The sequence below is a fragment of the Oncorhynchus keta genome, chromosome 1 (genome assembly GCF_023373465.1).
Source record: "Oncorhynchus keta strain PuntledgeMale-10-30-2019 chromosome 1, Oket_V2, whole genome shotgun sequence".
NCBI lineage: Eukaryota > Metazoa > Chordata > Actinopteri > Salmoniformes > Salmonidae > Oncorhynchus > Oncorhynchus keta.
In genome coordinates this window covers 37,209,841-37,426,026 of record NC_068421.1, presented here as the reverse complement: position 1 = coordinate 37,426,026, position 216,186 = coordinate 37,209,841, and the positions used below count along the sequence as shown (strand labels likewise).

Sequence of the window (216,186 nt, the reverse complement as noted above, 5' to 3'; positions counted from 1 at the left end):
CCATTGTCAAAGCACTGCAGCAGCTCCCGCTCTTCTCCAAGAACACCCCGCTCACGTCTCACTGCTCAGCCTCACACTGCACAGAGGCACGCACGCACACACACACGCATACACACACTACACATTGCGTCCCATCTCCCCCACCCACACCCATCCTGCAGGGGTCTGCATAATCACCATGTTACCCTCCACCCTCACACTAAACCTTTCCACTCCACCACTCCAAAGGCCCAGCGCAAATTTAGTGTAAACTAATCAAGCACATAATTTGTGTAATTAAAAAACTGTGAAAATTGCTCTTTGGGTGGCATTAGACAGATTGAACAGCCTGTTCACCCCTCAGAGAGCAATCAGGACTGCATTTCCAAACTGAATGAAACACGCTTGATGTTTGTTCTGGGGCATTCGAGGAAGGGATGCGGTGGATACGCAGACTGTCAAACATCTACACTTGAGTTATTACTCTGTAACCTATGAGAGAGAGACAGACAGATTTCAATTGTGTTTCCTCTAACAGATAGTCTAGTCTGCAGTCTGTGCAATTCTGCAAATAATAGCCTATCCCCTGTATGAAAAGATCCCATAATAGATCAATTGGGAGGTGAGCACTTGGATACTTTGAAGATAAAATGATCCCATTTGGGATCCCGAACTGTAATGAAAAAGGGAGGAATGAACCATATAACCTAATATATAAATAATAATAATATATGCCATTTAGCGGACGCTTTTATCCAAAGCGACTTACAGTCATGTGTGCATACATTCTACGTATGGGTGGTCCCGGGAATCGAACCCACTACCCTGGCGTTACAAGCGCCATGCTCTACCAACTGAGCTACAGAAGGACCACCTACATGTAGTCAATGTTCACACACTGCCATCCAAGGAGCAATACATAGTGGGTTCTCCTCCGTTAGTTTGGGGGGTGGGGAGTGGAGGGATATAGCGCATGCAGGGAAATCCAAACTGCAGAAAATGTCCACACCAAGGAAAGCCCCACTACAGCCTTCCCCACTACAGCCTTCCCCACTACAGCCTTCCCCACTACAGCCTTCCCCACTACAGCCTGCCCCACTACAGCCTTCCCCACTACAGCCTGCCCCACTACAGCCTGCCCCACTACAGCCTGCCCCACTACAGCCTTCCCCACTACAGCTGCACTGAGCTGGGTGAATCCCCACTTCCCATCTCTATGACGCAAGCACAATGAATAGAGGATCCGTTTTAAAGGGGGACCAATTGAGCCTTGACTTGCACTTGCTTAACAATGATGCTGTGATTCGGTATTCGGGTATAACGGTATATATTTATAGTTGGAAAAGCCTGTCATGTAATGTGTCTTTGAAGAACCTATAGATGATGGAGACATCGCTGCAGGATGGTGTTTTTTTTGGGGGGGGGGGTTTGACAAGTGTTTTTTTTCTCCAATCATACAGGCGTTATAAAGGCCTAGCTAACTAATTTCGTGGAAACTGCTTGTATTTGTTGCAGCACCCTCAGCACCCCTGCAGTTATGGATCCAGGCGAACTCACAAGGGAACTAAAGGTCTCTAGGATTTCCAATTGATAGGCTATATGTTGAACTTTATGCCTTATCACAAAGAAACATCTCGTGTCAACTAATAAGCTGTATGCAATTGACATATGGACATTTGCCTTCAAATTAATTGAATGAGGCTTTTATCCGTGGACAAATAAAGACATTGGTTCTACACACTGTGCGCACCGTGTTGAGTAGCCTAAAGCACGGTTCCATATAGGCAACATCTTTAAGTATTTCAATCACGCAGCGGGAAACACTTCAGTGAAATGATGCAACATGGTATATTATATGTGACTGTGCATTTTATCAACACAGCCTTTTACAATAAACGGAAACACAGTGACAGGTTTACATCTTGGTTGTGCTCACAATCTTCCCATCAATATTATTTGCTTGATTGTAAATCGTACTTCTGATAACTACTTTGCATTTTCAGTTATTATTAAATCAATGGATCAAATCGAATATTAGAGCTACCCCACATGGTACATTGTTGTACCATATTAATCCATAGAGAATAGTCTACCCAGAACCCAAACAAACATCGAGCAAGTCAGTGTAAAAGGCAATGACTTAGTACATATTTCAACACATCAGACACAAGTCCTCAACATTCAAAACTGAACACTTTTATAAACACATTCTTACCTTATATCCTAGTTTTTAGAGTAGCTCAAAGCAGGTGCGGTCGTAAGGCACATATTGCTGTTGTTAACATGAAAAACGGTTCCCGTTAATTTTGCTGTTCTAGCCGCGGATCGGCTCGCATTCAGACAACACTCACAAACACGCTCAGTCAGTCTCTCCCAATCACATTGGAAGTGCGCGTTCTGGGAAGGGAGTTATGTTTAGGAGCGCGCATGGCACAGTGTTACGACCACGTGTCATCCGCTCGAGAAAAGATGTATGAGCTAACCTACTTTCTTTATGAATTAATAACAGTCGCATTTCAGGTTGTCTAAAATATGTACAGGTGGAACACTATCCGTTCCTCAATGTAATCACTGAGACATTATTTGATGGGAGGACAGCTAAGGGTTCCATCATGTTGACGGATCCATGTGTCAGTGTGTCACATGTCACTGTGCCATGAAAGGCAAGGAAATATATCTATATTCTTTCAGAGTCTTGAACAGGGTCCTTTACTTTTTTACTGTCCACTAAGTCCCTTGTTCCTGATGATGTTAGCTGACCAAGCACAATTTCAGTGGATGGTACTCAATAATAGGCTTCCCAGTGGGGTTTGGTCCCCAATGATATCCGTGGATATCTCCTTCAAATTGGTAACTTGGAATGCTTTTTCAACAGTCTTGAAGGAGTTCTCACATATGCTGAGCACTTGTTGGCTGTTTTTCCTTCACTCTGTGGTCCAACTCATCCCAAACCATCTCAATTGGGTTGAGGTCGGGTGATTGTGGAAGCCAGGTTATCTGATGCAGCACTCCATCACTCTCCTTCTTGGTAAAAGAGCCCTTACACCACCTGGAGGTGTGTTTTGGGTCATTGCCCTGTTGAATAATAAATGACAGTCCCACTAAGCGCAAACCATATGGGATGGCATGTCACTGCAGAATGCTGTGGTGGCCATGCTGGTTAAATGTGCCTTGAACACCATCACACCTCCTCCTCCATGCTTCACGGTGGGAACCACACATGCGGAGATCATCAATTCACATACTCTGCGTCTCACAAAGACACGGCGGTTGGAACTAAAAATCAGAAAGACCAAAGGACAGATTTCCACCGGTCTAATGTCCATTGCTCGTGTTACTTGTCCCAAGCAAGTCTCTTCTTATTATTGGTGTCCTTTAGTAGTGGTTTCCTTGCAGCAATTTGACTATTTTATTTATTTATTTATTTTTATTTCACCTTTATTTAACCAGGTAGGCTAGTTGAGAACAAGTTCTCATTTGCAACTGCGACCTGGCCAAGATAAAGCATAGCAGTGTGAACAGACAACAGAGTTACACATGGAGTAAACAATTAACAAGTCAATAACACAGTAGAAAAAAGAAAAAAAAGAGAGTCTATATACATTGTGTGCAAAAGGCATGAGGAAGTAGGCGAATAATTACAATTTTGCAGATTAACACTGGAGTGATAAATGATCAGATGGTCATGTACAGGTAGAGATATTGGTGTGCAAAAGAGCAGAAAAGTAAATAAATAAAAACTGTGGGGATGAGGTAGGTAAAATTGGGTGGGCTATTTACCGATAGACTATGTACAGCTGCAGCGATCGGTTAGCTGCTCAGATAGCAGATGTTTGAAGTTGGTGAGGGAGATAAAAGTCTCCATCTTCAGCGATTTTTGCAATTCGTTCCAGTCACAGGCAGTAGAGAACTGGAATGAAAGGCGGCCAAATGAGGTGTTGGCTTTAGGGATGATCAGTGAGATACACCTGCTGGAGCACATGCTACGGGTGGGTGTTGCCATCGTGACCAGTGAACCGAGATAAGGCGGAGCTTTACCTAGCATGGACTTGTAGATGACCTGGAGCCAGTGGGTCTGGCGACGAATATGTAGCGAGGGCCAGCCGACTAGAGCATACAGGTCGCAGTGGTGGGTGGTATAAGGTGCTTTAGTAACAAAACGGATGGCACTGTGATAAACTGCATCCAGTTTGCTGAGTAGAGTATTGGAAGCTATTTTGTAGATGACATCGCCGAAGACGAGGATTGGAAGGATAGTCAGTTTTACTAGGGTAAGTTTGGCGGCGTGAGTGAAGGAGGCTTTGTTGCGGAATAGAAAGCCGACTCTAGATTTGATTTTAGATTGGAGATGTTTGATATGAGTCTGGAAGGAGAGTTTAAAGTCTAGCCAGACACCTAGGTACTTATAGATGTCCACATATTCTAGGTCGGAACCATCCAGGGTGGTGATGCTAGTCGGGCGTGCGGGTGCAGGCAGCGAACGGTTGAAAAGCATGCATTTGGTTTTACTAGCGTTTAAGAGCAGTTGGAGGCCACGGAAGGAGTGTTGTATGGCATTGAAGCTCGTTTGGAGGTTAGATAGCACAGTGTCCAAGGCCTGATTCACGCAATCCCCTCTGAACAGTTGAAGTTGAGATGTGTCTGTTACTTGAACTCTGTGAAGCAGATTGGGCTGCAATCTGAGGTGCAGTTAACTTTATCCTCTGCAGCAGAGGGAACTCTGGGTCTTCCTTTCCTGTGGTGGTCCTCATAAGAGCCAGTTTCATTATAGTGCTTGATGGTTTTTGCGACTGCACTTGAAAAAACTTTCAAAGTTCTTGAAATGTTCCGTATTGACTGACCTTCATGTCTTAAAGTAATGATGGACTATAATTTCTCTTTGCTTATTTGAGCTGCTCTTGCCATAATATTGTCTTGGTCTTTTACCAAATAGGGCCCTCTTCTGGATACCACCCCTACCTTGTCACAACACAACTGATTGGCTCAAACGCATTAAGAAGTAAAGAAATTCCACAAATTAACTTTTAACAGGGCACACCTGTTAATTGAAATGCATTCCAGGTGACTACCTCATGAAGCTGGTTGAGAGAATGCCAAGAGTGTGCAATGCTGTCATCAAGGCAAAGGGTGGCTATTTGAAGAATCTCAAATCTCAAATATATTTAGATTTGTTTAACACCTTTTTTTGGTTACTACATTAATCCATATGTGTTATTTCATAGTTTTGATGTCTTCACTATTATTCTACAATGTAGAAATAGTACAAATAAAGAAAAACCCTTGAATGAGTAGGTGTGTCCAAGCTTTTGACTGGTACTGTATTTCCAATGACTACTACTGCTATATGTACCAGTGAGTTGTGAAGACAGAGCTGTGTATTTCTCCTACATGCCTTCAAGCATAGTGATGATCCTGTATGATCCTGTGATCATGCCGAGATGAGAAGTGAGCTGAGTTGTCTATAAATAAGACATTAGTCATTGAATTATCTACTCTGCGGCGAGAATCTTGCATGTATCAACAATGCAAATTTGCCAATTAAATACAGTGTGAAGGAGCCTTTGATGTTACTTTAATGAGTTATTGTCTGTAATCCTCCTTTGCTGATCATATATTTCATATTATTCTATTTCCACTGTGTTTTGGTTATAGGCTATTTATGAATATTAATCTGATGGATGCCATGAAGGTGCATGCACTGTGTATATACAATCATCAAATGTTGATATTGTAGAGAACTGCGGGGCAGGAAAGCGAACCGTGGTTCCTGGCGTGAAAGGTAAACACCCTACTCATCACACCAATAGGATTAATGGGAATTGGAACTTGGCTCATATAGCAAGGATCACTACATGCGTTAACATTTTGTGGTTGCCAAATGGGACCCTATTCTGTTCAGTGTATTACTTGTCATACTTGAGTTTATAGTGTATTAACTGTCATACTTGAGTAAACGTAAATATACCTTAATAGAAAAGTGAAATTCATCCAGTAAAATACTACTTGTGTAAAATTCTAAAAGTATTTGGTTTTAAATATACTTAGTATCAAAAGTAAAAGTATCATTTGTATCAAAGTATAATTTGAAAATTCCTTATACTAAGCAAACCAGATGGCACAATTGTCTTGTTTTTTTATTTTATTTACAGATAGCCAGAGACACACTCCAACACTCAGACGTCATTTACAAATTAAGCATTTGTGTTTAGTGAGTCCGCCAGATCAGATGCAGTAGAGATGACCAGGGATGCTCTCTTGATAAGTGTGTGGACCATGTTTTGTCCTGCTAAGAATTCAAAATGTAACAAGTCAGGGAAAATGTGTGGAGTAAAAAGTACATTATTTTCTTCAGGAGTGTAGTGAAGTAAAAGTTAGAAAACATCTAAATAGTAAAGTACAGATACCCAAGAAAACTACTTATGTAGCCTTTTAAAGTATTTTTACTTAAGTACTTTACACCACTTCCTGGTCTTTCACTCACTGAGCAATTGCTATGGTAACGATATACATGCTTGGAGACAGACAGGGAAGGCCATGAGTGACATTTAATTCCCTGAGTCAAACATCCTGACAATACACAGCCTCATCTCTTCCAGATGGAGGGGGTGAGAGAGAGAGTGACAGAGACATAAAAATAGAAAGCTACAAACCTGTCATTTCCTCTCTCTGGGAGATATTATTATTAGACTGATTGTCAAATTATTATACATTTTGCTCAACAGAGCGCTATCAGCATCACCAGGGGCTGGGGGGGTCTGTGTGTGTGTGTGTGTGTGTGTGTGTGTGTGTATGTAACTACACTTATAGTAGTAAACAAACAAAAATATGACAATTTGTTAGTTCCCACAGGGTAAAATGTTATTTGTAGGGGGTTTGTTGTTAAGGTTAGAATTACTGTCAGGGTTAGAATTAGGGTTAGAATTAGGGTTAGATTTTGGGGATAAGGCTAGGGCAAAAAGGATTTTGAATGGGACTGAATTGTGTGTCCCCCACAAGGTTAGTTATACAAGACTGTGTGTGTGTGTGTGTGTGTGTGTGTGTGTGTGTGTGTGTGTGTGTGTGTGTGTGTGTGTGTGTGTGTGTGTGTGTGTGTGTGTGTGTGTGTGTGTGTGTGTGTGTGTGTGTGTGTGTGTGTGTGTGTGTGTGTGTGTGTGTGTGTGTGTGTGTGTTTGTGTGTGTGTGTGTGTAAGATATTCCTCTGGAACCAGAACAGCTAAGGTAATCAACAATTCTGCAGCGTAACTCAACCAAGACGGTACAATGCCAGAAATCCATCCACTCTCAGACAGGGACCAGTCGGATGAAGAAGTGATGGAGATGGAAGCAGTTCAAGGCAGGACAATGCTGCCAGTGCTGAGTCTTCCACAGAGATGAACAGACGTAGGATCTTAATTTGAGACAGTTTGCTACAGCCGGAAAATAATTCTGCAGCAACAGGAAAGTTGATCGTTTTAAAAGGGTAATTGATCATTAGAAAACCCTTTTGCAATTATGTTAGCACAGCTGAAAACTGTTGTCTGATTAAAGAAGCAATAAAACGGTCCTTCTTTAGACCAGTTGAGTATCTGGAGCATCAGCATTTGTGGGTTTGATTACAGGCTCAAAATGTCCAGAAACAAAACACTTTTTTCTGAAACTCGTCAGTCTATTCTTGTTCTGAGAAATTAAGGCTATTCCATGCTAGAAATTGCCAAGAAACGGAAGATCTCGTACAACGCTGTGTACTTCTCCCTTCACAGAACAGCACAAACTGTCTCTAACCAGAATCGAAAGAAGAGTGGGAAGCACCGGTGCACAACTGAGCAAGAGGACAAGTACATTAGAGTATCTAATTTGAGAAAAAGACGCCTCACAAGTCCTCAACTGGCAGCTTCATTAAATAGTACCCGCAAAACACCAGTATCAACGTCAAAGGTGAAGAGGTGACTCCGGGAGGCCTTCTAGACAGAGTTGCACAGAAAAATACATATCTCAGACTGGCCAATAAAAATAAAAGATTACGATGGGCAAAAGAACACAGACACTGGACAGAGGAACTCTGCCTAAAAGGCCAGCATCCTGGAGTCGCCTCTTCACTGTTGACGTTGAGACTGGTGTTTTGCGGGTACTATTTAATGAAGCTGCCAGTTGAGGACTTTCAAAAACAAGGACATTTCTAAGTGACCCCAAACTTTTCAACGGTAGTGTATATTTTGTGCAACTGACTTAGTTTGACTTAACTTGGCTTTATATCCAGTTTGTCTTCAAATGAATTACATATACATTACCAGTCAAAAGCTTGGACACAACTACTCATTCAAAGATGTTTCTTTATTTTTAAAATTTTCTAAATCAAAATGATGAAATAACACATGTGAAACATCTAGTAACCAAAAAAAGTGTAAAACAAATCAAATAAAAAGTAGCCACCCATTGCCTTGATGACAGTTTTGCACACTCTTGGCATTCTCTCAACCAGCTTCATGAGGTGAGGACCCTCGGAGTGTGGTGTCAGGAAAATAACCTCACACTCCACATCAACAAAAAAAGGAGATGATCGTGGACTTCAGGAAACAGCAGAGGGAGCACCCCCCTATCCACATTAACGGGACAGTAGTGGAGAGCGTGGTGAAGAAGGCGCAACAGTGCCTCTTCAACCTCAGGAGGCTGAAGAAATTTGGCTTGTCACCGAAAACACTCACAAACTCTTACAGATCGAGAGCACAATCGAGAGCATCCTGTCTGGCTGTATCACCGCCTGGTACGGCAACTGCTCCGCCCACAACTGTAAGGGCAGTGAGGTCTGCACAACGCATCACCGGGGGCAAAGTGCTTGCCCTCCAGGACACCTACACCATCCGATGTCACAGGAAGGCCAAAAAGATCATCAAGGACAACAACCACCCGATCCACTGCCTGTTCACCCCGCTATCATCCAGAAGGCGAGGTCAGTACAGGTGCATCAAAGCTGGGACCGAGAGACTGAAAAACAGCTTCTATTTCAAGGCCATCAGACTGTTAAACAGCCATCACTAACATTGAGTGGCTGCTGCCAACATACTAACTCATCTCTAGCCACTTTAATAATGGGAAATTCGGGTCTAGGGGGTGGCGCAGTGGTTAAGGGCGCTGTACTGCAGCACCAGCTGTGCCACCAGAGACTCTGGGTGCGACCGGGAGGTCCGTGGGGCGACGCACAATTGGCCTAGCGTCGTCCGGGTTAGGGAGGGTTTGGCCGGTAGGGAAAATCCTTGTCTCATCGCGCACCAGCGACTTCTGTGGCGGGCCGGGCGCAGTGCACGCTAACCAAGGTTGCCAGGAGCATGGTGTTTCCTTCAACACATTGGTGTGGCTGTCTTCCGGTTTGGATGGCGCTGTGTTTCAGAAGCAGTGCGGCTTGGGAGTTGTAGCGATGAGACAAGATAGGAGCTACTAAAACTATTGGATACCACAAAATTAGGGATAAAAAGGGGTCAAATTTGTACAAAATTAAATAAAACAAATAATGGAAACTTGGATGTAATAAATCACTAGTGACAAGTTTCACTGGTGACTAGTCATTTTAAACACTTTAAACAATATATAATGTTTACACACCCTACATTACTCAACTCATATGTATATGCTGTACTATATACCATCTACTGTATCTTGCCTATGCCGCACGGTCTTTGCTCATCCATATATATTTATATGTACATATTAATTCCTTTACACTTGTGTGTATAAGGTAGTTGTTGTGAAATTGTTAGATTACTTGTTAGATATTTTCCCTACACTCACTACACTCGTATTAACATCTGCTAACCATGTGTATGTGACCAATAACATTTGATTTGATTTGACTCACCTGGAATGCATTTCAATTAACCTTGTTAAAAGTTTGTGGAATATCCTTCCTTCTTAATGCAGTTATGTTGTGACATGGTAGGGTTGGAATACAGAAGACAGTCCTATTTGGTAAAAGACCATGACCATATTATGGCATTACAGCTCATGTAAGCAAAGAGAAACGATAGTCCATCATTACTTTAAGACATGAAGGTCAGTCAATATGGAACATTTCAAGAACTTTTAAAGTTTCTTCAAGTGCAGTCGCAAAAACTCATCAAGCGCTATGATGAAACTGGCTCTCATGAGGACCGCCACAGGAAAGGAAGACCCAAAGTTACCTCTGCTGCAGAGGATATGTTCATTAGAGTTAACTGCACCTCAGATTGCAGCCCAAATAAATTCTTCACAGAGTTCAAGTAACAGACACATCTCAACATCAACTGTTCAGAGGAGACTGCGTGAATCAGGCCTTCATAGTTGAATTGCTGCAAGGAAACCACTACTAAAGGACACCAATAATAAGAAGAGACTTCCTTGGGCCAAGAAACACGAGCAATGGACATTAGACCGGTGGAAATGTGTCCTTTGTTCTGATGAGTCCAAATATGAGGTTTTTAGTTCCAATCACCGTGTCTTTGTGAGACGCAGAGTATGTGAACGGATGATCTTCACATGTGTGGTTCCCACCGTGAAGCATGGAGGAGGAGGTATGATGGTGTGGGGGTGGTTTGCTGGTGACACTGTCAGTGATTTATTTAGAATTCAAGGCACCCTTGACCAGCATGGCTCCCACAGCATTCTGCAGCCTGACGCCATCCTAACTGGTTTGAGGTTAGTGGGACTATTATTTGTTTTTCAAAAGGAAAATGACCCAACACACCTCCAGGCTGTGTAAGGGCTATTTTATCAAGAAGCAGAATGGTGGAGTGCTGCATCAGATGAACTGGCTTCCACAATCACCTGACCTCAACCCAATTGAGATGGTTTGGAATGAGTTGGACTGCAGAGTGAAGCAAAAGCAGCCAACAAGTGCTCAGCATATATGGGAACTCCTTCAAGACTGTTGGAAAAACATTCCTCATGAAGCTGGAGATTTAAGATGGTGCCAAAGAACATGGCTGACATTTTACATTCTCCCAACCAATTGTGCAATTTTGTTATTTTTTTTGCATTTGTGTAACTTATTTTTTAACTTATTGTGTTGCTGCTACCATCTCTTATGACCGAAAATAACTTCTGGACATCAGCAAAGTGATTACTCACCACGGACTGGAAGAAACATTTTCCTTTAACGAGTCCGATGAGAAGGATATCCTGTTTTCACCGGAACAGGCCCAGATCCACGCCTTTTGCGTGAAGAAAAGATGCCGGAAAAGGGGACGCAAATCGGGGATCCTTCTGAGAATCCATAGGCGAGTGAGTAAACTCCCAATGCCTTCCAAAATTGATGACCTATTATTAAGATTATCCTACCCATGGGATATTAAAAACTGTAACATCTTATGTTTCACCGAGACGTGGCTGAACTAAGAAACGGACAATATAGAGCTCGTCGGATTTTCCATGCACCGGCAGAACATAGACAAGACCTCTGGTAAGACAAGGGGTGGGGGTGTGTCTTTTTGTCAATAACAGCTGGTGAGCGATGTCTAATATTAAAGAAGTCTTGAAGTATTGCTGTCGACCACACTATCTACCAAGAGAGTTCTCATCTGTATTATTCGTAGCGGTCTATTTACCACCACAAAGCGAAGCTGGCTCTCAACCAACTCTATAAGGCCATTATGGTCCTTCTGTAGCTCAGTTGGTAGAGCATGGCGCTTGTAACGCCAGGGTAGTGGGTTCGATTCCCGGGACCACCCATACGTAGAATGTATGCACACATGACTGTAAGTCGCTTTGGATAAAAGCGTCTGCTAAATGGCATATATTATTATTATTATTATATTATTATAAGCAAAGAAGAAAATGCTCACCATGAAGTGGCGCTCCCAGTGGCTGAGGACTTTAGTGCAGGCAAACTTAAATCAGTTTCACCAAATTTTTACGAGAATGTCACATGCAACCACAGAAGAAAAAATCCTAGACCAACTTTACTCCACACACAGAGATGCATACAAAGCTCTCCCCCGCCCTCCATTTGGCAAATCTGACCACAATTCTATCCTCCTGATTCCTGCTAACAAGCAAAAACTAAAGCAGGAAGTACTCGCTCAAAAGTGGTAAAATGACGCAGATGCTACACTACAGGACTGTTTTGCTAGCACAGACTGGAATATGTTCCGGGATTCATCCAATGGCATTGAGGAATACACCACCTCAGTCATCGGCTTCATCAATAAATGCATCGATGACGTCGTCCCCACAGTGACTGTACGTACATATCCCAACCAGAAGCCATGGATTACAGTCAACATCTGTATCGAGCTAAAGGCTAGAGCTGCCACTTTCAAGGAGTGGGAGACTAATCTGGACGCCTATAAGAAATCCTGCTCTGCCCTCAGACGAACCATCAAACAGGCAAAGTGTCAATACAGGATTAAGATTGAATCCTACTACATCGGCTCTGACGCTATTCAGATGTGGCAGGGCTTGAAAACTATTACGGACTACAAAGAGAGACCCAGACGGGAGCTGCCCAGTGACGCAAGCCTACCAGATGGGCTAAATCCCTTTTATGCTCACTTCGAGGCCAGAAACACTGAAGCATGCACGAGAGCACCAGCTGTTTTGAATGACTGTGTGATAGCGCTCTCAGTAGCCGATATGAACAAAACCTTGAAACAGGTCAACATTCACAAAGCCTCTGGGCCAGACGGATTACCAGGATGTGTACTCAAAGCATGTGCGGACCAACTGGCAAGTGTCTTCACTGACATTTTCAACCTCTCCCTGACCAAGTCTGTAATATCTAATGTTTCAAACAGACCACCATAGTCCCTGTGCCCAAGGAAGCAAAGGTAACCTCCCTAAATGATTACCACCCCGTGGCACTCACGTCGGTAGCCATGAAGTACTTTGAAAGGCTGGTCATGGCTCACATCAACAGCATCCTATCGGACACACCCGAGACCCACTCCAAATCGCATACCGCCCCAACAGATCCACAGATGACGCAATCTCAATCGCACTCCACACTGCCCTTTCCCACCTGGACAAAAGGAACACCTATGTGAGAATGCTGTTCATCGACTACAGCTCAGCGTTCAACACCATAGTGCCCACAAAGCTCATCACTAAGCTAAGGACTCTGGGACTAAACAGCTCCCTCTGCAACTGGATCCTAGACTTCCTGACGGGCAACACCCAGGAGGTAAGGTAGGCAACAACACGTCTGCCACGCTGATCCTCAACATTGGGGCCCATCAGGGGTGCATGCTTAGTCCCCTCCTGTACTTCAGTCATTTGTATTTTTGCTTGAGATGGAAACATGTCAATTATTGATTTGTAGAAAAACTGTAATTAAAGCCAAACTAAGTCAGTGGCACAGATGGAACTATCCAAGCAGAAGAGAAATCTCCTTCCAAACATAAGTGCCTTTGAACGGGGTATAGTAGGAGATGCCAGGCGCACCGGTTTGAGTGCGTCAAGAACGGCAACGATGCTGGGTTCTTCACCCTCAACAGTATCTCGTGTGTATCAAAAATGGTCCACCACCCAAAATAAATTCAGCCACCTTGAAACAACTGTGGGAAGCATTGGAGTCAACATGGGTCAGCATACCTGTGGGGGGAGGGGAGGTGGGGGGGTGCAACTTAATATTAGGAATTTGCTAAACAGGGCTGGGTTGGTTAAGACCCTGGGCGGGAGACCAAATGGTTGGCTGTAGATAGATGAGCTCTCCATTAGGAGGTGCTTCCCAGCTCTGATGTTGTTTGAAAGGTACAAATTCAACATATTTTATACAAGCTTTATAAAAAGATGTGTTACTATGACGACATAATCCTGTGGTTGAAATGTCACCATAAATTTCACCATTCCGTTGTTGACTTTTTGCAAATCCAATATATTATCCACCTAGATTCCATGTCACAAATTACATTGAAACAACGTTGATTCAACCAGTTTGTGCCCAGTGGGGACTGTGATGGTGGAATTATCTTCATCTTACATACATAGGACCAGGAAGCCCAAGAGCTCAAACACCAGACTTGCCGCATCTTCAAATACAACAGAGGACAGCTTTTTAATAATGCATCTGCCAATGTCTGGTACCCATAATGGAGGTACCAGGCAGACAGGACAGGAAGCAGTTGGGGCAAGCTGATCCCTGTATGTCACACAAATCTAAATTGAATCTGCACCGACCGCTGGGAGGCCGCTCTCCACAAAGAAAAACAAATTAGAGTTAAATCAATGCCCTCGGAGGTACGAGGACTGAACACGAGCCATCCGTGATGAAGTCTGAGCTGAATGGTCGCTGGTTGGGTGGGTGGGCGGGGTGGACCTATTGGAAATCATTAAGAAGACACCTTGCTTTGAACTGTGGCACAGTATAAATAAAGGCCTAAGATCTCAGTTTTAACTAAAGGAAACCTCTTCACAATAGATGGAGAGAATGCAGGAGGGGAAGGATTCAACACTGGGTGAGAGAGAAATAGAGAGGATTCTGGAATACGGAGAATAGGAGAGAGAGGAAGGGAAGAGACAAGAATGAATGGCAATGCCCTGTGGTCATCAGTGTAAGAGCAGTGCCTTTTGTGCTGTATGAAATTTGAATGAATATACCTTTAAAGCTATATTAGCACTAAACTGCTCATGCCCTGAGGAGTGTCACAGTGTCTAAGCTGTCCAAAAGGATGGAGGAAAAACAGAGAAGAGATGATGAACAGGAGAGAAGGAGACTCGAGTTCCACAACAACAGAGAAAGGTAAGGAGAGAGGAAAAAGAGAGATATAAGAGCCTTATGTCTGCTGTCACATTGACTTGTGCTCTTGTCTCCTGTCAAAACAGCTTGTTTGCCAACAGAGCATCTGAGAAAAATGATGAGGAAAAACAGAACAATATTTAGATGTCATAAAGTAATGCAGTATGACACATGGCAATTGGCGAGACATCAGAGAGAATTGTTGCAGGCTGCTTAATCACACTCAGCTTTAACCAGACTCCATTCACAATTAGCATGTGATTAGTTGGAAAGTAAATTAATTCAAAACAGGTGTGCTCTCTTAATTTGATCACTCTGTTGTCTCAGAGAGTTGTCCTGTGCAGCAGGAAATGCAAATTGTAGTGTATTCAAGGTTTGAAAGTGCTTCTAAAGTTTGTAATTTCCCAGTTAAAATATCAGACTTGATTTATCATTTATCAACAAAAAATGTATCATTCCCTTACAATGAATTAGAATCCAAGTAATATTTCATATTTCCTGTTGATGAAGGATTATTTTCCTTGTATTAGAACCTGTTCAAATTAAGATATCGTATAAGTACACACACACATAAAGTATGAAACTTCTCAGAGTACGAGTGTTGCTCTAAGTCAGTTTTGCCTTTTAGATAATAATGGATAAGATTACCTAGACAGGGAGAACCTGATCCATATCAGCACTACATCTCTGAAACACTTTGTGAAAACAGGTCCTGGAGAATGAACCAAATCCAGCTCTGTGACTGAAAAAAACGGTATTTTATTTAATAGAAATAGCCAAATCTATGTGGTGTCATATGTAAAGCTGAATGGTCCAGACAATTCAACCCCACAGTGGAATCTAATAGAATCTCCTCTGTTTCCATCTCATTAAGTCAGGGTGATGGCATTGAACAGTAACAGCAGATGTCAATATCCAAAGTATATGGTATTGCAAAAAGAGCTATGGATTTTGCATGAATTATAGATTCATCATAGCATGCAAATGTCTGAGTTTCTCAAGGGGTTGGGGTATTGGGAAGGGGGAGTGAGATATATAACCAATTTGGAGATTGCTGGGATATTTATCACCCAGTATGACTTCATGGTAATGCTCCAGCCATTTGTCACAGTCTTGGTCCTTTTTTAAAATGTAACCTTTGTTCAACTAGGCAAGAACTCGGTTAACTAGTTTAAGAACAAAATCTACTGGGGAATAGTGGGTTAACTGCCTTGTTTGATACAGGAGCCCATAGCATACAAATAACCTTACATATCCATCCAACCATTTACGTACATGCAAACACACACAATGTAACATCTCATTTTGTTTTATGTTTTAGCACCACTGAGGTGCTATTCTTGCTTCTGGGCTGGGAGCGTATCTGGTAAAAGAACCCCATCTCCTGGTCAAATTTGAGAGATTATCTGAAATACTGGGTCTCTCACAGACATTTGTCCTCACAAGAGTAGTTTTAAACACAAAAATATCCCAACATTTAACACACATACAGTTGAAGTCGGAGGTTTACATACACTTAGGTTGGAGTCATTAAAACTTGTTTTTTAACAACTCCACAAATTTCTTGTCGGTTAGGACATCTACTTTGTGCATGAGACAAGTCATTTATTATTTCACTTATAATTCACTGTATCACAATTCCAGTGGATCAGAAGTTTACATCACTAAGTTGACTGTGCCTTTAAACAGCTTGGAAAATTCCAGAAAATTATGTCATGACTTTATAAGCTTCTGATAGGCTAATTGACATAATTTGAGTCAATTGGAGGTGTACCTGTGGATGTATTTCAAGGCCTACCTTCAAACTCAGTGCCTCTTTGCTTGACATCATGGGAAAATCAAAAGAAATCAGCCAATTATAGACCTCCACAAGTCTGGTTCATCCTTGGGAACAATTTCCAAATTCCTGAAGGTACCACGTTCATCTGTACAAACAATAGTATGCAAGTATAAACACCATGGTACCACGCAGTCGTCATCCCACTCAGGAAGAAGATGCGTTATGTCTCCTAGAGATTAACGTAGATTGGTGCGAAAAGTGCAAGTCAATCCCAATTTTCCACACCAACAGCAAAGGACCCTGTGAAGATGCTGGAGGAAACGGGTACAAAAGTATCTATATCCACAGTAAAACGAGTCCTATATCCACATAACCTGAAAGGCCGCTCAGCAAGGAAGATGCCACTGCTCCAAAACCGCCATTGCTTGGTCGCAAATGGGTCTTCCAAATGGACAATGACCCCAAGCATACTTCCAAAGTTGTGGCCAAATGTCTTAAGGACAACAGTCAAGGTATTGGAGTGGCCATCACAAAACCCTGACCTCAATCCTATAGAAAATGTGTGGGCAGAACTGAAAAAGCGTGTGCGAGCAAAGAGGCCTACAAACCTGACTCAGATACACCAGCTCTGTCAGGAGGAATGGGCTAAAATTCACCCAACTCATTGTGGGAAGCTTGTGGAAGGCTACCTGAAACATTTGACCCAAGTTAAACAATTTAAAGGCAATGCTACCAAATACTAATTGAGTGTATGTAAACTTCTGACCCACTGGGAATGCAATGAAAGATTTAATTGCTGAAATAAATAATTCTCTCTGCTTTTATTCTGACATTTCACATTCTTAAAATAAAGTGGTGATCCTAACTGATTTAAGACAGGGAATTTTAACTAGGATTAAATATCAGGAATTGTGACAAACTGAGTTTAAATGTATTTGGCTGAGGTGTATGTAAACTTCCGACTTCATCTGTAGGAGTGCACAGAATTATGTTGCTGATATGTTTATGTAATGGGTCAGATCATACGAACAACAACACAATTAGATACATGCCAGCAAAGCCACTAAATAATACATTAATTGGACTATAACATGACAAACGGTACCCACAAAATGTTAGGGCCTAGGGAGTTCCAACAGCAGTCCCAACACCTTACCATAGCTACAGGAGCCGTCTGGCAGTGAAACAGTTCATTCAGACTCATTTACAGACTTTTAAAAAACATATCTGATATGGCTTACTTAAACAAATCTAGTTTCTACTGACAATTGAGATGTACAAACTATGCGGGGACGAGCGGATAAGAGATAATCCGTAATTTCGATTAAAACATTAATGAGCGAGCTAGGACGTACATAGTCAATACAATTATTTGTTCAGCACTTTTTAAATGTACAGAGACAGAATTCAGAACATAGGCCGTTCTTACAGTATTCTCCCTGTATACCAAGTCAGAACCGTAGGATAAATAAAGGGGGCATATAAGCAGACAATGAAAGCTCTTACATTATTCGATGAGGACATTTGTCTAAAACAGGCTATAGGATACATGTGCACCACCAAGTCAGAACAGTAGGCTAAATTATGAGGGTGAGGCACATGGGCTAGCTTACTACACAACATACACTGTCATATTACTGTCTTAGCTACAGTATACATATCTCCCTGGCATATTACATCATTTATGCAACAGCACACAAGACAGTTTTGGACACCTTGTCGTGTTGTGCTCACTTGAACAGGAAGGCAGCGTGGCGGTCCTTCGTGGGAAAATGTGTCATCAAAGTCTGGAATTCTTGGGTTTATGGTGCTTTAAAGACAACTGGGAACTCTGAAAAAAGCAAGGTTGAATCATGACGTTAGTGATCTTTAGGTCGGAGCTCTAGAAAGAGGCCCAAGTTCACCGACTTGGAATTCCGAGTTGGATGACCATTCAAAACGTATTTTCCCAGTCGGAGCTTGTTTTATTCAGAGTTCCCAGTTACCTTGAACTTACTGAAGTCTGACATTTCCCAGTTCCGAGTTTCTAGTTGTTTTGAACGCTGCAGAAGTCATGCTGGATAGACAATGGCCAATGTTGAGTGTTTATCCTTTTAAGCTTGGAAAAGAGACCCTTAAACCCAGACTTGGACCACACATCCACTGCACTGAATAGCAGACTAGTGATTGCGTCGCAATGCTTGCAGTTAGCCACTAATTCCTTCCAAACCACTCAATTTGCAATTTCCAACTTGTTGTGTAATGTTTATGTCCAATTGCCGATGAGCACCGATATGTTTTATCTATAATTTCTATTCATAATTTCTCTTTCTCTTGGGCTCCCGAGTGGCACAGCGGTCTAAGGCACTGCATCTCAGTGCAAGAGGTTTGAATCCAGGCTGTATCACATCTGGCTGTAATTGGGAGTCCCATAGGGTGGCGCACAATTGGCCCGGCGTCGCCGTGGTAGGCCGTCATTGTAAATAAGAATTTGTTCTTAGCTGACTTACCTGGTTAAATAAAAATTGTATTAATATGAAAAGGATTTGCCAGTAGATTGTCAATTGTGCACCGTCCAATGGGACTCCCGGTCACGACCTGTTATGACACAGCCTGGGATGGAACCCGGATCTGTAGTGATGCCTTAAGCACGGCAATGCAGTACCTTAGACCACTGCAACACTCGGGAGGCCTCTTCTTCTTCTTTAACTTCTTCTTCTTCTGTGGATTTATATGGCAGTTGGCAACCAACTTTAAGGTGCATTACCGTCACCAACTGTACTGGAGTGTGGACCAGAAACAGTGGAGGTCTAAATCCTACCCAATATCCTTGTCTCCCTAAGGAAACTAAATACATAATTAAATACTACATCCCCTGAACATTTTCCCATCAGTTCACTTACATTCGGGCTCTTCAACCCCATTACTCTTTCTTTCACGTCCATATTTCTGGCATGAAAATAGAACATGTTCCACTGTCTCCATTTCCTCCTGACAATGATCACACCTACCAGTCAGATGTTTCCCCACCAATTTCAAAGGACTATTGAGCCTTGTGTTTCTCAGTCTCAGCCTTGTGACTACACTTTCCTCCCTTCTCAGTCAGCCTGATGACCTCCCTGCCCCCACCTTTTCCTGCATCTTATACAGGTGTCTTCCCTTTCTACAACTCTTGCCATTTGTTTTTAACCACTGTTTTTATCACCCCTTCCTTGGCTTCTGCTTTATTGATTGGCAATTCCATCTCAACAATAGGCGATAATATCCTCCTCCTCATTCCCCTCTACTCTCACATGAGCTGGTACCCAGAGAAACATCACAAAAAAAACATCTGTTTCACTCTATACAAACACTGCAAAACCTCATACAATACATCCAGTCTGCTCTGAGACACGTGAATTTAAGCTCATCAGTGATGCACAGGAGTCAGAGTAGATGACTACCCTGTCTGGCCTCACCTCCTCCACCCAGTCTGCAGCCAAGAGTATGGCCATCAACTAGAGGTCGACCTATTAATCGGAATGGACCCTTAATTACGGACAATTTCAAGTTTTCATAACAATCGGTAATCTGCATTTTTGGACACTGATTATGACCGATTACATTGCACTCCACGAGGAGACTGCGTGGCAGGCTGACCAGCTGTTATGCGAGTGCAGCTAGGTGCTAAGATGCTCGTTAGCATTTAACTTATCTTATAAAAAACAATCAACCTTAACATAATCACTAGTTAACTACATTTACATTTACATTTAAGTCATTTAGCAGACGCTCTTATCCAGAGCGACTTACAAATTGGTGCATTCACCTTATGACATCCAGTGGAACAGCCACTTTACAATAGTGCATCTAAATCTTTTAGGGGGGTGAGAAGGATTACTTATCCTATCCTATGTATTCCTTAAAGAGGTGGGGTTTCAGGTGTCTCCGGAAGGTGGTGATTGACTCCGCTGTCCTGGCGTCGTGAGGAGTTTGTTCCACCATTGGGGGCCAGAGCAGCGAACAGTTTTGACTGGGCTGAGCGGGAACTGTACTTCCTCAGTGGTAGGGAGGCGAGCAGGCCAGAGGTGGATGAACGCAGTGCCCTTGTTTGGGTGTAGGGCCTGATCAGAGCCTGGAGGTACTGAGGTGCCGTTCCCCTCACAGCTCCGTAGGCAAGCACCATGGTCTTGTAGCGGATGCGAGCTTCAACTGGAAGCCAGTGGAGAGAGCGGAGGAGCGGGGTGACGTGAGAGAACTTGGGAAGGTTGAACACCAGACGGGCTGTGGCGTTCTGGATGAGTTGTAGGGGTTTAATGGCACAGGCAGGGAGCCCAGCCAACAGCGAGTTGCAGTAATCCAGACGGGAGATGACAAGTGCCTGGATTAGGACCTGCGCCGCTTCCTGTGTGAGGCAGGGTCGTACTCTGCGGATGTTGTAGAGCATGAACCTACAGGAACGGGCCACCGCCTTGATGTTAGTTGAGAACGACAGGGTGTTGTCCAGGATCACGCCAAGGTTCTTAGCGCTCTGGGAGGAGGACACAATGGAGTTGTCAACCGTGATGGCGAGATCATGGAACGGGCAGTCCTTCCCCGGGAGGAAGAGCAGCTCCGTCTTGCCGAGGTTCAGCTTGAGGTGATGATCCGTCATCCACACTGATATGTCTGCCAGACATGCAGAGATGCGATTCGCCACCTGGTCATCAGAAGGGGGAAAGGAGAAGATTAATTGTGTGTCGCCTGCATAGCAATGATAGGAGAGACCATGTGAGGTTATGACAGAGCCAAGTGACTTGGTGTATAGCGAGAATAGGAGAGGGCCTAGAACAGAGCCCTGGGGGACACCAGTGGTGAGAGCGCGTGGTGAGGAGACAGATTCTCGCCACGCCACCTGGTAGGAGCGACCTGTCAGGTAGGACGCAATCCAAGCGTGGGCCGCGCCGGAGATGCCCAACTCGGAGAGGGTGGAGAGGAGGATCTGATGGTTCACAGTATCGAAGGCAGCCGATAGGTCGAGAAGGATGAGAGCAGAGGAGAGAGAGTTAGCTTTAGCAGTGCGGAGCGCCTCCGTGATGCAGAGAAGAGCAGTCTCAGTTGAATGACTAGTCTTGAAACCTGACTGATTTGGATCAAGAAGGTCATTCAGAGAGAGATAGCGGTAGAGCTGGCCAAGGACGGCACGTTCAAGAGTTTTGGAGAGAAAAGAAAGGAGGGATACTGGTCTGTAGTTGTTGACATCGGAGGGATCGAGTGTAGGTTTTTTCAGAAGGGGTGCAACTCTCGCTCTCTTGAAGACGGAAGGGACGTAGCCAGCGGTCAGGGATGAGTTGATGAGCGAGGTGAGGTAAGGGAGAAGGTCTCCGGAAATGGTCTGGAGAAGAGAGGAGGGGATAGGGTCAAGCGGGCAGGTTGTTGGGTGGCCGGCCGTCACAAGACGCGAGATTTCATCTGGAGAGAGAGGGGAGAAAGAGGTCAGAGCACAGGGTAGGGCAGTGTGAGCAGAACCAGCGGTGTCGTTTGACTTAGCAAACGAGGATCGGATGTCGTCGACCTTCTTTTCAAAATGGTTGACGAAGTCATCTGCAGAGAGGGAGGGGGGATTCAGAAGGGAGTAGAAGGTGGCAAAGAGCTTCCTAGGGTTAGAGGCAGATGCTTGGAATTTAGAGTGGTAGAAAGTGGCTTTAGCTGCAGAGTCAGAGGAGGAACAAGTAGAGAGGAGGGAGTGAAAGGATGCCAGGTCCGCAGGGAGGCGAGTTTTCCTCCATTTCCGCTCGGCTGCCCGGAGCCCTGTTCTGTGAGCTCGCAATGAGTCGTCGAGCCACGGAGCGCGAGGGGAGGACCGAGCCGGCCTGGAGGATAGGGGACATAGAGAGTCAAAGGATGCAGAAAGGGAGGAGAGGAGGGTTGAGGAGGCAGAATCAGGAGATAGGTTGGAGAAGGTTTGAGCAGAGGGAAGAGATGATAGGATGGAAGAGGAGAGAGTAGCGGGGGAGAGAGAGCGAAGGTTGGGACGGCGCGATACCATCCGAGTAGGGGCAGTGTGGGAAGTGTTGGATGAGAGCGAGAGGGAAAAGGATACAAGGTAGTGGTCGGAGACTTGGAGGGGAGTTGCAATGAGGTTAGTGGAAGAACAGCATCTAGTAAAGATGAGGTCGAGCGTATTGCCTGCCTTGTGAGTAGGGGGGGGAAGGTGAGAGGGTGAGGTCAAAAGAGGAGAGGAGTGGAAAGAAGGAGGCAGAGAGGAATGAGTCAAAGCTAGACGTGGGGAGGTTAAAGTCGCCCAGAACTGTGAGAGGTGAGCCGTCCTCAGGAAAGGAGCTTATCAAGGCATCAAGCTCATTGATGAACTCTCCGAGGGAACCTGGAGGGCGATAAATGGTAAGGATGTTAAGCTTGAAAGGGCTGGTAACTGTGACAGCATGGAATTCAAAGGAGGCGATAGACAGATGGGTAAGGGGAGAAAGAGAGAATGACCACTTGGGAGAGATGAGGATCCCGGTGCCACCACCCCGCTGACCAGAAGCTCTCGGGGTGTGCGAGAACACGTGGGCGGACGAGGAGAGAGCAGTAGGAGTAGCAGTGTTATCTGTGGTGATCCATGTTTCCGTCAGTGCCAAGAAGTCGAGGGACTGGAGGGAGGCATAGGCTGAGATGAACTCTGCCTTGTTGGCCGCAGATCGGCAGTTCCAGAGGCTACCGGAGACCTGGAACTCCACGTGGGTCGTGCGCGCTGGGACCACCAGATTAGGTGGCCGCGGCCACGCGGTGTGGAGCGTTTGTATGGTCTGTGCAGAGAGGAGAGAACAGGGATAGACAGACACATAGTTGACAGGCTACAGAAGAGGCTACGCTAATGCAAGGAGATTGGAATGACAAGTGGACTACATGTCTCGAATGTTCAGAAAGTTAAGCTTACGTAGCAAGAATCTTATTGACTAAAATGATTAAAATGATACAGTACTGCTGAAGTAGGCTAGCTGGCAGTGGCTGCGTTGTTGACACTACACTAATCAAGTCGTTCCGTTGAGTGTAATAGTTTCTACAGTGCAGCTATTCGGGGGCTAGCTGGCTAGCTAGCAGTGTTGATTACGTTACGTTGCGTTAAAAGAACGACAATAGCTGGCTAGCTAACCTAGAAAATCGCTCTAGACTACACAATTATCTTTGATACAAAGACGGCTATGTAGCTAGCTATGTAGCTAGCTACGATCAAGCAAATCAAACCGTTGTGCTGTAATGAAATGAAATGAAAATGTGATACTACCTGTGGAGCAAAGCGGAATGCGACCGGGTTGTTGAGTGGGAAGTTATATTCGGTAGACGTTGGCTAGCTGTTAGCTGTTAGCTTTTAGCTAGCTAGCAGTGTCTCCTACGTTAAGGACGACAAATAGCTGGCTAGCTAACCTCGGTAAATTAAGATAATCACTCTAAGACTACACACTCTAAACTACACAATTATCTTGGATACGAAGACAGCAAAGACAACTATGTAGCTAGCTAACACTACACTAATCAAGTCGTTCAGTTGAGTGTAATAGTTTCTACAGTGCTGCTATACGGTGGACGTTAGCTATGTGGCTAGCTGCTGGGCAGTAAACTACGTTAGGACGACGAAATACGATAATTACGCAATTATCTTTGATACAAAGACGGCTATGTAGCTAGCTAAGAAGAAATTGCTAAGATTAGACAAATCAAACCGTTGTACTATAATGAAATGTAATGAAAAGTAATGAAAAGTAATACTACCTGCGGACCGAAGTGCGAATGCGACCGCTCGCTCCAACCCGGAAGTCACAACTACACATGGTTGATGATATTACTAGTTTATCTAGCTTGTCCTGCATTGCATGTAATCGATGTGGTGCTTGTTAATGTCACGCCCTGGCCATAGAGAGGCTTTTATTCTCTATTTTGGTTAGGCCAGGGTGGGACTAGGGTGGGCATTCTAGTTTCTTTATTTCTATGTTTTCTATTTCTTTGTTTTTGGCCGAGTGTTGGTCCCAATCAAAGGCAGATGTCTATCGTTGTCTGATTGGGAATCATACTTTGGCAGCCTTTTTTCCCACCTGTGTTTTGTGGTAGTTGTTTTCTGTATAGTTTATTTGCCTTACAGAACTGTTCGCTTTTCTCTTTGTTATTTTGTTCAAGTGTTTTGATCAATAAAAATCATGTACACTTACCACGCTGCGCTTTGGTCCGATCCTCATTCCGATGAGAGCCTTGACAGTTAATTTATCATTGACTCACAGCCTACTTCGCCAAACGGGTGATTTAATTCGCGGAAAAAGCACTGTTGCTGCACCAATGTGTACCTAACCATAAACATCAATGCCTTTCTTAAAATCAATACACAAGTATATATTTTTAAAGCTGCATATTTAGTTAATATTGCCTGCTAACATTAAATTATTTTAACTATGGAAATTGTGTCACTTCTCTTGCGTTCTGTGCAACAGAGTCAGTGTTTATGCAGCAGTTTGGGATGCCTGGCTCGTTGCGAACTGTGTGAAGACCATTTCTTCCTAACAAAGACAGCCAACTTTGCCAAACGGGGGATGATTTAACAAAAGCGCATTTGTGAAAAAAAGCACAATTGTTGCACAAATGTACCTAACCATAAACAAAGATGCCTTTCTTAAAATCAATACACAGAACTATATATATATTTAAGCCTGCATATTTAGTTGAAAGAAATTCATGTTAGCAGGCAATATTAAACTAGGGAATATGTGTCAGTTCTCTTGCGTTCATTGCACGCAGAGTCAGGGTATATGCAACAGTTTGGGCCGCCTGGCTCGTTGCGAACTAATTTTCCAGAATTTTACATAATTATGACATAACATTGAAGGTTGTGCAATGTAACAGGAATATTTAGACTTATGGATGCCACCCGTTAGATAAAATACGGAACGGTTCCGTAATTCACTGAAATAATGAACATTTTGTTTTCAAAATGATAGTTTCCGGATTTTACCATATTAATGAACTAAGGCTCGTATCTCTGTGTGTTATGTTAGAATTAAGTCTATGATTTGATAGAGCAGTCTGAATGAGTGGTGGTAGGCAGCAGCAGGCTCGTAAGCATTCATTCAAACAGCACTTTCCTGCATTTGCCAGAAGCTCTTCGCTGTCCTTCAAGCATTGTGCTGTTTATGACTTCAAGCCTATCAACTCCCGAGATTAGGCTGACGATACTAAAGTACCTATTAGAACATCCAATAGTCAAAGTTATATGAAATACAAATGGTATAGAGAGAAATAGTCCTATAATAACTACAACCTAAAACTTCTTACCTGGGAATATTGAAGACTCATGTTAAAAGGAACCGCCAGCTTTCATATGTTCTCATGTTCTGAGCAAGGAACTTTCTTCTCCAACACTTTGTTTTTGCATTATTTAAATCAAATTGAACATGTTTCATTATTTATTTGAGGCTAAATTGATTTTATTGATATATTATATTAAGTTAAAATAAAAAGTGTTCATTGTTCATTGCTATTTTTGTCACTGCCACCTTAAACTCAGGAAAAGTAAAAGCTGCTCTTGTCCTCAAATCCATCTGTGAATATATTCAAGAAGGCATAGTACTGTGTCCTTAAATGTTCACTTACAACTGAATCTACTCGTTCCTTAACATGTCTTACCCTCTCAAGCAAACCTAGATCTATCACTGGTTGAGGGAGAAATGAAGGTGGGATGGCAGGAAGAACCAGAGAGGGGCTAAACTCCCTCCCAAACAACCCCATCTCTCTCCCCATGCAATTGCCTATCCACCCAAAACTTTATTCAGATTTCATTCATGTTCCCAGCACTCTAAGAGTATCTTTCTTGTAAGACGTGTAACCTTGTGTCCTTGTAGAGTTACCCAATATGTCATGGCTGTTGTCTTCTTAACTTGAACGGTATCTCTCCCAACTCTACCGATCAAGTATAAAGGTAAGACCCAGATGCAGACAAATGAACAATGGTTTAATAATCCAACAGGGGCAGGCAATAGACAGGTCAAGGCAGGCAGGGGTCAGTAAACCAGAGGTGGAGCAACGGTACCGGACGGCAGGCAGGGTCAGGGTCAGGGGCAGGCAATAGACAGGTCAAGGCAGGCAGAGGTCAATAATCCAGAGGTGGGGCAAAGGTACAGGTCGGTAGACAGGCGCGCTCAAAGTCAGGACAGGCAAGGGTCAGAACCAGGAGGGCGAGAAAAAAGAGAGACTGGGAAAATCAGGAGCTGAGAACAAAAACCACTGGTTGACTTGACAAACAAGGCAAATAATGGGGAAGATGGGCAACACCTGGAGGGGGGTGGAGACTATCACAAAGACAAGTGAAACAGATGGGTTTGTGTGTGACACTACCTGCATCACTGCCACCGGGGAGGTCCTGAGGGCTCTACTCCACAACATGTTCTTAGGGCTTGAGCCTGGATAACATCTAGCTTTTTAAAGATGTCTGAGCTGCTGATCCATATGCTATACTTCCATAATCAATTGAAGACATTAACGGCGCTGTATATATCATTTTCAACGGCATTCTATCTGCCCCCCACTCCCTTCCTGACAAGCAACATTCAATGTTTTCTTTCCTTTGACAGCTACTCTTCTAATATACTCTGCCCATGTCATTCGAGTGTCAATCCAGACCCCCAGGAACCTAAACACTCCCACCCTCTCCAGATTCCTTCCATACAACTTCAAGTATATTTCATACCCAATCTTCCTTCTCGAAAAAAAACTGTCTTTGTTTTCTCAACTGAAAACTTAAAGCCCCACCCGAGGGACCATGCTTTTTTAAATCTCCTGGCTGTATGGATAATATTTCTCCTCCTCTTCCACAGTGCCTCGTCATCCGCAAACAATTACCTCCCAATATCAGGTTTCACCTGGAAGAATACATCATCAATCATAATGGCGAACAACAAAGGACTAATGACTCCTCCCTGGGGGGTACCATTATCTTCCTCATAGCTTTCTGACATAGAGCTCCCCATCCTGACTTGTATTGATTGCCCAAAAAGAAAATCCTTTATCCAGTTAAAAACCCTTCCTCCAACCCCCATGTTATCCAGCTTGATAAGTAGGCTTTCGTTCCACATCATATCATAGGCCTTCAGTATATTGAATAACATGGCTACCACCACCTCCTTATTTGCCAGTGCCTCCTGAATGACTGACTCAAGGCAGTACAGGATCCATCGTTCCCCTGCCTTTCCTGAAACCACTTTGATCTGGTGACATTAGTCCTCTACTCTCCAGAAAGTACAGAATGTCAGTCTTTATGTTATCATCCTTTCCATACGTTTCCATACGTGAGACGTCAACGCTATCGGCCTGTAGCTTGAAGGACTAGTAGAGTCTTTTCTAGGTTTATCTATTGCCATCACTACCGCCTGCTTCCAACTTCCAGGCAGTTTCCCCTCCTGCCTCAACTTAATGTAAAGGCCCAATACTTTCCCCATTGCAGTGTCACTGCTGCCTGTGACTGGAACGAATTGCAAACATCGCTGAAGTTGGAGACTTTTAACTCCCTCGCCAACTTCAAACATCTGCTATCTGAGCAGCTAACCGATCGCTGCAGCTGTACATAGTCTATCGGTAAATAGCCCACCCAATTTACCTTCCTCATCCCCATATTGTTTATATTTATTTACTTTTCTGCTCTTTTGCACACCAGTATCTCTACCTGTACATGACCATCTGATCATTTATCACTCCAGTGTTAATCTGCAAAATTGTAATTATTCTACCTCCTCATGCCTTTTGCACACAATGTAAATAGACTCTCTTTTCTTTTCTTTTTTTTCTATTGTGTTATTGACTTGTAATTGTTTACTCCATGTGTAACTCTGTTGTCTGTTCACACTGCTATGCTTTATCTTGGCCAGGTCGCAGTTGTAGATGAGAACTTGTTCTCAACTAGCCTACCTGGTTAAATAAAGGTGAAATAAAAAAAAATTAAAACTTAGACAAGCCATCATGATGTAACCCATCTCATCCTTCCCAGGAGATGTTACCCCAGCTTTAGCTAATTGCTCTCTTCAAAATCGTTGCTTTACTCGCAGGAATGTCTTTTATGTCCAGTCCTCCATCAATCACGATGTAGACTTGAGCGCCATACATCTCCATTTGTCAGTGATTCCTTCAAAAGATATTGAAATTCTTGTTGAATTCATCATAAACACACACAGATGAAAACCCTACCTGGAGAGTAGAATCATTTTCCCGATGCCACTTGCTCTCCATATACAGATCTGTACACTGCAGTATTGTATTTTTAAAATCCATGTTGTTTATTGTCAACAAATATTTGAGCAGGGGTTTAAGGATTAAAATGACAAATACACAAGATACATTGTGGTTTCACAGCAGAAGACCATTACACATGAATATGACTAAATGATCATAGTCGACAAGATAACACAAAAGACATAGGACACATTAAAATAAAGCGGAGACTATATTCTCTATTCAGTGGGCTGTATACAGTGCCTTGCGAAAGTATTCGGCCCCCTTGAACTTTGCGACCTTTTGCCACATTTCAGGCTTCAAACATAAAGATATAAAACTGTATTTTTTTGTGAAGAATCAACAACAAGTGGGACACAATCATGAAGTGGAACGACATTTATTGGATATTTCAAACTTTTTTAACAAATCAAAAACTGAAAAATTGGGCGTGCAAAATTATTCAGCCCCCTTAAGTTAATACTTTGTAGCGCCACCTTTTGCTGCGATTACAGCTGTAAGTCGCTTGGGGTATGTCTCTATCAGTTTTGCATATCGAGAGACTGACATTTTTTCCCATTCCTCCTTGCAAAACAGCTCGAGCTCAGTGAGGTTGGATGGAGAGCATTTGTGAACAGCAGTTTTCAGTTCTTTCCACAGATTCTCGATTGGATTCAGGTCTGGACTTTGACTTGGCCATTCTAAAACCTGGATATGTTTATTTTTGAACCATTCCATTGTAGATTTTGCTTTATGTTTTGGATCATTGTCTTGTTGGAAGACAAATCTCCGTCCCAGTCTCAGGTCTTTTGCAGACTCCATCAGGTTTTCTTCCAGAATGGTCCTGTATTTGGCTCCATCCATCTTCCCATCAATTTTAACCATCTTCCCTGTCCCTGCTGAAGAAAAGCAGGCCCAAACCATGATGCTGCCACCACCATGTTTGACAGTGGGGATGGTGTGTTCAGGGTGATGAGCTGTGTTGCTTTTACGCCAAACATAACGTTTTGCATTGTTGCCAAAAAGTTCAATTTTGGTTTCATCTGACCAGAGCACCTTCTTCCACATGCTTGGTGTGTCTCCCAGGTGGCTTGTGGCAAACTTTAAACAACACTTTTTATGGATATCTTTAAGAAATGTCTTTCTTCTTGCCACTCTTCCATAAAGGCCAGATTTGTGCAATATACGACTGATTGTTGTCCTATGGACAGAGTGTCCCACCTCAGCTGTAGATCTCTGAAGTTCATCCAGAGTGATCATGGGGCTCTTGGCTGCATCTCTGATCAGTCTTCTCCTTGTATGAGCTGAAAGTTTAGAGGGACGGCCAGGTCTTGGTAGATTTTCAGTGGTCTGATACTCCTTCCGTTTCAATATTATCGTTTGCACAGTGCTCTTTGGGATGTTTAAAGCTTGGGAAATCTTTTTGTATCCAAATCCGGCTTTAAACTTCTTCACAACAGTATCTCGGACCTGCCTGGTGTGTTCCTTGTTCTTCATGATGCTCTCTGCGCTTTTAACGGACCTCTGAGACTATCACAGTGCAGGTACATTTATACGGAGACTTGATTACACACAGGCGGATTGTATTTATCATCATTAATCATTTAGGTCAACATTGGATCATTCAGAGATCCTCACTGAACTTCTGGAGAGAGTTTGCTGCACTGAAAGTAAAGGGGCTGAATACTTTTGCACGCCCAATTTTTCAGTTTTTGATTTGTTAAAAAAGTTTGAAATATCCAATAAATGTCGTTCCACTTCATGATTGTTGTTGATTCTTCAAAAAAAATACAGTTTTATATCTTTATGTTTGAAGCCTGAAATGTGGCAAAAGGTCGCAAAGTTCAAGGGGGCCGAATACTTTCGCAAGGCACTGTATTCTGCAACGGCGCTTCAATTGAGGCCTTATGTTTGTGCCGTACAAAGTGCAGCAGAACTGGACCTTCCAATGACAATGTGACAGGAGTGGAGCACAATGCAGGTCTTCAGGGCCTGTACTTACCAAGCGTTTCAGAGTAGGAGTGCTGTTCTGGAATCTGTTTCGCTTTTGAGATCATAATTAATCAGATTACATGGACCTGAACCTAGATCAGCACTCCTACTCGAAGACGCTTAATTAATACAGGCTTGGATCTTCTGTTTCTCTATGCTCTCCCTCTGTCTTCTCTCCTCGATTCTACTGACAGATACTGTAGGTTAAACAGGATGGGAAAGGAGAGGTAAGGGGAGGAGAGGAGTGGAGAGAGAGATATCATTTATGAATGACTGTCTTGTTTAATTCAACAGGACCTTTAACCAATGTCTTGTGGGCTTTAGTTCTGTTTCAGACGAGTCGTTCTGAATCATTGGGGGCCTTCCTCATTATTCCCATTACTGTCACCGGGAGTGTCTGGGGGATGGATACGTGTGTTAGGGAGAAGCCATTACAACACCTCTCACCTTCTCCCCTAGCTGTCACTACGCCTCAGCTAGACTGAATAATTGGAGGTTAAGGGTCGGGTGGGATTGATAGCTGACAGGGTGACCATTTGGGCTCGAAACAGCCATCCCTGGTGAGCTAGTACAACATTGAGGAGGTAAAAGACCCTCTTTCTCTCCTCTGTCTCATTCTCCCGCTCTCTCGTACATGGAATGGAGAGAAGAAAGAGAGAGGGAGAGACAAACCAAAACACAGAGACCCATCTGAAGCTGGTATGGAGAAGGTCTAGGCCAGTGGAGGATCCTGAGGGGAGGACGGCACACAATAATGGCTGGAATGGAGCAAATTAAATGGCATTAAACACATGGAAACCACATGTTTGTTGTATTTGATACCATTCCACTCATTACCACGAACACATTGTCCCCAATTAAGGTGCCACCAACCTCCTGTGGTCTGGGCCCCTGAGGGACATTGCTGACAGGTCTATACACTGGGGTGAGAACACACAGCTTCTGTTACTGCTCAAACCACATCTTGTCATGGTCTTCATATGGCTGAATGGCATGGCACTGTGTATGTGTGGAGCTCCTTAAGAGAGATCATGTATTTCCTCACCCTCCATGTAATTTAACAGGGCTAATCTTAACACATCTTTATGCTAAGATACAGTAGAAATGCCTCAATCCACTCCATCGGTTCCTGTTCTCTCCGATGCTCTGTACCCATTTCCTTCTCCTCTCTCTCGCTCTGTGGATTCACTGATAGTCATTTACTGAACCTCCGCCTCACTCATCTCTACAACACACACTCCCCCCACCTCTCCTACTCCTGGCACTACTTAAAATGTGACTCATGAAGAAGAGAGCAGAGAGATCCAATTTCCCAGCTAGAAAGGACTCTTTTTCTCTGACAAAACATGTACCTGGCACCGACACCGACAAATAAAGTGTTCCACTTAAACGACCCGAGTGGTTTTCTAAACCGATCTTGGACTTTCATCAAATACAGTTGGTCTTACATATACAGAAGGGCTGATCTCACAACTCAAGGCCTCTCAGCTCAAAGTGGTAACAAACTAAACGTATCAAAAGGCCAAATCTTTACCCATATTCACCTCTTCAGATGTTTTTTCTCAAAACCCAAACCCAACTCTCTCCTAGAACCAAACCCACCTCCCAGCCCCAGACAGGGTGAGGCCGTGCTCCCTGTGGCGGTCACAGTACTGGGCAAACTTCTCAGCACAGCAGCGTGGCTTCAACCTCCTGATCAGGTAGAGGCGGAGCGGCCGGGCCTCACGTTCACTCAGCTCTCCACTGTCATCCGTATCTGAAGAGCCAGCGCAGCCCCTCATCCTCCCCGCCTGGGTCTGACATGTCCCCACTCCTCAACCCCCAGGGAGGGGACCGAGCTGGATGGGGGAGGGGACATGGTGCCTGACAGGAGGGCATCTGACACCCTGGTAAAGAAATGACACATTTTAAACCAGTAGCATCTCTCTTCTGCGCACTATAGTCATGTATTGGCTTGTATAGTCTTGAATTGAAATACAATGTTTATTTTAAGTGATGAGCCACACGCAGAGAGCATCTAGCAGACACAAATCTGAGAGTAACTTCTTAAAGGGCCTCCCGCTGACATACTAAAGATGACGTTCCACTGTGTTTTTTACAGAACCACAGAGTCTGACTAGTCAGTGAATCTATACTGATGAGATACCTGCAGTCAGGATAAAATAATGAATTTCACACAAGCACTCCATTTCTGAACCTTAGCTGAAGCAATGCTGCTTGTCAGTCATATAACCATGTTCCAATTTCTGTGTCGAGACGAAAAGAGCAAACCAGTTATTTATAAACAGGAAGACTATTGGCATGAAAAAGATGTCTTTGAGAGAAACAGGGAATAGATGAGGGATTTGGAGAGAGAGGGATGAGAGAAACAGGGAATAGAGGAGGGATTTGGAGAGAGAGGGGTGAGAGAAACAGGGAATAGAGGAGGGATTTGGAGAGAGAGGGGTGAGAGAAACAGGGAATATAGGAAGGATTTGGAGAGAGAGTGGTGAGAGAAACAGGGAATAGAGGAGGGATTTGGAGAGAGAGGGGTGAGAGAAACAGGGAATAGAGGAGGGATTTGGAGAGAGAGGGGTGAGAGAAACAGGGAATAGAGGAGGGATTTGGAGAGAGAGGGGTGAGAGAAACAGGGAATATAGGAAGGATTTGGAGAGAGAGTGGTGAGAGAAACAGGGAATAGAGGAGGGATTTGGAGAGAGAGGGGTGAGAGAAACAGGGAATAGAGGAGGGATTTGGAGAGAGAGGGGTGAGAGAAACAGGGAATAGAGGAGGGATTTGGAGAGAGAGGGGTGAGAGAAACAGGGAATAGAGGAGGGATTTGGAGAGAGAGGGGTGAGAGAAACAGGGAATAGAGGAGGGATTTGGAGAGAGAGGGGTGAGAGAAACAGGGAATAGAGGAGGGATTTGGAGAGAGAGGGGTGAGAGAAACAGGGAATAGAGGAGGGATTTGGAGAGAGAGGGGTGAGAGAAACAGGGAATAGAGGAGGGATTTGGAGAGAGAGGGGTGAGAGAAACAGGGAATAGAGGAGGGATTTGGAGAGAGAGGGGTGAGAGAAACAGGGAATTACAGATGGGCAGATATGTAAAACAGAAGAGGTTGAGTGAAGGAGAGAGTTGTGAGTATAAATGAACTGAGTGAAAAACTGACAGATGTAGCGATAGATTGGAAAAGAGGTATATAGAATTTAAGTGGCCACGAGAGGGAGGAGAGATGTAAGGGTGAGAAAGAGAGGGATGAACTGGAAAGATAGACACGAGTATAGAGGGGAATGCAGACTGACCTGTAGTAAGAAAGAGAGGGATGCAGTCAAGACATAAACAGATGGTAGAAGGAGTAAGTCCAGTGGGTTTAATTACACTGAACAAAAATGTAAATGCAACAATTTCAACAATTTTACTGAGTTACAGTTCATATAAGGAAATCAGTCAATTTAAATAAATTCATTAGGCCGTAATCTATGGATTTACACGTAGTCTGCGGTTGTGAGGCCGGTTGGACGTACTGCCAAAATTCTCTAAAACGAAGTTGGAGGAGGCATATAGTAGAGAAATTAACATTAAATTCTCAGGCAACAGCTCTGGTGGACATTCTTACCACCAGCATGTCAATTGCACACTCCATCAAAACTTGAGACATCTGTGGCATTGTGTTGTGTGACAAAACTGCACATTTTAGAGGGACCTTTTTATTGTCACCAGCACAAGGTGCACCTGTGTAATGATCATGCTATTTAATCAGCTTCTTGATATGCCACACTTGTCAGGTGGATGGATTATCTTGGCAAAGGAGAAATACTCACTAAACAAATTGTTGCACAACATTTGGGGGAAATGGGCTTTTTGTGCATATGGAACATTTCTGTGATCTTTAATTTCAACTCATGAAACATGGGACCAACACTTCACATTTTTGTTCCATGTGGTATGCAGACTGAGCTGTGAGGGCTGAGTATTCCAGACTGTCTGGCTCTCACCAGACTCTGCAGGAACTCTTTCTTTGTGACTCTCAGAATGAGGAAAGCCCACCCGCTATGATGTAAACTAGACAGGACTCCACATGCTGTTCACCACAGCTCATTGACACAGTACCCACAGTACTCAGTATAGAAAATATCAATCAAATGTACAGTCTTAGTGTTAGCCTGGTCCTAGAATACCTTGTAATGTCTGCCAATGACTATAGGAGTTGGCAGAAAGAACAAACAGATCTGGGACCAGGCTAGTAAAAATGAGAAAGGTCATTGTTGATCTATCCAGGTATAGTGCAGTGCAGTTTGATGATCTGACCTGGTAGAGATCTGTAGCTCCTGTCAGGCTGATTGCTGTGGGGCTCCTCCAGGCTGCAGTCTGGCAGCTGGTTCCTGAAGGGGGCAACAACAACCATGGGAATGATCTACGTCTGCAGCCGTAACTCATAGACTCCTCTCCAACCATTTAGTTGCTATGATCATACATCACAATGCATTAACCCAATGGTTTGCTCCCTTTTGTCATTTGTTATCATCTTTGTCATCATTCGCCATTGGCAGGAGGAAAAATAATCGGTATTTGTGGTTGAGAAGACCTTGAATAGACGTCTTTGAACCAATTTTGCTCACTGGGGTGTCAGTGGCATTGTTAGTCAGAGACGTATATGAAGCTAAGAGAAAATACAGTGAAAATGGACGGAAATGTCCATTAAATAATGTTATGGAACCAGGATGCTGAAGAAGGTCATCAATAAAACCATCGCATTGCACTATGAAAACTTTAGTACGATGCAGGGGGCTGGTCTAGTTGTAGTGCTGTGGCTCCCAGACCACTTCTGCCCCTGGAGGCAGTGGTTCAATCTCCGTCCTGCCACTCAATACTCACTGTTCCCTCTCCTCTATCTCCCTATCTACAATACATACTGTATCTATACTAAAACTTGAAAAAAATGTTAAAGTAGTAGTAGTAGAAGGTTTTATTGGTTTCTCACTGTCATAGACTGAATTGTATACCATATATAAATAATTATAATTAGATAATAGATCATTACTAAATGGTAAAATCCTAAACACCCTCTTTTTCCCCCTTAGAACAGCCTCAATTCATCGGGGCATGGAGAGATCCTTATTTATTCTCTATGTTTGGTTAGGTCAGGGTGTGACTGTCTCTGATTGGGGATCATATATAAGTTGTCATTTTCCGTTTGGGTTTTGTGGGATGTTATTTTCTGTTTTGTGTCTGTACCTGACAGAACTGTTCGCTTTCGTTTTTGCGTTGTTCTTTTGTTTAAGTGTTTTTGATAATAAAAATCATGAACACTTTCCACGCTGCGCTTTGGTCCAATCCTTCAAACGAGAGCCGTTACACATGGACTCTAAAAGGTGTCGAAAGAGTTCCACAGGGATGCTGGCCCATGTTGACTCCAATGCTTCCCACAGTTGTGTCAAGTTGTCTAAATGTCCTTTGGGTGGTCGACCATTCTTGATACATACGGGAAACTGTTGAGCATGAAAAACCCAGCAGCATTGCAGTTCTTGATACAACCGGTGCACCGGGCACCTACTACCATACACTGCTCAAAAGCACGTCAATCTTTTGTGTTGTCCATTCATCCTCTGAATGGCACACATACACACTCCATGTCTCAATTGTCTCAAGGCTTAAAAATACTTCTTTGCCTCCCGGGTGGCGCAGTAGTCTAAGGCTGTGCCACCAGAGATTCTGGGTTCGAGCCCAGGTTCTGCGGCAGCCGGCAGCGACCGGGAGGCCCATGGGGCGGCGCACAATTGGCCCAGCGTTGTCCGGGTTAGAGAGGGTTTGGCCGGCAGGGATATCCTTGTCTCATCGCGCACTAGCGACTCCTGTGGCGGGCCGGGCGCAGTGCATGCTGATCAGGTCACTAGGTGTACGGCGTTTCCTCCGACACATTGGTGCGGCTGGCTTCCGGGTTGGATGTGCGTTGTGTCAAGAAGCAGTGCGGTGCAGTGATTGGGTTGTGTTTCAGAGGACGCATGGTTCTCGACCTTCGCCTCTCCCGAGTCCGGAAAACAAAAACATATATGGGGATGAGGTAGGCAGTTGGTTGGTTGGATGGGCTATTTACAGATGGGCTGTGTACAGCTGCAGCGATCGGTAAGCTGCTCTGACAGCTGACGCTTAAAGTTAGTGAGGGAGATATAAATCTCCAACTTCAGTGATTTTTGCAATTCGTTCCAGTCATTGGCAGCAGAGAACTGGAAGGAAAGGCAGCCAAGGAGGTGTTGGCTTTGGGGATGACCAGTGAAATATACCTGCTGGAGGGTGTGCTACGGGTGGGTGTTGCTATGGTGACCAGTGAGCTGAGATAAGGCGGAGCTTTACCTGGCAAAGACTTATAGATGACCTGGAGACAGTGGGTTTGGCAATGAATATGTAGCGAGGACAAGCCAACGAGAGCATACAGGTTGCAGTGGTGGGTAGTATATGGGGCTTTGGTGACAAAACGGATGGCACTGTGATAGAGTGTATCCAATTTGCTGAGTAGAGTGTTGGAGGCTATTTTGTAAATTACATCGCCGAAGTCAAGGATCAGTAGGATAGTCAGTTTTACGAGGGTATGTTTGGCAGCATGAATGAAGGAGGCTTTGTTGCGAAATAGGAAGCCGATTCTAGATTTAACTTTGGATTGGAGATGCTTAATGTGAGTCTGGAAGGAGAGTTTACAGTCTAGCCAGACACCTAGGTATTAATAGTTGTCCACATATTCTAAGTCGGAACCGTCCAGATTAGTGATGCTAGTCGGGCGGGCGCGTGTGGGCAGCGATCGGTTGAAGAGCATGCATTTCATTTCACTAGCACGGAGGCCACGGAAGGAGTGTTGTGTGGCGTTGAAGCTTGTTTGGAGGTTTGTTAACACAGTGTCAAAAGAAGGGCCAGAAGTATACAGAATGGTGTCGTCTGCATAGAGGTGGATGAGAGACTCACCAGCAGTAAGAGTGACATCATTGATATATACAGAGAAAAGAGTCGGCCCGAGAATTGAACCCTGTGGCACCCCCATAGAGGCTGCCAGAGGTCCGGACAACAGGCCCTCTGATTTGACACACTGAACTCTATCTGAGAAATATCTGAGTGTATGCTGCTGCTCCTCTGTTCTTTATTTTACTCTTATTATCTATCTGATGCCTAGTCACTTTACCCTGCCTTCATGTACAATCGCATTTGCTTATGTAAAATGCAATATTTTATTTTTTATACATTTCCCAAAAAAATCTAAAAACCTGTGTTTGCTTTGTCATTAAAATCAAATCACATGTTATTTGTCACATGCGCCGAATCCAACAGGTGTAGACTTTACTGTGAAATACTTGCTTACAATGCAGTTCAAGAAATAGAGTTAATAAAATATTTACTAAATAAACTAAAGTAAAAAACAAGTAATACAATACATTTACATAACAATAACAAGGCTATATACAGGGAGTACTGATCAATGTGTGGGGATACAGGTTAGTCGAGGTAACTTGTAAAGTGACTATGCATAGAAAATAAGTCAATGTAAATAGTCCGGGTGGATTAATTGTTCAGCTGTCTTATGGCTTGGAGGTAGAAGCTGTTAAGGAGCCTTTTGGTCCTAGACTTGGCGCTCCGGTACCGCTTGCCGTGCGGTATCTATGACTTGGGTGACTGGAGTCTTTGACCATTTTTTGGGCCTTCTTCTGACACTGCCTAGTATTGAGGTCCTGGATGTCAGGATGCTTGGCCCCAGTGATGTATTGGGCCTTTCACACTACCCTCTGTAGTGCCTTACGGTCAGATGCCGAGCAGTTGCCATACCAGGCAGTGATGCAACCGGTCAGGATGCTCTCGATGGTGCAGCTGTAAAACTTTGTGATCTGGGGACCCATGCCAAATCTTTTCAGGCTCCTGGGGGGAAAAGGTGTTGTTGTGCCCTCTTCACAACAGTCTTGGTGTGTTTGGACCATGATTTGTTGGTGATGTGGACACCAAGGAACTTGAAACTCTAGACCTGCTCCACTTCAGTCCCATCAATGTTAATGGGGGCCTGTTCGGCCCTCCTTTTCCTGTAGTCCATGATTAGCTCCTTTGTCTTGCTCACATTGAGAGGTTGTTGTCCAGGCACCACACTGCCAGGTCTCTGACCTCCTCCCTATAGGCCATCTCATCATTGTTGGTGATCGTCAGCAAACTTAATGATGGTGTTGTGGGTGAACAGAGAGTACAGGAGGGGACTAAGCATGCACCCCTGAGAGGCCCCAATGTTGAGGATCAGCGTGGCAGATGTGTTGTTGCCTACCCTTACCACCTGGGGGCAGCCCATCAGGAAGTCCAGGATCCAGTTGCAGAGGGAGGTGTTTAGTCCCAGGGTCCTTAGCTTAGTGATGAGCTTTGTGGGCGCCATGGTGTTGAATGCTGAGTTGTAGTCAATGAACAGCATTCTCACATAGGTGTTCCTTTTGTCCAGGTGTGAAAGGGCAGTGTGGAGTGTGATTGAGATTGCGTCATCTGTGGATCTGTTGGGGAGGTATGTGAATTGAAGTGGGTCTAGGGTGTCTGGGAGGATGCTGTTGATGTGAGCCATGACCAGCCTTTCAAAACACTTCATGGTTACCGACGTGAGTGCTATGGGGCGGTAATCATTTAGGCAGGTTACCTTCGCTTCTTGGGCACAGGGACTATGGTGGTCTGTTTGAAACATGTAGGTAATACAGATTTGGCCAGGGAGAGGTTGAAAATGTCAGTGAAGACACTTGCCAGTTGGTCCACGCATGCTTTGAGTACACGTCCTGGTAATCCGTCTGGCCCCACAGCTTTGACCCGTTTAAAGGTCTTGCTCACACCGGCTACGGAGAGCGTGTTTACACAGTCGTCCGGGACAGCTGGTGCTCTCATGCATTCTTCAGTATTGCTTGCCTCGAAGCGAGCATAAAATGTGGGAGGTCCAGCAATTACCTTGACTACTTCCGTTGGCATAATTTATCATTCAAGCGGAAGTGTGTATAGATTGTGTGTACTGTATATATCAGGGATGATCAACTGGCGGCCCTCTGATCTATTTCCACAACAACCAAAAATATAGAATATAATAGAATACACAAGGTGCAATTTCAAAATGTGGTTGTGCATCACCGTTTTTCTCTTGTTATGTCAGTCAGTGATAGCAGTGGAGGCTGCTGAGGGGAGGACGGCTCATAATAACGGCTGGAATGGAGTCAATGGAATGGTATCAAACATGTTTTTGGGGGGCTTTTCATGTGTTTGATAGCATTCTATTCACCTTCTTAAAGCCATTACACTCCATTTCAGTCATTGTTATGAGCAGTCCTCCCCTCTGCAGCCTCCAATGACTGGTAGTCAGTCAATGTCAGCACTTTTTTTTCAGATTGCTAAATTAGTTAAGCGGCCAGCTGTCTAAACTTTTTATCATGGTCAAATTACCAGCCGGTGGGCACCCATTGATTTTGTTAGTCAGTCTCACTCAGATATTATATTAAAAACTGCAAACATTTCTCTCCACCCTATGACAAAATGTGGAGAATTGCAGGAAATTAGCTGTAAAACGACTAAATTTCCTCTCTGCCACATGGCAAAATGAGTAGATTTGAAACAAATTTGCTTTAAACTGCACAAAATTAACTTGCAATGTGGGAGGGGGAGAGACGCAGACCCACGCGCAACTGCAGTACCTTATAATACATTCAGTTGCCAATCCCTGGTACATATGATGAATGATAGATGGTATGTATCGATGTGTATAGTATGAATATGTGTGTGTAAATGGAGGCATCTATGACTTACTTTCATAGAATGTACACCAGATTACGCTCACTAAAGGGTACTTACCTGCACAGTGTGCTCGTGGTGCCATGTACTAGGCTCTCTGGAAGGAATACAGGGATTTGTAAAAGCATCCATTGCTGCCACATTCAGTCCTGTGGCGCCCCCTGTGGTATTCCAGCGCATAGCCCCGGGGCAACGTTTTCTGTGAAGAGAAACGGCTGGAGACAAGCAGCAACACAGGCAGCACAATGCAATTACAACCTGCTGACCTGTACTCTGATATGACACACTTTGACCCCCAGCATACTGTATCAGAGAGATTAGATGGAAAAAGAGCAGGGTAGGACTCGCACTGAGGTTGTGTGACCAATCAGAACACGGGTAAATACATGTTTGTAGTGTGTATGGGTGTGGATAGACATGGTCAGAGAGAGGGATTTGTTGGTGCTTTGGCTTGTTAATGCTCAGTCTGCTGCTTGTCTGGCACAGGAACAGTGTTTCAGTGTCACGCCAGGAAAAGATGAGGGAGCGCGTGAAATATGAGAGGCACTGCAGCAGTCAACACATGGTCAAAGTATGTGAACATTTAAAACAGAAAAAGGGGAAATTAGTTGGTAAGTGTGTTTGTGTGTGTTTATCTTGGTCTTCACCTGCTCCTGTACCTGCGAGAGCTGGTTTCGCTAGCTAACTGCTCTGTAAATAAACAGGCCAAACTGAGGGGACGGTTCCAGACCCTTCAGGCCCGCCTCACCGCCCTGCCTGTCAACTGTGGACTCAATCTGCAGCTCATCGTCATGGCTGGAGTAAAGTACTGTATTTTACAGGCCTGCATGCAGAGGGAAGAAGCTGGAACATTTCTGCTCTGTGTCATCTGAATATTGTGCTAATACTCTAATACTGGACCATAAAACACACATGCATGACCTCTAAATTCTCTTATCTGTCTTTAATTCACTACTTGAATACATGACACACACCATCCTAGAGAAGGACACTTATCGCCATCATGAGAGCAAGTCTCTTGTTGCAGAACAGGATTGCTGTCCGCGGGCTTTCCCTGTATCCTTGCTATAGTATCGGGTGCACTGCAGCTTTTTCCAGCCTAATTCATAGGCACAGTGGTGTCACTAATCGTTAGTGGAATGCCCGAGGCCTTGACTTCATTTGATAAACTTCTATTGACACACCATGTGTCTTTTTTTACATCAACATTCTGGTGAGGTGGGAGGAGGAGAGACGAGAGCAGAGAGAGAGAGAGGGGTACTTGGAACACAGCCCACAGGCTTCTGCTAAATTGCTAACACAGGATGTCTTGTTCCCAGGCAGACTAGATAACTTTTTTGCCCGCTTTGAGGACAATACAGTGCCTGCAACGAAAACATGCGGTCTCTCCTTCACTGCAGCCGAGGTGAGTAAGACATTTAAACGTGTTAACCCTTGCAAGGCTGTAGGCCCAGACGGCATCCCCAGCCGCGCCCTCAGAGCATGCGCAGACCAGCTGGCCGGTGTGTTTACGGACATATTCAATCAATCCCTATACCAGTCTGCTGTTCCCACATGCTTCAAGAGGGCCACCATTGTTCCTGTTCCCAAGAAAGCTAAGGTAACTGAGCTAAACGACTACCGCCCCGTAGCACTCACTTCCGTCATCATGAAGTGCTTTGAGAGACTAGTCAAGGACCATATCACCTCCACCCTACCTGACACCCTAGACCCACTCCAATTTGCTTACCGCCCAAATAGGTCCACAGACGATGCGATATCAACCACACTGCCCTAACCCACCTGGACAAGAGGAATACCTATGTGAGAATGCTGTTCATCGACTACAGCTCGGCATTCAACACCATAGTACCCTCCAAGCTCGTCATCAAGCTCGAGACCCTGGGTCTCGACCCCGCCCTGTGCAACTGGGTACTGGACTTCCTGACGGGCCGCCCCCAGGTGGTGAGGGTAGGCAACAACATCTCCTCCCCGCTGATCCTCAACACGGGGGCCCCACAAGGGTGCGTTCTGAGCCCTCTCCTGTACTCCCTGTTCACCCACGACTGCGTGGCCACGCACGCCTCCAACTCAATCATCAAGTTTGCGGACGACACAACAGTGGTAGGCTTGATTACCAACAACGACGAGACGGCCTACAGGAAGGAGGTGAGGGCCCTCGGAGTGTGGTGTCAGGAAAATAACCTCACACTCAACGTCAACAAAACTAAGGAGATGATTGTGGACTTCAGGAAACAGCAGAGGGAACACCCCCCTATCCACATTGATGGAACAGTAGTGGAGAGGGTAGCAAGTTTTAAGTTCCTCGGCATACACATCACAGACAAACTGAATTGGTCCACTCACACTGACAGCGTCGTGAAGAAGGCGCAGCAGCGCCTCTTCAACCTCAGGAGGCTGAAGAAATTTGGCTTGTCACCAAAAGCACTCACAAACTTCTACAGATGCACAATCGAGAGCATCCTGGCGGGCTGTATCACCGCCTGGTACGGCAACTGCTCCGCCCTCAACCGTAAGGCTCTCCAGAGGGTAGTGAGGTCTGCACAACGCATCACCGGGGCAAACTACCTGCCCTCCAGGACACCTACACCACCCGATGTTACAGGAAGGCCATAAAGATCATCAAGGACATCAACCACCCGAGCCACTGCCTGTTCACCCCGCTATCATCCAGAAGGCGAGGTCAGTACAGGTGCATCAAAGCTGGGACCAAGAGACTGAAAAACAGCTTCTATCTCAAGGCCATCAGACTGTTAAACAGCCACCACTAACATTGAGTGGCTGCTGCCAACACACTGACATTGACACTGACCCAACTCCAGCCACTTTAATAATGGGAATTGATGGGAAATTATGTAAATATATCACTAGCCACTTTAAACAATGCTACCTTATATAATGTTACTTACCCTACATTATTCATCTCATATGCATACGTATATACTGTACTCTATATCATCGACTGCATCCTTATGTAATACATTTATCACTAGCCACTTTAACTATGCCACTTTGTTTACTTTGTCTACATACTCATCTCATATGTATATAGTGTACTCGATACCATCTACTGTATGCTGCCCTGTACCATCACTCATTCATATATCCTTATGTACATATTCTTTATCCTCTTACACCGTGTATAAGACAGTAGTTTTGGAATTGTTAGTTAGATTACTTGTTGGTTATCACTGCATTGTTGGAACTAGAAGCACAAGCATTTTGCTACACTCGCATTAACATCTGCTAACCATGTGTATGTGACAAATAACATTTGATTTGATGCTGCCCAGTGCCAGACATCTCACTAAGAGCTAGGTATCATACATGCGCTCACACACGGGTCCCTCTCTTGTCGTTAACCTTCCCTCTCCCAATCCCACTCAGACCTGGACCCGGACAATGGCCTCTTCCCCCCCACCCCTCCCCAAGCCCCAGCCATCCTCCAGGCTCTATCTTCAATACCTCTTTGTCTCCTGCTCTCCCTCACACTCTGCCATGGTGTGCATTTCACTGGTGCTCTAGTGCTAAAAGGACTGCCTGTGCTGCTAGGGCATTATTTAATCCATTGATTCCTTGGGGAGAAAAGCATATACATTGAATATGTGTGTGCATGTTGGAGGTCTCTGAGATAGAGGTAGTGTCCTCATTGTGGCTGGAGGACAGGGGAGATAACTTTATAACTAGGAATTCACTGTGTTCAGTACCACTGAATAGACTGGCAGGCAGGTAGGCAGGCAGAGAGGAGGGGTGTCCCAGTGCAAAGTATAGCTGGTAGCCTTGAGTGGTCTTCTCTGTTCAGGTGCAGTGTTACAATGTGTACAATGTGTTCCCGGCTACAATTAGTGTCCGTGTTTTGTGTTGAGCAGTGCAGCGTGGACGAACAAGGGGGCACGGTTTTAGGCAACCGGGTGTTAGATTGACCCAATTTTATAAGTGCATATGAAAATATAGATATATCTGAAGAGGGTCACCGTAGGGTGACGAAATAGGATGTTTTGGCTAAGACTGTGCAATGCTGCTGAAAGACTTGCACATGTTTTTTCGTCATCTCTGTCATATGTGGAGTAAAAGTAGAGAGAGCAGTGAATCAGTCAGTCACTCGTGAAGAGTTCTTCTCCATTCATCTCTATGGCATGGCAGGACGGCTGAACAGACAAACAGGCTGTGTGTGCAATCTGTCATGAGCCTGTAGAATAAAAACAACAAAACACTGCACACACACACACACATGCTGACATGCTAAACAGGTGCACTTTCACAGCCAAGTCGTGTACAAGTACACCTTCTCTCACACTTCAAAATTGGCATGGTAACTAAACAGAGTGAAACCTACAAACACATGTACTGTATTGACACACTCAAACACATACAGTGCCTTCGGAAAGTATTCATACCCCGTGACCATATTTTGTTGTGTTACAGCCTGAATTCAAAATGGATTAAATTGATTTTTCCCCTCATCCATCTACAGACAATACCAGATAATGACAAAGTGCAAACATGTTTTTAGACATTATTGCAAATGTATTGAAAATGAAATACAGGAATAACTCATTTACACAAGAATTCACACCCCTGAGTCAATACATGTCAGAATCACCTTCTGCAGTGATTACAGCTGTGAGTCTATCTGGATAAGTCTCTAAGGGCTTTGCACACCTGGGTTGTACAATATTTGCACATTACTCTTTTTAAAATGATTCAAGCTTTGTCAAGTTAGTTGTTGATCATTGCTATACAGCCATTTTCATGTCTTGCCATAGATTTTCTAGACGATATAAGTCAAAACTGTAACTAGGCCACTCAGGAACATTCAATGTAGTCTTGGTAAGCAACTCCAGTGTATATTTGGCCTTGTGTTATTGTCCTGCTGAAAGGTGAATTTGTCTCCAACTGTCTGTTGGAAAAGAGACGGAAGTAAGTTTTCCTCTAGGATTTTCAATGTGCTTAACTCTATTCCATTTCTATTTATCCTAAAAACTCCCTAGTTCTTGCCCATGACAAGCATACCCATAACATGACGCTGCCACCTGATGCTGCCAAATATGAAGTGTGGTATTCAGTGATATGTTGGATGTGCCCCAAACATTACATGTTGTATTCAGGACATTAAGATAATTTTTTTTGCCACATTTTTTGCAGTTTTACTTTAGTGGCTTATTGCAAACAGGATGCATGTTTTGATATATTTTCTATACAGGCTTCATTCTTTTCACTCTGTCATTTAAGCTAGTATTGTGGAGTAACTACAATGTTGTTGATCCGTCCTCAGTTCTATCGCAGCCATTAATCTCTGGTGAAAACCCTGAGTTGTTAATTTCCTCTCCGGCAACTGCTTTAGGAAGGACGCCTGTATCTGTTCTAGTGTCGGGGTGTATTGATATGTAACCCAAAGTGTAATTAACAACTTCACCATGCTCAAAGGGATATTCAGTGTCTGCTTTTTTTTTATACCCATCTACCAATAGGTGCCATTCTTTGCGAGGCATTGGACAACGTCCCTGGTATTCAAAAATCCATTATTGCAGAGAGTGTGTCCATGCAACTTAAGTGACTTGATAAGCAAATGTTTACTCCTGAACTTATTTAGGCCATAACAAAAGGGTTGAATAGTTAGACGAGACATTTCAGCTTTTCATTTTTTATTACATTGTAAACATGTCTAAAAACATAATTCCACTTTGACGTTATGGGGTATTGTGAGTAGGCCAGTGACGAAAGTCAAGGATTGTGAAAATAACAGCTTAAATATTTGCCTCGAGGCAAATTTCTAGCCTGTGGTCAGGGCTAGTTGGCCAGGGTTTGTGTACTCCATACACTGCCTCCTCTTTAGGGAACATTGGCTTTATAGACTTCAGATTCCACTCCATGGCTTGGAGGTAAATATGGTCCCTACTCACTTATCTTGGATCAGTTTGTCATACTCTAGTACTGACCATAACCATTTTGGAGACAAGATTAAATCGTCACTATGACTATGACTCAAGAAAACAGGTATATGCCCTTAATTCGTGGATGTAGCCAACCTGAAAAGGATTTCTTTCAGCACTGCTTAAGATGGCAACCACTGCTTTCTGTCTATTACAGTCTACTTCACTCAGCTCGAGCACAATGTAATATAACACGTGAGCGCAAAACTATAAACTTTAAACGCAACAAGATGAGCAGCACGCGACAGGTGAAAGTGAGCACCAGCCTACGTCCCATTGCCACAGCCTAGGCGCGTGGCTCCGCTAGTTGTTGCACCGGCTTCGGTCTTTGTGGCAAAGCGCGGTGCGTAAATCGCCAGGCAAGCCAGCCTTTGGTAGAGCTGTTAACGCGAAAAAAGGTTAAAGGACAGCTATTTATATTCTTTACTTTCACTTTCAGCAGGCCATTTAGTTGGTAAGCGGAAGATCTCTTCACATGTAGCACGACAAAACGGGTAGTTCCCAAATTATTACGCTTTTCCGCAAAACCGGTGGCAAGTGATGAATAATCAGGAATAGTTATAATTGTAAAATGTGGTTCTCGGTCCTCCTGGATTTGAGTGCAGACAATTTGAGCATCTAGATCTCCCCTGTCAGATTCCTACATTGGCTTTATCCCCAAGTAGCCAGCCTCCTTCTGTTCGACAATAACGTGTGCGTAACTGCTGCACAACAGGAACGAACCATTCTAGGCCAACTTGTTCACAGTGGACTAGTGTATGAAAAGTAGTTATAGCAAACGTCTTTTTATTGACATCTACTAGTGTTTTATAAACGTTAATAGGCATATTCGCTGAGGTAAGAACTGTCTACTCCTGGTGGTCTGTCTACTACTAGGCTACGTCTCCCTCACGTGGACATAACCATGAAGACTAAGCAGCCCATAGATGATTAGACCCATTAACTGTCCAGAATCATATATTACTAACAATAACATGTATTACAAAGGATGGATAGGCTATGTAGAAATATTTAGAAGAGAGAAAATAGAGAAGGGGAAAAAAGACAACCAAGTCATAGTATTTTATAAGGAAACTTTATGTGTGCTTGTGAAATTCACTTTTAGACAGAAGGCCGTTTTGCAGTTTCCAGTACAGCAGATAAGGTTTGATATTAAAGAGCACAAAAATGAAGAAATCACAATTCCAAAGTTCGATGCTTTCCAACCAGGCATGTGAAAGTACAAACTTTTGGCCCAATTCTTATTTTCCTCCAGTCCCTCTTACTCGCTTCCCCTTAAGCTCCTCAACCCCTCTCATTTACAAATATTAAAGAAATAAAACAAAACGTCTTGCACTTAATTTAGTCAATTTCTTCAAATCAATTCCTGCCATCTCTCTGAACTCTGTGATATTGGATATAGACGATTGCATAGATTGGTAGTCAGTCATTTCCTTTTTATTTAAGACATAATGGAATGTTGATTAAGACTCTGGCCCCCTCCCTTTGCCCTCCTTTACACTGGGTCCCCCTGCCTGTCCTGCTGCAGAGAGAAGACAGACAAGGAGATGGAGGGATGAAAGAGTGAGAGACAGGGCTGTAGCCACGAACAGGCACATTTTTAGTACTCCCATTGTTTCCAACTTCCTCAGGGAACTCTCTAAAGTGGTGTCCCTACAGAAACAATTCAACTGAGGATAGCGGTGGGCCTTCACTTTGTCCATGTAAGCTTTACATGACCTGATTCTTTCATATGTTCTTCAGTTGAAACTATAATAAATGAATAGATTGGGTGAACAAGAGCATCTTATATGCCTCCATGTCAAAGTGATATACCACAAAAGCAAAGTTTCATAAATGCCAACATGTTTGTGTCAAGTGTCATGTGATGTTTACATAGAAGCTATAAAGGCCTCACATATTCCTCCTCCAACTAAATTGTCACCATCTTCAATCCGACAGGATTCCATATTTGACCGTTGAAAAGAAATAACAAAAATAAAACTTTACCCAAATGGAGACTCACAGTAACTCAAACCTATCTACGGTACTCAATGTGTCAAACTGCCATTTGTTGTTTTTCCTTTTAAAAATGCCACTTGTTTTGCCCTACAAGCCTGCGATGAGTATTCTGACTGTGTTGCGTACTGAAAAAATAAGTATGTACAGCACTGAACCCAATTACTCACATTTGCTGGAGAAAAGAAACAAACAAACAGGAAAAGGAAAGAGTTGAGGTTAGCAATCCAAGTTCCAATTATCCAGCAAAATGTGGTACGGGTACATGTCATTATTCTCTGTTCAACCCCCTACCCCCTCCCCTTTATATATCTCTGTGTTCTAATACACCCCCCCTCCCAGCAAGATAAAATAAACAAACAAAAAATGTTGTATAAGAATCAGAATATCTTGTACCCCGTCCCCAAGGCAGAGGGTAGGGTGAAGATGGGACTTGCACTACAGAGCAGTGTCCTCATTCCATTCTGACCCAGAAGCGCACCTGTGGTTGCTTGTTTTCACCCCATAACATGATGTGCATTTGATTCTAGTTCTGTGAACAAAGTTGCACTCATTAAACGCTTGTAACAGCCAACGAGTTTGAGATGAAAACCTGCACTCAGGGGCACTGCGGGACCAGAAATTAGAGAGAGCAGTAGAGCTGTCCACCAATCACTTCCCAGGACTCTCCAACTGCAGCCCCTCCCTCTTCTACAGAGCCAATCAATCCATTGGCTGCAGACTCACTCCCCTCTTCTCTCCTCCTACTGCTCTCAGTGACTGCAGGCTATCTCTAGAGGGGTGGAGTGCATCTGCTCTGCATTGGGCCTGGCAAGCCTCTATGTACCCCGCTTTCAACCCAAACCTCATCCCGTCCCCATCCCTCCCCCCTGTGGTGTGCTCCTAGAGGTCACTCTCCCCGTAGAGGGCGGTAGAGAAGGACATGTAGTCGAGAGCTCCAGGCTTCGCGTCGGGGCCCGAGTAAGGCGCCATGCGGGCGATGCAGTACTCTGCCTGGTCTGGAGGCAGCTCACGCCTCAGCTCCTCAGCCGTGATGAAGTTCTGACAGAGAGATGGGGAGATGGGAAGAGCGGGAGGGACGGTGAATAACGGAGTGATAGTTGTGTAATAATTGTTTGTCTACTTCAGCTGTCTCAGGTAGCTGCATCTCTCTCACACACACACACACACACACACACACACACAAAGCCCAATACCATTCCACCCCCACCTTGTCTGCAGCCAAGATCTTGAAGGAGGCGATGACCTGGTCGGCTGTGTCGGTGTCCGTGGTCTCCCGGGACATGAAGTCTATGAAGGCCTGGAAGGTGACAGCTCCGCTGTTGTTGGGGTCCACTATACCCATGATGCGGGCAAACTCGGCATCGCCCTGGAAACCACCACAGGAAGAACAGTTTAACCCAGACAAAAATAGTAAATCGAGGGCATCATTGACCAATGACCAACCTCTGAGCAATATTACCACTAATTAAACATACAACTTGTCCATTTGAGTTGACGATAAAGATTGTGTTAATATCTGCTTAGGGGCAGGGTTGTTAAGAGGGATTGTGTTAAAAGAGACAGTTACTACACATTAAACTTACCATGTCATGGTAGCTACAACAGTAAGGGTCTTACTCTAAACTCAAGATGGAGGGAGAAAAAGACCGAGGAGAGAGAGAGAGAAAAAGACAGAGAAGAGAGAGAGAGAGAGAAGCGGCAGGCAGTACCAGGCTGTTTCCAGTCGCAACGAGCAGAGCGCGGTAATTGTCCATGTCCATCTGCCCTGTGCGCTTCTGTTCCCAGGGGCCGAGAGATGGAGAGGAACAGATATGGAAGGAAAAGAAGAGCAATAGAGGGAGTGTGAATTTGGAGAGGACAGAAAATTAAGTGAGGAGGAAGACATGAGCAGATCGAAGCATGGGAAGAGGAGGAACACAGGAGGGGAGGTGCAGAGGGGAGTAATGTGAGGGGAGTGAAAAAAGAAAAGAAAAAACAACATAAGAGAGACGAGTCAAATCAAGGTAAAAAAAAAAAAAAAAAAAAAAAACCCAGCAGTGTCGGAGCCGAGGCGGAGGCTGGAGGCCAGTGGGTGAAATGAGGGTGAATGACAGCACAGGCAAGGAAAGAGCCAGGAAGAGAGCAGTTTAGACGGGTAACTCTCTGCTCCGCTCCCAACCCAGCTGGTACGTGCTCCTTACCGCTTTGTTGTTCTCCACATCGTAGCCCAGGCTGATCAGGCACGCCTTGAACTCCTCAGCCATCAGGGCCCCGCTGTGGTCCTGTGAGGTCACCACCAGCCAATTACAGCACACACCGCAATGATGGACACCAGGTTGGACCAAGCACAGAAGGATGCCAGGTGGGAGTGGTCAGGTGATGGGATCATGGCATGCAAGATGAGGGTGATGGACAGACAGACACAGACAAACGGATGTTAGATGTTACACAATGACAACAGCTTATGGGGAAAGACATCCGTGATCCTAGACACGATGACAGGCACACCAGTGACCATGAGGGGCCAGTGTCTCCCAAAGGAGAGCGAAGGTAATGTTCTGTAAGTGCTTAGGAACACATCCGCGATACACAAGCACTGTTTAACCGCCTTGTCTGTCTACACACACACACACACACACACACACACACACACACACACACACACTTATGTAAATGACAAGTCCTGGAAGATGCCCATAGTGCTAGTGACAGGACAGCTGTGTTCCAAATGGCACTCTATTCCCTAGAACCCTGATATTCAACTCTGAAGGCAGTTCCACTGCTTTATAAAAGAAATGACACTGTTCCCCTCTAATCAGGGACTGATTTAGACCTGGGGCACCAGGTGTGTGGATTAATTCTCAGGTAGAACAGAAAACCAGCAGTAGTCTGGACCTCAGAGTAACAGCCATATGGGCCCTGGTCAAAGCACTGCACTATATAGGGAATATGGTCACATTTGGGACGCAGCCTGTGTCTTGATGCTGATCCAAACACGGCATACATAAAGACTGAGGTGAAGTGATGAGGTATGGTGTTGTGGGATGGGTGAGGTGAACCCAGTGCACTCAGCTCCACCCTACACAGCGCCAGCCCTCTCAAACCCATGGTGATACAATACTAGTTCCACCTGTGAATGTCAACAAACAGGTTCATCCTCACAAGTCTAGTCCATGCCTTACTCCCACCGGAGTTTCCCTTCTGAAATAAGAGGGTGGACTTAAGTACTAGGCATAAGACTTAAGAATCTGCACATACAGGAGTTAAGAGTAAACCCCTCTTCCAGTAAGACACAACTGCAAAAGCTGGTGGCAATCACAGCCTTCTCACAGACAAAAAATAAAAAAATAAAAAAAACGTATTATACACAAAAAGAAGCCCTGAGAAGCCCACCCTCTCGCATGATCCCGCATGATGACCCCTGACCTTGTCAAAGTGGTTGAAGGAAGTGCGGTACTCATGCAGCTGCTCCTGGCTGATGCCCTTGGCGTCGCGGGTCAGGATCTGGTTCTCGATCTCGTTGATGGTGCGGGCGATGGTGGTGAGGAGCTGCTCCCAGCCCACCCGCAGGTGCTGGGATGCAGGGAAAGATGGAGAGAGAGAATATATGTTGAAGGTTAACCAGAAGAAACCGTACTGAGTAAGGACGAGAGATGGTAACAAGTGTAACATGTAGAACAGAGACGAACGGACAAACATAGATCTAATAGAGGGAGGAAAGAAAAAAACCTCCAGGCTGTCATTGTAAATAAGAATTTGTTCTCAACTGACCCACCTAGTAAAATAAACAGGTCACTAAAAAATTAAAATAGAACAGATGATGAAAATCAGAAAATAAAAGGTGAAAAATAGTGACCTATATCAGATAGAAAATAACCAACAGACAGAGCAGAGTAGCAGCTCAAATGGCCCCTACTCCCTACATAGTGCACTACTTTTATTACCAGCCCTGGTCAAAAGTAGCACACTATAAAGGGAATAGGGGGCCATTTGGGCAGCAGAGAAAAGTCAGTGTTGTGTGTAGCTACCTCCATGGTGTAGGCGGTGTATTTGTTGTCAAAGATGAGGGCCTCCTGGATGAGCTGATGGTCTCCCTCCAGCTGGTCGATGTTGGGCTTGTACTCTATGATGCTCTGCTCATACTCTCTCAGGTTCACCAGCTGGTCCTCCAGAGTTCCATTCATCTCAATGGATATCCGCCCAATCTCCTATACACACACACACACACACACAGAGAGATCAGATCACCAAAAGGCCAGGGCCGGCGTGTATTCACTAGGCACCAAACGGAAGAAAACAGGAAGGGTTGCTCAATTTAGTTTTAAGTTACAAAACATTTTCTGTTGACTGCCATTATGAACACAACCCAGGAGGCACAGAGTCAATAGAGCTAATGACTGTAAGAGGGCTGGGTCAATCTTATGTAGTATGGGTCTGTGCCTTTGCTGTACCTCCATTTTGGTCTGTATCCAGGGCCCGACGATGTTTGCCTGGGTGGCAAACTTGCGGCGCAGGTGGTCGTTAGACTGCTGCTTGGCCAGCTCCTCCTGCAGGGCCCGGTCACGCTGGGGCACCAGCTGTTCCACCTACAAACACACACCAGATGGGGGCGCCAGTCAGCACAACACACATTCCCATAGCAGCAGCAACGCCACAAGGCTGAGGCTCACTCAGGAGCCTGTTTCAGGTAGGTTATTAACAACCACAAGGTAAAAATAGGATGATTTAGATTCAATTAAAACTGGCAAAAGCGCACGTCACAGAGTATATCAACATACAGCCACAGGTACACATTGAACACACACACCTTGTGCCACTTGTCGTCAATACTCTTGGGTGTGATGGTGGTGTAGGGGTTGCCCCCGCTCAGCTTGATGCCGTTGTACTGGGCAATCTTCTGCACCTCCGCCTGAATGGCCTGGATGGCCTCCCGCTCCTTGTTGGCCTCTGGGAGGGTAGACTTGAACTGCTCATGGGCTGTGATTAGGCCCTGTAAGAGAGAGGCGGGGAAGGGAGAGAGAGAAAAAATTAGGGAGATAGAAACAAAGCAGAAGGATGGGAAATGAGGTGGACAGAGGGAATGGACAGATGAAAAGAGAAACCTGCGTGGTATCACAGTACGTACCCATATCAGTCAGATGAACCCGTGGATACCATACGTGCAGCGTGAAGGACGTTACCAGTATTTTCACAAGCCAAAGCTAAGTAGTGTTAGCGCAATGACTGGAAGTCCACAGGTACGGTAGCATTGCTATTGTACCGGTCGATTTCCAGTCATTCCAAACGTTCGTTACCCAGTATGATGATACATTGTGGTAGTGGAAACCCTCTGGGGACGTAAAGCAGTAAACGGTTGGTGACGGTGTCCCCATGTCTTTTACCTGGATCTCTTCGATGTTGTGAACGATGAACATGTCCTGCAGGTCCTCCATGGCCCCCTCCATCCAGTTGTTGAAGGGCGCCGCCCTCTTGGCGTACTCCAGGTACAGCTCGTCAATGGACTCCAGCTGCTTCTCTGTCCTCTGTGGGGGGAGAGACTGGGGTCAGGTACCTGCTGGGAACACTACAATCTGACAGGGATTGAACATGAGAGACAGAAGTGGGGTAAGGGAACCCTGGTAGAAAGTCTGTGTGTCTACACATTTTTGAAGTTTAAACGTGTCCTTGTCATGACCGTAGAAGTGTGTCATGTATGCGTAGATGGGATGGGAGTGTGTGAAAGGTGGCTGGTCGGGGGAGTACCTCCAGAGACTCCCTGCGGCTCTGGGTGAGAGACCCCAGAGCGTCCCACTGCTCACAGATCTTCTGACAGCGGGCGTTCACACTAGGAGAGTCGTAGTAGTCCAGCTCACTGAGGCACAGGGAACACATACGTAGAATTATTATCTTTACACGAGTCCTAATCAACCTGACCACAATCTCCATCCTTGTATTCTCCTGGATTATTTTGCCATTCATCTCTTCCATCCTCACTCCCCCCTCCATAGACTCCTCAAATCCCTCCAGCTCTCTTACTTGAGTTCTTGTGCGATGGCAGCGATCTGCTCCACGCGGTCCTGGTGGGCGGCCAGGTCAGACTCAAACGCCTCGTGTTTCCTCAGCAGAGCCTTGACCTCCGACAGGCTGGCTGTCTCATAGTCCTTCTGGGTCAGCATGGCCTCCTTACCTGGGGAAGGGGGGTTAAAGACGGATATCCAAACCAACTCACTCAAAACCCTTACTTCTTCAATATATTATCAACATGGATAAAGCAATCAACAAGTGTCTAGGTACAGTACGGTTGCAAAGTTCCTGTAATTTTCCACAAATTCTAATGTTCTCCAGAAATCCCAGTTGGAAGATTCCCAGAATCAGCAGGGAACAAGCAGGAAATCCAGAATCCTCCAGAATAGAGTTCTGGAAAAGCCACTGGAATTTTGTGACCCTAAGGTAGAGTGAGGGAAAGGGGCAGTGTTGTCTGTACAGTAACTAGTGTCTCAATACCATCGGTCCAGGACTCGTGGATGGTGGCTTTCTGACGGAACTTCTCAGCCAAGTGGTCCAGTCTCTCCAGGCGACGAATCTCGTTGAGCATCCACTCCTCGTAGCCCTTCTCCGCCCCCTCCAGGTTGTGCCACGACCCGTTGATATCCTGCAGCCAGAGAGAGAGAGGACACTGATCCACCATACACTAGAAAGAACACTACACTGTATAACAGCATTACTCTCTCTAGTGCTATTTGTTTATAGATGTATTTGGTGTTAGAAGTCATGTTGTCATGCCTTTTTAAACTGTCGCAAGCCAATTTCCCATTGTGGGACAATAGCGTTAACTATTATAATGATGTAAAGAATAATGATAAAAACACAGAGGAGTTTTAGGATGGACATGTGAATTGTCCAATGGACAATTGTCCAATAGATATGGATGGCATCATTGGTACAACTTGGTACATCTGCGTCTGTCCGCCAGTCCCACTCACCGACACCATGCGTCCCTCGGAGGGCATGAAGGCGGGCCTGTTGCTCAGCCTCAGCTTGGTCTGCAGGGTGTTGAAGTTGATCTCCAGCTGACACTTCTCCTGCACCTTGGGGGGCTTGTGGACACGGCGGTAGCCCCGGAAGTCCTCCAGCTTCTGCTGCATCTCGGCCATGGTCTTCTCTGGAGCCCGGTTCTCCAGCCACGGGATGGTCCGGCGGATCCACTCCAACAGCTAGGGCAGAGTAGACGTGTGGTGAGGAGGGAGGGAGGGAGGGAGGGATGTACAGACGATGTGTGGTGAGGAGGGAGGGAGGGAGGTACGTACAGACGACGTGTGGTGAGGAGGGAGGGAGGGAGGTACGTACAGACGACGTGTGGTGAGGAGGGAGGGAGGGAGGTGACAGACACAGACGACGTGTGGTGAGGAGGAGGGAGGGAGGTACGGGACGGAGGTGAGGAGGGAGGGAGGTACAGACAGACGACGTGTGGTGAGGAGGGAGGGAGGGAGGGAGGTACAGACAGACGACGTGTGGTGAGGAGGGAGGGAGGTACAGACAGACGACGTGTGGTGAGGAGGGAGGGAGGGAGGTACAGACAGACGACGTGTGGTGAGGAGGGAGGGAGGGAGGTACAGACAGACGACGTGTGGTGAGGAGGGAGGGAAGGAGGTACAGACAGACGACGTGTGGTGAGGAGGGAGGGAGGGAGGTACAGACAGACGACGTGTGGTGAGGAGGGAGGGAAGGAGGTACAGACAGACGACGTGTGGTGAGGAGGGAGGGAGGGAGGTACAGACAGACGACGTGTGGTGAGGAGGGAGGGAGGGAGGTACAGACAGACGACGTGTGGTGAGGAGGGAGGGAAGGAGGTACAGACAGACGACGTGTGGTGAGGAGGGAGGGAAGGAGGTACAGACAGTAGACGTGTGGTGAGGAGGGAGGGAGGTACAGACAGAGTGGTGTACTACTCACATCACTGGCCAGCTTCTCGTAGTCCTCCATCAGGTGCTCATTCTCCTGGTTGACAGCCAGCACCTTGCAGATCCTATTGGCTGCAGTCTCAGCCTATCACAGATGAGAATCGTCAGCAGTGCAAATACACAGGTTGCTTGTTATGGATTAGGTCGCCAACGTCAAGGAGCATGTGCACAAATGTGTGTGGCTTTTACCAGAGTGGGGTCAAATGTACAATTCAGATCAGCTGTCTACCAGTCAAAGACAAATGCAGTGCAAGCTCAAACTGAAGGTACTATGTGCCGTGTGCTGGCCTTACGCAACTGGAGTTTGACTTTTAACTAGACGGAGTGGAAGATCTCACTTTAGCTATGAACAACTCCGTAAACTGAGTGAACACACAAAAACCACACACTTGCCGTGACTTACACTTTATTTAAATGCCGTGCACATAAGTAAATCCATTGGATGGCTGTAAAGTAGTAAGGGTATGTGCTAACGCAGCATGCTACAGCTATCAATGGTTAGTTCCATGTACTGTGTGTGCCAACTTCACACTCTGTGCCTCAGAAAGCTACATGCTTCTCCTATACAATGGGAGCATTCAGTCTGGTCCTGTACCGCTTTTGTCCACGTCAGCTGGTGTGTTTAGGGACTTAAAGTTAAACCACTGAAATAAAGAAACAGTAAGAAACTATATTATGCCTTGGAACGTCTAACACAGTACGGAGTAAAACCACAGAAAAACACTATGCACATTGAAACCGTTGCAGTGTTACCATCTGAACCGTCGTTAACAGCGCTTCCCACAGATCAGTTGAAGCTCCTTTCAGTCACTTAACTGGTTTGTTAGAGTAACGCCTCAACTGTAGCTATGGGAAACACTGCTAATGATCGATCTACGGGGGAAGAGTTGAAACAGGGAAGTTACAGAGGAAGGAGGAGCGTTTCTTGTTGTTTCGTAGAGGTGTAGTGTGAGCCCAAAGCGTCAGTGAGAATCCTTGGCCAGTGTGACATTGCCAGTGACCCTGGCTGGTGTCACAGAGGTCAGGGGTTAAAGGTAGTAGTGGCGGTGCTCACCTTCTGGGCGCCAGAGAAGGCGTGATAGAAGCAGGAGACATAGGTCATGATGGCCTTCTCGTCAGGCCTCAGCGTGCCCACGATGTCTACACAACCATGGCCAGGCAGTGAGCGGAGGGAGAGAGAGAGAGAGAGAGAGAGAGGGAGAGAGAAGTGGTGAAGCCAAGCTACCCAAAGCCAGAGGGTCCCGCCACACAGTGAGGTGGGGGGGTGAGATGAGGGGTGGGGTGTAGTGAATGGAGTAGACGCCGGACTCCATTGCTGCTGCCCCCTACTCTGGGGCCTCCAATGATGCACTGTGTGTGTGGAGGGGGGTTGTCACTGTGGGGTTACAATGAAAGAGAGAAAAAGCGTAACAGAGATGGAGAGAGAGAGAGACCACCTCGGGAGACAGGAGGGGTCTGCCGGGGCCACAATGTGGAGGTTGGTACACACACCATTTGGATTATAATATTTAAACTGTCAAGCTGGTAATAACAGAGAAGGTCCCCCTGGTCCTAAAACTGAAGAGAAGGGTACACAGTGTAACCAATGTCCATGCTGTTTCTGGATTAATGATTGTTTTCCAAAATGAACAAATGATTGCCCAAAGGATTGTATGTTAACCAGCACGGGCCCACTAGCAGCTTACTGTGGTGTTCTGTAGTCAAGGCAACACCTCTCCTGAGACTGGAGCACATAAACAACTTCTTAATGAATAAAAATCTAATTACAGCGACATTAAAAACCATGCCCGTCAGCAGGCTTCCTGTTCTCAGTCCACAGGGAGAGGAAGAGCGGGGAAAAGAGAAGAGTGAAAGGAGGAGAGAGAGAAAAGGAAGAGAACGGTAAGGAGGAGAGGAAAGTGAGAGGAGAGGAATAAGAGGATGAATCCAGCAGACAGAGAGAGAGAGCCAGAGGCGTTGTGGTGGAGGGTGAAATCAAAAACACACAAAACATCTAGGAAGAGTTCTCAAGAGACCCTCTGATCTAGCCTACCCTCTGCTCAGACACAAACTGACCCAGGCCTGATCTAGCCTACCCTCTGCTCAGACACAAACTGACCCAGGCCTGATTGTATATGATCCATTTAACTACGAAGGGCCCCCGGGGCCTGATCCACTCCAAGTGAATCACTATACATAGACAGGCACTACACAAGAGCAAGAGGGCCCTGTTATTACCAGCAAGACATTAAGAGACTAAGACTTAGTGTGTGTAGTGTGAGGAAGAGTCCAAAACCAGCTCCCGGTGAGGCCGACACCAATGCTGCAGGAGAAAGCCATGCTGGAAAGGAGAGAAGAGGGTGGGGTAGATGTGGAGGACAGGACCAGGTGGGACAGGGGTAAGGGGTACCTTCTGGGCTCCAGAGAAGGCATGGTAGAAACTGGACACATAGGTCATTATGGCTTTCTCATCTGGACGGGCAGTGTTCACAATGTCTGTAGGGAAACCACAGTTATACACAGAGGGAGACACACAGGAAGAGACAGTTATACACACAGACAGGGACAGTTATACACAGAGGGAGACACATAGACAGGGACAGTTATACACACAGACAGGGACAGTTATACACAGAGGGAGACAGAGAGACAGTTATACACAGAGGGAGACACAGAGGATACAAACTGGAGGATAGAATATCACACAGACAGACAGTTATACACAGGGGAGACACAGAGACAGTTATACACAGAGACAGACACAGAGACAGTTAGACACAGAGACAGACACAGAGACAGTTAGACACAGAGACAGTTATACACAGAGACAGTTATACACAGAGGGAGACACAGAGACAGTTATACACAGAGGGAGACACAGAGACAGTTATACACAGAGGGAGACACAGAGACAGTTATACACAGAGGGAGACACAGAGACAGTTATACACAGAGACAGAGACAGTTATACACAGAGGGAGACACATAGACAGGGACAGTTATACACAGAGACAGAGACAGTTATACACAGAGGGAGACAGAGAGACAGTTATACACAGAGGGAGACACAGAGACAGTTATACACAGAGGGAGACACAGAGACAGTTATACACAGAGGGAGACACAGAGACAGTTATACACAGAGACAGTTATACACAGAGGGAGACACAGAGACAGTTATACACAGAGACAGACACAGAGACAGTTATACACAGAGACAGACACAGAGACAGTTATACACAGAGACAGACACAGAGACAGTTATACACAGAGACAGACACAGAGACAGTTATACACAGAGACAGACACAGAGACAGTTATACACAGAGACAGTTATACACAGAGACAGTTATACACAGAGACAGTTATACACAGAGACAGTTATACACAGAGGGAGACACAGAGACAGTTATACACAGAGGGAGACACAGAGACAGTTATACACAGAGGGAGACACAGAGACAGTTATACACAGAGGGAGACACAGAGACAGTTATACACAGAGGGAGACACAGAGACAGTTATACACAGAGGGAGACACAGAGACAGTTATACACAGAGGGAGACACAGAGACAGTTATACACAGAGGGAGACACAGAGACAGTTATACACAGAGGGAGACACAGGGACAGTTATACAAACTGGAGGATAGAATTGTGATCACACAGACAAGGGAAATAGGGGAGGGACAATCCAACAGAAAAAACAGTGAGAAGGATGAAGGGAGGGAGAGGGAGGAGGGGGGCTGAGCCTAACGGTCTGTGTGTAAGGGTGACCACAGCAGCCGTGATGTCACAACACATCCACCTGCACACTGGAGTCTTGGGATGCAAGAGTAGTCAGATGAATGAATACAGTATGAATATGCAGAAACACTACACACACACACACACACACACACACACACACACGTAACTGTGCCCTGTGCATACCTTCAGCATCCATCATCTTGGGGATGTCCAGGTACTTCTCAGCCACCTCAAAGGCATTGTTCAGGTTGGTCAAGGGGTCATCCTGAGCAACCAATCAGAGGGTGAGAAAACAAGCCACGGACATGTCATGCAATCAAAGCGAGGTGTGTGCTGAACCACTCACCTTCCTTAGCTTGTCGTAGTCAATGAGCTCTGGCCTGTGTCTGTGGATCAGAGCGTTGAAGGCAAGGCCATCCTTCCAGCTGTCAATATGAGAGAGAGAGGGAAGAGATGAGAGAGATCAGAGAGAGATGAGAGAGATGAGAGAGCAGAGAGATCAGAGGGATCAGAGGGATCAGAGGGATCAGAGGGATCAGAGGGATCAGAGGGATCAGAGGGAGCAGAGAGAGCAGAGGGAGCAGAGAGAGCAGAGAGAGCAGAGAGAGCAGAGAGAGCAGAGAGAGCAGAGAGAGAAGAGAGAGAAGAGAGAGAGAGAGAGAGAAGAGAGAGATGAGAGAGCAGAGAGAGATGAGAGATCAGAGAGAGATCAGAGAGAGTCGACGGCACTGCATCTCATCACTACAGACTAAGGTTCGATCCCAGGCTGTGTTGTGAACAGGAGTCCCATAGGGCGGTGCACAGCGTCGTTCAGGTTAGGGGAAGGGGGGGTTGACCAGGTGGGGCTTTACATGGCTCATCGCGCTCTAGCGACTCCTGGTAGAGGGCCGGACACCTGCAGGCTGACTTCGGTAGACAGTTTGACGGTGTTTCCTCCGACACATTGGTGTGGCTGGCTTCCGGGTTAAGCGTGCGGGTGTTAAGGAGCGTGGTTTGGCGGGTCATGTTTCGGAGGATGCATGACTCAACCTTCGCCTCCCCCGAGCCCGTTGGGGAGTTGCAGCGATGAGCCAAGATGGTAATTGGATATAACGCAATTGGGGAGAAAAAGAGGGGGTGGCACATTTTTTAAATAATAATAAAATACAAAAAAAGGGACAGTTCTATGCTGCACATCCATAGGATACGCACAGACTTCTAAAGTCTATCCTCCTTTTCAACAGCAGGGGGCAGTCTTTCTAGAAGTGCTGGTAGAGTTTCCTGGAGTGTGTGAGTGATGCAATGTTTGAACAGGCTTTACTACTGTGGAATTTTTCAGAGGTCAAAAAATGTCTGTGGAGAAATACTATAGCCAGTTCCGGTCTCAAGTTCTGTTGTCAGGCATGACATCTAGCTGCTGTCAAGGCTGTGCATGTGTGTGTGTGTGTGTGTGTGTGTGTGTGTGTGTGTGTGTGTGTGTGTACACGTAGGCTACCTGATGTGGAAGTTCTGCACGTTGACGTTTTTGTAGGGCGCAGTCTTCCTCTGGCACCACAGGAGCAGGCCCTCCTTGGCAGAGGTCTCTGGAAAGGGGAGAAGGAGTTTCGATAAGTCTATGGCAGGGATATTCAAGTCCTAACCCGGGAGGTCCAGAGTACTGCTGGATCTGTTCTCTCTGATAATTCATTGCACCCACCTGGTGTCCCAGGTCTAAATCAGGTCCTGATTAGAGGGGAACAATGAAAAAAGGCAGAGGAACTGGCTTCGAAGTCCAAATGTGAATTTGAGGAGTTTATGGTATGTCCAAATGGCACCCTATTCCCTATATAGTGCACTACCAGGAGCCCTATAGGAATAGGTTGGAAATAGAGTTGGAGTGTACATTATAGATGGCTAACGTGTTGAACTTCTCTCCCGGTCACAGAGGAGTGCTGCGGAGCTGGGGAAGCCAGGGTGAACGATCTCTCCTGCCATTTTCTGTCTTAGTCAAGTGCCAGTGAGAGCAGAGCAGGCATGTAGTAGGCCAGAATTTTATTCACTTGGCAAGGCGCACTCAACCTCCTGTGGTCTCAGCAGAACAGAGCAGGTGAGTTGTTTTTAAGTGTGTGTGGGTGTGTATTGTATCTGAGAGACCCAGTTGCATTAACCTGTGGAATCTCCTCAGCAACAGCTGTTTTGAGTAAGAGTAGGAGTGTGTGTGTGTGTGTGTGTGTGTGTGTGTGTGTGTGTGTGTGTGTGAAAGAAGAGGAAAATGCCTGCTCGGTTAGTGGCATAAGAACAGAGCAGCAATGGATCAATGAATATGATTTAAGGACAGTGACATCCCCCAGGTTCTTCCTCAATTGTTTTTTGAGGAAGAACATAAAGTAAAGTTTTGTTTTCTAAATCAACCTTAGCTGCCTAGTGGTGAAGGGGGGTGAAGGAGAAGAGAGAGATTTGAAAGGAAAGAGACTGACCTTCCACGGAGATGTCCTGGATGGCGAAGCGGAGGATGATCGTCCAGATCATGCCCAAGGTCATCTTGGCGTTGCCATCCACAATTTCTAAGAGAAAAAGGGGATATCACTCATAAATACAATAAAATATCAACTCCGTTATGAATTAGCCTGAACCCAGATCTGTTTGTTCTGTCACGTCAACAACTTGTCATAATAGCACAAACAGATTTGGGATTAGTTCTGCATACGTTTGTGAACTTCAAATATATGTCATTTACAGTGCAAATACAAATCTGTCTGGGTGAGGCATGCATAATGCATTCAAGCAATGTCCCAAGTTGTTGTGGTGGCTTTGAACAGATAAGAGACAATGGTTTTGCCTGTCCCCCTGTGAACATCCAAAGCTTCAACATTGTATCAGTCACTTAGTTTATATCCCCCTCTCTGCCTGCCTCGGTCTCGCCATTTGTCCTTTGGTGGTGTAGGGTGGTAGGCTGCTGGTCTGGGTGGTGGGGGCTAGAGGGCTAAACTGGAGCGATGTCAAATGGGCTGTGTGTATCATGCAGTAAGGAATGAGGAGTGGAGGCTGGCGGGGCCGTTTGTCATGATAGCTGGAGCAGAAAGGTCACTGTCGCACCGTCAGAGTCGGGCGCGCACAGCCGTTCCTCCTCCTGATTTACTGGCCTTGTGAAGGGCCCCTCCCCCAGAGCTCCCTCCCTCTCCAGCCAAATGCCTTTGCTCCCAAGTGGGAGATGTATTTGGCAGGATTCTGTGAGCTTTGGAGTTGTGCTCTCTCTGTGTGTGTGTGTGTGTGTGTGTGTGTGTGTGTGTGTGTGTGTGTGTGTGTGGTAGCTAAACTGACCCTCTGCGCCAATGGACACCAGCTTGACCCCCTTGCTGGCGATGTAGTCCAGCGCTTTGTTAACGTTGTTGATCTTGTGGACCCTCATCTTGCCTCTCTCGGGCTTAGGTAACCGTTCCCCTGTGGATGAACACACATGGACACAAACAGGCAAACAAAATGCAGTGAGCCCAGAGTCCCATGACAAAAACAGCCCTTTCCACTGGCTCAGCAAAACAGACAGGCACAGCTCCTTTTAAAGTCACAGTATCACCCTTCACAGGGCTGCTCGTCAAAACAGACAACATCTACAGGGCCAAAGCCATGGCCTACGACCAGACAGCTTAGATGAAAAGGTATCAAAAGAACAAGAACTAGTACTTTAGAGAGTCTGTTTCTGGCACTGCACTCAGTCTACCCAAATGGTACACTAATCCCTACATAGTACACTACTTTTGACCACTTTTGACCAAAGCCCAAGCAACAGTATATTGGTGCTGAGTGCAGTAAAGTAGATTAGCTGTGGTAGTCGAGCTTGGTATGTGTAATGACGATCTAGTTGACGGGCTGGCTCACCTGAGATGACCTCCAGCAGGAGCATGAGTTTGAGGCCATCCCTGAAGTCCTCCTCGATGTTCTCGATCTGCGTGCCTGCTTTCCTCAGGTGGGAGTTGCACCAGGCCGTGAACGTCTGGAGAGAGACAGGAAGTGAGGTCAGAGAGGGCACAGAGTGGAGTTGGAGCGCTAAGAGGCACTCTTCTGGTCGAACAAAAATTGGCTCATTCATCCACGCTCCTCTCCCCTATAAATATTACCCAGGTCAATGCATTCTCAGTCAACTTACCTAGTAATATAATTAAAGACAGACACAGGAAAAAATAGGAGGGGGGGGGGGTGGCTGAAGTTCCTCAGACAGTAGGTTGACATAATTCTGAGTAGAAGTGCTGATTTAGGATCAGGTCCTCCTGTCCATATAATCATATTCATTAGGATTTTAAAAAGGCAAAACTGATCCTATTTCAGCACTCATACTTCGAGCCTCTTTATGAATCTCTTCAACTAACAGTAAGTATTTAACCGAGTGCTTTAGGCGATAGGTGAGTGAGCTGTAAGGTTGATATACTGTGGTGTACGCTATCCTGGTCACACCTCTGTTTGTACCACCATGTTAACTCATTGTCATGCCAAACATTAAAGGGCTCGCATGACAAGGAGTTGACTTGATAGCAAACAGATCCGGGAATCAGGCAAACTGTACACATGACTAAAAACTAGACCGGCACCCACAATAAATATTCATGTTTTATCCCCCCTACATTAGGTCACGAGGCACTTTGTAGTGACAAACAGTCAGTGGAAAACACGTGTTTTGAATGTACTTATTTTGAAAACTTGTTGCACACACTATTCATTAGTGGAGGGTTAAAAATGCTCTCCCCAAATTACTTTTTTTTTTTTTTTTTTTTTTAAGGAAGGAAAAAAATCCCACAGAGAAGACAACTGAAACGTGAGCTAAACGATGTTCCTTTCAGACTGGGCTATTCTTTATCAGTCAGAAATGGCATCAGAAGAGGACCACTTGTGGTTCTTGGCCCCGTGTGTGTAGTAGACTGGAACATAGCTTCTGTAATACACACCAACACCAGTAAAACACACCGATTCCTGAGTGGGTCAAACAGTAGCGATAGGGGACAACTAACCCTTGCTCCTCTTGTCCAGAGTCAACGAGACCCAACATGGCACCATTTCAACCCATCTGAGCTACCGCTTGAACACTCCTTTCTGCCCGCCCCACCCTTTCACCTTCTCCCCAAAAGCCTCGTTTCCCCAACTCAAAGTTGGGATCAGTCAACCCTCCCTCCCAGCAGGATAGGCATGGCCCGTCAAGGTGTTACGGTGTGTTGCGGTATGACAACATTATGACATGGTGCTGGCCCTGGCTCTCCCCCATTCCGAAGGGCTGCCAGACAAAGGGCCCATTGAGCAGCATGTATATAATGAGTCCCGTCAGCCCGCTCCCTGCCTCCCAGCCCCCCACTCCCCTGCCTGAGCGAGACCCACAGGCACAGGGGAGGAGGGCTGACACAAACATCCCCTGCCAACAATGCTCCCCCACGTTGCAGCAAGCCATCGGCCTCCAACTGAGCAGGGATGTGGCATAGCACAGTACCATTAAAATACAAAAACAAAATGGCTAAAAATCAACACGGTTGATAATTACCAAGACAACAAAAACTAACTTGACCATAGAGATAACCAAGTCGCATTCTATTTACTCTAGCTAGACACCAATAGCCTACATGATACAATACCACCAATTGAAAAATATATATATATTGTTCTCTACTTCCTTGTGATAACAGAGTTCAGCAACAAACGTTGACTCAACTAGTCAAATAGTTTGCCCTTCTATGGCCAGGTATGTGTTGGTTGAGTGTGCGCAGTACTAACAACTAGATGACACTATTCTTGTGGTGTTGAAGAACAGAGCAGGATCATTGCCACTCAAGACAGATCCTAGTAAAACACAGGTCAAGTGGATTACAGAATTCTCTGCTCTCGGTCTACAAACAACGACCTAGACAGACACACAGGGCAACAGCCAGGAGGAAACAGTGTCAATATTCTTGGAGATAAAAACCACGTTTTCTCTCTCCAAAAGCTACTTTCGGGGTGGTATGGTATTCCCACCAGCTGGCTAACGAGGATCAAAATAACTCAGAGTTCTGCTGTGTTCTGCTCAGTTTGACCACAGCAAAGGTCACCTTCGGTCTTTGCGTCAGGGCTGAACCTCACAGGGGTTAAGGGTCATGTAGATGGATGTCTAAAACCTGGGCTATCCAACAAGGAGACAAACAACTCCAGTCTCTGCCTGCCAACCGACCGACCCACCACCAGCAGCACTCCCCGAGCAGGAATGCAAGGGAGACGCAAGAACCGACAACCCACATAGCCTACCTACACACACATTTCTTCCTTCTGACACTTTCCCTGACGCAGCACGCAGCACCCTAGTCAAACATCTGCTTTTGTGACACACTAAACAGGTAAAGGTGTGGCTGGCTGGCTGCACCTAGAAAGAATGAGGTAGGCTCGCACACAATATTATTGCACAACCGCCGTGCCTTCCCCATGACAGCATTGCCTGCTGTAATAAAATCCCTCACTGATGAGTGCACTCTCATCGCTCTCAGTCAGTAACGCACTGTCTCCCAGTCAGAAAACAAGACGGGCACCAACATACAGCAGCAGGGCCAGCTTAGCTCTGGAAGAGAAGCTGGTAAATCAGTGGAACGTCTGCTAGCAGCTATGCCCTGCCGTGTGTTTATATGGGAGAAATCAATATGGCCTAAGGGACAACGGCTGACGGGCCCAGTCAGGGACATGGACCGGGGAGGGGGGTGATACTGTGTGTTCTCAACTGTCACAAAGGTGAGGAAACCAGTGAACAGAGGAAGCTCACATGCTACTGATTATAAAGTTATCATTATGATGACTGCTGCTGTATGAGCTCCTGTGTCGTCCACCTCTGAGTGAGTACAGGAAGGTAGCAGCCAGGTCTGGGAGTCAGTCAGCAAAGCCTTGGCCGACACAAAGCCACCTATTCTTAGGCTACAGCTCAATTAGTTAGGTCTGCCTGGTGGCCAAGGCACTAGCGTTCTGTGAGATGCCCTTTGTCTCACGCAGTAGTCGCATGATAACCACACTGTTCAAAACACACAGCAACAGGTAGCTCATTGTGCCTGTCCACCAGCACCACACGCCAGCCTATTTCACTAGTTGACTGCTAGGACTTAAATGGTATTTTCCTGACAAGAGCACACAAACACACACTTTGAGCAGGAGGAAGCTTGGTTATCCGACACCACTTCCATCAAGTTCAAGGGAGTTTGGCAACTGACTACCCCGAGCCATGCATGTATGGGAGAATGACCAGGGCCCATACGCATAAAGCAATGTTGGAGTGCTGATCTAGGATCACCCCCCAGAACGGGACCACCGAGTGCCGAAGCCCGTAAAAAAAAATGTCCTCGTTTGCAACACTCATTACAAAGTTCCAAACAGCCTCTGGAAGCAATTTCAGCACAATAACTGTTCGTCGGGGAGCTTCGTGAAATGGGTTTCCATGGTAGAGTAGCTGCACACAAGCCTAATATCCCCATGTACATTGCCAATAGTCGGCTGGAGTGGTGTAAAGCTCGCCACCATTGGACTCTGGAGTGGAAACGAGTTCTCTGGAGTGATGAATCACGCTTCACCATCTGGCAGGCCGACGGACAAGTCTGGGTTTGCCAGGAGAACGCTACCTGCTCCAACACTTAGTGCCAACTCTAAAGTTTTGTGGAGGAGGAATAATGGTCTGGTGCTGTTTTCATGGTTCAGGCTAGGCCCCTTCGTTCCAGTGAAGGGAAATCTTAACGCTACAGCATACAATGACATTGTATATGACTCTGTGCTTCCAAATTGGTGGAAAAAGTTTTGGGAAGGCCCTCACCTGTTTCAGCATGACAACGCCCTCGTGCACAAAACAAGGTCAATACAGAAATGGTTTGTCGAGATCAGTGTGGAAGACCATGACTGACCTGCACAGAGACCTGACCTCAACCCCATCGAACACCTTTGGAATTAATTGATACCGCCGACTGTTCGAGCAGCAAAGGGGAGGACCATCTCCATATTATTTTAATTTTATTTGACCTTTATTTAACTAGGCAAGTCAGAACAAATTCTTATTTTCAATGACGGCCTAGGAACAGTGGGTTAACTGGTCTATAAACAGTGGGTTAACTGGTCTAGGAACAGTGGGTTATCTGCCTTGTTCAAGGGCAGAACAACAGATTTGTACATCGTCAGCTCGGGGATTCGACCTTGCAACCTTTCGGTTACGAGGCCAACGCTCTAACCACTAGGCTACCTGCTGCCCCGCCCATGATTTTCAAATGAGAGCAGGTGTCCACATACTTTTGCTCATGTAGTGTAGCGAGGGAAGCGTGCAGAGCATCAGCACATCCAGAGGGGTGAGGTGTGGTTACACTAAAATGCAAAAGCGCTGCCAGGGTTCGGTTTCCCCAGACAGAACCACTCTCCAGCCGAATGCATAAACAGCTGTTTGAACAAAGTCAGCACTCTCTCAAGGTCAGCTCCACCATAGACAGTGACGCACCACTCCACCACCGTCGTCCATGCTTTTATCATGGACTCACTGCTCAATTCCCTAAATGTAATACAGCAAGACACAAAGCAACCATGAGGGAATTGGATTCGTTGATGGTCGTCATGTTTTTATTGCTGTAGGCCTTTACCATCTATGACTCTACCTACATAAAGCCGGTCTCCAGTCCAAACTCATGCATGGCCAGAGTCTACCATCAGTAGTGAGTACTCATCCTCAACCATTTTCAACACAGACTTTCTGGTAGAGATTAATTAAATGGTGGAGTAGTATATCCCTGGGCTGTTCCCTATGACTGGCTCCCTCCCTGATCCGGCCCCTATATTACAGAAGCCCTGGGCTGTTCCCTGCGACTTTGCTCCCTCCCTGGCTCAGCCCCATCTATTACAGAAGCCTTTAAAAGAGCATGTCCTGGTACCGTTGTCGCTCTGCTCTCATTACCCCGTCAGGTCTGGACAAGTGATCATAAAAATAAATAAAAAGCACACACACTTCGTGTGCTGACAAGCCATCACTAAGAGAGGAACTCGTCCGAGTGCAGATTCTTAACCAGTGAGAAAGTGTTGTTTCAGTTTGTCAGTAGTAATGACCATTTAGGGCAAACTGCTGTAAACAGAAGCTGATAAACAGGTCTGATAGAGTTTATCCTGACATCTCTAGTGTGCTTTCTTATGGTCGCCCAGTAAAACAGAGGAGGAGGAGAGGAAAAGGGGGAAAGCGATTTGGTTGAGGTGTGAATATGATGCATGAAGGTACAATGTAACATGAGTGTCAAAGCCATCCAACATGACAGTGACCCACACATGACCTCCACCTCATGTTATGTAATGGCTGTAGGCTACACCTCTAGTGGGGAAGAGTCTCAGATTGTGTCCCAATACACCTCTCTTGCCTCCTGAGGTGCAGACTAGTTCACTACACCCCACAAAGCATAAAAGTGTTGGATTGGTAGAGGCATGAGCTGGTGGGAGTTACCCGTAATTTCTTATAAACAGGCCTTTTCTTTCAAATCCGAGAAGGGAAGTGAACAAGTGCACACTTTGGGAGGAAGGAGAGAATTGGGAGTGGGACACAGTCTGTTCTGCACAGCAATGGTGGGCAGGAGAGTTGTCCCCAGGTGAGGTTGACTCAACTAGAGGAAGCACTGCCTAAAGAGAAGTAATGACCTACAAGTATTAGTGCTGCAGTCCTGTGCCGTTACTGGCCTTTCTTTAGAAGTCTCTTGCCACAGTGTTTTGGACTTTGCACCGTAGAAACTTCCAGCAGAGGGAAGCGCTGTTTATTTGTTGATTTATTTATGTAGCTTCCTGTCTTTGTGAGAGGCTGGGTTGGGTTTCACTGACGGGGCTCCACCACTCGGTTAACCCTTTCAGTGACCTGCCTATGGCCAGATCCTGTTACAAGGCAAGACCTGGGGAATGAGCCAGGCTGGGAGGAGGGGTACAGCTACAGCAGTATAGGGCCACAGCCTACAGACCAGCAAGTCAACACTAAGGACAGTAAGGACACACCATTGTGCAAATGTGGACTGTTGTGTGTCAATAGTAGTGCTCTCAGAACGGACTGTTACTTAATGTCAACTGACAATTAGCCTATACGTTGTGACAATAGTTGAGTCTTAAACACCTGCAGCTCCCATGTTCAATACACATACCAAATTACACAACTTTATCTGACCACGGACACAAACACACACTTGACGTACATGCTGTAATTCTAGTTACTGGTCTAGGATTTAGTTGGGCCGAGAAGGCAGTCCTAGGAGAATCTCTCAGCTACCTTAAAAGGATGACTGTAAGGCCTCCCGGGTGGGGCACTGGTCTACGCCACTGCATCGCAGCGCAAGCTGTGCCACCAGAGACTCTGGGTTTGCGCCTAGGCTCTGTCGCAGCCGTCCGCGACCGGGAGGCGACGCACAATTGGCCTAGCTTCGTCCGGGTTAAGGTGGGTTTGGCCGGTAGGGATATCGCGCACCAGCGACTCCTGTGGCGGGCCGGGCGCAGTGCGCGCTAACCAAGGTAACCAGGTGCACGGTGTTTCCGCCGACACATTGGTGCGGCTGGAGGCGCACTGTGTTAAGAAGCAGTGTGGCTTAGTTGGGTTGTGTTTCAGAGGATGCATGGCTTTTGACCGTAGTCTCTCCCGAGCCCGTACGGGAGTTGTTAGTCATTACCATCTTGTCTCATCGATACAACAATTGGATACCACGAAATCGGGGTGAAAAGTGTTTTTAAATTTTATTTTTAAAAACACTTAAGACTTAAAGAGACACCGGGCAGCGGTCACAGTGAGGAGAACAGGCCTAGTAGTATCCATTCAGCAGCAGCCCGGGGCATGGCTGGGTAAAGTATGTAGGCCACAGGCAGCTCAGCTGACACAGGAAATATGTCGGCCCACTCTAGCCTCCCCACTCCTTCCCTGCTCAGTGAGAGGATGAGTGTTTAATGAGAGGCTGGGACTGTGGCAGTGGCCTGCGAGGGAATCTTCCAGATGTGCACCGCTCCATAGATCTGCGCTCCAGTTTAGCTCAGCTGAGAGGCTGGGTTAAACCAGCGAAGTGGAGGGAGAGTCCAGAGAGCCGTCGAAGGAATGACTGTCATCTCAATTAGCATGATGTCAGGAATGCCAACTATGTCTAGTGAGAGCAAACTTCTGAGGTGCGGCTGGTTTGGGTCATGGTGTTTTGGGCAAGAACACGGAAAGAAACAGTGAGGCCAGAGAGGGCCAAGGCGTCAGAGGCGTGAACAGACAGGGACCTCGCGACTGAACTGTGGTAAAAAAAATAATAATATTAAAAACTAAATACTTTCACCACTGTTATAAGTGTTGCCATAGATGAACGCTACCTACAAAAAAAGAGCCACTGTAATTTAAGGCCCAGTGCAGTCAAAAACAATTTTCTTGTGTTTTATATACATTTCCACATGATAAGTTTAGAATAATCCTGTAAAAAAAATTAAATGCCCTTTTAGTGTAAGAGCTGTTCGAAAAGACAGTCTGAAATTTCAGTTTTGGTGGGATGGAGTTATGGCCTGCCCAGTGACACCACCAGGTGGTAAATTAGTTAATAGACCAATAAGACAGTTCCAAACCTCTCTGCCAATAACAGCTAGTTGTCCCCTCCCCACTCAGACCACTCCTATCAATTCTTGCTTGAGAAATTGCTCCTTTCCTATTTTAAAATTGGAAACAATCACAGTAAGGTACTTAAAGATGCACTATGTAGGAATCACTCAACTACTTCCTGGTTGCAGACATTCTAATTGTTCATCTAAACAGCTGTGAAATATATATATATTTTTTAATTGAACCTTTATTTAAATAGACAAATTCTTATTTACAATGACAGCCTACCGGGGAACAGTGGGAACAACTGCCTTGTTCAGGGGCAGAACGACAGATTTTTTACCTTGTCAGCTCGGGGATTCGATCCAGCAACCTTTACAGTTACGGGCCCAACACTGACCACTAGGCTACCTGCCATCCCTGCTGCCCAAAAGTTGGGGGTCACTTAAAAATGTCCTTGTTTTTGAAAGAAAATTCTTTGTCCATTAAAATAACATCAAATTGATTAGAAATACAGTGTAGACATTGTTCATGTTGTAAATGACTATTGGAGCTGGAAACGGCCGATTTATGGAATATCTACATAGGTGTACAGAGGCCCATTATCAGCAACCATCACTCCGGTGTTCCAATGGCACGTTGTGTTAGCTAATCCAGCAGCTTCATTAAATAGTACTCATAGTACTCGCAAAACACACGTCTCAACATCAACAGTGAAATGGCAACTCCGGGATGCTGGCCTTCTAGGAAGAATTGCAAAGAAAAAGCCATCTCAGACTGGCCAATAAAAATAAAAGATTAAGATGGGCAAAAGAACAGACACTGGACAGAGAAAGATTGGGGGGGGGGAGTGTTATGGACAGATTAATATAAGTTTAAGGTGTAGAGATCAAAGAACATTCATGAGACGCAGAAAAAATTGATAGATGCTGGAGGAATGCTTGACGCCATCTGTCAAGCATGGTGGAGGCAATGTGATGGTCTGGGGGTGCTTTGGTGGTGGTAAAGTGGGATAATTGTACAGGGTAAAAGGGATCTGGAAGAAGGAAGGCCATCACTCTATTTTGCAACGCCATTCTATACCCTCTGGACGGCGCTTAATTGGAGCCAATTTCCTCCTACAACAGGACAACGACCCAAAGCATAGCTCCAAACTATGCAATAACTATTTAGGGAGGAAGCAGTCAGCACAGTCACCGGATCTCATTGAGCTGGTACTCTGTCTATAAAGGAGTGGCCAACACAGTCTGTCTATAATGGAGTGGTCGGATCTCAACCCTATTGAGCTGGTATTCTGTCTATAATGGAGTGGTCAGCACAGTCACCGGATCTCAACCCTATAATGAGCTGGTATTCTGTCTATAATGGAGTGGTCAGCACAGTCACCGGATCTCAACCCTATTGAGCTGGTATTCTGTCTATAATGGAGTGGTCAGCACAGTCACCGGATCTCAACCCTATTGAGCTGGTATTCTGTCTATAATGGAGTGGTCAGCAGTCACCGGTTCTCAACCCTATTGAGCTGGTATTCTGTCTATAATGGAGTGGTCAGCGTCTCATATTGTATTCTGTCTATAATGGAAGTGCCCATCAAGCCAATCCAACTTGTGTGGAGGTGCTTCAGGGAGCATGGGGTGAAATCTCTTCAGATTACCTCAACAAATTGACAACTAGAATGCCAAAGGTCTGCAAGGCTGTAATTGCTGCATATTGAGGACTCTTTGACAAAAGCAAAGTTTGAAGGACTATTATTTCAATTAAAAATAATTATTTATGACCTTGTCAATGTCTTGACTATATTTCCTACTTATTTTGCAACTAATTTCATGTGTTTTCATGGAAAACAAGGACATTTCTAAGTGACCCCAAACTTTTCAACTGTAGTGTATTGTCCATAACCAAAGATGAAAGCTGGTGTACAAAACCAAAAGATGCAAAAACTAAAAGAAAACTTATCAGAAGGCATAGAAATAGCACACAGAAAATATCTACTGCTTCTTAGACTTGCTTTCAATGAATGATCTACAACTCACATTTCTTTGTGAATTTGGTGTGGTCACCCAAAAAGTTATATTGTAGCTTTAATTGTTACCTAGAAATACATTTGAACCTTTTTGGGGTAAGGGGCAGCATTTTCACTTTTGGATGAATAGTGTGCCCATAGTGAACTGCCTCCTACTCTGTCCCAGATGCCGATATATGCATATTATTATTAGTATTGGATAGAAAACACTGAAGTTTCTAAAACTGTTTGAATGATGACTGAGTATAACAGAACTCATATGGCAGGCGAAAACCTGAGAAAAATTGTGGAAGTGGGACATCTGAGGTTTGTAGTTTTTCAAAGCTTTGCCTACCGAGTACACATTGAGATATGGATGAGGTTGCACTTCCTAGGGCTTCCACTAGATGTCAACTGTCTTTTGAAAGTTGAAAGAGGATTCTACTATAAAGGAGGGGCTCATGGGACCTGTTTGAGTCAGTGGTCTGGCATAGTGCCTCGGTCTCATGACACGCGCTCCAGACAGAGTTACCTCTCATTCCAGTGCCTTTTCTGAAGACAAAGGAATTCTCCGGTTGGAACATTATTGATGTTTTATGTTAAAAACATCCTAACGATTGATTCCATACATTGTTTGACTTGTTTCTAAAGCACTGTAACGGAACTTTTCGAGTTGTCGTCTGGATGAAATGCTTGCGCCTCATGAAGATGAATTACTGGGCTGAACACGCTAACAACATGTGAATATTTGGAACAAATCAGTCATTTATTGTCAAACTGGGATTCCTGGGAGTGCCTTCTGAAGATCATTAAAGGCAAGTGTATATTTATGGTGTTGTTTCTAACTTTGTTGATTCCAAAATGGCGGCTATTCCTCTGGCTGTTTTGAGATCTGAGCACCATTCTCAGATTATGCTTTTTCCGTAAAATTTCTTTGAAATCTGACAGTGGTTGCATTAAGGAGAAGTCCATCTTTAATTATGTGAATAACACTAGTATCTTTTATCAATGTTTATTATGAGTATTTCTGCTAAAATCAGCGTATGTTTTGGAATCGAAACATTACTGCACGTAAGGCGCCAGTGTAAACAGATTTTTGGATATAAACATGCACATTATCGAACAAAACATACATGTATTGTGTAACATGATGTCCTATGAGTGTCATCTGATGAAGATCAAAGGTCAGTGATTCATTTTATCTATATTTCTGCTTTTTGTGACTCCTATCTTTGTCTGGAAAAATGGCTGTGTTCTTTCGACTTGGCGGTGATCTAACATAATCATATGTTGTGCTTTTTTTTTAAATCGGACATGAAGGGTAGATTAACAAAGGAATATCTTTAATTTGCTGTGTTGGACTTGTGTGAAAGTATAAAAAAATATATTTTAGAATTTCACCTGCTGCCTTTTCAGCAGAATGTTGTGGAGGTGTTCCGCTAGTAACCCCCGCGCTAGAAAGATTTTTAAAAATGGCAGCATTGGATCTTCAAGAGACCGAGTCAGTGGGCAGATAAAACTGGGCTCCACAGCTCTTGCAGCCACTAGAAATCAGCAACCTTAGGCGCCCTAACTCTGTATTTGACATCGCACTGCATTGCTACCCGCCTCACACCACCCGTTCACAAACACTTCGACTTGGCTAATCAGCTGCCCATCCTTTAATCTCCTTCCTGGATGTAGACTGTCTTGTCTTCATATGAATCATTAGGAATGATAGTAATTTATCAGTGCAACACCGCCACAGCTAACAAACTTAGAAACCAGAAAAATCTAAATCAATCTTAGCGTGTTACTCCACATTGGTGCATCTAAAATGTGCCGTAAATAACTGAGCTCACTCCAAGATAAGATGGGGATAGTCATGTCTGTTCACGGTTTCATAACGAATAGCAACCTTTACACTACTACTGACGTGTTTGCCAAGGAAATGCTCTCACGGCCACTCATGGATCCCGATCACTTTCAGAGAAAATGCCAAATGTAAACGCACCCAATCCTGCCAGGAAAGGAGATAAGAGTGTGCACACTAAATAGAGTGCTCCAGACAGCATTTTGGCAGTTGGCTTAGGGGAAGACTGGGCCTTTCCAATTCAAACATAGACATGGACACCTATAAATATATGGGGTATAATGCCAAAATAAATCACAGGTCAGAGAGATACTGCAGCAGGGTTCACATGTTGAATGTAGTCGGCATGACAGGTCCGGAAATAAATGGAAATTTCAATTAAAGTGTTTCCTTCCGTCCCAAATTCTCCTCCCCTGCGCAGAGGCGAGCTCTTAAGGATTGTGCCCTATCCTGATTCTTAAAATGGCATTGTGGGGCATCAAACATGAGATAAGGATCCCTTTCAGTCTCCTCCCAGTTCGAGGCCAACGCCTGGAAACACAACCATTGAATCCCACACAATGGAGGTATGCAGACAGACCATAGTCTGTGGCACACACATTCTGATAGACCATGATTTATGGTAAGTATTCTTCACCCGTTTCTACTCTTCTGTATAAGTTAGTAGTCATAAAACTGCATGCATGTCAATTATGTACCATCAGAGTATCAAAATGGAAGTTGACCATTAAGGCATGTAAAGAAATTGCTTGACATTAGAAATGACCTTCAGTGAGTTTGCGGTTGCACTGCGAGACCTTTGAGTAAGTTACATATGCCCGACTTCGGGCCGCCCCCAAAGACGTGCATTTGCTTTCCACGTTTTGACCTTTAATAACAAAGCAGCAGTTCAGGCAATAACAAAATAAGCTGATGTCATTACAAGGCTCTGTGAGTTAGTCACAATCTGGCAGCCCCAGAGAGGTATTGGCAGTTATCATTAACCCTTGGTGAACTAATTGCATCATTTTAGGGTTATGCATGTCTGTGCTGGGTTGGAGAAAAAGCTGTCAAATGCTGCCAAACAGGGAGGATGTGTACTGTGAGGAGTCACCCAACAGGTGCTTTGATATTGCTTAGGTCAGTCTGAATTCCCTGCAGCCTCTGAGTAAGCAGTGATGGAGGACAGCATCAAAACGGGGCTGGTCACCATAATGATGACACAGCCTTCCCACATAATGTATCCAGCTATGCAGGTTTCCCCTACTGTGGTCTAGACAATGATGGGAGGATGGGAGACAACTTAAGGGTGTGGTTCCATCCGTCACTCAAACTAGAGAATTTTTTGCTAATCAAATCTATGAGAATTGAGTTGTTTATTCAAGGCATTTTTTTAATTAGCAGAAAACAACACTATTTGAGTAACGTTATGAATGAGACCGTGTAAATGTGTTATTTTCTGATATCATTTGTACTAAAGCCAGAGCATCTCCTTCTCTGTAGTGTCTTACCAGAGCATCTCCTTCTCTGTAGTGGCTTACCAGAGCAAAAAGCAGTCCAACCAGAGTGGCTGCTGACCTTTTCCGCCTGGCCATTGAAAGGGGAAGCCATTACAAAGAGAAACAAGAAGTGCAGGACAGTGAAGCACAGCTGAGGGGCGAATACAGCAACCATAAGCACTCTAAACAAGGCAACTGTGGTCATCTGAGTAGCAACCACATGCGTGGGAATCAACCCATGTAGACGTCTTACTCAAACTATGAGTAGGACGTTCCTCAAACCGGTAGTTCTCACTTTACTCAGCCAGGCATGAGGTATTTCAAACTTAATCCGCAGACTCACTGCAACCAAACAGGGTGCTCGGTTGGTAAAACCACCTCTGCATAGGCCCACATGACCACTCCAGCAACCCACACCATCAGTAAAGCTGGCCAAGATTGTGGGGGGTGAGCTGTCTGCTTGACACCTACACAGAAATTCTTCTCAGTGTGTGTGGCCAAGCGACAGCACATTTTTAACATGTTACTGTGAACTTGATGCTGCCCTTGTCCCAGACATCTCAACATTGAACTGGAGTACCAATGAGTCATTTGGTCAAAGACAGAGGATTATGGGGGAAGATAGTCATTTCCTCAAATCAAAATGGGTGTACCTGGAATAAGCACTGTCCTAAAACAAAGGCAACATGACTCCAACTCCATTTCGATGTAAGAACAAGCAGAAATGTTTGGTGGGAACCCTGGCATTTGTGCCCAGCTGAACATGCTTAGGTAATCATTCCTGGGATTCGTTTCAGAGCATTGGTGAGAGAAAGAGAGAAAGGGGAGTGTGACATTTCTGCTTTATTCCAAACATTCCCACTGTGGCAGGTGTGTATCTGGCCTCAATAGCCTGCACCTCATCTGTTCTAAATCTGTGACCTCCTCCACGGAGGTTCTCAGAGTCAGAGGAGATGTCTAAAACAGCCTCCGCAATAGCACAGCCTGGAATCATCTATTTAATAGTGATAGTCAGTCTGGTCTGCAAGATCTGAAACTATGAATGCTCGATGGGATTCCACAGCCCATTTTATGAAACATAGCCTAGGCCTCTAAATTAAAGAGTCGTGACACTACTCAACTAAAATGTTTCATCTTGTGAATGCTCGTTTGAAATCACCAAAAACACGTTCAGACCAAAGCCTTCTGGCAGTGGAATAATCAATCATATATACCTTTCTCATTAACATTAAGTCAGGCAAAGGTTTAAAGATCAAGGACGAAAACCAGAATGTGACAGAGGGGAAGGGGAGGGGTATTTGTAGAAAACCTTTGAAAGGCAGGAACAAAATCCAATGTGGAGGAGAGAGAGGGAAAGAGGGAGCATGAGAAAATGTGACCAAACGAGAAAGGAAGGCTGGCCCAGTAGACAGCATTGTCACATTAACTGCCTCTTCCTGTCGTTGTCTGCCTCTCGCACTCGTTGCCTTATAAGGCAACGCATTTAACTGCCTGTCACTGTGGCGATGATGTAACAGCTTACCACCAAGTGCACCACCCCCTGCACAGACACACCACAGCGATTTCTTTTTAAACACCTTGGGGGGGACATTTCTCAGACTGAAACATTTGTTCCAAAATTGGCTAGCATCTTGAAGTGACAATCCCACATCCTTTCACAACATTTCTGTCCCTGATGTGTTTGATCTAATGTGTGTGAACGTGAAACACCCCGCCCCCCCCAACCTCCAACCATTCCACAACCAACCTGGCCCTTTATGACTCACAGCCCTACATGTCTGACACACACACACAGCAGGATCTCACTCACACACTCAAAATGGATGCCAAAACACAGGCATATAAAAACAGTTAGACACACACACTATTTTTTATTTAATTTTACCTTTATTTAACCAGGTAGGCAAGTTGAGAACAAGTTCTCATTTACAATTGCGACCTGGCCAAGACAAAGCAAAGCAGTTCTACAGTGCCAAGATTCTTGCTTAACTATTGTCCAAATGGCCATTGCCTAATTAGACCCATACATAGATGAGAGCAGAATCACATAACTCACCCAACATGTCAACATCCAACAGAAACACCCATCCCAAACATTATGAATACTAGGAGGGGGAGAACACCTCACCAGACAACACAACCCTCCTCTGCAGTCAGGGGGTGTGACAGGTGATGTAGTGAGAGTGGAAGGGAGCCCTTGAGCTCAGCCCCTCTGTAGCCATGCAGGGGGAGGGGGGGCAGACCGAGCCCCTTCAGAACCCACCCGGCACAGGATCTCTGGCTCGACCACAGCCCACATCACTGACTGACTGCGAACCAGTTCACCAGCCTCCCCATCTACCACCCCTCCCCGGGGTTATCCACTGCATCACACGTACTGCTGGTCGACCGATTAAAAATTAGCAAGGCCAATTAATTAGGGTCGATTTCAAGTTTTCATAATCGGTAATCGGCATTTTTGGATACTGATTATGGCCGATTACATTGCACTCCACAAGGAGACTGCGTGGCAGGCTGACCACCTGTTATACGAGTGCAGTAAGGAGCCAAGGTAAGTTGCTAGCTAGCATTAAACTTAACTTATAAAAACAATCAATCTTAACATAATCACTAGTTAAACTACACATGGTTGATGATATTTCTAGTTTAACTAGCTTGTCCTGCGTTGCAAATAATCAATGAGGTGCCTGTTAATTTATCATTGAATCACAGCCTACTTCACCAAAGGGGTGATGATTTAACAAAGCGCATTCCCCAAAAAAAGCACTGTCGTTGCACTAATGTACCTAACTATAAACATCAATGCCTTTCTTGAAATCAATACACAAGAATATATTTTTAAACCTGCATATTTAGTTATGAAATTCATGTTCCCAGGCAATATTAACTAGGGAAATTGTGTCACTTCTCTTGTGTTCAGTACTAGCAGAGTCAGGGTATATGCAAGTTTGGGCTGTCTGGCTCAAACTGTGTGAAGACCATTTCTTCCTAACAAAGACTGTAATAAATTAGCCAGAATTGAACTATTATAAATATTTTTATTTCACCTTTATTTAACTAGGTAGGCTAGTTAAGAACAAGTTCTCATTTACAACTGCGACCATGTCAAGATAAAGCAAAGCAGTGCCACACAGAGTTACACGTGGAATAAACAAACCTACCTAAAAGTCAATAACACAATAGAAAAAAAGTATATGTACAGTGAGTGCAAATGAGGTAAGATAAGGGAGGTAAGGCAATAAACAGGCCATAGTGGCGAAATAGTTACAATTTAGCAATTAAAACACTGGCGTGATAGATGTGCAAGTAGAGATACTGGGGTACAAAGGACCCCAAAAAAGAAATAACAGTATGGGGATGAGGTAGTTGGATGATCCATTTACAAAATGGGCTATGTACAGGTGCAGTGATCTGCTCTGACAGCTGGTGCTTAAAGTTAGTGAGGGAGATATGGGTCTCCAGCTTCAGTAAATTTTGCAATTCGTTCCAGTCATTGGCAGCAGAGAACTGGAAGGCGGCCAAAGGAGGAGATGGCTTTGGCGATGTCCAGTGAAATATACCTGCTGTAGTGCGTGCTACGGGTGGGTGTTCCTATGGTGACCAGAGTGCTGAGGTAAGGCTGGGCTTTACCTAGCAAAGACTTATAGATGACCTGGAGCCAGTGGGTTTGGCGAAGAAAATGAAGCGAGGGCCAGCCAACGAGAGCATACAGGTCGCAGTGATGGTAGTATATGGGGCTTTGGTGACAAAACGGACAGCACTGTGATAGCAAATTGAATGCAGTCTGAGCAGAGTGTTGGGAGGCTATTTTGCAAATGACATTGCCGAAGTCAAGGAAGGATAGACAGTTTTACGAGGGCATGTTTGGTAGCATGAGTGAAGGTTGATTTGTTGCGAAATAGGGAGCCGAGTCTAGATTTAATTTTGGATTGGAGATGCTTAATGTGAGTCTGGAAGGAGAGTTCAGTCTAACCACACACCTAGGTATCAACATTGAAGGTTTTGCAATGTAGAGGTCGACCGATTAATCGGAATGGCCGATTAATTAGGGCCGATTTCAGGTTTTCATAACAATCGGAAAATTGTATTTTTGGACACCGATTTGGCCCATAATTTATTTATTTATTATTTTACACCTTTATTTAATCTTTATTTAACTAGGCAAGTCAGTTAAGAACACATTCTTATTTTCAATGACGGCCTAGGTGGGTTTAACTGCCTCGTTCAGGGGCAGAACGACAGATTTTTACCTTGTCAGCTCGGGGGATTCAATCTTGCAACATTACAGTTAACTAGTCCAACGCTCTAACCACCTGCCTCTCATTGCACTCCGAGGAAACTGCCTGTTACGCGAATGCAGTAAGAAACTAAGGTAAGTTGCTAGCTAGCATTACACTTACCTTATAAAAACAATAAATTAATCAATCATAATCAGTAGGTAACTACACATGATTTATGATATTACTAGTTTATCTAGCGTGTCCATATAATCGATTGCTCCAATGTGTACCTAACCATAAACATCAATGCCTTTCTTAAAATCAATACGCAGAAGTATATATTTTTAAACCTGCATATTTAGCTAAAAGAAATCCAGGTTAGCAGGCAATATTAACCAGGTAAAATTGTGTCAGTGTATATGCAACAGTTTGGGCTGCCTATTTTGCCAGAATTTTACGTAATTATGACATAACATTGAAGGTTGTGCAATGTAACAGCAATATTTAGACTTATGGATGCCACCCGTTAAATAAAATCCAGAACGGTTCCATATTTCACCGAAATAATAAACGTCTTGTTTTCGAGATGATAGTTTCCGGATTCTACCATTTTAATGACCTAAGGCTCGTATTTGTGTGTTATCATGTTATAACTAAGTCTATGATTTGATAGAGCAGTCTGACTGAGCGATGGTAGGCACCAGCAGGCTCGTAAGCATTCATTCAAACAGCATTTGTGTGTTTGCCAGCAGCTGTTTGACTTCAAGCCCATCAACTCCCGAGATTAGGCTGGTGTAACCGATGTGAAATGGCTAGCTAGTTAGCAGGGTGCACGCTAATACCGTTTCAAACGTCACTCGCTCTGAAACTTGGAGTGGTTGTTCCCCTTGCTCTGCAAGAGCCACAGCTTTTGTGGCGCGATGGGTAACGCTGCTTCGAGGGTGGCTGTTGTCGTTGTGTTCCCTGGTTCGAGCCCAGGTAGGAGCGAGGACAGGGACAGAACCTATACTGTTACACTTGCAACACTAAAGTGCCAATAAGAACATCCAATAGTCAAAGGTTAATGAAATACAAATTGTATAGAGAGAAATAGTCCTATAATAACTACAACCTAAAACTTCTTACCTGGGAATATTGAAGACTCATGTTAAAAGGAACCACCAGCTTTCATATGTTCTCATGTTCTGAGCAAGGAACTTTCTTCTCCAACACTTTGTTTTTGCATTATTTAAACCAAATTGAACATGTTTCATTATTTATTTGAGGCTAAATTTATTTTATTGATGTATTATATTAAGTTAAAATAAGTGTTCATTCAATATTGTTGTAATTGTCGTTACAAAAAAATAAAACCTTTATTATTATTATTTTTTAATCTTCCGATTTAAATCGGTATCAGCTTTTTTTGGGCCCTCCAATAATCGGTATCGTGTTGGAAAATCATAATCGGTCGACCTCTAGTACACACTTAGACCGGGTGGAGGGGCGGGGGTAAAGAGTATTTGATTCAATGAGCCCGTCTCAGATTTGGGGGGGGGGGTCAGTCAGAGTCAGTAGGCCTGGGGTGCTAAGCCAGGGGGTACCACCATACATGCAGGTGGGGGATATCACTAGGCCTAGTCCATAAAGAGCATGGTAGTAGAGCAATGCCAAAGACTTAGATGTGTACAGCTCAGAGAGACTGATCAAGATCATACCAACAACAATTAAAAGAAGAGTGGTACCACGTGGCAAACAAGCACAGCATGAAATCTATGACAAGTATCCAACGTATTACACTGTGACCACAGAACACCACACACTGTTCTTCTCATGGGTGGTGTGAACGCTTGCACACTGAGGCGTTTATTCACACATCTGTCTGTCTGGGGCTACGCTGCTGCAGGTCGTTAGGCTTTCCAGTACACTGCTGCAGTGGAGGGCCCCTGTACAGAGCGCTCTTTGTTAAAATCGCTCTCGTTTAAGAATGCCTTTGGGGGCTTTGATTCGATTTGTCCGAGAGATTGTCTGGTGCACTTCCCTGGCCTGCACGGCTCTGAGGAAGGAGAACAGATGCAGGCAGTTGGGTGATTCCCCAGCGAGTGTAGGAGAGGAAGGATTCACTGGGGGGAAACATATCTAAAAGGAAACGTCCCTTTTTCAGGACCCTGTCTTTCAAAGATAATTCGTAAAAATCCAAAGAATTTCGCAGATCTTCATTGTAAAGGGTTTAAAACACTGTTTCCCATGCTTGTTCAATAAACCATAAACAATTAATGAACATGCACCTGTGGAACGGTCGTTAAGACACTAACAGCTTACAGACGGTAGGCAATTAAGGTCACAGGACACTAAAGAGACCTTTCTGCTGACTCTGAAAAACACCAAAAGAAAGATGCCCAGGGTCCCTGCTCATCTGCGTGAACATGCCTTATGAATGCTGCAAAGGAGGCATGAGGAGTGCAGATGTGGCCAGGGCAATACATTTCAATGTCCGTACTGTGAGAAGCCTAAGACAGCACTACAGGGAGACAGGGCGGACAGCTGATCGTCGTCGCAGTGGCAGAACACGTCTAACAACATCTGAACATCACACCTGTAGTAAAGGCAACAATTGCCCGAGTTACACCAGGAACGCACAATCCCTCCATCAGTGCTCAGACTCTCAGCCTATTGGGGACAGAGGCTGGACTGAGGGCTTGCAGGCCTGTTGTAAAGGCAGGTCCTCACCAGACATCACCGGTAACAACGTCACTGATGGGCACAAACCGACCGTCGCTGGACTTGACGGGACTGGCAAAAAGTGCTCTTCACTGACGAGTTTGCAGTTGTCTCACCAGGGGAGATGGCCGGATTTGCGTTTATCGTCGAAGGAATGAACGTTGCACCGAGGCCTGTACTCTGGAGCAGGATCGATTTGGAGGTGGAGGGACCGTCATGGTCTGGGGCGGTGTGTCACAGCATCATCGGACTGAGCTTGTTGTCATTGCAGGCAATCTCAATGCTGTGTGTTACAGGGAATCAATCAATCAAATTTTATTTATATAGCCCTTCGTACATCAGCTGATATCAGTTGTGGAAGACTTCCTCCCTCATGCGGTACCCTGCGTGATTTCCTGCAAGACAGGAATGTCAGTGTTTTGCCATGGCCAGCGAAGACCCCGGATCTCAATCCCATTGAGCATGTCTGGGACACATTATTCCATGTCTGTTAGTCAAACTGAACAAGTTCCACAGACGTGTAGGTCTCTGTTAGAGGTCGACCGATTATGATTTTTCACCGCTGATACCGATTAATGGAGGACCAAAAAAAGCCGATGCCGATTTGAAATCGGTCAATCTTTATTTATTTGTAATGATTGACAATTACAACAATACTGAATGAACACTTATTTTAAATTAACTCTTTAGGAATAGGGGGCAGCATTTTCACTTTGGATGAATGCCCATAGTGAACTGCCTCCTACTCTGTCCCAGATGCTAATATATGCATATTATTATTACTATTGGATAGAAAGCACTCTGAAGTTTCTAAAACTGTTTGAATTAAGTCTGAGTATAACAGAACTCATAGGGCAAGCAAACTTCCAAACAGGAAGTGGAAATTCTGGGGCTGGTTGATTTAACCCATCGCCTATTCACATCCAAATAAGATATGGATCTGTTCGCACTTCCTACACCTTCCACTAGATGTCAACAGTCAGTAGAACGTGGAATGAAGCCTCTAGTGTGATGTGGGACCGGATGGCAGCTATTTGAGTCACTGGTCTGGCAGAATGCCAGTTCCTGGTTATGCACAGTTGTCATTATATTGCCTTGCGTTCCATTACTCTGTAGACAAAAACAAATAACCCGGTTGGAACGTTATTGGATATATGATAATAACATCCTGAAGATTGATTCTTTACTTAGTTTGACCAGTTTATTTGACCTGGAATATAACTTTTTGAAGTTTTCATCCGAGTTCGCCTGGACCCCGCGCCAGCTTTTGGACATGTGAACTAAACGTGCTAGCAAAAGTAGCTAATTGGACACTAGTAATGGACATTATGGAACAAAACAACGATTTATTGCGGAACTAGGATTCTTTGCACTGCATTCTGATGAAAGATCATCAAAGGTAAGGGAATATTTATGATGTAATTTCGTATTTCTGTTGACTCCAACATGGAGGATGAATACACTGCTCAAAAAAATAAAGGAAACACTTAAACAACACAATGTAACTCCAAGTCAATCACACTTCTGTGAAATTAAACTGTCCACTTAGGAAGCAACACTGATTGACAATAAATCTCACATAAATCTCATTGTGCAAATGGAATAGACAACAGGTGGAAATTATAGGCAATTAGCAAGACACCCCAAATAAAGGAGTGGTTCTGCAGGTGATAACCACAGACCACTTCTCAGTTCCTATGCTTCCTGGCTGATGTTTTGGTCACTTTTTAATGCTGGCGGTGCTTTCACTCTAGTGGTAGCATGAGACGGAGTCTACAACCCACACAAGTGGCTCAGGTAGTGCAGCTCATCCAGGATGGCACATCAATGCGAGCCGTGGCAAGAAGGTTTGCTGTGTCTGTCAGCGTAGTGTCCAGAGCATGGAGGCGCAACCAGGAGAAAGGCCAGTACATCAGGAGACGTTGAGGAGGTCGTAGGAGGGCAACAACCCAGCAGCAGGACCGCTACCTCCGCCTCAGACGTGACAGTCTGGAGACGCCGTGGAGAACGTTCTGCTGCCTGCAACATCCTCCAGCATGACCGGTTTGGCGGTGGGTCAGTCATGGTGTGGGGTGGCATTTCTTTGGGGGGCCGCACAGCCCTCCATGTGCTCGCCAGAGGTAGCCTGACTGCCATTAGGTACCGAGATTAGATCCTCAGACCCCTTGTGAGACCATATGCTGGTGCGGTTGGCCCTGGGTTCCTCCTAATGCAAGACAATGCTAGACCTCATGTGGCTGGAGTGTGTCAGCAGTTCCTGCAAGAGGAAGGCATTGATGCTATGGACTGGCCCGCCCGTTCCTCAGACCTGAATCCAATTGAGCACATCTGGGACATCATGTCTCGCTCCATCCACCAACGCCACAGACTGTTCAGGAGTTGGCGGATGCTTTAGTCCAGGTCTGGGGGGGAGATCCCTCAGGAGGCCATCCGCCACCTCATCGGGAGCATGCCCAGGCGTTGTAGGGAGGTCATACAGGCACGTGGAGGCCACACACACTACTGAGCCTCATTTTGACTTGTTTTAAGGACATTACATCAAAGTTGGATCAGCCTGTAATGTGATTTTCCACTTTAATTTTGAGTGTGACTCCAAATCCAGACCTCCGTGGGTTGATAAATTTGATTTCCATTGATAAATGTGTGATTTTGTTGTCAGCACATTCAACTATGTAAAGAAAAAAGTATTTAATAATAATATTTCATTCATTCAGATCTAGGATGTGTTATTTTAGTGTTTCTTTATTTTTTGGAGCAGTGTATATACTTGTGTATTGATTTTAAGAAAGGCATTGATGTTTATGGTTAGGTACACCTTGGAGCAACGACAACTTTTTTTGTGAATGCGCACCGCATCGATTATATGCAACACAGGACACGCTAGATAAACTAGTAATATCAACCATGAGTAAGTTACCTAGTGATTATGATTGATTAATAAAAAGGTAAGTTTAATTCTAGCTAGCAACTTACCTTGGCTTCTTACTGCATTCGCGTAACAGGCAGGCTCCTCATGGAGTGCAATGAGATGCAGGTGGTTAGAGCGTTGGACTAGTTAACCGTAAGGTTGCAAGATTGAACCCTCGAGCTGACAAGGTTAAAATCTGTCGTTCTGCTCCTGAACAAGGCATTTAACCCACCGTTCCTAGGCAGTCATTGAAAATAAGAATGTGTTCTTAACTGACTTGCCTAATTAGGTGTAAAAAAAAATAATTAAGAAACGGCCAAATCGGTGTCTAAAAATACCGATTTCCGATTCTTAAGAAAACTTGAAATTGGTTCTAATTAATCAGCCATTCCGATTAATCAGTCGACCTCTAGTCTGTTTTTGAATCATATGTTCATACAATTTTTTTACACAAGTTTGCTGAAAATAAACGCAGTTGACAGTGAGAGGACGTTTCTTTTTTTGCTGCGTTTATGATGCACACCCTGGGCCTGCTGTGATAGGGCCCTCTGTCAGCTGGCCAGTGACACACAGTCAAAGGCAGGTCACACTACAGACAGAGATAGACAAAAACCACCCAAAGTTCTTACCTCATCTCTCACCCTGCAGGTTAGCCACTAAAAGGCCTGGTTAAGGGGCGGGGACACCTCAAGGGCAATCCTCCTCCTCTGGTGAACAACAATCATCACTCTCTATTAGCTCCCACTTTGTTCTGTCTCACGCTATGCTTAGGACTCCAAATCTCTCCTACCATGTGGAACTGAAAGACACAGATCTGAATGAGGGCTACTTCTACAACTGGAGTTGAATAAGGAATCAACAGAAAACCACAGAAGCCACAGCCTTCCTTCCCCTTTCCTGCTACTCCCTTGAGATGGACTCTAGTAGGAGTCATATACTGGGCTGAACTAGGACAAACAAGCCCATTGGACTGGGTGAGTTTAAATGGGAGCATCTACAGCACGCGAAGAGCCAGTAGTCTTGTCACTTCCTACTAGAGAGTTCGTGATGGCTGTGCCCAAAGTAGCATGAACACCCTTTGTTTTGCATTGATTCAACGTTCAAGTTAGAGGACAACCTTTATGAGTCTAGTAGATTAACTGTCCGGCGTATCTGTGTTTTTCTGGTCTTTATACGGTTGTCTATGTGCTAACAACAGTCTCTGAGGAGCTGCCTTTGTGTTGCAACACACTGGGAAAAAAAGCCAGGCATTTCTCTCCCTCCCTGACGATCTGCCAGTCCGCCCCTGTAAATGCCCGACTAGAAAGAGCGCCTCCCACATGAGGACCCGACCACATGGCCAAAATGTTAAACTGCACTGGTTTTGTGATGAAGTCAAAATCCAACCGGCTGCTGGCCAAAAAATAAAAATATATAGCCTAAATACTAAAAATAAGCCTGTGTATTTCCGTGGGCCGCGCTCTAATCCTCTTACAAACAGTCTTTTGTCTGGGCTCTGTACACTTAAGAGTCTTTCAGTGGCGCTGCAGACATTATATGCAAACAATGGGCCAAGGAGAGAGAAAGTGTTGCTGTGGCTGGTTCTCTCTGTGCCCTCTCTGACTGGGTGCAGGGTGAAACCCTAGAACTGAAAGACGGCGACATAACTCTGGGTTGGCCTAGTAGCTGCTGGGTCGCACTGGAATATTTAAAATTGCACTTGCCGTGCATGCAACCACCTGGGGCTCAGAGTCAGACAAACACTGTGTGTTGGTAGGTTTCTGCACTTTTCCAAGGGCTGGGGGCAATTAACAACATCCCAACTTGCTTAGTTTCAAGACCCTCCCTCACACTGTGCCCCACTCACCAGAGTCTTTAATAATAAAACGAGAAGCCACAATAGAAATGAGGGCCTCAGAGAAAACGCTTCAAAGAGCTGCTTCTCTCTATGACCTCCCCTTATGGCTACAGGGTAGGAGGAGCCTACCACTAATCATACAGAGATAACAGTATGTGTTTATGTGTACTGTTGACTGGCAGCTAAGCCTGTTCACTCAAGGCTGTTTTGCTGCTAGGAGCACCACCAGCAGGTTCATCAGATCAAACCACATCCATCCAGACCACCCGGTCCCGACACAAACCCTGCTGAGCGACGGTTAAACCAATCAAACCTGAAGTTTATAAGCCAACCCTCTGCATCACTTCTGTCCAAACAGATCTGAGAAGTAGCTCGTTGGGACTACCCTTGAGTTACCCTTGAGCAGTGTTCTCCACAGCTATGGAAAGCCACTGACCAAAAGGATTAACCGATACGGTGTGTCTATGGCCATGCCTTCCTGATCCTCCTTAGCCCTTCCACCAGAGCCATGTTTTATTAAGTCCCCTGATCCAGCTGCCTCTCCTCCAGCTGGGATAAGGGTGAGATCATGTCAGGGGGCAGCCTGCTACCAGAGTTTGATGCAGCTCAAACACCAAGTCCTGTGGTTAAACAAACACTAGATACATTAAAAACTCAATGACAAGTCAGTGGGAGGATGGAGTCAGTGGTAGAAACATTTCAATTGCGAGTCAACTTTAAAAGGGCGTGGCCAAAGGCAGATCTTTACCAAATGGTATAGCAGTGGACTGTAACTGCATGAACTATATCACTAATGTGGCACTTTGGATAGAGCCATCCATTGATAGCATGCCCCAGGAGTGATGACCCAGTCAAAGATCACCTTTAAAAAGTACCTGGTCTCTGGTTCATTGTGAATTCAGGTGGACTGCGTAGCTGTAGTAGGCATTCTACCAGACGAAATGTCAAGGCTAAACTGTGGCGGAGCCTTTCCAATAGCAGAGATGAAAGCCTTCAGCTTCCTGTAACAGTTGACTCATACAAATACACAGCACGTGTCTCTGAAGCAACATCTTAATGTAAAGTACAAAGTAGTCTCTCTGCACATCTGCTCCCAGTAACAGAGTCTCCCTGTGGCCTGACACTGACTGGATATGATATGAAATCTCAGAACCAGCCTTTTATCCAGACAGTCTTTCCTGAAGGGGTTTCAGTGGATTTATGGGACAGATGTTGTGTAGGGTTCAGGCCAGGGTTAACTTCCAGTACAGATTGGGGACATCTACTGCTGCAGTGGTGGTGCCACTTGGCAAGACCAGTAACATGGGTCAATTGACAGAGATACAAATGCTATCAAGTCAAACCTGGCAGGCTGCACTAGAGGATGGCATTTCAAGCGTTTGACTTTAGTCAAGCTGAGGACACAATGAGTGTTGTGGTAGAGTTAGCTAGACAAACGCACTGGTGACTAAAAGCCACTGTTGGCGACTGCCATTTCTCACTAAAGCAAAATAGTTTTCTGTAGTTCAGGTTAAAAGTACTTCATAGTGCAGGGCTAGGCAACCCTGTTCCTGGAGTGCCACAGGCACCACATCTGACCAACTGAGCTAATTGGTCAGTTCAGTGATTGCCTAAATTATTCACACCTGGTCTTCCAGGTCGGTTAAATCAAAACATGAAGTGCCTGTCATAGTATGTATGGGTTATATAGCCTGCAAGCTAACTTAGCCCACTCCTGCATTAGAATACATACAAATAAAATGCCTAGATCGGTATCTATTTACATTACAATTGAATTAGAGTCTCAGACAAGGCAATGATTAGACAGTGGATTGCAGTAGTGGTGCTTTTAATAGCAGCAGATAGTCTTGTGCTCTAGGCCTGCTAAAAGCCCTGCTGAGCAGCACTGTGGTCTGGCTCCCCTGTGTCACTAAGCTTGGTTGTCTCACAGGTACAGACTAAATAATGACTGGTCCACCACTGCCAAAAATACTCCCTGCATAGAGGCCTCGGTGAGGCTTTTATCAGAATAGACATATGCCAGACACACATCACACCTTTGCTGACTGACAAAAAAAGGGACAAAAAAAAATGGTCATGCAATTACTTTGCACAAACCAATCTACTAGTGATGACTGGCTAAATTGCCAGAACATGCAACAGGAGAGGGAACTTTGTTTATTTAAACGGAATACTGTTTATCACCAACCCATGGCAAAGCCCACAGTCATTACTCTGCTATGTGGAAGAAATAACATCTCTCCTAAAGCCCCCTCCCCATAATAATGCAGCCATCCCCTTCTTCACAGACCACACCCAAACACACATTCCTTTCTCCCAATTGCCTACAAAAGCACAGGGCCTGGTCCAATAAGCACAGACATACCTACACACAAACACGCAGTGCTTCAAGTTGGTGTATACAAACACTGTCTCACATGTACAGACAGAAATCACAGACTCAAGTAGGAGAGCTGCACATTGCAGATATTTGACTCCTGGCTCTAAACAATCCTAAATGAGATTTGGGGGTTGATACCTATGGCATGTTCGCACCAGCTCAGAAGACAATCTCCCAACAGAAACAGAGTTTTAGTACTACTGATAAGGAGGCTACACAAGAAGTACAAGTCAATAACATGAGCCACACCATCATAGCGTGTGGGTTGCGACTCAATTTCAAAAGAACCCAACTATGGCTTCTAGCATGTGAAGGCATTATGAACCTCTCCTCACTCCCCTAAAATGTAGCCCCATAAACAGGGGAGGGGAAACAGACCAGAGAGAATGGCTGACACAGAAAAACACAAATAGCCCCCAAACCCCAACCACTTCAAAAACGGGAGCACCCAAAGATGGTAGGACGACGCCCCTTGCCAAGCCCTCAATATGTGGCCACACAACCTCCCTGCCTGCCCTGGAGGACTTTCCCAGTGCGCCACATTGTCCACATCTGCAATCCTGCAAAAAACAGCATATTTTTCATTGGGGGTACGTAAAAGAAAAAACAGAACCCCCCCCCCCCAGCTATAATGGGCCACAAATGGAATGTTTCCCCTGCATGCTCTTGCTGTGGGAGAAAGAGAGAAAAGAGGGAGGGAGGGGGAGCGGTTACATTCCATTCTGCTCTGTCCCCTCGCCACCTGGTCATTTTACATTCAGCTGATTTCAGACCAGGGTCAGCAGTACTGCTCTCAGGCTGATGACAGGTCAAAAACTGACGTGAGATCAGGGAGGGACCACTTGACACTTAACACCCAGAGGCTGCAAAAGTGGTCAGCTAGAAGGCCTTCATGCAGATAACACAATAGAAACTCAGGTGTAGTTTCGCTATGGGCGGAGATATGAATATCCACACTCACAGTTGAGTCTTTCCTGCTTATCCCTTCATCAGCCCCAGTCACACAAACACACACTCGACAAAGGAGAAACAACCGGTTTCTTTTAACATGGATAACAAATCAGCCACTCCCACTAGTCCAGCGCTTAGTGCCCCAATTCCTTAAACACACCATGGCCACTTGTGAGAAACCAAAGCAGCCAGCCCTGAACTAACTGAGTCTGCCAGTCAAATGAATAGCTTGGGGAAATGGGAAGAAACTTAGAACACTGCCCACCTTGGCTGTGTGGTAATCTATGCAAGTCAGGGCACTGTGGCATGGGTGAGTCTGGTCAGGAGAGAAAGAGCATTTCTCTTTGTGGGGCTGAGTTGTAACAGACCGTCAACAATCACAGTAATGCAAACAGACAGGTACTTTGATAGTGCAGTGTATATAGGGAAATGAGGAGCAGTAAAAATTCCCACTGATCTTAAATATACGCTAAAGTTTAGCGGCTAAACTGAATGTGAGACGAGACCATATCCAAACAGTGTACGAAGAAGTTTGGCCATCACATCAGACTGACAGTGATTGAGTTTGGGGTGGCTTTTACCCTTTGCACATATTTGGTGGCTGAATGTCCTTTGCTTTGAAGTAGGTTGGATAACTGACATCCCGATACATTTGCATGGACACCGATTCCAACATTGCCCTGCTAGTATTGAAATTAAAACAGAAAGAATGGCCTCCAACAAAATGTTGGGTATTACATCATGTCTTGGCATGTGGCTAATTTTTGTCGTTAGGTTGGACTTAATTACATGGTTCTCAAGCTGAAATGGAGCTCTCTGAAGTGTATTACACTTTAACCAGTGTATTAAACTGGACTAGACTGAGCAGGATGACATTTTGGTGTTGGAAAAAACCCTTTAGGTAGAATAACAGTGGCGTGTTGGATGTCCACTTGGAGTCTGATTTCCACATACATACAGTAGGCCTAAATACATAGGCTACAATAAGTACAGAATCACTGGAGGGAGGCATGTATTAACTTCATGCAATAACTGGCACAACAGCGGTGAAAACGCCACAGGAATTTGCCCATGGTTCCCCCTCCTTGACTTTTCTGTAATAAATGTCCTGGCTATGAATGTCACGCATCCCCAGTAATCTATAAAAGCTATACATCCTTCAGTAACCGGTGTTATTCTTTAGGAAAGAAGCCCCTATTGCCTGTGTTTGTAGGCCATCTGAGTCATTTGTTCATCATTGATTATTTTTCTTCCTGTGAGGAAACGTTCCTTTATAGGCAAACCTATTTAGAGGATCGACATCCAGAGAGGGTCAAGCTGAACGCATGGTTAGGCTAAATCAATTAGTCGAATGAATAATGTGGTGAGTTAAAAAGCTGAGTAATGATGGGCTGAAATATAATACTCCGAGTGACGTCACTCCACTAAAAAGGCAAATCATTTTCACAACGAGGTGTAGCACGACAGACCCTCAATCATTCCAGACTGTTAAGCAACATTGCCTCAAATGATCCCCACGCCACATTTCCAAGGTTTGATCATAGTTGCAAGCGCGCGAGCATTAAAAGGATTAAGACGAGTCTTAAAACCTTTAAACTATTTTCAGCTGGAAATATTGTATTTTCAATTGCGACAGAAAGTAGATGTTTTTTTTAAACAAGAGAGCACAGCAGTGTTTTATCTGCTTCGACCCAGAACATCTTAACACTTTCAGGACACAATTTCTTATACTATTTTTTGACTCACATCGAAATTATGCCTATGGCCATCTTGAAAAATGGCAGAAATATCGACTGGAAAATAAGCCAGGCTAACATAAGCGGCAGAACTAGATGTAATACAATGTTTCATTCCAATAAAAAAAACTATCGCTGTCCTCGGTCGATTGAGAAAATACAGGTTGCTGTCGTAATGACGCATGTGGAAAGCGTTTATTGGCCCATTTCTTGTTTGACATACACCATATGGACACAGGAAAGTTCGTTACATTGAGTCGGTATAAAATCGTGTTGTTTTATAGATGCAGCGGCTAGGCAATCAGGGCCCAAATTCAGTCCCCGACCTCTCCCTTCCATTTTACCTTTCTTTGCTGTTTCTCCCAGGCCGGGTCCAGCAGCAGGTCCCGGTCCCAATCATTTTCTTGTTCTCTTGGGTCCATGTAAACGGCTGGTCCTCCAGACGATGCTTGATTATTAGAAGCGTGATAATCTACCATAGTCAGATAGCTAATAACCTACCGGTATATCTAAGACTCTCGAACGAGAAATTGGGAATGTGACCCAGTTGCGGAAACTCTTTGCTTTCAACGTTCCGTCAGGAATATCCGGTCTATACACTGCCAATACTGGCTAAAAGAATGCTTAATCTCCACCCGAGGAGAGAATGGTGTGGTCGAAAGCAAATAGCCGCTCCTACAAAACTAGAGTAGGTTGCCAGGCCCAACGAGGTCATGAATATTCAGTCGTCTGCTTATTATTCATGAGCTGTTGAAATCCTTCCCCCCAAAAGGCTGAGAGCACATAATTTAGTAGTAGACTATATCCTACTAAAAGTAATGTTCTAAAAAAGGTATTATGCCTGATATGTAGCCTAATGTCTTTGTAAAGTAACCTAAATCATTGCAGATTGAAGTCTTTGCATGTTGCTAAATATATAATTGAAACATTGTATCAACGTTTAGATGCAACTTATCCTGGCCCCTTGAAACGATACAATGTTTTTTTTTAATGCACAAATGGATTTGTAGCCAGTATAGACAGATTTACGAACTGTAACATTTTGAGCGCAATACTAGAATAGTTCTGATAACTACTACTTCTATAATATCCATAGAATATTAAAGTAACTGTCCAGTGAAAATGTCCCTTTCAAAAGTTAGTATTATGTTAATTAACTCATATCCAAATAATTTTGTTGACTCATCTAAAACTAATGTGGCCAAAGCATAACTTGGAGAAAAACACTTCAAAAACCCCACCTCAAACTTGTATCTCCAGTTGTGTCTCATTCTGTTGGGGTACGCCCACTCCATTCCAACACAGAAAAGCTGCTAACATGTTATTAAGCTAACATGCTTAATAACAAAAACGATTGAAAGGAAACTATTTCACTCATAGAAATCTGGATAGTTACTTTAAACACAAGCTACACACTACACAGGGGTATATATTTGTCTAAATATATGACTCTGCACAGGGACACTTTCAGGATGCAACCTTTTGGAACGTTCAGATAGAAATACACTATGTTGAACAAACATGCCTCTCTTACATGTAAGAATATGGAATCGCATGAGCTTTATTCGTGGCATTTCTATCTACAACATTCTACAATGCTTCTTCTTGCAAGACACGAATCAGACAGAGCCTATTTATTTATTTTATCTTTATTTAACAAGGTAGGCAAGTTGAGAACAAGTTCTCATTTACAATTGCGACCTGGCCAAGATAAAGCAAAGCAGTTCGACAGATACATACAGTCAATAATACAGTATAAGCAAGTCAATATACAATGTGAGCAAATTAGGTGAGAAGGGAGGTAAAGGCAAAAAAGGCCATGGTGGCAAAGTAAATACAATATAGCAAGTAAAACACTGGAATGGTAGTTTTGCAATGGAAGAATGTGCAAAGTAGAAATAAAAATAATGGGGTGCAAAGGAGCAAAATTAATTAATGAATTAAATACAGCTGGGAAAGAGGTAGTTGTTTGGGCTAAATTATAGGTGGGCTATGTACAGGTGCAGTAATCTGTGAGCTGCTCTGACAGTTGGTGCTTAAAGCTAGTGAGGGAGATAAGTGTTTCCAGTAACAATAACTATAACAAGACCACCCATTTTATGTAATAGTAATGAGGACATGCTACACCGTGAATCATTTAGCCAGTGAGCCCATTGGTGTTGTTACCCACCTCTGATTTTTGTTGTCCCTTCATGGAGAGCCTATGCCACCTCACTGGTGCCCAAACTAATAGTCCTTCATGCAGGTGCATCGAAACCAAAACCGTATGAAATTCCCTTTGGGCCTATCATTTTGTTTGAAAGCTTGTCGTGTGTAAAGTGGCTTATATTTACCATTCAAATTTGATATGCTGGATCTGGCTGACATGACCAGACACTACATGAAGTAGGTCACGCTCCAACTGTGTGTCCATGCCAATTATCATCAGCGAGGCCTGATATACCATATGAATCATCGCAAGCCCCCGTAGCCCTCTAATGTTTTCATGACTGCCACATTGTGCCACATTCCTAATCGTTTTCTGATATACAGAAATCCCATGGGCATTGGACTCCATTCCAATAAGAAATCATTGTGGTGTGTACAATGTCAAGGTTAAATGATTACACATCAAACCGTCATATCCATTTTCTAATGAATTATATTTAATTGTAATGACAGACCTAGATTTGGCATCTCATTTTTCAAAAAGCCTGTTGCAGGTGAAGCTAGTACATGGGGAAAAGGACATTTCATTCAAAGGTGTGCAACTACACCTGTTCTCCTTTGATATCAATGTTTACTGATCCTAATTCCAGTTATTTTAGATTGTTTAATAAGTCTGGGGTGTGTGTGTGTTGATTACAAAATTAGCAGCTGTACTTCAAGCTACATTTTTAGCTTCTGAAATCAGTCGGACTTATTTAACACTCGTGTAATAATGGCACAACAGGAAATTGCTTGAACGTTTGCCACAGTACCACTGGTTCTGGTATGTGCTTTTTTTTTCACTATTCAGAAAACAAGATCATCCCGCATTTGAAGCGGATATTTACACACACTAAAGTCTCTCAGCAGAACATACATTTTTCAAAACATTCCCAGTCAACGGAAAGTGAAACAGAATTACAGCATGCACTTAGTTGCTAAAATCTGATGTTCGGCACAAATAATTGAAAGTCTTTATTGCAAAATAGATATGTAACTTTTCATTTAAAACAATGCTGCACCAAAACCCAGTTGAGCCGGCGGAGGGGATGAAAACCAGTGAGAGTGGGTCAGTTGTACATCGTCATGTGGAGCCACTACAAATCAGAAAAAGGGTGAGACAATAAATCAATATTTAATTCAAATGGCTATTCAAGCCATTATACATATGTAATCACGTGCAAAAGCGGCCTTTTCATTCACGTTAAGTCTGCCGTATTCTGCATGTTTACTAGGCTGTGAGAAAAAGAGTAGGTTTGGATCATCTGTCCTGTATGCTCTTACCTGTCTGTAGCTAACTGATATGGTCCCCATTCCCACAATGTCATAGGCTTGAAATTTATCTGTGAATGGAGCAAACATGATGAATTAGACCAAATACCCTTACATACAAATTTCTCTTGTATGATTATTCGTTTATTCTAAGTGCACCCCAAAAGTAACACATTTCAATCTTTCTTGTCAGTAGCACATCTTCAATCATTTAAAATCCCACATCAATCAGTCTTCCTAAATTCCTATTTTCAGTCCTTGTTGGACCACACCCATGCCCTCCCTTACGAATCATGCTGTCCAGTTTCATCAGCAGGTAAAGGAAACCGGGGTAACTGATTGTCATGTCTGGCTCCGTGTAGCGCAGGCCTATCAGCTCCAGGACGAAGTCATCCACCCCCATGCCTAGACCAGACCAGACCAGACGAATACATATCAACTCATGTTCAACCACATAACCTGCTATTTCAGCATTGTAAATTCTGTTGGTATAAAGTTCATGTGGACCAATAGGGACTGAACATGAAGAGTGGCATTTTGGCGCCCCCTAAAAGGCACCAATGGAAGCTTGTCATTAGATCATGTGTGTTCTACCTGCAGCTTTCAAGGCAGGTGAGACTTCAGGGTACTCCAGCAACTGGGATTTGTTCTTATCAAACGTCAAGAATATATCCTGTTAAGTGGAAGATCAAGACCAGCATGACTGAATAATATTTTCAGACAAATATAACTCAAATCACTTTGCATGCATCGAAGGGGTCGTATGATTATTGAATCAGCTCAGTCACATGATTGAGTCAGAAGTCACGGATCACTATTATATGTCCTTTAGCCAATCATAATTAGACTTCAAAGACAAAGCATGTTTTAGCCAATCAAACTACCGCCCAATCTTATCATATTGAAAGAACAGAATGATTGAAACTGTAAACCTTCCACTGACAGATGGCTTCGTATGGTTTAGACCTTACTGTCCATTTCCTGATCTTGTCCCACAGTGCCTGGAACCCCTGCCAGTCCAGCTGAGCTAACCCCCGACTCTGGGTTGACACTGCAGTCAAGGAAACAGCCCATCAAAAATGCATATGGCACAATTAAGGTCTTGGTAGATCACCATACCAAGTGAGGTCATGGTGGACAAGTTACCCTACCTTTGTATGTCTATGTACATACATGGCAAGTGTGTAACGTTCCACATTACTACATAGCCCTTTTTTGGGGGAGCTATGATCTTCAAACAGAGACTCGAATCCCTATGACCAGGGGGTATATGTTCGCTTAGACCGCTACACCAGAATCTGGTATATATTTAACCTATATTAACATGTTTATTGATCTATATAAACTACTGACCAACAGCCATGTTGAGACTTGATGCAGACTGGTTCAGCCATACATGTATTTTTTTCTCCAAGAGAAAGGATACATCCGTGAGGACCACAAAGCTCTTGCAGTGCTCCAGGACCAGCTTCTTCTCGCTCCCCGCCAGCACTGCAGGCCACAGCCCAGGAAAAGAGCAGGAAGCCACACAGACAAACCGTCAGTTTGGAACAGTTAAGACTTCCTCCTGCAGTGACATCACTACTTCCTGAATGTTCCCACTGTAGTTATGGCTTATGGAAGACTGCTAAATCAGTAGAGATTCGTACAGTTTTCCAGAATTTTCCAGGTGCATGTTGGCAAAGCAATGGCTACTGGTTGACAGATGCCATTATAACAAGCTGCTGTAAAGGGGAAGTGTGTACATGGTAATCGAAGGTGTGTCTTAGCCCCCATTTGAGGGACGATAGCGGTCTATTTTTGGAGCCAAACCCTTACCTCCGCCTTTTATGGCCTCGGTAAGCAGGTTGAGAAGCTCCAAAGGTCGACACTCTCCTTTCTGTTGGGAGGTTCGAAAAAAAGTTTTGAAAGTAAATATTGCACATCTTAGGCTAGAATGGAACAGTTTACATGGAACCTACTACATGTGTTCTCACCTTGTTGCGGTGCTTTTTAAAGAGCTGTCGTGTGGCCTCAGGAGAGGGCAGAGCCGACAGGTGTGGAAAGGAGAGCCGCGAGAGGGAGATCTACAGTGGAACACACAGGATGATCCATTTAGTCATATCACGAAAAGTCATACTAATGGAAACAGGAGGTGTTGGATTGTGGATACTTTGGACATCAATGCAATGACCTCTACCTGTGTGGGGGAGTTTACTTCAGTGCCGGGCTTCTCAGCTGGCCTGCAAACACAAAGAAAATACAGAATCATACGATTTAACTTGAAAAACAGACCTTTTAATTGGTGGATAAACTTACACACCGAGTGTATAAAGCATTAGGAACACTTTCCTAATATTGAGTCACATCCCCTTTGGTCCTCAGAACAGCCTCAATTTGTCGGGCATGGACTCTACAAGGTGTCCAAAGTGTTCCACAGGGATGCTGGCCCATGTTGACTTCAATGCTTCCCAAGGTCAAGTTGGCTGGATGTCCTTTGGGTGGTGGACCAGTGTTGATACACATGGGAAAATTGTTGAGCGTGAAAAACCCAGCAGTGACGCAGTTCTTGACACAATCAAACCGGAGCGCCTGGCACCTACCACCATACCCCGTTGAAAGGCATTTAAAGAAAGATCAGGTGTTCTTAAAATGTTGTAAACTCAGTGTAATTTAGAGAGCCTTTTCTTGACCGAGCCGTGAAACTAACAATTATCATAGGTATCTCTGCCTCCAACATCCAGTCATGGACTGGTCCACTCACGTCGCATTGTTGCCCTTTTCTGTCAACACCCGCAGGATGAACTCTCCCTGCTGATTGGTATCCGCGGTGGAGGGGATGATGACATAATGGCCGGGCGCCAGGCGACCACGAATCACCACCTCCGTTCGCTGGGCGTAACCCTGGGTGCTGATGAGTGGGCGGCGCAAGCTCAGGTCCAAAGAGGACAGGTAAGAGCACTCCGAGGCAGCCTGGGAAGAGAGGGGTGGATACGGTAGGGTACATACACATTTCCACACTGAGAAAAATTATGCCACACTCAAATATTCCCGGACTTCTTCCTCCCTTCTTTTTTCTCTCATATTTAGTGTGGCTCATTTAAATCTACTCTGGCTGTATTTCCTGTTGCGTGTGTATGTCTGCATACAGTCATGTGCTGGTGTACCTTGTAGATATCCAGGCCGATGCCCAGGTGGACTCCTCTGAGTCTCTGGTGCTTCTGCATGAGGGCCACTAGGAAGGAACAGGTCAGCTCAGGGTCACTGGGGTCATCGTCCTCCTCCAGCAGGGTCAAGTGGAACTGAGGGTTCTGCCAGAACCAGCCTGGACAGATACATATTTAGTATTGTACATCATCTGTGTGTGTATGTTTCAATAAGGCACACACATGGATATCAATCTATTCCTTCTCTGATTATGTATGGCTGAATTCATTTTTATTTCATAGTTGTGGTGTGTGTGTCAGTAGCATTGTGACTTTTCCCACCCCCTTTGGGAGAGCCCCCGGCGGAGATGTGTGGAACCCAGCTCCCATGATGCATCGTGCAGTTCCATGGCCTCTGTGTGGCGCCCGGCTCGCTCAGGGTCTCCTCACTCAGGTGACACACCTCCATCGACTCAAAGTTCTGACGGAAGTCCGACACTGCCATCCTGAGCGAGGAGAGAGAGATGTTATTAATATATGAGAACAGGTGAAGTATACACAAAGAGAGAGTCTATGAAGAGAGGTCCACTTACCAGAACTCCCCGTCCTCCTTCTGAACCCTGTCCAGACGCTTCTGCTCCTCCTCACGGACATGACTCCACTCAGGCCTGTGGACAGACAAACACACTGTGAGGAACCTGCCCCCCCTACACACACATAAATGGTATGATTAATGGGTTAATAGCTAGCTAACCCATTCATGTCACTCCAGGGTCCCTCCCACTCCATCTTTCCCCAGGGGTTGTGAACACGGACCAGCTCCACAGTCTCATACTTCGTCTTCACCTGAGTGGAGAAGTGAGAGAGACAGAGTCACCCAAACTGAAAACCTATTTGACTATCAAACACAGGAAACCCAACTCCACTGAATGTGTGCAGGTTTTGGCTGGTGGCATTTGGACACTTTTGGCCTTGGTGTGCAGTCATGAATCAGAGAGTGAATTTGACAACAGAGGCGGTTAGTCTTACATTTTCAAGCCCGGTTACAGAGTAGGCATGCCTGAACAGGATTCCAAACTCATTCCTCTGCTCAAGGGGGCCCTGTGGGAAAATGAATCCACGCACAACATATGTTAATGTCTAAGCAAAGTAGAACAGAAGGTTTAATTACCGTGTTCTGCTCACTGATACAATTATAGGAGTGGGTTTGAATCCTAATACACGTAGAAAGGTTATTCCATCAGAAAGATGGAGGCTCGGCACCTACGTTTCATCACCTTGTCCCCTGTAATGTTACACACACCTGGCAGTTGGCACAGTTGATGAGTGCTCCCTTGGCCAGAATGGGCTTGAGGAAGGCTGCCAGGTCCTTGGGCAGAGAAGCCACAGTCAGCACCTCTGTTATGCCCCCTGTCATGTCCACCATGGCCTCGTGGGGGAAGCCCATGTTCAGGGCCCGATAGCCTCCCTTCAGCCTGACAGAGAGGGTCAATCACAACAGGTAAGATTGGAGGCCAGAGCAGCATCATAGTGCAGTGGACACACTGGTACATCCTGGTGTTATCCACTTCGGCCTTACGCAACTAAAGCCACACGCAGGAGGTAATTACACTGACAGGATAGAATGACGTAGACATGCAGTTCTAGACCAACTCGGAGTTAAAATATCAAATCATTGCATCCACAAAGACAATGTGTGTGTGACAGGATAGCAGAAAAAAAACAGCATGCATAGAACACCAAAGATCGCAGAGACAAACACTGACTTGGCGTAGGCCTTCTCCAACAGAGCACTCCAGAACTCTCTTTTCTCTGAGGAGCACAGGTAGATCAGCTTGCCCTTTTGCGTAGGCAGCAGGTCATCAACCTTCACCTTCTCCCACTCACCGTACTGCCAGAACTATAGACAGACAGGTTTTCATTTTAATCTCAGGGATAGGCATCAACAAACTCCAACTAAAATAGTCATTCACCCATATGTCCTATAAACAGGAGTGCATATTCAACAACCCTTGACAAATACTGTACAGCCTAATTAGGTGTGTTTAATGTCCTGAGGCTGACCTGGAAGTAAAAGCTGCCGTTGTAACCCTCCTGGAAGCTCTGCCCATTGGGCACCACCCGCTCCAACAGCGGGCGATACAGGGAGAGGGATGCCACCGCAGACAGGAACCAGCAGTCATCTAATCAACAGAGAGCAGGGGAGGACAGAGGGACAGGTAAAGGTATATTACATCGCATTTACGTCACTGGGTAAGTCAAGGGAGAGCATGTTTAGTCATTTGATGATGACCACCTGTCGTTTACTGTACAGTAGACATACAATTCATGAATGATGTCAAAGCCATTCTGTGCTCTAGGGTAGAACTTTGCTGTCATGACGTGGCCCTTTCTGGGTATAGAGCGTGGCATCCCCCTCGCTCTCCTTTCTTACACCCAGGTTCTGTTATCTCAGGTTGTCAATTCCTGGAGGAGACGCTCTCCTCCTGGCCATGCAGTATAGAGAGCGAGAGTTTCACAGCAGAACAAAGGAACTTCTTCTACATCACAGAACAATATCCATGTTTTGGAGAATGTGTAAACGGTCGGTGGAGAAGCCAGCTACGACCTGGTCCGTTTTGTTTCATGTTTGTGACCTCATGAAAGACAATACAGCCACATTACCATAACTCTGTTTATACAAGTGCCTCTGTTGAGGTTTGCGTCTAATTATTGTATAAAATGAATGAGTAAAGATGAAACTATTTATGAAATGATATAATGCTATGTTAAACCGTTAATGTGAGAGAATTGTATTCCCTTTAAAGTTTAACTCAGTCATTGGCCCGCCCCCATGAGCACAGACATGATCTGGCTCATGGGACAGTCCTTTTCTACTGTTACAAATAAAAACCCCACCTGAAGAAATCCTCTTCAGACCATGCGTACCTCGGTCAGCTAAGGGGTCTAAGGTTGAGTAGAAAAAACCTCAGTATAAGCTAAGGTTGTAATGGTTGTTGAATTCCTAACCATACCACGTGGAGCATTGGCCACACGGGTGGAAATGGTTAAACTCAGACTATCGATCCCGACAGAATAAGAGCAAATCTTCGATACTAATTACTAGTCTGCAGCTAGAAATTATGTCAACCTGACATGCGAAGATCGACAACTGCCGAAACATCTATTCTATAAGAACATTTTTGAAGGGTACTCTGAAGTATCCATTCTAATCAAGAACAGAAGAGACGCTTGGATGAACTTTCTAACAGAAAGACGGACGGTTCCAACAGAGATCATGACGACACACTGAGCGTAAATATAGAGTGATTGCAATTATTCCCGAATGAGTGAGCGTTTGTGCAAAGGATTAGCATTTGAATTAATATAATTAACTGTGTAGTGACTCATTTTTGTCTTTCCCGCCCTTCTCAGTCCCAACCCACTTCCCTTTGTCCACCAAGCCGTCATATCGGTTTAGCCCACTAGGGAACCTCCCCTATCATTTCCTTGTAACCATATCTACTGTGTTGTTTGTTTATCCATTTCTGTGATTATTTAGTTAGTAAATAAATGATTAAGACAATTGATGTATGGATGATTCATAGTAAAGGCTGGATTCGTACAGATAACCAACAATTTACATTGTTTTGAATGAGACTAACGTGAGGTAAAGCATAATTAATTAATTAGAAGACTAATTGATCAGATATTAAAATATCTGAGGAGTTATATATGGAAAATTATAACTTTGCAATCTGAAGATTTTCCTTGGTGCCCCGACTTCCTAGTTAATTACATTTACATGATTTGTTTAATCACATAATAATAATTACTGAGAATTGATTTGATGAAATAACAGTCTTCACTTTAATGATGCCAAAGACACAACATTGCCATCAATGGGAGAAAACTTTGGGTAATAAGGAAACAGACAGATCAACTGTACCCCAGCTTATTGTGGTACTGCAATGGTTGGAAACAAGACTAAGGGCTCTATTCAATCTGTAAAGCATTGCAGATTCCACAATAGACATTTGAAGGTAATTTCTGATTGAGCAGACCTATGCAGTGTTTACATTGAACGCAGCCTCCACTAAAAAGCGGGAACATTGACATTTAAAGGCAATCACGCTGCAACGCTGAACTTGTGCGACGCAGATTGAATAACACCCTAATATGTAAGGAGGCAGGTGGTGGAAAGCCACTGCTTCGGGCAACATACATACGGCATTTGTTCTACTTACTCAGAACTCCCTGACACACGTCCATACGTGTGGCTCCATCCACTATGAACTGTGCTGAAGGGCAGATATCCTGGGAGAGGGAAGAGAAAGCAAGACACAACAGGCCTCTTAATAACAAACTTTTAGCTGAGTGTCCCCTTTACTGGGTAAGATGAAGTGGATAACAACATACCAGGGACACGCTCTGTTTACATGATCTAAAGTAGTGTAGAGACTTTAACCCACCTGTCCTCACTCACAACTGTTGCTTTTTACAGTTTGTTTTTATTTATGATTGACTGAACACTACTAGGCCTCCCCATTGATAAATAAACTGAAATAAAAGTGCAAAGATACACGGTGACAGGCATTGTTGACCTAAGACTCCATCTTCAATGGAGAGAAACAAAGCAAATACAACATGTACGACGTAGGTAAGGAGACCTTTGTGTCTTTATGACTAAAACCAGCCGACCAGACTTGGCTCTCATGACAGCTTGACAATTGGCTATGCCTTGAGGCTAAAATCACTATGATCTAGTCCTGCCCTAATGCAGTAGTCTTCAATCCAGGGCCTGAACTCATAAAGCATTGTCCAATAGTAGGGCTATTCAACTCTTTCTTACCCTACGAGGTCTGGAGCCTGCTGGTTTTCTGATCCATCTGATAATGAATAGCACCCACCTATGATTCAGTAATCTGGAGCTTGATACCCAACCCTGTGGATCAGGGCCAGGCTGGAAGATCACTGCCCCAATGTCCGAGTTTCTCACCACTTCATTGACATTTGAGTTACAAAAGCTAAACTCTATACCAAACATTACCCACACAAATCTAATCTGCGGGTGTTTTTTTAAATTGTGGTTGTCAGTACATGCATGATTCTTAGCACGTCTATGCGACCTGAAAGAGAAGTATATGACACACCCTCAAAAACTTGCATTTGTCATGCATTGAAAATAACTGTCCATTAGAGACCTCCGTCCACCCGTTGTCAATGCAAACATATCACACTCACAGTGTATTGCAATTATACATAACATGGTATGTCGGATGGTTTTATTAATACACACTTATTTTGTAAGAGAGAAAGGTTTCCATTTAAATGAAGTATTTTCATTAATTATTTTTTATTTGTTTATGTTATAACAATGTCATACTGCGCTACCTTTGGGCGTCTCCATTCCATGGCGGGTTGAAGAATCATATCTCCCATTGGAAAGTCGTAGTCCACGAACAACCCATCATCCATTGAATTACCGCCGTTACCATGTTTTTGAAGAACTGGAGTAGGTTTGTCAGCGGTAAATGACGAGAGCCACCGTTTGGAGTTAAACGAGCTTCCGAGATCTTCCGTCGTTGCCTCTGCTGTACTTATTTCTGCGACCGGAGTCTTCTTTTCATTCCTGTCACTCATACCGTCGCAATTCTTTCTGAATGTCCTTACAAAACCGATATGCTGTTTGTTGTGCAGTTAAAATAGTGTGCATGCAGAGAAACCCTTCAACTTTTAAAACACTTGCTCTGTCCACTTTTCAATTATTATCCAGGAGTTACCGTACCAACTTTTCTAGAGTCTTCTGACTTTGTAGTCACGATTTACCTTGTCAAAATGGCCATTGGCCACACCCTCGTTACTGCACTGTAACTCACCTGTGCAGCCTTCGAAAGTCTCGCTTGCATGCGCACTCTCATGATTCATAAATCGTTGCATGACCCAAGTCATATAAATTGAACAAAAATATAAACGCAACATGTAAAGTGTTGGGCCCATGTTTCATGAGCTGAAATAAAAGTGACCAGAAATGTTCCATATGCACAAAAAGCTTATTTCTCTCAAATTATTTCTCTCACACATTCATTTACATCCCTGTTAGTGATCATTTGCCAAGATAATCCATCCACTTGACAGGTGTGGAATATCAAAAAGCTGATTAAACAGCATGGTCATTACACAGGTGCACCTTGTGCTGGGGGCCATACATGGCTACTCTAAAATGTGCAGTTTTATCACAACACAATGCCACAGATGTCTCAAGTTGAGGGAGTGTGCAATTGCCATGCTGACTGCACAAAGTCCACCAGAGGTGTTGGAATCATTTCTGCATAAGCTGTCAGAAACCGTCTCATTGAATCTCATCTGGGTGCTCGTTGTCCTCACCACGGTCTTGACCTGACTGCAGTTCAGCATCAAACCGACATCAGTGGGGAAAAGCTCACTGTATTTCCATTTGCATGCTACAGAAGTGTGCTCTTCAAAGATGAATCGCAGTTTCAACTGTACTGGGCAGATGGCAGAAAGCTTGTACTGCGTCGTGTGGGTGAGCGGTTTGCTCATGTCAACGTTGTGAACAGAGTGCCCTATGGTGGAGGTGGGGTGATGATATGGGCAGGCATAAGCTCCAGACAATAAACACAATTTAATTTTATTGATGGCAATTTGAATGCAGAGATACCGTTTTGAGATCCCGAGGCCCATTGTCGTGCCATTCGTCTGCCGCCATCACCTTGTTTCAGCATGATAATGCACTGCTCCATGTCGCAAGGATCTGTACACAATTCTTGGAAGCTAAAAATGTCCACCTCTTCCATGGCCTGCATACTCACCAGACCATATGTTCCAGTTCCCGCCAATATACAGCAACTTCGCACAGCCATTGAGAGGGCAAACATTCCACAGGTCACAATGGCACCGGAGGGGATGGCTGACGATTTACGTGCTCCAAACCAACTGTGTTACTTTGTTTTTTAGCGTTGTTTGTAACTTATTTTGTACATAATGTTGCTGCTACCTTCTCTTATGACCGAAAATAACTTCTGGAGATCAGAACAGCGATTAATCACCACAAACTGGTAGAAGCTTTCTCCTTTAACGAGTCCAATGAATCCGACGTAAAGGATATACTGCTTTCCCAGGAACAGGCCCAAATCCTTGTCATTCGCGTGAAGAGAAGACTGAGAAAAAGGGGTCGGAGGTCAGGCTGCCTTCTGAGAATTCGTAGGCAAGTGAGTAAACCCCCAATGCCATCTGTTCTATTGGCAAACATGCAATCATTGGAAAATTCAAATTGATGACCTACGAGCAAGATTAAACTACCAACAGGATATTAAAAACGGTATGTTTCACCGAGTCGTGGCTGAATGACGACATGAACAACATACAACTTCCGGGTTTTACACTGTATCGGCAGGATAGAACAGCAGCCTCTGGTAAGACAAGAGGTGGCGGTCTATGTAGATTTGAAAACAACAGCTGGTGCACAATATCTAAAGAAGTCTTGAGGTTTTGCCTGCCTGAGGTAGTGTATCTCATGATGAGCTGTAGACCACACTATCTACCTAGAGAGTTTCTGTATTTTTCGTAGCTGTCCACATACCACCACAGACCGATGCTGGCACTAAGACTGCACTCAATGAGCTGTATACCACCATAAGCAAACAGGAAAACGCTCATCCAGAAGAGGCGCTCCTAGTGGCCAGGGACTTTAATCCAAGGACACTTAAAATCGGTTTTATCAAATTTCTACCAGCATGTTACTGTGCAACCAGAGGAAGAAAAAAAAATAAAACTCTTAGACCACTTTTACTCCACACACAGAGACGTGTACAGAGCTCTCCCTCGCCATCCAGTTGGCAAATCTGACCATAATTCTATCCTCCTGATTCCTGCTTACAAGCAAAAATTAAAGCAGGAAGCACCAGTGACTCGGTCCAAAAAAAGTGGTTAGATGAAGCAGATGCTAAGCTACAGGACTGTTTTGCTAGCACAGACTGGAATATGTTCCGGGATTCTTCTGATGGCATTGAGGAATACACCACATCAGTCACTGGCTTCATCAATACGTGCATTGATGACGTCATCCCTACAGTGACTGTACGTACATACCCCAACCTGAAGCCATGGATTACATACAGGCAATGCACTGAGCTAAAGGGTAGAGCTGCCACTTTCAAGAAGAAATCCTGTTATGCCCTCCGACAAACCATCAAACAGGCAAAGATTCAATACAGGACTAAGATCGAATTGTACTACACCGGCTTCAACGCTCGTTGAATGTGGCAGGGCTTGCAAACTATTACAGACTACAAAGGGAAGCACAGCCAACACCTGCCCAGTGACACAAGGCTACCAGAGGAGCTAAATTACTTCTATGCTCGCTTCGAGGCAAGTAACACTGAAACGTGCATGAGAGCATCAGCTGTTCCGGACGACTGTGTGATCACGCTCTCCGCAGCCGATGTGAGTAAGACCTTTAAACAGGTCAACATTCACAAGGCCGCAGGGCCAGACGGAGTACCAGGACGTGTGCTGCGAGCATGCGCTGACCAACTGGCAAGTGTCTTCACTGACATTTTCAACCTCTCCCTGTCCGAGTCTGTAATACCAACATGTTTCAAGCAGACCACCATAGTCCCTGCCCAAGAACACTAAGGTAACCTGCCTAAATGACATCCGACCCGTAGCACTCACGTCTGCAGCCATGACGTGCTTTGAAAGGCTGGTCATGGCTCACATCAACACCAGTATCCCAGAAACCCTAGACCAGTGGTTACCAAACTTTTTGTAGTCCCGTACCCCCTCTAGCACCAGGGTCAGCTCACCCTCAACTGTTGTTTTTTGCCATCATTGTAAGCCTGCCACACACTATACGACACCAGCCATATCCACCGCAGAAGGAAGAATTAAGTCCTCCACAATAGCATGGGGCTTGCCTGTCTTAGCCACTCGGTAGCTCACCATAAAAGACTCTTCTAGCACCTTCTTATTCATGATATCTGTTGCTTTTAGACATGTCTTACTACACATAAGTCTTAATTCTCGCTAAAAAAACTCTGGTGTCTTATTTTTCAAATTGGCATGTTTTGTTTCTAAATGTCTGCACAAGAGTGAAGGTTTCATCGAGTTGTGAGATAGTACTTTTGCACATACACTACCGGTCAAAAGTTTTAGAACACCTACTCATTCAAGGGTTTTTATTTTCACTCTTTTCTACATTGTAGAATAATAGTGAAGATATCAAAACTATGAAATAACACATATGGAATCATGTAGTAACCAAAAAAGTATTAAACAAATCAAAATATATTTTATATTGGAGTTCCTTTCAATAGCCACCCTTTGCCTTGACAGCTTTGCGGCTACTTTATGTAGCCAACATATTCTTGCTTTGCGTTTACCTCTAATTTAGAAGACACTGTTGCACAAACATGCTGATTTAGGTCTACACAATAACTGGTATTATCAGGCTGTATAGCTAATTACACTTGCTCTTACTCAGTACATTTATTAGCTAGCGATTAGCAGCTAACAAGATTTAAGAACAATTTGCTAAGAAAAATAAAAATGGATGTTACACACTGCGTATCACATTTAACAAACCAAACATTAAAATACCGGTATAGAAGGTAAAGTAAAAACCCAGTGGCCCGTGCACCAATACATGTAGATCACAAAAAAAAAAACAGTATACCGCCCAGCCCTAGTGATACAGACAACTGTGTTAATTTAGTGACAGTCCCTATCTTTGGTAGTAATTCCTGGAATGGACTTAATGTTATCAGACTAGGTCAATGTAATCAGTGAAAAGATCGGCACACTTCGGGTCTGATTTTGAATGGATAATTAACATTTATTGTAAAAGGTTGGTTTGAGGAATATGAACTGCTGTCTGGCAGATTTTTTTATTGTGCATTGAGTGTGCAGATGCGTCTGGGTATCACTGAGATGTAGCCATGATGCTGGATACACCTGTGGAAGAGGGACAGAAACAAAGGAAAATACAGGAGAGAAAACAGGGAGAGGAAGACAGGGGAGCAGGAGAAAAAGGGAAAGAGAGAAAAGAATGTCAACAAAATTGTCTTTCCATGAAAAGTCTTAAATCTACACTGACAGGAGGGGGTGTAAGGAAGAAGTTGAACTTTGAAATTCTAAAAGTGACTACAGATGAGACAAAAGCCACTTCACTGGAATACCAGCAAGCAAGACAGAAACTGGGACACAAGACAAGGAAACACTCACTCTCAAAGTCAATCTTCTCCACAATGTTCTTGGGCTTGACACTCTCCTCCTGGTTAAAGATGAAGATCTGCCCTTCCTCATTCTCCGTCCACCCGTACTTGCTCATCCACACCTTCACCTGTGTGTCTGAATGGGGAGCAGGAAGTCAACTGAACAGGGGGAAATGGGATTTGACTTACAGATAATTAACACTGTAACACTGAGTCACTGAAAGAAAGGAAATCAATAGGACAACACTCCAAAAGATATACATCATAAATGAATGGCCTTTACCAAGGGGGTCACCCAGCATCTCAGCTAGAAGTCGATGCTCTATGTTCTGGTATGTGATTCCAACCACATGGCAGATAACTGTGGAGAGAGCAGCAGTTAGAAAGGCTATTATCAAGTTTTTATTGCAATATTATACAGTCAACAGCTAACTTGATTTCCATATGTTCTACTCACACTTGCGCACTGAGTCCTCAAAGCCTGTGATGCCATCAATGAATTCCCTGTTCTCCTCCAGGCTGGACTGAGTGACAGACAAAGGAATGAGTACCATACAATCATACCATTTGGAGTACTGGATGTCACACTTCATAATAAAGTCATGATAGGGGTTGACTATTCGTACAGCCGTCAATCTCCAGTTAGAGCCACAATGTACAGTCATGTTTAACCTCAATGTTCTGTTTGGAACCATTCCTTCTTATTAGAATACGATCCCCAAAATTCTCTGACAATGACTGGAAAGTTAAGTGAAATGAGCAGGGCAAAAAGCAGGTGAAATAAAGAGACAGACCAACATATGTATTGTGTACATACCCAGAAGGACTGGAAATGGCAGGTCTCCAGGAGGTTCCCCAGGTACAGGATCTGCCTTATGGGGCGCTCCTCCTGCTGCTTTACTGTTGTCAAGGAAAGGCACCACACACACAGCAAACAACTGGCCACATAATAGACAGTAACGTCCACACCAATACCACTCAATAAGGTATACCGCCCAGGACTAAATGATTGTCTGTTTTTGAACAAATTATTGTCAATGTTGTTGTTGACAGGGAGTACAGAAAGGGACAAACTGCACTAGTTGCAGGGTTTATACTAGATTATACAGAGCACCGAAAGGATACGTGTGTCTGGTCAATCATGCACTTGCACAGAGTAAAGTCTGTGTGTGGTAGGTTGGTCAGGGCCTTGAGCAGAATTTGCGACGTCACTGTGACCTGGAAGTAAGCAGGGTTGAACTGGTACCTATAGGAACAAGAACAGCATCTCTGTTATTGATATAGCCATGAGTGGTGTTCTGCTAGCCCAAGAATGTACACCTTAAGGTCCAAGTACCTTATGTTATTTTCAGAGGTAGACTGGCTCTGTCAGCCAAGCAGCCAGATACTCCATATAAATGTCAATCATTTCTCAATTGCGATACAGTTCTAGAAACATAAAGCTCTTTACCTTCACATCAAAATAATTTCACAAATGCAAAATATACACTTACTGTACACAGTTTTAACAGTCTTTATCACAGATGCAGCCGACAGCATTTTTCATTGACAACACGTTTCTGGCGGCCTTCTTTAGTTACATACAGGTGTTCGGAGCATGCTAGATAGTAGGGATGTGCATCCCTCCCTTACAAGCACGATTCAATACGCATCTAGAGACATGGGCTCCGATACAGGTACGATACTATTAGTTTGAAACGATTTGGTGCGTTTTGATGCAACGCACAAACAAGTGTTGCATAAACACAATTTTCCATTCTAAATCAATATCTGATACTGATCGAGTTCAGGAGCTGGATCGGTCTGAGTTGACTTCTCTGAGCTGCCCTGTGTGTTTGTGTGTGTGAATGATGTAGTATGTGCTGAGCCATATGGCAGTCTACCACTGTTCTTGTAAAAATGACTAAATGCACTGACTGTTTAAATATTTTGTACGGTAAACCTGGCAATCGGAAAGCGCCTAACAGCAGTTGTGCTGATGTGCGATCAGTTGTGTCCACCCGGTAGCCCATACAGCTCCACTGATAAAAAATGTATGTCCACAACACATTTGGGAACAATGACCAGCAAATGACATTGGTTGTCATTTAATATCGTAAAAGCCATTTTACAAACATCTGAACGCTGAAGGTGACTTGCAGATGTAGCCGGTTTTCTTTTGGCATTGTGGAAACACTAACCGTGTTAACGTTCAGATTGCCGGGTTGATAACAAAACTTGCCCATACAGAAGAAGCCTTCATCCAATTACTTATGTGTAATGGAATTGAGATTCATGATCAAGGGCTGCTTGCCACCCAGCAGACAAATCGAGCTACATATGTTAACCATTTTGTGCTAGCCTAACAAATGTGATAGTAGTCAGACAGTCAGAGGAAGGGTGACTCACAATTTGAGGATAGCCAAATTGGCCTCTAGGTCGTATGCATTCTCTTTAACTTGTGTTTCCACGTAGCGTTCCAATGTTGCAAGGTTCTCTGGGTTGTATCTGTAAGAGATCATAAACGATGTAACATTAAGGGCGTGTGTTCAACAGATAGCCGACACAGCTAACAAACTACAACAAGTTGAGCAAAAATATGCATAGAGTCAATCAAGCTACAACCAACCAACTGTCAAATTATGTTGTGTTAGGTAAATACCGTTAGCTTAACGTTACAGTTTACTGGTAAAAGCCTGTGTACCTAAATAGCTAACGTTAGCTTACAAGTAGCATTGGGTAAAACAAAGATATGTGACACAAACACGTCGTTAGATGTTGGATATGTCTAATAAATGACCCCCAACAGCTAACTGTAACTTTCTATATAATGTCAAACAATCAAATGTAGCTAGCATTACGAAGTAGCAGCAAGCAAACTGAATGGGCTAGCTAAGCTAGTATTTGTCAAACAAGTCTGCATACCTATCAATTCCTCGTAAGAGCTTTCCCACGTTGGCTCTCATCTGCTCGAATGAAGACGCCATTTGATCCAAACTCGTACTGCGGTCTTTTTGGAGCTAAATTTGAAGAAATCCGCACGTGGACCGAGAAGTGGAAAAGCGAGTGAGTGGAGCGTAAATGTCTTGGAACGGAAAGGGCTGTGGTGACTTGACGTAAACAGGAAGTTAGTTTACTGACGGACCACTAGTTAGAAACTGCAGAACATGTCGCTGAAAATGCATTGGAGACAGCATATGATCAACAAATCAGTATGTTTCATTTGTGAACATATAGACGAATGGCCAAATATATGCACTATAATTATCATTGACGAGCGTTTCGAATGACGTGAATGCACCGAGGAGCCTGAATGTGATGGTTTTACTACCACTAGACTGAAACCAATTTGGTTCCTGGTTCCTACCCAAACAAAATGACTGCTGCATGGTAAATTGACTGCCTCCTATTGTTGTGATGGAGTATGAACTATTAAGGTAAATATATTGGTTGCTGTAAAAACAGTATATTTAGTATTGCTCTCACATTGTAATATGTTCTATAGTTACAGTGTTGTGCTAATTAGCAAATCAACTTTAATTTGTTTATTTTACCTGAGAACACATTCTAATTTACAGGGGAACAGTTACAGGATGAATGAGCCAATTGTAAACTGGGGATGATTAGGTTAGGAATTTAACCAGGACATTTATTTAGTGACCACAGAGAGTCAAGACACCCATTCAGGACACCCATTTAACATCCCATCCAAAATACAGCATCCTACACAGGGTAATGGCCCCAATCACTGCCCCAGGGTATTGGGATTATTTTTGTTTTGAGCAGTGGAAAGGGTGCCTCCTACTGGCCCCCCAACACCACTACCAGCAGCATCTGGTCTCCCATCCAGGACCAAACCTGCTTAGCTTCAGAAGCAAAGCAGCAGTGGGATGCAGGGTGGTAAACTGCTGTTGGGCTAGATCCAGCAGGGGACAGATTTTTTCTTGAGGGGATGCTCAGGGGGCCGGTACAGCATTACAAATGATTTGTAGACTGCAATTTGACTGCAAGAATCCCAAACATATATAATATTTGACTAAAACATAATCATTTCAATCCTTGCTTACATTTGTATACAATCACTTATAGTGTCTCTATTATGCGTGGGAATACCTGGGAAAAGATTTCCAAAAAGGAAATCATTTGGAGGTGATTTCCTGATGTTTTTACAGTATTTTATGTCCAATAATGAACATTTGAAATAATACAAATGTGTATTTATTTTTGCTCAGAAAACCATTGGTTTCCAGTTGGGGAACACTGTGCTAGTGCATGTGGTATGTGATATAGCCTGTGCTTAATGCAACAGTGATCTCTTTTTCAGTGCTGATGTGTGGTTTCTAGGAGACTGCACAAGTGCAAGACATTACTTCCTTTTATGGCCAAACCTTTAAATGACATAGGCATCGACTTATCTCTCTGCCTTATCTCTCTGCCTTATCTCTCTGCCTTGAAACTCCATTATAAAGTGACATTTATATTATCAGTTAGTGCACACTGTCATATGCATATCACAACTAACGCCAAATAGTCTCATTTCAAACCTGATCATCAGCCGTACTATCCCATAGGCCTTAATTGCCCTTTCGATATTTTAATGAAGGTTATCTGTGGTTGCTTGCTATATGCCTATGGCAAACAACAGTGGGTGTTTGTGTGCTATGGCCTTTGACAGACACACTTTGGGCTTTCTTGTATGCTCAGACACGCACACACACTTTCAGACTCATCATCATACGCTGCTGCTACTCTGTTCTTTATTTTACTCATATTATGATCTATCCCGATGCATAGTCACTTAACCCTGCCTTTGTGTCCATATCTACCTCAAATACCCTGCACAGTGATCTGGTACTGATACTTCCTGTATATAGCTCCACAGTGATCTGGTACTGATACTTCCTGTATATAGCTCCATTCTTGTGTATTTTATTCCTCGTGTTAATTATTATGATTTTTAACTCTGCATAGTTGGGGAGGGCTCGTAAGCATTTCACGGTCAAGTCTACACCCGTTGTATTTGGCGCATGTGACAACATTTGATTTGACAATATTATGCGATATAGCCTGCTGTCATTCTAACAACAGTATATGCATATTATTGTACAATGTTTTTAGTGCTCTCAGCAGGTCCAGAAAAGGTTTTCTCTCTTTTGATTTCTTACTAATTTCTTATCACCAATACTGGAGCAATGTGATGCCTTTGACTTATGTCCTTTGGTAGTCAGAGAATTCAATCAATTAAGTATGCGTCAGAATGTTTTTTTCAAGTTTCCTCATTGGAAGTAATATTTTAGATAATGAAGCATGGCAAATAATGGTTTAATGTTTAACACTGTTCTTGTTTCTCATGTGTATCGACATGCTACTGTTGCTCTACAGGAAGTCAGGCCATTATAAATGGCTCCAAACGAGAGCAGTGTTGCAGATGTGTAGCTCACACCTCTGCAGGCTTGCCCAAGTTGACAAGAAAGAACCCACACAGAAAACCGAGTAGCGCAGCTGTACGCACGCACGCACGCACACACACACACACACACACACACACACACACACACACACACACACACACACACACACACACACACACACACACACACACACACACACACACACACACACACACACACACACACACACACACAAATAATGTAAAAAAGCCAATGGTGAAACTAAGTCTCATTCCCTCTCTCTCTCTCTCTCTGTCTCTCTCTCTTTCTCTCTTTCATACACTCATACCTTCACAGACATACACCCAACAGGAAATAAAACCAGAGTAAATGTAAATGAGGTTCACTGAGCATGCAACAGAGAGAGAAGAAAGAGACCAGAGGGAGGGGGGTTTAACTGGTGAGTGAAGAAGGAAGGTGAGAGAGAGTGTGGTGTGGTGTTTGTTCGCCTCAGCAGGAACAGCAGTCATTGGAGGGAGTTTGCGTCTGTGTGTGTTTGTGCCATGCCCCAGGAGTAATGGACTCCCAGAACCGGGCTGCACTGGACATCTCCACCCGGAATCCCCAGGAGGACTTTGAGATTCTGCTCCGGGTCGGTGGAGGCACCTATGGCGAAGTTTACAAGGTCAGAGATTAAAACAACTCACAGCAAGGACATTTTCAGATAGTTTTATGCTACCTTGTTGTTGTGCTTTTAACTTTTTTTGTCATGCTTCTAATGGTGGCCTGTGTTTCAAATGTCAATAGTCTGATTAACAGTAACATTTTCCATTTAAGATTGTATTTGTGGGGGCAGGCAATTGTTTGATTTCATGTAGGCCTAAATCATGTCTCAAGTAAATTAACCTTGTTGGATTATTTCATTCACATTCTCAGGGAATTTAGACTTTGTTTTTTTGTAATTCCTGTTTAGTGGTTTTAGAAAAAAATAGATTTTAGATGAACTTTTTTCATATACAGGTTTCCTTTGTCTCTTCATCTTTCACTTAGGGTTAATGAATATGGCCCTTTGTACTACCTTAAAGTGTATTACATTAAAGCATTAAAGCACACTTGAATCACTCTTGCTTTATCTCAGTTCTGTTTCCTCAAATAGTGAAAGATTGGCTCATAGCTCACCAGGGAAAAGAGGTTGATCTGTTGTCTTTCTTCAGGTAACTAAGTCCTATACTCTTACCATGAGGTCAGTTGTGTTTACCTCTCACAGCTCAACCCCAGCCAGTTACACTGTGGCTTTGTATGTAGCAATTTTGTTCATGGGCAGAATGTCTTCTCAGTCAGTAACTGTGTTGGAACAAGACAAACTGTCACTGCACTGGAGAATTCACCGTCCTAAAGACACATTAGATACACAATGTGTTAACCTTGAATCAGGATAGGTGCGTAAAGGATGTGACCAGTAAGTGAGTTGGAACATCACATCCATTAAAACAAATACAGAAGCTTAATCATTGATATGCATGGATGTTGGGAGGCAATATCAAACTGTATCCTGCAGTAACACTTGTTTTGTACAAGTTGCAAGGACACATTCTATTTCTTGAGTAAGTCATATTGTCACCGGTCACAGAACTTTGCAGAAATGCAGTGTGCTTTGCACCTGTTTGAACAGCACATTATGAGTGTGCTATTCAGCACCAGCCATGATCATTTCATTCAGTTGCTACGTGCCTTCTCTGTGCTGGACGCTAATTCTACAGTATAGGAACATTTGGTGCAAATTGTGTATCTTATGTGGAATGTATACCCCTTTCCAGGATCCTGATACACTCTACAATGTCAATAATGGTATTGTAGAAAAATGACAAAGATTTTACAATATCATGAGTGGCCTTACTGAACGAGCATAGGCAGAGTATGCCAGCTGCTGTGTTCAGGAGCTTGCCCACTGTACATCTGACTGATGCAAAGTCTGAGGGATATGGAGCTCACTTCCTCTCCAGAGAGAAACGGAGGCCATCGATAGATTCTGCTCTATTTTCACAGTACTTTGCATTTTTTCAACAACTTATGGTAGCAATGTCTGCAAACTGTTTTTTTTGTGCAAAGTGAATAAATACACATTCAAAGCACTGAAGCCACAAGGGCTTTCACAATAATACACTCACCCACAGGCACATACACACAAGCCGACACACATACACACACATAGACACACACACACACTTATCCACTCTCAAAGGCCTATGTGTTGATTCAACAAGCAGACAGAACACTGATGGAGACCTGCAGATGCGGCACTTTGCTTACCCACAGTGTCAAGGAAACAGGCCAGCCTTGAGTGAGCATTTTTGTATTTTTAAAAATTGTACCTTTATTTAACTAGCATGTGGGGAAGAGGAAGAACATGTTTGGTTTGCATGCTGTCTACGTTAAGTGTTTGGAGGGGTTGAGGTGGGGGCGGTCAAGGACACAAAAATAAACACCAGAAAAATACCTGGACTACTGCCGATGTTTGTCAATGTCTCATATGTTCATTATCGTGGCAAGTTGTTCTTGCTGGGCTACAACATGAAGCTCAGTAATTGAAAGAGCTGTGGGGTTTTATGCGTTTGTAACTTTGTACTTCTGCTTCGGCACACTGTTCTATGAAAGCAGAATACTTTTTTGGGTACACATTTAGCTAAGACTCTTTTTTTCAACTTCAACTCCTATCCTCTATCTAGGTTAAATCCATTTGAATTCAATCACTTTTTAATAGCACCCCTTTTGACTTGAACTAAACCTTCCATACATGCAGTATTTGCCCATTGTAGAAGTCATCATAAAAGTGACTTTTTGGACCTGAATGCCAAAACATTCAAGAATAAAGGTGCTCAAAGTTGACCTATTTTGTATACCCCACCATACCATGAGACAGTGATCACTGGAAAAGATAAACAGTTGAGATTTATTTAATTTAAAATCTTATGAACAGGTTTGTTTGTCAACGGTTTTGTAATTCCTTGAAAAAAAACTGTTTTTATAACAATTTAATATTTTGATAACCTTAAATGGAAATGATCTAAAAAAACATGTAAATCTTTTTTTTTCTTCTCATATTTGCATATGTTGTAGCTTAGACCCTGTTTAACATCATCTGAGGTGTTTGTGTTGTGCCCGCCATCAGTTGAGGCACAACATGCTCCTGAATACAGGGTAGGTGTCGAGTTTTGGCTGATAAATGTACTAAAATGGGAATAAAATAGAAATGTCTACTTTGAAATGGTACCACAAAGATGGTTGGAGGTCCACACATCATAGAATACAGTTTTTTAAATATATATACAGTGCCTTGCGAAAGTATTCGGCCCCCTTGGACTTTGCGACCTTTTGCCACATTTCAGGCTTCAAACATAAAGATTTAAAACTGTATTTTTTTTTGTGAAGAATCAACAACAAGTGGGACACAATCATGAAGTGGAACGACATTTATTGGATATTTCAAACTTTTTTAACAAATCAAAAACTGAAAAATTGGGCGTGCAAAATTATTCAGCCCCTTTACTTTCAGTGCAACAAACTCTCTCCAGAAGTTCAGTGAGGATCTCTGAATGATCCAATGTTGACCTAAATGACTAATGATGATAAATACAATCCACCTGTGTGTAATCAAGTCTCCGTATAAATGCACCTGCACTGTGATAGTCTCAGAGGTCCGTTAAAAGCGCAGAGAGCATCATGAAGAACAAGGAACACACCAGGCAGGTCCGAGATACTGTTGTGAAGAAGTTTAAAGCCGGATTTGGATACAAAAAGATTTCCCAAGCTTTAAACATCCCAAGGAGCACTGTGCAAGTGATAATATTGAAATGGAAGGAGTATCAGACCACTCCAAATCTACCAAGACCTGGCCGTCCCTCTAAACTTTCAGCTCATACAAGGAGAAGACTGATCAGAGATGCAGCCAAGAGGCCCATGATCACTCTGGATGAACTGCAGAGATCTACAGCTGAGGTGGGAGACTCTGTCCATAGGACAACAATCAGTCGTATATTGCACAAATCTGGCCTTTATGGAAGAGTGGCAAGAAGAAAGACATTTCTTAAAGATATCCATAAAAAGTGTTGTTTAAAGTTTGCCACAAGCCACCTGGGAGACACACCAAACATGTGGAAGAAGGTGCTCTGGTCAGATGAAACCAAAATTGAACTTTTTGGCAACAATGCAAAACGTTACGTTTGGCGTAAAAGCAACACAGCTCATCACCCTGAACACACCATCCCCACTGTCAAACCTGATGGAGTCAGCAAAAGACCTGACACTGGGACGGAGATTTGTCTTCCAACAAGACAATGATCCAAAACATAAAGCAAAATCTACAATGGAATGGTTCAAAAATAAACATATCCAGGTTAGAATGGCCAAGTCAATGTCCAGACCTGAATCCAATCGAGAATCTGTGGAAATAACTGAAAACTGCTGTTCACAAATGCTCTCCATCCAACCTCACTGAGCTCGAGCTGTTTTGCAAGGAGGAATGGGAAAAGAATTCAGTCTCTCGATGTGCAAAACTGATAGAGACATACCCCAAGCGACTTACAGCTGCAATCGCAGCAAAAGGTGGCGCTACAAAGTATTAACTTAAAGGGGCCGAATACTTTCGCAAGGCACTGTATAGACTTACGTCAATCCTCCATAGGAAAGTATTGAAATCCTAGAAATATAGATGATAGAATAGACATTTAAGTTGACATTCGACCCATGGGTGGACCAGCGGCCATCTTTGTGGTAGTAATTAGAAGTAGAAATGTAAATTATATTTAAATGTCAATGGTGTACCAGCTAAATTGCAGTGGTCTGAAGGGGTAGGTCCATTCTATGAAACATTTTTTCAATGATTGAAATGATACCCACCCTGTATTCAAGAGCATGTTGTTTCTCAACCGATGGTGGGATCAACAAAAAAAACTCAGATGATGTATGGTAGCTACTACATATGGAAATATGAAACAAATCTGAGTTCATGTGTTTTTCGATAATTGACACTAAACAAATTTATGTCATAATCTTCATTTAAAAAATATTTTCCAAGAAGTTCTAAAATAGTTTGACAACCTTGTTAGTAAGCTTTTAAATTACATCAAATTCCACCGTTTACCTTTTCCAGTGATTAAGACATGGATGACTCATAGTATGGTGGGGTATGCCAAATTTGAGCACCTCTATCTCCTGAATGTTTTGGAATTCAGGTCCAAAAAGTATCTTTCTGACCACTTCCACTTCCATGGGCAAACATGTATGGATACTTTCAAAAAGTGGTTCAATTCAAATGGATTTACCCTCTATGGAAGTAGACTTGTTTTGTTTGTAAGCAGGGATCCTACTGATGTGACATTCAGAAGAACTACTTACACAATCTCAAGTTCTCGATGCAATAGAATTTATCCCGCAGGCTCAAATGCATTGACTCGTCATGTACCAAACTAGAAAGGACAGGATAAGGTTGAGTTTCCAATAAAATGCACTGACATGTTGTGCCAGGTGCAATCCTTACAACAGGCCAGAAAGTGGAAATAAAGAAGTGAGAGAGTCATTGGTATTTATAGTATCTACACTTCACAAGAAATAGTGTGTGTGTGGGTGTGTCTATGTGTGTGTGGACTTGTGTGGATGTGTTTAACTAGACTTGTAGAAGTCCCCACGAGAATAGTAAACAAAAAAAATTGAACCAACTGGGGACATTTTGTTGGTCCCCACAAGGTCAAATGCTATTTCTAGGAAGTAGAGGGTTAACGTTAGAATTAGTGTAGGGTTAGAATTAGGTTTAGGGTTAGGGTTAGTAGCTAGGGTTAGTTTAGGAGCTAGGGTTAAGTTTTTTGGGTTAGGGTTAGGCTTAAGGTTAATGTTAGGGTAAGGGGTTAATGAAAATAGGATTTTGAATGGGACTGAATTGTATATCACAAAGTAGAACTGTAGATGACCTCTTACTTTTTGTTTGGCTGAATTCTTTCTCCCTTACTCTTTCCCAACATTTTCCCAGTTAAAGAGAAATCACAAATCAGCCTAACCTATACACACACACACACACACATACACACACACACACAAACTCCTCCGCCCAAAACATCTTCTGCATTCGCCTATTTTTATAGATTTAATTTGAGGGATCATAAGTCATTCATCATTATCGACTGCTGTGCTTCTTAAGACATTTATCCTCCATGAGTATAAGAGCTGGTGAGTGTCTGCATCTGTGTGGTGTCAATCTGTCAATAATGTTAGTGACGTCACCATGGAAACGGCCTGACTTCGATCACAATGTTTCCAGTGGTCTGTGAGAGGAGCACTGTTTGTTTTGTGGCTTTCCTTCAGTGACCATCTCTCTCCACTCAACCCAGCCCCCCGCCAGCTAACCCCACCCTATTGTCTGCCTACTTTCCACTGTGCACACCCAGGGGCTTCAGTTGAAGTCGGAAGTTTACATACACTTAGGTTGGAGTCATTAAAACTTGTTTTTCAACCACTCCACAGATTTCTATAGTTTGTTAATAAAGTATAGTTTTGGCAACTCGTTTAGGACATCTACCTTTTGCATGACACACGTCATTTTTCAAACAATTGTTTACAGACAGATTATTTGACTTATAATTCACTGTGTCACAATTCCAGTGGGTCACAATTTTACATACACTACGTTGACTGTGCCTTTTAAACAGCTTGGAAAAATCTAGAAAATTATGTCATGGCTTTAGAATCTTCTGATACGCTAACTGACATACTTTGAGTCAATTGGAGGTGTACCTGTAGATGTATTTCAAGGCCTACCTTCAAACTCAGTGCCTCTTTGCTTGACCTAAATGGGAAAATCAAAAGAAATCAGCCAAGACCTCAGAAAAAACTGTAGACCACCACAAGTCTGGTTCATCCTTGTGATCAATTTCCAAATCGGCTGAAGGTACCACGTTCATCTGTACAAACAATAGTACGCAAGTATAAACACCATGGGACCACGCAGCCATCATACCGCTCAGGAAGGAGACGCGTTCTGTCTCCTAGAGATTAACGTACTTTGGTGTGAAAAGTGCAAATCAATCCCAGAACAACAGCAAAGGATATTGTGAAGATGCTGGAGGAAACAGGTACAAAAGTATCTATATCCACAGTAAAACGAGTCAACATAACCTAAAAGGCCGCTCAGCAAGGAAGAAGCCCCTGCTCCAAAACCACCATAAAAAAGCCAGACTATGGTTTGCAACTGCACATGGGGACAAAGATCATACTTTTTGCAGAAATGTCCTCTGGTCTGATGAACCAAAAAGAACTGTTTGGCCATAATGACCATCGTTATGTTTGGAGGAAAAAGGGGGCGGCTTGCATGCCAAATAACACCATCCCAACCGTTGAGGACGGGGGTGGCAACATCATGTTGTGGGGGTGCTTTGCTGCAGGAGGGACTGATGCACTTCACAAAATAGATGGCATCATGAGGTGGGAAAATCATGTGGATATATTGAAGCAACATCTCAAGACATCAGTCAGGAAGTTAAAGCTTGGTGGCAAAATGGCTTAAGGACAATAAAGTCAAGGTATTGGAGTGGCAATCACTAAGCCCTGACCTCAATCCTATAGAACATTTGTGGGCAGAACTGAAAAAGTGTGTGCGAGCAAGGAGGCCTACAAACCTGACTCAGTTACACCAGCTCTGTCAGGAGGAATGGGTCAAAATTCACCAAACTTATTGTGGGAAGCTTGTTGAAGGTTACCCGAAACGTTTGACCCAAGTTAAACAATTTAAAGGCAATGCTCCCAAATACTAATTGAGTGTATGTAAACTTCTGACCCACTGAGAATGTGATGAAAGAAATAAAAGCTGTGCTGATCCTAACTGACCTAAGACAGGGCATTTTTACTACGATTAAATGTCAGTAATTATGAAAAAATGAGTTTAAATGTATTTGGCTAAGGTGTATGTATACTTCTGACTTCAACTGTATGTTTAGTGTTGTTGTGTCAACCATCAAACATCTCATTGGTGTTCTCTAGTGTATGTCGGGTGTGTGATTGGGCAATGCTGAAGTAAATAGGACAGTCTGGACTGTCCTGTTAGGTGTTTCCTCATAGCGGACCACAGATCTTTTTAGCACAGTAAACAAAACAGTGAACGCCACAGAAAAGCTTCACCATATCAACTCTCAACAGATAATGAACACAGTTTTTCAATGGAAAGTAATTGTCGCATAAACTCATAGACACAACATGATCTGTCCTGAGGTCAGTGAATCAGGTTATACTCCCCTTCCATAACAAGTCCACTGACTGATGCAGCTGTCTGTTACTCAGGCTCGGAACAAGCAGAACGGGGAGCTGGCGGCCATCAAGGTCATCAAGATGGAGCCAGGTAAAATAACCCCCCTCTATTACTACAGATACTGGAGACCACACATGGGCTCAAATCAATTATTTATATATACACTAGATGACTAATAGGGGGCGCTGTGTTGAAGCCACCATGCCTCCATCTTGGTACTCCTCCACCGTTGTAAAAAATGTTTTGGAATCTATAGAAAACCATTTATTAATGTCTATATTCATTTTACCATGTTTATTCTATTACAGACACCTTAATGCATACTTTAAATTATATTATGTGAGCTAAACATACAAATAAAAAAAATATCTATATATCTTTTTTATCCTTAAAGTATGATTTTTTGAGATTACTAATCTTACTGTCCCCACTACAACAACAAAAAAATACTTAAATACATGTAATTTTGTCCTTGAAACATTTAATTGAAATACTGTAGAATTCCATTCATTCCTATGGAGGACAGCACCTACTGGGGAGTGCCAATATAGCCGACCGGTGGCTTCGAAGCCTCTCAATGGCCAATACATAGCATCAGCAATCCAGGGTTTATATACATCATTGGTTCAAATACTATTTCATATCTTTCAAATACTTGGAGCGTTTGCTTTAACCTGTCTGGAGTACCAGGTGGGTGGAGTTTGGTCATTCTAGACATTTATATTGGTTCCATTACAACAGGCAAGCTTAATTGAGCACAAATATAGTATTTGAAATGATTTCAAGTAGTATTTGAATCCAGGTCTGAAAGAAACAAACCTTTCAATCCACATTGGTATCAGATTTCCGAGGTAATGCCGTTGTCAAATGTTACCGTTCCACAAAAATAATTGGTTACAAACCAAGATGATGTTGTGGTGCTATATTGTGACATCATCTGGCATCCATATACATTGCAGTGTGGAACATGATATAAAATGATATGACATTTTCCCACACAGAGGAGGACTTCTCAGTAATCCAGCAGGAGATCGTCATAGTGAAGAGCTGCAAGCACCGCAACATTGTGGCCTACTATGGCAGCTATATACGGTGAGTGGGCACTGAGCAGGCCCTGCCACACACAGCCACATATCATACTCTAGTTGGAATGGGATGATACAGACTAACTGGGAATATTATCAGTTGTGATCATGATAAAGTTACTGGGAGTATAAACCTTTAATATGACAGATGCGTGTGTGTGACATGCATGTCTGTTTCCAGGGCCAACACGCTGTCGATCTGCATGGAGTTCTGTGGAGGAGGCTCTCTCCAGGATGTCTACCATGGTGTGTGTGTGTGTGTGTGTGTGTGTGTGTGTGTGTGTGTGTGTGTGTGTGTGTGTGTGTGTGTGTGTGTGTGTGTGTGTGTGTGTGTGTGTGTGTGTGTGTGTGTGTGTGTGTGTGTGTGTGTGTGTGTGTGTGTGTGTGTCAGCTTAGGTTGATTTGTGATGTATTAACTGAGAAAACTCTGAGGAGGAAGGTGAAATTGTTAGACTAACAGAAGGTGAGAGGTGATCCATAGTATGTGTGGATGAAAGAGACATAAAGCTGTTTGATCAGGCTTTGACTACAGATCAGTCTCACAACCAGCAGGGTTTACTCTGTGAAGTACCTCTGGCAGGAAGTTTTGTCACGTTAGGACGTGCACAAAGTTCAAACACAGCAACACTCTTAAAGGTCACCTACACTCTTGTAAAAAAAAAAGGTGCTATCTATAACCTAAAAGGGTTCTTCAGCTGTCCCTGTAGGAGGACCTTTTGAAGACTATTTTGGGCTCCATGTAGAACCCTTTCTACAGAGAGTTCTACATGGAACCACAAAGGGTTATTCTATGAGGACAGCCGAAGATCCCTTTTGGAACACTTTTTTTCTAAGAGTGTATCACCATTTACCATTACGCTGAAAAGAAACCTCCGCCCAAAACATCTGCATTCGCCGATTTTCATAGATTTAATTTGAGTGATCATAAGTTACTCATCATTATCGACTGCTGTGCTTCTTATGACATTTGTCACATTGTCCTCCAGAGTAATGTGTGTGGGTGTGTGTGTGTGTGTGGGTGAACTGGAGCAGATTACGATCTACAACTGTAACAGAGTTTATAAAACAGTGTCCTACTTCACACCCTCTTTTCTCTCCCTCTAGTGACTGGACCTCTCTCTGAGCTTCAGATTGCATTTGTCTGCAGGGAGATGTTGCAGGTTAGACCACTCATATCACACATTACAATATAGCATGGATAACATGTCACTTGGCTGTTTTAGGTAATAGTTTTGATATCTCCAGCTTTGATATCAACACGTAACAGTGTACTAACTGTCTACCTGCAGGGTCTGGATTACTTACATGGCCAGAAGAAGATTCACAGAGACATAAAGGTGAAATGACCAGGTTTGACTCCCTAATGTGCTGGGATGAGTCATGCCTCTATAACGGTTATGAATGGCCCATGGGGGCAGGAGTCTATCTCCTGTTTCAGTAGCATGAGTCAACTTGATGTACTAGTACACCTCCTAGACAGGACGCTAGTCTGTCGCTAAGGGTCGTTCTGGCTGAGACAAGGCTTGCTTTAAGTTATGATGCAATGTTTGTTGTGTTTTCATGCTGTCCAGACAGCATATACTGTACACATTGCTCTGTCATGATGGCTTTTGTCTCTTCTTCCTGTTGTCCAGGGTGCAAACATCCTCCTGAATGACCTTGGAGAGGTGAAGCTAGGTGTGTGACTGTGAAGCCCTAGTACACTCATCAGGAAGTAAATAATGACATCGAAATCATACATTTTCTGTCCTCACATTAAACAAGTGACGCATTTATCTGGCTGTTTAGCGGACTTTGGGATTTCGGCACAGATCACGGCTACTCTGGCACGGCGGATGTCCTTCATCGGGACTCCTTACTGGTGAGGTTGAAGGTCAAATGAGTCCCCTCCCTTTGGCTCTTCTTGAGGTTGTATCTGATGTCAGATGGTCTTGATGTTAATGGTAGCGGTTGCGGTTGCCCGTGTCTTCCAGGATGGCGCCAGAGGTGGCTGCCGTGGCGATAAAGGGGGGTTACAACGAGCTGTGTGACGTGTGGTCTGTAGGAATCACTGCTATCGAGCTGGCTGAGCTGCAACCCCCATTGTTCGATGTGCACCCACTAAGGTAAGGTAATCACACACACACAAACACACACACACACACAACATTCTTTCTTACATTCACACTCCCCGCAGAAAGAATCAAGACGTTCCTCTTTCTACACCCCCTTATGTTCCAGTTGTATGTACATTCATGCCTGACGTTTACGCACATGCCGTTTACCCACTTTTTTACATTTCATTTCACCTTTATTTATACAGGTAAGTCAATTAAGAACTTATTCTTAGTTACAATGTCGACCTGTGATGACACACACCCACAAAAACAGACACACAGACAGACAGACACACAAACCTCACATCAAAGTCTGGTCTTTTCTCAGGGTGCTGTTCCTCATGTCCAAAAGTGGCTACCAACCTCCTAAACTAAAGGAAAAGGCCAAATGGTATGCAGTAAAACCATTACTATCCACCTGGGCTGTGGTAATGATACCTGTATTCTTTAATTCTGTCAATTAATCTACATTCTGTAATATGCAGTTGGTTAAAACAACAGTATTTCTTCCACCACTTTCATGTTAGGTCCTCGATTTTCTATAACTTTGTCAAGGCAATGCTGATCAGGAACACTAAGAAGAGACCCAGTGCCTCAAAGATGCTGACAGTGAGTAAACCTCAAGAAACACAGAGAATGTCTCTCTTCTCTGCTCGATCTCACTCACTCACCCACCGGTTCTCTTTCTCCTTCCCTCACTTTTCTTCAAATGCACTAGCTACAATAGTGAAAGTGGGCAGTAAGATCACAGGAGTGCAGCAGAGTAGTCTGTCTGACCTGTACAACAGAGAAGGGGTGAGAAAGGAAGAATCCATCCTGTCTGACTGTTCCCACCCCCTACAACATGAGTTCCAGGTCCTACCCTCTGGCTCCCAGTTTAGATCCCCCACTGTTAAGACTAACAGGTCCAAGCACTCCTTCACCCTTATGACCATTGCCCTTTTCAATACAGGGAAGAGAAGGAGGTAGGCTAGACATGATGATGATGTTGAGGATGACGACCGTAATATGTTGTTGACGTTGATGTTTTTTTGGTTTTGCCGGCACGTTGTTGATATATTGTTGACGAGATGATCTGAAAATGCACTGAGCACTTTACTTATTAGGTGACTTTGGCTTGCTATACTTTTGTGCTGCTGCTAATGTCAATCACTAGTAGGCCTATTGTATACACTCAGTATACCAAACATTAAGAATATGGTATTGATATTGAGTTGCACTCCTTTTTGCGCTCAGAACAGCCTCAATTATTTAGGGAAAGGTGTCGAAAGAGTTCCACAGGGATGCTGGCCCATGTTGACTCCAATGCTTCCCACAGTTGTGTGAAGTTGGCTGGATGTCCTTTGGGTGGTGGGCCATTCCTGAAACACACCGGAAACTGTTGAACGTGAAAAACCCAGCAGCATTGCAGTTCATGCCACAAGGCCTAAAAATCCTTCTTTAACCTGTCTCCTCCCCTTCATCTACACTGATTGAAGTGGATTTAACAATTGACATCAATAAGGGATCATAGCTTTCACTTGGATTCACCTGGTCAGCCGATGTACACTCAGTGTATGTGTCTATTAATGGCTGCCCTATGACTTCATGTACTAGCCCACAAATAAAGTTGAAACTTTGGCTCATCTATTCATCTCTTGTAATCACTGTACGCCTTTTTCTCTCCTTGATATCCCCCCCCCCTCTCTCTTTCTTTCTCTCCCTATCTCTCTCTGTTTCTCTCTCTTCCTGCAGCACCTGTTTCTGACACAGCCGTGTCTGAGACAGGATTTGATCTTGGATCTGCTGGAGAAGCTGCGTCACCCTGAGAAACTGAAGCCCTCGCTGCCATCTGAGGAGGAAGACGTGGAGGTCAGAGCATCACACACATACCCTCCACAATCAAACACACACACACACTGTAATATCATATAGTAATATACTTTGTATACACAATACACATGAATGATACATATCAATAAACATGATCACACATTGTAAAACACATGTAAAATGTAAGAATGCAGTACTCATGGCTTTATGGTGATATCTCCTATAGGTTGTGGTACCCGGCTCCCTGAGAAGGATCTACTCCATTAACAGACACAACCAGGCAGAGAGAACCAACTCTGACATCAGCTGTGAGATATATATATATATATACAGTGCCTTGCGAAAGTATTCGGCCCCCTTGAACTTTGCGACCTTTTGCCACATTTCAGGCTTCAAACATAAAGATATAAAACTGTATTTTTTTGTGAAGAATCAACAACAAGTGGGACACAATCATGAAGTGGAACAACATTTATTGGATATTTCAAACTTTTTAACAAATCAAAAACTGAAAAATTGGGCGTGCAAAATTATTCAGCCCCCTTAAGTTAATACTTTGTAGCGCTACCTTTTGCTGCGATTACAGCTGTAAGTCGCTTGGGGTATGTCTCTATCAGTTTTGCACATCGAGAGACTGACATTTTTTCCCATTCCTCCTTGCAAAACAGCTCGAGCTCAGTGAGGTTGGATGGAGAGCATTTGTGAACAGCAGTTTTCAGTTCTTTCCACAGATTCTCGATTGGATTCAGGTCTGGACTTTGACTTGGCCATTCTAACACCTGGATATGTTTATTTTTGAACCATTCCATTGTAGATTTTGCTTTATGTTTTGGTTCATTGTCTTGTTGGAAGACAAATCTCCGTCCCAGTCTCAGGTCTTTTGCAGACTCCATCAGGTTTTCTTCCAGAATGGTCCTGTATTTGGCTCCATCCATCTTCCCATCAATTTTAACCATCTTCCCTGTCCCTGCTGAAGAAAAGCAGGCCCAAACCATGATGCTGCCACCACCATGTTTGACAGTGGGGATGGTATGTTCAGGGTGATGAGCTGTGTTGCTTTTACGCCAAACATAACGTTTTGCATTGTTGCCAAAAAGTTCAATTTTGGTTTCATCTGACCAGAGCACCTTCTTCCACATGTTTGGTGTGTCTCCCAGGTGGCTTGTGGCAAACTTTAAACAACACTTTTTATGGATATCTTTAAGAAATGGCTTTCTTCTTGCCACTCTTCCATAAAGGCCAGATTTGTGCAATATACGACTGATTGTTGTCCTATGGACAGAGTCTCCCACCTCAGCTGTAGATCTCTGCAGTTCATCCAGAGTGATCATGGGCCTCTTGGCTGCATCTCTGATCAGTCTTTTCCTTGTATGAGCTGAAAGTTTAGAGGGACGGCCAGGTCTTGGTAGATTTGCAGTGGTCTGATACTCCTTCCATTTCAATATTATCGCTTGCACAGTGCTCCTTGGGATGTTTAAAGCTTGGGAAATCTTTTTGTATCCAAATCCGGCTTTAAACTTCTTCACAACAGTATCTCGGACCTGCCTGGTGTGTTCCTTGTTCTTCATGATGCTCTCTGCGCTTTTAACGGACCTCTGAGACTATCACAGTGCAGGTGCATTTATACGGAGACTTGATAACACACAGGTGGATTGTATTTATCATCATTAGTCATTTAGGTCAACATTGGATCATTCAGAGATCCTCACTGAACTTCTGGAGAGAGTTTGCTGCACTGAAAGTAAAGGGGCTGAATAATTTTGCACGCCCAATTTTTCAGTTTTTGATTTGTTAAAAAAGTTTGAAATATCCAATAAATGTCGTTCCACTTCATGATTGTGTCCCACTTGTTGTTGATTCTTCACAAAAAATACAGTTTTATATCTTTATGTTTGAAGCCTGAAATGTGGCAAAAGGTCGCGAAGTTCAAGGGGGCCGAATACTTTCGCAAGGCACTGTATATATATGGCACTGTATATATATATATATAAATATATAATTATTATTTTCCTTTGTGAACCTGTCCAGGAAATGTACTCGGTTGTATAGATGTGCGACTAATCACTGGATTTGTGTGTGTGTGTGTTATCAGTGGAGCAGCTCTACACCAGGAGGCCAGTAAAGACAGCCTCACCAGAAGCAATGGTAAGTGTGTGTGTGTGTATGAGTGTATATGCGTGTGTGTGGGTAGTGGTGGGAAAAGTACTCATTTGTCATACTTGAGTAAAGATACCTTAATAGAAGGTTACTCAAGTAAAAGTGAAAGTCAGCCAGTAAAATACTACTCGAGTTAAGTAGTACTTTAAAGTATTTTTTTACTGAATACATTGCATAAAAAAACATGAGCTAGCGCACACCCAGAATAATAGTTTGTGTGGAGGTGCTGACTACCGGCGAATAAACTACAAACTATCAAAATAAAGGAATTTATTATACATGGGAGTGTGTGACTTTCTCTCTTTTGATAGTTTATACTTAATACTTTACACCACTGTACCTGTGGTGTACCCATGCCTGTGTACCATTGTGCTTCCTAGTGTGGATACAAATGTAGCCCTGCGTATCTTATTGATCAGCATTCCACAGGGATGCTGGCCCATGTTGACTCCAAGGAGGAGGTAGGCTAGGGATGATGATGATGTTGAGGATGACGACCGTAATATGTTGTTGATGATGGTGGTGTTGACGTTGATTATGTTTTTGTTTTGTTTTGCCGGCACGTTGTTGATATATTGTCGTTGTCTTTCTGTACTTCAGGTACGGTCTACAGTGCAGTGGCACACACTGGGATCCACTGGCAGCGACAAGAGCCTAATTAGGTATGGGGATTACTGCTCAGCAAACCAATAACACACTGACTGATGTCTCCATCATCTCCAAGTCTTCCACTTACAGGACAAATTATCCTATGGGTAATGAGAAGACCACTATTGACTACCGATCTTATCTGGCACTGTGTTGATCTCCTTCCCTTTCTCTCTTCCCCATAGAGACCAATGCATGGACTCAGATGATGACTATGATGACGTGGACATGTAATCACAACGCACACTTGACTATTCATTCATTAGTTTATTGAAATATCTTCAGTTGCACATTTATCTGAGCTGTTTGACAACCCTCTCTACCTTCTCTCTATCTTCTTTCCACAGTCCGACCGTCTGCACAAGAAGGTAAGCAAGCCTACTGAGACTTACTTCACCCATTCAGTCTCATCTGTATTTGTGAGCCCATAGTCACACAGTCCCAAAGTAGGAGTGCTGATGGATCAGCACCACCTCTCTTATCCATTATGATAAAACTGATCCTAGATTAGCACTCCTACTCTGAGACACTTTAGTGAATACCATTCCGGATGTACACTCTTAGAAAGAAGGGTTCCAAAAGGGTTCTTCGGCTCTCCCCAATGGATAACCCTTGTTGTTAAGGGTTCTAGGTGGAACCAAAAAGGGTTCATCAAAGGGTTCTCCTATGACAAATAACTTTTTTTCCCTGAGTGTACTGTATTTCTCGGTTGGGATGGAGTGGATGGACTTCGCTCAACATCATTGTCTTTACCATGGTTAGGTTCTGAACAAATGGAGTAAAAACTCAAAGACAACTAGTACAAAGCTCAAACCAAGTTTATTCACCCACTGGGACAAACAGCTGTCTTATACACATGTCACACTTCACATATCACTGTTGTTGACAACACACATAACCAAAATGATTCACAATTGTCTCCCTATTTCCGCATAATCTGTCACAGTTCCCCGCCCCAATAGGGCATAAACCAACCTCTCTCCGTATTGCTACTGCTAAGACACACAAATCATGTTCAAACTACGTTTGAATATCTTGGATGGGGCTCTCATCCAGAACTTATAGGCAACCTTTTATCACCATCCACATTCCCACTCACTGACAATGTTTCATCAGCACAGATACTCTCAGATATCTCCTATTCTCCATGGTATGCATTTCTGTCCTTTGTCCTTCTGGATGGGCTACTTCTCTACAACCTTTCGTACTAGTACACAAGCATGACAATTTATTTATCCATACACACGCACACTCTACGGCCTCACGGCCACCACGGCTGGGACTTTCGTCCCAACTACGGATCTTGCAGGGGAACAACCCCACTAGGGACCTATCCTTACGGAACCTACCCTACACTGTAGTGTCACCCACGGATCTCGAGGAGAACCAGCTCCACTCGGGACCTATCCTGACGGAACCTACCCTACACCAAATATTTACGACTGGTCATTACACAATGAGCCTACTGAATAAACTCAGGCTTTCTAGGTCCGTATCCTATAATTGGTTCAGCCTACGACTCTCATCTTCCCAAGCTGTCAGAATGAATGGTAAAAGGTATAGGAACTGTGCCTACCTTGTTTTTGGTGCCGGCTCCTGTTTCACTAATTCGGACTCCCTAGTTCGACTGTAAATATTGTGGTGAATCCTGCCGACAACGCCAACTGTTATGTTCTGGACAAACAGAGTAAAAACTCACGGACAACTAGTAAAAATCTCAAAGCAAGTTTATTCACCCACTGGGTCAAACAGCTGCAAAGACATGATTACACAAGCACATATATTTATACCCCCCTACTAGGAGTCAACTCCTTGTACATCAAGACAGCCCTCTGTTGCCAGTCAGTGTTATGAAATGTAATATTTTAAATGGTATATAACTGCCTTAATGTTGCTGGACCCCAGGAAGAGTAACAAAGCAGCAGCTAATGGGGATCCTTAATAAATACAAACACAAATGGGACAAAATAGACAGGGTTGGCATAGAATGTTGACAACATGTCAACTATATTTTAGTCTCCAAATGTTTATTGAAAACATAAATACATTTGCACAATGAGCACTTGATGTCTCCCAAATACATCGTTGCAGTTGTTGGTTAGCTAGCTAGCGAATTTTTGCCAACCCTTAGGAAAAAAGATTGTGGTCAGAGTGCAGTATAACTGCAGTACGCTACAAATACTGTGTCCAAAATAACACCGTTTTCTTTTGCAGTGTAACTGCAGTTACAGTACAGTATAACTTCTGTTCAACTGCAGTACACTGCAGTTATTCTGCAATTACTGCGTCCAAAATATCACAGTCTACTGCAGTAACTGCACTTTTATTGCAGTTTCAAAACTGCAATTTTTTTTGTTGTACTGGATATTAGCATGGACATGTCATCAGTCAAAACACCTCAAAGCAAGACATGGTATCAATAACAAGATACAAAGAGCTGAAATGAGCCGCCAACGATACCCCACATGGCAGCTTCTTGTAATTGTTGCTAGCTAGCTGACCGTTCAGAATGATAACAACGCCCAACTTCTGGACACGTTGATGCGCACATCATTTTCGTGACATTGTCAGCCGACCCGTCTATATAAGAGCTGCATGGGAAAAGAGATCCGAAGATTTGGATGAAAACAACAATCTGAAACACTGAACCATTTCTGTTTCTCCCTGAACAGTGTAACAATCCCACGAGATGACATCCCACCCCCACTCCCTCCTAAGGTAAACAAACACTACATTTTCTAAACTATGGCCATTCGTTACCTCTACATATCCCATGTGTCTATGAATATGGTGTTGACATAGCCTACAGCATAAAGTTGATTAAAGCCACAATTCCAGTGCTTCATATTCCTACGCAGTGTTGGAAAAAGTACCCCATTGTCATACTTGAGTAAAAGTAAAGATACCTTAATAGAAAATTACTCAAGTAAAAGTCATCCGTTAAAATACTACTTCAGTAAAAGTCTAAAAGTTAAATATACTTAAGTATCAAACGTAAAAGTATAAATCATTCAAAATTCCTTACAGTAAGCAAACGAGACAGCACCATTTTCATGTTTTTTTTTTAAATGTACGGATAGCCAAGGGCACACTAACACTCAGACATAATTTACAAACTAATAATTTGTGTTTAGTGATTCCGCTAGATCAGAGGCAGTAGAGATGACTTGGGTTGTTCTCTTGATAAGTGTGTGAATTGGACCATTTTCCTGTCCTGCTAAGCAATCAAAATATAACGAGTACTTTTGGGTGTCAGGTAAAATGTATGGAGTAAAAAGTTTTTTAGGAATGTAGTGAAGTAAAAGTAAAAGTTGGCCAAAATATAAATAGTAAAGTATTGTACAGATACCCCCCAAAAACTACATAAATAGTACTTTAAAGTATTTTTACTTAAGTACTTTACACCACTGTGCCCACACAGCCCAAAGTTTGTCACAGTTCAGAGGAGATTGTGACAGGAGAGGACGAACGTGGCCAGACACTTCACTCCCTCTACGCCCCCTCGCCCCTCCTCCGGACCTCTAGTGCCACCCACACACGCCCCGTCCCCCGTCCGCGCTCCCAGCGAAACGTCAACTCCGGTGAGTGTCAGCTCCACACTTATCCCTATTTGTTACCTACAGTTACCGTTATAGGATCTTCATTTGATATCCCTGTTGTCCCTTCTGAATTGTTTACTGTACCATATACAGTGAATGACCTTTGACCTATGACATTTACCCTGAAGCACATCTTCTCCATGCTCTCTAATGTACAGTAACAACATGATTGTGTCCCCTGTAGACCCTGTTTCCTTCCCATTACACATAACAGACAGACCAGCGGACCTCCAACCACCTGAGCTGCCCCCCAAGAAAGACAGGAGAAGGAGACAGCCTCCCCAGGTATGGATGGGACCAGGAAGTAAAACAGCATTTCATTCCAATATGCATGTTTAGAGTATGTGTCTGTTTTCTGTTGCAGGATCCAGTTGAATGTGCCAGCCCTGTGCTGAAGAAACCTCCAGTAAGTTTGTCCACCAGTCTCACGAGTATGTCGCTCTACATCTTACGACAGTTACTGTAACTCTGTATTGATGCACTGAGACGTACTCACACCTTTATCTGGAACACTATACACACACTACGAACAATGAGAGTGACTCCTGGGCCCATGTTTATAAAGAGTCTCAGACTAGCAGTACTGATCTTGAATATGTTTAGTTTTGTTTATCATAATGATTCTGATGATATGGACACGGGGTAACTGATCCTAGATCAGCTCTCCTACACGGAAACAGTTTATGAATATGGGGTCCTGTTCTCCACCTCGTCTCTAGGTGTACTTTAAGAAAGTATTCCATGGCTGTCCGTTGAAAGTGAATTGTTCAACGTCGTGGGACCATCCGACAACTAAAGACCACCACCTGATCCTGGGAGCAGACGAGGGGATCTACACCCTCAACCTGAACAGCTCAGAGGCCACCATGGAGCTTGTGAGAATCTGCTCTAATGTCTTTCTCTGTCTGCAGTGAGGCTAGATCTGGTCCCGTGTTGAACGTGTCCTAAGACCCTGGACCAGAGCTACAGTGAGGCTAGATCTGGTCCCGTGTTGAACGTGTCCTAAGAACCTGGACCAGAGCTACAGTGAGGCTAGATCTGGTCCCGTGTTGAACGTGTCCTAAGACCCTGGACCAGAGCTACAGTGAGGCTAGATCTGGTCCCGTGTTGAACGTGTCCTAAGACCCTGGACCAGAGCTACAGTGAGGCTAGATCTGGTCCCGTGTTGAACGTGTCCTAAGAACCTGGACCAGAGCTACAGTGAGGCTAGATCTGGTCCCGTGTTGAACGTGTCCTAAGACCCTGGACCAGAGCTACAGTGAGGCTAGATCTGGTCCCGTGTTGAACGTGTCCTAAGACCCTGGACCAGAGCTACAGTGAGGCTAAACGTATTGTTTGAGAGACTAAGCTCATGCTACAGTATGACTGTACAATTCAGTAAAATGGATGTTATAGCTGCACTATTGCATTTTGCTTTGATATTGCTTGAAATCTCTACCTAACTTGAAAACCATTGAAATGTTCTCATTGCCCGAATCTCTCCTGCAGCTCTATCCAGGAAAGTGCAGCTGGGTTTACACCATTAGTAATGTCCTCATGTCAATATCAGGTGAGATCTGCAAGCCATAGACATTCTACAATACTAACATCTGTCAAATAAATAGACTGAAGTGTGTGTGTGTGTGTGTGTGTGTGTGTGTGTGTGTGTGTGTGTGTGTGTGTGTGTGTGTGTGTGTGTGTGTGTGTGTGTGTGTGTGTGTGTGTGTGTGTGTGTGTGTGTGTGTGTGTGTGTGTGTGTGTGTGTGTGTGTGTTTTCGTCCACAGGTAAGTCATCCCAGCTCCATTCTCACTTACTGAAGGAACTGTGTGAGCAGGCCCGAAAGGAGCAGCGAATGGTGGCCTTGCCAACCCACAGACTATTGCCTAGGTAACCCTACAACTCATTGCCATACGCTAGTGCTGCGTCTTATTCATCAGTGAACACCGTAGCAAAGCCTTTCCCAACAGAAAAGCCAAACAAGCATTTCTTATTCTTATTTCTTATTAAGTTCAGTAGTAGTCCCACCCCTGTTTCGGCCTGTTTCATTCCGCTTCGTTCGTAGTGGTGGTGTTTGTTCCCCGGTGTTTGTTGTTGATTATAACAATGTCTCCCCCTGTAGTTAGTATTACGTATCAACATACATTTTCTTTCTTATTTGCAGGAAGTTTTCGGTGTCATGTAAGATACCGGACACCAAAGGCTGCAAGACCTGCTCAGTGGGTGAGAAAAGAGAAGTTGAGAAGTTCTGTTTAGCTTGATAACTAAAGGGTTCAGGCGGTTTGGTCACTGAACTTCAGTTGTAACACGAGTGGGTTTGAAGTCAACGTTGATTTAGATCAATGTGTCTGCTAAATGACTGTTATACTAGAATGCTGAGGTCCTCTTCTGTCCCCCCCTTGCTCCGTGCAGCCAGTAATGTGCAGCAGGGCTGTGTGTTCCTGTGCTGTGCCCTGGAGACCAGTGTGGTGCTCCTGCAGTGGTACGAGCCCATGCATAAGTTCATGCTCATCAAGGTGAGTACACACAGGATCCCACAGCATCCCTTCTCATCATCCTGCTGCCCACTGTCTTCCTGGGTTCTTCAGTAGGACACATCGTAGCAAAACAGTTTGCAAAATATCTTATTGGATAATTTCAGATAATTGCTCACTGTTTCACACCGTTTCAAATTTTCTCCCTACTAGAGACAACCCTGTAGTCACGTCTACTGTCACAGCTGTCAGACCCTGACTACTTCCCTGACTGTGTATTTGTCCCCTGCAGCACTTTGACTTCCCCCTGCCCAGTCCCCTGCATGTGTTTGAGATGATGGTGGCACCGCAGCAGGAGTACCCTCTAGTGTGTATTGGGGTACACAGGGGTCCCAGTCCTGAGCAGCCCATTCAACTGGACAACATGAACCTCAACTCCAACACCTCTTGGTTCACCAACACTGGCTTAGGTATTATGAACTGAACACATCCCAGAGCATGCTTGTTTCTATGAACATACTGTCCAATGGAATTGTGAGCTTTGTTCTTAGTTTGGACCAATCTTACAGTTGTGTTGTAACTGTGTGTTTGTGTTCCAGAGAGCCGGTGTTCTGACACAGTGCAGGTGAACCAGCTGGACTGTAACACTCTGCTGGTGCTCATTGAGAGTAAGTCATGTTGTTAACATCACCATCCACAGGAAGAGTAGGCTAGTTACAGACCAAGTCTGTTTTAACCTCTGTTTTAACCCCTGAATGACAGTGTCTCTATCAATCTATATGATAATGAAAATGAAATGTGTAGGAAGGGCTAATGTGTGTGTACCTCTCTCGCCTTTGAATAGATTCAGTACATATTGTGGACCTGGAGGGGGTGCAGAGGAGCCACCGGATAATTCAAGCTGAGACTACTTTCACTTTTGATGTGGAAGCTGTAGGTAAGAAGGGGAGGAGTAGAGGAGCATGGTCATCATGATAAATCATTGTGAGGTTTGATGGGTGTGGGGGGGGGGGGTGTGTATTGGGAGACGGAGGACCTAATGCACATTCTCTCCCTCTGTCTGTCTGAGGGCCTAATGCACATTCTCTCCGTCTGTCCGGTTCAGTGTATTTTGAGAACACTCTGCTGGCTGTGTGGCGTCATGGCTGGCAGAGGAGAGGAGAGGGCCCATACGTACTGCAGGAGATCACAGACCCCAAGAAGACCTTCCGTCTTGTGGGATCAGACCGGTATGTGTGCCTGTATAGTTCCATGGGATACACACTCACACACACAATCAAGTAAATATTGTTTTGATTAACACATTAATAACCCCCTGCAGGATTGTTGTCATGGAGACAAGACAGAGTGAGGACAATTCGGGGCTCTGTAACCTGTACATCCTGGAGATTGCAGAGAACTATGTCCCAGTACCTTGAGAACTCTAGCACATGGGAACAATCTCAAGGTAGCACCACTGTGAACACTCCAAGCAGCAGCCATGGCACTGTGTCCATGCCCAACAACACTGCTGTGCTGCTGGTTTAAAGGAGCACAGACAGAATTCATCCCTCACAATCTAGGAGCAGATGGAGTGCTTCCACTGCCAGCCCACACAGGCAGTGTGCCCAGACACACATGTGCATTCATTCTTCCACAAATACCTATTTATCCTGTAACAGTACTACAGTACTTGACCTCTGCTGCAACCTGGTCTCAGAGTATTTCGTATTATTCTGTATGTGAATCAGATTATTCTGTATGTGAATCAGAGACACTCCGTTTGGTATGATATGTTATGTTTCGTATGGTATGTATTAATTTATGGATTTCCATCACCCATTTCATATGTTACAAATTACAAATCATATTATATGTTATGAATTTCCAAATGTATAATGTGTTACGAATTTGCAAAAATGTACAATATGTAGCGCATTTGCAAAATGTATGTTACGAATTCTAGCGAACATTAGCTAGCTTGCTAACATTAGCTAGGCTAGGGGTTAAGGTTAAGTTTAAGAGTTAGGTTAAAGGGTTAAGGTTAGGGTTATGTGAAGGGTTAGCTAACGTGCTAAATGGTTGCAAAGTAGCTAAAAAGTAGTAAATTGTTGAAAAGTTGCTAATTAGCTAAAATGTCAAAGTTGTCTGAGATGATATTTGAAATCGCAACCTTTGGGTTGATAGATGTTCGGGTTATAAGCCTACCCATCCACCCCAATTTCGTTTTTGCCTTATGTAACAATCTGTTTTACTATGTAACCATACCAAAGGTAACATGGCATACTAATTTGAGTGTCCCGGAATATTACGTCTACCCTGAGACCAAACTGTCTTTTTTCATCCTCAGGCTCACAGACACAAGCGGGCTCACAGACACACTTCCCATCACAATCTATTCAAATAAATGGGGAACAGTACCCAATAAAGATCTTCCAAGTCTGATTTATTTTTCATAATACTGTAATGTCAACAAGTGGCCAAATGGTTTCACAGTGCATGAAAGTGTTTTTGGAGTGCCATAAAGTGTAATTGCCCATACACACTATTCTGAATGGAGGTCTGCGCAGACTGCACTGAAGGCCTCCTTCAATTTGTGAGTTGTCCTGATAATCTTATCCGGAGGTTGCTGCAAACCGATGAAAAACCTAGTGAACACCCTAGTTTTAAGTTGAATATTATTTGCTCGTTCATGATGGTCAGCCAGAGGGATGAATACCAACGATTTAAATCACCTCATTCCACACATCAGTAGCCAAGCTGCAGCTCCTCATTACAGATGGATAGCGACTGCGCAGCGCAGGTGGCCGACACACAAGAATTTGCAGCACCACTCGCACTATTCGATGGGGTGCGTGCGCCCCGGGTAACCGATAACCGTGACCAATGATTTATGACGCTTGAAGAGGGTCTCTCAATTTGTTCACTGAATAGCAGTCTTTTAAAAATGCGTTTGAAGACCCATTAATTTCTTGGATCTACAGGCTCACTAACTATGCCCGTCGCTCCCATTTTCATTGTAGTTTCGATAATTATTTCCAGGTCAAAATTTCAGTTTCCTGTGCGGCTTGTTTGTAGGCTACTAAAAATGGCCGGTGATGGAGGCGCACTGAAGGATATCAATGAGATTAAATCCCAGTTCAGGACTAGAGAGGGTTTTTACAAACTGCTGACCCTCTCGGATTCACAACAACGAGGCGGACTACCTCGGGGTCTGTCCGCAGGTACCACGGTGGGCCCTGGGGGTGGACCGGGTTCGATACCCGGTGGTGGTTTAGGTCTGGTGCAGGGGCCCGGAGCTGCCTCCTCCTCCAGTGCCGCAGCCAACTCCTCTCCGGCGGGTTTCCTCCCTCCTGTCAGGGTCTCCATGGTGAAGCTTCAACCGGAGGACCCGAGTGAAGAATCCGAGAGAGTGTGTTTTAACATCGGAAGAGAGCTTTATTTCTACACTTACACAAATATCAAGAAGGTAAGTTGAATAACGGCGTTGCAAGTAATGAATAGAGGACTGAGATGTATTATTAACTAACGTTAGCCAATTTGCTTTAGTTTGGTGTAAACTCGCCTATTTTCTCGGGTGGCAGTAGCCGCAATGTCCCAGATTATTTTGCTCTAGTGGTCTTCCAAATAGCATATCCAGTAAAATCGTGATCACGTTATTTTGAGGCAATCAAGTCGTGCATTCATTATTGTTTTGCTATTTTTATTTCCATTTATTTAACCTTTATTTAACTAGTCAAATCAGTTAAGAACAAATTCTTGTTTACTTTGACGGCGTCCGTAGACCACAGAAAATGTTACATTTCAGAAATACAGTTGCAAGAATGCAGCTGCATTGATGTTGCAAGTAGCGCGTTTTTTTGATAGCAAATGTTTGCAGCCGGTTTTACTCAACAATCAATCGTAGTTTGTAAATGCAAAAAATGCCTCAATGGGGGGGAGAATCTCAGTATACAACAATTATTTCCTCAAATATTCTATACTCAAAATGTATTTTAAACATGTACCAAATTGAACTTTCATAAAGGGGACAAACACTGAAGTAGAGCACAGAAACATTTTTGAAAAGGTTCTGATGGATGAACAAACCTTCACCTGTTCATTTTAAAAGCTGCTTGCTCCTAACTCTCTTCCCCTCTGTGTTGTCTGTGTAGGCTGTGGACCTCAGTAAACCTATAGACAAGCGTATCTACAAGGGCACCCAGCCCACCTGCCATGACTTCAACCAGTACTCTGCCACAGCAGACAGTGTGGCCCTCATTGTGGGCTTCTCAGCAGGCCAGGTTCAATACCTGGACCCCATTAAGAAGGAGACAAGCAAGCTCTTCAATGAGGAGGTGTGTCTGTCTGTCTTAGTGTGTGTCTTTGTCTGTCTGTCAGTCTGTCTGTCTGTGTCTTTGTTTCTTTGTGTGTGTTTGTGTGTGTCTTTGTTTCTGTCTGTGTGTCTTTTGTTTCTGTCTGTGTGTCTTTTGTTTCTGTCTGTGTGTCTTTTGTTTCTGTCTGTGTGTGTCTTTTGTTTCTGTCTGTGTGTGTCTTTTGTTTCTGTCTGTGTGTGTCTTTTGTTTCTGTCTGTGTGTGTCTTTTGTTTCTGTCTGTGTGTGTCTTTGTTTGTCTGTGTCTTTGTCTGTCTCTTTATCTGTATGTGTGTGTGTCTTTCTGTCTGTCTGAGTGCGTCTGACTGTCTGGTCTGTCTGTCTGTGTTGGGAGGGCGGGTTGAGCTATAGCCTATGTCTGTGTTGCCATTTGCTTTATTTCAATGGAATATTTGGAAAATATTTTGAAGTACTGCCTGCCTTCTTGGATAATGTTTTTAAAGGCCCAATGTAGCCATTTTTATATAAATATAAAATAATTTATCATTAACAATTAAGTACTTTACTGTAATTTCCATTAAAATGGGGTCGGGGGGTGTTCTAAAGCAAGAATGTTGCTAGTGAAACTGAAAACAATCTGTTATTGACAGAGGGTTTGGGGCTGTCTTTGTTATTGGTTTATTAACTCATTTACAGAATGCTGATGTCACCATGGAAATCCAAAACTACTGGACATGCAAACCTGCTGATTAGAAGGTCCTGTGTAGATTGTATTTTCAACCAGCAACTATCAGGAATTAACACTGATAACATTTTTCATCAGCTGTTGTACAATATGATATTAAAAACAGAATTTTGACTGCATAGGGACTTGAATTAAATTCAGATGATGGAGTGTGATGATAAAGAGTACTTCTCTTTGCCTTTGCTTGGTTTCTCCTCTAAGTCAATGAACCTCCTCCGGACCACTGGATATAAATCCACTCTCTCTGCTGTTCTATCTCTGTCACAGATCTCAGATATACCAACACGCCTCACTTTTATCTGGTTGTCCGGACAAACCCTAGTCCTGGACTTAAAGCACTTTGAGTGGAGAATCTCCCTTGAACATGCTTCTTTGTCCAGGACTGTAATCTATGTCTAGGAAGCCGACCCATAGTCTTTCACTCCAGATGTCATTTCATTCAGGCTGTTCTTTTTTTAACACTAGTTTATGAGGACATATAACCTCTAACAGTTCAGATATTAGTTACAGTTGTTGTGACACCTGGCGTCGTCTTTCAGATAAATCTCTTACCACTGTCACTGAACATAGCATATAAGCGCATCAAATGTACCAGTGTTGCTAATATCAAATTCTTCATGTTGCCTTTCAGAGGATGATAGACAAGTCCAAGGTGACCTGTCTGAAATGGCTGCCCAAGTCCGAGAACCTGTTCCTGGCCTCTTACGCCAGTGGCCACCTCTACCTCTACAATGTGGAGCACCCGTGTGGCACCGCCGCCCCACAGTACTCCCTGCTCCGCCAGGGCGAAGGCTTTGCAGTCTATTCCTGCAAGACGAAGACGCCCCGAAACCCGCTGCTGCGCTGGGCCGTGGGCGATGGAGGCCTCAACGAGTTTGCCTTCTCGCCAGACGGTGTGCATGTGGCGTGTGTGGGCCAGGACGGCTGCCTGCGCGTCTTCCACTTTGACTCCATGGAGCTGCAGGGTGTGATGAAGAGCTACTTCGGCGGCCTGCTGTGCGTCTCCTGGAGCCCCGACGGCAAATACCTGGCCACGGGCGGTGAGGACGACCTGGTGACGGTGTGGTCGTTCGCGGAGAGCCGCGTGGTGGCCCGGGGACATGGCCACAAGTCCTGGGTGAACGTGGTGGCCTTTGACCCCTTCACCACCAGCCTGGAGGACGAGGAGCCCATGGAGCTGAGTGGCAGCGAGGAGGACCTACAGCAGGGGCCGCTGCACTTTGGCCGTGTGCGCACGAGCAGCACGCTGTCACGCCTCTCCCGCCACAGCTCCAAGGGAGGCTCGCCCTCCGTCACCTACCGCTTCGGCTCGGTGGGCCAGGACACCCAGTTCTGTCTGTGGGACCTGACAGATGACGTGCTGTACCCGAGGCTGCCTCTGTCCCGTGCCCTCACCAACACCTTCGGCCCCACCATCCCTCCCTCGGTCAGCAGCACCATCAACAACACTACAGGTGGAGGGGTCGTAGGAGGAGTTGAGGGCCACCACCACCCCACCACCACTAACCCCCACCAGCCACCCCCCATGCCCCTGCCACTCCCCCGCTCCCTGTCGCGCTCCAACTCCCTCCCCCACCCCGCCGTGGCCAACGTCTCTAAGGGCCAGAGCACGACGGAGGGCGGGGGAGGGAGCGGAGGGGGCAACGCCACCCCCTTCAGTATCGGCCGCTTCGCCACGCTCTCCCTGCAGGAGCGTAAATCAGACAAGTCTGGAGGGAGCGGCGTGGGCGGGGAGAAGGAGCACAAGCGATACCATAGCCTGGGAAACATCAGCAAGAGCAACGATAAGATCAACGTTGCGCCACGCAGCAGTCGCCTGGACGCAGCCAAGGTCCTGGGCACCACCCTGTGTCCGCGGATGCACGAGGTGCCCCTGCTGGAGCCCCTGGTGTGTAAGAAGATTGCCCACGAGAGACTGACCGTGCTGGTGTTCATGGACGACTGCATCATCACCGCGTGCCAGGAGGGCCTCATCTGCACCTGGGCACGGCCAGGTAAAGTGGTGAGTCCTGCGTCCGTAACGCTATGGTAGCAAAACATCTATCAATGAATAATGCTCTTTAGGCTGTCCTATCAGCTTTTAGTTTACTAGTTTATACTCCAAGTTATTAGAAAGGACTTGAGGGTATTTATGGATTACTTGCCATGAGTCTAAACGTTCTTCCTTCCTTTCTCTCCCTCCCTGATGCTGCCTGGCCCCTCATCCAGAACTTGACAGCACAGAACGGGAACTCGCCCAGTGGCACGGTGGTATAGCTGGAAGTGGAACTTTGCACCCCTCACCAAACCCCCATCATGGCTGAAGAGGGGCCAGCATCTGCACCGTATCATCCCAGTATTGACCCCTGATGTATCCCCTTGCCTCTCACCACTTCTCTTTAGGAAGACTACAAAACTAAAATGGGGACCGTCCCTCTTTTCCCAGAAGCATAGAGAAGGCCGACTCCTCTCCACCCTGCAAACACGAAAGTAATTGTATTTTATTTATCTTATCTCAAGACTGAAGTAATTTATATTGTAAATAATACGAATACTCTATCAATACAGAGGACAAAGAGTATCAAAATATTGACTCAAGCGAGTGGAAAAAAATAAAATATTACTATATGAAAATCCTATATTGTACATAGCGACACAGTTAACATTGAATGTCTGCAGTTAGGGACCTGAAGATAGTGTTTTTGTGTGATAGAGTTCCTTGATTTGTCGTGTCTCTTGAAGCAAACTGGTTGGAGATGGACGCATTTAGGGTCTCCGGCATCAGACTTCACCCTTGTGCAGTACGGAGAGCAATCCTCCTATGGCTGCTACTGTACTCTTCAGCTGAGACTGTCCGCTCCCAATGATACTTGTTCCCAACATTACTGCACAGTGACACACCGTACGCTTTCAAGCAGTGTAGCATCCATTAGCCTCCATTCCCCTTCACACCTGTAATGCCTCTTGCAAGATTTTGCACATTCAACATTGGTCATTTTAGCCCACAAAAGGAAACTGGAGGCAATTTGTCCTGTGGTTTTCCTTTTGTGTTTTGTTAATTGACATGGCTTTTATTTCATGTCATTTTAAGCTACTGATTCTAACTCAGCTGTATTATTTGTGGAGTCATTCTGTATTCTACCAACCTGGATAAATGACAATGATCAGTGCATCTGGCATCAAACCATTGTTTTACCTAGAAATTAAAGTTCATGTGTGGGATTTGAGGTTCGGTATGCTGAAAGGCATGCGACTGACATGAGTCAAAGCTACCGGTGTAAAAACACCAGACTAGAAATGGTGGTGGACCAACTAAAACAATTTGTAGAGAAGAAGTGACTGTTTAGGATCTGGCCAGTTACGATAACACTGTTAATGGTATGTACACTGAAGACTACCCATTATGTGTCTATGCCCAAATAACAGTTATGTGAAATGGCAGAAGGGGACACTAAAACCATCAACACAAATAATTTACTGTACACTGAAGAATACCCTCTGAAGGCCTTTTTCAATACTGCAAGATGGGAACTAACCATTTTATTCCAGGGGAAGAACATCCATTCCATTTGTTTTTCTTTGTTTACAGACCATAGCATGTAATGTCTTTTTTTAAATCAGTGTGCATTATACACACTTACACTTGTGGCGGAAAATTATATCACAGTATTAAGTTTGTCTATAGGGGGATCTATTATTAAAATTCTAAACCCAAATGCTACATGTTACTCTCCAGGCTCTTGCACTGTATAATCACAAAATATAGTATTCTTGTCATCCAATATCTGGTTATCAAAGTTACGTTTTTCATGACTTTGATGTGCAGCTGGTTGACAGAATGCAAATAGTTTCTTTAACATTGAAACCCTGTCATGATTGTTATCATCTTGGGCTTCTTTCATGGCAAATGTTGAGTCGAAAGCATGCCAGAGAATGGTCATTTTATAGAAAGAAATATGTAGACAGATATGCTTGCGTTTGACAGAGACAGACAGGCTTGCGTTTGAGTTTGCAATGAGTTTTTATTTCACTGAGCTGTAAGATTGAGTCCAGAAAAATGACATTGAATAGGATGAAAACCGTCTCTTGCTCAGACAAGGTAAGCAGAGAAACAAACCACTGTATGCACCCCGACTTTCAGTACAAATGACATGGTCAATACATCTGTTTGGAAACACTTCACATTACCTATTCATAACTATAAAGGAGTAACCTATGGAGTAGTCAAGTAATAAGTAAATACAGTCACGTAGTAATGTTTGGTAATACATGTGTATGAAGAACATCATGAAAAGTGTGAAAGTTGCTCACTTTAGCATGTCATTAAGGGACAGGTAGAAAATTACTGGGGGGTACCAGGTACCTCCCCTTGTACTGTAAAATAGGTTGCACACAAAATGTTTACGACCATAACTGTAGCGACCCTGTGTTTATAAGCGTGGATATCGACTTTACCACTACCAGCATGCTTTTGTGGCGCAGTTGATTGCTAAAGTAGAGGGTTCGCCGAACACCACCGACTATCTCACCCTCTCTCTGCCTGTTTCATTACACTACGATCAGAGCCAGCTGCAGATGATCAGCTAGGGGGAAATAAGATTTTCAAAATGTAAATGCTGTATAATATATGCTATGCATTTTCCAACAACACATTTCTGTGCCAATATGCCCCAAACAACCAATAAGAAAAGCATAGCATACTTGATTACCGACTTTGGGCTCTTCAAAATCATGGTTTGCGTTTACAACACCAAAATCAAATAGACTATCAAATAGACTTCTCGACAAAAATAAAATACATCCCTTCCTACCTTGTACTCAGTATCAAAGGCTTGACAATCTCAGAATATCAGTTGTTGGTGTTTTGTAGCAGATATCTCTTTCCGTCAGTTTGAATGCAGGAATTATATTCGAGTGGAGTGGACGAATGTGCGCAGCTAGGCTATAGGAGACTTGAAGTAGCCCCTTTTGGGATTGGGAGACTGAGGACTGTCATGTTATTCACAGCCCTACAGGGGGCACTCTACTAACCTTCCCCTGGGCAAGGTGAGTCACACACAAGCTCAAAGTACTTTTCTTTATTTTAAAGGAGTCAAAACAATCTAACACCACATTTGTTCTTTATAGATACATTTTCAAAAGGGTGAATTAACTATTTGGGAAATTTAGCTGTGGCCAATATTACACAATGCTTGAGACACTACCCTCTGTATTATTGGCCAACGTACAATCATTGGAATACAAACTGAACAATGTAAGATTAAGACTATCCTACCAACGGGATATTAAAAACTGTAATATCTTATTTTTCTCGAGACGTGGCTAAACGACGACACATAATATAGAGCTGGCTGGCTTTTCCATGATTCTGCAGGACAGAGCAGCTACTTCTGGTAAGACGAGGGGCGGGGGTGTGTGTCTATTTGTCAATAACTGCTGGTGCGTGATGTCTAATGTTAAAGACGTCTCAAGGTATTGCTCGCCTGAGGTAGAGTACCTCATAATAAGCTGTAGACCACACTATCTACAGAGAGAGTTCTCATCTATATTATTCGTAGCCGTCTTTTTACCACCACAAACCGATGCTGGCACTAAGACTGCACGCAACGAGCTGTATAAAGCCCTAAGCGAACAAGAAAATGCTCATCCAGAAGCGGCACTCCTAGTGGCAGGCAAACAAATCTGTTTTACCTCATTTCTGCCAGCATGTCACATCTGCAACCAGAGGGAAAAAACTCTAGACCACCTGTACTCCACACACAGAGACACAGGTAAAACTCTCCCTCGCCCTCCATTTGGCGAATCTGACCATAATTAAACTCAGCAAAAAAATAAATGTCCTCTCACTGTCAACTGCGTTTTATTTTCAGCAGACTTAAATATTTGTATGAACATAACAAGATTCAACAACTGAGACATAAACGGAACGAGTTCCACAGACATGTGACTAACAGAAGTGGAAGAATGTGTCCCTGAACAAAGGGGGAGGTCAAAATCAAAAGTAACAGTCAGTATCTGGTGTGGCCACCAGCTGCATTAAGTACTGCAGTGCATCTCCTCATGGACTGCACCACATTTGCCGGTTCTTGCTGTGAGATGTTACCCCACTCTTCCACCAAGGCACCTGCAAGTTCCCATATATTTCTGGGGGGAATGACCCTAGCCCTCACCCTCCGATCCAACAGGTCCCAGACGTGCTCAATGGGATTGAGATCTGGGCTCGTTGCTGGCCATGGCAGAACACTGACATTCTTGTCTTGCAGGAAATCACGCACAGAACGATCAGTAGGGCTGTTGGACTTGTCATGCTGGAGGGTCATGTCAGAATGAGCCTGCAGGAAGGGTACCACATGAGGAAGGAGGATGTCTTCCCTGTAACGCACAGCGTTGAGATTGCCTGCAAAGACAGCAAGCTCAGTCCGATGATGCTGTGACACACTGCCCCAGACCATGATGGACCCGCCACCTCCAAATCAACCCCGCTCCAGAGTACAGGCCTTGGTGTAACGCTCATTCCTTCAATGATAAACGCAAATCCGAACATCACCTCTGGTGAGACAAAACCGCAACTCGTCAGTGAAGAGCATTTTTTGCCAGTCCTGTCTGGTCCAGCGAAGGTGGGTTTGTGCCCATAGGCGACGTTGTTGCCGGTGATGTCTGGTGAGGACCTGCCTTACAACAGGCCTACAAGCCTTCAGTCCAGCCTCTCTCAGCCTATTGCGGACAGTCTGAGCATTGATGGAGGGATTGTGCGTTCCTGGTGTAACTCGGGCAGGTGTTGTGGCCATCCTGTTCCTGTCCCGCAGGTGTGATGTTCGGATGTACCGATTCAGCTCAGTCAGCTGTCCGTCCTGTCTCCCTGTAGCACTGTCTTAAGCGTCTCACAGTACGGACATTGCCCTGGTCACATCTGCAGTCCTTATGCCTCCTTGCAGCATGCCTAAGGCACATTCACGTAGATGAGCAGGAACCCTGAGCATAGAGCGTCTGCTAAATGACTTAAATGTAATGTAATGTAATCTTTCTTTTGGTGTTTTTCAGAGTCAGTAGAAAGACCTCTTTAGTGTCCTAAGTTTTCATAACTGTGACCTTAATTGCCTACTGTCTGTAAGTTGTTAGTGTCTTAACGACCGTTCCACAGGTGCATATTAATTAATTGTTTATGGTTTATTGAACAAGAATGGGAAACAGTGTTTTTAAATCCTTTACTATAAAGATCTGTGAAGTTATTTGGATTTTTATTAATTATCTTTGAAAGACAGGGTCCTGAAAAAGGTCTGTTTCTTTTTTTGCTGAGTTTACATGTTTCAAACATACCACTGTAGTCCCTATGCCCAAGAAAGCGAAGGTAACCTGCCCAAATGATTACCTCCCCTTAGCACACAAGTCGGTAGCCATGAAGTGCTGTGAAAGGCTGGTCATGACTCACATCAACACCATCATGCCAGACACCCTAGACCCACTCCAATTCACATACCGCTCCAACAGATACACAGATGACACAATCTCAATCGTAGTGCACACTGCCCTTTCCCACCTGGACAAAAGGATCACCTATGTGAGAATGCTGTTCATTGACTACATCTCAGTGTTCAACACCATAGTACCCACAGAGCTCATCGCTAAGCAAAGGCCCTTGGGACTAAGCACCTCCCTCTGCAACTGGATCCTGGACTTCCTAATGGGCAGCCGCCAGGTGGTAAGGGTAAGCAACAACACATCTGCAACGCTGATCCTCAACACTGGGGCCCCTTAAGGGTGCGTGCTTATTCCCCTCCTGTACTCCCTGATTACCCACGACTGCGTGGTCAAGCATGACTCCAACACCATCATTAACTTTGCTAACGACACAACAGTGGTAGGCCTGATCACAGAAAAAGATGAGACAGCCTATAGGAGGAGGTCAGAGACCTGGCAGTGTGGTGCCAGGACAACAACCTCTCCCTAAATGTGAGAAAGACAAAGGAGTTGATCGTGGACTATGGGAAAAGGAGGGCCGAAACAGAACTCCATTAACATCGACGGGGCTGAAGTGGAGCGGTCGAGAGGTTCAAGTTTCTTGGTTTCTACATCACGAACAAACTATCATGGTGCAAACACACCAAGACAGTTGTGAAGAGGGAACGACAACACCATTTCCCCCTTAGGAGACTGAAAAGATTTGGCATGGGCTCTTAGCTGTACCATTGACAGCACCCTGCCCAGTTGCACCACTGCCTGGTATGGCAACTGCTCGGCATTGATCGTGAGGTGCTACAGATGCTAATGCGTACAGCCCAGTACATCACAGGGGCCAAGCTTCCTGACATCCAGGACCTATATACTAGGCGGTGTCAGAGGAAGGCACAAAAATGAAAGCCCAAAGGGACACCCAAGTCATAGACTGTTCTCTCTGCTACCGCACGGCAAGCGGTACCGGAGTGCCAAGTCTAGGACCAAAAGGCTCCTTAACAGCTTCTACCCCCAAGCCATAAGACTGCTGAACAATGAATAATATGGCCACCATTTACGTTGTTAATTATCTATTTAATAGTCATTTTTCAAATGACCTCGACTAACCTGTACCCCCACACATTGACTTGGTACCGGTACCCCCTGTATAGAGCCTTGTTATTGTTATGTCATTTTCTTGTTACCTTTTCTTTTGCTTTTCTTTTTTACTTTAGTTTATTTAGTAAATATTTTCTTAGCTCTATTTCTTGAACTGCATTGTTGGTTAAGGGCTTGCCAGTAAGCATTTCAAGGTAAGGTCTGTATTCAGCACGTGACAAATAAGATTTGATTTGATCAATGTTCACCAATGCATTCTGCTTTTCGCCACCCAACTCTTCAAGCCAATAGGTGGTGGTAGTCAGACAATGGCAGCATAATACCACTGATCCATCCATAGAAGTAGAAGAAGAAATTGGACCGTTCGAGTGGATCAATTTCCCTAAGTCGGTGAACATTGTTGGTCATTGCCTTTCAAAATGTCGACTGCATGTCGACTGCATGAACTTGACAAAAAAACATGTCATCAAAGGTCCTGCAGTTTTTAATGAAGTCACCTTGCAGTTGCTTCTCACTGGCTGCACAATGCAGCCATCAGCCTGGCAAGTGGGAGGCACTATCTGTCAACCAATCATTAGGGTGTTTTTAAATAGTGAATCCCAAACCCGCCCCTCACCCCTGCCAACTAGGAGGGCTCCAGGTCGTCACGTGTTGCTGACAAAACTCTGAGGGTGACTTCCAGAGAGTGGTGAGGGGATCAATAAACCCATATGGTGTGTTCGAGCAGGAAGGCTTTAACGCAGCCGAATGTAGACGAAAGTCAATGAGTGAAGTCGGAGGAGGGGCACGGTTTACCTACAGCAAGAGAGAGACTATAAGGACACTGCTGACCTGCAAAATGACTATCCAAAATCTAAAACTGATCCTTAACTTTAACCTTAACTAAATCCTTACCTACTTTGGTCCCAGGGATTCTCACAGATAAAAACTGATATTCACTACTTTCATTCATCTGCTTGCACTGCCCTCATATTTTCAGGAGTATTGAATTACAAAAAAGTACCCTTCAAGATACACTTAAGTATCTTAAGTACACCTAGTTATTACATTGTACATATGTAGATATTACATGTCCTCTGTGGTGTACTAGTGTGTTTAGGTCAGGAGTGTCCATATAGCCTTCTCCCTAAAACAAGGCTCCGTGCAAAATGGTAGTGTTGCTGTTGCGGTTTGCAGCTCAGGAGTGTCCATATAGCCTTTAACCTACAGCAAGGCTCCTAGCAACATGACAGTGTTTCCATTGTTTATAATTTTTAAAAATTGTAATGTCAAAAATAAACATGAAATAAGCAGCTACAGCGACTTCATGCAGTTGACATGTAGATGCAAGGCAGGCTTGCAACACACTTTGAAAGGCATGACCACAGACAGAATTGATCAGCTCAAACTCCTCCATATAAAGAAGAATATGCTTGTTCGAGCTGATCTCTTTTGTCATGTCGGTCACTGGCTTTCAAACTGTGTTGCATTATTGGGGGGAAACATGTCGGACTTGCACCTTCATGTCCACTGCATGAACATAATTCATGTGGTCAAAGGTCATGACATTTTGACTGCAGTCTACTGTTAGTTTCTGCAGTTGCTCTTCACCAACTTCATCCTGCAGCCACCGGCTGCATTGTGGGAGGCTCTAATTGTCAACCAATCATTATTGTCTTTTTGTTTGACCGACATGAACCTGACCAAAGACGTTACTGAAACAGGAACCAACTTTGGTGCAATTCATGTATACAGTGGATATGTACAAATTCATGTGAGATTTGGGACAATGTACACACATTTTATTTCAGTTTGTGCTTGCGTGATATGGGGGTTGGAGGCATGTTTATTTTGACATGATAAAGAAAAACGTTGATAAACAATAACCCCGCCATGTTGATCTGAGTCTTGCTGTTGGAAAACCAGATTAGTGTCAGACCATTCGGCTGACACCAAATGCACCTCCCCCCGACTTTACTCCAATTTATTTTGATGTCGGTGCCTTCAGCCTTACCACTCAAACGAACACAATAGACAAAATTGTGCCTGGGGTTCGTTCAGTTCGATTGAACGTCTGCTACGTTACGTCACGGTTTGTACTGAACGGCACGTTTCCTCAGAACGCCCTTCAACGTTCTTGAACAGACTTTGAGGTACGTTTGATGGGTATGGTTTTAAAGCAGAGAGTTACGTATTTAAAGTACCGTTCCCCAACCCACCATCTCTCCGTTGTTGAACTGGTCGTTAAGAACCGCACCTTTTCCCTTTAATTGAACGTTGCAGTACATTTTTCGGTACTGAACGCATCCCTGTTGTTCATGCGAATCTGCCTTCTCATTGGCTAGAATGTCTGCCAAGGCGGAAGCCAGTCGGGATGAGGCGTTGTTGTTAGAGCTTTCTCGAGTCAAACAGTCTCAGCATAGAATTGAACGATAATAAAACAAATCAGAAGTCTGATCCTTGAAGTTTACGAGTTTAATATGGATACGAAGGAAGATCCTGTTGCACAACGGTAAGACATTTATAAATGAGTTATACATGTGCGTTTTTGGTTTCAATTAAACATCGTCGACATATTCCAAGTGGTCTCGAAGCCTATTGTCTGCCGATTCCAAAATAACTTTGACATGAGCACGAATGTACAGATACGAGATATCAAAAAGTAAAATCATTTTTTTTCCAAGTCTTCTCCCAGGGGTGTCATGCACCCAAATCCGAGGGGGCACAAAGTATGTGCATTTTCAAACACCTGAAACGTTTTTTTTTCTGCAATCTATGGCCCAAAATCTTGCTTGCCTTTCTGAAGTCTACCAACCTTGCCAACAGGCATGTGGAGCACATGGGGATGTGTGAAACATACTCGACAGCCACTTCAGACTTTAGCTAGTTTTTAATGTGGAGCTGACTGATAAGATGTTTCAGTATGGCGGCCATGTGTGCTAGCAATGCAGAGGTCCAGAGATTGTGCCAGGTATGGTCCAAATCGGGAGTAAGTGGTACTGGCTAAGCAAGCAACATGACGTTGTTTACACATGCCAGCTAAGATATTTGGACAAGTTAGCTACTCTAACTGGATTGATAGCCTGAAATGGCTTCTTGGTAGAAAGTTATGAGGTTGGGATATTGGAAACCTATCTGGGCTAGCTAAACCCAACTTGATCAAATTGTGGCTAGTAGTATTTCTTTTACAGGAGAAATCTGAGGGGGCACTTACCCCTGTGCCCCCCATGGGCATGACGCCTCTGTGTCTCTGCATTTAGATCTTGGCAGTGGAAATTGTGCAATAACTATTAGACAAACTTATTTAAGTATATATTTTACTACATCGGTTTGGTTGAGAGATTCATTATAGTTTAGGATAGGATTGAGCCTACTCAATTCACACATCTCAATATCATCAACTCATTTTGAGGCAGGATTAAATGAAGAGCCTAGTAAAAGTGTGGAGTTGATGACGTCATTGACCTTATTCCAGGGGGGGTAGAGAGGACAGGGTGGGTATTATTTGTGGAACGTTCCAACAGGAATATGTTCCAAAAACGTTGTAAAGTACAAGATTGCCAACAAACAACTCATACAAAGTAGCATGGTCAATTCACCTTGCTAACTAGCTGCCGAATAGGCATCAACCCACTGCGTAGCTTATTCTTAATGTTTGTCCATAGGCTCCAGAGTGAAGACTGACATTTTTCAGAATTAACGTGGTGAGTGAAAAACATAATGAAATAGCCCACTCCCTACCCAGTATCTTATTCTGCCGCTATACAACTTTTTATGCGTTGTTTGTTGGCAACCATGTTATTTACAACGTTTTTGGAACAGATTCCTGTTGGACCGTTCCACAAATTATACCCACCCGAGAGGACATATTCCATTGGTGTTCATTCATGTTTCCCAGGTCAAATTGACACTGCCTACAGTCAGTCTTGCTGTTATGACTCCAATTGCATTGCATTGGGTCATTTCACGTAGGCTACCAATATGCCTGGCGGGTAAATGCTCTGACGCTACCCAAATGCTCTATCTTAATATTGATACGCCTCGCTTTCGATCTACGGTTTTGGAACCTAAATTGTATATCGACGACAAACGATTTTCAAAAAACAACCGGTTAAAGAGAGGCCTAGTTCAGTCAATCTATATTTGGGTCGATTTACCTTAACCTTGAGATGTCTAAACTGAAGTGGTGACAATATATTTTTAGGAAATTTCAGCTTGCAGTGCAGCATTGCTAACATCGGTTTGGCTGTTTACATTCATGACATTTGACGATGCGGACTGTGGCAGAAGTAATAAATAGATTGTTGTGGATTCTGTCACCATGGACCTTGAGACACAACTCAAGTTCAGGGTAATTAGACCCAAATATAGATTTTGACTGAACTATGCCTGAACAACACATTTTATAGGGCTCTATCCTGTTCCTGTGGAGGGCTAAAACAGAGTAACACACAGTGTTGAAGTCGTCAGGCAAGCTCAGTGGGTCAATATTTCATTTCAGTGATAATAATAATATATGCCATTTAGCAGACGCTTTTATCCAAAGCGACTTACAGTCATGTGTGCATACATTCTACGTATGGGTGGTCACGGGAATCGAACCCACTACCCTGGCGTTACAAGCGCCATGCTCTACCAACTGAGCTACAGAAGGACCATGTTGGGATTCCCCAACATCTTGTCAACATGTGCACAAAAAAATGGAACAGATATCTTATACCAATCTGTATGTATACATGTTTATCCTTAACAAGGCCCAGGTGTCCTTGAGGTGTCAAAAATCTCTCAAATGTCAAATTGTGTAAAATATTCCCATTAATTTCTGTAATTTATGACAGTATTTGTATGGCCAAAATGGCATTCCTTGATATATACAATCATTTTTTCAAGTTGTCTTGAGTGTTTGAGTTTAGGTCAATATTTGGTCAAAAACCTCTCCAAATACAATGATGTTTTTAGACATATTCACAAAATATCTTGCACTCTCTTTTATCATTTCAAAAGCTAACAGTCTGGCTGAGAGGCTCCAGCTCACTCAAACACCCCTCCCCCACTCTAGCATACCAGCCACTGAGCTATGAAGATCCCAGGAGCAGAAAAGGTGCTGACTCCAATAAACTGACCAATCAGCAGTCAGGGGGCTTGGCAGGCAGTGCACTCTATAACCCCTTAAACACAACAACTGTTACTTCAAAAGCAACTAGTGTATTATGGGACAGTATGGGTAAGCTGCAGTATTGCTATGAGATAGGAGTGTGACGTTATAGCCTATTTAATCTCGGAGCCTATACAAGACAGGAGATAGAAACACAATCCTCTATTGACAAACAAAATATTATTTTACATAGTGTGGGCTGTAGTATTTACTTTTAAATTGTTTGAATAATTGACTAACAATCAATCATGCAGAATGCGCGGCCAGTGTTGGAGAAATGCAGAAAACCGCTCATCTGTAGGTCAAACCGTTCAAAACTAAAGACCTGGGCTGCAAATCAAGCTGCTTCACATACACCTAAATTAACTTTGCGGGACTGGGGTTGAGTTCAGGGACAGTTCTTACGGGAGCAGGTGGGAGTTGGACAAGAAGTCAGCGGGAGCAGGTGGAGGCAGTATGAAAAGCAGCCTGAGCGGGTTGAAGAAATCAGTCCGTACTGTATTATCTACTGTGGTGTACTTTGATGTCCAAACTTGTGAAACGTAGACTTCTATGATTGGTTCAGATTTTGTCTGGACCAACCAAATTTGGTCTTGCTTGGTAACAGAGCTCATTAAAATAATAGCCAGTATGTAGAATAATACCCAAATATGCAAAGGAGGATATTGCATATTTCGACCGTTTTGTGTACCTATTGAGGATACACCATGAAGAGAATGACACTCATATCCATAATTATGCATTTCTGTGTTGTACAGATCAGGGACCCATGATGAAATTACATTACCGCATTTCTGTTACCGGGTGTAAATCCACGTTACTTACTGTAGTTCTGCACACACCTTTTGAATCTATTTGAAAAACATGGTCACATAAAAAAAATAGAGGGAGATTTTATCAAAATTCTGTTTACAAACTTTGTATCTGCACAGTTGTTCCAGTAATGTTTTTTGTTGTTGTAACATTTTCAATGTAAATTGTTAAAGGTAGTCCTCGTGCGTACAGTTGTATGGTTTGTTACACTTTGAAATCAATGTTTTTTTGGCATACATTTTAAGTGAAAAATCTCAATTCTGTTACCATGGAAGTACCCTTATGTTGCCTGTTTCCCTGCCCCCTCACAGGCTAAGTCTTTGAGAACACATATCTGACCATATTAAAATCAAACCGAGCACGTTCTGTCACACCCTGGCCAATGAGAAACTCATTACTCTCACGTCATATTACCACAGCTGGTAAGGATCAATTACAGTTACTAAATAATCAATGATATTTTCTTTGGATAAACACAGATTGTGAGATGCTAAGGGACTGGGAGAACTCCTGAACTGTCTCACCCGGCCTGCAGTCATACATGGAGATACACCATTACTTCTGTTTAAACGTCCTGTGAAAAGCCAGGGGGATAGAAGTGAGAGCACAATCTCAGAAGCTCTCTGAGACTATAGAGGACAGCGGGACAATGGAGGACACGGGGGGGGTTGTCTGTTGATTTGGCGTCAGATGCCATAAACGGGTTAACAGAGCCTGCCTGTATCCCCGTGGTGCGAGGGAGGAAGCTAAGGGGAGGGAGGTAAGGGGCGATTAAGGGCTGTGGTTCAGGGAGGATCGTTTCCCTGCCCCCTCAGACACAGTGTGAGACTTGGTGAACACTTCAACTACACAAAGAGAAAACTGTTTAGGAAATACATTTTTTGTTCCATCTGTTTGTATGTGTGTGTTTGAATATTTAGCTATTTGCTTGTTCGGTTATGGAGGTGTGATGGAGTAAAGAGAGGATCAGAGACGTTTGATGAAGAAGAGTAATAAACAATGTTTGAATTTTGTTTGTCTGAAGAAGGAAGTGAATATTACACTGTGGATGTTAAATATCTGGTTTGACTTTGTGTACACAATGACTGACTTCACAGAAAAAGTTGAAATGTGTGTTGAAAGGGTTCAAGGCGTTTTGTGATTTTGCTAGAATTTCACACATCGGAAAATTGGATGACATTTGTAATCAATTTGCAAGAAATGTAATCATTTGCAAGAAATCACAAAGGATTTATCTTCATGAACGAACACCTCTTCAGTATGCCTTGCTCCTACATCGCCGTGGTCTGTTCTACTTCTCTTCCTGCTTCATCACTTCCTCACCACTCTTTTTTTTCTCTCCCTCTTCCCTCTGTCCAGGTCGGGTACGGATCAGCGGAAGGTGCGTTCCCGGGATGCGGCACGCTGCCGACGGAGTCAGGAGACGGAGCTGTTCTACGAGCTGGCCCACACCCTGCCCCTCCCCCGCAGAGTCTCCGCCGACCTGGACAAGGCCGCCATCATGAGGGTGACGCTCAGCTTCCTTCGCATGCACCACCTCCGCTCAGGTGGGCTCCCATTGGCCAGTCATGTCCGTGTCCTGTGACTGAATGGTTGAGAGCTTACTTTCTTCACTACTTTCCTAGTAATAACCAACTCCCAAGATGGTGGAAGTCTAGACCCTTGAGTCGAAAAGATGGTGACATGACGTAGGACGCGTGCGTTTTCTAATGACGTGGGTTTTAATGTCATAGCAGGGGACACGAGTGAGGAGCGCGTCACAGATGGGGACGAGGACACGATGGATGGGTTCTACCCCCGGGCGCTGGCAGGTTTCATCATGGTGATGACCGAGGAGGGGGATATGATTTACCTGGGTGACAGCGTCGACAAACACCTGGGCATCCAACAGGTACATACAGGTCTTGGTAACATCAGGGCCATGGGTCTGATCCCCACTGGGGCGATCCGTATGAAAATGTATGCACTCGCTGTTGTAAGTCTCTGTGGATAAAAATCATCTGCTTAATGCCATATAGCAGTACTATTGTAATATACAGTTCCACTGCTGTTGTGTGATTTTGTTTACAGTCCGTCTGTATCCACAAAGCTCTAATTGAGTATAGTCAAGTAGAATGAATCCGTTATAGACTTACTAGAATGTCGACTGCAGACTCGAATACAAAAAGTGGATTCTCCCACTTAACGAATGGCAATGAGGAATGTTAATAATATTCCGTTGTTAGTGCATGTTTCACCACGTTTTTATTCATGGCCTTTGATGAACAGTTTGGTTGTCCAATTGGTTAGTTTTATGTTGCATAATTGATTTAACGGTTTGAAATCATGAGGCTTTTTGGATATTTCCGTGTCTGACATGTGAGTTAAACCACACGTGATATGTGTTCTTTATACGTGCTTCCTTTTCTTCCTGCAAAATAGGCTGTGGTCTCTGAGAGCCCTCAAGTTCTATAGAAAAAAACATATTTTTCACCAGAAGTCATCTCTCCCCCTCCCCTTCTTAGCTTATCTTTCTTTTTATTATTTCACATGCAGGCTTGTAGTACAATCATAGCCCAAAGTTTATGGTTCCCTAGATTACCCTGCAGAACAAATGTAAGAGTCTGGTTGGTTGGATTACCAAGAAAATGCAGACATCATCATGTTTGTAGGAGTTAGCAAATAGATACAAGCTACGAAGTACCAGGTGTAATATTCTCTGCTTTGCAGTGCAGCTTTTCTTAATCTGCGGTTCATGGAAAAGGCGCCTGTGTGGCATTGTATTGACATGGTTGTATTATTGTTGTTGTCCAGCTGGAGTTGCTGGGTCAGAGTGTGTATGACTTTGTCCACCCATGTGACCAAGAGGAGCTACGGGATCTCCTGGTGCCTAGGCCAGGTGAGACAAACTACCCGTTGTGTGTGTGTGTGTGTGTGTGTGTGTGTGTTCATCATGCATGCTCACACAGAGCTATAGGCCTAAACCCTAGAACCTATTCTCTCCATCCCAGGTGTATTCAAGAAGAAACCAGTGCAGCAACACACAGAGATTACCTTCTTTCTTAGGATGAAGAGCACTCTGACTGTTAGAGGGCGCACTGTCAACATAAAGTCTGCCACCTGGAAGGTACGCCCCCCCCCCCCGCAGACACACACAGCTGAGCCCTAATGAGCAACCAACACCCCAAGCCCCGTACACCTGCGTATCCCACACCTGCATAGGGCGATTTTTACACTTGAAATTCACACTTGAGGCCTCTCGGGTGGCGCAGTGGTTAAGGGCGCTGTACTGCTGCGCCAGCTGTGCCATCAGAGTCCCTGGGTTCGCGCCCAGGCTCTGTCGTAACCGGCTGCGACCGGGAGGTCCGTGGGGCGACGCACAATTGGCCTAGCGTCGCCCGGGTTAGGGAGGGCTTGGTCGGTAGGGGTGTCCTTGTCTGATCGCGCACCAGCGACTCCTGTGGCGGGCTGGGCGCAGTGTGCGCTAGCCAAGGTGGCCAGGTGCACGGTGTTTCCTCCGGCGCATTGGTGCGGCTGGCTTCCGGGTTGGATGCGCACTGTGTTAAGAAGCAGTGCGGCTTGGTTGGGTTGTGTATCGGAGGACACATGACTTTCAACCTTCGTCTCTCCCGAACCCGTACGGGAGTTGTAGCGATGAGACAAGATAGTAGCTACTACAACAATTGGATACCACAAAATTGGGGAGAAAAAAGGGGTGAAATTCATTAAAAAAAACATTTAAAAAAATTAAAAAGAAATTCACACTTGAAATGCACAACTAATGCTTGCTAGCAAAATATCTTCTAACTATACATTTGACTATCTAGGATGTGCCATATCAATTCTCTTCAGCTCTGCATTTGGTTTGCTAACTTCCTCTCTAGCTAAGTTGCTAGCTTTCAAGATTTACAGCAGAGATGATCAGCCCCCTCCTTGATCAAGATCCCCGTTGTCTACTATTTGTTTTGTGCGTGCAGAAAAAGAGTACCCTTTTGAGTATAACTTTATGAGCTGGGCTGTCTGTTCTTGCCATTCGTTTATGTCCGATTGCGCTTGGTTAGCATTTAGCTAGTGTCCGCTATGGAGAGAGAGAGTGCATAGAGTGCTGCTATAACGGTAATACCATGTACCCCACTATGGTACTGGATTGATATGAAGGGAAAGGGGGATACCTAGTCAGTTGTACAACTGAAATGCGTCTTCCGCATTTAACCCAACCCCTCTGAATCAGAAGGTCTGAACATCTGGATATTGGCCAACCCTATTCGGGCCGTCTTTCACCATTCACTGAGATTCATATGTTGCTGTTACCAGTGGCGTTGCTAAGACATTAGAGAAACATCCGAGCTATAAACATGAGATGTGTTTTGGATTCAGAAGGACAGGACACTTAATCCAGCTGAAAGGTTAGGTAGGACAGTCTGGCTGGCCTAGATATCGGGGATTTGTCTCCATTCTAATGATGAGATGTGGGGATTAACCATATCTCTCTGGTTCTCTACTTAATCCAGCCTGCCTCCCTGCCTTACTTTCTTTCCTATTGGAGCGACTATGGCTTGCCTGCGTCATTGGTAGCATAGATGGTGTCCCCTCACCTTCATTTCTCATGGCTAATTTCTGCTTGGCTCAGTGTCCAGCATCAGGAGGTTGATCCAGGGGGATTACAGCTTTATTTTTGTGAAATTTCTGGACTTTTTGGGGGAGTAAAAATGTTTGACCTTTTTAAAAATACTATTTTCCCTAACCTTAACCCCGAAACCTAACCTAACCTTAACTTAAAACTCTAAAACCTAACCCTTAAACTTAAAATAGAATTGTAACAAATTCCGGACAAGAAAAAGGTTAGTGTTTTCCTACCTTGTCAGGACGTTTGGGTGAATTGTTAGACCATTGGGGTCCTGATAAATTAGGAAAACAAGTACACACACACACACACACACAAGGCATGGGTCCATCAGTGACCATGACTGTCAGAAAGCCTTAGCCCAGTTACGCTCTGGATTCCAGTAGAGGTGTGTGTGAAGAGTGTTGACTCAGCATTTGTGTTATTGTGGTGAGTCTGTGTTCTCACTCTTGGCCGTGTTACAAGGGTGTCACATCCCATTTTCATACTGCTGTTCCTCTCCATCTCTGGTTATTTGGTCTGCGCCAGAGCTCTGGTCTGAATTAGTGCACTATATAGGGAATAGATCTCTGGTCTGAAGTAGTGCACTATATAGGGAATAGAGCTCTGGTCTGAAGTAGTGCACTATATAGGGAATAGATCTCTGGTCTGAAGTAGTGCACTATATAGGGAATAGAGCTCTGGTCTGAAGTAGTGCACTATATAGGGAATAGAGCTCTGGTCTGAAGTAGTGCACTATTTAGGGAATAGAGCTCTGGTCTGAAGTAGTGCACTATATAGGGAATAGAGCTCTGGTCTGAAGTAGTGCACTATATAAGGGAATAGAGCTCTGGTCTGAAGTAGTGCACTATATAGGGAATAGAGCTCTGGTCTGAAGTAGTGCACTATATAGGGAATAGAGCTCTGGTCTGAAGTAGTGCACTATATAGGGAATAGAGCTCTGGTCTGAAGTAGCGCACTATATAGGGAATAGAGCTCTGGTCTGAAGTAGCGCACTATATAGGGAATAGAGCTCTGGTCTGAAGTAGTGCACTATATAGGGAATAGAGCTCTGGTCTGAAGTAGTGCACTATATAGGGAATAGGCTGCCATTTGGGACAGAACCTTCCTCTTGTATACATTCCTTTATTCTCTTCTAACACGCCATGTCAAGTCCCACTGTGAATGTGCTGAACATAGTTATGTCTGCCCTGAATTGTCTCTGCAACAGGAATGGGCAACTGGCAGGCAGCCCGTGGCACAGACCCCCCTTTTTAAAAGCCCTCGTATCAATTTCCACACAACAACAAAAAAAGCGAGCTACTGCGGCCCCTCATGATGAGTTGTGATTTTATTTTTGTGCCCTTTTTGTGCCCCCATCAAATTTGCCTATCCCTGCTCTCCAACATTCACATTGGGACTAATATGGATAGTCATGGTTGTCAAACTAACCTTCCTGCACTCTGTGGCCTCCAGGTGCTGCACTGTACAGGCCACATGCGTGTGTTCTCCAGTGACGAGGATTCGTCACCCCCTGCAGGCAGCTTCATGACGGTGCTGTGTGAGCCCATCCCCCACCCGTCAAGTGTGGAGTTCCCTCTGGACCGCAGTACCTTCCTCACTCGACACAGCATGGACCTGCGCTTCACACACTGCGAGGGCAGGTGAGGCTGAGCAGACACACACACGCGATGAAATCATTACGCCGATTCTGTTGCAAAACCTTTTGTTGCAAAACCATTTAATCCAAACGCTCTTGTTGTATTCTTAAATGGAAGGAGATCATTTAAATGTTCTGGTTTCCACGCGTTGCCATTCCAATATGACAAGTCTGAAGTATTGAGCACAAGCTGCACATCTATAAATGATTAATTCTTCCATGCTCTAAAGCAGGGTTTGCCAACCACCCTCCTGAGGGCACCTTTTGGTTTTTGCCCCCAGCACTACACAGCTGATACAAATAACCAAGTCATCATCAAGCTTTGATGATTTGAATCAGCTGTGTCGTGTTAGGGGCCAAACACTAAAACGTGCCCCCAGGGGGGGGCCCAGGACCGAGTTTGGGAAACCCTGGGGCTCCATCCAAATCTTTCCAGAATGAAACACGACTGAACAACAATTTTAATTTGAGAACAAAATGAAACTCAACAGCATTTGAAGTAAACAGTTTCGGTTGCAAAACAATTTGCAATAGAATTGGCCGTAGTGGATACACCCATGATTAAACTAGACTGAGCACTACACTTATTTTTAGGCTAATACACACATGCATAGCAACAGAAACATCACACACAAACACACACCCTCATACACACTCTGTAAAGGGGATTGTGAAATGAATAAAAGAAGGGGTTGGAACCGGTTCAGGGAAAAGAGTGAACTAATTAGAGGAAAGGAAACAGAACCGGAAACGAAAGTGATCTCTAGTGTTTCGAAAGAGAAAAGTTATTTTAAAATCATGAGAACCGGTTAATAATATGATTTATTTTTTAATATTCAGAATATCAATTATATAATTCTGTTATTCAGTGATGTTCTGATGCTAGTACTAGCCTAAACACATTCCAAGTCATGCCATGATGTTCAGGACATCAAGCCACCTAAAGGTTCACCCCTCTGTCTCGATCTCTCCCTACCCGTTATATTTTGGTTCCAATCCCCTGAATAATTGAGAAGAGTAGTTGCGGTTAAAGTCAATCATAAATCAATTCGGGTTCATACAAGTTTCAACGGGAGACAACCTCCAGCATAGAAACAGTCTGCCTGGCCTCCTCGGAGAAGGCCCTTATATCCACTATCAGCAGACAACTGTTCAGTCTTCATGGTCACTAAATCTTCTGACTCCCAACTAAGACAGTAGCCGTAGCCACTGTCGACACAGATTACCAGTAAGTATACCATCAGCACCTAAACAGGTCAAAGGTCGAAGAAGAAGTAAAAGGATATCTAAGAAGTAAAAGGATATCAGTAGTCAGTTACAACATAATTATAGACTAACAGAAGAAAACTACTTAACCATAGATGGCGTTAACATGGGGGTACATGGCTAATTCCGGTTTCACCTCCCAGGGGAATGCCTCGGTCCACGTCTCTCCGCGTATACAATTATATTTAGAACATATCATTAACCAATCAAGTACAGAAAATCGTGAATGAAATAATTCCCCACTACACACAAACAAACAGACTGCTGGAGATGGCCATCTCCATACCGTGGGAAAGTTTATAACCATTGTTTGTTGCCACCTCTGAGTGGGGCTCATTACAATAACTCGTAACTTAATCTGCTGGGGTAAATGAATCATTTTATACCATTCCCTCTTGCAAAACTACCATACTGCATCATCGATGGGTTGTTGACTACAAGCTGACCTCTGACCACCCCCTCCTTCTGTATCCACTGTGTTGCCAGGGTGGCAGAGCTAGTGGGATACGAGCCAGAAGATCTGATTGGCAAATCTGCCTACGAATTCCATCATGCCCTGGACTCGGATCATGTGACCAAGAGCCTGCACATCCGTGAGTCTCTGAGAGCAGGGTGTGTGTGGATTGTAGGTGGAAGGGGGCACGCTAAACCATTGGTTTCACCGAGCTAGTCTGCTTTGTAACATTATCATGTGACCTATAACAGTTCCGTGAGAGTCAGTGTAACACTGTAAGGCGTTATGCCGGTGAGTGATACATAAGTAAAATGACACTGCGAGTACTGGGGACGACGTGTTGTTGTGACAGCTGTTGTCAGGCAGACTTGCCACTGCTCAGCCTTTCCTCCTGGGTGTCTGGGAAGCAGACTGAACAGTGAGGACAGAGGATTGGACAAATACAACTACTGCTAGACTGCGTGAATACATGGGGTGTTTCTCAATTTGCGTACTACCGTGAGATGCGCTTACACTCCCCCCTACTGTATTGCCTCACGCTGCACCTCTCATTCACTGAAACCTTCTTTCAGCCAGCAAAAATAGAGACGAGACCACACAGGCAAAAATGACCTAAAAGTAATGTTGTGCAAGGTAGATGTCAATTCCTTGTGGGTAGCTTGCTAACAATTGTTCGTGACTATCAGGCTAGCTAACAGTAGTGTCAAGCGCAGCGTCTGTTTGCTCCTCATTGCACAGCACGGACCAACAAATACTCTTTACATCAACAACATAGAAATCACTACAAAACTTCTTGTATGATCTCTTATACACTATATTAGGCCCAGCCTTTGGAACTTTAATTTTCCTAGATATGGCTACTATATTGTGATCACTACATACGATGGATCTGGATACTGCTTTCAAGCGCATTTCTGCAGCATTAGTAAAGATATGATCAATAAATGTTGATCATTTCATTCCTGGGCTGTTTGTAACTACCCTGGTAGGTTGACTGACAACCTGAATCAAGTTGCAGGCACTGGTTACAGTTTGAAGCTTTCTCTTGAGTGGGCAGCTTGATGAAAGCCAGTCCATATTTAAATCACCCAGAAAATATACCTCTCTGTTGATAACACATACACTATCAAGCATTTTACACATGTTATCCAGATACTGACTGTTAGCACTTGGTGGTCTATAGCAGCTTCCTAGCAGAAGGGTCTTTAGGTGAGGCAGATGAACCTGTAGCCATATTACTTCAACAGTATTTAACATGAGATCATCTCTAATCTTTACAGGAATGTGGTTCTGAATATAAACAGCAACATCTCCGCCATGGGCATTTCTATATTTTCTATAAATGTTCTAACCTTGTATTGCTACCACTGTATCGTCAAAGGTATTATCTAAGTGAGTTTCAGAGATAGTCAGAATATGAATGTCATCTGTTACTAGCAAATTATTGATTTCATAAACCTTGTTTCTTAAGCTACATATGTTAACGTGGGCAATTTTGAGCACTTTTTTCTTCTGGGATGCTTACTTGTTTTCATTGCTTTACTGGGAAGCTTAGCAGAAGTAGATATGCTCAGGTTATTTATGTCAGTGCAGGGTGAGCTGCACACAGTGGACTTCCTACTAGGGCACACCGCCTCAGTGCTAACAGTATCACTCTGGTTCATAGGCACATGATTACTGCATACAATAGCTGTGGGATCAGCAGAGACATCTAGGGCAGTTAGAGGGACATAAATTAGGTTACTTACATTGTGTCTACCAACACCCCCTGGTGTAATGTCCATTTGCTGAAGCGTTATGACAACTCTGCGACACAATGGTAGGGATTAACTGAGCTGGACTTTGGTCATTGATAAGTCATTGTCTCATTGATAAGTGGTCCTTCTGTAGCTCAGTTGGTAGAGCATGGCGCTTGTAACGCCAGGGTAGTGGGTTCGATTCCCGGGACCACCCATACGTAGAATGTATGGTAAGTCGCTTTGGATAAAAGCGTCTGCTAAATGGCATATATTATTATTATTATATATATTATATATTATTATATTATATTATTATATTATATTATATATATAAGTCATTGTCTCAACGCAGCCTTATAATGCTATGAAAGGTTCCAGGAACCCAAATGATTTGGGTGGATCCCATCCTCCTTATAAAATGTGTTTGGTTTCTGAAAGGTACCGTAATTGTCAACAAAAGTTCCACACATTGAGCTGCAATAATCACGTAGCCAGTTGTGAAGAGAGAGAATCCTGCTAAAGCGTTGAATAGCTGTGTTATTCAACGTGTTTCAGAGAGGCCACGGGGCCAGATATGACGGGTCTTCTATTAGTGTCTAGCAGAGTCAGTCAGCTCTTTTAAAATCCAGTTTCAACTGTTCAGAGCTGCCCTTCATAATGTCATTAAAACCCACATGGACTCCTGACGTAGGACATTCGGGAGCAGTTTAGTAATGTCATTTAATCCACCTCTGGGAAAGGACATTGTTTTATGAGCCCTGCACAGCCTTTTAAGGGTGCTATGGTGAAGTGGTCAACTTGAAGTGTGGGTGTGTGCGCGTGTTTGTCTGTGTACATTGATATATCCACTGCCCCCCCCATCCCAGTTCTATCTAAAGGCCAGGTGTGCACCAGCCAATACCGTTTTCTGGCTAAGAGTGGGGGCTTCGTGTGGGCAGAGACCCAGGCTACAGTCATCTACAACAACAAGACCTCTCAACCAGAGGCTGTGGTCTGTCTTAACTTTATCCTCAGGTAATGTCCCACCACCTCTACTCTCATCTCCTTTTTCATGACACGTACATTCACCCCTTTCTATTCTCCCTACCCTACATAATCTCTCTCTCTCTCTCCATCTCACAGTGTGGTGGAGCAGGCAGATGTGGTGTTCTCAGTAGAGCAGACTGGCTGTGGGCTGAAGAGTGATCCTGTCTCTGAGGCCTCAGAGGAGACTTTGTGTGACAGTGACAACAGCAGCAGTGGAGAGCTCTTCCAACAGCTGAAGGAGAACCCAGAGGACCTCCTCCAACTGGCCCCTGTCTCTGGAGACCCCATCGTACCCCTCACAGGTCATCCTCACACTTTAATTCACACCGTAGTACTGTACCATCTTGTGGTTAGTGTCTCCCCTGAGGTTGGGAGTTTGATCCCCGGGTCGAGTACCAAAAGATTCTAGGGCCTGAGGCGGACCTGCGACAGACTAGTGTACTAGTAGATCAAGCTGCCTCATGCGGCAGCCTCCTGCCCTATGGGCCATTCTGGCTGAGACAGGGCTGACTTACTACATATTCATTCACTGTCATAAGTGCCCAAAAGACTGTTTATGTTTGCGGCTTGTGTTCCTGCAGACTTTGCGGAGCTGTCGTTCAGCCTTCCATCAAGCCCTGACTCCGCCCCAGTTTTCCCACAGGACCTGTGCACCCCCGAGCTGTGGACGCTCCTCTCACCCATATTCGACAAGCCCACCTCATCATCACCAACACCAGCACTGGTAAGAACGATTCTTAACTGTCAGTGAGGATACAGTATCTCCTTAGAGTCTATAACATGCGAACCCGATGTGTTCACACTGATGAGGAGTCCACTATATATCTGTCCTCGTCAGATCCCCATTGAGGAGCTGCCAATAGAGGATGAGGTGGAGAAGTTGTTTGCCGTCTGTCCAGAAGAGGTCATGCAGAAGGAAGACCAGCCTGAGGTACATGCAGAACACAGCCGAACACTTAATGATGAGCATAGTTCTTTCCTATTTCTCCAATAAGTCAAACTATTTTGAGAGAGGGAAATTAGGAAGAGGGAGCCTATACCTGTGATTGAGCAGTCTGTCTCCTGTGCTGGTAGGATGTGGAAGTGGTTGATCTGGACATGCTGGCACCGTATATCTCCATGGATGATGATTTCCTGCTCAGCGTCCAGCTCCCTGGGATCCCTGACAGCCCCTCCCCAGAGCCCCCCACTGCTACCAGGAAACGGTAAAAATCTATTCTACTCTACTGACCCACTGCTGTCTGGGTCACACCAGTGAGAGAGACGAGACGCCTGGTTGGATTGAGTGTTTTGGAGTGACAGACAGTGGTGTTGGGTGTTTGGGAGTGACAGACAGTGGTGTTGGGTGTTTGGGAGTGACAGACAGTGGTGTTGGGTGTTTGGGAGTGACAGACAGTGGTGTTGGGTGTTTGGGAGTGACAGACAGTGGTGTTGGGTGTTTGGGAGTAACAGACAGTGGTGTTGGGTGTTTGGGAGTGACAGACAGTGGTGTTGGGTGTTTTGGAGTGACAGACAGTGGTGTTGGGTGTTTTGGAGTGACAGACAGTGGTGTTGGGTGTTTTGGAGTGACAGACAGTGGTGTTGGGTGTTTTGGAGTGACAGACAGTGGTGTTGGGTGTTTTGGAGTGACAGACAGTGGTGTTGGGTGTTTGGGAGTGACAGACAGTGGTGTTGGGTGTTTGGGAGTGACAGACAGTGGTGTTGGGTGTTTGGGAGTGACAGACAGTGGTGTTTGGGAGTGACAGACAGTGGTGTTTGGGAGTGACAGACAGTGGTGTTTGGGAGTGACAGACAGTGGTGTTTGGGAGTGACAGACAGTGGTGTTTGGGAGTGACAGACAGTGGTGTTTGGGAGTGACAGACAGTGGTGTTTGGGAGTGACAGACAGTGGTGTTTGGGAGTGACAGACAGTGGTGTTTGGGAGTGACAGACAGTGGTGTTTGGGAGTGACAGACAGTGGTGTTTGGGAGTGACAGACAGTGGTGTTTGGGAGTGACAGACAGTGGTGTTTGGGAGTGACAGACAGTGGTGTTTGGGAGTGACAGACAGTGGTGTTTGGGAGTGACAGACAGTGGTGTTTGGGAGTGACAGACAGTGGTGTTTGGGAGTGACAGACAGTGGTGTTTGGGAGTGACAGACAGTGGTGTTTGGGAGTGACAGACAGTGGTGTTTGGGAGTGACAGACAGTGGTGTTTGGGAGTGACAGACAGTGGTGTTTGGGAGTGACAGACAGTGGTGTTTGGGAGTGACAGACAGTGGTGTTTGGGAGTGACAGACAGTGGTGTTTGGGAGTGACAGACAGTGGTGTTTGGGAGTGACAGACAGTGGTGTTTGGGAGTGACAGACAGTGGTGTTTGGGAGTGACAGACAGTGGTGTTTGGGAGTGACAGACAGTGGTGTTTGGGAGTGACAGACAGTGGTGTTTGGGAGTGACAGACAGTGGTGTTTGGGAGTGACAGACAGTGGTGTTTGGGAGTGACAGACAGTGGTGTTTGGGAGTGACAGACAGTGGTGTTGGGTGTTTGGGAGTGACAGACAGTGGTGTTGGGTGTTTGGGAGTGAAAGTGTTGCTGAATGTTAACGTTCCTAACTGTAACTTCCACAGGAGCCATGAGCAGGATGAAGACATGCCCTCCCAGCTGATGAGTCAGGACAAGAGACTGAGACACTCTGTGTCCCCCATCGAGCAGGAACTGCTTCTCAGCTACACCCTATTGGTGAGGAGGGGGTTTAGGGTTGGGTGAGGAAAGGCGTTTAGGGTTGGGTGAGGAAGGGGGTTTAGGGTTGGGTGAGGAAGGGGGTTTAGGGTGGGGTGAGGAGGGGGTTTAGGGTGGGAGTTGGGGAGAGTGTATGAAATGACTTAATGAACAATGATGTGCTATTAAAGTTGAAACTGTGTGTGTGTTTCAGGACTGCCTGGAGGATACAGATAGCCCAGAGTTGGAGCTGGGGCCACACCCCCACAGGCGGAGTCAACTGCTGACGGACAGAGACCCCATCCTCGGGGAAGCCCAGGGACGATGTGACACCGCAGGTACAAACACACGGACACACGTCATGGTACTACTGTATCTTAGGCAAATATTTAGGCTTCATGTGTGGCATTTGCATACCGTACCTACAGTAGATACCGTACCTTCAGTAGATATTAGCACTCTTGCTAATATCTACTGAAATAGGTGATGACCAATCCAACTCAGTTCTCCTCTTCCCCTTCTCTCTCATTTTCTCCCCCAGCCTTGATGAGGGACCTCTTCTTGTCCCGCCCACCTGACCCCCTGACCTCTTCTCTGACTTGAGGAAGTAGCTGCCAATCATCCCCTGCCAGCTGCGGAGTTCTGCGATCACAGCGCCTCAACAGCATTCACACACTCCCCAACCAGACGCGCGCATTCTCTCTGCCAGCGCCTCCAACTCAGAGACTTCGTCACGCTGGCCAACTATGTCCACAACAACAGCCTGCTATGGTTTTCTGCGAGGATGCCTGTAGCTTAAACCTTGTTATTCCTCTTCTCTCCACTCTTGTATGTCTCATGTTCTAGGGGGTAGGTGGCAGTACTAGGTTTAGCCCCCTCCACCTCTCATTCAGGGTTGATAAAGGTGTTCTCCTCAGTTCTTGCGAACACTTGTAGACTTTAGTCTAAACACTACACTTGACCCAATGGTGCTTCCGAAGTCAGAACAGACTCAAACAACAACACGCACAAATCAAGCCTAAGACACACACGTCCAGTAAATCTGAGAGTGGTGTTTTAGAACACAGCGACGACCCTTCAGTTGGTGTACTCTTCTTCAGTACGGTATGTGGACCTGGCAGTCTGTACGGGACCTTTGGGTTTATTATTATGATATTATTTTGTAACAAACGCACAACGGTTATAAGATATTCCAATATTACCTCAGAACGATCGTCTATGGGTCATTTTTTTTATAAGGAAGGATCAAATGAATGACTAACATCCCAAGCCATTGCTATTGAGCAGTTGGGTGCAGTACTCAGGCAGTTGTTACCTCAATAGATCAGCAGTATGCCGCGTACTCGACTGCCATCTCTTTCCAACCAAACACACAAATTATTTCAGTGGCATCTTTTTACTTGGTATTTTTATATACTTTACATGCTAGACTTTAGGGGAAAAAAAACATGTATTAAATGAATGTTTTGTCTGCTCGCTTATGGACGACTATTGTATAAACCGCAATGGTTTTGTTGCTTTTATCATGTATTTCTAGGTGGTGAAAGATCTTGTCATTTAAGTAGAAATGATTTCTTTTCGGAATATGGTTGCTGTTTTGCAAATTCAGTGGATAAAATATCTGACATCTGCCTTTTGCGCATTCATTTCACATACTGTAGAAATTCTTACTTCTTATCAATTACTCCCACGTTGTCATTATTATGAATCAATCGTTTAAAGAATGCGAAAGAGAGAAAGATAATTGGTTTGAAGCGCACATAGGATTTATTTTACCTGCATGAGTATTGCATTTGCAATAATGAAATGATCCCATGGCGGCATTAGGTTCATCTCTATAGATTCATCAGAATGTGTTAAGTATCATTTGTCTACCCTGTACGATGAAGGAAGCAACGTAGCCTTGTCACCTGTACGCTCTGTAGTGTAAACCTTGAACCTCCATATATTTCTAAGAGTATTATGTTTTTGGGGTGCCATTTGAGCTTTTTACATTTTTTTTTAAGAATGTACTTTTCTTTTCATTACAAAATAATCTTCAATAGCAGGGTGGCATGGGGTTAACCCCCCCACCCACTTTAAATGACTCCAATAAAATGATTTAAGTACATTGATCTAATATTTTGTAATAAACAGTGATGTAATCTAATGAAGTTAGATCTATACACTTTTAAAAATATATATATTCTAATAGGGGAGCCAAATGAGAATTTCTCTCTAATCAAGTGGATTATTTATCCGTTTTTAATCAAGTAGTACAATTTATAGTGAGTATGTTTGGCAAAAAATGGAATTATGCCCACCTATTTCCCTTCAAAATGTGTTTACCTGCGGATAGCACATATCAGTCTTACCCCAACCTAACCTATAATGATGTAGGTCTACCACCATTTGTAGTTATGTCATTTACATAACATAATACTTCTGTTTATAAATTTGGCTTTTATCATAACTTTCATTTTCAAAGACTAGTGTTTGTCTGTACTGTTTTGCATTGTATTATTCACTGAATAAACTGAAATGGATATAAATGCACTTTTTATTCAAGAGTATGTAATGTGTAAAGAAATACTGCCATCTTGTGGTGTTTTTGGTAGCTTCATATTTTCGTAGTGCAGGTTGCTGCCTGACTTCGGATTGCAGCTTGTTTCTTTACTTGATATTTAATAATGCTCCTTTGTTTCGCCCGGGAAAAAAACAAGCTAATCTCGGAAACCCAGAACTAAAAAATCTCAGTTATGTTACATACGTCTGTCAACGAGAGATTAGGTTACTTCTAACCTAGTTTTATTCAGTTAATGTAAAGTTTATGCAGGGGCAAGATTATGCAGTACCCCCAGACTAGTTATAAATTGTGTAACGGTGTAGTCGACACATTAGTCGCTCTAAACACAGCACACCATGTGTAAATGGCATCACCTTTAAGTTTGTCGGTGCCAAATAAGTTGAACATGTCATGAACATAACACCCATATGTATAATGGCCACAATATTTCACATTATTTACAAATCAACTGGCACTTTAGAGTAGAGGTGTCAAACATACGGCCCGCGGGCCAGATCCGGCCCACGAGGGGTCCAATCCAGCCCGCAGTATGTATTTTTTGGGGGGTGGGGGAAACAAACTCCATATACTTTAAAATGACTAAAACCAAATCTAAACTGTGTAAAATGATAATGGACCTACATTCATAGTTTCTTGACTGTGTCCAGTTCACTAATAATCACAGAAATTAAGCTAGACAGTCAGGGAGCATCGGAAATTACGAATACGATCGATAGAGGACAATTATTTAGCAAATTTTAACGTGGCAAGGAAATAGTAAAAATGTTCAGCACGACTTTCCGGACCAAGTTGAAGACCGAATGCGCCCCTCCCCCCCCAAAAAAACCTGTGGAACTATGTTCTATTACATATCACTTCCTGCTTGAAACTGTTTGATGGGGAAACAACCATAATGCACCAACTCTGTTTTGTCAATGGATCTTTCCATTCACTAACTACAACCTCAAATCAGGGCTGAACACACAGTAGTTTCTCAACTGATTTCAGTAAATAGGTCAGTATAGTAGTTCTGCATTCCTCATAAGCGGATGTTGTACTTCTCCATTTGGACACAGTTAGCAGTTAAAGTGAGTCTACTCCACTTCCCTCACAGTGCCTTTCCCTGGCCATCCTGTTTGTACAAAGTTCTGTGTAACAAACGGAAGAATGAGTTGGTCAGAATGTCAGATCCCATGTTACAACTTGGCTAAAACTATCCTTTTTATATCATGGATGGTCAGTCCTGCCTATGAATTTGAGTGTGGTTACATTTCTCAGGCCCATCCTTCAGCTTTTTACTGAAACGGGTGACTTATTGTTTCAACTGCTGATTGCTGCTTTAAGCTGAAATTCCCAAATAGAACTTAACTTAATTATTCAACATGAGCTGGTTATTACACTAGCTCTGTCTGTGCGGTGTCCCAAATAGTGCCCTATTCCCTACTTTCTAAAAATGTATTTTACCCCCTTTTCGTGGTATCCAATTGGTAGTAGTTACTGTCTTGTCTCATCGCTGTGACTCCCGTACGGACTCGGGAGAGCCGAAGATCGAGAACCATGCATCCTCCGAAACACAACCCAACCAAGCCGCACTGCTCCTTGACACAACGCATATCCAACCCGGAAGCCAGCCGCACCAATGTGTCGGAGGAAACGCCGTACACCTAGCGACCTGATCAGCGCGCACTGCGCCCGGCCCGCCACAGGAGTCGCTAGAGCGCGATGAGACAAGGATATCCCTACCGGCCAAACCCTCCCCTAACCCGGGCGATGCTAGGCCAATTGTGCACCGCCTCATGGGCCTCCCGGTCGCGGCCGGCTGCGACAGAGCCTGGGCGCGAACCCAGAATCTCTGGTGGCACAACCACTGCGCCACCCGGGAGGCCTATAGTGCCCTACTTTTGACTAGGGCCTATAGGGCTCTGGTCAAAAGTAAGGCACTTTAAAGGTAATCGAGTGCCATTTGAGTGCAGACTGTGTCTCTGATCAACCATGCGATCTACTTTCCTTTGACTAATTCTTCCCAGAGAGCACCACAACTGAGTAAGGCCAAGAGGTTTTACAATTAGAAACAATGTTGACGTTTAATCTTCTGTGCAATGCAATAATTGCAATATTATGTAAATGTTACATTACATACATCCATTACATTTTTTTCTATTGAAAAGAAAAAGAGAAACAACTACATTCAATGTCTATAACAAATAAGTACATCCTGGGGGTTTCTACCCCAAACCCTCCCCAAATTCTGGTCAGTAATTCAAAGCAGGGGAGAGGTGCAAGGCTGGCTTCTATATCAACGCTACAACTCTGCCATCATCGCAAATCATAAACCAACAAAAAGGACACGCAGGTCCCTGTGATGTAACAGTAATATCATTACCAAAGTCACCTCAACAAACGAGGCTCAGGTCCCATCACTGATGGGATATAAACCATGTCTCCGTAGCAGGAAACGTCTCATAACATTACCAACAGCTAATCAGAACTGGTGTGCTATGTATAAGGTTGAAACCTGAAAAGAAAGTTGATCCATGCTGGTAGGCTTGAATCCATATACAGTGGGGCAAAAAAGTATTTAGTCAGCCACCAATTGTGCAAGGTGTGCCATTAATACAGGTAACGAGTGGAGGACAAGAGGACCCTCTTAAAGAAGAAGTTACAGGTCTGTGAGAGCCAGAAATCTTGCTTGTTTGTAGGTGACCAAATACTTATTTTCCACCATAATTTGCAAATAAATTCATTAAAAATCCTACAATGTGATTTTCTGGATTTTTTTTCTGATTTTGTCTGTCAAAGTTGAAGTGTACCTATGATGAAAATTACAGGCCTCTCGCATCTTTTTAAGTGGGAGAACTTGCACAATTGGTGGCTGACTAAATACTTTTTTGCCCCACTGCAAGTGCCTGAGCACATGATTTTACATGTCAGTACATCATTGGTGGGTAACATAAATACACCAGTCACTCAAATGTCCTTGTCATCGGGAAGTGCAACTTGTATGCCCCGCACGTCCACCTCACTCTGACTCTCTCTGGGACAGGATTGGATCTCCTCGTAAGGGGGCGGAAGGATCTCTGGGCTTTGATTGGATTGAGGGATAAGGTGACTGGAATCTGATTGGTTGTGAGCTAATGAAGGACCTGGAGCCTCCTGGGCCAATAGGAGCTGGGTGGGCCCTCTGCAGGGGGGCAGGTGTTGCCCCCAGCTCCCATAGACAGCCTCCTCATAGGTGGGCAGAGACACAGGCAGGCCATCCACCATCAGATCTATCTGGTCAGAGGAGCGCCTGCTGAACAACAGTAGAGAGATGATCAGATCACTTCACAGACAGCACTCATACAGTGGGTGGATTTACCTACAATCTAACTGACACTACAGCTATGAAACACCCAGCATCGATGATAAGATTACTATCAAACCATTGAATTTCCTTCTTCTTCCTCCTCCTCCTCCTCCTCCTCCTCCTCCTCCTCCTCCTCCTCCTCCACAGTCTTTCAACTTTCACTCATCAGATTATAAAGATGCTTTCATTACAGGATGTGATGCATTTCCAAGCCTCTACTGTACAAAGCCACTACAGCGCTGTAACCACCCTACAGAGCAACACACCTGATTCAACCAATCATCAAGACCTTGGTTAGCTGAATCAGGTGTGTTAGTCCTGGGCTGGAACAAAACCTACATACACTAATGCTCCAGGACCAGGGTTAGTAGTGACAACACCGCTATAGAGGATCCAGTCGTATGAATATAGCTGTGTGAGTGACAGGGATAAGAGCCAGTCATATGTGCTTACCTGTGTGAGTGACAGGGAAAAAGGCGGGACTTGATCACCAAGCAGGCCGTGGTGGTGAGAAGGAATATGGACACGCCCACCGCCGTCGTGGCAACGCTAGGGAGTGAGTGGGCCACCTGGTCCTCATAGTTAACATGTCTGTCTGAAAGAAAACACAACACAAACAATCAACACACACACCCATCAACTACCTACAACACACTTAGCTGTGGTCCAGGGCGTTAGTGTGTTCACTCACTAACCCCCCTGAACACACACTGTCGCCCTGGACCAGAGCTACAACACACTCAACAAATACATTCAGGAAGTACACACATCATTTAGGGGAAACACACTACTGATACACATATGGACAGCATAAAACAGGGTATCTCAAAGGGAGTCAGTCATGCATCTGCAGGTGTGGTTTCCTATATCCATGACGCATTACATTTCCGTGAGGTTTAATATGGCAGAGGAAAGAGATTGGTTAGTTTGGTGACTTTGCTCACTTCCCGTTTCTTGATGCTGGTTTCCTGCCTCGATGCAGCACAGGCCGAAAGAGGAAGCAAAAGGCTCTAAAGTAGCATGTTAAGAATTTGCTATGTCGGCTTTTGCATCTCACCAAGTAGGTCATTGACCTCTTGTGTGGAACTAAGGGGTTGGTACCAGAAAGTTACGACAATCAAATCTTAGCACTTAACAGGCCACACACCATCCTGTTAACCAGCCTAACACACTGCTCAGCTCTAGTGACACTCAAAGCTCATGTAGGGCTATACTCAAGGCCATTGAAACTATAGCACAACAGTCATAGAGTGGTATAGAGTGTATGCTTCCACTTGCCTCTTCCACATCCAATAAGACATGACTGGAATTGCCCAGTCCTCGAGGGCCTGATTGGTGTCACAGTTTTGCCCCAGTCCCAGCTAACACGCCTGACTCCAACAATCACCTTATCATGATCTTCAATTTAGAATGCAATTTGATTAATCAGCTGTGTTTGCTAGGGATGGAGAAAAAGTGTGACGCCAATCAGGCCCTTGAGAACTGTAGTTATCCATCCCTGCAGTAAGAGGATGAATGAAGGAGGGTGGTCATAGCATTGCTATTAATCAGCTTATGAGATGACTATGTGGAAGAAAGCCATGTAACATTTAAATCATCAACCCATAACCTCCATGCATGCATATAGCCAACCCGGAATCAGCCAAAGTAATTGTTAGGTGTCTGGGTTAATGCATTTACAAAATGCATTACAAAGTGATTGAGTACAGAACCTACCTTAAATCACACTGCATCCTTTGACCTGACTGTAGTTTACCTAACACTTATCTCATATCAGTCACTCATGGACATACTCCACACACACATGCGCTAGACCAGGGATGGGCAACTGGCGGCCTCCTTTTGTAGGCCCGCGGATCCATTTCCAAAAATAAATAAGCTGCAATTTCGAAATTTGGTTGTGTGCATCAGCAGTTTTTCTCTTGTTATGTCAGTCACTGACAGTCACTCAATTAGCCCATTGAGTGACATTTTTTAGATTGGTAAATTAGTATGGCAGCCAGCTAGCTAAACGTATAGTAATCATGGTCTAATACTGACCAGGGGACCCCCATTGATTTGATCGTCACTCTCACTCAGATATCATATTAAAAACTGTTTCTCTCTCCGTCCCATGGCAAAATGAGTAGAATTGCAAGAAATTGACTTGTGTCATTTTTTTTTCTAAAATTGAAAAATCTTCCCTCCACCACATGGCAAAACATGTAGAATTGCAGCAAATTGTCTTTAAAACTGCAACATTGTATCTACGCCCCATGGCAAAATTGCAAGAGAGGAACATTAAAACATCAATGTTTTCTCTCTGCTGCCACTAAAATGTTTTGCTCGCAAAGTGGGGCTCTGATTGCATATGTGGGTATGGATGTGGGTACACAGACCTGCGAGCCGCCTCATGATGAGTTCAGATTTATTGTTGCCCCCACCCCCATCAAAGTTGCCCATCCCTGCTCTAGTCCATTACACTAGGAGCAAAGGTTTACCCCTCCTCCCACATGGCCGTGGTGACTCACCTGCTGTGGACAGACAGGTGGGCACGCTGGGGATCCATTTGCCGTGGCGGCAGCGCGAGCTGTGCACCTCTTTTGGGATGGTGTAGCCGGGCTCACAGAAGTAGTAGATCAAGCTCTTCTGGGGGAAGCCTCGGCAGGGGGAGGGCTCGCAGTGGAAGCCCCCGTGTTCTGGCACCAGTGGGTGGCTGCAGTTCCCTTGTCTGCCTGCGGATGAGGCATACAGTTTAGTTGTTAGACCTTGTTGTTGAATCGAACCGGCACTTATTGCATCTCAAAGATCTGTGATTCAGGTTGAAGAGGAAAAAAGCTTTAGGTAGAGTGTTTTAATAGATATGGCCATATGAATGGGGTAAGACAGGTGGAGTCTGGGAGGAGGAGTCTTGCAGGTCTGGGGAGAGGGCTAAGTATTATTGCAGCATGATGCAGGTTGTATGTCCAGATAGCTATATAGTTAGCTCTTACAGATGGATTACAGCTTTTGGGTGCAGTGGTGACTGTTTCAACAAGTACATGGTGGTGCAACTTGGATGCCTAGCAGAGGTGATGACCTGAGTGGGCAGTTGTGGGTGGTTAGGGTGGGTGGTTGAGGAGGGAGACGGGTACCTGTGATGAGGTCTGGAAGGGCGACCAGGAGAAAGAGCCCGTAGCCCAGAGTGATGTGTCCACACATCCATAGAGACTCCGCAGACATCAAAACAGCCTTCCTGCAGGTGCAATAAACAGAGAACTCAGTGCCCTGCAGATAGTCACGCACATACATATGCACACAAACAAGCATGTACGCATGTGCACACACACAGTTGCAAAATATCGACAAATATCTAATCATGCACTTGGAAAGACTCCCCTTTTGCCCTAACAAAGGCAGCTTTGTTAGTGGTTCACAGCTTCAGCTACCATAAACACCCACAGCCTGACCCTGAATGAGTGAATCATTCCCCAACCCTGTACCCTTTCATTTCCAGAAACAGGAACTAAACTTGGGTTATTGTTCAACACCAGACATTTATCAACATTACTTATATGACTGGTAGTGTTTTTGTTCTTCACCTGGCCCATATTTCCTCTCTTAGCACTGAACTTGACACACAGGTATGGCACAAACACAAATCCCATGGCGGGTTTCGGAGCGCTTTCATATCAGGGGTGCAAGTCAACTCTGGAACAGCAGGGGAGGTCCCTGCCAACACCATGTGTGCTGTGCTCACATAGCCTGCAGGTGTAGGATCTTAAATTGAGCCAGTTTGCTACAGCAGGAAAATAATCCTGCAGCAACAGGAAATGTGAATGAATATGTGGATTATAATTTATTTACATTTTTGTAGGGGTTGATAAAATGTTCATAAGGGAAAATCCAGTCTGAAATGTCTAAACGTTAATTACACATTTCCGAAGCTTTTTTAAACCTCAAACACACTAGACATTTTACATTTCCTGCATTGCTGGAAGGTTCTCCTGCAACAGAGTGATCGCATTAATATCCTACACCTGTTTCTATCAGGCAGTGAGCTGTGACCACAATGTAGGTGGGTGGCATCTTACTCACCATCTTATTAAAACATGACTTCTGTTCATGAATAAGCTGTGAAGTATGCCATTATAAATGGCTCCAGTTCCATTATAAAGCATTACTTTAAAACGCAACACTATAAAATGAAATGTAATAAACATCTATCAATACATTTACTAATGTTGTCATCAACAGATCTAGTAAAAAATAAACATGTTTTTCTCCTCTGAACGGATTTGGTAACTGTTTGTCTTCTGTGTGCCTGTAATGATTCCCATGTTTGATAGGTTAGTTAGTTAAGCAACAAGGCCAGAGGGGGTGTAGTATATGGTCAATAAACTACGGCTAAGGGCTGTTCTTAATAAGCACTACGCAAGGCAGAGTAAAAACAAATGTTTTGTCATACCCATATATATACGGCTTTCACCCAAACAGCATTCGGGGCTTGAACCACCCAGTTTATAATCAGTATTATAAACTGGATGGTTCGAGCCCTGAATGCTGATTAGCCGACAGCTGTGGTATATGAGACCACATACCACGGGTATGACAAAACATGTATTTTTTAATTACGTTGGTAACCAGTTTATAATAGCAATAAGACACCTCGGAGGTTTGTGATATATGGCCAATATACTCCACGTTGCGTCGTGACTAGGAACGGCCCTTAGCCATGGTAAATTGGCCATATACCACACCCCCTTGTGCCTTATTGCTTAAATAACCCATGGGTTTAATGACTTCTGCTATGTGGTACTTCGCACTTTCTGCTCTGATTGTCAAACTACTCAGCTGCATCCCTGTTTCTGTAAGTGTCATACATGGATGGCATTGACACACAGTAACACTTTTCATGCCATCCCACTCATCCAAGAGGAATAGGCAAGTGATCAATTATAATATGACTCACACTACCTATGTCTTTGTGTTGTCATGGAAGTGAGGAAATAGTATCAATGGTCATTTTATGCGTCCTATCAAAACACATCCAGGCACAAATTATAAGGAAGGACCTTGTAGACTACGGCAGAATATGGTAAGCAAAGGCTATTGTGTTAATCATAGAAATAAGGCTCATAGAAATAAGGCTAGTGTTTGTGGTACGTTCATGACAAACCGAATAAATAGCCTACCAGCGCTCGCTGAACATAAACGCGCAACGGAGCTGAATGCACAGGTGCATACCCAGAAATCACCAGACATCCCCAAATAAGTACAAATGCCAAGGCTGACGCATTTATATCATATCCAGAATGCTAATATATCAAGCCAGTCTAATTAAAAATCGCAATTTTCTTTAGCCGACTAAACTCAACTTCCATTAATTAAACAAAATATTCCTACAGCCTACATCAACACTCTGTCCTACAGGCTAGTCATATCCTACATATCACATGTTCTATTATTGGGGTTACATTTATCTTTAGGCAAGTTCCAAAAAATACTTGGCTAAATATAACCTCTTACCAATAAGGCTACTCACCTGTAGAATCTAGATATAGGAATATTCCGTTCAAGGACTAGTCCAAGATGGTATAAATCAATACTTCCCCGTCTGTTTGATATACGATCCGCTCGAGATCAATATCTAATTTGTTTAATTCTCCTCCAGATTAATGGGGCATATAGCAACAACTGGATCTATTTCACAGCCGCTGACAACTGAGTCATCGCTCAGCTGTGTTCTTGACAGGAACAGAGAGACTTATCACAGGCTCCAGTCCCGACTACGCGCGCTGGTGACATTGATCGAGTTAGGTTTGCAAGGTGGGTGGAGTTGCCTCATTTTAGGCCATTCCATTGGTCCTTAAGCGAACTCTCCGCCCGGCCATGCAAAACGAACTCCACCACTGTATACAGTGCGTCTTCACACAAACCCCACCCTTAGCAGGCGTCCGCTGGACCTTGTCATATTCAGTAAATTCGAGCTAAATTTCGCAGAACTGTGGAAATTGAACATTCAGTTCACCGCAGTATAATGAGCGGTCATTGTTTTTGGACCACGCTTTTCACAAGTCCTCCGTTTACAACACCGTGGTCGCCTGCTAAAATGAGTGAAGTGAACAAAACAAGTCTATAGTGGAAGGCCAGATGATACTGAATCACATTTGACAGAAGGACCAGACGGAAGTGCTAAGAATATAGTGCGCCAATGCAACATAATTTAGTTCCTTCCAGATATACATATTGTATTGTGTAATATTTTACCTTCAAATATTTCTCCCAATGTATCAGGTTGATAAATATGAAAATAGACAAACGTCTGGCCGTACCTAAGACACAATATAACTAACGAACTTATTAGCTGGGCTCCAGCCCATACCTTTTAATGTGTGACGATTTAAAACCATAAATCAAAGATAAATGTTATCATCAACACCATCATAATCATCCTCACATAACCACAGGCCAAGTCTTTTTAGTTAACCTTTATTTTACGAGGCAAGTCATTTAGGAACAAATTCTCATTTACAATGACGACCTACCACGGCCAAACCTGGACGACGCTGGGCCAATTGTGCACCGCACTATGGGACTCCCAATCACAGCCGGATGTGATTCAGCCTGGACCTGAACCAGGGACTGTAGTGACGCCTCTTGCACGGAGATGCAGTGCCTGATCGCTGCACCACTGGGAGCCCAAGACGATGAGTACCATCTGAGACTAAGGCCATTGCTATAACACAACTTTTAAAATGGTTAACATCCTAAAATGGTCACACAATACACAAATGATAGGGCATGACAAAAAACCTTACATTTTAGAAAAACTGTATTTGCCAAAAATATTTAAAATGAGTTGTTTTTACAATAACCAGCAAAAATGCAAAAAAAACAGGGGTGGGTTGGGACTCAAGAAAAACTGTCAACCATCACAAACTTTACAATACTGATGCCTAAATGATTTAGCATACAAGAAAGTGTGAAAAATAATCATACAAACAAGTTGGAGAAATTCACACCAATGTATTAGTAGGCCAGTATGAATTTGAGAATCCTCTCAACAAACACAAACCAACGATAATGAGTTTACTCTGAGACACTACAGACTCCTGAAGATTTGTAAAATCATCATGTACATTTGCAATTAACAAAATTTACAAAGAAAGTAATCATATTGCTCGTGTTACTTTTCTGAACGTTAAGGCATTAAACACACAAAATCACCGTGAAAAAAAAACAAGTTAAGCGGTTCTAACCTTGACAGGCATTAAATTAAGTAGAAGCTACAGGAATGTCAAATACCAACTGCGGAATGTACGCGATTGGTTTCATACCAGCCACTGAAAACTGTAGTTGACGGGTTAATGAGATTATTCAATTCTGTAGTTTGAGGAATGATACGTCTTTTTTGGGGGGGCATTCATCATTACAGTATATGATATAAAACAAAATATCAGTGTGCCATCAGTTCACGGTAATGATTAGTTAAGCGATTTAGAAATATACAGTATGCAAAGATAGATTTAATGAGTATCAAAACAGGATTTGTTTAGAAAATTTGTTTATCAAAATGCTGCACAATTACAGTTACAAAACTTTGTGAGCAATGAAGAGTGATCAGTTCAGAATATTGTTGAAAATGCAGACAGTGAATTACTAACTTTGATTGTCATTCTTTCAGCCCATCTTTTCACTCAGTTTTGCAAAACTAAACTGGAAGAACATTTTATTTTTTACACATGGAACAGACGGATCACATCTTACTCAGGCTTGCCAATCATCATGTCACTTTTAACAGACGTCCACTTGTTTTATGGAAATATGGAATATTGACAGAATGTTAAAACCGTACAGTAACCTCTGACGCATCTAATTAACAACAGTACTTCACAATGCAGTGTTGGTGTCTACTTATGGAGTCTGTTCCGATATCCTCACTGAAACTCAGAACAGACACATTGGCTACTCTTTGCTGTGCACTATGGCCTCGTGGTCTTTGGATGCTCTCTATGGTGAATGTACATATGCGACTTCGTCTTACTAATCTAGAATTGGAGGGGAAAGCTCAGAGAAAAACGAGGACTAACGGTGAATAGAGCCCTATAAAACCTGTTAGATTTTTTTGCCCATGTTCTGTTTTTCCAGGTTTCCCTCAGTTTTTTCATGTGTTCGCTCTCAACACCAAAAATATCACACGTTTTAAATAGAAAAACAGCAGCATTTGATGTTCTAAGTCCACCACAATGCATAAACCACACCAGGAGATCACTTTCGAGGTCTGTGAAAAATCAAAAAGACATTTATATTTTTGGCTGTAGTTTGCACCAGCCAAGAGACTTGTTTGGTTATCTGCGTTTCTGTAACGTGTGATTGCAGTATGCTGAACAATTTAAAAAACATTTTTTAGAAAGCCTTCCAATCTACCAGAAGACGGTGATTATTAGCATCATTGCTAACGGCTACACGAAGTGGTAGACAAACTTGCACTCAGATAGGGGCATTACCATGCCTTTGCTTCTGAAAGTTGAAGGAAAATACAAATCACGGATGCAATTTGTTTATGTCTTATGATAATCTTGGCTAAATAATACATTTTCAATTACATTTAGTTGATTTCCTACCAAAGTTCAATAAATGTTGTAATATTATTGAATTCCGTTTTAATGTCTGGATTCGTGATTCCACCCACATAGACTTTCGTAGGGCCTTGCATGAAGTGTGTGTGTGGGCGATTGTGGTGAGTGTTCACTATTTCAGTTTGCATCTGTGGGTCTGTTTTCTGCCATACAGTTCCTGTCATTGCTACATTATGGACAAGAATGCAGTTCTAGCAGCTGTTGCACACTTCATTTAACCAAGCATGAATTTTCACCTTGTGTGTCCGTTTCCTGTTCTAATAAGCCCTTAAAGCTGGGATCCTTATCCAAAATGGTGAAACAGTCACGTCCATTTGCGATATTAATACCCCCCCCCCATGCTGCGCAACGCTCCCCAGCTCGGCAACAAAAAAATAACGGTGGTGGGGCAGCCGGTGTGACTGTTTCCCCCTACTGCAGATTCCATCTTTAAACACAGAACCAGTTTGTGGCTCAGCACTCACATTCACATAGTCCAGAACCATTGTCCAGACTGGCCACGTTGGGCGTTTAAGAAATGAATCATTAGGAAAAATGACATAAAAATATGTACTTTCTGTATATACAGATGTGTATGTGTGTGTGGGGGCTTTCATAAGGGTGGTCCTTCCATTGACCTAGTGGTCACTACTATAAACTAACAGCTGAAGTCTACAGCAGCAGATCGAGGGGTTACAGGGAGCACAAACCACATGGCTAAATTCCTAAAGTACAAATAAGCCTTTAGAAAGAAACAGCTGAAACTCTGCCTTGATGTTCACTTTATCATGATATTCTATTAAACACAGGTATATTAAAAGAAATTATCTTGTAATAAAAAATAATTTAAAAAAACTATATGATATATTGGAATCAACCAGGCGTGCAGCTTCTATCTCAGAACAGTGCTTCAAATCTCACTGTAACCCCTAAAAAATAATCACAAAATAGAGAAAACAAAGCGGATATCTCTATCATCATACTTACAAGAAAAATACAGAAAATAATCTAAAACACAACTCCAGTGTCTACCTTTGCTTAGTGTTTGTAACAGGAACCAAGTGTTTACTTTCATTAACAAAATACTTCAATGCATCATGTGGTAAGAGAAAAGCATAGTCCTCCTTCAGTAGTCTTTTCGGATGTCCTGTCTATTGGAATAGAGTTGAGTCTGGGCCATGTCGTGAGGAAGGCCTGTAGTGTGGAAGCATGGTTCAGACCATTCAGCTAGGATGCTAACAGTGTTTTTTTGTGAGTCACCCCAGCAGGCAGCACTTTCCAAGCCTCATTCTGCACCAAACCACTCAAGCTATACATCCTTGTAGTGTCAATCTTTTCTCCCACAGGAAAGGGGACAGAGATCCTTTTCATTTCAAAAGGTTCTTAAAAAAAACATTTAAAAGAAGCTTGACCAGTAAAAATGCTAATATGAGCTGGGCAGTGTTACTCTGCTCCCCCCCAACCTCCTCGCTCCAGAACAGTGTGAGTTCGAGGTGTGAGCTTGGGGAGTTGAGGGTCCATGTGACACTACTCCTTAGTGGTGGAGAGGACTCCGCTCGCTCTCATCTCATGCGGTTCTGCCTCATGAGAGGCACAATGCAGGAGGGCGGGCCAGCCTTGCTCAGGAAGGGGTGCTTGAGTAGCTCATTGGCCGAGGCCCTCTGGGTGGGGTCTCGCACCAACAATTTGTCCAGGAAGCCCTTGAGAAGAGGAGAAACCTGGGAAAAATAAAGGATGACTATCAATTAAAAAAATGTTGAATAACAGGGCCTTGTGTGAGAGAGGGGCTCTTTCTAGTGTGCCTAGTACCTTGTGTAAGTTCTTGAGTTTGGGTGGTAGGTTGTCACGGATCATCTTCATAGCTTTGAGGGGGGGCTCATTGAAATAGGGTGGCTCTCCGTCCACCATCTCGATGACCATCACCCCCAAGGACCAGATGTCCACCTACGGAGTAAAATATTGTATACACACAGTGATCAGCGATAGTTTTGAATTATAACGCATGCACACAGACAACTAACTGGACATTACCTCAGGCCCATAGGGCAGTCGTGAGATGAGCTCTGGGGCCATCCAGTAGGGTGTGCCCACCAGGGACTTGCGCCGCTGGACCTCTTTAGACACCTGGGCGCAGAAGCCAAAGTCCGACAGCTTCACCTGGGCGGGGGGGAATAGCGGAAAGGGTCAGAGCTTTTAATTCATTATTTACTGGGGAAAAACACAGGCATTCTAAAAATACTGCCATCGTTACAAATGACTAAATGAAAGACTTTTCAGCTGACATGGATGTTGTGTTATAGATTGACAGGCTGAACTCTTAGCGTACCACAAATAATCCTCTATCTAGCAATGTGCTGCTTTACAGTATTACACATCACAGTAGAACACCTCCCACAGTTCTCTGAGAAAACCTTTGCAATGCCTGGGTGGATGAATATCCTGTCTGCCATTGGTGACCTCTGAAGAACAGGGCTCACTGACTAAAGCATGCTTTGAATTGGTAAGGGGAAATGTGAATACACACAAACACACGCATGCAAGCACACACACACATTCTTCTGCCGAGAATCAGCTGAGGGTAACTGACTACACTTCCCCTTGGGTCAACCACAATAAGAGCTAAGCACAGCCCTTAGCATGCCAACCATGACAGCTACAAGTGACTTCAGGTTGACACTTGGGCTCAATAAAAGATAAAAGAAACTGTTGTATCATCTACAAACTGTTGTCGGGTAAAGTAAGAACTAAATTAACAGCGTGAGCTTCAAGCCCTCCATTACCTCTCATACTGTATATTACAATACTTTGGGAACAAACATGACTGCAACAAGTTCCTCTTTCCCATATCTTCATTTTCACAGCTGGTTTCATCTCGTTCCGATATGTAAATGAGATAGCCTGTTATGACTGGGCAGTATGGGGAGGGTTGTCACGGTACCAGTAATCCCAATACTCGGAAGTAATATCATGGCAAAGAAACAAAACAGACATTCTGTTGGACACACAGAGCCTTCTTTTTTCACTCAGTCACATGAGTATTTTCCAAAGCTAGGCCTATATCACACAATATTTTATATCATACAGTAGGTTCTTCAAGGACCATAGAGGTCAGTCTATTTCGCATTTTCTTTTTTGCTATGGGACAATTATATCATCATTGTGTATGAAGCAGGGTTGGGGTGAGTGATGTGTACATACTCCAGTCTTATAATTGTCCATGAGGGAGGTGGTGATGTAGGGTTGGGGTCAAAAAGAACAAAACCATGACTGAAACTTACATCGGATCTCAAATCAATTGTCTGGGGCCAAGTTAACCTCCCTTTCATGTAAGAAAGTCATGACCATGTTTGACCAATTCAATTTTTATGTAGAAGGACAGGGAAGCTCAGTTATGGTGACTTTTTGAAAGGACATTCTACTCCAAAATTAATGAAAACATGACACGGACACCAGCTGAAATATAATTTCTATCTCCATAAATGGACCCAATAACATATTGGTAAGAATGTTAGTTACTTTAACATATTGGACCATGTCCATATAACCTATGCATGGTCTATATTATCAGATGTGCTATTAGCAATAAGCATTATCACCTGTAGCCCAACTGATGAAGCATAGTGGCTATAATATGTACGTAGGCTGAAGCATTGAGTTTGTCCTTCTGCATTCACCCTATTGGACATGACATCCTGATTGTTATTAATTATTATTATAAATATATATATAAATTAAAATTCACCATTACAGTGTCATGGCCCTTGTAAGATGACTATGCCCATTTAAGTGGTCTGTTGCACAGCTGCCCCTGAACCATGCTTGAAACTAAGCATAAAGCTGCATTTGTAAAACTATGCCACGCGCAAGTAGAGAAATACAAGTGGGAGCAATGTAAAACCGGGATCCCACTCTTTCAAAAAATAAAAAGTATAACATTTTAAAAAGGCCAGAACTGGCTTAAGAATACATTTGCCAAAACTGATTTCAAAGGTGTTTTCCGCAATTGCATTAAGAATTGCTGTGCATTGACAGAATAGGTTTCCCTCCTACGGCTTTCGCAACTTGAATGTGCCTCGAGGGGAATATAGTATCTGGCATAGAACACGTAACATCAAGACGACTAGGTAACTATTCTACTATGGGGTTGTTGTAATATTGTAATTAAAACAAAATACATGGGAAAATAGTAGCCGTGGAAAGTTCCATCCGGAGTGATAAAGTAGAGCCTTTGAATGACTTTGCCAGCCGCTACAATAGGCTACACAGCGCCGTCGGAGTTGAGCGCTGCACTTTAAACACTATTAAAGAATGTCAGTTCAGTGCACACAGCTTAACAGAGAAAATTAAATATTTGAGAAGAAACTTATTTGGGAATATATTTAACATAACAGACATGGCCCGGCCCCCATATATGAAGGACATCCAATGCAGTCACAGAACTTTAACCTCTGAAGTCAGGTGTACGTACTCTGCCGTCGTGGGTGAGCAAGATGGAGTCACTCTTGATGTCCCTGTGGATGACGCCCTGGGTGTGCAGCACTGACAGAGCCTTCAGCACAGACAGGCACACTGTGGCTATCTGCTCCTCATTCATCCTGGACACACACACAGGTCATTAGCACTCAGAGCTGACAGAGAAATAACATCTCACACCACAGGTTGCATTGCAGAGACATGAGTGTAGCCATGCGACACTACCACCTAGTGGTGAAAAAATAACTAAACAAAACACTTGTGGTTATTTTTACTTAACTAGGCAAGCCAGTTAAGAACAAATTCTTATTTACAATGACGGCCTACACTGGCCAAACCCGGACGACGCTGGGCCAATTGTGCGCCGTCCTATGGGACTCCCAGTCACAGCAGTTGTGATACGGCCGGTTGTGATGCAGTGCCTTAGACCGCTGACCCACTCGGGAGCCCTTACCATTGCTTGTACTGTAAAAACAGCTACGATATGAGCAGTTGAACACTATATGACTAGTATGAAACACAGACATCTTAATTCTAATCACCATAGCCCAGGGCTGCCCATGGCCCTTCTTGGAGATCTACCGTCCTGTAGGTTCAGTCCAAATCTATTTAACACACCTGATTCTCCTCACTAAGACCTTAACTAGCTGAATCACGTATGTTAGGTTAGGGTTGGACTGAAAACCTACAGGACGGTATAGTTCCAGGAAAAGGGTGGGCAGCCCTACCTAGTCCTGCTGGTCAGTTGTCAGAGCAGCAGATCAACGGTCATTGCTATCAGAGATCTTTGTTACATCCAACTCTGATATCACCTCGTTGAAGTTAAAATTTAAAATAGTTAGGGTGTAGGCTATGGAAATCCCAAGGATGCCAGATAGCACTAAACCGCAGATCAACAGACACGCACCTGGTGTGTGTGACAATGTCAGTCAGAGCCCCTCCCTCCAGGAACTCCATGACGACCCAGAGTTCATCTCCCACCAGGTAGCTGTTGTACATCTCCACCACGTTGTCATGGTGATAGTCCCGCATGATCACCACCTGAAGAGCACAGGAACCAGCGTTACTAAGGAGACCGTGGGCGATTACATGGCACATGACATCACTCATTACACCACGAACCGCACCCTCCATGCAGGACAAATCTTTCAAACATTAGCTAAACTCTGTAATAGCCACTATAAAAGATCATGGATCACACAACTAATAGCTTACAAATCCATTATGCTGTATTCCCTGAACATCAAAAATCTTAAAGACCTTCATCTCAATTGCATTCTGTTCAAGTCAATACAGGCCCTAAAACCCCACCTCATTGAATAGCAGCTCCCGGCGCTGCTGCTTGCGCAGGTCCATCTTCTTGACAGCCACCAATTTGCCGGTGCTCTTGATGGTGGCAATGCACACAATGCCGGTGGAGCCCTCTCCGATCTTGATGTAGTGGTCCAGGTAGGTGCGCGGGTCACCCGGGTCCACCACCATCTGCAGCGCGGCGCGGAACTGCTCATGGGACACCCGCTGGGGCTCCCTCTGGGGCGAGAGGGCCTGCTGTGGTGGAAGGGCAGGGGCTGGGGGGCGGGGAACGGGAGCCTTCTGCTGCTGGTGGCTGTGGGGGGGCTCAGGGCCCAGGACAGGGTGGGAGGAGTGGTGGGGGTCTCCTCGTAGCTGGCCCTTCTGCGGTGCTTTTCCCCCGTCTCGGCTGGAGGCACTAGAAGGACCGTTGTGTGGCGGTGCTTCGTGTGGTCTGGCTAGCTTCAGCACCTAGAAGGGAGAGGAAATGACACTGTATGATCAACACTTATGTCAGAGGTCTATTAAAGACATGCGATAGAACATTAGCGGCACTGGTTTCCATATCTCCCAATGTCTGGTGTCTGGTGTTCTCCTAGCAGCCTGTCAGTACCTGGCTGGTGGGGCTCCTTCCTCCTTCACTGTCAGCGCGGGGGTAGGTGTTGAATGGCCTGCTGGTCTGTTGTGCTGTCTTTATCACCCCCTCTGTGACAGGCAGGTTAGGCATACGGATGTTGGGCCCCGAGAGAGGCCTCTTATCCCGGGGAGACTGGGGGCTGCCGTCCCTGCCCGTGTAGCTGGACTTAGGCCTCTGGTCGCTGGGCCCGTCCCTGCGGACTACTTGGTCGTGGTGGTCCCGTGGGTCAGTGTCTCTGGGCTTTGGCGGGGGAGGGGGTGGGCCAGGACGCTCCCTCTCTCGGTACCTGCTGCTTGGTTCCTGGCCCCGGGGCTGCTGCTGTGGCCTGCCGTCCTCTCGCTGAGAGCGGGGTACCCGCTGGGGCTGCCGGGGGTCTCCACCAGCTAACTGGTCCGGCCTGGGCTGCTCCCTAGTGCAACAGAGAAAAGGTGAACAGGTTGCATCTCTCTGGAGTGGTGGAAACATTTCTTCAGAGCCATTTTACAGCCGAGATCTGAATACCCCGTGGGCCCCTACTGACGACACTGTACCTGTCTCTGATGTCTCCATAGTGATCTGGGTGGTGGTGTGGCCGGTGGGCCAGGTCCCCGTTCTCATGGCCTCCTCCCCCCGAAGATCCGGAGTCTCTGCGGGGCTGGATAGGGGGGCTGCCTCGCCTCAGGGAGTTGGAGCGGGTCACCGACATGGTGTCAAACTCATCCAGCAGCCATGTCAGCGAGCCGTCCACAGCGATCTTACTACCCCGCACTATGGTCTACAGGAGTGAGAGGCAGAGATACAAAGTAAGGATGAGTTGAGATCAGACCAGTCAGGACAAGAGAGACTTCCTGGACTGTCACAGCTTCATTCTAAAAAAGAGATATGATGACTGGCAGATTCTATTTTCAGTGATGTCTTTTGCCTTCGCTGCGTTTATTGTTCAGGAAAGAAGACAATCATGTTTACTGTTTAGGTTCTGTGGATTCAGACTGTGATCCAAATCTGACGTACAGTAAGCTGAGACCGCTACAGTTGTGCCCTTTCCCATGGCCTACATACACACTGAAGGCAACAAAGACGAAACGTCTGTGTACGCTATCCCCGATCAAGTGAAATTAACTTTAAACATTGAAAATGAAGTAAGAGTCATGTGACATCTTCGAGTGCATGGCCCAACACAGCTTTTTATCCTGGCATTCTCTCAAATTACAACTCAACAGAGAATGCAACAGTGAAAATATCACTTCCTGTTTGTGACACGCCCCTTTCCTCCCACATCCCATTTTGATGACCCCTGACCTTGCGGGGCTCCACCGTGGTGATGACGGTGACGTCGATGAAGGGCTTGGGCCTCTTGGCCGTGTCCTCGATCAGAGACTGCCATTGCCGCGGCAGCCCCACAAACTTCTGTTCCTGCTCGTCAAAGTCTGTGTGCACGCGGTGCTCAAAGTTGGAGGGCGCCGAGATCTGGACGCGGGGCTTCTTCTTCTTAGTGAACATGGCGGCAGCTGGGCATCAGACCTGGAACACAGAGAGGAGAACAGGAGTGTATTCATTAGTGCACAGCGTGGAAAACTGTAACAAAACATTTTGCAAGGAAAAAACGGTTCGCAACTAAAAAAAACAAGTTTCTTATTTGACAACTGCAGGTTACTCCCTTCCCGCTACAGTCTGTTAGCTTCTGTTTGTTTCCAAAAGAATACACACCAGGAATGACTTTGGAACAGCGTTAAACACATCAGCAGTTCATGATGATAACAAATGATAATACCAAGGAAGTCCTGTTCCTTTTCAATAGAGCTGAGAGGCTAACGCATCAAAACTTGATCTGTCATGTGGCCACAGACACACTTCAGACTATAGAGCTGAAAACCTTTTCATGTAGACTGACAAAATCCCACAGTGAATATCCTTTGGCAAATGCACAGACAGAGAGTACACAAACGCGTATGTAACTTTGACAAGTTGACAGAAGTCAAATTTGTAGGGACATCTCCCATAAAGACAAATACCTTATACAAGTAGCAGCCACTTTCTTCAGAGCCAAAACATTTATTAGTCAGGTAAGTATTACTCAGAGGTGAGCCAAGGCCCCCAGAAAAATGACTTCCCCTTTCCTTCACAAGCACATTTTCCCTCTAGCTTTATTTCTCTACGCTCAAACATTCTGGATTCCTTCTCTTGCTTTAGATAGAGAGGCAGCTCTCCCTGAATCCAAACACTGGGCTGCCTGCCTGCGATATGCTGCCAGTTCGTGCCCACGGTCCTAGACCCACCCAAGCTGCAGGGAAGGGGTGCTTGGTGAGGGGCTGAGGGATACCGCCTGACTGGCCCATAAAGCAGAACTCACTCTGTGAGTGTTTGAAGTGTAATGGGATCATCCACCCATCTGCACAAACCTGTACAAAGGGCCAGAGATGAGGTCAACATGGGCCTTCCATTAACTATTTAAAAGCCACCATTGATGGTCAGAGTTGAACGACCAAGTCAGCATGATGACTAAACCAAATGTAAGAAATAAGGCAGCTGCTACTAAGGAAGTTGGCTACTAGATGATTTATTTGCTTTGAAAAACTGCTAGAGGGGCCTCCCGAGTGACGCAGCGATCTAAGGTACTGTATCGCAGACCCGTGTTCGATCCCATGCTGTAGCACAACTGGCCGAGATCGGGGGTCGCATAGGGCGGCGCACAATTGGCCCAGCGTTGTCCGGGTTAGGGGAGGGTTTGGCAGGGGGGGGGGTGCTTTACTTGGCTCTTCACGCTCTTACGAGTCCTTGTGGCGGGCTGACTTCTGTTGTCAGTTGAACGGTGCTTCCACCAACACATTTGTGCGGCAGGCTTCCGAGTTACAAAAACTGACTGAATGGGAAACATACTGAGCAGCAACCGCAGAGCCCCACATAACTGAATCTTGCTGACAGACTTGTAAAGTGGTTTGCTGAAGCATTCGGTCGCTCCTCTGAAACCCTGCCTTAGTGGAGCAAAGCAACGAAGGGGGAAATAGTTCAACACAGCCAAGGGAAAATTATTATTCAATGTCAGAAGTAATTTTTTTTTGGCCATCAGCAACTGCTGAGATGACAAAAACACGTCCAAACTGATATTCAATAACTCAGGAGTCAGAGAGACTGACAGAATTGAGTTGCATTATGATTTGCTTGACAACTTGGGTGTCATGAAAACAGCATTAACATGGCATAGGCTTAGGATAAGTGACTGAATGAAAGCGGAAAGCACCACAAACCACATGGTGGATTTCAGGCTGCAGGCAGTGCACCGGTGAGACAGGTTTTAACAGGTGAGGCCCAGCTGAGAGTGACGCAGCAGCAGGTGAAGTAGCACCTCCCCCAGAACACAGACCTCTCTCTTCCGTGTTGTACACTTCCCCCTACGAAGCAGGTAGCTGGGGAAGAAAGAGACAAGTGTCCATGCACTCAAGACTAGACAGACAGTTTCAGTACAGAAAATAAGATGCCCCTGGGAGACCAACAGATGCACACATTTTCAACTATAACTGTGCCGATTTATCATCTCCATTTCCTTCTTCCCGTCTGTCAGTAAAGCGGTCATAAAGCCTAGCTTATATAACTACCATTCATTGATCATTTCCCTCTGTGTATGAAGAGAGTAGAGCTGCAACCACCCACGCAGTGAAGGGAAAAAAGTTGACGTTCACGACACACTATCTCGTTTATGGAGTCTCTCACATTAGCATACTATTACGCACCGGTGAGCAATAAGAAAGGCACTTCAGGGGGAGCATAGACCCAGATGGGTCATGGCCAAAGAGCTACTGTCTGTCCAAGCACAAGGGGTGGTCCACCAGACTCAGCCATGGGTGTCAACTCTGTGCTGTAGCAACGCAAAACACCTCATTTGAGCTCTGTGATGGGTTAATGTGGGGCTCTCAGTCAAAGTAGTTAACATCGAAACAATTGTGCTCAGGGCAGGCCCCCTCTGGAGGAGGATAAACCGTAAGGCATGACTGACGAGGCGGCCATTCAGAAGTTAAGCCCCTCATCATTCAGACTGCACGGTCACCACACAGATCCGGACAACGGCACGTCTAGTCGTCAATTGCCTTATTCTGCTAACTCAAATGGTTTTCCTCTGTCCCACTTAGGCATACCTCGCATACCATTTTACAAGGACTTCACTCAAAGGTTAAAGGACATGTAAACATCTCAAAACCAAAAATAGATTTAGGTGATAACTTATATCCAGGAAGGCTTTTTAAAGAGACACTATATGAGTCATTGCTAATCACTATTCCAAATGCACGCATGTCAAATATAGTAAGAGTACACACCTATATTGTATAGTACAACACATGCATGCCTTTGACATGAAACTGAATCATGTCAACTATATTCATTGCATGTCTATCTGCAATGTTCAGTGTTCCCTTCTGAATTCAATGTTCCCTTCTGAATGCAAATGCAGTAGGTTGTGTCATCGCGGACACTATGCCGGGTTCAGAGGTGACACAAAATTAGGTCACATCATCAGGGATCAGTCTCGCCTTGTCCTGCATCCCTCTGCCTGTAGCAATCATCATTGTCAACTTATCATGATGTAGCTTAGCCTAGACGTTTGTGGGCGTGCTCCACTGTCGCACCCTTTCATTTTAAGTTTAGCCTACTGCCCAGTGATGAGTCAGAAATGCTAACTAACAGAATTCAACCCTCTAACTGAGATTCCCTGATTTAGGAAGTGCAGTGCAAAGTGTGACCTTGGAGCCGACCCCTGATTCCAGCCAGAGTGCTTCTTATCAGGTCTTGCCTATCTGTTGTTTACCAAGCCTGGTGTTGGGGTGCAATTTGCAGCAAAACAAAAACGAGGATAGGTCTGTGAGCAATTACAGTAAATGTAGGAATTAAGATAAAGAGTCCCATCCACAAGCACGTGGGCTACAAGCAGTGACTATACTGACAGTATCAGATCCAACTAAATAACTACTACACCATTGGTTTCATTACCTTGTTATGCTTTCTTTAGTGTCAAACCTGTACTTAGGCTATAGCTTGTAAAAACACTACCAAAAGAGAAAACGTGTCGTTACTCTGAAAAGTATCGTTACTTCAGGGTGTAGCCTACCTCCCTCAATTTCATGAGTGTAATCCCGTTGTTTCTTATCACTTTGACAGTTGTTTACATGTCAAACAGCACTAGGGAAGTAGTCTCATGGTCGTATAGCAAAATAAAACAAAACAGATATGAGCAGGTTTAAGAACCAAACGTCCGATGGGCGAAAATAAGTACCAGAATTCCACATGCTGGTGGTAAAGATTGTGTAGATTAATGTCCAGTGAGAAAACACTGCGTTTATTTCTCATGTGATGGCTGTACATAGAGCATTTGTTGGATTTGACCACTATAATAACGTGTTTCAAGTTGATTTGAGGCTAATCTTAAGAGTGAGTTTTGACCTCAGAAATACAAATATACATTTTGCAGTCTAGATATGCTTCTCGACCGTGAAGTTTATTTGGTTAAATTATATTCGATATTTTGACGTAAGCATGACTATGAAAACAATGATTAACGACAGTAAAACTGCCTTTGATTTACTCACCAGAATGTCTATCCAACGCGATACAATCCACCTGATACCATTTCACGATCACGCATGAGAACAAGGAAAAAAAAATAACCCAGGCAGTCTCGCTCTGTGAGAAGACTCTCCAAAGTGAGACCAAGAAGTTATTTCCGCAGCGTTTCAAATAGGTAAAGAGCTGCTTTTAGTGCACACGCCGTATTTACCCAAAATGTACGTTTATGATAAAACGACTTATGAATAACTTCTCAAGTAGAACTGTAAAACTCTAAAAATCAATGTTGTCGCATTCAGATGGTTTCACTAACGCGGGCCAGTATCGTGACATCACCGGGAAACAGGGGTAAAATGAGAGTCACGTCTGACTCATTCAAATCCCGGAACGCCCACTGCCTGCGGTGTGTGTTCAATGATCACTCTTCTTACTAGTCATTATGATTGTTATGTAATCTATTATATGACACGATCAAGCTGAAAGCTTGACCTAGGCACATTAGAGGGAAACAGGACTGTTCAACTACTGGTAAATACTAATGTACTCGCATATTTATTATAGCACTGTCTTATCAATACTTCAACAGCATCTTGTGAAATACCCTGAGTGACTGCTAATTTGAACAGGATTGTCAGCGGATGAACACAAGTAACCAGTGAAGAGAAAGGCCTCGGAACAAAAACATGCACTGTAGCTTCCTCCATCAAAACTGTTCATAGTGTAAGCAAATGTTGTCAAATAATTATGATGAAGCAAATGTCAAAAATATTTGTGAAGATCCCATGACTGCCATCATAATGAGTTGCTGCTAATGTGCTGGGGAACACGAACTAATATATATATAAAATATTATTGGTCACATACACATATACAAAAGTATGTGGACACCCCTTCAAATGAGTGGATTCAGCTATTTCAGCCACACCCATTGCTGACAGGTGTATAAAAAATAATCGAGCACACAGCCATGCAATCTCCATAGAGAAACATTGACAGTAGAATCTCCTTTCTGAAGAGCTTAATGACTTTCAACTGAAAACAGTCATAGGATGCCACCTTTTCAACAAGTCAGTTAATCAAATTTCTGCCCCGCTAGAGGTGCCCCAATCAACTATGTGCTGTTATTGTGAATGTAAACATCTAGGAGCAACAACGGCTACACTGCAAAGTGTTAGGCCACAAGCTCTGAACGGGACTGCCGAGTGCTGAAGAGGCGTAAAAATCGTCTGTCCTCAGTTGCAACTCTCACTACCGAGTTCCCAACTGCTTCTGGACACAATGTCAGCACAATAACTGTTAGTCTGGAGCTTCATGAAATATACAAGCCTAAGATCACCATGCGCAATGCCAAGTGTCGGCTGGAGTGATGTAAAGCTCGCCACCATTGGACTCTGGAGCAGTGTAAACGCATTCTCTGGCGTGATGAATCACGCTTCACCATCTGGCAGATGGATGCCAGGAGAACGCTGCCTGCCCGAGTGCATAGTGCCAACTGTAAAGTTTGGCGGAGGAGGAATAATGTTCTGGTGCTGTTTTTCATGGTTCGGGCTAGGTCCCTTAGTTCCAGTGAAGGGAAATCATAACGCAGTTTGGAACTCTGTAGTGAAGCCACTCATTTGAAGGAGTGTCCACATACTTTTGTATATATAGTGCATTCAGAAAGTATTCAGACCCCCTGACTTTTGACATTTTGTTACATTACAGACTTATGCTAAAAATGTATGAACGTTTTTTCCCCTCAGTCTTTACACAATACCCCATAATGACAAAGCAAAAACACATTGAGATTTTGGCAAATTTTAAAATAGAAAAACAGAAATACCTTACTTAAATAAGTATTCAGACCCTTTGCTATGAGACTCGAAATTGAGCTCAGGTGCATCCTGTTTCCATTGATCATCCTTGAAGTGTTTCTACAGCTTGATTGGAGTCCACCTGTGGTAAATTCAATTGAGTGGACATGATTGGGAAAGGCACACACCTGCCTATATAAAAAGATCCCACAGTTGACAGTGCATGTCAGAGCAAAACGCATGTCATCAAGGGAATTGTCCGTAGAGCTCCAAGCCACAGATCTGGGGAAGGGTACAAAAAAAATGTATACAGCTTTGATGGTCCCCAAGAACAGTGGCCTCCACCAAGATTGAACTCTTTGGCCTGAATGTCAAGCGTCACATCTGGAGGAAACCTGGCACTATCCCTACGGTGAAGCATGGTGGCAGCGTCATGCTGTGGGGATATTTTTCAGCGGCAGGGACCGGGAGACTAGTCAGGATCGAGGGAAAGATGAACAGAGCAAAGTACAGAGAAATCCTTGATGAAAACCTGCTCCAGGACCTTGGGCGAAGGTTCACCTTCCAACAGAAGAATGACCCTACGCACATAGCCAAGACAACGCAGGAGTGGCTTCGGGACAAGTCTCAATGTCCATGAGTGGCCCAGCCAGAGCACGGACTTGAACCTGATCGAACATCTCTGGAGAGTCCTGAAAATACCTGTGCAGCAACGCTACTCACCTAACCTGACAGAGCTTGAGAGGATCTGCAGAGAAAAATGGGAAACTCCCCAAATACAGGTGTGCCATGCTTGTAGCATCATACCCAAGAAGACTGAAGGCTGTACTAGCTGCCAAAGGTGCTTCAACAAAGTACTGTGTAAAAGGTCTGAATGCTTACGTAAAATGTGATCAGTTATTTATTTTTACTAAATTTGCAAAAAATTCTAAACCTGGATTTGCTTGGTCATTGTGGGCTATTGTGTGTAGATTGATGAAGAAAACAATTGAATCAATTTTAGAATAAGGCTGTAACATAAATAATTGTGGAAAAAGTCAAGGGGTCTGAATATATTTGGGGTCTGAATATATTATCTAGTTTGCATAAAGTAACGTTTTCTAATTTCATAAACTCTTAAGTTTTGCGTAAAGCATGAAGATCTGTTAATAATGACCACCCTACCTTAAATTGGGTTAAATTACTGTAATTATGTATTCCATACTGCCTCATTAGCAAATTACGTTCCTAATTTGTATAATTCCACTCTGGGTGAATGGTTTCCTGTTTGCTTTTCATTGACTACAGCTCAGCGTTCAACACCATAGTACCCTCAAAGCTCATCACTAAACTAAGAATCCTGGGACTAAACACCTCCCTCTGCAACTGGATCCTGGAACTCCTGACGGGCTGCCCCCAGGTGGTGAGGGTAGGTAGCAACACATCTGCCACGCTGATCCTCAACACTGGAGCTCTCCAGGGGTGCGTGCTCAGTCCACACCCTTTTCACCCACGACTGCATGGCAGGCACGACTCCAACACCATCATTAAGTTTGCTGACGACACAACAGTGGTAGGCCTGATCAGACAACGACGAGACAGCCTATAGGGAGGTGGTCAGAGACCTGGCCGGGTGGTGCCAGAATAACAACCTATCCCTCAACGTAACCCAGACTAAGGAGATGATTATGGACTACAGGAAAAGGAGGGCCGAGCACGCCCCCATTCTCATCGATGGGGCTGTAATGGAACAGGTTGAGAGCTTCAAATTCCTTGGTGTCCACAACAACAAACTAGAATGGTCCAAACACACCAAGACAGTCGTGAAGAGGGCACGACAAAGCCTATTCCCCCTCAGGAAACTAAAAATATTTGGCATGGGTCCTGATATCCTCGAAAGGTTCTACAGCTGCAACGTCAAGAGCATCCTGACTGGTTGCATCACTGCCTGGTACGGCAATTGCTCGGCCTCTGACCGCAAGGCACCCTGGTCAACAGCACTGCACCCCCAACAGCAACTCGCCCAAGCCTTCCCCATTTCTCCTTCTCCCAAATCCATTCAGCTGATGTTCTGAAAGAGCTGAAAAATCTGGACCCCTACAAATCAGCCGGGCTAGACAATCTGAACCCTTTCTTTCTAAAATTATCTGCAGAAATTGTTGCCACCCCTATTACTAGCCTGTTCAACCTCTTTTGTGTCGTCTGACATTCCCAAAGATTGGAAAGCAGCTGCGGTCATCCCCCTCTTCAAAGGGGAGGACACTCTTGACCCAAACTGCTACAGACCTATATCTATCCTACCATGCCTTTCTAAGGTCTTCGAAAGCCAAGTCAACAAACAGATTACCGACCATTTCGAATCTCACCATACCTTCTCTGCTATGCAATCTGGTTTCAGAGCTGGTCATGGGTGCACCTCAGCCACGCTCAAGGTCCTAAACGATATCTTAACCGCCATCGATAAGAAACATTACTGTGCAGCCGTATTCATTGATCTGGCCAAGGCTTTCGACTCCATCAACCACCACATCCTCATCGGCAACCTCGACAGCCTTGGTTTCTCAAATGATTGCGTCGCCTGGTTCACCAACTACTTCTCTGATAGAGTTCAGTGTGTCAAATCGGAGGGTCTGCTGTCCGGACCTCTGGCAGTCTCTATGGGGGTGCCACAGGGTTCAATTCTTGGACCGACTCTCTTCTCTGTATACATCAATAAGGTCGCTCTTGCTGCTGGTGAGTCCCTGACCCACCTCTATGCAGACGACACCATTCTGTATACTTCCGGCCCTTCTTTGGACACTTAACAACCCTCCAGGCAAGCTTCAATGCCATACAACTCTCCTTCCGTGGCCTCCAATTGCTCTTAAATACAAGTAAAACTAAATGCATGCTCTTCAACCGATCGCTACCTGCACCTACCCGCCTGTCCAACATCACTACTCTGGACGGCTCTGACTTAGAATACGTGGACAACTACAAATACTTAGGTGTCTGGTTAGACTGTAAACTCTCCTTCCAGACCCATAAACATCTCCAATCCAAAGTTAAAATCTAGAATTGGCTTCCTATTTCGCAACAAAGCATCTTTCACTCATGCTGCCAAACATACCCTTGTAAAACTGACCATCCTACCAATCCTCGACTTTGGCGATGTCATTTACAAAATAGCCTCCAATACCCTACTCAACAAATTGGATGCAGTCTATCACAGTGCAGTCCGTTTTGTCACCAAAGCCACCACTACCCACCATTGCGACCTGTACGCTCTCGTTGGCTGGCCCTCGCTTCATACTCGTCGCCAAACCCACTGGCTCCATGTCATCTACAAGACCCTGCTAGGTAAAGTCCCCCCTTATCTCAGCTCGCTGGTCGCCATAGCATCTCCCACCTGTAGCACACGCTCCAGCAGGTATATCCTCTCTAGTCACCCCCAAAACCAATTCTTTCTTTGGCCGCCTCTCCTTCCAGTTCTCTGCTGCCAATGACTCGAGCGAACTAAAAAAATCTCTGAAACTGGAAACACTTATCTCCCTCACTAGCTTTAAGCACCAACTGTCAGAGCATCTTACAGATTACTGCACCTGTACATGGCCCACCTATAGTTTAGCCCAAACAACTACCTCTTTCCCAACTGTATTTCATTTATTTATTTATTTTGCTCCTTTGCACCCCATTATTTTAATTTCTACTTTGCACATTCTTCCATTGCAAAACTACCATTCCAGTGTTTTACTTGCTATATTGTATTTACTTTGCCACCATGGCCTTTTTTTTTTGCCTTTACCTCCCTTCTCACCTAATTTGCTCACATTGTATATAGACTTGTTTATACTGTATTATTGACTGTATGTTTGTTTTACTCCATGTGTAACTCTGTGTCGTTGTATCTGTCGAACTGCTTAGCTTTATCTTGGCCAGGTCGCAATTGTAAATGAGAACTGTATGTAGGTATATCTAGCGGTCCGATAACACATTCTGCACTTTGAGTGAATGTTGGAAATAGATCTGGGTTTCTTTCTAAACCTAGCAATGTGCATGCGGAGGACTAAGCCCAAAAAATATGTGAAGTGAACTGTCAAAAGAGTTGAGTCCGCATTTCACACTGCCCTAACCCATCTGGACTAGAGGAATACCTATGTAAGAATGCTGTTCACTGACTTCAGCTCAGCATTAAACACCATAGTACCCTCCAAACTCGTCATTAAGCTCAAGACCCTGGGTCTTTACCTCGCCCTGTGCAACTGGGTCCTGGACTTCCTGACGGGCCACCCCCAGGTGGTGAGGGTAGGTACCATCTCCAACCCGCTGATCCTCAACACTGGGGCCCCGCAAGGGTGCGTTCTCAGCCCTCTCCTGTACACCCATGACTGCGTGGCCATGCACGCCTCGAACTCAATCATCAAGTTTGCAGACAACACTTCAGGGGTCGGCTTGATTACCAACAACGACGAGACTGCCTATAGGGAGGAGGTGAGGGCCCTCGGAGTGTTGTGTCAGGAAAATAACCTCACACTCAATGTCAACAAAACTAAGGAGATGATCGTGGACTTCATGAAACAGCAGAGGGAGCAGCCCCCTATCCACATCGACGGGACAGTAGTGGAGAAGGTGGACATTTAAGTTCCTAGTCGTACACATCACAGACAAACTGAAATGGTCCACCCACACAGATAGCGTGATGAAGGCGCAGCAGCGCATCCTCAACCTCAGGAGGCTGAAGAAATTCAGCTTGTCACCAAAAACAATCAAACTTTTACAGGTGCACAATCGAGAGCATCCTGTCAGGCTGTATCATCGCCTGGTACGGCAACTGCTCCGCCCACAACCGTAAGGCTCTCCAGAGGGTAGTGAGTAGAGGTTGACTGATTAATCGGAATGGCCGATTAAGTTTTCATAAATCGGTAATTAAAAAAAAAAAAAACCTTTATTTAACTAGGCAAGTCAGTTAAGAACACATTCTTATTTTCAATGACGGCTTAGGAACGGTGGGTTAACGGACTTGTTCAGGGGCAGAACGATATATTTTTACCTTGTCAGCTCAGGGATTTGTTTTTGCAACCTTCCGGTAACTAGTCCAACGCTCTTACCACCTGCCTTACATTGCACTCCACGAGGAGCCTGCGTGGCAGGCAGACTACCTGTTACGTGAGGGCAGCAAAAAGCCAAGGTAAGTTACTAGCTAGCATTAAACTTAACTTATAAAAAGCAAGCAATCAATCAATCATAATCACTAGTTAACTACACATGGTTGATGATATTACTAGATTAACTACTGTGTCCTGCGTTGCATATAATCGATGCGGTGCCTGTTAATTTCTCATTGAATCACAGCCTACTTCGACAAACAGGTGATGATTTAACAAGCGCATTTGCGAAAAAAGCACTGTTGTTACACCAATGTACCCAACCATAAACATCAATGCCTTTCTTTAAAATCAATACACAAGTATATATTTTTAAACCTGCATATTTAGTTAATATTGCCTGCTAACATGAATTTCTTGAATAACTAGGGAAATTGTGTCACTTCTCTTGCGTTGCGTGCAAGCAGTCAGGGTAGATGCAGCAGTTTGGGCCGCCTGGCTCATTGCGAACTCTGTGAAATCCATTTATTCCTAACAAAGGTCGTAATTAATTTTCCAGAATTGTACATAATTATGACATAACATTGAAGGTTGTGCAATGGAACAGCAATATTTAGACTTATGGATGCCATCCGTTAGATAATATACGGAACGGTAAATGTATCACTAACCACTTTAAACAATGCCACTTCATATAATGTTTACATACACTACATCACTCATCTCATATGTATATACTGTACTCTATACCATCTACTGCATCTTGCCTATGCCGTTCGGCCATCGCGCTTTCATATATTTTTATGTACATATTCTTATTCATTCCTTTACACTTGTGTGTATACGGTAGTTGTTGTGAAATTGTTAGGTTAGATTACTTGTTAGATATTACTGCATGGTCGGAACTAGAAGCACAAGCATTTCGCTACACTCACATTAACATCTGCTAACCATGTGTATGTGACATAAAATGTGATTGGATTTAATATATTGTTGTCTATACCATCTTGCCCTTTGTGCTGTTGTCTGTGCCCAATAATGTTTGTACCATGTTGTTGCTACCATGCTGTGTTGTCATGTGTTGCTGCCTTGCTATGTTGTCTTAGGTTTCTTTATGCTGTGATGTGTTTTGTCCTATATTTTATTTTTAATCCCCGCAGGAGGCCATTTGGTAGACTGTCATTGTAAATAAGAATTTGTTTTTAACTGACTTGCCAAGTTAAATAAACAAATGGCAAGGGGTAGTGTGGATATAAAGAGAACAGTTCTCTATATGGGAAAAACAACAATGCAATGCGAATGGGGCTTGACATGTCCGATACAAACCAATCCAGAAGCTGGGTTCAAACAAAGCCCTTGCTGACTTAGCCAATCCATGCAGACTTCCAGGTCTGGCTGAGGAATGTGAAAGGTCAATGATAAAGGAGGGAATGTGAGCTTCCACTGGGATACGGGTCAGTCGGTTCAAAGTGCTTTGATAGCCAACACTACATTTGAAATAATCTGTCCGTGTGGACTTTGACAGTCAGAGAGAAGGGCCTCCCTAAAATTCTCAAATACAAGCCATCACATATGTCAAGAAAAAGAGAGAACTATGAGATTCATTTCCTAAGCTGCCAGCTTGCAACTCAATAGTCGTAATAATTGTTCTCTTTAGTTGAGCCTAAAGCACACTGCAGAGGTCGACAAGCCAGGCTTTCATTGCATAATGACTCGGGTGCTATTCAAATATCTTGTCAAACTACGCTAACAAGCATGTTTGACATATCAAGCTATGCTGATTCAGTTGAGAAACAAAACAATGACATTTCAAATGAGGAGAGTTCGTGTTAACGGAATCGGTCAATCAAGTTAAAGGTAGAGTCAGCGATTCATGAACTAAACAACAGTATCGGGCTGACCTTCATAACACTAAAAGCAACAAGAGTGAGGCTAAACTCCTCTGCTGTTTTTGTCCAGCTGTGGTCACATTGTAGCTTAGCGAAGCAGACCCATGCACATGCTCAGCTACTCTGCATAATCTCGCATTGCATTCATTTACAGTATCTGCAATTCATCTTGCAGCTTGTGGTCACGTCACGCCGCTGATCGCCACATGTGATCGTAACAAAACTGCCCCTTCCACACAGTCTGTCTGCAGTTGATGCCGAGCCAACCTTAAAACAAACCCAAAAAGTTGACTCATACAATGTGATGACAAACTTGCCAGATGACAAGGAAGAGGAAGTAATGAATTATGCAACTGCTATGAGAATTGTGTTGCGAGAGAGATGTCACAGTAGGTAATTGTGCTGCTGGGCCCAGGAACTAGTTGGCTTGACTAGAGCAGGGGTGGGGAAACTCCAGTCCTCGGAGTCCTGATTTGTGTCACTTTTGTCCCAGCTAACACACCTAATAATAATCATGACCTTCAGTTTAGAATGCAATTAGTTTAAATCAACCGTGTTTGCTACAGATGGGGACAAACGGTGACACCACTCCGGCCCCTCGAGGACAGGAGATATCCATCCCTACTTTCACCCTCCATCTCTTCAGTGCAAACAGCAAACCACACAAAGCCCAGCAGCACACGGAGGGCTGCACCTCAACGTATTAGGTCCACATCAAAAAGGACCTGGGAGAAATCACAGCAAACAGTAGAGATGAAAAAATAAACCAAACTCTTCAACCAACAGCCTCCAATTTCAAAGAAGCTCCATTTGGGGGGGTGAACATAGATGTAAGAATCTTACACACTAATTGGCAAAGTAATGTTGCCGTGCTTAGCCCTGTAATTAGCCTATGGTATGTTACCATCATCAAAACAATTATGAAGTCATACTGTCAAGCACTTGTATGATCACATGTAAATATTGAGGTAAAATTGGGTCCCCTAGGCTAATATCTAGCTTGTGCAGAGCAGCTTGGAAAGTTTGGTGTGAAATAGAAAAATAAATGGATGACATTAGTATCAAAATGGCAGTCAACGCTGTCGTTGGTCAGTCTGCACAATCAGTGTAGTTTTTTTTCATGCCTACAGCGGCAGAGCCTATTCACTGGCAGGAACAAAAACACTGCCTCATTCACTTAGAATATTCCAGGTTTATGCGACAGGTAGCCTAGTGGTTAGAGAGTTGGGCCAGTAACCCAAAAAGTTGCTGGATCTAATCACCGAGCTGACATGGTAAAAATCTGCCCCTGAACAAGGCAGTTAACCCACTGTTCCCCGGTAGGCCGTCATTGTAAATAAGAATTTGTTCTGACTTGCTTAGTTAAATAAAGGTTCAATCAAATAAATATGCCTGCATTATGCAACAGCACCTTTTTTCTTGTTTTGCAGCAACCACAATTCATTATTATATTCTCTCATTGTGCAACAGTTAAAGCAGAGGGGAAATGTGGCCAGCCCATTACCCACAGTCCCCCGCCAAGCTGTGTACACAAGAACTTTCTATTACCAGGCAAGCAGGTCCTAGCTTGATTGTGGACTTCTCTGATTGAAACGATTACACATAGCAAACATGGAAAACAATTAACTGTACTGTGTGTAGCCTACAGTCGACTACACTGAGCCTATATTACAGTCAGCATGACCTACACAGACAGGGCTTTGTTTAAGAGACATAGATGACAAGAGATTCCCGATGCAATCACTCTTACCCACACAGTGACATATCAGCCTTATCTGAAAACAATGGCAGCCAGCTGCAATCGCTGCTTAAAGGAAATATGAAACTGAAATGCAGAGTATGATAATGTGAAGCCAGGGCTGAAGAGATGACCAGTCCACACATTCAGGACTACAGCATAATATCCTCTGATCACTCTCCCCCTCAGTGAGACTGAGTTGCTCAGAAGAGAGTGAGGTAGGACTCAGAAGGCGAGACAGGAATGTGCAAGAGAGAGAGAAGCGCAACTGATGAGAAAGTGAGTCCATTAGATTCTGTGTCTTATAAAATTATAATCAGAGAGAAAGTGAGTTAAAGACTCAACGAGGGATTGACTCTGTCTAGTAGAAAGTTGGAGTGAGGCACCTCCCTGGGTCAGATGAAAACATTTTAATAGCCAAATAGTGAGTCATGGTGTGAAAATACAGTAGTAGCTGTGCTAAAGCCCTTCAAATGAAAAGTTGACTCCACTTTTCGCCTGGGGCGGAGGGGAGAGAGAGGGCTCCTAAAAAAAGATAGAACACGTCGGCCTACAGGGTGTGGAATAGTAGTGGGAGGAAAAAAAGCTAAGCACATCATTAGAGGCTAGCCTACATTACTTTGGTAGCTGAAATTAGAAGATTTCACACATAATGGCCCTGAACATCTGTACATACGCTGGAAGTCTGGTTTTAGGACTAGTCTAGGTACTACATGTTGTGTGGATGAGTTAAACCTGAACTTGTTCATAAGTGGTCTACAAACATGACCAATGAATGCACGTAGGCCGTCCTCTATAAAATCAGCACTAGAGGCTACTTGATGCCTTCCATTTCTCTTTCCGAATCCTCTACTGGAAACGATTTATACAGCTGTGTTTTTCTCCTCTATGGAGGCAACCTTCAGGCTCAGATCAAAAGAACGACAACATGCCGTCCGTGATCATGTGGACCCAGTGTGGCCTCTGATCTAGGGTCTCTCAACTACAACGTCACACTGCCGCCCCACTCCACTCTGTTCTCTACTAAAAAGGGGATTTATGGAGGCAGGGAAAAAAGGAAAATGAGAGATGGAGTTAATTGAAGCCTCCTGTTAGAAAGAGTTACAATTGTATGTCTAACTATCGGTGAACTGAATGGTCTATACATAACCACCCCTCAAAAATACATCTGAGAACACAGAGAAGTAATAAAATGTATTTTCTACTAACTACCAGTGAAAGCATAGGCCAGGCGTCCTTTGGTCTCAATTAGAGGTTGAACGATTTCAAGTTTTCACAACAATCAGTAATCTGCATTTTTGGACGCCAATTATAGACAATTACGGTCGATTACATTGCATTCCACAAGGAAACTGCGTGGCAGGCTGACCACCTTGTTACGTGAGTGCTACAAGGAGCCAAGGTAAGTTGCTAGCTAGCATTAAAAACTTATCTTATAAACAACAATCAATCTTCACATAATCAGTTAGTTAACTACACATGGTTGATGATATTACTAGTTTAACTAGCTTGTCCTGCATTGCATATAATCAATACGGTGCCTGTTAATTTATCATCGAATCACAACCTACTTCGCAAAACAGGTGACGATTTAACAAAACCACAATCATTGCACGAATGTACCTAACCATAAACATCAATGCCTTTCTTAAAATCAATACACAGAAGTTTATTTTTTTTAAACCTGCATATTTAGTTAAAAGAAATTAATGTTAGCTGGCAATATTAACTAGGGAAATTGTGCCACTGCTCTTGCGTTCATTGCATGCAGAGTCAGGGTATATGCAACTGTTTAGGCCGCCTGGCTTGTTGCGAACTAATTTGCCAGAATTGTACATAATTATGACATAATATTGAAGGTTGTGTAATGTAACAGCAATATTTAGACTTAGGGTTGCCACCCGTTCAATAAAATAACGGAACAGTTCCGTATTTCACTGAAAGAATAAACGTTTTCAAAATGATAGATCCAGATTTGACCATATTAATGACCAAAGGCTCGCATTTCTGTGTTCATTATATTATAATTAAGTCTATGATTTGATATTTGATAGAGCAGTCTGACTGAGCTGTGGTAGGCAGCAGCAGGCTCGTAGGCATTCATTCAAACTTTACTGCGTTTGCCAGCAGCTCTTAGCAATGCTTGAAGCACAGCACTGTTTATGACTTCAAGCCTATCAACTCCCAAGATTAGGCTGGCAATACTATAGTGCCTATAAGAACATCCAATAGTCAAGGTATATGGAATACATATGGTATAGAGAGAAATAGTCGATTCGTCATAATTCCTATATTAACTACAACCTAAAACTTAACTGGGAAAATTGAAGAACCGGGAATATTGAACCACCAGCTTTCATATGTTCTGAGCAAGGAACTTAAACGTTAGCTTTTTACATGGCACATATTGCACTTTTACATTCTACTCCAACACTGTGTGTTTGCATTACTTAAACAAAATTGAGCATGTTTCTTTATTTATTTGAGACTAAATAGATTTTATGTATTAAGTTAAAATAAGTGTTCATTCAGTATTGTTGTAATTGTTATTATTACACACACACACACACACACACACACACACACACACACACACATTAAATAACCGGCATTGGCTTTTTTGGTCCTCCAATAATCAGTATTGGTGTAGAAAAATCATAATCGGTCAGACAACTCTAGTCTCAATGTGATGTAAAGAATTAGTTTCTTATTTTATTTGCTTCCATTCCAAAGCTCTCAGAATTCATGGGGGAAAAATTAGCCTATGCCACACAAAAATGCTTAACAGAAATGTGTTGGTTCTGTTAGCCACATATCACAGTGGTTTTTGGGTAAACAAACTTAAAACACTTTCTGGGCAGCGTGTAGATACCCTGTCAATCTCCTAACACAAAACTGGGACAAGCTTAATAACTTGACACAGACTAGGTGGGGGAACACACTAGTCATGACTATTCCAAAACTCCTTACAGCTTATCACTGCATCTGTTGATCTCTAACATCCATCACTAACAAACAGATTGTGTGGTGGTACAGAGCTTTTGGGGTGACTGGGTGTAGTGTAGGTCTTTGTTTGGGTAGAGGGCAGGTGTTCCGTCTGTGTGACCCTCAGCAGTACTCAGACATGCCAGGAATGTGTGGAGTGCCCGGCACTGATCACACAACCCTGCTTACTTGCACCCTGTCACACCAGCACTAAACATTTATCAGCTGCCAAGTCTCCAAAAGTAAGGATGGAAAGAGAGAGAGGTTGTCTACACTTGACACTTACATGTAACTTCTGCTATCAGAATATGAAGATCGCATTGAAATGTTGCATTGGGGTGTGATGGGTGTTCAGATCTGGCTGACCATCTCAGGTGGTCAGGGATGCATTGTGTGAGGATTTCTCCTCAGTCTAGACGCAATCCAGCTACCGAAAGCGCATACAGTGGGCGGAATCATCAGCACTCATCCCACAAGTATCAACAACAAAAAAAACGAATGTTTTGGGACCAAGAGACACCTTCTCACTATAACGTTGGAGGAAATACGTTCCTAGCGTGTGAGGAACATGTTTGCTGGCCTCAAATGCTAGCCAGCTTGCTAATACTTTGAATAAATACTTTTTGTTTGGCTACAGTTACACTAACCAGTTTGCAATCCCTTTAGTGTTATTTGCTAGTTTGCTGGCTAGCTACATAGATTAACTCATCCAGAACGCCGCAGCCCGTCTGGTGTTCAACCTTCCCAAGTTCTCTCACGTCACCCCGCTCCTCCGCTCTCTCCACTGGCTTCCAGTTGAAGCTCGCATCCGCTACAAGACCATGGTGCTTGCCTACGGAGCTGTGAGGGGAACGGCACCTCAGTACCTCCAGGCTCTGATCAGGCCCTACACCCAAACAAGGGCACTGCGTTCATCCACCTCTGGCCTGCTGGCCTCCCTACCACTGAGGAAGTACAGTTCCCGCTCAGCCCAGTCAAAACTGTTCGCAGCTCTGGCCCCCCAATGGTGGAACAAACTCCCTCACGACGCCAGGACAGCGGAGTCAATCACCACCTTCCGGAGACACCTGAAACCCCACCTCTTTAAGGAATACCTAGGATAGGATAAAGTAATCCTTCTCACCCCCCTCTTAAAATATTTAGATGCACTATTGTAAAGTGGCTGTTCCACTGGATGTCATAAGGTGAATGCACCAATTTGTAAGTCGCTCTGGATAAGAGCGTCTGCTAAATGACTTAAATGTAAATGTAAATTAGCTGGCTAGTTAGCTAATGCCATCAGCTGTTGTGTTATCATATGTTGCCTATTCCACCATTTGTGGAATTCATACTGACATCTGTATATAGCACAGGAAGAGAGAATAAGGACACACTGTGGACACGGTAGACATAGTTAAATGTAGCAGCATGACACATTCAGAATTCCATGATCAGAACTCTGATCAGAATACAAAAGCTTAATGAACTGTCGAGAGAGAGAGAGTTCAGGATTAGAGTTGTACAGGGCTAGAGTTCAGGATTTCATAGATTAGATAAATAATAATTTGGTGGGGGTTTACATTTGTACTATTTTACACAAGTACAATGTGTATTGTGTGAGAATTGGACATTTGTTTTTGCATATCCCACTGAGACACGGTTGGAGAGTGGGGTCACCGCCAGGGATCAGTCATTATTGATAGCCACCCCTGAGCAATTAGGGTTAAGTACCTTACTCAAAAGGCACAGAGATTTTTCACCAAGTCGGCTCGGGGATTCAAACCAGCGAACGGTTACCTGCTGCCTCGTTCTGATTACAAGAAAGATTAAATAAAGCCATAATACAAGGCCTGTATTCTTCAGTAGAGCAGATAGCTAGATTAGATTGCAGCTAACATCAAAGGTCTCTGGATAGAACCTCAATCTTGACTTTCCAAACAAAGTAATTGCTGCTCCTAGTCCAATTTGTGTTATTGACTGTACTTTAGTTTATCCCACGTAACTGTTGTTTTTGTTGTCGTACTGCTTTGCTTTATCTTGGCCAGGTCGCAGTTGTAAATTAAAACTTGTTCCCAACTGGCCTACCTGGTTAAAAAAGGTGAAATAAATACACTACAGTACAGCAGACTACACACATCACTTAGCTCCCCTAGGGCGTTTGAATAGAAGGAGCAAGCTAGCAAAATCATTGTTTCTCCGCACAACAGCTACTTTCAGGTACACGGTTTCTACCTATAGCAGTGGATTACTAGCATACCTTAACCAATGTAATGTTTACCAGTTGGATTGGTCAACTCAATAACTAAACTAGCTTAGAGGTTCTTATTGGCCGATAACGTTAGCTAGCTGCTATATTTTTACAATGAAAGAGTAGACAAACGTTAACTCGTGACTCATTTCACTGAGTTTCAAGACCCATTGTGAATGACTATATTGCATAAAGTTACTCTTATTCTAGAAAAGTTCGTTTTTGGTTCACTAGCCAAACAAACAAACTAGTAGCTAGCTAGTATTAATGGTAGCAAGTTGCTAACGTAGCTAGCTAAACTTAGTTTAGATAACTAACGTCAAGTTAGTAGGCATAGCTGAATGAATGAAAGACAAATGATCCGTGTCATAATTACCTTAAATGTCCTTCGTGCACCGCTAAAATGGATAACGTGGATAAATAGTTTGATTCGCTTAATAAAAGAAGCTGCCCAAAACTCTGTAATATTAGCCGAAGTCTCACTTTCCCGTCGTCATACTGAGGCTGCTGGTGGTAACACTACATCCGGGGAGCTGCTCCGTAGCAACCAATACTACCATGCTTGATTCATTCACTGAATGATTGTATTGTTTCATTGATATGACATCAGGAACTATTAACCTTTCCAAAATCACAGTTGGTTTAACACCGAACGAAGGGTAATGACTAGGGAGTTCAGCATGGTTGCCCCAAAGCCATACATTTATACAGTGCCAGTCAAAAGTTTGGACACACCTACTCATTCAGGGGGTTTTCTTTATTTTACTATTTTCTACATTGTAGAATAATAGTGAAGACGTCAAAACTATAAAATAACACCCATGGAATTATGTAGTAACCAATAAAGTGTTAAACAAATCAAAATATATTTTATATTTGAGATTCTTCAAAGTGGCCACCCTTTGCCTTGATGACTCTTGGCATTCTCTCAACCAGCTTCACCTGGAATGCTTTTCCAACTGTCTTGAAGGCGTTCCCACATATGCTGAGCACTTGTTGGCTGCTTTTCCTTCACTCTGTGGTCTAACTCATCCCAAATTATCTCAATTGGTTTGATGTCGGGTGATTGTGGAGGCCAGGTTATCTGATGCAGCACTCCATCACTTTCCTTCCTTGTCAAATAGCCCTTTCACAGCCTGGATGTGTTGGGTCATTGTGCTGTTGAAAAACAAATGATAGTCCCACTAAGCCCAAACCAGATGGGATGGCGTATCGCTGCAGAATTCTGTGGTAGCCATGTTGGTTAAGTGTGCCTTGAATTCTAAATAAATCACAGACGGTGTCACCAGCAATGCACCATCACACCTCCTCCTTCATGCTTCACGGTGGGAACCACACATGCGGAGATCATCCATTCACCTACTCTGCGTCTCACAAAGACACAGCGGCTGGATCCAAAAATCTCAAATTTGGACTTATCAGACCAAAGGACAGATTTCCCCCTGTCTAATGTCCATTGCTCGTGTTTCTTGGCCAGAGACAAATCTCTTCTTCTTGTTGGTTTCCTTTAGTAGTGGTTTCTTTGCAGCAATTCGACCATGAAGGTCTGGTTCACACAGTCTCCTCTGAACAGTTGATGTTGAGATGTGTATTTTACTTGAACTCCGTGAATAATTTATTTGGGCTGCAATTTCTGATTGGTAACTCTAATGAACTTATCCTCTGCAGCAGAGGTAACTCTGTGTTTTCCATTCCTGTGATAGTCCTTATGAGAGCCAGTTTCAGAATAGCTCGATGGTTTTTGCGACTGCACTTTAGGAAACTTTTAAATTCTTGAAATTTTCCAAATTGACTGACCTTCATGTCTTAAAGTAATGATGGACAGTAATTTCTCTATGCTTTTTTAAGCTGTTCTTGCCATAATATGGACTTGGTCTTTTACCAAATACGGCTATCTTCTGTATACCGCCCCTACCTTGTCACAACACAACTGATTGGCACAAACACATTAAGAAGGAAAAAATTCCACAAATTAACTTTTAACAAGGCACACCTGTATTCCAGGTGACTACCTCATAAAGCTGGTTGAGAGAAAGCCAAGAGTGTGCAAAGCTGTCATCAAGGCAAAGGGTGATCTCTTTGGAGAATCTCAAATATAAAATATATTTTGATTTGTTTAACACTTTTTTGGTTACTACATGATTCCATATGTGTTATTTCATAGTTTTTGATGTCTTCACTATTATTCTGCAATGTAGAAAATAGTAAAATAAAGAAAACCCCTTGAATAAGTAGGTGTGTCCAAACTTTTGACTGGTACATTTTATCTAAATATACAGCTCTGGGTAACCCCATAAATGTAACTTTATGGGCAAACCATGTTCAATCAAGAATTACCACTGAACATGCTTTTAAGTTCAGGGTATGCTACGCACCTCAACATAATGCCCTGGGTATGCTACACCTCAATATAATGGAAGGTGAGCCCTGTAACTCCCCCTCATGGTCCCCTTACAAAGAGCCTACCTGTCATATGCTTTTAGTGTCACCATAGCAACATACCTCCTCCAATAAGCTGAAAGAGCATGATGATGGTAGAATATATCTATGTTAAAAATAAAAAAAATAAAGGTTAAAGGGTCATTGGCTCATCAGATATGTGAGAGAACAAAGGAAGGGGGAGGGACAGTAATGGAGAGTGCTGACAGCCTGGGGGGCCTTTCCATCTAATCAATATGTTATTGGGCACATTGTAATACAGACTGACCCTGCACACTCAATCCACATTCTGGGATGTTATAGTGAGTGTTGATGATAGAGAGCGAATGTGTCGAGCTCTTCTTCACACCGTGGCACACCTGCTGACATGATGGATGAACCAGGTGGTCTGATCAAGCGGTCTGGTGTGGGAATCTTCCTCCAGGCCATGGAGGAAGGGAAGGTCCAGCTAGCCCACTTCATCCTAGCTGCACTGGGTGAGGCTGCGGTAAATGCCACCATAGAGGAGCAGCAGGGGCTGGCGACAGGCCGCACCCCACTGATGTGTGCTGCAAAACTCCCACGGACCGCAGATCGCACCCATTTCCTGAGGCTGCTCCTGGCTAAGGGGGCGGAGGTGGAACATAGAGACAGCGAAGGTCGCAGCGCCCTCAGCCTGGCCAGCGAATGTGGCTATTTGGATGCCGTCCGCCTCCTAGTCCAGAATGGGGCACACCCAGGCAGCTCAGACAGCCAGGGGAGGACGCCTCTCGCTTATGCCGCCCGCTGTCGCCACAGTGCCGTGGTCAAGTTCCTAGTGAAGGATCTGAAGAGCAGGGGGGAGGAGGGGATGGGGGAGGAGGCTGTGGGGGAAGAGACATGGCTTCTGGGAGAGGAAGCGGAACATGATGGTCACTCACC

General features: G+C 44.1%; 9 protein-coding genes and 1 long non-coding RNA gene across 24 annotated transcripts in view; 3 read left to right on the top strand and 7 right to left on the bottom strand.

Moving 5' to 3' along the window:
* Positions 1-2,349, bottom strand: part of LOC118384315 (sodium/calcium exchanger 2-like) — a 103,845-nt gene extending 101,496 nt beyond the window's left edge. Inside the window, exon 1 of the mRNA XM_052523837.1 lies at positions 2,195-2,349. The gene's annotated coding sequence lies outside the window, so the exon portion shown is untranslated. The remainder of the gene's footprint in view (positions 1-2,194) is intronic.
* Positions 2,350-47,359: 45,010 nt separating this feature from the next.
* Positions 47,360-94,197, bottom strand: LOC118384307 (alpha-actinin-4). Of its 9 annotated transcripts, none has more exons than XM_052523817.1 (23): positions 93,855-94,197; positions 63,784-63,898; positions 63,229-63,348; positions 62,385-62,471; positions 61,424-61,511; positions 60,296-60,374; positions 60,133-60,214; positions 57,275-57,360; positions 56,213-56,305; positions 55,243-55,473; positions 54,764-54,911; positions 54,296-54,446; positions 54,023-54,131; positions 53,662-53,802; positions 53,088-53,270; positions 52,732-52,866; positions 52,309-52,488; positions 51,707-51,853; positions 51,443-51,481; positions 50,482-50,562; positions 50,011-50,076; positions 49,509-49,667; positions 47,360-49,339 (listed from the first exon to the last, which is right to left on the bottom strand). In XM_052523817.1, the coding sequence occupies exons 1-23, from the start codon at positions 93,987-93,989 to the stop codon at positions 49,181-49,183; spliced, it is 2,814 nt and encodes a 937-aa protein (XP_052379777.1). In that variant the 5' UTR covers positions 93,990-94,197; the 3' UTR covers positions 47,360-49,180. The 9 variants fall into 9 exon arrangements, with proteins under 9 accessions (XP_052379777.1, XP_052379773.1, XP_052379786.1 ...); XM_052523813.1 differs by lacking the exon at positions 57,275-57,360 and adding an exon at positions 58,610-58,695 and having other exon boundaries at positions 93,855-94,196; XM_052523826.1 differs by lacking the exon at positions 51,443-51,481 and having other exon boundaries at positions 93,855-94,196.
* Positions 94,198-96,133: 1,936 nt separating this feature from the next.
* On the bottom strand, positions 96,134-106,148 carry zgc:85932 (uncharacterized protein LOC405875 homolog). 3 transcript variants are annotated; one of them, XM_052523803.1, is made up of 20 exons: positions 105,468-106,148; positions 104,321-104,390; positions 102,159-102,277; positions 101,861-101,994; positions 101,398-101,569; positions 101,124-101,195; positions 100,849-100,940; positions 100,688-100,762; positions 100,437-100,600; positions 100,116-100,273; positions 99,713-99,921; positions 99,149-99,191; positions 98,946-99,035; positions 98,788-98,848; positions 98,396-98,460; positions 97,902-98,009; positions 97,564-97,642; positions 97,255-97,374; positions 96,982-97,042; positions 96,134-96,794 (listed from the first exon to the last, which is right to left on the bottom strand). In XM_052523803.1, the coding sequence occupies exons 1-20, from the start codon at positions 105,714-105,716 to the stop codon at positions 96,782-96,784; spliced, it is 2,154 nt and encodes a 717-aa protein (XP_052379763.1). In that variant the 5' UTR covers positions 105,717-106,148; the 3' UTR covers positions 96,134-96,781. The 3 variants fall into 3 exon arrangements, with proteins under 3 accessions (XP_052379763.1, XP_035626592.1, XP_035626600.1); XM_035770699.2 differs by having other exon boundaries at positions 96,982-97,040; positions 97,258-97,374; positions 105,468-106,146; XM_035770707.2 differs by having other exon boundaries at positions 96,982-97,040; positions 97,258-97,374; positions 97,941-98,009; positions 105,468-106,144.
* A 3,757-nt stretch (positions 106,149-109,905) lies between these two features.
* LOC118384288 (eukaryotic translation initiation factor 3 subunit K) lies at positions 109,906-113,406 on the bottom strand. Its single transcript, XM_035770689.2, has 8 exons — positions 113,213-113,406; positions 112,697-112,795; positions 111,434-111,554; positions 111,126-111,203; positions 110,766-110,832; positions 110,592-110,669; positions 110,319-110,444; positions 109,906-110,048 (listed from the first exon to the last, which is right to left on the bottom strand). Exons 1-8 carry the CDS (start codon positions 113,272-113,274, stop codon positions 110,017-110,019), a joined length of 663 nt encoding a protein of 220 aa, XP_035626582.1. The 5' UTR covers positions 113,275-113,406; the 3' UTR covers positions 109,906-110,016.
* Positions 113,407-113,552: 146 nt separating this feature from the next.
* Positions 113,553-140,228, top strand: LOC118384273 (mitogen-activated protein kinase kinase kinase kinase 5-like). 2 transcript variants are annotated; one of them, XM_035770664.2, is made up of 33 exons: positions 113,553-113,724; positions 116,035-116,362; positions 124,000-124,057; positions 124,969-125,059; positions 125,234-125,298; positions 126,157-126,212; positions 126,342-126,389; positions 126,687-126,729; positions 126,841-126,913; positions 127,026-127,157; positions 127,477-127,539; positions 127,676-127,757; positions 128,883-128,999; positions 129,187-129,268; positions 131,053-131,105; positions 131,718-131,779; positions 131,951-131,995; positions 132,113-132,133; positions 134,438-134,483; positions 135,187-135,346; positions 135,549-135,649; positions 135,729-135,770; positions 136,084-136,239; positions 136,853-136,913; positions 137,129-137,231; positions 137,506-137,564; positions 137,754-137,857; positions 138,108-138,285; positions 138,415-138,483; positions 138,660-138,752; positions 138,921-139,044; positions 139,137-139,262; positions 140,145-140,228. In XM_035770664.2, the coding sequence occupies exons 2-32, from the start codon at positions 116,255-116,257 to the stop codon at positions 139,231-139,233; spliced, it is 2,592 nt and encodes an 863-aa protein (XP_035626557.1). In that variant the 5' UTR covers positions 113,553-113,724; positions 116,035-116,254; the 3' UTR covers positions 139,234-139,262; positions 140,145-140,228. The 2 variants fall into 2 exon arrangements, with proteins under 2 accessions (XP_035626557.1, XP_052379719.1); XM_052523759.1 differs by having other exon boundaries at positions 139,137-140,228.
* On the bottom strand, positions 136,224-136,846 carry LOC127931363 (uncharacterized). Its single transcript, XR_008140811.1, has 3 exons — positions 136,549-136,846; positions 136,375-136,490; positions 136,224-136,316 (listed from the first exon to the last, which is right to left on the bottom strand). It is a non-coding gene; the product is annotated as an uncharacterized LOC127931363 (long non-coding RNA).
* An 81-nt stretch (positions 140,229-140,309) lies between the features above and the next one.
* On the top strand, positions 140,310-146,552 carry LOC118384280 (WD repeat-containing protein 20-like). Its single transcript, XM_052523765.1, has 4 exons — positions 140,310-141,263; positions 141,949-142,131; positions 143,484-144,854; positions 145,061-146,552. The coding sequence occupies exons 1-4, from the start codon at positions 140,790-140,792 to the stop codon at positions 145,106-145,108; spliced, it is 2,076 nt and encodes a 691-aa protein (XP_052379725.1). The 5' UTR covers positions 140,310-140,789; the 3' UTR covers positions 145,109-146,552.
* Positions 146,553-153,705: 7,153 nt separating this feature from the next.
* On the top strand, positions 153,706-172,742 carry LOC118384252 (hypoxia-inducible factor 1-alpha-like). 2 transcript variants are annotated; one of them, XM_035770628.2, is made up of 15 exons: positions 153,706-153,872; positions 158,688-158,875; positions 159,065-159,219; positions 160,122-160,206; positions 160,319-160,434; positions 163,387-163,574; positions 165,323-165,429; positions 167,896-168,043; positions 168,152-168,357; positions 168,637-168,779; positions 168,894-168,986; positions 169,130-169,260; positions 170,660-170,771; positions 170,965-171,088; positions 171,292-172,742. In XM_035770628.2, exons 1-15 carry the CDS (start codon positions 153,841-153,843, stop codon positions 171,351-171,353), a joined length of 1,890 nt encoding a protein of 629 aa, XP_035626521.1. In that variant the 5' UTR covers positions 153,706-153,840; the 3' UTR covers positions 171,354-172,742. The 2 variants fall into 2 exon arrangements, with proteins under 2 accessions (XP_035626521.1, XP_035626514.1); XM_035770621.2 differs by having other exon boundaries at positions 159,062-159,219.
* A 2,610-nt stretch (positions 172,743-175,352) lies between these two features.
* On the bottom strand, positions 175,353-182,404 carry LOC118384262 (sushi domain-containing protein 6-like). Of its 2 annotated transcripts, none has more exons than XM_035770642.2 (5): positions 182,145-182,404; positions 179,755-179,855; positions 179,152-179,355; positions 177,095-177,236; positions 175,353-176,587 (listed from the first exon to the last, which is right to left on the bottom strand). In XM_035770642.2, the coding sequence occupies exons 2-5, from the start codon at positions 179,840-179,842 to the stop codon at positions 176,263-176,265; spliced, it is 759 nt and encodes a 252-aa protein (XP_035626535.1). In that variant the 5' UTR covers positions 179,843-179,855; positions 182,145-182,404; the 3' UTR covers positions 175,353-176,262. The 2 variants fall into 2 exon arrangements, with proteins under 2 accessions (XP_035626535.1, XP_035626545.1); XM_035770652.2 differs by having other exon boundaries at positions 175,353-176,584.
* Positions 182,405-183,416: 1,012 nt separating this feature from the next.
* On the bottom strand, positions 183,417-213,529 carry LOC118384244 (serine/threonine-protein kinase PAK 4-like). 2 transcript variants are annotated; one of them, XM_035770598.2, is made up of 10 exons: positions 213,224-213,529; positions 192,899-193,120; positions 192,151-192,374; positions 191,597-192,029; positions 191,005-191,454; positions 190,601-190,734; positions 189,689-189,815; positions 187,252-187,377; positions 187,030-187,164; positions 183,417-186,938 (listed from the first exon to the last, which is right to left on the bottom strand). In XM_035770598.2, exons 2-10 carry the CDS (start codon positions 193,097-193,099, stop codon positions 186,783-186,785), a joined length of 1,986 nt encoding a protein of 661 aa, XP_035626491.1. In that variant the 5' UTR covers positions 193,100-193,120; positions 213,224-213,529; the 3' UTR covers positions 183,417-186,782. The 2 variants fall into 2 exon arrangements, with proteins under 2 accessions (XP_035626491.1, XP_035626501.1); XM_035770608.2 differs by lacking the exon at positions 213,224-213,529 and adding an exon at positions 197,176-197,495.
* Between the last annotated feature and the right edge of the window lie 2,657 nt (positions 213,530-216,186).

Excerpts from the sequence above, each read along its gene's own strand:
- LOC118384307 (XM_052523817.1), bottom strand. The coding sequence starts at position 93,989 with ATGGTAGATTATCACGCTTCTAATAATCAAGCATCGTCTGGAGGACCA. Across the intron at positions 63,899-93,854 it reads GGGAGAAACAGCAAAGAAAG|ACGTTCACGGCCTGGTGCAA; the intron begins GTAAAATGGAAG and ends GTCTCTCTCCAG. Across the intron at positions 53,271-53,661 it reads ACAACATCGAAGAGATCCAG|GGCCTAATCACAGCCCATGA; the intron begins GTAAAAGACATG and ends TCTCTCTTACAG.
- zgc:85932 (XM_035770699.2), bottom strand. The coding sequence starts at position 105,716 with ATGAGTGACAGGAATGAAAAGAAGACTCCGGTCGCAGAAATAAGTACA. Across the intron at positions 102,278-104,320 it reads CGTGTGTCAGGGAGTTCTGA|ATGACTGCTGGTTCCTGTCT; the intron begins GTAAGTAGAACA and ends TCTGTTGATTAG. Across the intron at positions 97,643-97,901 it reads AAGCCATCTGTCAGTGGAAG|GATATATTCTTGACGTTTGA; the intron begins GTTTACAGTTTC and ends TCCACTTAACAG.
- LOC118384288 (XM_035770689.2), bottom strand. The coding sequence starts at position 113,274 with ATGGCGTCTTCATTCGAGCAGATGAGAGCCAACGTGGGAAAGCTCTTA. Across the intron at positions 111,204-111,433 it reads GCATGATTGACCAGACACAC|CAGCAGGAGGAGCGCCCCAT; the intron begins GTATCCTTTCGG and ends ACAACAGTAAAG. Across the intron at positions 110,049-110,318 it reads GGAGAAGATTGACTTTGAGA|GTGTATCCAGCATCATGGCT; the intron begins GTGAGTGTTTCC and ends CCTCTTCCACAG.
- LOC118384273 (XM_035770664.2), top strand. The coding sequence starts at position 116,255 with ATGGACTCCCAGAACCGGGCTGCACTGGACATCTCCACCCGGAATCCC. Across the intron at positions 125,060-125,233 it reads TACTATGGCAGCTATATACG|GGCCAACACGCTGTCGATCT; the intron begins GTGAGTGGGCAC and ends GTCTGTTTCCAG. Across the intron at positions 135,347-135,548 it reads CCAGCGAAACGTCAACTCCG|ACCCTGTTTCCTTCCCATTA; the intron begins GTGAGTGTCAGC and ends TGTCCCCTGTAG.
- LOC118384280 (XM_052523765.1), top strand. The coding sequence starts at position 140,790 with ATGCCCGTCGCTCCCATTTTCATTGTAGTTTCGATAATTATTTCCAGG. Across the intron at positions 141,264-141,948 it reads CTTACACAAATATCAAGAAG|GCTGTGGACCTCAGTAAACC; the intron begins GTAAGTTGAATA and ends TTGTCTGTGTAG. Across the intron at positions 144,855-145,060 it reads GGGCACGGCCAGGTAAAGTG|AACTTGACAGCACAGAACGG; the intron begins GTGAGTCCTGCG and ends CCCCTCATCCAG.
- LOC118384252 (XM_035770621.2), top strand. The coding sequence starts at position 153,841 with ATGGATACGAAGGAAGATCCTGTTGCACAACG. Across the intron at positions 165,430-167,895 it reads GACCAAGAGCCTGCACATCC|TTCTATCTAAAGGCCAGGTG; the intron begins GTGAGTCTCTGA and ends CCCCCATCCCAG. Across the intron at positions 168,987-169,129 it reads AGAAGGAAGACCAGCCTGAG|GATGTGGAAGTGGTTGATCT; the intron begins GTACATGCAGAA and ends CTGTGCTGGTAG.
- LOC118384262 (XM_035770642.2), bottom strand. The coding sequence starts at position 179,842 with ATGTCTGCGGAGTCTCTATGGATGTGTGGACACATCACTCTGGGCTAC. Across the intron at positions 179,356-179,754 it reads CCTTCCAGACCTCATCACAG|GCAGACAAGGGAACTGCAGC; the intron begins GTACCCGTCTCC and ends CCTCATCCGCAG. Across the intron at positions 177,237-179,151 it reads CACCTGTCTGTCCACAGCAG|ACAGACATGTTAACTATGAG; the intron begins GTGAGTCACCAC and ends GTTTTCTTTCAG.
- LOC118384244 (XM_035770598.2), bottom strand. The coding sequence starts at position 193,099 with ATGTTCACTAAGAAGAAGAAGCCCCGCGTCCAGATCTCGGCGCCCTCC. Across the intron at positions 192,030-192,150 it reads TATGGAGACATCAGAGACAG|GGAGCAGCCCAGGCCGGACC; the intron begins GTACAGTGTCGT and ends CTGTTGCACTAG. Across the intron at positions 186,939-187,029 it reads AACTCAAGAACTTACACAAG|GTTTCTCCTCTTCTCAAGGG; the intron begins GTACTAGGCACA and ends TATTTTTCCCAG.